The sequence below is a fragment of the Chrysemys picta genome, chromosome 5 (assembly GCF_011386835.1).
Source record: "Chrysemys picta bellii isolate R12L10 chromosome 5, ASM1138683v2, whole genome shotgun sequence".
NCBI classification, from domain to species: Eukaryota; Metazoa; Chordata; order Testudines; family Emydidae; genus Chrysemys; species Chrysemys picta.
Genome location: NC_088795.1, coordinates 41,242,285 through 41,530,642, shown reverse-complemented (window position 1 = coordinate 41,530,642; position 288,358 = coordinate 41,242,285). Strand labels below are relative to the sequence as shown.

At 39.9% G+C, this 288,358-nt stretch overlaps 2 protein-coding genes across 14 annotated transcripts; both read left to right on the top strand.

Moving 5' to 3' along the window:
* The first annotated feature begins 8,344 nt into the window (after window positions 1–8,344).
* Window positions 8,345–38,327, top strand: NDNF (neuron derived neurotrophic factor). 2 transcript variants are annotated; one of them, XM_005290284.5, is made up of 4 exons: window positions 8,345–8,894; window positions 33,105–33,293; window positions 34,625–34,749; window positions 36,274–38,327. In XM_005290284.5, the coding sequence occupies exons 2-4, from the start codon at window positions 33,106–33,108 to the stop codon at window positions 37,665–37,667; spliced, it is 1,707 nt and encodes a 568-aa protein (XP_005290341.2). In that variant the 5' UTR covers window positions 8,345–8,894; window position 33,105; the 3' UTR covers window positions 37,668–38,327. The 2 variants fall into 2 exon arrangements, with proteins under 2 accessions (XP_005290341.2, XP_005290342.2); XM_005290285.5 differs by lacking the exon at window positions 8,345–8,894 and adding an exon at window positions 8,928–9,383.
* A 34,032-nt stretch (window positions 38,328–72,359) lies between these two features.
* Window positions 72,360–210,681, top strand: PRDM5 (PR/SET domain 5). 12 transcript variants are annotated; one of them, XM_024106404.3, is made up of 18 exons: window positions 72,360–72,792; window positions 84,838–84,921; window positions 96,133–96,255; window positions 108,242–108,443; window positions 109,169–109,343; window positions 111,482–111,574; window positions 111,837–111,958; window positions 129,112–129,191; window positions 135,182–135,266; window positions 136,529–136,686; window positions 141,674–141,760; window positions 143,787–143,880; window positions 153,102–153,262; window positions 153,542–153,619; window positions 163,666–163,759; window positions 180,210–180,295; window positions 197,088–197,192; window positions 207,840–210,681. In XM_024106404.3, exons 1-18 carry the CDS (start codon window positions 72,700–72,702, stop codon window positions 208,002–208,004), a joined length of 2,085 nt encoding a protein of 694 aa, XP_023962172.1. In that variant the 5' UTR covers window positions 72,360–72,699; the 3' UTR covers window positions 208,005–210,681. The 12 variants fall into 12 exon arrangements, with proteins under 12 accessions (XP_023962172.1, XP_042698316.1, XP_023962174.1 ...); XM_042842381.2 differs by having other exon boundaries at window positions 72,365–72,792; window positions 108,242–108,434; XM_042842382.2 differs by lacking the exon at window positions 136,529–136,686 and having other exon boundaries at window positions 141,669–141,760.
* The last annotated feature ends 77,677 nt before the right edge of the window (window positions 210,682–288,358 follow it).

Sequence of the window (288,358 nt, the reverse complement as noted above, 5' to 3'; positions counted from 1 at the left end):
GAGTGTTTTATGGGAGAATTATTTGGTACCAATAAGTAGCTTCTGCCTCATTTGAAGCTACCTAGAATGAGTTTTCTAAAACTGAAAGCTGTTAGACACAAATTCCAAAGTTCAAAAGCATCTAAAGTATCTTTCTGTAGCCCAAACTTCCAGAAGAGGCTTTCCAGAATCCGGAAACATCCAGAGCAGGCTTTGCATGAATCACCCCAGGTTCTCTCTACAGTTCCATGACATCCATGACACTCTTATAACAGCAGCTCTCCTTCGTTTATAACATTTGTCTCCACTTATTTTTCCTTTTTAAAATGTTGGATGTCAGAAAAGAACTAATATGCAACGTTTCAAAAGGAAAAATAGTAAATCCCTGTTCTATAGGGAAAGTGTGATGCAAGCCAACACTTCAGAGAGAAATGAAAAGTTTCAACCATGTGGGGAACTCTGCACAAAGCACCATGGTTTCAAAGGCACTTAGGGCCAGATTTTTAAAAGTATTTAGGCACCTAGTGGGATTGTCAAAAGCACCTAGGCACTAAAACTCACTTATTTCAATGGGTGCTAGGCAACTAGATGCTTTTGAGAATAGGGTCTAAATATCTTTAAAAAACAGGCCCTTGCTGATTATCTAGTGTATTTGTGTGTAATGCTTTTAATTCTTATGTTTACTTCAGTTTGTTGAGATGTTAGTCAGATGCTGCTCATAACCACCAGACGTATGTTCATTTGGCTCTGTATTTGTACCTCTGAATTTAATCTTAAAGCAATAGCCTCTCTTCAACAATGCCTTTGCTGTAATTTGCTAACTGGTATGTTGTACCTTTCTGTCCTTTTTCTGCATAAATGAATGTCTAGCACACATGAAATGTTGTAATTAGTTGTTACACCCAGTGGGAGCGCTTGGGTGAGAGAAAAAAGAAGTAGGACATCTAAGTTAACATAGATGGATACACTCTTTAATCTAAGTGCTTTATAGCTGCTAGTTATTTTATAGAAGCCACATGCTCTATCATGCCTAATTTAGCTGTGTTTAGTTGCTAAAGTTAATAATGCAGAATTTGAATTAAAACAAATAAGGCTGAAGCCCAGGGGCCATTTTCTTTTATTTTCAGTCACTCGGATAATCCCTAGTCATGATATCAGCTTGTCGTCTTCTATTGCTCCATGTCAATAATTGGGGAGAATCAAATATGATTTGAACTCTTCCAGACAAAGACAATAACGTTACCGTATTTTCCAGGATCCGGCCAATAACCAACTATTTTCCTTTAGGTTCTTTTTTGGTGTTCCCCATAAAATAAGCTGTACCTTCCAGACTGCGTGTTCAGATTTTCTCAAACATAGTTGCTCATGAATTAAATAATCCTGTCATGTGAGCTTGATCAATGTATTTTCAGTGTTATCTTATACAGTGCTATATACATTTATGGTGATATTGTATACAAATAATCCTCCTAATAATTCTGAATGTAATTACCTATGGTCTAGGCACTAAATGATCTCTTGTGGATCCTGGTTTTTCTGGGGAAATTATGATAGAAAAAGGCCTTCAGTAGTTAATTCCAGAAACTTTTATGCAGTTCTGATGAGGTCAGTTTTCAAACTGTTTTCCCAATGTCACTGGAGTTACCAAATGGTCTTAAAATGACAGTTCAAGATGCCTAAGGACCGTATATTGCCTTGAGATCAATGGAAGTTCCATGCACAAACTGAAGGCAATATATAGCCTTTAATGCCATTAACAGGTACCAGATTAATATTCCTTGGCCTTGAGAGTGTCACAAATGCCTTTGCAGTGTCATAGATTCTATACAATAGCTATTCCTTCTGAGTCATAAAATAAAACCAAATCCCCAGTAGTTTAAAACTATTCTAATTTTATGTTTGTTTTTTACCTATACATGTTAAGTTAAAACCATATATGGAGAGGGAGGGAAATGTTGAAGGGGGCCTTAGGCTGGGCCTCAGAACTGTAGATGTCATTTTCACATTTAGGATTTTTCATATGCAAAAAGTCAAACTTGTGTGTGCAAGCTGCGTTTGCACGTGTCAAGGAACGAGTTTTGTGTACAAGTTCATAACTTGGGTTTTGGGTACACAAAAATTAGAAAAAACAATTTGGGATACAATTTTAAAAGCCACGTCTGAATATCTGGCCCTTAGTGTCAAGAAATCAATTTGTTGGCCACTGCAAGAATATGATACATAAACCGCTTTTGACAAAGGGCTTAAGAAAAAAATTAACGAAGGAGAAAGTACAATAGGAATCTTGGCCTGGAGTAACTCTATGGGGGAATCTATTTCCATCAAAATTAAAGAACAAGTGCTCAGGATCAAAGTGGCCTACACCTATTATTTAGTGCACTGAATTCTCACACCACCTCGCCTTTAACAAACTCACATGTTTTAACTAGAGCAATACACATTCTTACAACAAATTTTAATGGGGCCATCGTGTACTTGAAATAATTTAAATGATTCATAGACAATTTATTATCCAGAAAATCGTTTAATCTTTTTTAAATAGCTTGATATAATGCAGTTCTTTTTTTTCCCTTCCCCTCAGAGTGTAATTAAGATTGAGAAACAGTGCTTGGAACATGAGGGAGCCCTGTTTCTCATTACCTTGCACATGCAGATTTTGGATTTTACAGTGAAGCCACTCATCTTTGATCTGGTTTTATACTATTATTCAGATTTGGCAAGCTAAAACAAATACCCACACATTTTTTTTCACAATAGATGTTTTTCAGTTGAGATGTGACAGCCCTGTGTTAACTAGTCTGATTTAATAAACCATATTTTGGTGTTTATATTAATCAGTTCATAATACAGTAGGATTTTAGGGTGAATATACTGTAGATATAAAATTACCTGCATGAAGAGACTTTAAAAGGTGTCGCAAATAAATAGTGTGTGTGTATATATAATATATATATTGTCCACATTTTATTAAGATTGGATAATGAGTCCAAAACCAGCCCCAGATAAAGAATAAAAAACAGCCCTCATGTAAAGTGGTATAATTCCATTGATTTTAAATGTTAATATGACAGTTTAAACCACAGCTGGATTTGGCTTATTGGGTGTGTCTTAAATTTACATAAATCACTGTTCACTGCTGAGTCTTCTCATTTCATCCTGACCTTCACTCACACCAATGCATTTAAGTAATGCAGTATAAATATTCTGTTGAATCACAAGCTGTGCTCAAACTGCTGCATATGATTTTGATTTGTTTTCTTGCTCTTGTGAGAGAAAATAAAATCTCTCATTAAAATCTATAAGAAACCATAATTGAAATGACAGTAGATCCAAGACAACATGTACAGAATTATTATAGTACTGCCATTGATTGTAGTGGTTGCTGTGAAGTATTATGATCTGAGTGGAAGTGTTAGAGACACTGCTTTATGCTCTTTGAGGATTTGAATTGTCAAAGTGGCAGTGCAACTAATACAAAGATTGAAATAACTCAACAAATTTACCAATCTGATTAAAACTTATGCAGTGTATACAGAGGCCATCATTTCATCTATCTCTGAAATGCAACTACCTGTCAGGTGCGTGCAAGTCGTCATACTTCAAGCTGCACCCGCTTCAAGCCACACAACAGTTGAGAAAAGAAAGCTGATGTCTTTCTTATGCAATTGAAACTACAGGACAGCCTTAAGTAAGCCAATATAATTGCCAAAGTAGAATATATTTAGGACACTACCATTAACACTTCTATTCTAGTGAAAAGTGCCATCACAAGGTCTTTCAGCTTATGACTCATGTGAAAGACAACAATAGCCAGAAGGATGGTCCCACTAAGACATACCAGGGCACTAGTTCTCTGCTGAGTTAGAAAAGTGACAACTAGAGAATCTCAAACTCCACTTCCTAGATTCTATGGAGGCCTCCACTTGGACCTGCTTTACTTATGTGATGGGGTGATCACAGCCTGAGGTGGTATGGCAGCAAACCTTGATGGTCCATGAAGCATTCCCAAAGCACCTCATAATGGACTGACAGGTACAGTTAAAAATCCTCTAATTGCCCATTATGCTCAGAATTTGTTAGTCTGCCATCCCAATGGTTACTTGGGGAATCCTTAATTTGCTGAAAGTTGGCACACTAGACTGTAAGTGCTTCTGTTTTGTCAACATATATTTAGAAAATTTTAATCTATGGATAATTGACATAATAGACCTTCAGTAGCTACTTAACTTTCATGTAGACGCTAGACAACATATTTTGAAAAAAAATATTGTCACTGCAAGCATGGGTGTTAAATTTCTTTTGGAAAATGCCTTTAAGGTAAATTAGCACAGAGAAAACAATTTACAATGAATTATTTAATGGATGAATTCAGCCTCTTTTTCTGCTTAATGGAATTTTCAAATGCTGATTGACATTTTTTCAAAAGTATTTGTTCAATTTTATTCAATAGATGTATTTCTGAACTCTTACTCCCCTTTTTATAACAATAATTAATACATTTTTATGATGGCAGCATCTAAGAACTCTAGTCTAGTAAATAATAATAATAATAATAATAAAAAGTCAGTTCCTGTTTCAGAGAGCTTGCGGTCTACTCCATGGACTTATTGCAAATATTCAAGATTTGAGATGTTTATTTGCAGTTGGTCAGATAAGTCACATGGTATTTATTTTCTGTTCCCTGACTGAATGAATGCTCAACAGCTTCTAATGGCAGTAAATGTACATGTGAATGCATCATTTGATTTCCATTAATACTTGCATGTACAACTTTGATACTTTTACTGGCAAAAATACTCACAAAAACTTGATTGCTTTAAAGTTCATAGTGAACACAAACAGGGAAGAAGAAACGTGGCCAAAGTAAATTAATTTAAAAGTTCAAAAAATTTTCATAGAAAATGTTTTGTATTTTACTCAGCTCTACTGCACATACATAAATAACTGCCTTTCAAACCTGCACTGCATTGCATACCATTAGATGCCATACTCTGATTCCAATCCTGCAAAGACTATACCTGGTGAGTCTTTGCAAGGTCCAGGTGAATAACTCTCATGGTCACAGGTGCTTTAAAAGTCCCTAACATCAACAGATTTTAAAAAATCTTTGTCCAATAGAAATATTCCCTATTGTGGATTAACATCATTTAATTAAAAAAAAAAAATCAAAAGTGGGTATTCTTACTGGTAGGTATTGAAACCCAAAATGTCTTTAGACTACAATTCTATATTTCTGCTCTCTAAAAAAGGTTTATGCTTCCTAAATTTACAAAAGTATAATTATCAGAGGGGTAGCCGTGTTAGTCTGAATCTGTAAAAAGCAACAGAGGGTCCTGTGGCACCTTTGAGACTAACAGAAGTATTGGGAGCATAAGCTTTCGTTCTTTTGCCTGAGAAACTTCATGCCATCCTTTCCAACCCAGCAAATATTAATAGCATTGTACACATCTAAAACTTAGAAATCTTGTTCTTCCCAGCAAATCACATCCCTCGTGTGTTATCTTACTTCCACTGAAATCACAAATAGTCATACACTCCAAGAACAATAGCACTAAAAATTATCCTCAGGTTAAAAATAGTCTGCTTGTTTGTGTTATATGCACAATCTCATGAACTGTGTTTTTTTTGGTTTTTTTGTTTGTTTGTTTTTTCTCACCAGCAATATTTTACAATTGACCTCAGAGAGGCAAAATCAAAGCCAGCCTTAGTATTTTGGGCAGACTCTAAAAATATGTTGCTGCTATCTTCCCAAATGTAACTGCTGCCCCTACTCTGATCAGAGAGCACTCCAGTATGTTCAGGGCTGGCCTGACCGTTTAGGAGAGGGTTAGTGAGATCATTCTTTATACACACAAATGTAACTGACTCATTTTACATAAAAAGTGTGCATGCAGGCGTTCATAAGCGAGAGATCGTTAGGTCACCTGAATCCCTGAGGCAGAAGTGAAGTCTGTCTGACTTGATCTGAGATTCTGGCAGATATGCCATTATTTGAAAAGATTTCTTTTTCCAAGAGCAATTGTCAAAATAAGAGGAGGTCTTGGAGTCCCTGCAGGGCTGTGTATGAATTCTGGTGACTTTTAGCTTTTCTACAAACTGTCACAAATTAATTATGAATGCCTGTTGCCACCCCCCATGTGAATCAGATAAATATTATCCCAGTTTTTAAAATAGGGAAACTAAGGGAGAAAAGTTCAAAAATTCGACCAAGGCTCTCAGAGAGGCCTTTTTCTTAATCTCATGTTTTGTATTTTTCAGCTACCCCTTGCAAGAATTCTACCAGTATTAGAAGAATTAAGTTCCCTTCAGGTAGCCAGGTGCGAGGAAGTTTGCAGCAGTCCTAGTGTCATTAGCAACTATCTGGCAGAATTGGCCCCCAGAGCACTGAATTTTCTATTATAATATATTCTCAGGGAGGTGAGCTGGTGTAAATAATTTACATTCTGATGATCTTCCCCTAGATTTATATTCCAATCCTCCCCTACCATGGCTTGTGTACTCCAAAGGCCAAAATGTGGGAGGGCATAGGAAAGAGAATGAATAAACTGATCTTTAGGAAAAATCAGTAGCAGACTTTTATTACTAGTGATTAGTTTAAATATGTTTGCAACAGTTCATATTTTCAAGAATAGATTACCAAGAAAAACCAATACAGATTCTTTCACATTACTGCCCCCAATAAATAATAGTGAGCCATGTGCTTCCTTTCACAAATGCCAAAACTGTCTCTAGTTGTAACATCAATGTGATAAATTCCATTTATCATGCACTCTTGACTACCTCACCTGCTCTTTTCTAACTCATCCATCTCTTCTGGGATATTTCCTAACATTCCAACAACCCGAGCAGCTTCAAACCATCTCACTTTGTAAAAACACTAGAGCAATGTTTCCTCTTTTACCCCAATTTGCAATTTACTCCCCAAGCGACACTGGCCTGAGTTCCAGGATGAATAATAGTCCTTTTCCAGTCTGACATCTTGATATATAACAGGGATAGAAATGAGTTGTATATAAGGCCCTACTTAAATTGTGGGATGACTGTCAAAAAATTTTAGCTGAATTGTGGACAAGCCATGGAAAATTGCAGAAAAATAATTATGGACCTTATTGTTTGCAGTAATAAATTCCATTATTATTTTTCTGAGATTTTTTTGCTGTTGGCTGCCCGGGGCTGAAAGCAGGGGCTCCCACTGTCAAAATTGAGATGGAAGCCTAATACTGCAGAATCTGCAATATTGCAAGTTAAGTAGGGGCTTAGTGTTTATCATTGGAAAGTAGAGATTCATATTTCTAAAAGAGCTGTTGGATTTGTTTTTCCTCTGGCATATGCAGAACCCATGGCAGTGTGGTGGGGTATAATTATTTTTTTTTGGCACTCATTTGGGATAACTCATTGTTTTGCCACTCTTGAGTAATGTTGCCATCCCAAGCTTTCATATCAATCTAGATCAATACAGCTCTTCTAGAGATGGGCCTGAGCCAAACCTCCAGAACTGATCAACCCAGAATACGGGGAAGGGGTAAAAGAGCTCAGATCAGAACTGAGGTCAACTTCTAAACTTCACAGCTGGTCCCCATGTCTTTAGTAGACTGAAGTAAAAGCATGTCTCCAAACACCCACAAACTTTAATAGATTTGAATCCACTCATCTTTTTTACAAATGAGGGCCTCCTTTAATCATTATTTATACAGCTCTATAAATGAAACATGCCTCCCTCAGTGACTTACTGTGTGACCTTGGGCAAATCACTTAACCTCTCTGTGCCTCAGTTCCCTATCTGTACAATGGGGATCCTATTAATGACAATGCTAATCATAATCTTTTACCAACCTGGGAAAGGTGCAGCAAGGATACATTTAACTGTATATTAGTGAGATAGTGGGTTGCTCTATGGACACGGGTATGAATGGTGTTAGTTACCCTGGTCCTGCAAAGCTCTACTCCTAAGAGCAGGCCTGTTGAAGCCAGCAGAACTATTCTTACCCATAGGCATTGAACCTATGAGCAGTGGCCTGGAGGGTCAGTTCCTAGCTAACAGAGGTGCCCTGCCGAGCTCCTGTTCCGCATGCCAAGTGCCAGGCTCTAGCCCGAAAAGCACTCACTCCCCAGTGGTGGTGAGGCGGGCTATAGCCCCCTCTCTCGCCCTGCCCTGCCTAGGCTCTCCAGCGGGGGGAAGCCCTGGTGCTTCTCCTCCCTGGCAGAGCCCCCACCCTTGTTCTCCAGACGGGTGGGCTGCGTTCCCTGCGGGCCGGGGCGGTGATAGGCTTTGCCTAGCGCGGTGTCCCTGCGCTGTGTGTGTGGCAGCGAGGGGAGGAGGGAAGGGAGCGGGCTGGCTGGGGGAGCGGCTCTGCGCTGCACCAGTGACACTCGGTGCGAACACGCTCCTCACCCAGCAGCCGGGGCGCCGCGCAGCGCCGAGAGCGTCACCCAGCGCTTCGCGTGGCAGCCCCACGCCCAGAGCATCTGCCGGGCGGCGGCCGAAGGACCGTGCTTGCCCAGCCTCCGCTGCCTCTGCCCGCGCCGCAGCATCCTCAGCCCCGCACCGCCGGCCGGCCGGCGCTGCCCCTCTCCGCCTCCGGCTGATGCTGCTCCGGCCGGGGGCTCGCCAGGAGTTGCAAAGACCTGAAAACACCTTGTCGCCGTCTGGTGCGGTCCCGCCCGGGCCACTCGTGCACTTCTGGAAACTTTGTCCGCCCGCCTGCCCCCGCTGCTCTCTCCTGGGGGCTGAGCTTCCCTGTTCCCGGGTCGCTGAAAGGCAAAGCGGAGACTCGCCTTCTCTTGCGGCTAGGATCCTGGCTGTGCTTGGGGGGAGGGAGGCCAGAAAGCAGGAGGGACGTTCCCGTGTCCTGTAACCAGCACCTGCGAGCCCGGGGCGTTTACACATCTCCCCGGAAGGAGCAAGACTTTTAAAGGTAAGCAAAGCGGAGCGACGTGGAGTTTCTCTTGTGTGTGTCCCGGGGCGAGCTGAGTCCAGACCCGGGGAGAGGGGGCTCATCGGGGGAGTTAGAGAGGAGGGTCCCGCATAGATGTGGGGCGGGGGGAGTCATGCAGCGGGTGTCATGCATCGCAGGGCTATGAAGAGAGGGGGACCATGCATTGGGCGCCAGGAGCATTAGGAGAGATCCGATGTGTTTTAGGCGGTCGCACATCTCTTCCCAGCACTGCCTCCCAGTCTGTGCGCAGGGCTAAGGACTCTGGGGAGTGGGATGAACTCTTGGGCAGCAATGCAATGGGGAGTGGGAATCCCGGGGCTGAGCAGCAGCGGCCCGAAAGTTGTCTTGCCTGAGAATTACCAGAATTGGGGGGTAGGAAGACGGGGCGATTGAGTATCAGGAACGTTCCCGCTTCATCAGGCACCGGTGCTGCTTTACTCCAGATATGGAATGAGCTTTGGAAAGCAGGTTGGTGGATGGGGACTGGTTGGTTAACCTTGTGTGTATCCCCCCTACACACACACACACACACACACACACACACACACACACACACACACACACACACCCCTCTCTCTCTTCCAGCTGCGGGACGCTTCACATAACACACCAACCCAACCCACGGGGATCCAGTGGCAGGAAACGTTTGCTCTATGAATAGATTGAAGCAAAGCCCCCTTTAATGAACAAAACCTCGTGTCTGTCTGCCCTGATCCTGCGTCTGATATTTTGTGTCTTCACCCGCCGTGGCTTCTTCCCTGCAGGGGCGGAGGGGTGAGAATTAGCCCAGCCACAATTAAAACCCCTTTAACTATTCAGTGTGCCAGCTGCCATGCTGGAAACTCTTTGTAAGGTGCTGTTGTTTTATGGGTACTTCTTACTAAGGGAGAGCGATGATACGGGTGAGGAGATGCAGACAGCTCAGCTAAAGGGATCAACACAAGTTCAACCACTGGAGGCCTCTATATACCAGCTGCAGATACTTGTCTAAACGGGATGCCATCCGCTCCCCCACGGGATTGGATTCCCCCCTCTCACAATTCTCGATCCAATCCCGTCCTGTCCCTTCTCTTTCTTCCCATCCTATGCAGGGTCAAATCCCTGGAGCCTCAGGTGGGGTTGTGGACCAAGCGGTCACACAGCTTCGGTTGTGGGAGGCTGCCTCCTAAAGTCACCAGGAGCATGCGGCTCTGATCAGATTTCCTCTTTTCTGTGACGTTCGATGGTCTTGTTTTGTGTCTTTTTCTACTTTCTCTAAACTCCCAGTGGCTCTCCCTGCATTTCTCTGCCGCATCCCAATACATCCACTTGAGAGAAAACACTTTGGCTCCCTATATTCTCTTTCTCTCCCGCCACCGGGAGCAGTTGTTGGGGATTTGCTGGGGTTTCCTTTTTTTATTATGATTATTATCCCGAAGAATAGGATGGATGGAAAGGTGAGAAGGAAATAGGCAGGGATATAGGCCAGGGAAAGTCATGCTTTTTAATGTACTTTTATGCCCCCCCTTTTGTCAAGCTCTGATCAAACAGTGCTAAAAGTCCTCTGGGTATGACACTTTCCCACAGCTAATCGCATGCTGCTCAGAATAAATATCAGACAAAGTGCATTTTAACGCTGAAATTGGAGTGATTACTTGAAATGCTGGGCTAAGGTTTTCAGTGGGATCTAAATGTCCTTATTTTTCTCCTTCCTTTATTTTTTATTTTAACCCTAAAAGGGACAACTAAATTATTTACATTCCCATTTTCAATGTCAATGTGTTTTAGGGATTATTTTGAAATTCTTCCAATACATTTTTATTTTGAAAGGATGAGAGAAGATGGTTTAGATAAAGTTATATTCAATCCTTCTGGGAAACACTCCTATTCAAGAGAAAGAAAGCTGGCTGCTGACACCTTACTCCCCGCACCCTCGCCAACTCTAAACTATGAATCCTTACCAAACACACTAGAAACAAACATTGTTTTCAAACAGCCTATGTTGTTTTTATTTTTGTCTGCACTTTTTTAAATAGAGTGAACGGGTACATCAACTAAGCAAGCAATTCAGGCAATCACACCATTTGAATTAGTAACTATAATTTAAAAAGAAGGCTGTAGCAAGATGAAATTGCTACAAATCATGTGTAGTTTGGGTTACGCGTTTACTTCAAAAGAACAGAGACAAAGACTAAATAGTATCTTTTAATCACTTGCAGATACAGCTGTTATCCCTTTTAAAAAGTATTTAATTGAAGGGTGTCCCTAATCTAAAAAAGCCAGTTCCACAAGTTTATTTGTTCTGGACCTTTTTAACATTCAAGTGGTAAAGCATCGTGCTTTCCCCGAAAGCTGGTTCGCTTATTGTTATGGATAAATGTAATATCTTTGCCAGTGTCATAATGACAGAATGCTGCATTAGAAATAGCCACAGCGGGTCACTCTAGGGATAAGGTAGTTTCTTTAATTATTGGTTTCAGGAACCTGCTGGTGCAGTTTTCAGTGCCTTCTTCCCCAACCAAAGAGTGGGGAAGAGTGTCTTCTTCCCCAGACTCACAGAATTATATCATTATAATTGCTTTTTTTTATTGATGTCTATTAGTTTGCTGGACAAAAACTAGAAGACGACAGGGGCCCTAACAGTGAATATATTCTGTTTGTTTGTCAGTCGATAACAGACAAGGTTTTATGACTCAAATGTAGAATCCGTTCTCAATCCTGGGATCTATGCCAAGGCCCGTGTAAGGCAGTGGTTACTCCAGTTTTACACGAGTGTAATTCTGCTGATTTTTAAATCTGATGAAATTTAAATCAATAGTTATATCTGGGTAACACTGGTGTCCTGTCACAGTGAATCAGATACAAGATATCTAGTAGTAGGCTAATATTGAGCTATTATATCAGCCGCTGACAGGTAATGCTAATTTAGTCATACTCTACCTTGCATAAAATAGCACTTAGATCTGTGGTGATGAATGCTATCAGCATGTGGAATTAGAGATTTCCAGATCCACTTTAAGCCCCATGCTCCCATTCTATCCACTCCCAATTGCTGCACCTTACCTATTTTAAGAATGGCAAGTTTCAATTGATTCTTGTCAGGAATAACTTGTGCTCCCCATGCCTTTCTCATATTTACTCAGGAGATATGTACCTGCAGAAATAGATCTGCTGAGGTCAAGCTCACAGTACCACTGAAAAAGCCCTTTTTATGTATTTGGAACATTGTCAAGAATTTGTTAATATTTGAGGGTGGAGGGATTTTTGACTGATGTTGCCTCCTCTTTCTCCTACAGTTTTGACCTTGTCCTTAAACAGAACTTGACACTACAGAATATATGCACAATCTTGCTTCTACATTTTATGCTATTTAAAGGGGAACTGTAACAACGTTTCTTAGACCTACATTCTGATATGTCAAAAGATGACAAGTACGTCTCAACTTGAATAAACTCTAAAATGTGTCAGAAATGTGTTGGGTTTTGTTGTTGTTGTTTGGTTGGGGGGTTTTTAGTGTCATCTTTAGGCATGTCATATTTCCAAGATGAGAACTAAATGGTAGAGCTCACAGCAAAATAAAAATTGTTTCTCTAATTTTAGGGTGGGGAATTCAGCTCTTTGTCATATGTATGTAAATGAAGTGAAGATATGTCACACATCTGTGTATAGACTGCTACATGCTATCTAAACTGTATCAATCTTATACCAAATTAGCAGTGACATTTCATGGCATACGTGACATGTCAGAGCCAACAGCATGTGTATGACATGTTTTTCATTTCATGGAAATATACCTCATGCTACATAATGCTCCAACAAACTTTCTTTCTTTTGGAAGCTTAGCACAATGATAATAAGCACAATTTAATTGAGAACAGAAAAGTTACATGGTCCAGGGTTGAACAGCATCTATGTTGTGGAGCAGTTACTCATGCGAGTAGTTGCGTTGAAATTAGTAGGGCTGTTCACCAATATCAGGAAGAGTTCCATAGTTAGTCGTGTGTGACTATTTAGTTTTGGGTGACTGCTTTGGAAAACATTATCTGAATATGGAACAATATTTAGGTTTGCACAACATTTAGGTTGCAAAAAGTCAAGCAAGCTGTTTAAAATCATGTAGTGCCTGCGCCATGTCGCCAATTAAGTTTAGATGCATTATCCACCATGTATTCGATATTCGGCTGATAGTTTTATGCTGGGATCTTCAATTATGGGACTATCTGTCCTATTTTCAGTGTTTTACAAGATGCTTCTGATTCTCATATCAACTCCATTGGAGGTTCAGGATTAGACCGAGTCAGATCTCCCAGTATTAATTTACTAAAAGGTCTAATCCTGCAAGGTACTGAGTAGCAACTCCCATTTAGGGCAGTAGAAGTAGAGGATGCCTAAAGCTTTCAGGTTCAAGCTCCAAAATTGTAAAGTCAGAGTGGTGTGTTTAAGCTCAATCTGTCACCCACTATGTCCTTAGTCTTTTTTGTTTGTTTAATTTGAATTAAATTTATTACACTCAGAGCTATGCTTTTTCTTCTGTACTTTGTTTTGAAAGGACCTTAAAACAGTTTACTAAACGAAATCCCAGTTCATTTCTGCAAGTGGTTACACTTCAAGATGGCATCATACAGATCTGCAAGAGACCACCTTTTATGCCTCTCATGTCAGTTTAAAAGATTGCTAGAAAAACAATCCAAAAATCTGACCAGGTTTGGATAAAGGAGAGCCAGTAATGTGTTTCACTGTATGTGGTACTTTTATGCAATGAAGCAACAGATTTAACCACAGAACATCTGGGTATTGGCTTCTGTTACAGTAAAGATTTTTAGGGGAATAACAAGCCTTGTTTGACTTTGCATTCATTTTGAAGTCATTAAGCTTTACATTAATAATAAAAGCATAAAACCATTACATCACTATTTTCAAGGGGTAATGTCAGTCTTCCCTCAATATCTTACTTTTCAGAATCTGCATTTGTTTTGCTATGTGTGTATTTATCTTTTCACTCATTCTTCAAATTTCTTTTCAGGAGGTAGATTTTGTAATTTATGCCAGTGGATACAGTACAGATTTAGTGTTTCTACACATTTTTGCTAACTTGGGCACTTTTTCTCCATTGTAGGTCATCTAATGGAAACAGCACATTTAACATTGTTCAATACATAGAAAACTTAATTAATGTGGAACAGTATGTAGGTTCTTTGGACTGCCTTTTCAAACACTAATATTTAAAATAAAAGAAAGTATTTGGGTTGTTTTTAGCTTTCACTGCTTGATTAACAGACAGAGCAGAGTGGGATTGAAATAAAGGATAGAGGGTGTGCATTTTATGAACAAATATGCTTGTAAACAGCAGAAATGCCTAAGAATACTCTTGAGATGTATAGTTTTTATTTAATTACAAATAAGTAATATGCAGCTGGAATAAGGGGTGTATAATATAATGCATGCACTATACATATGATGTAATGCTTACAAACGTGGTGAAGCTGATAAGGTCAAAGTACATTTTAAATTGTACATTTCAATATCTTTTAGTGTGCCTTATTTTAAATGAAAATAGAAAATATTCTCCTTTCTCTTACATCAGTGCAAATCAGGAGTCACTCCATTCAAGTCCATAGAGTTACTTTATTTTTACATCTATGTAAGTAAGGCTAGAAGAGAATCAATTCCTGTGTATTTAATGTTTATAAATGTTATATTTTCCCAAATGCACTTTTCTTCATAACTGGAAATAAACTCACTGATAACAATGTTTAGCCCTTACAAAACAGAAATATCTTCTATATGCAGATGCTTTACAAGGTGAAATAAATGATAATTTCTTTCTGAGACAAGCATTAAAATAAACTAATGATGTTATAAAGAACTGTGAAGGCTGAGGAATGTTTTATTTTTGAAAACTTGAATGAGGGGGAAGTATTTGCCCCTTAATTTGGGGAATGAGTTAGAGAAATCAAAACTCCATAAGAACATTTTAAAAGATGAAAATAAATGAAGCTCTAGGAGGTATGCAGTTACTCTGAAATCTGTAAAGAACAAGAGTAAATTCAAAAATAATTTGGTTATTTTAGGATTAATTACTTAACCTTAGCTTTGTCAGTTCACCCACTGGACTGTAGAAGAATCAATGTTTTAGCACACTGTAGTGAAACGTAACCAAAATAAATTCATATGAGCGACATAGATGGCTTTGATTGTACTCTTGCGTGCAGGTCATGTGTGTGGTATGTCAAAAGCACAAAGTTTTTGCCAGGGACGACAACATGTTTTTTCAGAGTAACTTTCTGAGTTTCAAAATGCATGTTTAAGGAAACAGGTGTGAAATCTGATACTTCTTTTTTGAGAGAGAACAGAAGTGTTTTATGGGATGGATTCTCAGCGTGCATAAATCAGCATAGCTCTATTAAAGTCAATAGATATATACCAATTTACACTAGCTAAGAATCTGGACTTCTATTAAGTATTCTGATAAAACAAAAATGTATTTGTGTTAATATGTAATAGCTTGAAAACATCAAATTGTCTAACACTAAATGTTACTGTATACTTAACAGATACCCAGTATGACTTTCATTTTCTGCATTTCATGGGTACACTGAATAAATTCAGATAATTGAGATAATTTTCATTGTAATTAATAATCTATTGAAGGATACATGAGATTGTGATAACTGAGGTTCTGGTAATTATACCACCCTGTTTTTTGGATAATGGAATCCAGTAATTGAGGAGATGTTTGTCTGCATTATGACTGAGATCAGAAGCAGTGGTGCTAGCCCACAACACCTGGAAATCTGAAAAACAAAAGGCAATAATTTATTTCTTCCACTTCATTCCCCTCACCACTGGTCCCGGATATGAGTGCCCTTCTAAGTATGACCCTCAGACACTTACAATGTGACACACTAATGAAACTGACACTTCTACCATGAATCATTGTCTTCTTAATTAAGTATATTATTACTTCTTTCCAAAAAATAACTTTAAAGAATGTTATAATTTTATTAGGCTCAAAGTTCGATACTTTTAATCTCCTTCCATTTTAAACTCATCGCTGCCAAAAGAACAGTGTTAGAGAAAGTGTTTCCTTTCTTCTAAAAACTTTAATAGTTAAATGAGTCACACTTACTAATGGGGTGTAACAGATTCCCAGGTTCTTTGCACAGATCAACAAGAATGAAATAGTCTGCCTCATTTTCCAAAATTTCCATGATGGCGTGAGGTTGAGAGCACTTTGCTTTTTTGTTTAGATAGAGTATATTTACTACTAATTTGTTTATATTCAGCCATTCTAAATTTAATTTGCATCAGGTTTCTGGATTTCAAAATACTGAGATAAACTGTTTACAAATTGGGGTGATGATGATTGTTTAAGAAAGCCAAGTATCTTAGAACTGCCAGCTGGGGTTAGGATGCAAAGGGAAACAAAAGGAAACAGACATAAAGGTTCCTATTCTACACTAGTTCTGTTCCTCTAACAAAACATCGGGTTAAAGAAAATAATTATTCTTGAAATGGGGGATTGGCTACTAAAGCTAGGCTCAATTCTCTTGGGATTATGTTCCTGAGTAGAAATTGTGCCTATGAGTATAAATTGTAGGACTAACAGTGACTTGTATTTATTTAGGGAAGAACTCTCTCTCTGTCTGCTTTTTCACCAATGGCAAATAATGAATAAAAAATGTATAGTCATATGTGATATTGAACTTCTAATTTCATAAGAAAGATTTTATGTCAGTCAATTAAAACATTTATACTAAAGTTAAGGTGGATTTGTTAAGTTTTTAAAAATTACCGTATTAAAAATAAGTATAGTTAAAACCTTTTCACCTTGCAAGAATAAAGCAAACAGGATTTGGCACTATACTTCAGTGAGTTTGTTTGTTTGTTTTTTTACTTAATGTAACACATGGAATAATCAGGCATTTTAATCCAAAATATCACATGTTCCTTGAAAACATGGAATATTTGAGATGGAATGGCTGAGAGCAGACTCTGTAAAAGAAACATATCAGTTTAAGAAAAGGAAGCATTTTCAAACTCTCAGTCAAAAATAACAAAACAGTACAATAACGTCCAAAAAAAATTGGACAACTGGCTGTTTCGATAGAAAGCTCTCAAAGTTCATAACTCCCTGTATTAGAGCACATATGTTCAATGAGCAGTAAATTATGCTTTCATGTAAACTTATTCTCACTCAACGATTCAGAATTGTGTATGATATTGTTAAACCTCTAAGCGTATGTGTATGCTGCACACTGTGTCTGGGGCCTGTGAGACCTGGGCTTGTGAACTCGGTGTTTCCAGGCCCATGCTTGAGCATCCACACTGAATTGTAAACCTAAGTTTACAATTGCTGCATCTGGGTCCCATAGTCATGCTGATATGTCCATATGGCATAAGGCAGACCTTCTGAGTCAGGTCTGTAGCTTGAGCTGCATCCACACTGCAAAGTGACAGGGCTTGGACCCAAGTCATAGCAGGATCCAGGCTCTAACCTACCCCCTAAGAAAGTGCTAGGACCCAGGCCCGAGTGCTTGCCAACCTGAGTCAGAGTCATCTGTGTGTACATGGAAGGAGGAGCTTGGGCTCAAAATATACAACAGTCACGTCAGGAACAAAAATTGACTTGAAGTTCTTGGAGATATTTGGGGTCTGATTCTGACCTTATTATCATCAGTGTAAATTAACAGTAACCTACTGAAGTCCCATTATGCTAATACATTCATATGATAACTGAGACCAAAATCAGGTTCTTTTCTAGTTAAGTTTTTAGTCCTAAATTAAAAAATAACAGACCGTTTATTAAATCTTTCCCTATTTGGCAGGATGGACTTTAAATTCTGACAATTGTAACATTCTTTGACCCTGAAATCCCATCATCATCAGCCTACTCTTTTGCTAATAGTGAAAAAACATTTAGCCAGGTTTCTGAATCTTCATGTCTGGATACAATAACAGACAGCAGTAACTAGGTCCCCTCTTTAATTTTACAGTAGCAGCATTAACAATAAAACAATATTTTGTGTTGATTAGTAACTTTCATCCAAGGATCTCAAAGTGGTTCATAAACATTAGCTAAGTCTCATAACATCCTTCTAAAGCAGGCCTTTGGCCCTCATCAAAGCTCTCACCACATCTTCTGCTTCTGGAAAATGAAATTCCCTTGACACACATACCAATCATCTCTTAATCCGGAAATAATAATGCAAGACAAGAAAGAACTAAGGCAGATCTCCCACTGCCTAGTCTCTACATATGTCCTTGAAATCCCCTGTCTTTGCCAGAAGCATGAACATCCTGAACTTTGAACTAATTAAAGCCTTTCTTCCAGAAACTTTTCATTCTCTCTCTCTCTTTTTTTTTTAAGCGATGTTAAAGCTCACAGTTGAGGAGGTGGCATGGTGAACATATAGAAGGTCTGAAGGTTTCCAAATTGTTTCCATGGCCATTCACCCAGAACAGTCTGACCTATCTGCCTGTATGTGTTCCTTCTGGTTTTGTTCAGAGTAACTACATAAAGAACTAACCTTTCACCTGCAAGGCTGGACAAATAAACACTAGACCAGCAGCAGAGTGAAGCTGATATCTATCCCCTTGATAATCTGATTTTGAAACCCCATATCACATCTCTGTATTTGACCATGACAGTTTTGAATACCCCTTATCACTCATGTTTAGACCATAAGTCTTTTCAGTCTCAGCATAGTTTTTGTAGCTTTTGATCTCACAGTAAGTACATGACTAGAGCTGTTTAGAAAACAGACACCAATAAATCAAAAAGCATCACAGTGACTCAATGTACTCAAGCCTCAAATATGTTCCCATCCCATGTCACTCTTACATGGTTCCTGTCCCAAAATGACTCTGGAAGGAAAGTTACAGCATCTTGAAGTCAAACGAACTAATTGCCCCTACTTATACTTCTATCTAGGAAGGAGCACAGAGGAAAGGATGTTATTCCACCAAAACAGTGGCCTAGTCTACACTTACCGGCTGATCCGGAGGCACGCCATCGATGTTCTGGGATCGATTTATCGCGTCTGGTTAAGACGCGATAAATCGATCCCGGATCGATCCCGGAAGTGCTCACAATCGACGCCGGTACTCCAGCTCGCCGAGAGGAGTACGCGGCGTCGACGCGGGGAGACTTCCGGCCGCATCTGGACCGCGGTAAGTCCGGACTAAGGTACTTCGAATTCAGCTACGTTATTAACGTAGCTGAATTTGCGTACCTTAGTCCGAAGTCCGGACTAAGTGTAGACCAGCCCAGTGTGTGCAGCCAGTGAAATGGTCATGGGCAGGGTTGGGCTTGACATCGGTGGTTCAAGCTTCAGAAAGAGCCACAGCTGCTTACATAGGAGATTTCCCTCCAGGTGCCCACTATATCAAAATTGTGCTTACTGAAGGAGCCTCACAGGGAAAATAGGATAGGTTCAAAAAGATATAAAACTAAGCTAAGCAATCTAAGAAAGGAAAAGAGTGCAAGGGCATATGCAGGGTTAATGTGAATATCACACTGTTTGGTCTAGCACTGTCAGCTGTGTTCTTCCCCTCACACCCCACATGTACCACTTAAGGCTCACCCTCAAGTTAGAACTCTGAATGCAGACTGACTGTGTGGGAGGAGTTTCAGGGTCTGCTCTTTGGGCACAGTTTCACCATATGAAGGCTAGTACCTTCTCTGCTGCCTAGATTCTTGGTCCTGGAAGCATGGAGTAGCTTCTAGCTACTTAAGAGCACACTCCATTGCCAGACAGACTACCTCTGGGAGTGTGGTGTGCAAGTTATTGTCTTGTGGATCCTCCGGGAAATGAGCATGTCTGTTTTTTCTGATAACACACTGACTTTTTGGGCAGTAGCCATGTCTGGGGAGTAGCTATGGGAATAATATCAGTGCACTCTTTTGGGGGCTGAACTCCCCCTTTAGATGACCAAGAGGTGCATGTTGCTTGTTATTTTTCTCTCCCTTGTACAGAGTGACTAGGCAGCGAACACCAGTTCCATACATTTTAGGATTCACAACCTACACACAACATGGCCAAGATTTTGAATGTCTAATGTTTCAACCTTTCCCTACTGGGAAAACAAGAGAACCTCAGAAATATTAGAAGTTGAACATTCCGGAGATAGAGTATGGTGGTCAGTTCCCACAGCTAAAATGTTTTGTTTCTAGTATTATTTTTTAATGCTGCTGATACATCATTAATAGAATGATATAAAAATACTGTAGATGCAGATAATTTGTATTGACAAAGAGGATATTACTGTTCGTAGCTATTGCAAGCTCTTTTGTCCTGTAGCAAAGCAATTATAGCAGAAAACATGACAATTGGGTTCCTAGGTGTTCGGGTAATACAAATAATAATAATTGCCAGGGAAAACATATTGTCAGCACAACTGGGGGGGAAAAACAAAGAAAAACAAAACAATCATCCCCATCTAGACTAAATAGAGACAGTTATAGGAAAAAAGTCATCAGTGGTGAAACAGAAAGTAGGTCCAAACCTGCAAGTTTCTCGCATGTTACTAGCCCTATTGATGTCAGTGAGACTACCCATGTGAAGAGTCCTGTGTGAGTAATGCTGAAGTCGGTAAGCAAGGGCTATGAGCACAAGCCAAAGCTATGCAAGACTTTCTCTTTTTAGTCCAGATGGGAATGCATGTTTTGGTTTTGGGGTGGGGTTTTTTCCAGTTGTACATATCAATGAACAAAACACATAATGCAAAGAATCTCGCAGCGAAGCTATAGAGAATTTAATGTACAATAAACATTCAGGGAAGAAATTGGAGGGATAACAGTTTAATTTATATTATGGACATATCTGTAAGTTAAGGACCATGCTGTGCTCTTGTTCCATGTACACAACTCCCAATGACGTCAGCTGCAGCTGCACCTAAGGACCAAAAGCTGTATGGCCATGAGTATGACATTTTTCAGGAGTGATGGGAATCAATTTAGTGTTTATCGACCTTGACAGTGTCATGAAAAGTCTTTGTTTCTGTCACTGTGGATGATGTCTGAGTGTATAAAGAAGGGACCATCCCATCTCTTCAGTGCTGAAAGCATTGGTAGAGATATGTAAATAGTTGTTAATATTCTTAGCACTTACATAACACTTTCCCATTTCATAATGCTCTAATACATTCCTCCTAACAACACTCCATTTTATAGCTAGCGAAAATTAGGCACAGAGAATTTGTAACTAATAACAATAAGAAGCAAATAATTAAACCATCAGGCATAGTATTTGGTCCCATATTAGTTCAGTAAGGACTAGTAGGGGTACTCTCATGCCTGTGCAGTTGAAGGTATATAATGTTAGCGATGATCCAAAATTTGGCCCATAAATTCAAATTCAGATTAAATGTTGTAATTTTGGATTCTGGTAAATGGCTGAATTATAAAAACAAAACTTCTGTAATCCAGTTGTATAATTTATATTAATGTGCCCAGTAAAGAGACAGGTCCTGACTCTCAGCTAATGTAAATTGGCATAGCTGAGGATCTGGTCTATACAGTTCAGATATATCCAAAAATAAGACAGGTGAAATGCCAAAAACAGTAAAACAAGCAACATTACAAATTTAAATATTTTTTCCAAAATTAAATAGTCTCCTCTTGCTCACAACTACTAAATAAATTACTGAGCCTTCCAGAATTAATAAAAAGCCAGTAGCCCCAGTTTACAGATGTATTTGGAGTGGGTTGTCTGTTAAAGTTTTTGCATTGTGCTCCATGGCTAGTTCACTATTCCAAAGGACAAGGGTTCATGTGAGAGCCATAAACAAGCCACCCATACAGGACACTGCTTCACTTGCATTTCAGTCACTGGGTCAATTACCATGGAAGCAGGGAGTAGCCTACTGGATTCATGCAGTGTGGTATGGGCCATTACAAAGGCTACTGCCCTGGTGCTTTGCTCTTACAACTGAGAGATAGCCATTAAGAGAGCTGTTGTTGTTACCACCCTGGGTGTTCTGGATGTTTGCACTAGTAGTTGTTATCTCTTAGACAGGAACCACTTGTCAACCATTGAGAAACAATAACCACAAATGCAAGGTATTGTAAAATTACAAATGAGGAATTTGAGTAGCTATTCAAGGAAAACAATTAAGAAAGGAGGGAGAAATAGTCTTTGTGTGCTTTGCAGACTCTTCATAAAATAGTGGAACAACCTCTCCCTACCTCTAACCCACCAAAAAGTAATACAAAAATGTGAGGAGTTTCAGTGCACTCACAACCACTGTGCACAAGACAAGCACTCCTTTGTAGACACACATCTTTGTGGACTCAGCCCCTTTAGCAACAGGATGAGATGCAGAGGTAATTCATATCCAGATTGGCCCTGCCTTCCCCTGCCTTTGTGCCCTGCTCCTGCTTTGGGCCCTGTAAATCACAGAGTTAACCTGGAGTCACTCTCAGTGTTTCAGTGCTCGCTCTCTCATAACTCCCTGTGGTACTCAGTCCTTTTATTTTTTCCCTCTTCTATAAACAACCTCCTCAGCTGTTGGCATCTGCCAAGGCTCAGCAAACAAGTGCTCCAAGGCTACTAAAAATGGTTCAAGTAACTATAGCTGCTAGTTTATACAGGTTGTTGTTTATTTATGTGGCGAGCTTTCTGAAGATCCCCTCTTACCTCCAGGCACAAATCCCAGTAGACTGATAATGGCATACAACAAGAAGTGTAGGTCCTGTTATCTCCCCCAAATCTCTGTTTGGTTTTTCATGCTAACTTCAGACCATTCTAACCATAGTCACCATTGACAGTCCAGGGTTTCTGCAAAGGCATTTAGTCCCATCATCATTCAGAACTGCCCATATCTGTGCTTCTATAATAATAGTGACAAACTTGGTTTGATCCGAAGCCCATTTAAGTCAATGGAAAGACTCCCATTAACTTCAATGGGCTTTGGATCAGACCTCAATGAAGCATTCTGAGATCAGTATTTGACATGGAAGAGTAGACTTCTGTCAGGGGAGGTAATGAGCTTTGATTTTTTTTTAATTATTTTAAAAAGATGTTGAGGGCTTTTGTAAGGTTTTTGCAGGGTGAGTGAATATGATGGTAACAGTTGGACCAACTTTTATTCAGTCTGCAAAGTGAAACTCTAGGCTGCATTGGAGACTAGCAATGAGCAGGCGCTCATCATTATTACTACAGTATGTCTCTTGGCCCACGTCGCTTCCAGCAGCTCCCATTGGCCTGGAGCAGTGAACCGCGACCACTGGGAGCCGCGATCGGCCGAACCTGTGGACGTGGCAGGTACACAAACTGGCCGGCCCGCCAGGGGCTTTCCCTGCACAAGTGGCAGAACAAGTTTGGGAACCACTGCTCCAGGGAATTAGATTCTTGCCACAGAAAGATATACAAAAAAGCCAATTCATAATTGCAGTGCTGTGTGGGTTTGCAAAGAGATTATTGCCAAACAGGAGGCCAGATTCTCCTTTCATTTTCATCAGTGTAAACCAGAACTGAGTCACACCAGTGTAAATGAGAGGAGAATCAGGAACATCGTGTGTGTATGTGTGTGTATATGTAATATATCTATATCTATAATGTCTTTCCTCACTATTTACCTTCCTGGAGCTCTAGCCTTTTGCTTTTGATGGCAGTATGTATAGGCCGAAATGTGCTGGTTCACCTTTCTGTGTAGCATCAGACAAGCTGGACCAGTGGTCTGCTCCAAAATGGCAACTCCACAGTAGTCATAAGCTATTGTAATTACATGAAAAGTGGAAATATAAATCTTAGTTTAGAAAACAAAATACTCCTTATAACGTTTGATATTTTTGGTACTATATTTTCATGAGTATTTCTATTTTCCTTTTCACCATTCCAACACTGAGACATTTCCTGAATATTACTATCACAAAATCTCATCACTTTGCAAGTAACCTATCCTATTTGTTGCAATACAAGTCTCTCGTGGTGTTCAATCAATTGAAAATATAAACCTGACCTTTATTGTATTTTTTTTTCTACAGATTTTTCTTTTGTATGCTACTGTGATTCCCTTTGTTAAAACAACACTTACAGCAAAAAAAAAACAACAGGGTTTGAATTTGAAGTGCAAGAGAAGGTCTCTTAATCCACAGATGATTGACATGATGGACCCTAAAAGCTTCAAAGGGGCCATTATAGTCCATTTTGTCAGTCTGGATTTAGGGAGCTTTAATCCATGGATTATGGAAACAATTGCATAAGTGCTCTTTCCCCCACAGTTATAGTCTGCCACACCAATGAAAGATCGGATGTTAATCTGGACACTGTGCTGCACAAGCACACTCACTATGTGTATTAAAAATCTTCTGAGAAAAGTAAATACTGTGCATGCCCTTATAGCTGTTTTCCTTTGTTTGTCTTTCTAATCTATACTTCTGGACAAAGGGGCAGATTCTGAAAGGTGCCAAGCACTTTCTTCAATAGTCCATGTGAATTGAAGTGAATGGAGTGCGGGGGGGAGGAGGGAGAGGGAGTTTGCTGAGCACCTTTCACAAGACCCTGAGCACTAGCAGGATCAGACCTAAATATGCAAAGTTCAACTTTAAAAAAAAACAGATACTTGCTGGAGAAACAAGTAACCCTTCCTCAAGTAATTTGAAAATACAAACTGTCCATTTTTCTCCCTTATATACTAATAGCCAAATACATTTCAACCAAATTTGATAAATAATTTTTAAAAAATGCTCTTTAGCTGAGACTCTGTATTTTCTCTGAGAATTGTTTTTGCAGATGAGTTATAAAACCCTGAAAAATAGGCGTTTATAATGGAAAAGCTTGTAGATCCTTAACACTAGTGTTCCTATAGTAAGTCAGAGCCGACATAGCATGTCCTTTTATTTTCCAAGGCTATGTTCTCTTTACAGTTAAATCAGATTCTACAGATTTATTATCAGATGTGGCATGGTTAACACAAAGGAAAAATGAATGCCCTCAATTTTAAAAATAGGACGTAGATGAAAAAAAAGTTTACCATTCATACAATAAAAAGAAAAGAAACACAACACAGGAACCTCTGCGGCAGACTGTGCCTTGAAATTATCCTCACTAAATTACAATCATGCACTTTCCACTCCTTGTAATTAAACATTAGGTTTTATTTATTCCAGATGCATTTGCTTCAAGTAAACCCAGATCCTTTTTTGTTATTGTAAATCTTTTACAGGACTCTGTGACCTGCAGACAGTTGGGGAATAAAGGAAATATTTTCCATAGATAAGGCATTTGATGAATAATTTGTGTATTACAATTTATGATCAATGCAATTTGTTTGACAAATCTCTATTGGTCAATCTAAAATTCATGCTACCTTGTAAGAGAGTATTGTGTGCCTTGTAAGAGAATCACATGTATATATGCAGTAGATGTGCAAGGAAATCTTTTTAAAAGTATTTATTTTCATCTTTGCTCTGATCACAAACAGCAAAGCAAAATGGAATCACAAGCAAGCAAGTTTCATAAGAGACTTACAAAAACTCCAGAATGCTAAGGATAGTATAATTCATATCACTATCTCTTACCATCCTTGGTAGATTAGTGAGTTTTAATAATTTTTTTATTTATTCCACTCAGTGAATGATGTTTTATTTGCAAATAAACATGTAGTTTAGATCTGTCTGAAAATGTTTGAAACTCAAATTTTTTAGATGAAAAAAGGGACAATTTGTTCACAAATTACAGAACAAAATGTATTCCTTTTGTCAACCAGCTCTAATTTAAATCAGTATGTGTGTTGTTGAGAAAGACAATGTGATGCTATAACTAATTGAGGGATAACCCCTGGCTTTCACAGAAGCAATTCCATAGACCTGAAAGTTGGATGGGCCCAAGCTGGAAGCTAAAATATGAAACATGCACCCTAAATTTTGGGAGAGGTCTCCATATACTGGAAACTACTACCCCTAAGGTTTTGTTTCCAGGTTTGACCAAAACCAGGAGGAGTCTATTTTTGTATCTGGTTCAGATGCAGCCCAACATATAGAAATTTCTTACTACCTGCTTATCCTGCAAGAATACTACCATTTTGGCTCAATATTTTGTGAGAATATCTTGTATGGTTTTGTTGCTGTTGGACCTAAACTCTAATCTAGTTTGGCCCCCAACATAAATTCAAAACACAGGCTAAACCTAAATCTAATCCAGATCCAAATACAGACTGATTTCTCCCATCATTCTTCCTTTCCCGCTTTACTTTAAAAATACAAATTATCCAGATGTTTGTATTCACTTTCTGAGCCCTAAATATATAGGTAAACTGCAATTATATAAATGTTTTGAAGACCATCCAAAATGTTTATGTAATTGGAGTTTTGGATAAATGAGATTGTTTGCATATGAATTTTGCATTCAGGAGACAGACATGAATTATGGATAATCACAGCCTGGATGATCAGGTTTAACCTATATAATTTTCATGTGTGTGTTTTTGTTCATAATAATACACAATATGTCATACAATATTCATTTATTATGGTATTTTTGAAGGAACAGTATTCTATCTGTCTATCCATCAAAAGGTGCCTGTCATTGTGGCCTCTAAGCTGTTTTATTTGCTATTTTGAATTCACAAGTTAATAGTACTGTATGCATCCATTGATATATTTAGATAACTGTTCAGAAGCATATACTTTTAGCCCATTACACAGTGTAGCCAGATATTGTATTTCTATTAGAATGAGTGAATATTCAAACTGTTTTAAAAGCTGTTAATTTTTTCAGTGGCAATTTGTCTGGCTCTTTTTATTCTAGGTCTAGGGCGTGTGTGTGTGTGTTCTTTCTGTATATCTGTCTGTCTCTGTCATTCAAATAGTGACTTATTTTTCTTGTCCTTCAGTGAGCTACTTGTGCTTGCTTCGCAATATTTTTCTTTTTTGCTTTTAAATTAGGAAGATTGGAGTTATGGCGTTGTAAGAGTGACAAGTAGTCCCATTTCTTTTTGAAGTTAGTGGGAAAGGCCATGTCAGTATTTGCCCTTCTGAGGATCAGCAGCACAAGCCATGTCTCCTAATCTCCTGTCTTCCAGTTCTAAATATCCAGAATTTAGAGATCAGACTCACAGAGGCGACCAAGCATCACATTCACATCCAGATTCAGGCTCGCAGCTGGAGAGAGAGTTGGCGGGGGGGCGGGGAGGGAAGGGAATGGGGAGAGGTAAAGATGGGCCATTAGAGGGCACTTTTGCAATCCTAGAGAAGGAAAACTGTGTTTATTATTTCACTTAGGACTGTCTACTCTAGCTTTTGTTTAAAATCAGTGATAAACAGCAGGCAAATCCTTCCAGTCAGCAGGAATATATAAATAAAATATTGACTCTTGCTTTAAAAACCAACCAAACAAAAAAGTAACCAAGATAAACCTGCAGAAAAGGGAATAAAAGATATTTAGGAGGTGGCACAGCCAGGAGAACAAGAAGTCACACAACATATTTCAGATAGTTGTACAGTTTCAGAGTTGCAAAGTTTAGGCCTCTTCTTGTACATGTGTTCTAAAAATAAACCAGGCTCCGACCTGGTTACACAGAACAAATAAAAACATTCTTGGTTGAATGTTTCCAAGAAGCGGGGATGGGGAGGGGGTGAGGGGGTTTGGCAATAATTATGCACTCTGAAGCAGTAAATGAATTTTAAGAGAGATGTCATTGAAATCAATGGAGTTTCACCCACCTATGCCAGTGATGAATCTGCAGGGCCGGCTCCAGGCACCACCTTGGCAAGCAGGTGCTTGGGGCGGCCACTCTGGAGAGGGGCGGCAGGTCCAGCTATTCGGCGGCAATTCGGCAGACGGTCCCTCACTCCCGCTCGGAGCGAAGGACCTCCTGCCAAATTGCCACCGCAGATCGCAATTGCGGCTTTTGGGGGGGGGGGGGGGGGGGGAGGGCTGCTTGGGGCGGCCAAACCCCTGGAGCCGGCCCCGTGAATCTGACCCAAAATATATTTATAAGGAGATAAAACAAGAAGGATTTACTGCCAAAATGCATATGTTGTGTGAGTAATCTGTACAGGGTGTAACTCAGTCTATGCCAAAATGCAACTGCTCTGTTGTAGAAAATTATGTTTAGTATGAAAGGATTGTACAAAACTAGTGCCTTAAATTTTCAAAACCAAAGAGTGATTTTGGATGCCTCCGTTTTTCCGTGTCCAATTTCAGAAAGTGTTGTCCATGAAAATTAATCCCCTTTAAAGTACCTCAGGTTGGGTATTTGAAAATGAAGGCACCTCAAATCACTATTCACCTTTAAGTATCAAGGCGAGGGATTATAAACCATTCATTTTTCATTTACAATTTTAAAAAGTATGGAGTGGGCCAGGGCTGTCATCCTCACTCAGGTAAAATTCCCATGGACTTCATTGGGTGTCATGCCTGAATAAGCACTACAGAACTGAACCCAACATATCTCTAGTGTTGTTTTTAATCCAAGGAATACTTTGATAATTAGATACAGAAAATGAAGGTAAAACTGAATCTTTTCTACCTCTCCAGTTGTTAATGTTGACAACCTATCCACAAGGGTATTTAAAGTGGATTATCTGGTGAAATAATTTAAGAAGTCTCGCTAATCCTATAATCAAAAGTAGTTTATTTTAATAAAGGTTAAATTGCATTGGAGCTGACACTGAGAATATACAGTATTGGGATATCAGGGGGGTTAATTTAGAGGACGCTGTCTTCAGAAACTGTCAGTGTTTCGTACCTTACCATCATCTGCTGTAATTGTTTTGGTTAAGTCAGTATTCTTCTCCACATTGGTTGAGGATAATACCTGAAACATCAATAAACAAAGTGTTTCATTACACCCAAAACTCATTCGACATGGTATAAGGAAGGAGTTTTTTGCTGACTGTGGTGATTCGAGTCAGCAAATATTTTGATTTATGATCTTTGTTTCCAACTTGTCAAATGTCATTAGCTTTGCTGATAAGTATAAATGCTTCAATCTGAATTCAAGAAAATAGGAGCTTGTTAGGATGAAAGTTGACAAATTTTGGAGAGACTGAATCATGATTTGACTATAAAAAAGACTAAAATTTTGTCACAGAGGTCATGGAAGTCATGGAATTTGTGACTTCAGAGACCTCCATGACATTTTTGCTTCAGCCCCAGTGTCGTGGGGCTGGAGCTGTCAGCAGAGACCCCCAGCAACTCCCAGCTACTGTGGGGAGGTTGAGAGGGGGGCCTGCAGCCCCGAGCCGCTGCAGCTCCCAGCTGCCATGTGCGGCAGAGACTCCCGCAGCTCCAAGCCACTGCTGGCAGGGGGATTCCACAGCTCCCAGCCTGAACGGGTGGCAGGAGAAGGACCCTGCAGCTCCCAGCCACCATGGGCAGACCCCACAGCTCAAAGCTGCTGCCGGTGATGGGGGACCCCATGCTCTCAGCCACCATGCGTGGGAAACCCTGGAGCCCCAGCAGCAGTGGGTGCTGGACTCTCCTCCCTCCCTATTTTCTCATAGTTATTTTTAATAAAAGTCAGGGATAGGTCACAGACTTATGAAATTTTGGTTATTGCCCAGGACCAGTCCCTGACTTTTACTAAAAATAACTGTGACAAAAATCTTAGCCTTAACTGTAAACAGTAATACATTTTCTTAAATAAAGCACCCATGCCTTTTTCCTATCAAAGTGCTTAGCACACTGCAGCATAATAACAATATAATTAAAAATCAGTGAAGAAGAAGAATAAAACATGCATTTTAAAATACTGCAAGTGATACATATGCAGTATTGTAAGCTCTGCAAGGGAATTGTGATCACAGAGCCTCATAGTCATGAGGGCATGTTACTATTGTGAGGCTATCACAGAATAAATAAGGGGGCAACCTATTCAGATTGTGCAGCTGAAAAATAACCATGTCCAATACATTGATGACTTTCCATAGAAAGGGTGTAGATGAGAGTAATGTGTAGCTTTTTAAACTTACTTTGGTGGATTCCCCCCTGTTTCCTGGGTGCTCTAAAAGGGGCCTTGAGACCATAGCGAGGTGAACCATCCTTAAAAAGAAAGAAAGAAAGACGAATATGCAACTCTGTGAGGTGAACCTCGCTCCATTTTCTTTCCTTCAAGTCTCTTGCCCAGGGCCGGCTCTAGGCACCAGCAAAACAAGCTGGTGCTTGGGGCGGCACATTTCTAGGGGCGGCATTCTGGCGCCGGCCATGCCGCCCCTAAAAATGTGCCCCGCCGCCCTAGCTCACCTCCGCTGCTGCCGCTCGTGCGCCACGGCGCGCGAAACAGCTGATTCGCGCGCCGCTGCTCACCCTCCCTCCCAGGCTCTCAAACCTGGGAGGGAGGGGGGAGATCCCGAGCGGCCGCAGCGCGCGAAACACCTGATTGGTGTGCTGCTGCTCACCCTCCCTCCCAGGTTTGAGAGCCTGGGAGGGAGGGGGAGATCCTGAGTGGCCGCGGCGCGCGCGCTGCTTCTCCCCCTCCCTCCCTCCCTCTTAGGCTTGAGAGCCTGGGAGGAGGAGGCAGGGCTGGGGATTTGGGGAAGGGGCGGAGTTGAGGCAGGGTTGGGGGTGGGGTAAGAAAAAAACGGGGGGGGTGGGAGGGGGCGCGGCCAAAATTGTTTTTGCTTGGGGCGGCAAAAATCCTAGAGCCGGCCCTGCTCTTTCCTATGGATTTTCCCACGGGGTGTGGAGTGTTCTGGCCCTAACTTTAAGAAAAAAAAAACATGTAGAGGGAAAACAACACAATGAGAAGTAGAGGTCTTATTTGTAAGGGATGACAAGACTAAAATTAATCAGATGATGATGGGATTCGTTAGGTTTGCTATAGAGGCATCTGCATGTGTCTGATCTTTTTATAAATTTGGGTTTTGTTATATAATATTTTCTCCCTCCTCATTTCTTCTCTTCTATCCAGGCCTTCCACTTGTGGGGAAGTGCAGCAATAAGGGTAAGGAGTTGAACTGGAATGTAGGTGTGGGAGAGGATGGTAGGCAGGAGAGTTGGAGTGAAGTCCGGGGAAGGGAAGAGGAAAGGAAAATGCAAAGAACAGGAGGATACATGAAGGTAGAAAGTTTAAAAGGACAATGTGGATGGAAGGGGCAATTAAATGGCAATATTATAGGCAGATGTAGCAATTTAGTGGGAACAAGAATAGTATCAGATTCCATGAGAGTTGAAGCAATCTATAGTTCTTGCTGTGTATGAAAGGGGAGCTGACTGTATCCCAGAGAGATCTCTGAAGCTGTTCTTGGGGCAGAATTGGAGAAAGTGATGATGGAAAAGAGGAAGAGGCCTTGCTTGTGCTCCATGTGGCGGGAGTAGAGAGGAGAGAGCTGTTGGGGACCAATGTTGCTAAGCAAGTTCTACCAAAGGTCCGTGTGGAGGGAGGAGAGGGAGGCTGCCAGTCTCCTCCTCTGTTGATTGCCTGCTACCACTCTTCAGAGGGAAATGGAGCTTTGGTAGACTGGCCCCCAGAAGAGAAAAGACGGAGACCCTGCTGGGGCTCCATAATGTGGAAGGGAGTGAGGGGGAACCCTTGGGATCTTGTGTCTTTGGTAGTCGCTGCTGAGGGTCCAATGGAAGAGAACAGGGGATGGAGGATTAGCGAGAAGGGGGTACACCGGCTGGCGGTGACCTGCATTCAGCTCCTTGCTGGTTGCTGCTGTTCTTTGGGAGCTTGTAGTAGGCCATCCCCTGGAGTGGGAAGGAGGAGACCTCTGGTGCTCCCATTGGGGCTGGGTGTTTATATTTTCATAAAGAAGTTGAAGGGGAAGAGTAGGTTTATTATGACTGAAATTACACACGCTGCTTCTCAAGGAGCCATGAGTTTGATATTTCACATAAGCTGTCAGAGAATGGTCAAGCAGGGGTAAAAAACACTTTGTAAGATTTGATCTAAAGAAGAAAGTGTGTGTTATAAAGATATAATCAACCTACCCTGTAGAATAGAAGAATATTGTAAATACAAATACATAGCCCTAGTAATAGCAAGGAAAGTAAAATAAAAATGACAATACAAACTGGATCCCCAAACTCACTGAAATACACATGGTTTAGGCAGCTGCCTAGAAATCTCAACTAATGTAACTTTTATCAAAATATAATTTAAATTCCCTTTACTATTCTTATAATTGGGCTGTTCTTTTTTTATTTTTCTGTACCAAATCCATTGCATATTAGATCATGTACTGTACTGAATAGGGAATTTAATTCCATCCCACTGTATATGTAAGGATAGTCATTACTGTCCTAGTTGTAGACATAATAATGAAAGTCTGGTCTTATGAATTATTGTGCCTAATTTGTAAAGGATTCTTTGCCTTTGTGTTTTGGAATTCCCATCAGGCCCAAGGATTAAGCACTGCTGAATTGCATGCCAATATCAATGTGCTTTGAATGTATATGGGATAATATTTCATATTTTCCTAATTCACTATTTTTATAAAGGGTAATTTGATTGGAAATATTTACTTGTCAAAAAGATTGCTAGGAGTCCAACCAAAATCTAAGGAAAGTGAAGTCGACATAACCTCTGTCTGCCATGTGTTACTGCTCGCTCCCAGGTCCAACAAGTTATATTTCATTGTGGCAAAATGTCAAATTATAGATCTACAAAAATATGTGGAAGGCTTTGCTCACTGTTAATGAGTAGAAAGAAAGAGAAATACCAGACAATGGCTCATTTTGAAATCAGTGGGTGGGCTCAACTTCATAGAAGTTGGAGATGAAAAAAAATTCTATTTAGATACTTCAGTCAGTCCCTCTCGTAAGATTGTTCCTTACCATATATATTACTAATGCTTGTATAGTTATCCACATGAACTGAAGGCTTCCCTGAAATATAAAGCACATGTGTGTTCTACCAGTAGTGTTGTATGTGCATATCAGGAATATACTAGTCCCTTCAGTTTGTATCCTTGCTAAAAAAAATTTTTTTCCAGCTTTGGAAAGCATCTACATATTCTGGTACCATTTATTTTAAATATGACTTGCTTAAGAACACAGTAGGTATAAAGGGCCAGGTCCTCAGCTGGGGGTAAATTGGTGTAAGGTGCAACACCAGCTTACACTACCTAAGAATCTGACCCAAAGTCATGAGAAAAATATTGCTTTATCAAAATCTCATCTTTTCTGATTAGATATATATGCATAATAATAAAGACATACTATTAAAATGAAACAATAACACCGTGTATCAAAAAGTAGCAGTTACTAGTGAACTTTCCATTTAGAATTCATCAGACATGAATCCCTTTTGTTGCTGTAGGATGCTCTTGCTCCATTGGGTTGTGTTCTTGCTGCTGCTCCCGCTCAACTCCAGGACACAGAAGTTGCCTACCAGAGATGAGGAACTTTTTCAAATGCAGATCCGGGACAAAGCATTTTTCCATGATTCATCAGTAATCCCAGATGGAGCAGAAATTAGCAGCTTTCTCTTCAGAGATACACCTAAAAGGTACGTTGACTAGTATAATTTATAGGGTTGTACATGTAATTTAATATTTATATTTGTTTTGGATTTGTTAGAATCAATTTTTAGATCCAAATATGAAAAATACAAATATTATCTTCTTGCATCAAAAAATAACTGTGTTTCAGTCCCAGTAGGTCACATTGACCCAGGCTGAACCCCAACCCCATCCCCATTCGATTTATTTTCACTTTCTGTGTGAGTCCAGAGGCCGCACAAACCACAAACCAAGTCGGGGAGGCGGGGGGGGGGGGGGAAGAGGGAGGGAGGAAAGGAAACCAATTCTGTAGGGGGTCTTCCACCACCCCATTTTCATATACTTTTACTGAGACCCAAATACACACAAAACAAACCCCAATCACCCCACCAAAAATAAAACAAAAAATAACAAAGATCTTTAACAGAATTCTCTCTCTGGTATGTGGAAACCAGAGTATTAATTTTACTTTACAGTACTGAATGGATTAAACAGGCTATGTGATAAATTGAAGAGAACTAGTCATAGCCTACGGAAAAACAAAACAAAAACCAACCAAACAAAAAACCCCAAATAAGTCCAGGAATATACATAATATTTAACTAACCACAAATAAAGAGTTAAGAGAACACTTTTTGCTTTTCGATATTTTGACACCCCACTTTGAATTAAGTATGGAGAAGATAAATTTTCAGTTGGTCTGAAAGAACACTGAAGGAATACATCAAGTGTGAAATCAAATCTATAGGAGTTTTGCCAGTGACTTGAGTGAGGGCTGGATTTCACCTCCAAGTAAAAATTGTTGTAGTGTAAAACCATCAGAGTCTTGAGCTGATAATATACAAAACAGAAAACATTGCTTTTCAAGGATTTGTGTTTTCCAGTTTGCCTTTTCCCCCCATGTAATAATATCTATGTATAAAATAAAAGCAAAATTTGATTGTTCATTTGAAAGCACAAGTATTTTCACTCACTTTGGGGGTAAAGCAAGAACTGTTTACATGGACTTCATGGTACTTGGTATACCTCAAACAGTTAATAAAAGCACTTTAATATGCCAGAAAGGGAGAGGCAGTTGTGTGTGTGATTTTTATATATATATATGCATGCCTAGAGGGTCCCATTGTGCTAGACACTGTACAAGCACATGACAAAGAGATGGTCCCTGCCTCAAAGAGCTTTCATCTTAAGTGGTAGGTAACATCATATTTGTCCTCATTTACACCTTTCTTGATTTGTCTCAGTTACCCCATGAGCACCAGTCCAGAAAATTTAATGTCAACCGCTATTTCTTGTCATTATAGTTTATTAATGTTATACTTTTGTTAATCTTTCATAGGTATTTCTTTGTGGTTGAAGAAGACAACACTCCCTTAGCAGTTACTGTAACACCATGTGATGCTCCTTTGGAATGGAAGCTGAGCCTGCAGGAACTTCCAGAAGAGGCCAGTGGAGAAGGTTCAGGTAATAAACCAGTGAAAACTCTAATTCTGGGTCTTTATCGGTCAGAGAACTGATAATGGGAGACTTTCATCTCTACCTGATTCAAGTCTGCCCAAATCAGTAGTGATGTGATACACACAGTTTTGTGGTGTGTGTAACATTTAAGAGGATGTCTGAGTCCTTACTGTTTGAATATGAATCCCAACCTTGCATTAGTTTAGAAGGCAGGCAACAGTCAGTGACATGGAGAGTGAAAGAGAGGAATACACTCCCCTAGGGTTAAATAAAGGAAAAGGTGACTGTCAGTCCTCCAGGTGAGTTTGACACATTGGGATGCACTAGTCTCATCTAAAGGGAGCTTCAAGAGAAAGAACTAGGAGTAAACAGATCAGAAAGTATGTTATAAATCTAAGCAGAGCAATGACCAGGAAATGTAATGGAGAGCAGAGGGAGGGAGTATGCATATTTGAAAATAAAACATCTCATTTTATATGGAAATATGATAAAGTAAAACTTTGCTTATTGATTTCATTTGTTAACAAACCACATCATTCTGAACACTCAGCCTGACCTCCTGTGTAACACTGGCCATAAAAGTTCCCCAAAATTATTCCTAGAGCATTCCTTTTGGAAAATCATCCAATCTTCATTTAAAAATTGTTAGTGATCGAGAATCTACTGGAATCCTTGGTAAATTGTTCCAATGATTACTTATTCTCACTGTTAAAGATGATTTATTTCCAGTCTGAAATTGCCTAGCATCAACTTCCAGCCAGCCATTGGATTGTTTTACAATTTTATCTGCTAGACTGAAGAGCCCATTATTAAATATTTGTTCCCCATATAGGTACTTATAGACTGTCATCAAGTCACCCCTTAACTGTCTCTTTGTTAAGCTAACTAGATTGAGCTCCCTAAGTCTATTACTAGAAGCCACATTTTATAATACTTGTGGCTCTTCTCTGAACTCTCTCCAGTTTATCAATATCCTTCTTGAATTGTGGGCTTCAGAAATGGACCCAGTATTCCATCAGCTGTTTCACCAGTGCCAAATGGATTTGAGTTCTCTCACTTCCCTCTCACCCCTAGTGGTGTTCCTTTGAGAACATACCTGTTGTGGGGTAGTAATATGGGGAAGCCTGCAAATGGGGCTTCTCTCCAGGGGGTAGCTGTTCTATAGAGAAAGAATGTGATATTTGGTTTCCAGAACCTTTTGTAGAAGCATTAAAAACCAAATACCTGCCTTTAAATACAAAGTGAATCAGTCTTCAGAAATGATCACATACCGTACAATTTCTGTTGTACTTGTAAATAATAGGATCTCTAAATCAGTTTCATTGTCTATTTAGACTCAAGTACTACTTGCTCAAAAGTGGATTGATTTCACTAGTGCCTGATCATTATTTACGACTGGAGTATCCTATGCTCCAGAAACTGTTTCATCTGGCTCTGACATTTTACTTACAAGTAGCTATTAGAGTTTCATTTTCCTATATCATCATATATTGACACATTTTCTAACATTTTTCTATATTCATATTCTAGGTGAACCAGAACCACTTGAGCAGCAGAAACAACAGATTATTAATGAAGAAGGCACAGAGCTGTTCTCTTACAAAGGCAATGATGTTGAATATTTTGTCTCTCCTAGTTCCCCATCTGGTTTGTACCAATTAGAACTGCTGTCAACTGAGAAGGATACACATTTTAAAGTATATGCCACTACAACTCCAGAGTCAGACCAGCCTTATCCCGAATTACCTTATGATCCAAGAGTTGATGTCACCTCTCTTGGACGCACAACAGTCACATTGGCATGGAAACCAAGCCCTACAGCATCTTTACTGAAACAGCCAATTCAGTATTGCATAGTCATCAATAAAGAACACAACTTCAAAAGCCTCTGTGCTGTTGAAGCCAAGCTCAGTTCTGATGATGCCTTCATGATGGCTCCAAAACCAGGCCTGGATTTCAGCCTCTTTGACTTTGCCCATTTTGGCTTCCTTTCAGACAACAATTCTGGCAAAGAACGTAGCTTCTTAAAATCATCATCAAAGCTTAGTCGCCAAATGTCTTCGAAGCCAAGAGTTGACCTGCAGAAGATTTGCATTGGGAACAAGAACATTTTCACACTATCTGATCTAAAACCTGATACACAGTACTACTTTGACATGTTTGCAGTAAATGTTAACACAAATATGAGCACTGCCTATGTTGGCACCTTTGCCAGAACTAAAGAGGAAGCCAAACAGAAGACAGTTGAACTGAAAGATGGGAAAGTTACAGATGTGTTTGTCAAGAGAAAGGGGACCAAATTTCTACGGTTTGCTCCTGTTTCGTCACACCAAAAAGTCACCTTCTTTGTTCATTCGTGCCTGGATGCTGTTCAGATCCAAATTAGAAGAGATGGAAAACTTCTCTTGTCTCAAAACGTTGAGGAGGTCCGTCAGTTCCAACTTAGAGGAAAACCAAAAGCTAAATATCTAATTAGGCTGAAAGGAAGTAAGAAGGGTGCTTCCATGTTGAAGATCTTAGCTACTACAAGACCTAATAAGCAGTCATTTCCTTCTCTTCCTGAAGACACAAGAATCAAAGCCTTCGATAAACTTCGCACATGTTCTTCAGCCACAGTGGCCTGGCTAGGCACACAAGAAAGAAACAAATTTTGCATCTACAAAAAGGAAGTCGGTGACAATTATAGTGAAGAGCAAAAGAAAAGAGAACAGAACCAGTGCTTGGGTCCAGATACAAGGAAGAAATCAGAAAAAGTCCTCTGTAAATATTTTCATAGCCAGAATCTACAGAAAGCAGTTACCACAGAGACAATTAAAGGCCTGCAGCCTGGCAAGTCCTACCTGCTGGATGTTTATGTCATAGGGCATGGAGGACACTCAGTAAAATATCAGAGCAAACTGGTGAAAACAAGGAAGTTCTGTTAGTGACCTTGTGTATAGAAATATATGGAACTCCAGTCTGAACATTATTCTACTTTCAATAAAGAGATTGACTACTTTCACAGCTGAGAAGTTGTGACCTGTATTTGTACTGTGTAGAAAAATATCAACTTGTATATTTATGTTTACATAAGTAATTGTCTGGAGAGACTAAGCCTGGTGCTTTCTGATGGCATCTGGCAGTTGTATTATCATGTGTTCGGTGGTCCACGTTTGATGCTCAGTAGATGTCCAAGGTAGCAGGAAACCTTGAAGGAACTTCCATTCTTTTGCTTCCATATTGCATGAACTGCTTCTAAATTATTTTATTACTGAAAAGGCTGAGACAAGTCATTCAACTGCCTTGTTATTCACACACACAACACACACATACAAATACTTCTGCTTTACGTAGATGGTAGGATTTCTGTAAATTATTTTATAAAGTTTCATTTTAAATGTTTAAATATGATTGTAAACTATTAAAATCATGCCCTATTAAAATACAGATTTAAACTAAGTATTAACTGGGCTGCACATGAGTGTTTCATTGCTAATGTAAATTCTTATCTGGTTGATTTTAATGTTTAAATACTGTATGTATTTCATGTACAAAGTTGTCATACATTATATTCCTGTACATAAAATTAAAAATATTAGATTATATATTGCTTCTCTTCTCTTGTTATTCTAAGGAGGAACCTAGGCACCCTGATACATAAAAGTGTGACCATGAACTAAGAGATGGGGTAAAGCCGATTGCTGCAGAGGAGCACGTGGATCGGACAGAGATGGGTGAACTGGAGTGCCTCGTGTTAAAGGAGGCTATTGATATAATAGGCATCACAGAAACCTGGTGGAGTGAGGACAATCAATGGGACTGAATCATTCCGGGGTACAAAATACATCAGAAGGACAGAATAGGTCGTGCGCGGGGGGGGAGAAGTGGCACTATATTCTTTGCTTCAGTCTTCACGGCTGAGGATGTTAGGAAGGTTCCCAAACCTGAGCCTTCTGTTAGTCTTAAAGGTGCCACAGGACCCTCTGTTGCTTTTTACAAACCTGAGCCGTCCTTTATAGGTGACAAATCTGAGGAATTGTCACAGATTGAAGTGTCATTAGAGGAGGTTTTGGAATTAATTGTTAAACTTAACAGTAACAAGTCACCGGGACCAGATGGCATTCACCCAAGAGTTCTGAAAGAACTCAAATGTGAAGTTGCGGAACTATTAACTATGGTTTGTACCGTCCTTTAAATCAGCTTCTGTACCCAATTACTAGAAGATAACTAATGTAATGCCAATATTTAAAAAGGACTCTAGAGGTGATCCCAGCAATTACAGACCGGTAAGTCTAATGTCAGTACCGGGCAAATTAGTTGAAACAATAATAAAGAATAAAATTGTTGGGCAAAAGTCAACATGGTTTCTGTAAAGGGAAATCATGTCCTACTAATCTATTAGAGTTCTTCGAAGGGGTCAACAAACATGTGGACAAGGGGGATCAAGTGGACATAGTGTACTTAGATTTCCAGAAATCCTTTGACAAGGTCCCTCACCAAAGGCTCTTACGTAAATTAAGTTGTCATGGGATAAGAGGGAAGATCCTTTCATGGATTGAGAACTGGTTAAAAGACAGGGAACAAAGGGTAGGAATAAATGGTAAATTTTCAGAATTTTCAGGAGAGGGGTAACTAGTGATGTTCCCCAAGGGTCAGTCCTAGGACCAATCCTATTCAACTTATTCATAAATGATCTGGAGAAAGGGGTAAACAGTGAGGTGACAAAGTTTGCAGACAATACTAAACTGCTCAATATAGTTAAGACCAAAGCAGACTGTGAAGAACTTCAAAAAGATCTCACAAAACTAAGTGATTGGGCAACAGAATGGCAAATGAAATTTAATGTGGATAAATGTAAAGTAATGCACATTGGAAAAAATAACCCCAACTATACATATAATATGATGGGGGCTAATTTAGTTACAACTAATCAGGAAAGCGATCTTGAAGTCATTGTGGATAGTTCTCTAAAGACATCCACGCTGTGTGCAGCGGCAGTCAAAAAAGCAAACAGGATGTTAGGAATCATTAAAAAAAGGGATAGAGAATAAGACGGAGAATATCTTATTGCCCTTATATAAATCCATGGCATGCCCACATCTTGAATACTGCATAGAGATGTGGTCTCCTCAAAAAAGATATACTGGCATTAGAAAAGGTTCAGAGAAGGGCAACTAAAATTATTAAGGGTTTGGAACGGGTCCCATATGAGGAGAGATTAAAGTGACTAGGACTTTTCAGCTTGGAAAAGAGGAGACTTTGAGGGGGGGGCGGGGTAGAGAGATTAGCCGGGGCTCGTCTCTCTCCGGGGTGGCAGGGAACCACACCGCCTCACTAAATTGGGGAATAGGTCTTGCGGGGAATTAGTCCGGCTGCAGGAGTCGTCCTCTCGGCCTTTGTGAAGGTAGAAATAAACCCAGTAAGCCCAGGCCCTAGGTCAGGGTTGGGCACTGTTGAGTCAGGTGCTCAGGCCCTCAGTCAGGGGCTGAGCAGTAACAGTATTTAATAGCAATAGGCCCAGGCCCTAGGTCCCAAAGGGCCCGGGAGGGGGGATACTGCCACCCACGAGTTGGGTGGCAGGGGGAACGCAGGCCCTCCCACTCCACTGTGTCCCAGCCCGGGACCCTAGCAGTGGCAGAAGACCCGCTGCTGTGTCAGCGGGGATCCTGGCCGCAACACACTGACATGGGCTCTGGCAGTGCTGCAGCCAGACTAGGGTTGGCTGTCCCCGGGCTACTTCCAGACTCCCCCTTGTATGGTAACTGGGTCAGGGTAGCTGGCAATGGGTAGACTTGGCAACTCCTCTGAGTGGCTGCGTGGGGCAGGCTCGGCCACTCCTCTGGGTAGCTGGCATTGGGCAAGTCGGGCCAGTCCTCAGGGTTACTGCAGGCTGCTGGGGTTTCCCAATTGTGAGCAATGCTGGAGGCGTCTGGCCTCCCCGGTGGCTGCTCTCTCTGTGAGCCCTGAAGTCGGACCTTTTTACTTCTGGGACAATGCCTGATCCTCTGGGGGGGGGGGGGCAGGCTCAGAGCTCCCTGGCTCCGCCCACTCTGGTGTCCAGAGGGACTCGTCTCTCTCCGGGGTGGCAGGGAACCATACCGCCTCACTACAGGGGATATGATAGAGGTATATAAAATCATGAGTGGTGTGGAGAAAGTGAACAAGGAAAAGTTATTTACTTATTCCCATAATATAAGAACTAGGGGCCACCAAATGAAATTAATGGGCAGCAGGTTTAAAACAAATAAAAGGAAGTTCTTCACACAACGCAGTCAACCTGTGGAACTCCTTGCCTGAGGAGGTTGTGAAGGCTAGGACTATAACAGGCTTTAAAAGAGAACCAGATAAATTCAGTTAGGTTAAGTCAATTAATGGCTATTGGCCAGGATGGGTAAGGAATGGTGTCCCTAACCTCTGTTTGTCAGAGGGTGGTAATGGACGGCAGGAGAGAGATCGCATGATCATTACCTGTTAGGTTCACTCCCTCTGGGGCACCTGGCATTGGTCACTGTCGGTAGACCTAATACTGGACTGGATGGACCTTTGGTCTAAGCAAGTATGGCCATTCTTATGTTCAGTTAGGGCTTGTGTGGTGTTGAGTTTTTAATGTGTTTAGAAAAGGATGTCTGAAGAGCTCTAGAATTACTAATGCTACTGAGGAAGATTGTTAACATTTGTAATTGAATATAGGACACTGAAAAAAGGGCAGCTGTTGCAACATTGAGATTGCCATGATATAAATATTAAAAGAACAGGACAGCATAGAAAGTCTTTAAAATATACTTTGTGGTTGAAAATAGATTCCATTTTGTTGTGGGGTTTTGGTTTTTTTGACTACTGACAGTATGCTTGGCACTGTACATGGTCTCACAATCTAAACTGAACAGACAGTACAGTTCAAAGATATAACATGCCGGATGACCTAATGATATGAAAATGGTTGACGTATGTATTTTAAAAATATTTTTGACAGATTATCATTGAAAGCTTTTGTCTTTTGGACATATAACACCTTCTGTTATAAACTGCAGAAGTAAGAAACTCAGAGGATTTTTTTCCATTGATTCAATCGATGTTGCTAAAGTATTACATTCAAATTAAAATATTCTTCAGTTCATACCATGGTGAGCCATGGTTGCTAACAGGAGAGAATTATCTAAAACTTTCTATTACACATATTAAGCTCCTAGGTTTAACTTGTTTCCAATCTTTTTTATTCCTTTGGTTTTAAGGTTTCACTTGTTTAGACTCAAATCTTTAGGCTTGATATTAGGAAAATTTCTTAATAGTAATAAGAACTAATGGGTAGTGAAAAGCCACTCCTAAAAGAGGCAGATAACAGGGTGTCATTATAGGCGTCTAAGAGCAGGTTAGATACAGCATTGGTGGGAATACTACAATAAGATTCAGGGCATCAGAAAAAGCTGTCCCAAGTGGTCATTGTGTTATTTTCTGGCCCTATATTATGTATGGGTGCAAATTGTTAGGCCCAATACACGAGGCAGTGAATGCTAGGGCTCATGCAAGTAAGGTCCCTATCATCTCAAATGGTTCTCCACAAATTGTGTTCCCCATCTCAGTGCAAGGAATATGGACTCTACTGAACCTTTGAGGCTCTAATAATATATATGGGGCAACCATAGGAGGAAAGAGAGGACCAAAATCCATAGTTCCTCAGAAAATTAAAACAAACAAATATTAACTAGATGGTAGTAGCCATGGTGTGTCATCATTCCTCCCCTTTTATCACACAATAGAGAAGGAAGAGTCTTCACCAGCATGGGTTGCCAGCCTTTCCCTGGCTGATAACTTCACTTCAGAGCTGAAAATCATGTGTCTTTGGCTTTCCATTCTATTTCTTCCTGAGATTTCCCCAGCTGCAACCAGGCTCTGGGTCATGCATGTATTAGAGCAGGGGTAGGCAACCTATGGCACGAGTGCCGAAGGTGGCACGCGAGCTGATTTTCAATGGCACTCACACTGCTCGGGTCCTGGCCACCGGTCCGGGGAGGGCTTTGCATTTTATTTTAATTTTAAATGAAGCGTCTTAAACATTTAAAAAACCTTATTTACTTTACATACAACAATAGTTTAGTTATATATTATAAACTTATAGAAAGAGACGTTCTAAAAACGTTAAAATGTATTACTGGCACGCGGAACCTTAAATTAGAGTGAATAAATGAAGACTCGGCACACCACTACTGAAAGGTTGCCGACCCCTGTATTAGAGTCAGGATTTGATGCTATGATTCTTTGAATAATACACTGGACATTTCTTACAGAAAAACAAAAATGGCTGTAGTCTTTAATGTGATTATATAGCATCTATAGTTACTGAAGTTCTGAGGCCTATGTAGTATGAAATCTCAGTTATTAATTGCTTCACTAAAAATTTGGCTGCCAGTTCTCCATTAAAATATATAGTACTTGTAAGGAATAGTGTCTACAGACAGAAGTCCAAATGTGGGACTGGGATAACAGCGCTAGCAAATGCCAACTCAGTTGTTCCCAAGTAAAGCAGCATCTTTCCTACGTTCCACTGCCCAAAGAGTTTTGTGAGGGTTACACTTGCAGGGAGAAGTCAACTTTCTGCAGTTCATTAAACATTCCTTTTGATCTTATAGTGGCACTGCTATTAATAACAGAACACATAGCACTAACATAGTACAATGTATATTTGAAAAGGCATTTTCATGACCATTTTGGGTCATTTAGGTACACTTGAGCCTTCTTTCTCTATTTGGACTTGCAGCCAATTCACCTTACTCTTCCATGCTCCAAGCATTTCTTTAGCTGGTCAGAAAGTGGAAATTTTCACACACAAAAATGTGTCCCTCTTTTTTTACTGAAAAATTTCAAGACTGAATTTTTCATGAAAATGTTCACCAAAAAATTGTCCCTTTTTGTTGGAAGAAATTAGTGGGTTTTGTTTTGTTTTTTTTACTAGCTCTATTTATTTTTTCTACTGGGTGCAGCAGAGAGAATACTTACATTGTTAATAATCACTCTAGTATGGTCCGGCTGTAATGCAGTCAGGTAAAGTAGGCATGAAGGCACGTCGGTCTCACTTTGGAGGATGGATTAGAAGAAGAGTATGGATTTTTGTATGACAATATGTCCATAAACTGGAGGTGGAAACAGAGTGGAGAGCATTTTAATGTGAAGTAAGTGCTGATGGAAAGGTCCACTTTGGCAGTGCTGGAAAGCAAAGCCATCAGATGTACTGTAATGGGCAGCAGAAAAAACTTTCTTACCATTGGTACACCTCAACCTTGATCTGAACAGATCACTTCTGAACCACAGTTCAAGCTATGTATCTGTCCAGTCTTTGTTTTTTTGCTGATCTCTCTCCACTGAGAGCTAAAAGTGAACTTCTTAACTCATTTCACACAGTCCACAAAATAGTTGTTAGATGGCAGTACCTTTTAAACTACTGTCATTGATGGGATTTGATGCAGTCACCATTCTGGATCCTATTACTAATTCCCTGAAATCTCCAGTATCCCAATTTTTATATCAAAATCTGAATATGCATCACCTCAAAGGTATCACCGATGAGGATCTGTCACGGGAGAAGGACATTTTTTTTAAAAAATCTACATCCTTTAAATCATATGGTTCAAGAGGGGGTAAAAAAACAGGACTCTGAACCTGGAAACAAGAAGGTGCAAGGAAAATCAGCAATCTTACTAATAATGCATGCCTTGGAGGGGAACCAATATCACATGCTGGAATCTGCTGGTGGGGAAAGAGCCAGGCTATGGGAAAACAGCATATTTTAGTGAATGTGGGTGACAGACTCTCATTCAGAAATATGTAGGGCAGGAATGTGTAATAGAGAAGATATACTGTGCCTTTTTTTCATCTCAAGACCAGTGAGGAGTCACAGAGCCATTTCACACCACATCAAGATAATCTTTAACATCTTCATCAATCAAAGCCTATCTAATTTGACTGATTTACTTACTGACAGCAGCCATACATTTACAAGCTTCAAACAGCCTGCGGGACAAAATGGTTTATGAATTACAAAACTCAAACGAAGTTTTTGATGGTAGTAGCAGTGGGAGAATAAATCAATGAGATATAAACCGCTTTATAATTATACTTTAAGAACAGCAGCTATGAAAATTATCTCTTTGCCTCAAAGCAACAGTTGCTTGTGTAGTATTTTTATGAACTGAAGCATGCAAGGGAAAAATTCCCCCTTCAGAGCAACAAACAGTTCCCTACCATAACACCTGGCAGAAAGCATAATCTTTGTGGTTGACAACAGTTTGTTGACTATCTAGCACAAAGGCCTTTTTTTTCTCTTTCCACATTTCTAGTTATTCATTGATGTAGGTTGTGAGAGTGAGTATGTGCTTTTTGATTATGTAGTCCAATGCATAGGTAACTGTGTAGGGCGAACCACATGGAATCCTACATGGAATCCTAGTCCCCATTTATGGCACCAGAGAATGCAGATCATCCCAAGAGCCTTTTCGTGACTTTGCGTATCTTTGGTCCAATAAGCCTCATCTGTTTGCTTTTCCTTCCCATATCATTTAGTCAGTAACCTGCATGCAATACTGAGTCAAATTCAAATTACTATTACACTGAATGTGTACCACATTAGAACAAGGAAAAGCATTTAAACTTACTTTCACTGAATGGTGGGGTCCAGGTAGCATGCATATTTAGTACTGGCTGTAAGAACTGTTGCAAAGATTAAAGGTTAGTAGTCATAAGCTTTACTTACATATTAGTAGAGGTTTTGCTCTCTGAGGCACCCATAACCAAGTCCAACCTTCACCTACCCCCAATTCCATTGGGTGGTCAGCTAGAACTGGGTGAACAAGTTATTCTGCAAATCTCACAAAACTCATCATACCCATTATTTGATTAACAACTTTATCCGTTATTGAATTAGCTTATAGAGCTATGTGAATAATTTGTGAATATATTAATCAGACCAATGTTTTGAAAATAATAGAACAAAGTATTCAATTATTCATTTTATTACTGGCATAGCTCTAGGCATGGGCAAGCTGCATAAACAGTGTGCTCCCAAAGTCCAACATTTTTGTTTGGATCCATGGAGATCTTATGCAACAGGGCTCTCTTTGTTCTTGGGGAATTTTTCACTAGCATTTTGGGAAACAAATTCATCACCCTTCTGCTAGTTCATAAAATATCAATTTCTGTCTGCATATTTGAAAGGCCGTTCCGTCACTTCAGAAGGTACCACTGAAGCTGCATAAAGTGTAAGACTTATGACAGGATAGCTTTCTCTCCAGCTCCAGAAGATGTCTATACATCTTTGCTAAAACACATTTGTTTAGTATGCTAATTGCTGCTGCTCCCCAGAAATTCCTGACTGTATTCCCCGCCCCCCAAAATTACATTTTAACAGATTTCCTCATATTGATTAAAAAGTACAGAGGCAATGTAACTTATCAAACAGTGACAGTATGGTTATCTGTCACAACATAAGTTAGAACACAATGGATAATTGGGGAAATCCACTCTCCAATACATGGGCAGGATATGAGAAAGCTCCATGGTCCTTGCCCCTCCCACCATTCCAGAGCTTGTGTGTTCCACAAAATGTCATGATACATTGAGTGTTGTTTGCATCAGACATGTACAAATAATAATAATGATGAAGAAAAGAAAAGAAACAACACAACCAAACAATAACTTTGCACTTGGGATAGTAATTTTTGGCCTAAAATTTAAACTGCCAAACAATTATTATAATCTGGTAGGGAATAGCTTCTGGATTCTAAGTGCCACATTCAATGGAATCAGTAGCTTCTGGATTCTAAGTGCCACATTCAATGGAATCAGTGTTCAGTGGGCCATTGATTTAAATGGAGTTATATGAGGGAAAGCCCTCATTTTGTATCTTAAATAAATAACCAACCTCAAAAGCCACTTTTAAGGTAATGCTTACATATTGTGTCATCACACCCATGCAAGTCCAGTGACTTCATTAGTATGTCATAGATGTATAAAGTCAGAGTGTCTTTTGTCTGCTTCTGCCGAGCAAGCCCATTCACCAGAGGAGTCAAACACACCTCCTCAGAGCTGTGCTGGCATCATGGATGAATATAGCATGCAAACAAGACAATATGCAAGGAAGAGACATAATGCTAACAGCTCTGGAGATTGGTTTGTATCTAAACTGTTTTGTCTGTATATTTTAGACCTTACAATGGGATCCCCATACGTTGACTGGGGCTCCGCATAGGTGCAGGAGTCTGTCCAGACAGATCCAGTTACAGGATTTGGGTTTTAGATTGTAAACAGGAGAGGGACTCTGGTCCAGATCCTGAAGAGCTGGGCCTACCTCTTCTTCTATGGATTGTACAGGGCTATGCAAATTGAGAGCACTCAATAAATAATAAAAGGTGTGGGATAAATTATATGAAAATTATGTTGCATTTTCCAAGACTATATTTAACTGGGACTTTTTGCAGTAGTAAATTTTACTCTTCTTAACCCCAAAGTAATTGCTTTCTGTGAACTAAAATTGACCATTTAATTGTATTTTTCTATTCTATTTCCTTGCTCCAATTTTATAGTGCAAGCATTCCTTCAGGTCTAAGTTAAAATACACATTTAAATTCCTGGGCTATGCAAAGAAAATATTTGATAAAGTTTTGGGTGCCAAAGTATACAGGAGGGTCATGCACCATTCTGGAAAGTTAGAAAGGGAAGAAGCACCTCTGAGGCATTTTTTCTTTTATATACTATTCTGTTTCACAGTGTTAGCTATTACTTTAAAACTTTTCTGGCATTCAGTGATATTATAAAGGGGATGGGGAAGTGTGAACGTTCTTTCTTGCCTCTTGTGCAATTCTAGCCCTCTGATTTTAAGCCAAATACATCTACTTAAAAGTAGGAAGTAGCATTAGAAGGGGATATACCAATACACTAAACAAACTCAGAATCATTTCACCAGTGGCAAAGCAAACACCCAGCATCTTGGTGAAAGATGAGCGGCCATATAAAGGCTGTTGGTGGTGGCCTGTGAAGCCTGTTACTGTTCACAGAAAATTCAAAGACATATATGGCCTGATTCTCTATTATCCTGCAATTTGTATAGGTGTGTACAACAATGCAAGGTGAGGGCAAAATGGGTGTAAAATGCTACCAGATCAGAGTGGTGGTATTTCACTCCCACTTTACACTGGTGTAAATGACTATGCAAGGTGCAAGGCAATGGAGAATTAGGCCCCTCGGGCCAGATCCAAAAAAGGACTTAGGTGCCTAAAGCCCAGATTTAAGCACCTAAGTCTCACTTTTATGCAATCCACACAACCTCTGTTGGGCTGCAACCTAACTCTGTAGGCACCTAAACTCACTCAGTGCCTACTGTAAAAGTCCCCTAGCTGCCTAAGTTTCTGCCTCTGGTCACGTGCACCCAAGGAATATAGACATTTCTCTGCCAGTCTTGCCTGAGGGTTCCCCCCATCTCAGGCGAGTGGACTATAGAATATTGTGATCTGGGCCTCTCTCCGTTTCTCTTGTTGAGTCATACCATGTTAGTGAAATATTAAGTGGGCCAGAGAGAGAGTCTAGAGGCCAGCAGTTAGGGCATTCATTCACCTAAGAGGTGAGAAACCCCTGTTCAAATCCCTTTTCCTCATCAGGCAGAGGGGGAAATTGAACCAGGGTCTTTTACATCCTAGGTCAGTACCTACACCCATGGGGTGAAGGGATGCCTTCTCCCCTAGCCAGTTTGTGGCAAGTACCTAAGCCATTATCACAATAAACAGATCAGCCTAAGCCTAGCCTAACAGGAGCCTAAACTGCCTCCAGAAGAGGGGTTCCTAGTTTTGGATCACAAGCACAGTTAGGCACCTTCCTCCAGCCCAGACTTGGCACTGAACTCTGTAGGAGGGGCAGAGCTTAGGACACATCCTTTTCATCAGCCTCTCCCATTGGCTAGTTTAGGGAGCTCCCTGCCTAACATGCTGGCTTTTGTGGATCCCATTCTCAGCATCTATGTCTCCCCCTCTGTTCATTGTATAGAAGCCTTGGCACCTGTGATTTTCTAGGTGCCTAAGTCTCTTTGTGGAGCTTGGGCCCTAGTGATCAGGAGTCCACTGGAGTCTCATGGATCTCTGGTAGTGGAACTCTTGAAGATTAGCTGGGTTTGAGTTCCACCCTCTCCAGTTTGTCTAGGGCTAAGTGGAGGCAAGTGTGCCTCATTACTAACTCAAATAGTACGGTCAGGTGACCTTGTTTCCTCAAACAAGCCTTTTAAGATGAACTATAAAAGGTGCTTGTCCTGGTTTAGAAAGGTAGGGAGGCTGGAGAGTAGTGTTAGGTTTTATTCTGTAGGGAGTGCTGGACTACAGAAGTTGTGTTCTAGGTTTTGTTTGCTATTAGTTTTGTTGGGGGGGAGTATAGCCTAACAGTAATACTGTTATTTCAGCCAGGTGTTTACAAACACACTGTAAATATAACATTATTAGGGTTTTTTTTCTTTCACCTGAAAACCTGTATCTGTGTCACCTTGTCTTTTTATCCCTATCAGATCTCTCAAGCTAATCTGGGTCTCCACTTAACTGTTCCTAGGAGAGGACTCTTCAATGTGGCAAGTGCTGCAAAAAGTCTTTATTTCTGGATGTGATTCTCTTTCCTCTGAGTGAGTAGTGACTTAATGTCTGTGGTCTCCAAAACTATTGTAAACCTATTACAGAAAAGTAATTCCAACAATACACTACTCCCTAGCAGCAGGCTAGGATGCTGACTCAAAGGGTAGAATGTTACCTAATGCATATTACAATACTTCCTATAACATCTGAATCTATATATCTATCTAGGTTCTTATACTGTGCCCATATCTGAGTGCTGAATTCAGATGTCTCCCCACCATATACTGATTAGCAACCCAGATCCTTCTTAGTTGAGGGGATCACAGACCTAGGTAGCAGAGCTGCAGGTCAGGCATTGGTTTATTTCTGGCTACTAAATGTTTGCTTTCTTAACTGTAATTAAACAAAATAGAAAAGGCAAGTCAACTGTAAGTGCTGGATGTACTATTAGCTTTATATCTATTAATCTGTTTTATAAACCTTAAAATGCTTTCTCAGGAAGGTATATAATTCATCTTCGTTAGCAACAGGTATGCCAATATGTTCCTTGGTGTCATTATATCCTATAAATATCTGCAGGAAACAATTTCCTGTTTCATACAGCTGGGGTGAAATTTGGCCCCAGTGAAGTCAATAGATTTTATCTCTGTTCTTTACCAATCATGTATTTGTCCAATAATAAATCTTACCAGCATAGGCAATTCTGAAAGTAACCTCTTAGATTCAACACCAGACATTAACTTATTTTTTCCATTGTAAAGCAAATGGGATTTGGGAAGTATTAAGTAGTCTTAGTAATTAGAGGAGGGGTTTTCAAAGCAGTGAGCCCCTCATCCCATTATTTTCACTTGTGATAGAGTTTGGCAAATACTGAGATGTAGATCCGAAAAGGTATTGAGGCACCAACTTACACTGATGTCAATGGAAGTTGGGAACCTAAATGCCTTAGTGAATCTGGGCCTGAGCTCTTTTGAAAATCACACTTGCGGTGTCCAAGTCAAGAGTGGATAAGTATCTGGAGAGTACAGAGCTTGTACAGCGGTTTGGCCTGACTTGGTTATATTTATCCTGTTGCACCCATCTGAATCTCCTCTCAGATTTAAGCAAGGTATAGGAGGACATCCTTCCAACAGAAACAGATATGTGCAATTGGGTTAAATCTGTGTTCATTGACAACTGAGGTAAGTGAAAACTGCTTTTACGGTTTAGCTAAAATAAGTTTGCTGTAACATGATTATTAACTGTTAATTTTAATAAACTTGTTACATGTACTTTAAGTGTGCAAGAGTGTCTCTCTGACTCTAATGACGACTAAGACTCCTGTCCTGCAGTCCCCAAGAGTCTGGCCTCACAGACCCAACTGTAGGACAGGGCCCAAGATGACTCTCCTGCTGTAGAAGGAGGAGCACCTCTTTGTTAGGTGATTCAGGAAGCCTCTGTATACCATGTTATCTGTGAATTTAATTAACCTGCTTTGTTTCCTTACATGTGAGTGGGACTATAAACACAAGAGAAATAAGCTCTGTTTGTTTTAAAAACAAAATGTACTTTTCAGACAGCACAAGAGCTAGGAGGACCTGAATTAGAACATGCAATATGATTAAATATGATTCAACGCCTGTTACTCATTGGTCCCATGTAAGTCCTGAAGCTTATAACAGTTTTGATATCTGTGCTCTTGTAAAGCGTGGGATTGCTTTAAATGTAACTGAACTTCATGAATATAGAGTTAAAGCTAACTGAAGTACAAAGTATCATGGACAAAAGAACATCTATTATTTTGAGGTTATAATGCTTTGCTAAATGAAAGGTTTTCACATTTTCCAACAGCTTATTTTTCAGTTGCTCTGAATGTTTCCAGCATGCTTATTTCTATTTGTTTTGTTCACTCAAAGCTGCTGTTTTGCATATGTAGCCTTCTTCTGTTGAGCAGCAGCAGCCGTTGATGGCTATGTAATTTAAGTCCACATGTAGCATAGGCGGCTCAGTTTTCACATCATTTTCGTATTAATTTTTTTCCCAGTTGTTCCATATTTATGCCTGTCATTGGGGAAAGCTTTGATTAGATTCCTTTGGCTACAATATGGATTTACAATACATTTAATAGCTTTTGGAGTAAAGCAGATATATGCTACTATTAGCAATTGGTACAATAAAGAGAAGAGTTAGCCTACTAAACAAAATAGTGTTTAAAGTAATTTATAAACATACAGTATTAATTCAGCTGGTGATGATACAAATTCTTATTTGACTTCAATTATTAAACAGTTTCAGTGCAGGAGTTCCAGATTCAACTGTCCTGCATCATGGTTTTTCTCTTTTATCTGCCTTCCACCTAAATCGTTATGGCTATAAGCTGCCCTCAGCCTGCGCAAGCAACAACTTTTGTTGTCCATGTGAGTTGCGTGTATGGACTCTATTTCAGCATTTTTCCTTTAAGGCTAGCAAAAAATTAGTCATCTTTAAAGTTAAATGAACTAATAATGGTGATCACTTCCTAAATACAGATGGCTGTAACTCCAGTACGAATAACCTTTTAATAACAGGTTTCAGAGTAGCAGCCGTGTTAGTCTGTATCCGCAAAAAGAACAGGAGTACTTGTGGCACCTTAGAGACTAACAAATTTATTAGAGCATAAGCTTTCGTGGGCTACAGCCTACTTCTTCGGATGCATAGAATGGAACATATATTGAAGATATATATGTACACACATACATACAGAGAGCATGCGAAGAAGTGGGCTGTAGCCCACGAAAGCTTATGCGCTAATAAATTTGTTAGTCTCTAAGGTGCCACAAGTATTCCTGTTCTTTTAATAACAGATTTCCTATCTGTAAAATGGGGACAACACCACTTACCTCAGTCACAGGATTGTCATGATTGATTACAGTCCTAGATTTTAAGGGAACAAGGGACCACCAGATCATTCAGTCTGACCTCTTGTATATCACAGGCCACTAAGTGCCATCCCACACAAATCCCAACCAATGGAATTAGACCAAAATTTTACAGCCTCAGGAAACTATTGTGTGCCACAGACCGAGAACAGGCAGTGCACCAATGCTTACGTACTGCAATGGCAGGGAATTGATTAAGTGAGAGATCCAGATGATCCTAGCGAGTGTCCTGCACTCCCTGCTGCAGAAAAAATTAAAAACAAAAACCCAAGGTCCCTGCCAATCTCACCTGGGGAGAAATTCCTTCCTGACCCTGCATATGGCAATCAGTTAGACTTGGGCATATGAGCAAGACCCACCAGCATCTGAGAGAGATTTCTCAGTGCCACCTGAGAATTCATTTTGATGTGCCTGATCTTGCATTCCTTACACATCCAGCACTCCCACTGACTACAAATGGATTTCTGGGTGCTCAGAGAAATGCAGAATTGGGGTCCTTCTTTGTGAAGAGCTAAATAAATGCTCATGATTCATATCAATTCTCTCTCTCTCTCTGTGTGATTCCGTCAGTGATATTATCTGACATAAGAAATGTATGGAAAAGGGTGAAAATGTTCATACTTAAAATGCTCTGCTTATAATCATGCTTATTTTTGTTTATTAAACATCTCATTCACGGCGTGGATCCTGTGAACACTTATTACTGGGAGAAATGCTTACTACTTTTAATTACTGGTATTTAATTTTATTTATTTGTGAAAATTGCTCACAGGCCTGGGTAAAGGGCCATGTGGTGCCACGGTGCCCTGGGGGAGTTCTGACTAGGAGGTAGAATTTCTCTCCCAGTGTCTCTGCTGCTGCATCCCTTCAGATGGTGCAGCACGCTCTGTGGCTGCTGTTTGCCAGTGCAGTTGTGGCCTTTCTCATCCCCTTATGGGTGGATTGCATCACCTGGAGCATAGGGCTAGAACACTCCTTGGGCTTCCTCAAGAATAAGATCGGCGATAATGGCAGGCCCTTATGAAAGACCTAGATCCTTGTGCCTCTCCCCTTCCCCCACCCCCTCTTCCCATGCACTCGTTTGAGTGCCAGCCAGTCTGGTTCTTCTCTCCCCCCTCACCCTCCCCATCCTCCCACCATTACTGTGTTTAATTTTTGTTCAGCTTCCCAGATGCTCATGATGGGTAATTTAGGAAACAATAAAATAAACACAAATACCATCTGCTTCAAGATATCTCGTATAGCATTATAATTAGACGCAAAGAAGCCAGGACAACTCTCTCCCTGGATTGTTTGGTGAGATATTGTTTTCTCCTCTGTTCTTGCTCTCTCTGTTATGCTATATTTTTTTTTATGGTTTCAAGTAGTGAAAAGATCTTTAATGAACTATGCTAATGCATATATGTTACTTGCACCATAACTTTATTTTGCACTCTATATAAAACTATAATATAATCAGTTTTAGTACCGTTCACAATGAGATTTTTGTTGACTACCCTGCAGATGCTGACTGAGTGCTTCCATTACTGCTCCTCTGATTCCTTTTGGCTGGTACTGGGTAATTGCTTATCAGCCCTTGGGGTTTTCTGATGTCTGGTTCCACTGGCTTCCTTTCTGCTACCCCCTGCTGCTCAAAGTGCACAGGAGGTTTGCTGGGGAAGATGGTGAGAGAGCTTGTTGTAGGCTGCAATACCATTAGTATGTGGATGACACACAACTCTACTGTCCAGCTGCAATGGGAAAAAAAATATATAGTGTCTTTGCTTTCCAATAGCTGGTCCAATGGGGCGTTGGGTGAGAACAGCTGGCTAATGTACCATCCAGAAAATACATAGATGACTTTGGTACGCTGGGGAAATACAGTTGCTTGTCTCTGTGATGGAGGGGGTTTGTCGAACAGATTTGCAGCTTGTTGGTGATTTTGGATCCTAATTGCTTCTCAATTCCCAGCTGGTATTGGTGACTGAAGTCCCTTTTTTTCTACACAAGTCTTGTAGGTGTTTGTGACCACAGCTCTCTGATCTGAGCCTTGCCTAATTATATATGACTTTGCAATAGTTCAATCTAGTGGACACAATGCACTTTTCATGGACTTTCCTTGAAAAGTTTTGCTAACTGGAAGTTGAGAGCTATGAAATACATTTTTCTTGTTTCATCTGAGCCTGACAGCTGATTTTATACATCAATACAATGAAGGCAATAGAGTTACTGTGGATTTACAGCACTATAACTCAAATCAGAATTTGTCCCTGTGTCTTTTCATCTTCAAGCCATGACATGGCTTCTTTTTTCTCAGATATTTGTATGAATGAAGGTGGGTAAGAAGACTTGATGGAGCTGTTTTTAAAATCTTCTTGATAGTAGCCAGACACTTTGGGATAAATTGAAGACTAAAATGTGTATGCTAAAATACAAAACAAACAATAAACATAACTCTTAATGTATTTTCAATTTACCTGCAAATACAGTTAACATCTACATTGTGAATGAGATGTACCATATAAATGTTATACAGTTATGTAAATATAATGTTTATATAGAATACCTAGCTGTAACCTGTCATCACTCTTGCTGGTTATGTTTTAAAGATTGCTTGTGGATTTTTCCCCTGTGTGTGTGTGTGTATATATCTATATATTTTTATCACCCCTTCTCTTTGGATTTACATTTTTGAATGAGTAGATTTTTTAGAAAATCAAACAAGTTAGTCCTTTGCAAATGAACATACTTTCCATCTCATGCAACGATCACACTATACTCCACCTAAAGATAGATCTGTATTTTTATAGGAGCTTATGATCCTGGGGGTTGGGCACAGCATTCTAATTTGTATTGTGTCTTGTTCTAATTTGCCCATGTGAATTTAACTGATAACATGCCAGGAGGCCTTATAGAAGTGGTGAAGCTGGACTTAGTGATAAATGGTCACTTACACTAAAGATCATAATATTCAGGTTGCTTCCAGTCCCAAGAGACCAGTCACTTAACCTAAATCAGCTGCTACCCCAGGTCTGACACCAAAGACAATGCCTGTAGCCAATCCTGTAATAAACTATGTAAAGGTTTAACAACTCATTCCCCCCCCCCACCCTCCCGAGTTATTTACCAGGTTAAAGCAAGCAAACATATACACATAAATGAGGTTACCATCTATGGTTCCTAAAGGTCCCAGAGACTTAGTAATCTACACATTCAAAATGTCTTTCAGGGCAGACCCAAGTTGACCATGGGAATCTCTGCTTTCATTTAGTGTCTCTGGTCCTGTGGCCGCTCAAATAGCGAAGAGAACCATTTATTTTTGTGAGTATTTTTATGTCCTCCCAGAGTTCAAACCGATGAGAGGAGGGCTCCTGAATATACATTCTTCATGGGTGCATGGGGCAATCAGCAAAGCTTTTTGTCCTGTATGGCCCATTAAGTCTTGATAGCCCTTCTTGAGAGGGAGTGGGAGGTGGGAACCACTCTGTCCAAGTTTACAAGTTCAGAGCAGGCATATTTACAATTATAAAATAAACTTATATTTTATTTTGTAGCATGAAATACAGACATTACAAATGAGATTAATGCATGTAGCAACTTACAAGCATTTCACAGAATCTAAACACAAAATACATTCTTATACTACTAATACCTATTTTGAACAAAACTAACATATGGGTGAGCCGGTTTGATTTCCAGCCAGGAGTTTCAGTTCTTGGCTAATGCCTATGGCCTGAGCCAGAGCTGGTACTTGATTTACCAGTGTCAAATACATGTGTAAGTGAAATCCGTTTGTAAATAAACCACCACCATCATGAAAAAATTATACAACTATACAGCATCTACAACAGTTCCCACCATCAACAGAGAAATAACAAAATTGTTTTAAAATGTTATGGTAAAGATATTAAGGAGTTGAACATACATGAAAGGAATAACCAAAAACAACAATAAAAGTAGTAAAGAATCAGGCTCATTAAATGAAACAATCTTAAACAGTGACCTTTATGACAAACCACAAAAGTACCAAACATGCAGCCGTTAGTAAGGCTTTCCTTTTGGATTTTTGCACACCTACCCCCAGGAAGCTTAATTCAGTACAAATGTTTTTGCTGTTGCTGTGGTTGTGCATTTCCTCTTTGCCACATCTGTTCAGATGAACAAGGGGAGGTTTGCAGATGACCCAGACAGTACAAGACTATTGCCTGAAGCCCCCTTCCCACCACTCCCTTTTCCATTCAGACATGAATTTCTGTTGTTTTGTTGTTTTACAGCCCCAATATTCTCTGCCCTCAGAATTTTTGGTGAAACTGTCTGTAGATGACCTATCCTCAAAAGGTGAGTGTAGCTGTGACAAGATTATTTTACCCAGAATTTTGGGCCTACAGGCTGAAGCTGTTTTGTAGTGAGAGAGATGTTGTACTACATTTTAGTAGTATAGTACAGTGGAAATAGATCTCTTGATTTTATGATGACTAAAATTTTGTTACTTTTAACTTTGCATATATTTTCAAAATGTTTAGTGGTCAAAGTTAAAGGTGGGTGGGTGGTATAAATTAGATGGGTTGACAGTGAGTGATGGCCAGATCCCCATGGACTAGATGGCAATGAAGGGTTCACTCCCAGATTTTCTAATATTTTTTTTAAAGGGTGTAGAATTTTTGTGAAGAAAATAATTAAAGGGATGTTAATTGGACTCTGAAACACTTTTAGTCTGACTCTTCACTAGCAAAGGGGTGTTTGTTTTGTTAGAATGGTCTATCAGATCCAGTAACTGTTTGGTTCTTATGTCAGAAGGCTCTTGTGTGACTTTTACCTGTTAGAACAATGTGCATGTTAATAACACAAACTGTAAAATGGCAAAACCCAAACCTAGAACATTGTGAAGATTAATTGCATTCATCTAAGGATAGATTATTAAGGAGGAAAATGCCTCCAATATAAGATAAACATACCTCCACTATATCTGTTTAACACTGTCCCTCACTTCTATGATTTTTTTTTTAAATCTCTTACACGAATTATGCTGCTCCTGAGTGGTGTGTCGCTGTTAAACTTCAGCTATTAAAAATTCTATGGCCTTTAAACATTTTCATTAAAAATAATGCTTCTACCTAATGGCTGTGATATGATGGAACACATAGGTTTAGAGGACCAGGAATTATCACCACTCAAATTTAATGTCCTTATTTCAGAAAGGAAACTCCTTTCTTCCCCATCCACCTAGTACATTTGCTTACTACAGATGCAAAATAATCTTTTTTAAAGTACATTTTAAAAACAATTTTTTACGTATAGAGCAAAATCCAGTGATTCCAAATTCAGAGAAAGCAGCATGTTTCCACTATAGAGAATGATTTAAGCAACTGGAGACCCTATAGAAGTTCTTTGCTCTGTGCTGGTGGCTCTCCCTTTCGGAGGGAAGACTGTGTGTGTGTTGGGACTGTTGGAGGTATGACCAGTGGTTTCAGTAATTCTGGTCCAGAATCAGGTTGCAGATTTAGTAGCAGCTCTGTAGTGGTTGCTCTGTATTCTACATACTCTTCTCTTCCCCCACAGCTCAGTTAGGCTCTGTCTACCCTACAAGAATAACACAGTTGAGGCCAATCCATGTTAGTCATGTCATAGCCTTGGTAGCAACAGAAGTTATAAAGGTTTCCGTAATATATTGTTTTTCTTTCAAAGCACAAAAGAATAAACCACATTCATAATAGAATTTGGCCCCAACCATGTTTAGCCAAGGGTGTGTAACATGTTTAGTTCTGAAGTGTAGATAGCATTATTCAGGCTTTTTGTGGTAAGTTATTAAAGCTTAATAACAGTCACAGACTTTAATGTAAAACCACTTCAAAATAGGGGCACGTCTTCAATTCTTTGGAAGGCCCCCCTTTTAAATAAGATACAGATACGTTATATTTTCAATCCATTTTCCCCTCTTTCTTCTTTAAGCGAAGTGATGACTAATCCTTAGTTAAGGCAGTACCAAGTAGTAGTAATTTTTCAAATTTATGTGGAAACCCAGTGACTGAATGCCTCTGGGCGCTTGACAGACTAACTAAAAACATAACGTTAAAAAGCAATGTGACCTAACACACAACAGAGCTGATGGAGAAACAGAAACCTAATTGATAATAAATAAAACAGCATCTCACAAACAATATAATTTGCAGCCTGACCCAGAAGGGAATGTAGTTGTTCTCTGAGAAATGTTGCCAGAATATAATCTCCTTTTGTGTATGTTCTGTACACAGGTATTTAGTGTTCTGTGCAAGTTCTAGGCCATATGGCTTCATGTAGTATTAAATATGAAGACAACAGTGCCCACTATCAAATGCTAGATTCAAGCCATGTACCTGGATGTAGCATACACCCTTATAAGGTAAGTGAAATATTAATAACCATAGCAGACACTTTGTTGTTTGGCACAATAATTTTTACTCTTGCTAAAGAAAGCAATCCATGCCACAGACTATAAAAAATTTACACACAGTTCTACATCTGCAGTTTCAAAAGGTGGCTTGTGAGTCCGAGTGCCTCTAATTTGGAGCATACCTAGGCCACAGCCTTCAGAGCTCCTAAGCACCCATAGTTTGAACTGAAATAAATGGGAGCTGTAGCTGCTCAAGCAGTCACAAGTTGAAGTACCCAAAATTGGAAGCCATTTTTGAAATATTGGTCCTAAAAGCTTATTAAAGACCTAAAAATCATACCAAATACTGTTTTGTCGTGTATGTGAGATATATATATAATGTGTGTGTGTGTGCGCATGTATGTATGTATGTAAAATAGAATCTACGTGTCCGTGTATATATATCCTTCAGGTCCTTGAACTACACAGAGGAGTTTATACCTGCAGGTACCATACCCAGTAAATTCTACTAAGATACATTACTTAAATAGTTACAAAAGTCTTTATTTTTAATTGGGGTATACAGCACCGTGCAGCCTAATTTTCCCCTTTTGGAAACATATAGGTGCAGCTGGAATTGGGGTGGTCATAGAGTGTTATGTACATCTATTCTGTAACATTCCTTTAAACAGGCCTCAGAAGTCACCATTTAAGACTATGCCATTACAACATCAGCACTGTCAGAAACACAATCGGTATTTATTGAGAGTTATTAATTCTTTACCTATTGTCCTCCACTAAAAGCAGTATTGCTGTGAATTAAAAATTATCCGTACAGAAGCACCATAAGGGGGGTACTCCCAATTGGCAAAACAATTTCTGCCCATCCTTAAAACTGGTAGCTCTTTCTTGGGTAATCTAATTTAGAAATTAATAAAATGCTCCAGTAACATCCAGAGAGGGTACGTCTACACTGCGATAAAAGACACTGTGGCTGACTTGGGATAGCAGGGCGTGGGCTGCAGGGCTATAAAATTTCAGTGTATATGCTCAGGCTGGAACCTAGGCTCTGAGCCCCTCCCTCCTTGGGGAGGAGGGGTCTCAGAGTCCAGGCTCCACCCTGAGCCTGAATATCTATATTGCAATTTTTAGCCCTGTGAGCCCAAGTCAGCTGATCCAAACTCCTCCATCACCAGCCCAGTGGCTGAAGCCTGGAGCCCTGAGCCCCCCTCATTGGTCCCTGGAGTTTTTATAGAACGTTGGGGTTGGGGATTAGAGTAATAATCTGAGAATTTAAACCCTGCAATAATGAGAGATTTAGCAAATGAGAGATGCAGCTATAACTAAAATGTGAAAGCAAGTGATCTGAAAGCAGAAAACTAAATGTTCTTGGATTTCATGTGAGGTAGCAAATGATATTATAACACAAGTTTAATAAGCAGTCCACAATGATTTTTTTTTTTTAAAAAACACCCACATTGAATACTTTATTGATTGATTGGGAGGGATTTTGGGGGGTGATAATCTACATTGAAATGTTAATTAAAGCCAAAAGGCTTCGAAAGAAGCATTTTTTAAAAAATGCAACTCTTTTTAAACAAAAAACTTTAAAAGGCATTTGCTTCTAGCAAATCAAAGTATAGTAGAGAGAGAATAACATATGTTTTTCAAATCACCAAAAATGTAGACAAAGCAAACAACATTATAGATCTGAAAAAACGGAGACACTTCCCTCTAGGGCAGAAGGGGTTTGCTTGAATCCTGACAAAAGGCCTGTTTAATTGTTTAGGAAAGTAGATTACGTCTTTGATTTCTTGTACGGGATTTAGAGTTTAGAATCGGTAGTGTAACATGTGGTTTGTGTTGAGTCCATGTCAACACAATTTGTTCCAGTTCTCCTGTCTATAACTGTCCTGTTGCTATCAACACCAGACTAAGACAGAAAAAAGAAATCGAGGAGCTGAGACAAAATGGTGACTTAAAAGACATAGTGTTCAGCACAAAAAGTCCTTCATGTGACCCCTTTCTGGTTGTGCCCTGCAGTGATTCCACAGCTTTTAATCCTTTCCCCTCCTAATGCTGCAGGGGGAATCCCCCATCATGAATAATTAGTGAAAAGAGACAAATAAAAGTGTCACCAGTAATTACTGTAAAGTGGCAGTGTCACTTCAGCTGGGAACTGTGAGGACACTGACATAACTCTTACCCACTGATGCAATGTTCTCACCTCTTTTATTTTTAACCAAATGTTCTCTTTACTTAAGTGGATGTCTTAAATATGTCTGGCTCTAATTTTTTTCTTTTGAAAGTAGGCTTAAAATAATTGCTTATTTCATACTTACAACTTCTCTGATTTTTTTTTTTAATTTGTGTGATTTTGTTTTTACGTGGTCTGGATCACGACCCTACCGCTGAAGGGAATTATTTGAGTGTTAACAGAGAATATTATTTAAGCTGTTAAGAGCAGTCCAACATTTCATATAGTCATCAACCTTGGCTGTGAATGAAGTGACTACGTTACCTTGATTCCCATTGCCTCAGTTCTACTAATACAGTAGAACCTGAGTTATGAACACCTGGGACTGGAGGTTGTTCATCGTAACTCTGAACAAAATGTTATGGTTGTTCTTTCAAAAGTTTACAACTGAACATTGGCTTAATACAGTTTTGAAACTTTACTATGCAGAAGAAAAATGCTGCTTTTAACCATCTTAATTTAAATGAAACAAGCACAGAAACAGTTTCCTTCCTTTGTCAAATCTTTTTTTAAACTCGCCCTTTATTTCTTTAGTAGAAACACAGTACTCTATTGTATTTGCTGCTATTTGTTTTTGGTCTCTGATGCTGCCTGATTGCATACTTGTGGTTTCAAATGAGGTATGTGGTTGATCGGTCAGTTCATAACTCTGGTGTTCGTAACTCTGATGTTCTACTGTATATCTAATCTGTAGAGGATGTGTCTAGTTCTCTCTGCCAATGTGTGAGAAAGGAACATGAATGATGGGAGGAGCTCTTAAATAGGCTCTTGGGGCCTGATCCTTCACTGTTAAGTCAATAGGAGCTGGATCAGTCACACAGATACCCTCCCACCAACAACACAAGAAGAAGAACTCCACATGGACTCCTCCTGAGGGTCGAAATGACAGTCTGGACCTATACATAGAATGCTTCCGCCGACGTGCACAGGCAGAAATTGTGGAAAAACAACATCGCTTGCCTCATAACCTAAGTCGTGCAGAACGCAATGCCATCCACAGCCTCAGAAACCACCCTGACATTATCATCAAAGAGGCTGATAAAGGAGGTGCTGTTGTCATCATGAACAGGTCTGACTACCAGAAGGAGGCTGCCAGACAACTCTCCAATACCAAATTCTACAGGCCACTTTCCTCAGATCCCACTGAGGAATACACTAAGAAACTGCACCATCTACTCAGGACACTCCCTACACTAACACAGGAACAAATCAACATACCCTTAGAGCCCCGACCGGGGTTATTCTATCTACTACCTAAGATCCACAAACCTGAAAATCCTGGACTCCCCATCATCTCGGGAATTGGCACTCTCACTGAAGGACTGTCTGGATATGTGGATTCCCTACTCAGACCCTACGCCACCAGCACTCCCAGCTATCTCCGTGACACCACAGATTTCCTGAGAAAACTACAATGCATTGGTGACCTCCCAGAAAACACCATCCTAGCCACCATGGATGTAGAGGCTCTCTACACAAACATCCCACACACAGATGGAATACAAGCTGTCAGGAACAGTATCCCTGATGATGACACAGCACAACTTATTGCTGAGCTCTGTGACTTTATCCTCACGCACAATTATTTCAAATTTGGTGACAATATATACCTCCAGACCAGTGGCACCGCTATGGGCACCCGCATGGCCCCACAATATGCCAACATTTTTATGGCTGACCTGGAACAACGCTTCCTCAGCTCTCGTCCACTCATGCCCCTTCTCTAGCTACGCTATATTGATGACATCTTCATCATCTGGACCCATGGGAAGGAGACCCTGGAAGAATTCCACCATGATTTCAACAGCTTCCACCCCACCATCAACCTCAGCTTGGACCAATCTACACAGGAGGTCCACTTCCTAGACACCACCGTACAAATAAGCGATGGCCACATTAACACCACCCTATACCGAAAACCCACCGACCGCTACGCCTACCTTCATGCCTCCAGCTTCCACCCCGGTCACACCACACGATCCATCGTCTACAGCCAAGCACTGAGGTACAATCGCATCTGCTCCAACCCCTCAGACAGAGACCAACACCTACAAGATCTTCACCAAGCATTCTCAAAACTACGATACCCACACAAGGAAATAAAGAAACAAATCAACAGAGCCAGACGTGTACCCAGAAGCCTCCTGCTACAAGACAGGCCCAGAAGAGAAACCAACAGAACTCCACTGGCCATCACCTACAGTCCTCAGCTTAAACCTCTCCAACGCATCATCCAAGATCTACAAGCCATCCTGGACAATGATCCCTCACTTTCACAGACCTTGGGAGGCAGGCCAGTCCTCGCCCACAGACAACCTGCCAACCTTAAGCATATTCTCACCAGCAACCACGCACCGCACCATAACAACTCTAACTCAGGAGCCAACCCATGCAACAAACCTCGATGCCAACTCTGCCCACATATCTACACCAGCAACACCATCACAGGACCTAACCAGATCAGCTACAACATCACCGGCTCATTCACCTGCATGTCCACCAATGTTATATATGCCATCATATGCCAGCAATGCCCCTCTGCTATGTACATTGGCCAAACTGGACAGTCACTACGCAAGAGGATAAATGGACACAAGTCAGATATCAGGAATGGCAATATACAAAAACCTGTAGGAGAACACTTCAACCTCCCTGGCCACACAATAGCAGATGTAAAGGTAGCCATCTTACAGCAAAAAAACTTCAGGACCAGACTCCAAAGAGAAACTGCTGATCTCCAGTTCATTTGCAAATTTGACACCATCAGATCAGGATTAAACAAAGACTGTGAATGGCTATCCAACTACAGAAGCAGCTTCTCCTCCCTTGGTGTTCACACCTCAACTACTAGCAGAGCACCTCACCCTCCCTGATTGCACTAACCTCGTTATCTCCATAATGATTTATACCTGCCTCTGGAGATTTCCATTACTTGCATCTGAAGAAGTGAGGTTCTTACCCACAAAAGCTTATGCTCCCAATACTTCTGTTAGTCTCAAAGGTGCCACAGGACCCTCTGTTGCTTTTTGAAAAAAATTGGACTCTGTTTTAAACCACACTCTGCCTGGCTGAGCAGTGAACAAAGCACAGAGGGCATGTCTACACTGCAGTTGGGAGTGCACCTCCCAGTCTGGGTAGACAGACTTGCACTGGTGGGGCCCGAGCTAGTGTGCTAAAAATTGCAGTACAGTATGTTTGTTGTGGCTTGGGCTACAGCTCAGCCTCTCAAGCCTAGGGGGTCAGGTGCACTTGTCTGAGAGTTATGCTTACTCACTGGTTTTCAAGACCTTGATTAGGGCATGGATGCCACCCATTAGTTTAATTAAACAGACCACATAACAAGTTCTATTTTTATGCAAGGAAGTTCCCTCCTCTGTAATAAAGCACATGCACATATGCCTCTATACTCAATTGAACTTGTTGATCTAAGGGCCAAGAAAAGAATATGTGAAAAATGGAGGAAAGAAAGACATATGGCTGCCAAGATGAGTTGCTTAGCAGTAGATTCCTTGAAAAAATATGAAGACCACTAGCAATGGGGGAGGGTGAAGGCAATTACTGAATTCTACAGAACTGGTAAATCTTGCCAGCAGCAACTACATGTTTGAGTAGTCTCATTTGTGAGATGAAAACAACCAGGCAAAGTGACTCATAGCCTAGAAATACCAGTGGTCAGGAATAAACACAAACCGTGCTTTGTCTTTCCCTATTTTCACTCTGAGACTCTGCAAGTGAGCTAATATTGCTGTCCCTTCCTGATTCGCTTAGCAGAGTCAATACAGGGAAGTGGAGAGTGCTAATGAACTGTTCCATACTAGTTAGGAGGGGTGTGTGTGGGGGTTGTATTGTCTAAGTTCACAGGAACTTTTGATGCCCAAACCTGAGTTAGATTCATGGCAGTTGGACTGTAGAAGATGATTCAGGAGAATCTGTGGCTTACACTACAGATAAGACTTTTTGCCAAGCCATACCTCTATTCAGTCAGGGGTTTTCTGATCCCAACAACCGCTTTTTGGCTTCCTTGAGAGTTATCCATCAAATCTGGATGGATGCTCCTCAAACATCACTTTTCCCCCACTCCATAGAGAACTTAAAAAATAAATTCGGTGAATATGCTGTGGTTTTTACATAGATTCAAAAGGTCTGCAGTATATTGCTCTGAGCTGTAACGTTTCCAGATTTAACATGATGGAGGTGCCCTGGTAGTTAGGGTTGTGTTCTAAAATAGTCTTAAAATGGGGCATAAATCACTGTCTTTCCTCTTAAAGTAGGTGGCCTTAGCAGTTAGCATAGCAAACCACTACTCCCAATAGTGTAACAGTGTTAGGTGGTGGGGGGAGGGTAGATTGGTAAAGGTGTATATGGAGAAGGGAAGCTTGAGGGAGGCAGAGGTAAGGATGCAATGTCTGGCTGGTGGTGCATAGTAGTCAGGGGTTTGCCTGTGGGTAAAGGAAAAGAAGAAATGTACTGTTAGGTGGCTTAACTTTTCACGTCCTTGTATCTCTGGGTTTGTATCAGGTATGTTGTATGTAGGTAGTCGAGCAACCCTAATTACTTAACACTAATGGCAAGATGGGTAAGTATTTATTATTAGCCTATCAAAAAAGTTAGGAATAGAGAAAGTGAGATCAACGTTTTTAAACAGCAGTGACTAAAGGTAAACACTTTGGCCTCAATTCAAGAAAGTATCCCTACTTGAGAAGATCAATGCTGGATTGGATGTCAGGAGAGCAGGGTTCTATTCCCAGCTATGCCACTGACCGGTTGGGTGACCTTGGGCAAGTCGCTTCTCTTCTCTGTGGCTCAGTAGCTGCAGCTGTAGAATGGATATTGATAGTGACCTTCTTTTGTAAAGTGCTTTGAGATCTGATTATAGCTCTGTATAAGAGCTAAGTATTACTATTAAAATTAAGCATGTGCTTAAGTGCATTTCTGAATTGGGACCTTTGGGCCTGGTTCCAATAAAGGCAATAAGAATGTAGCCATTGCCTTCAGTGAGAGCAGGGCCAGCTATTTAATCCATGTTTAGGCAGTTAAAAAGGTGCCTTATTTTCAAAGGTGCTGAGAAGCCACAGCTTCCATTGACTTAAATTGATTTAGACACCCACATTTGAAGTTCTGGTTTCTATTGACAGCAAATGAGTGGCAATTCTAGAATTAGAACTTGGGTGTCCTCAAATACTGTTTCCAAATCCATTTCTCTAGACATGCTGCATACAACAGAAGCAGCCACCTCCCAAGCACACCCTTCGCCCCCTCCCCACCCCATGTCCAGATTTCCCTTTGCCACAGCCTCCCTCAGATCTCCCTCTTGAGGCATGCCTACACTGCAGTTAAACAGCCTTTTAGCCCAAGCCAGCTGGCACTGGCCAGGCTTGGGTATCTAATTGCAGTGTAGACATACCCTAAGGGTATATCTAGATTGCATACACACACACACACAAAAAGGCCAGGGCAGCAAGTATCATAGCCCAGGGTTAACTGACTCGGGCTCACACTATGGGACTGAAAATAGCAGTATAGATGCTCCTGTTCATGCTCTGAAACATAGAGAGATGGAGTGGGTGTCAGAGCCCAACCAGGAATGTCCACACTGCTGTTTTTAGCCCTGCACGGTGAGCCTGAGACTTTTGGGGAGGGGCAGTGTAGGCATACTCTTGAGAACACCACAGCCCACAGGTAATTCACACTATTCCCTCAATTGGTCCCATTTATTTAGTTTTCTGGGAACACACGGATCCTTCAGGCTCCAAAGTTAGTTCAGTCTCTCTCGATAATCCAAAACAACACAAAGTCTTTAAAAACAGAACACTAAGGGCATGTCTACACTTACCTCCGAAGCGATCCAGCGGGGGGGGGTCGATTTATCGCGTCTAGTAAAGATGCGATAAATCGACCCCTGAGCACTCCCCTGTCAACTCTGGTACTCCCCCGGAGCGAGAAGTGGAGGCGGAGTCAACGGGGGCGCGTCAGCAGTTGACTTACTGCAGTGAAGACACCATGGTAAGTAGATCTAAGTATGTCGACTTCAGCTACGTTATTCACATAGCTGAAGTTGCGTAACTTAGATCAATCCCCCCCAGTGTAGACCAGATCTGATTCTCACAATCTTCTTCCAGTTTCAATTGGGCACCTCCCCATCTCCCTGAAGGCCTGTCTGCATCCTTCCCACTACTTCTGCACTGTAGTTTTTCTTTTCCCATAGGCTTTCCCTAGCTATTACCTACCCTGCTGACTCAGGACCCTGCAGGAGACTCACTACTACTCACTACACTCTCTACAACCATAATTACAATTTCTTGTGCTTCTCCCTTCATTGTAAATTCCTGTTTCTTTTATACTGGAATCACCTACTGCCTCTCAGGTGGGGCTCATTGTGAATCAGGGTTGGCTTAGCCCTAGGTTCTCCAACCCATGGGGAAAGCCATGCTGTTACAATGCACAAGAGATTCTATATTTCTTTCAGTTTTTATTCTTTTTTGCTATCGGGTAAAAAGCATATCTAGTCAGGAGTCACAACTGACTTATTACAGCTGTTGTCCATGTATCAAAAGAGCTGTCACAGGTAATTTAAAGTATAAAGGCAAAACGGTTGTTTAAATGGCTGTAACAAACCATATGCAAACTATAGCATGGCTATTTTAAAGAAGTGATTAACTGCAATCTAAATGCCTGTCACTTTTGTAATATGTACTGTTTTGAGTATAGATTACTGTAGTGATTTGGAAGACTATGAAAGAATATCAGTGTACTGTACAATAAATAAAGGCACTCTGTGTATTGTAATGTTGCAGTTAAGCTTCAGAAGGCATCTTCATTCTAAGGGCTAAGTCCTGCTTCCATTGACATCAGTGGAAGTCTTTCCACAGACTTTAATGGGAGTTGGATGGAACTCTAATAATATAATATGGAGATATACCTATCTCCTAGAACTGGAAGGAGCCCAAGGGTCATTGAGTCCAGCCCCCTGCCTTCACTAGCAGGACCAAGTACTGATTTTGCCCCAGATGGCCCCCTCAAGGATTAAACTCACAACCCTGGGTTTAGTAAGCCAATGCTCAAACCACTGAGCTATCCCTCCCCTACTTTCAACTACTTGTAACTTTCTCCCATCTATAAATTAATTTGTGAAGTCTCTAAATACTACAAGGAAAATAAAGAAATTATACTCTGTAGAATACTTTGCAAGGGCTGCTGTGTTAGTGAGGCCCTTCACAAGACAGCATAATTCAAAAGAACAAGTGGCCTACTTATTAAAAGTATAAGATATGAACACAGAATTTTAAATATATAGTCTAAAATACCAAGTGTTTATCAATAACTTTTTTGATCTTTTCCCTTCTGCCTGCTTCAAATGCCTTTACACTTCCTTTTAACTTTCTAATCAGATTTAAACAAACCAACCTCTCTATTGGAAAAATAATTTTCTTTTTCCAGTTACAATCTTCACTACATTTGGTAAATTGTTTATATATTGAGGCAACTATATATGCATTCTGGATTGAATTCACAGCTAAATTTAATCTGTTTATTAATGAAAATTCACTGTCAGGTCCTGCTGTCCTTTATAATACTGCAGTCTTACAGTTTATTATATTATCAAACTGTTAAGGTGGTTAGTATTCAAACTACGTCTGTGTACAGTACTTTTCAAAATGTAATGTCACAGTTTGTGCTTTATTTTTAACTATATATTAATTTTACTGTATAGAAAAATATACAGATTGGCAGATGTTTTTGATTCTTTTTGCTCATGCTTTCTAAGTTTCTGAGATTTTATCTAAACTTCTTTGAACAGCAGTGCCCAAAATTGTAGCATTAACTGATGTCAAAAGTGAAGGTAATAGAATTTACCATTCATGCAGTGAGTTTAAAGCAAGGATGAATTTGGACTAATACATAGATTGGTAAATGGTGTCTAGGTGTCTCTCCTTAATTAAAAATGTTTAGGGACATGTCATGCTCATAAAAGGTCCTGGCTTGACAGACCATGTCAGGCAGCAGCCATACAAGTTAATATTGGCTCGGAGATGCTGCAAAAAATATCAGTACTTGTTTCAACTTTTATCTATACAAGAAGAAAAATATGTTTTTAAGTTGCTAACATGCAGATTCTGGCTTTCATTTTTATATGAAAATGTAAAAGCAAGGAAAAATAAACAGAGATTTTTTTTTTATGTATACATTATAGAGCTAAAAGCATTAGGGCTGGCTGAAAATTCCCCATCAGCTTTTTCCAACAGAAAACTGGGTTTTCAACTAAACAAAACTTTTGGTGGAAAGTGTTTGCTTTCTTTGAAAAAAAAATGATTTATTTTTTTCACCAGAAAACCATAAGCTCTGACAAGATTTTGGTTTGGAGGATTTTCTGTAAAAACTCAACATTTTCTGTGACTTTCCCCCTGCCCCCCTCAACCAACTCTATTTCCTTTAGTTAAGGTTGAAAACAGAATTATAATAGAAAGTGTTAAGAAATTGCCAAACTTTTAGCAGGTCAGGCTGAAAGCTTCCATGCTTGGTTTCTGCTTCAGACTGATTTTTTTTGTTTTTGTTTTTGAAAGATTCAACAAAAATAGTTTAGCTGTTTCTAAAAATGGGATAAGGGAAACAGGTAGTTTTGTCAGTGTTACTTGATAAGGAAAAGGCAGCATAACACATTAGGGAAAATTCCCTGGTTGGCAAGGCCAAAGACAATGAGAAGGAGTTTAGGTACATCAAGAACAAAATAAATCCTAACAAAGGCATAGGCCCATTACAGCAATTTTTTAATATGTCAAACGTACTGCTCTCTGGATGTGGGGAAATGATACAGATCTAGAGTTCTGGATGGGGGAAGTAATACAATGGCAGCAGCTGCCACCTTTACCCTTTTGGTCTATGGAAGGGGGAGTTTACCAGAGGCTATGGCCATGAGTTCTAGTCTCATCTCTTCCAATGACTGGGGTTAATAAATCTGTGAAGTACACAGAATTAAAATGGAGTAAGGCTCATAACCAATATTGCCAACCACAAGCATTAAAAATCATGAGTTAGGACCTCAAAAATCATGAGCTTGATGTAAAAATGGTGGGTTTTTTTTTATGGGATTTTTTAAATATATATATATATATAGGTTCTTTTTATTCACATTCTGGTTTCTAAGCCTTTAGGGTGACCTCAGCTAATGACTGAAGTTATTTTTTCTCTCTGCAACCACGAGGCCCAGAATTAACTTAATTTTTCTTTGCATGAAAATCTTAGTTTTCACGTTAAATCTTTTGACTCCAGCAGCTGGATTTTTAACAGAAAGATGAAATACTGTAAGATTTGTGATTAAAATGACAGGCACACTACATAGAGGTTACACCAGGTCACTTCTGGCTGGGCTAGGAATAGAACAAGGACCAGACTCTGGGCTGCATCTTTCAGGAAGTATAGCACAGAAGGTACTGACCTGGAAAGGGGGTGCAAAGGTGACTTAAAGCCCCCAGCATAACTTGGAGGAGCCCTGGGGTCTGCTCTAACTTACAGCAGACTGACTGTGGGCTTCTCTACAGTGCAGAATTACCAGACTCAGAGTGCTCTAGCCATTGCCCCTCTTCTCTTTCCGAATGACTGTACTGACTGCCACTTCTTGTCCCCAGCATAGCAGGCTGCGAGGGGAGAGCTGTATAATGCCACCTTAAATGGCCCTGGTGCTCGGGTTCTCCTTCCAGGGCTCCTCTGTCTCTCTATGTCCCTTGTATAGTATACGAGGAGCACAAAGACACTAAGCAGATCTCAGCCACTCGGCCAGCCTGCCTTTCAGAATGAAAATGCCAAATGTATATGTTTGACTATGTTGACTGTGACCATTAGACCGCTCTCTCTCTCTCACTCTCTTCCAAAGCCGGGACTAGCACTCAAGGCTTCTAGTTCCTAATACACAATTATTGGTTAGCTAATAGAGGAGTAAGTCAATGGCAAATGTCTTGCTTTCCTTCCAGTGGCTGAGCCACATAGCACCTACTACTGGTACCAGTAATATCTTTAGCTCAAGTTGTAGAAGTCTGTGCTGTGTACTTAAGGGTCCTGGATTCCAAATGTGCTGATGATCCATGCACAGGGGGTCACTATAGTTCCACATGATGTAATTTCTGATTTACAAAAAACAGAAACCTAAGATGATATATACAAACAACCCCCCCCAAGTTACAAATATTAAGGGTTTTAAAGCACTCAGAAGTAAGGAAATGCCAAAATTAAGGTTGTTTAATATGATCCCTTTGAGCATATGCATTATGATAGTCTTTAATTACATGATCACAAGTTATTTGTTCTGAGACCCCTGTGTCATTCAGTGCACAGGATGGAGGGTGAGTGAGGAAGAGGGGTGCTAGAAGAGTAAGGAAGTTCCTTTGTATTTAAGGCATTGGACTGGGGACCTAGGAGAAATAGAAGTGTAAGTGTTTTTTTACCCACAAAAGCTTATGCCCAAATAAATCTGTTAGTCTTTAAGGTGCTACCGGACTCCTTGTTGTTTTTGTGGATACAGACTAACACAGCTACCCCCTGATACTTTCTATTTCTGATTATGCAACATATTTGTCATGAATACAAGGGGGGCAAATTGTGGCTCCAATACTTCAAGAAGATCTGCTTGGATGGATTCTTGCACCTGTGCAGAGTCCCAGTGAAGTCAGGTGTCATTACTTGCACTGGGTCTTTTTGAGTCTGTCTCCACTGCAGCTGGGAAATGTGTGTGAGTATTATGCAACACAAATTAAAGATAAATAACATAGATTCAATAAAGAGGGAATAGAATCATAGAATATCAGGGTTGGAAGGGACCTCAGGAGGTCATCTAGTCCAACCCCCTGCTCAAAGCAGGGCCAATCCCCAGACAGATTTTTGCCCCAGTTCCCTAAATTGCAGCCTCAAGGATTGAACTCACAACCCTGGGTTTAGCAGGCCAATGCTCAAACCACTGAGCTATCTCCCCAAAGCTAGAGTTTAGCTTTGCCCTTGATAAAGAGCAGGATGCTTCCTTTGCAGGCAGAAGAGAGCAAACCTGTATGGAAATGAGACAGGGCATACAGAAGGTAGCAGGTAAAAGGTGTATTCACAATGTTCTCTGCCCTAAGAGACTAATTGTTGGTTAACATTCACTGGTGTTACAAAGGGAGAATCAAAGCCTGAAACTGGGGCCATTTTTTGTCCTGAGTGCTGGATTTTCCACCACATCCATATTTGAAATCGAAATGCCTTCTTAGGATAACAATTCATAACTTGCATAATCACAATGAAGTATAGTGGCAGTGTGTTCATTGTTGCAGCAGGGCTTCAGTCACATCCATGAATGACATTTGGCAAAGGACTGTCCAATACTATGCAGGATCTCAAAGTTATGGATCTTACTTCTTGAGCTAAACTGGGTCAGGAGCAGCCTAAGCTCCCTCTCCCGTTTCCCTGAAGACCGCCAAAGGATCGGGTCCAAACGTGTGGGCCTGTCTGCCTCTCTGTCTCTATCGGGCTGAAATAAGCGGCGCTGGATCAGAACATCACTGAACTTCCGGAAGATCCGGAGCCAGATCTCGTGTTTTCGGCCAGTCTGGGACTGAGCCCCGGAGTGTGCAATTTGGGGCGGCTGAAAAAATGCCCCCCCGGGCCCTGCAGCCCCCGCCCGCCGCGGTGCTACCCTAAGGAGCGGCCCGTTCTCTCTGCAGAGATCTCCCCCGACCAACTTTCAGCCAATTGGAGGCCAGGCTTTCCCATCCAGCTCCTGCAGCCGCCTCTGACTCCGCCCCTCTCCTCCGGGAGCCAGCCGGGGTAATCCTGCAACCGGCCTCTCTGTCCTTGCCCCCTCCCCCATCTCCTGCCCTTTGCAATGAAAGTCCCTGTTAACTCTTCTCCCCTTTAGCAAGCGGCCCGAGTCAGTGCAAAATGCTGGGCATGTACGTGCCGGACAGGTTTGCCCTGAAGTCGTCTAAAGTTCAGGACGGGATGGGGCTCTATACGGCCCGGAGAGTGAAAAAGGTGGGTGATTTCGCTGCTGCTCCTCGGCACCCATGGGGTCGGCATGACGGGGAGACCAGGGCGCATAGGGGGCTGTGCGCTGTCTGGTGGGTGTATTGAAGAAGCAGCTAGGGCAGTTGTGTAGCTTGCAAGCTACTCCGCCCCCCCTCGCTTAGTTTCCAAAATGCTGGGTTCTCCAGAGAAAGCCTGCCACGTAGTACCGGAGTTCACTGCAGCGCCTTCTCCTCGCTGCCTGCAGGGTTTTCGAGTTCAAACTTAATCCCAAACTCTCTCTTTGCCAGAGCTCTCTCCACCGTCTGCTTTGCAGCGGGCAGTGTCTTGCTGAAATGAAAAAACCTCAGTGTTAAACTGAAGCATGTTCTGGTGCATTTAACAGAATCTGTTGTTGGCACGCAAGGACTGAAACCGTGATCAGAAACAACAACAAAAAGGCACCGTCCCCTAGGGATCTTTGTTTCTTTGGGGAGTGGCATAAAGTGGTTAGCCCAGCTAGGCAAATCCCCGCCCCGTACATGCATAAGCAAAGAGTGGGTTAATCGTGTGCATAGGAAGGGGTTAGTAGGATGTTTTTATTTTGGTTTGGTGTTACATTTTTATTTGTGTTTTAAAACAGTTTTTAAAACCCAGGCAGTGCCCCTGTCCTGACCTATTTCTCCATTTCCATCTCATTTTCCATCTAAATATACCTCCCTCCCCACCAAACTCTTGCTGTTTTTTCACTTTTATCAGAATAAATGATTTAATTTGCTTTGCAGAATAATGAAACTGTGGTGGCTACAGCTGAAACCTCAATTAAGTGCAAATCCCTCTTATTCAAAACAGGTCACATCCCCTGACATCTGTTAATTAAATTGAGAATTCTCTTGATTATCCACAATCTCAGTTATCCAGAAATATTCGGTGTCCCCCATTATATTTAGATAATTGAAGTGGTACAGAACTAAAATGATCAGTCCCACATTAATTTAAGCTTCTACCTTTTGTTTTTCTTGGATTTTTGTGTGTGTCTGTCCCATTTTTGGATCTTATTGGTTTGAGAGAGGTGCTGTTTGGGCTTTCTTGTGGTGTGTGCAATTCATCTGACTCCATAGAATACAGTGAAATTCATCAAAATTATCTATTTCAATAGTCATTACAATTTTGGGCCTGATTTCCCTCTCTCTTAAGTATAAATTTCACTGCTGTGAAACTGGTGAAAAAGAAAAGTAGAACTTGCCTACACTAAGTGCCAGAATTCCTCCATATTGTTTAGGCAGATGTCACCAGGTGGTGCTTTTACACATAGCCTTCCAGGTACTTTTTCTTAGTTTGGCAGCAAATGTTCAATGTTAGGAAGGCATGCTAAATGTTGCTGTTAGTTTTGTTATGCAAGGCTCTGAGTAGAGGTATCTGTGTAAGCAGCAGATGTTGCTCTCTTCCTTGGTCAACCGAGACCAGTGTTACTTCCTGGTGTATGGCTGAGATTCCTGAAAGAAGGACTTGGCCTGCATGCTATTTGTGACCACCTCTGTTCCAGGACTGGTCTACGTGCATAAATAAAATAAATTGTTCATAGGATGTAACCAGACTCCATGTCACTGGGAAGCTTACCTCAGCAGAGGGGGAACAATACTAATTATACTATATAATAGCCATCTATTGTAATGGCCACCAAAGTCATTCCATGAACAATTTTTGGGAGGAGGTGCTGAATGTGAAATTAGACATATATTTGAGTAGCAAATTCTGTAGTGTACTCTGTGTTGTCTGACATCTTAACTGTATCTTTCTTTCCTGTGGTTAAAGTGCTCCTTTCAGATGTCCTTGTGTTATCATTAGTATTGCTAACCCCAGTTGCTCAAAAATAATGTCACACCCCTCAAAAATCGAGTGATTTTTAAAAAAAATATACCATATATACTAGTTCGTAAGCCGAATTTTTTTAGTAAAAAAGGGAAGCACCAGAGAAGGGGGTCGGCTTATGAACGGGTATAGAGAGGGAGAGGTGGGACACAACCCCTCCCCTCAACAGAGGGAGCAAGGAGAAGCAGCACAGCCAGCAGGGAAGATGTGGGTCCAGAGTCTCTGCACTTCTGGCCACGCTGCTCTCCCCCCAGCCTCCGAAGCAGCTGCAGCTCCGGAGCTGGCAGGCTGCAACCGTGCCGTTCGCCCCCCGCCCCCCAGAGCAGGCTGTGGCTGCACCGCCCGGGCGCTGGAGCATGCTGCGGTTGTGCCGCCCAGCCCACTGGAACGTGCTGTGGCCGCGCCGCCCGGTCTAGTCTGCTGGAGCAGGCTGCGGCCGCACTGCCCAGCCTGCCAGAGCAGCTCCAGCCAGGTCAGAGACATCCTCTCCAGATAAGGTGGGAAGGGATGGGATGGGGAGAGTGTGGGGGTTCTGGGCTAGGGGTGGGGTCATGTGGGGGGTGGTCACAGGGGTTACTCCCCTGACTCCCAGCTTCTCCCCCCCCGGCCCCCCAAATTTCCCCACCAGTTGCTATCCCAGCCCGTCAGGGTAAGCAGCTGGCACGCCGGGACACTTTGTTTACTTAGGTTTACCTCTGTGCCTGCGGACGCTCGAGGTAAACAAACCATCTCGGCCCACCAGCGGCTTATCCTGATGGCCCGGGAGTCAAAGTTTGCTGACCCCTGAATTATAGGGTCGGTTTATGAACAGATTATAAAAATTTTCCATTTTTACTTATCCATCTTGGGGGGTCGGCTTATAAATGAACCGGCTTATGATTGAGTATATACGGTAATTCATTTTGCATCCTTCTTAATTTGCCTTTGGGTGTGAGCCCTGAGGTTGCACTCAGGTCATGTTTTCAAGCTTTTCTCTGTTACTACAAGGGCTAGAAACTTCGTATTTTTTTTTTTTTAATGAAAGCTGAGATTCTCATGTAATCTCTTCTCTCTATCAGCTAGACTTTAACTCAAACACCCAATATCACAAAACTCTTGATACAGTCATAAGCATTGGCACTATTGGTTTCTCAGTGCTTTGCTGGAGATGGAACAAGATCAATTGTTGCTTCCTGACTTTCTTTAAAGTTGATCCCTACTGTGTTTTCTGCCATTTTAGTGATATGGCAGTTTGTCTCCTTTTAGTCACTGTTTCATTCATTATTTTTTATTGACTTGAGAGGAAATGAAGTGTAAGAATCTGGTATTAGTTAGTATATATTGGCATATAATAGAATATTTGTTTGCTAGAACTGGTAAATGTGTATATATCTGAAGAAAAAAAACTTGTAGTCATCAAAAAAGGCTGTTACTTGCCTCTGGGACCATTGTGTTGCAGGACATATTGGTTAGCTGCTTACAACTTCTGTTTCCTCTCCAAATCTGACAAGGTTATTTTTACATTTAAAAATGCCTGCAACTTTTAAAAAAATCACTTTAAGATTCAGGTCTTTGGGCAGGTCTTCACTTACAACGGTGCAGCTGCAGTGCTGTAGTGTTTCGATGAAGGCCTTGTCTACACTTCCACTTTACAGCGCTGCAACTTTCTTGCTCAGGGGTGTGAAAAAACATACCCCTGAGTGCTGCAAATTTAAGCCCTGTAAAGTGGCAGTGTAGACGTGCACCAGCGCTGGGAGCTACTCCCTTTGTGGAGGTGGGTTTTATATAGCCCTGGGAAAGCACCCAAGCAGTGGGGCATTGGCTTTCTTCCCTAGGCCAGAGCAAGTCTAGTGCTGGCCCTGTTTGACAGACCCCCTGAAACCTGCTCAGAGGATCCTCTCCATGGGCCCCGGATCCCTGGTTGAGAACCACTGGTCTAGGGTATGTCTACACTTGGAGCTAGGGGTGTGATTCCCAGTTCGCCTACCTACTCATGCTAGTTCTCATCGAGCTAGCATGCTAAAAATAGTGTAGCCGTGGTAGCGCAGGCAGCGAACAGCTGTGGCATGTGCTAGCCACCCTGAGAATGTACCCCGGGGGTAGCCTGTGCTGTGGCCACTGGCCACTGCCCTGCTACTGTGGCTACACTGCTGTTTTTAGTGTGCTAGCTTGATGAGAGCCAGCACGAGTGTGACATACCAGGGTACAATCCAGACCAATGAGAAGCTGTGTCACCCCTGCCCTCTAACCTGGGGTGCCCTTTACAATGCTTTGCTGCTGTATCCTCCAGCCTGGACTGCTCACAAACTGCCTCCAATGTGTAAGTCGCTCCCAGCTATGTCTGTGTGTGCTACAGCCAGCCAGCCAGCCACACCTTGGCTCTTACCAGCCTTAAATATTACCATCGGGTGACCCCAACACGCTCCCAGTCCTAGATTCCCCTGCAGAAATGTGTGTCCTGTACTGCCCAACCCTCTCCTGGACAGTGCAGATACACTGAGTCCGTTATTCCTTTAAGGGAATAATATGCACACAACTTGTTACCCAGACACTTGTCTAATCCAGTGTGTTCAAGCTGAAATAAATAGAACAAGTTCATTCACTACAAAGAGAGAGATTTTAAGTGAGTACAAGTAATTAGACAAAAAGTCAGAAGTAGTCACAAGAAAAATAAAGACAAAACACTTACTGGTGCTTAACTTTTGCTATGAATATAATGTAGTTTAAGTTTTCTCACCCCATGCTTTCAGCAATCTTACTGACCCAAATCTTTAGGTCAGGACCCCTTCCCCAGAGTCCAGTGGCTGCTTCCTTTGTCTCTTCAGGTACAGTGAATGCAATAGGCAGGGAGAGAGAGAGAAGGTGTCTTGGGGTTCTGCCCCTTCTTTTTTTAGTCCTGCCCCCCTTTGAGAAGCATTTCTTGCTGAGAGCAAGGCAACAGGCAGTCTGTGGAAGGAAACTCCATGCTATTTCTTTGCTAAAATGTATTTTTGCCCCCCACCATTTCCTGCCAAAGAATGGCCACTTATCAAGTAATGGTCCATCAGCCTTGTTTACATCTGGTTGAGGCATGAGCTTGCTCTTTGTCTCTGAGGAATTGGTTTAGCCACTCACCAGATTTATCTGGAAAACATACTTTTAGTCATGATCTCAGTTGGTTTATAAATTCACATATAACACTGCTATGTGCATTTTGCCATGATATTACTGATCAGCAAATTCCGTTTTTAAGTGATTCCTCATAAGACACGCCTTGTGCAAAAATATTACACTAGTGTGTAGGATGAGAACGCAGGGGCGTATTCTGTCACAATGAGTATGTATATTCAAGCAGGGAATCACACTCCCAGCTCCAAGCGTAAATGTAGCCTAAAGGTTGCAGTAGAAGTTTTGTGTGATTGGTGTATGAATCACATGTGGTATTCCTGACTTCTTGTCCTTCAACATTATGCAGTATGAAACTATTGCTGCGTTCCACCCCAGAGATGTCTGCGTTTTGATGGTTGGTGAAGTGATTCCTGTAGGTACTTTGTAAGGTGCCTGGGGATCCTTTGGGATGAAAGGATTTGTATAAATGTAAAATAGTGGAGCTAACTGACCCAGGGATAGATATAGTCAGTGTCCCATGGCAAGTCTGTACTACATTGGTACAGCTGCACTGCTGTAGCGTGTCTGGTGAAGACGTGCTATGCCAACGGGAAAGCGCTTTCCTGTTGGCATAATTACTCCACCTCGGCAAGAAGCGGAAGCTGTGTTGGCGGGAGAGTGTCTCCTGCCAACATAGTGCCTGTGGGGACAGCACGAAGCTTGCATCGCTTGGGAGGAGTGTGTGTGTGGGGTTCACATCCCTGAGCGACATAAGTTGTATTGATTTTAGGCTGTAGTGTGGACCTGTCCTTAGTCTGCACTACAAAGTTTTGTTTGCATATGTCAGCTAAGAGTGTAAAAAAAAAAAAATCATACCCCCTAGCGCTGGCACAGCTCTTCTCCCTTGCATTAATCCCATCAAATCTACGAGTCCTGCCCCCATCACTCCCCCCACTCCCTCCCCGCAAAAAGTGCTCTGTCCAGTGCCATATCCTCTCTCACACATCATCTTCCTTTATGACATCCTACTACTTCTTCTTGAGTTGGCCTTGGCTGGGTTTTTTTCCCTTCATTCTTGATCTGTTGGACTCTTACCACATAGTTGTCAGGACTGTGCTTAAAACGACCAACCCAACTGAGCCTGCATTCTCTCATTTTTGCATTTATTGGTATTAATTTGAGCATGTCTCTACATACACATTTCATCCATCTCAATATTTGCCTTTCTGTGGAACAGATCATTTGCTCATATTTCTTCTTTGTTGCTCAACACTCAGGGCCATACATTAAATGTGGACAGACCACTCTTTTGTAGATTTTGCCTTTTAGTGTTACTGGTATCTTCCTGTCACACACTACACCACTTAGCTCTCTCTATTTGGGCCACACATTTATTATCTTAGCTCTAATTTCATCTTCCATTTTCCTGGACTCTGAAACTCAGATACTTGAAGCTTTGCATTTTCAGAGTTGTCTGCCTGTCCAGTTTCAAGGATAATTCTTCAGTGTTCATATATTGAAATTACATGCCATATATTCTGTTTTTTCTCTGCTTATTTTGAGCCCATGTCTGTCCAACACATCTCTATTTTTCAAGAAGCTCTCTTTCTCCTCACTGCATAGAATATCATGTGCACCAAGGTGCCGCCTTCTGTATGTTTCTTGTGAGGGTGTCTAGAATGAGAACAAACACAAAAAGGGCTTAATGCTGACATAGCTGTGCTGCAAAATTCTCAGTGTATACAACACTGTGCCGACAGAGTGAGTTCTTCTGTCAGCTTAGTTAATGTCATTCAGGGGGGTGGTTTAGCCATGCCGGCGGAACTCCTTCTGTTGCTGGTATAGCTATGATGGCAAAACATTTGTAGCCTGGGAAACTGATGGTTTGTCTAATCTTCTTTCCCTCACACACCTATGAAGATAATTATATTAAAGATTGTGAGGTTATCAGATACTGTGATAATGGAGGCCATATAAGTACATGAGATAGGTACATTCAGCTTCTCATCCTCCCTTTGAAAGTTTGCAAGTAGATTGTTTTCTCACTGTCATCCTCACAAAACAAACCTGGTCATGACAGTCAAACTTTCTACATTGTTAATTGCCATCAATAATTAAGGTTCTGCAGATAAAATTATGTCCTCACCTTCAGCCATGCAGCTCCCTTGGGCTGGATTCTGTGTGCTGCTAAGGCTATCTTGTGCTATGTAAGTGGCTGGAAAAGGCCCAGTGGAGAATTCTCCTACAAAAGGGAACTTCACTGGCATAAAGTTGCCTAAAGTATCTTTACTGCCTTTTGTGCCAGCCACTCCCCATAAGAGGAAGGATGAGCTCTGTTACACTTGAGCCGCCAATGGCATACAGTCCTTGCACTGAAGCTAACTTGCTATGAGATTGGGTTGCCTTACATCAGGAAACCCCAACCAACTCCCAGGCCACCTCCTCCTGCTCTCAGATTATGCCCCGTGTAGAGTTATGTAGGTTTGCTAGGGTCTCATTGAGGGCATAATCTGAAAACAATAAGGTCTGCATGGGTGTAGCTGTGCGCCTAATTTGACATGCAGAACTTCCATTACTGGTGAAGTGCAAGAGGGAGAGAATCCAGTTACAGAGCCAAGGATAGCACGCTGAGGACATTTGTTATGGAGATAAGTGAGGCACGGGGAATATGGAGCCTCAGAAAGCCAGCATTTACACAGTCACTTTTAGGTCCTGCCTGTGTGTACATCTAATCTTCATCTCCATCATTCCCTTGGGCTCCAGTCTTCTTGTTTTGCTGCTCTGTCTCTTCCTGCTCTTGTTGTGCCTTCTTTTCACACAGCTGTCTGCAATGACCTCGTCCTCCCTGTGTACCAAGTGTCCTCACTCTCCTCTTTGAAATCTCTCTTCTGCACTCTATTTGCCTTGCTTTCCACTGCTGATTTCTCTTCCACTGCTGTCCATTCCTCTTGCAGCTTTTATTTTAAAATATAAGAATTTACATTGCCTGCTGTGTAATCTCTTTCCTTCTCCCATACTCTTAACCCTCATCTTTCCTTTCCCAGGACCCTTCCTTTGTCTATTATCTTAGTATTCTGTGTTTTGTCTCTTGCCCTGCATGGGCTACCCTTATTGCCAGTTACAGAGCTGGGGAGGCTGGGGCGGGGGGAAGTGATCAGGCACTGCAGGACTGCCCCTGCTGGTGGGTGGTGGATGGGGCCACGAGGGGTGCGGTGGGCGTGGGGAGGTAGGCAGAACCACGATTCTCCTTGCCCCACAATTCTCTGGCCAGAGGAACTAAGCCAACATAAAAGAAGTAATCTGCTGCTGGAGAAGGGCGATCACAGACTATTTTGCCTCTGGATCAAGAGAGAAACCAGGGAACTAATTGTGACAGTCACAGTCTACATGCTGGCCTGCTCCTGGGGCAGTGCAGCTATGCAATGTAAGAGCTAGGTAGTATTATTAAACACTTCCCTTTACTTGGGGGAAGATTGCAAAATTACAATCCTATCCTTATGTTATAAATTCTTTTGACTAGTGACCTTTTAAAGATCTCTGTTCAGAACCCTTCAAAATTATGGAGCTATGCAAAAGTTTATCAACAGTAACCAAAATGATCCATATGTCTACACCAAGGGAGGAAGTGTATTTTTAAAATGTGTTAGCAAACACATATTAACTAGGGTAAACAAAGCAGTTATAGTTTTAACATTTGGCTGGTAAAGTAACCCCTTACCTCATCCAAGAAACACACATTAAAGCTACAGCTGCCTTGTCTACACTAGAATTTTAACATGTTTGCTAGCACGTGTTTAAAAATACCGCACAATTTTTCCAAGTGATGACAAGGCCTAAGCGTATGTAATATTGTGCTTGCTGATATTAAGGTTTAACAGTGTTTTCTAGAACTCTAGTGCTATCTTGTGTGTAAAGGAGAATCTGGCATTATGTTCTTTTTGCTTACAGGAACTAAATTATAAAAGTTAACTTCTTAGCTGTTAAGGTTACCTTGACAGACAGGTCCTATTTAAAGTGCACTCATACCTAGAATACTTAGATATTTAATTGGATTGTGTTGATACGTTTTTATCTCTGATTAGATCTGTGCTTTATATTTCTACAGTTGTTTTGTTCAGTTCCAAGAATAAACATTGCATTAGGGACACAGTGATGGAGAGAAACAGTAAACAGAAATGGATTACAAATACTAGACTGACTGACTAATGGCCTCTAAGCATTGCTAACCTTACTGCTTTAGTATATGACTAATGTTAAAAGATGGTGGAATATTAAAACTCACATTTAGAAATTAAATGAAAAATGAGAATTAAATACTAAAAATAAAATATAGTTTTCAGTCAAACTTTTAGAGAAGGACAATACACAATATGGTATAAGTAGTTGTTAATTTGCTGGGGATTCAGTGCTGAGAAGTAAGGGATTGGATGATTCTGTTTGATTAAAAGCAGGAGCCCTTATTCATTGTCTTTATACTTAGGAGTATAAAGACAACTCATTTATTATAATATTGGTTTGGCTGAGCATTGCAACACAGAGCCTTTTTCATGCAATCAGCTGCAGCTATTGGAGTGCAGTAATCATCCCGTTTCTAGCTTCTGAGTCTCCTTCCTCTCTCATTTTTACTTATGTGCACCTAACTTAACCTCTAGACTTCAGCCTATGCTGCTGATTATGCTTCCCCAAAATTGCTGCCATAAATGCCCACTCTTCCCTCCTAGAGGTTTGATCCTTGACCGTTACTCTCCCTCTCCTAGCTCTGTGGGATGAAATAATGAAGAGCCCCATGGCATTATCTCTTGTGACTTGGTGGGAAGGAAGAATAGATATCCTTTCCAACTTGGGTGGCACCTGTCTATTGTCCCTTCTATGGCCTAGTGTAAAAGGGGACTGAAGATCTTGGTGTCAGGGAGGAGTATGTCCATCTTGCAGAAGAAGGATACAAGGGGAATGCTCTCTGTGTCCCTAGCAGGAGCTCTTGAATGCTGAATAGCATGCTGGTGTTGTCTCTTGGAAAGTTGGGGGAGAAGGAGCCACAAACAGCCATACCTTACACATTTGGGCCTTGATCTTGTGTAAAAAATCACACATACAAAAAAAACCAACATAGAAGTTGCACTGGTTTAACATCACACCTTTAGTTAAACCAGTGTAACTTTGTGTGTGGACTGTCTGTTTAAAATAGCTTATATCAATTTAGCTAGAACTACTTGAGTAAAGTTAAGCATCTGCGTAAAACATTGCAGGATTGGGGCCTTGATGCCTTCTCTTACAGCTGAACTTTTTGGTATGTGTCAATTCACATGTGTATCTTTTTACACTTAAACTGTTCTCAGTTTATAAATCCAGTCTTTGGACACTGCTAAGTCACAGTTAACTTGTATCACTTTATTATGCTTCAGCAGTGAATAGCCATTTCAGTTAGCCTGTACAAGAGTGGAATACTTAACTTCTAGTATGGGAATTTCATCCCACCAAAACTAGTCTGGAGAAGAGAAGACTGAGAGGGGACATAAGAGTTTTCAAGTACATAAAAGGTTGTTAACAAGGAGGAGGGAGAAAAATTGTTGTTCTTAACCTCTGAGGATAGGACAAGAAGCAATGGGCTTAAATTGCAGCAAGGGTGGTTTAGGTTGGACATTAGGAAAAACTTCCTAACTGTCAGAACGGTTAAGCACTGGGATAAATTGCCTAGGGAGGTTGTAGAATCTCCATCATTGGGGATTTTTAAGGGCAGGTTGGACAAACACCTGCCAGGAATGGTCTAGATAATACTTAGTGCTGCCTTGAGTGCGGGGGACTGGACTAGATGACCTCTCGAGGTCCCTTCCAGTTCTATGATTCTATGACTACCTGGAAGAATTTTGAGGGACTGGGTATTATGTAATGTGGAAATGTGACCTGTATCAGGTAAATTGAGGAGTTTCTACCATGAATTACAAATCTTAAGGACTTTTCATGATATCGTTTTAATCTCTCTCCTACCATTTTGTACAGTTGACCTTATATTGCCTGTATTTTTCTGCTGTTTCGAACAAACCTTATCTCTGAAATTTCCTTGTTTTTCCCCCAGTTGGCCTTCTGTGAGTTAGTCTGAGAAAGTTAAAGGATGGAAGCTGAAAAGCCACCTAATCTGATTGAGTGTAGGGTGGCAGGAAAGGGATATGGTAGACAAGAACATATATTTAAAAATGTGAACATATACTACATAAAAACACTTTTTTTTTATTGAACAAGAGAAAATTGTGCCTCAGAGCAAGGAACATAAAGCATTTCAGTTAGGATAATGCCTACAACAAAAAAGTATTCTGAAGCCCAACAATATACAAGATCTGTTGCTGCAAACTGAAGACAACACTATTATGGGAATAAAATCGTAGTTAAATGGTTGACCATGCTGCTAGTGTGATATGTTTGGGACAAAACTGTTGGGGGAACATATCAATTCATACGTTCATGGCTTGTATTGTGAACAACAGGTAATATTTTACAATTTTTATTTTGTTTACATAAGCTTGAATTAGTTTATAGACATGTACATGCTCAGTGCTACTTAAACAGATTTTCTGTATGTTCAAAAACCTCAATGTTAAGTATTTTGATTTGATACTTCAAAAAACAATGTTGAAATCATGCAAATCTAATGTAAACTCTCTAGCTGCCAAATACTTTACCCTTTATAAAGATGCCTGTTGCAAAATACTTTCTTATAACCTTATGCAGAGATAAAATTGGTGCTGACGTTTTGTAGTTCTTTATTAAACAAATGTCATGTGAATTTCAGCCTCTTTCAAAATACAGAAAAATATTATTTGCCAAATGGAGGATATATGTGGTAGGGGAAACTGTTGTAAAATAACAATGTCACAAAATATGAAAAGAAAAACCCCAAACACATTAGCTTATTGTATAATAATGTTTGTAGTTCTACATGATAGACACAGCCTTAAATTTGCAAAGTGGTGTATGAACTTTAAGTTTTAGCCATCCAGCTCTCCACTGCAACCCTGTTTAATGTGTGCTCCTTAGGAGAATGGGAGGCAGATAGAACAAAATTGTCTTTTTCTTCTGAAGCTAAAGTGATACAAAAGATTGTAGTTTGGTAACTCATGCATTCTTTGTGTAATCATTATTTAGGGTGAAAAATTTGGCCCGTTTGCAGGAGAGAAGCGAATGCCTCAAGAACTGGATGAAAACACAGACTGCAGACTGATGTGGGAGGTGAGATCTATGGGGCTGATTCTGCAAACGCTTACTATCACATGTAGTGCTTGCTACCATGAGTAATCCCAAAGTGGTATTACACCCAGTAGAAAGCATTTGCAGGATTAGGCTCTTAATTACTATATATTAAATAATTTTTTATTAACTTCGAGGGATTATTTTGACCCCAAGTAGGAGTTTTTACAAAGCCTAACATCAATATAAATGTTTCTTTGATTTTTTTTAAAATATATTTAAGGGAAATCATTTCCTTTTAAGGGAATAAGGAATAACACCTAAATCCTGCTAATTTATGAGACCCTAAGAATGAAACTAATTGCTATCCATGCTGAGGAATGTGAAAAAAAGTAAACAACAAGCAAGGAAAAGCTGATTATGAACACTGAAGCCTTTAAAAAAAAAAAAAAAAGTATGTTAGTGATGGTTAAGAGACTGTTTGTTATGATTATTATTGTTATTATTTTATTAAAATTTTAGCCTGACCATGCCCCTTTAAAAGTTGAACATATTGCAATGGAAGAGATTAAAAAATTACATTAGGGAGTCGCTTTGTGGCCTGATCATTGGGTTTGAGATACCTAGGATTAGGTCCTGTATTTGCTAGTGTTTGAAAACTTTTTCAAACACTGTTACAGTCTAACATGGCTGTAAGGCTTTTTTGGGCCCCAGCCTCATGCTGCTTTCGAACTGTTCCAGTTGTATTGTAGATCTGTGCTGTAGGTTGGCAGGTAATTGGCTCCTCTCCTCTCTCCATTCTGCAAGTGTAGAGGAGGATAAAGAAAGGAACTTGTAAAAGGGCCTAAAAATTGCAGAAGGGAAGGAGCAGTGGCGGCATGGCACAATCTCCTCAAGCTTTGGAGACGCATAGCTGGGTGGGTGGAGCTCTGTGGGACTGATAGTAAAGAAGAGCCATGGATCAGCTACTCTATGGCATGCTCCCCTCAAGATCCCACAGGTTGCTACAGAAAAACTGCATTACTTTTATATAGCACTTTCCACATTCAAGGTGTTTTAAGCAAGGATATTTGAAAGCAGTATTCAATAAATCTGGAAATGTTTCTAACTCTTCATTGATATGAATTGGGTGCTGTGTTATACAGGTGGCTACCGTTTTTTTTAATGACAATTGCAGTACAATATATAGCTGTGACGGGTTGGACTCCCCCCATCCGGGATGCGACCTGATGTACTGGGGTTTCACTGAGCCTCTCTTGCTCCACCAGCCTGGATTCCCGCTCCTTGTTTTAATGAATTAGGTTCTCCAGCCTCTTGCAGCACACACACACACACAGCTAGGGCCACACCTAGCTGCAGATGCAGACTGACGTCAGCTCTGCGAGAGAGGACTCACCCAGCACTCACGTGTACACTCCTTTTGGGAGATAAACCCAAAATAATACTGTCTTGCACTGTATAGAAAGATCTGCACAGCGCAAGCTCATAAAAATTTGCTCTCTCCCTCAATGTGGAGAGAGATGTGCACAGCTTCTTGTCCCTCCTCCTGAGGTTGGAGGCATAAAGGTTACTATAACTTGTTTATTGTGTGGCAGCAGATGAAATGTCCTGTTCCCACCATGTATTCAAAGAATTATCTATGCATTTACTAAAAGGGAAATGAGGCTTTTTAAAAAATAATAGTTTAGTGTTAACATAGACTACATACACAATATAACCTGGTCTCACCACAATCAAGTTATCTGTAAAAGCATGCTAGAAATCAGATTCTGCATAGCTAAACAACTTGTGAAAGAATGCTAAAAGACAGCCTCCTGATACCCCAAATCAGTATAAATCTAGTGATGTGGGAACAGCAAAAGGTTCACAATTGGATCAAGCCTGTGAAGGTCTTCACCACTGATTGGTTCTCATTTTGACTGGTTATGAGAGAATATATGCAGTGCAAACACTCCTATGTTCCTTCTTTGTATGAGTTGATTCTATATTCCAGGAGAGCAACTGATAGTTGTGGTGTCATGGCAACTGGCTTTATTTCATTGGCCTTCATCAATTTAAAAAAAGTATGAATTTGAGGTCAGTTGTGTACTGAATGTCCTACAATTTGGTATCGTAGAACTATCTCACTTTTTCACTACATTTCTACAGGTTACCTTCAATCAATAAGATATCCTACCTGGGGTAGACTTTAGAACACATTGGGTAGGTAAAGGCACCAAGATGAAGGCCTTCTAACTTAGGTTGCTCAGGGAATGCAATAATCTTTCAAATGCCTTGTTGCTGATGTTTATATTGAATGTATCCTTTCTTTGTAAGGCAAAAAATAAAAGCCAAACACATGTGTTTACTGACAACATTAACATGACCCCATTGATAGCAAACCAGAAAAAGGGTTTTTTTGTGAGTTGTTCTAAAACCATTGCATGACATCTTACTCCAACATAGTTTTGAGAGTCTTGAAAAGATTCCTGCATACCAAATTTTATGATTTCCTGGATGTTTGAACCCAGGCAGTTTGTATTTATTAGAGTTGATCTGAATACTAGTTCTATAATGTAATTTTAATCATGCTGAGTAGCCTGGAGTTGAAATTTGGGGCCAGGAATTTATAAAGTTAAAGGCAGCTGAACAGTCCAAATAGATGGTTATTCCAGAAACTCTGTAGGGCAGTTATAATAGCTTGCTAAGTTAGTAGCCATTTACTTGGACCAAGTGTAATATGAATACATATTTTAGTGACTATTAAGGCAAAATTACTTGAAAGTGTAAATCTGTAAAATCAAAATACTACATTTTTGGAGGCTAACAAGGAAAATGCTCTACTTTTTCAGAGATTGGATAAATATGGACAGTGACAGAACATGTTTTCTCACTGTGTCATACGTGATCTTAGCCTCCATTTAGTGAGACCATCTTCTAGAAAAGTCAGGGGAAATGTAGTCTTTCTGCTGGGCTCACCTGAAAAAATATTACCACCATACGTTTCTGGTTGTGCACAATATGTTGTGGTCTGATGTGGTCTGTGCTTGATCTGTGATGAGGAACAACATTCTGAATGAGCTTTTTTAAAAGGTCACACTGAAAGAGAACTGTACTTCCATGTTTTTCTTTGGTCTTTGTAAAACATAGTACTTAAAAGAATTATTGTGTTCCAGTGATCGGCAGTAATTTTGTTAAATAACGATCTGAGAATATCAATATTTGTGATTGTTATATATACAGAATGTCCTTATTCTGCTTGCAATTCCTATGCGACTTCTACTCTTTTGAAGAAGTCAAACATTTACACTTGCTCATTGAAGAGACTCTCTAAAGGATTGATACAAGAGCATCCTGGATTCAGCTGTCAAATTCAACTCCGTAAGAGCTGCAGCTTGCAATTTATTATTGAAGAGTTAAGGGGGTGAAAAAAATGAAGGGTAGATAACAAAGTAGTTGTATTTTTTTAAATGATTTCTAACTCAAACATTTTCTCTAAGTATCAGAGGGGTAGCTGTGTTAGTCTAGATCTGTCAAAAGCGATAAAGAGTCCTTTGGCACCTTACACGTCTGACGAAGTGGGTATGCACCCACGAAAGCTTATGCTCCAATATGTCTGTTAGTCTATAAGGTGCTACAGGACTCTTTATCGCATTTTTGTCTAAGGTCATCAGTCTCTTGGACTAACTGCATGTCATACTGTTTAGATGCAACTAATTTTTGATGATCTGTGAAAGAGAGCTTTGGCCTCATAATTTTTAGGGCAACCCAAATGCCCTGATGGCATTTATATATTCATATGCTGAAGTCCATCTATTTTATTTAGAATATAATCCAAAGCATGGCAGTTTTAAACTTTGCTTTATTTGTCCAAAGGGAAAATAAAGGCAGAACAGAATACTCTTTGGGCATCGTATTATTTTACATAACTTTTTATCTCGGGAGGCTACTTTAATGTTACCCCCAGTATTTGTTTTCTGCAGGCTATGTGGGAGGGGGGAAGGTGTTGTCTTGCATACTTTTTCTCATTTTCCCAAAACCAAGCAAGTGGCTTTTCATTTTGAGTAATGTTGGAATATGGCAAACATTGTTTTAGCATTGATTTTTGGCAAACATTAATGCAGAGAGGACTGGAAGGACTTAGTCCTTTCCAAATTTCCTAACAAACTATGAAGAAATGTTGGTCAGGATAAGCTGCCACATAATACACTTATAGCAATGAACATTATATATTTTAGGCTTGGCTTCTGTCTATCTGCCAAGATAATGCTGTAAATTAAATATGAGAGGAGCAGACACATGCTAGAAATCAGTCTTTTTATGGGAGCTACTGCTTATGTTTATTTATATTAGAGAATGAAATGAGCTTTTGTTTCTGCTACTTACTCTCAACACTGTTGCAGTGACAAATTGGTTACAGTAATAAGACCTGACTTTCATTGACTTCAGTGGGCTTTGGATCAGACCCCTAATGTTTCTGTTCAAGGTATGAAAAGTTGAAAGTTTTTAATTTAATTTTTGGTAGAATTATATCATCTTTCCTGCTAATCAGAAATGTGAGCTAGAATGGGAGAAGTGCCTTTTATACACAATGTAACAGCTCACAATATTTCTGAGATTTCACAGAAGAAAAAAATCTTGAACTGAAGCTTGTTATATTTTCTTGCTCAGAAGATTAATGCTTGCAATGTCAGTGAAATGGGATTCAGCAATGTAGTGTGCAGTTCTTCTATGACATGATGGAATGTTCTTCTGATGCTTTTTTTCTTTAGAGAATTTTTACATTTTTAAGGCATCTTCTAAAATGGTTTGCTTCAATGACTCTGTAGGCAGCTTTGTTTTCTCCTCTTTCCAGAAATATTCTTTGTCTAACTATTTCCCCTGCCATTCTCACAATCATGCACATAAATGTATGTGCCTGTATTTAAAATTACCACCACATCCAAGCTCAAACATTGGAAATAGGGTTTCCAGTTGTTTTTCCCCTACTCTGATTTTAATTTTAATTTTCAAATTTTGGCATAAATTTTGACTCTTCTAGAAATGCTTTTGGTGGGGTTTTATGGCCATCCTAATTTGACCAGTAATAATTTTTCTTATCACAATTTTTCATCAGTTATTTAGTATAGATTCATGTATTTTATTAAGTGCTTGGTTTAAGCTTGATTTTTATCACCCTTACTCACTTTAGCCCTAATCAAAGATATTTACTTCAGTGGTCTTTGGAACAGGCCCATTGAGTAGCACCTTGCTGCACATTTAGTCTAGTGATTCCTGCGGGACTACTCTCGGAGGTGGTGTGGCTTGTGGTGAGTGAAGAATCAAGCCCTTAATTATTAAACTTCTTTAAAATATTAAATGTTTTTGAAATGGCTTTAAGAATCCGGAGTTGATTGAATTAAGTGTTAGTACTCCAATTTAAACTTTGTTAAAAAAATGCGTCACAGACTGTGACATCTGGTCTTTTCTGTGCTTTTACCCTGTACTACACAGATTTCACAGGGGAGACCAGTGTTTCTCAAACTGGGGCTCCTGACTCAAAAACGGGCTGTGTGTGGGGGGGGGGGGAGAGGGGGGTTGCAAGGTTATTTTAGGGGCGTCACGATATTGCCACCCTTACGTCTGGGCAGCCAGAGGGTGGTGGCTGTTGGCCGGGCACTCAGCTCTGAAGGCAGCATCCCGCCAGCACCATCACAAAAGTAAAGGTGGCAATACCATACTATGCCACCCTTACTTCTGCACTGCGGCCTTCAGAGCTGGGTGGCCGGAGAGTGGCAGCTGCTGACTGAGGGCCCAGCTCTGAAGGCAGCAGCGCAGGAGTAAGGGTGGCAATACCGTGCTATGCCCTCCTTATTTCTGTGCCGCTGCTGGCAGTGGCTCTGCTTTGAGAGCTGGGCTTACGGCCACCAGCAGCCGCTCTCTGGCCACCCAGCTCTGAAGGCAGAGCCGCTGCCAGCAGCAGCCCAGAAGTAAGGGTAGCAGTACTGCAATCCTCCAGCCCTTTACAATAACCTTGCAACCCCCCACAACTCCTTTTTGGGTCAGGACCCCTACAATTACAACACCATGAAATTTTAGACTTAAATATCAGAAATCATGAAATTTGCGATTTAAAAAAAAAAATCCTATGACCATGAAATTGACCAAAATGGACTGTGAATTTGGTAGGGCCCTACTTATACATCCTTACCTTTCTCTGGAGAAAGATCAGCAAGATATTAATAGAAATCTGAGAATTTTCTTTTAGAGACATTAAATTGATCACATAAGTCTCAGTTATTTCATTTATTGTAAAAGAAATTTGACTAAATTAACTCAGTAATGTATTTGACACCACTGTGTTCAAGCTCAGGTAGATATTTTCCAGACATTAATATGAAAAGTGTGCTATCATCCACTGCACACTATAGATATCTTCATGCATTTTAGATATCTAATTATTTATAATGCTCTACTAGGATATTACCTTACTGCCGCTGATGCTAGAACATCAGGCTCCACCTGTCTGCAGATTTGCCCTTCTGTTTAGAGGGCTGTGGGCAGGGAGGATGGGGATCACATCCTCTCTCTCAGTTAAATTAAATCCATTCTACTCATTCATGGAAAAACTTTTCAATCAGAGGAATGATTTTACAAAATTAACTTGATTGCAGTGTAATGGTGAAAGGACGTGTTTTTTGGCCCAAATATTGAGTTCCATTTCCAGCTCTGACACTGACGTTTAGTGTAACCTCAGGCACATCATTTAACTTTTCAGGGCTTCATTTTATCCCTGGGTAATATTGTAGATGCCTGAATACTTATTTACCTCACAGGAGTCTTGTGAGGTTTAAAAACATTTCAAATTTGACCTTGTTAGGAAACCATTTTAAAAACCATTTCATCTGAAATAATTGCCAGCTCTGTGTTTGGGGTATAATGTTGTTTGAATGGTTTTTAAAATCCTTTCTTGGACTATGAGGCCAAACATCACTTGCTGATTTTCAGGAATTGTACTTAAAACTGGGCATATCATTTTACCGGACACAGACTAGACCCATTATTACCAAGCTGGAAAATATAATTTCAAATATATGTAATTATTCCTGCAGTCAGGTGTCAGTACCCTGTTTACTGGCAGGGTAGGGAACATGAACATATTGCCGCTAGCAATATAAACTTTGTCTTCTTTTAAATAGGTTTTCTACAGTCTCTTATGAATGGCCACTATTCAGATATATATTTGGGGGTGTGGAGAATAGGCAATGCTGTGCTGTTACTCTTTGCAAAAGGCTCCCTCAAATACATCCAGCCTGAGTCTGTGATACATGTGAGTTTCCCTGATTAAATATTCTTTCCTTCCATCGATTCCATACAATTCCCTGTTGACAATAGTAGTAGCAGGCAGATTCTTCTGCGGCCTCTAGTTGTGGGGTGGTTGGACATATAGGGAGCACATCACTTCTGGTCATAGATTCCAATGCCAGAAGGGACCATTGTGATCATCTAGTCTGATCTCTTGTATAACACAGGCCATAGAACTTCTCCAAAATAATTCTTAGAGACGATCTTTTAGAAAAACTTCCAATCCATGACCCTTGGTAAATTGTTCCAATGGTTAATTATCCTCGCTATTAAAAAAAAAAAATTATGCCTTATTTCCAGTCTGAATTTGTCTAGCTTCAATTTCCAGCCATTGGATCATGTTGTACCTTTCTCTGATAGATTGAAGAGCCCTCTATTAAATATTTGTTCCCCATGTAGATACTTATAGACTGTAATCAAGCCATCCCTTGATCCTTAAAGTCTTGTCTGGGAGTGTGTCACAGTTGGTGGGTGGATGGGGATAGGGGCCTTTGGAGCCAGGAAACTCTAGTTTATGTAGAAAGGGGTTGGGGTAGGGTAGTGAGTAGCTGGGGGGGATTATAAGTGGAAGCCATTTTCCCCAGGGTGGTGGTGGGGAGAGGGCAAGTGTAGGCCTCATGTTCCATTCCAGTATTGGCTCCTGAGGCTCTAGTGCCTGCCTGCCAAGCCTCAGTCTGATGAGGAGAGAGGCAAGCTGCTGTGTCTTCAGGACTGTTGCCCAACTGCTGCTTGGCATCTTCTCTTGTCTTCCTTTCTCACTAGCACAGCTGGAGCAGCTGCTGTGGTGTGGGTGAGCTACTGAAATTGCATAGTACATTTCTTATGCTTTCCTAATGGCACTGATGGGGTATGAAGGAGGGGAAACCCCTTTGCTACAATGGCTGCGGCTATGGCAATTATGAGCACACCTGCAAATCTGTCTGAGTGGCAGCCATCTTAGTTCTATCCCCTTGGATGGCTGAACAGTTTTACCAGCACATCTGAACATAGGATTTTAGCACACATCTGTGAAACATGTTTTTGAATGTCTCCTGCTTCCCCAAACATAACTTATTCCTGTGCTTCATGATCACACCACTAGGCATGGGGGCTAGCTGAAGGATTTTAGGGAAATGATTCTTTGAGGTATACCCCAAACTTAATTACTGATGTTTACAGTGTCTGCATTTAGGTTCCCCATGCCTCAAACTGTAGAACTGGAGTCCAGCTGTTTGTTCCTTGTGATTGATTTGCATTAGTTTACAGTTTTAGAGCTGTCTTTGTAAGGATAAGAGCTGGAGGCATTCTTTTATAAATAAAAGTTGTTTTCTTTCATGGGGCTCGGAGGCTAGCTCTGTTAAGAAAGGGCTCATATGAGCCCCCGCTGGCTCATCAGTGAGAACAGGGCATCCGTAAATGTCACTAATCCAGTCCAGTGTAACATACAATGTTTTGAATATATTTTTCTTGACTTTTTTTCCTCTGTTTCACATCTGTATATTTAATGCAACATTATGTCTTTATGAGGTGAAAAAAGCAATAGAAAATCAAACACATGTCTTCAAGGGTTTTATGGGATTATTTTGGTCAATAGTTTCCTTATGTGTTAAATCCTTGATGCACATTCGACATCTCTTCATGCGTTGGCAGGCACTGAGAGCGCCCAACTGAGATGACTGTAAAACTGAGATGAATATAAATTCTTCCAATATAATTTGAGGATTAAGCAAATGAAAAAATAGTTTAAAAGGAAGGTAGAAGAACATATGGCTTTTATAGTATGAACTTGATTGTTTCTCTTTTGCAACCTAAGTCAAGATCTGATGAAAACCTTTCTAGGACCAGCTTGGTGGGCCTCCCTCACTCCCACTCTTGGTAGTTATTGCCAAGTCCCAAAGCCATTAGCTTGTCTTTAATTGCTCAAAGATGTAAATCTGTGCTGTTAAACATTTTCATACAGAGATTGTGTTCTGCAGCTTACATATTTAGAACAGTGTGGGCATAGCAACGTAACTATCGTGATGCTCAGTTATGGTTTTCAGGTCTTTTTAGGCTGTGAGTACAACATAAACTTGTGCTACTGTGGAAATACAGAGTTTACCTGTAAAGTGTGATTATGTGAATTCCATCTATATTCTTAATCCAAGCAGACGTATTTTGTCACCAACCCCCAGATGTGTTTTTAGAAGGGGGAGTGAAGAATAGTTTAGCCAGTTGAAACTACAGGTGGAAACATAAGTATTTGCATTCTGCCAATCTGAGTTGGAATGTGGACAAAACACCAGGAATGCTTATGGAAAAAAAATGCTATGAAATCTTTAGTGATCTCTAGCAGTACGTGGCACTGTAGAACAAGAACATTTCATGCACTATACCTTCTGTGTGGTTCTCCCATCTATATACTGACCAGGCCTGACCTGAGAAAATCAGACAAGATGGCCTGGTTCTAGATCAATAAACTTGGTAGAGAGGTTGATTTTTTTCCCCATCACTGGCATTTCAAGGTGGAATGAGTGTGATGATCACTCATTCATGAGTTGCACTTGTGCAGGTAAAATGTACCTTTCATGATACAGTGCAGTCTTTTGAAGTAGCCCCTTCACTTAATGAGACTAATTTCCTTCGCATTCTAATTAAATAACTTACAGCCTTTCCCCTGCATATTACATTAATTTGATTTTTATCATATCCTCCACTGCTCAGGTGAAAGTTCAGCCAGGTATAATTTAAGATTGAATGGTGACCATTGGGGCCACATGTTTATACTTTGTGTCAAGATTAGTATAGAAAACAAAGCTTAAGGAAGTGAAGGGACTAAGAGGAGATGCACAGTATGTTTGTACATGGGCCTAGACTGAGGAAAAGGCCTGGAAATGATAGAAGACAAAAATATAATTGGAGGATTTAATGAGGGATGTGTTACAAGAAGAATATGATTTTATGAAAGGTATTTGAATAAGTTGGTGAGAGAGATGAGATTCAGGGGGACAGAAGGCTGTAGCTCAAAGGTAGGAAGTATTTGGAGATGCAAAACTGTGGGATAGGTGCCTCTACCCCCGGCCTTGGCAGGTCTGGGGCTTGTGGGGAGAGGTGCCTCTCCCCGCTGTGGCAGGTCCAGGGCTGGGGGAGATGTATCTCTCCCCGCTGCAGCCCTGAACGGCTGCGCAGCACTTAATAGGCTGCTTTGCAGCTACGCAACTTAGAGGGAATGTAGGTGAGGAAGGTTTCAGAGTAGCAGTCGTGTTAGTCTGTATCCTCAAAAAGAACAGGAGTACTTGTGGCACCTTAGAGACTAACAAATTTATGCATCCGAAGAAGTGGGTTGTAGCCCACGAAAGCTTATGCTCTAATAAATTTGTTAGTCTCTAAGGTGCCACAAGTACTCCTGTTCTTTTCTAGGTGAGGAAGGTGAATGAAGGTGGAGTGGGAGAGGAGGAGGATGTAGTAGCAAGGGAGGAAGAGGAAAGTGCCCTCTTGATTGTATTAGTTTTTGTTTTTTTGAAATATTTGGCAAAGAAGAAATAGAAGGAAGTATGTTTGTGGAGAGTCAGAGAGGAGGCAGATTGGCGTCGGTTAGGAAAGAGAGAGGTAGAGTTCAGTAAGGAAGAGATTGAGAAAAGAGAGAGTAAACATAGTGGAAGAAGCTGACACAGTTGCTGGAGTTCTGAGTAGTATATCCACTGTGAGATATCATAAGCAGATAATGCATCATGTGCTTGATGGCAAAAATAAAATGTTTGCCAATATCTGAGCATATGTGCTGAAAGCAGGATTCACCTGCCAAACACCAGGTGGACTGGACACTTTCAATGTCTTTGTGCTTGTGTCTAAAACATACAATAAAAATTAATCTAGCACTTTTTTTTCTTTACATATAAGATTTAATCTTTCCCTTTTCTCCGAGATACTGTTTCTGGTGTTCATTTTGTTAAATGGTTTTTAATATTTCAGGTTCGAGGGAGTAAAGGCGAGGTCCTTTATGTTCTGGATGCTAGCAATCCACGATATTCTAACTGGCTGCGTTTTGTCCATGAGGCACCATCGCAGGAACAAAAGAACCTGGCTGCCATCCAGGTAAATTTGTTGAATTCTTACCATTCACTTCATGTTATTAATCTGCTTAAGGTTTGTTTGTCTCTTGTTTAGTCTTTATCTCTTGCAGTAAAATTGCAGATTATAAGAAACAAAGCAACTTCAATACTTTTCTTTCCCTGTCCCCCCTTTTGGGAGGTGAGTGTTTGTCCTCAAAGATGTACGATAAATAAACATCTCATCATTAACAAGCCCAAGGACTGAGGGCATTTTAAAGCATCTAGTGTAGTCTTTGAAAGGTTTTAATTAAAATCACTGATTGAAGTTTGCTGTACAGAATTTGTAACCATCTAAAATCCATTTCTCTTTCCATTTCTAACACTGTTTATATTAAAAAATAGTTTGAATTCATGTTTCCAGAATAGTTCACGCAATAATGCTTCTGTTAGATTTTTCTCTTTACAGCCCTGTTTGAGCTAGGTAGCTAAGCTTCTGTCTAACTTCAGTGGTACTACTCCTATGCTTGAAGATAAGCATGTGATTATATATCTAGCTGAATCAGAGCTAATTATTTAGGGGTTTATCCTGTATTCCTCGCACCAAACTCCCACTAAAATCTTTAGGAGTGCTCAGAGAAATCAGAATTTAAAAATAATTTTCAAGCAAATAGTCAAAGATATAAAAACAAACAAAAGATATTTTAAATATTCCAGTTGAAGCTTTAAGAGATTTAATGGGTTTGCAGGATTACCGGAAGGTAGTAATTGATTAGTCATTGCAGAAGAGCTAAATGATTTTTTTTTAATCACTCTTCATCACAGATGTTCGCTATATCCCTACTCTTTTCAGGTAATAAAGATGAGGCATTGCCAAAAATGTAGGGGTCAAATGAGGGAGGTGCAACTTAAATATATTGTGTAGCGCAGCGTTTCTCAAACTGGGTCTGTGGACCCCTGGGGGTCCACGAGGATATTCCAGGGGTCTACAAGCCCTGCTAATCAACTCCTTTCCTCCCTCCCTTCTTCCCCCTCCCTCCCAGCACCTCCTGCATGCCGGGGAACAGTTCCCCGGCGTGCAGGAGGTGCTAGGAGTGACGGGGAGGAGCGGGGATGCGGCACGCTTGGGGGAAGGGGCAGAATCATGTCCGGGGCTGCTGGCCCCACTGATCAACTCCTCCCATCCCTCCCAGTGCCTCCAGTGGGAACCAGCGGCATGCAGGAGGCGTGGGAGGGAGGTGGAGGAGCCCTCGGGGGTGGGGGCAGAAAGAGGCGGAGAAGAGGAGGGGCAAGGGTGGAGCTGGGTGGGAAGAGGTGGGGTGGGGGCAGGGCCTTGGGGGAAGGGGTGGAGTGGAGGTGGGTCTGGGACTGAGTGGGGGACTTGGAGGTCCATGAAACAATTTAAAATCAAAATGGGGGTCCTTAGGTTGCTAAAGTTTGAGAACCACTGGCATAGCGTGCAAGTTGTGTACTGTGCCCACATGGATTCAATTGGCTAGAGTGGGGCTCTGTATGGGCCTAGCAGTCTACCTGAATGCTGTATGTTGCAGAACTGAATAAAAAGTCACAAGGTATAACTGGTTTAATACAAGAGTTCTGAAATAATTTAGGAATAAAGTGCCTGAGGTGCGTACGAAACTATGTAATCTCATTAAAATTAGCTACTGTTATTAAAATCAGGTAGGTGAATGGGCAACATAATGGGAACGGAGAGTCGGAGTAGATGGCTCACTCCTGGGGTATCAGCAGGACCCAGCTGGATCCATCCCCAGAGGAGCCCAGGGCAGTGCGGCACGGAGTGGACTGTGGATCTTGCCCTCCCTCCCCATTGCCCAGCGACTCTTGGTGCCGCAAGCTCCAGAGGATTTAAAATATATGGGGCTGCAACCAGCTGAGTGTCCAGGCCAGGGCTGGACAGCAGTGGGGTCAGAATGCTGGGAATCCCCAGTGATCAGGGAAGGAAGGAGGGGGAGAGCAGCAGATTGCTACTGGGATAAGGCAAGGCTGGGTGGGGGAGGGTGGGGCTGCTTGTCCCTGCCCTCCCCCGAATTATTGAGACTGCCTGCCCACTCTCCACCTGTTGCCTGCCCCGACTCAGATACCTAGCCAGCCCCGTGCCCCTCCTTGCGCCCCCTTGATAACCTTGTTGTGCTCCCCTAGGGGGGACGTTCCGCAGTTTGAAAACAAATGTGGCCTTTGCTGGATTCTAAATTAACTCGAGCCACTCAGGAGAAAAAGAGGGGCATCCCTGAGCAGAGATTTTAGTTGAGCTGGCTGCAATATGCAACAATGTTTAAACCAACTGCACAAACAAAACACCCTAAGAAAGTGTTGGGTTGTATAAATAACTAAATAGAAAATAATACTGAAAATATTATACAGTTTGCAAACTGTATAGCCTCGCCTTGAATATTGGGTTTCGTTTTGGTCTCTCTGTGCCAAAACCAGGGAGAAATAGAAGGAGCTGAAAGATGGGTGCAAGAATGGTTAGAGGCATGGAAAGACTCCCATATTAGGAGATATTGTAAAGATTGGGAGTGTTTAAGTTAGTGAGGAGACAGAGTGGACATGATAGAGGTATAGGAAATAATGAAAGGTAAATTGGGTGCTCCTATTTCCAAGTTGTGTTATAAGTCTTTGGGCATCATCTGTAATGGTATACTAAAATTTCCAGATGTTTTACTGATTTGTTGTACCCTAAGGCCCCAGTACTGCACTTCATATATGTGCTTAACTTTACACAGTGTGAGTAGTCGGAGAGACTACTCTCAGTGCATAAAGTTCAATGCATACGTCTTTGCAGCTTTGGAGCCTTCTTTAATATATAGGATGCCAAAGCTCTGACATTTGGTGTAATTCACGAAAACCAACCCATACTCCTTTTAATATGGAAATGTTTTGGTAGTCTGATGTTTTTACTGTTATGCAAATTTTGGGCCAATTTCTGTAGTTACTCCAGGCACCGGATCAATGGGAGTTCTGTTTGTGGAATGGCTCTAGTAATGGAACCCTTATTTATTATTAAAGCTAAATACAATATCTCCCTGTATAGCCTTTGTGACAGACTGACAATTTCCTGCAATATCCTGAATGGACTTTATTGAATTAAGTTAAACCTTATTGAATTAGTCTTTGGAGTTCATTGTACTAAAAATGTAATTATGTATTTTATTGTACAATTGTATGTATTTCCATGGTGAGGGTAAATAGGAAAACAGCAGGGGGTCATTAGGCAAATTCACTCATGTTGTTACATCTCCATAGAAGCCACCCTGGGGAAAGGTATACATCTACTTGTTCAAACTGGATTCTCCAGGGACCCACTGACAAAGAAGGTTTTTGGTTGAGTAGCCAGGTTTTTAAACTGGCTAAGGGCTTTCTTCCTGATGCAGTAAATGGACAGGGCCCCAGTCCACAGAGGCCCTGATCTTAGGGTACAGTTGGACTGAGCCTGCCAGAATTCATATTAGGGTTAAGGTTAATTCTGGTAAGCTTGTTAGTATGTGTGGAAGTTTGTTTGTTTTTTAATGTTTTTTCTGTAATGCTTTTAAGCTTAAGAATAAAGTAGGCTTGCATAGGAAGTCTGTGTGGTACTTGTAGCAACTATAATTGTTATCCATCTCTAAAGAGAAAGCAAGCAGGTGTCTGGGGCAATCTATTTGTGCTGGGAAATACACAGTGAGGGCAGGGAACTGTGCAGCCTGGAAGCACCCCTGTCAGAAGAGGGGGAGATGTGGGTCTCCAGTCAGAAAGGCAATGGTCAGGGAATTGGAAACCTGAGAGTGGGTGCCCTTGCTGAACCACTCAGGGGAAATACAGGTGTGGTTGCCATGAACTGTGGCAGCCTTCATAAAGATACTGCAATGATACTCTGTTAGACCATGTTTTGCAATCATTGCAAATAGGACATTTCTTAATTTATATCAGCAAAATGAATTCAACTTTGATATCATTAACTCCAGTTACTTAGCTGCTGCTGCTCCTATTACTGAAACTTATTACTGAAGTTACATTGCTGAAAAAGCAGTAAAACAATTAAAACATTAAAATCATTGATAATACAGATTATCTATATCAAACACAAGAGAATCCTAATCGTAATAGTTTAATTGAATAACGTGGAATATGTCATCATAATTACATAGAGTACAGGGCTAATTTTCTAATTAACAAGAGAAAATGGAATATTTAAATTCAGATGGGGTTCCAGACCTCTTGTTCTAACTGGCACATTGTAATTACCCTCATGAAACGTAGAAATTCTTATAACGTTAACCTCTCAAGACATTTTTATTGTATGAAAAGGAGGCGTTCTTATGGAGTTTGTTGGGATTATAAAGCTACTACTGGATTTTAATTTTGTCTTTCTAACCCATTGTTCAGTTTTCAGATTGTGCTGTGGGTAAATGCTCTAATGATTTTCATCACTTCAAACCATATAGTTAGGAATAAATATTTGTTGCTGGTACTTACGATGAGCTATAAAATATAAGAATACTGGTAATTAGAGAACAAAGATGTCTTAGGACAGAATGCTCTCTTGGTATCATGACTGCTATAAGCTTATCCTAACAGTGATTGCAAAGGGTACTTTACAGTAGCTTTTTTTGAAGTCCATTACAAATTTCCCACATGAATTACCAGAAACCCAAACAGATGCTAAATTGCAGCTCCCTTCACTGGCAAAGCTTGTCTTTTCAATTTTTATAGAATATAAGTGGAACTTCTTGATTAGACTGTGGAAAAACCACAGAACCAGATTCTGTCACCATAATTATTGCAGAGTAGTATCATATAAGGCCTTACTCAACATAAGTGTGACAGAATGAGCCTGATAGTCAATTCAGTGTTTGTAGAGCAGGTCATGGTCTTGGATTTAAAAGGGGATGAAGTGTGTATATGTGCCACACACACAAATAAGATGAACCACATCGCTGAGTAGACTGGAATACGTACAGAAGAACAACTCACCCTGAGATGATTCTGTTGAAGGATCACGCTTAAGAGCACTGATATCTAGGTTTTAAGATTTGAACAACGTGCTTCCTTTTGTGCATATAAAGGGAATTTACCGTCCTGAAGATGCATTTTTTGAAGTAAGCTGGTTGTGCTATGTACCTGATTTGATAGCTCAGGTAAAAGCTGTTTCTGGTATTGCTGGAGTTTAGGATTCTGTAATAAAATAGGATGCTTAGATACTCCTTTGAGTCCAACAACCAGAAAATATTTCTAAATAGTTGTTTAATAACTAATACTGGCATGTGAGCACAAGGAACAGACTAAAAGGTTGGGGTGTACTTCTGGATATACCAATTTTAATTTCTGTGTACTCTACAAATCTGAATTGAATTTTCTCACTTATTCCATTAAAGGAGCTTGTGATAGAGGAAGTGTGGTCTGCTCCATTACCCTGAACCCAAAGAGGAAAAATTCAACACAGAAAAATCTCAATTGACAATTGAGTTACAACTTTTATCCTCTGATAGTATACATCTATAGCAGGGGTAGGCAACCTATGGCACGCATGCCGAAGGTGGCACGCAAGCTGATTTTCAGTGGCACTCTCACTGCCCGGGTCCTGGCCACCGGTCCGGGGGGCTCTGCATTTTAATTTAATTTTAAATGAAGCGTCTTAAACATTTTAAAAACCTTATTTACTTTACATACAACAGTAGTTTAGTTATATATTATAGACTTATAGAAAGAGACCTTCTAAAAACGTTAACATGTATTACTGGCACGTGAAACCTTAAATTAGAATAAATGAAGACTCGGCAGACCACTTCTGAAAGGTTGCCGACCCCTGATCTATAGAGTCATTACTCATGGATTGCATTGATCTGGGCATCTTCATCAGTGTCATCAACAGTGACACCTGATGGTGTGAACTGGAATCTAGGCCATGCATTGCAACAGAGACACACATGTGACCTGTGAAATCCAAACAGTCCATTGTATTTGTCATGATCAAAAGCAAAGGGCTGCTATTAAATATCTTATAGGAGCTCTTTAAAAACAAATTGGTCTGGCAGAGTATTGTATTTTCAATATTCTTAATGCTGTGCACATACATTTATCGGTTAGCCAATTGTCATTTTGTGAAATGATCTCTGCTGTAGACTACTGTGCAGCAAAAGCCACTTGGTTGTTAATGTCAAAACTATTTTATAAATAGAATCATAGCCAACCAGAGCTTTAAATTCAGATGCTTTGTTCATTAACAACCAGACATTGTGGTGGTCTGGACTAACTCAGCAAACTATGAGTTAGAATAATGAAATGGCAAAGGTTAATGTGAAAGGAGGTATTTACTGTGAAGCAGTAGAGTGGTTTAAAGTCATACTTAACAAATGTAATACTGGAAGATTAGTATTTGAGAATCAGTCAACACTGTAATAAATATAGTGTGACTGGACTATCTCAGCCTAACAGGCGAGAGTGAAGCCGGGGGGGGGGGGGGGGAGGTGTGGGGGGGGGAAGAATGCAAGGAAAGCAAGGACAAACTGATAAGCTGCTTAATAAATTTACATATTACAGGACAGTTTTGTGAAAGTCTGAAATCTACTAGTGTCTTAATAACTACAAAGGCAAGATTAACTTGTTATGCAATGTAAGTAGTAAAATGAACACAGTGTTAACACCCTGGATGCTCAGAGGACAGAATTAAAATGGCTGCTTGATGCTTTCTTTATTATTATTATTATTTTTTTAGGAAAAAGACTGAATTATTTAATTCCAAGGTCATACACATTTATCAAGTTGTTGAGTACACAGCATGTTTAGTGCTTTTTCAGATATTTTTACTTACAAAAACGAGCAAACAAAATGGGCAGCTTTGGAAGAGTGAAGTAGCTATTTTTCTCTGACAGGCTTTTCAAACGATAGCTGCATTATCAATGTAGTTTGATATCAATAGGAGTTTGGGTTAAACTTGATGAGTATGAGTCTGAGAAACAGTAAAGCCGCTTAGCAGCACTGTGGCTATTAGAGAAGTCTTAAGGTGAGTGTCAATTTAATTTATGTCGACTTTAAGACCTCTTTTTACTGACAGTGTGATGCAAAGGGGGCTTTGGTATAAATGAGAATCAGGCCCCAAATTTTTATTACTCTATGGCCTTCAAAAGCCTGTAGGTGGTTATTTGTCGGTCAGTCTAGCTGCTGTTAATAGTTTTGTTTGCTGATGTACAGTGTTATAAGATAGAAATTAAAAAATAACTTTTTGCAATCAATACTACAGTTACCACAGTAATTTCCTCTCAACTCTTTGGAAAAACTGTTGCCATCTGGGTGGTACTTTATGATAAATGCTGACTTTTTAATGGTGACACTCTTGGTCAGTTATAGGAGTAATTTTGAAATGGGAGTGGGGGTGGGGGGAGAAGGTAATATTTACCCTTTGGTATTAAAGCCCTGTTGCACAAGAACGCTTAAGCATATGTGTAACTAAAAACATGAGCAATCTCAATGAAGTAAATGGGACTTCTCTTGTGCTTAAGATAGGCATATGTAGAAGTTCTTTGCTAGATTAGAGACCAAGTGTCTTGTGTATTGTCTTTGCTTCTCCGGAGCCAAGTCCTTCATAGACTGTAACACATTTTGTCAGCCAAAGAATCAAGGTGACCTGATCTTCCCTTCTGTAGCTTCAAATGTGGTTCCTGTTCATATAAGGCTTTATATAACTGCCTCTGATGTCGGTGGGAGTCTTTGCATTGATTTTAGTAGGGACTGGATCCAACCTAAAAGGCTCAATCCTGCAAGATCCTAGGTATCTCCTGGAGGTGCCAGTCCCCATTGTGCTGAGCTCCTGTAATGTCCATTGACTTGAATGGGAACTGGGGCACTCAGCACTTCCAGGAGATGCTCGGCATCTTGCAGGATTGAGCTCGTGAAGATCTTTAAGGCTTGTTAAATTGTTGATTTTGATGGTTTCCTGTGGCAGTGAATGTTTTAGGTTTGAACTCCGTATATGTGTTGCACTTTTTATGTCTTAGTAAGTCAGCCTTTCTTAAATTAAATAAAATAATCTTTTAATCAGAGATGAATCCAAACTGGAACAGCAAATCCAAACATCCCTGAACTTTGAGGGGAGTTTGGATTTAGACCCAAAGTCAGAGCTAATCTTCTTGACTTTGGCTCATCTGTGGCTTTTTTTTTTTTTTTGGTTTGTTTTTGTTTTTGTTTTAAAAAAAGAACATTACATGCTTTCTTCTTTCAAGGACGAAAAAGTAGATCAGATCACCCCTGGCAAATCCTGGAAATAGAGACTGGCATGAACATTAATATTTGCTTTATTATTGGAATGTTGGTCAACATACTTTGAAATATATGACTGCAAAAAGCAGCATAATCTCACCAAATCCATGTTAGGAATTCCTGGTATACCTGATGTGAACATGGATATGACTTTAAAGAGTGGATGCAATTATAAGAGAGGGATTCCAAAGCTAGGTAGAGAAGAGGGACTTCAAACCAGCCATCCAGAAATCTACAGGCAAATATTGTATCTGAGAAGATGAAGCATGGCACTTTGCATGGTCATCAGGTGTGTAGATGGAGCCTGGGACTTCTGGGTCTTAAAGCATGAACCTCTGCTGCCTGAGTAAAAGACCTTAATTAGCCAAGGCTCTAGCAAGTTCATCAACCTCTACAGGTGTCCTAGCTATCACTAGAGGTGGACAGAGTTCCACATGGAGTGGGTGTAGGTTAGCCAGCCTGTTAGAATGCTATGGGAGAGAATCTACCTGAGAGAGAAGAGGGTGATGTATAGAGCAAGTTGGAAAATGGGTTTTAATTTCCACAGAAAATTTAGAGTAAAAAATGAAAACCCAAAATATTTGGACCAAAAACTGAATTAGTTTGGTTCAGAAATGCCATTGTGGTGCGTGCTGGGAGTTGGGGTTCCTTGTGCTTACAATCTTATCTATGGGCCAGGCTTCCTGGTTGGACCACACTTCCCAGATGTACCATGGCTCCCCTCTTGGGTAGAGGAGGCCATGCGTCATGACAGTCACATAGCAATGTCTTAAACTATGTGTTAGCTCCAAAAGTGCTGTCCATTTTTAAAGTGTACAGAGGACAGCTCGCTTACTTACCAGATCAACAATCGTGGGTCACCGGTGTCCTTAGATGTTGATAGATGTTTGGCTGTGTGTGTGTATGTTTCCCCTGTGTGCTGCCCCAGCCCTTCACAGAGAGCTGGCATGGCAGACCTTGAGCGAACCACCCGATGACCACAAGATTCGTTAAAGGACGAAGGCACCCAGCCATGTTTATTGTTGATGAAGCATGGTACTAGTATCCCGCAGACTTTACCAGACCACTAATACATGTATGCCCATAACAATGGACCAGCTTAGTCCATGGCGGGAATTTTTTTTTTTTTTTCTAGGCCAGACAAAGATACTTTTTTTGAGATATATTTTTATACCCCAATACAAACAAATTATTACTGCCCCTCTGATATAGTTACTGCCTCCTTACGTGGCTAATTATTACTCATTATCTTGTTGTACATGTTGGTTTGTTTAAAACATTTTTATTACATATTGTCATCCTGACCTTATCTGTTAGGAGGGGTCAGTGTGTTCCTGTTATCCTTGGGGAATGTGTTTGTACCATCCTTGGTATCCGGATGTTCTGGTTCCACTTGATATTGGGATGTGTTTGCGTGAGTACTTTGTGACTTGCACTTTTTAGGAATGTGTATTTCTGCAATATCAGCCCTGTTCTTGCCAGATTCTCTGAGCAGGTCCTGCCTCATACCAGGGCAGCCCTTTGCTACAACGACTTGTTTCAGGCTCTCTTCCTACTATACCCTTGACTTCCTTGGAAATTCTGTATGTGGAGCAGTTGCAGAATAAGTCCCCATAATATGTATTGTTACTTGTACTAATTATTATTTGTCTAGCACATAGAGTGCTAGTTGTTGTAGAGATCGATAAGAAGACAAAAGGCCAAAATTTCAAAGGTATTTAGGAGACTAAAGATGCAGATGTCTAGTAGGATTTTCAAAACCACCTAGCTGCCTAATGGTTGATTTCAATGGGAGTTAGGCATCTGGGTGCTTTTGAGTTTCCCATTTGCCACCTATTTGCATCACTAGATGCTTAAAATCTTAAAAAATCTGCTCCAGAGCCCCTGCCCTGAAGAATTTTAATCTAAACAGTCAACAGGCAAAGGATGGAGGAAGTTACTGCAATTGAGTGGTGAAGTTTAAAATATGTCTTGTAGTCCACGGTATTTGTATGTTTAGTACAACTTCATTGGGAATACAATCTTTAAAGGCATAATACCAGATCCTCATATGAGTGTATTAAATGCTTGTGTGTGAGCAAATCGTATATTTTACTTTGTGGGTGTTTCTTTGTTTTGTTTTGTTTTTTGTTTTCCAGTGGTATACTTTCCCCTATAAGAAACAGCAGGTACATTTCACCTACATGTATAACATTGCCTTTCTTTTAGAATGAGTTGGGCTGTGCTGGACAATGATATAAAGATAGCACCTGCCAGTGTTTGCATCCTGTCTTTGCTGACAATGAGTGGAGAGAGCCCTTTTTACATTACTTCAAATCAAAGTTACAGAAGATAATTTTTTTTAACTTACATTGTAGTAAATTAAAGTTCTCTGAAGCACATGACAGTGTTATATAAAAACCAGTACCGCTTAGATGTAGGCAAGAGTTAGGATGGTAAATGGATAGCTATCTAGATTGCACTTTGAAATACAGATCTTGAAAACAAAATGTGTAATTAGATTTCTTTTCAAATGCCCTCACTGATACAAAAAATGGTCCTTGAAGACTGCTGCTTCCATCTAGTTTATTGAATTAAATAGTTTTCACTGTTGTATGAAAATTACTTTTTTAATATATTACAGACCTTCTGAAGTATTAGAAATACTATATTCCTGTTGACAGTTTAAATTAAAAATCATTATCTTGTGCTTGTGTTATGAAGCTTGCTACAATCTAGATATACTGTAAAGAAGGTTCTATTAACTTTACTGGATGTTAATCAGATAAGAATTAAGATTTATGACAGCACTTGGAAGTCTTCATTAGGTAAACATGATTCTCCTTTAGTTGCCTTGGGTAGCACCCAAAGCACTTGGCTTATGTACAGCAGAAAAGGCAGCCTAGTAGATCAGCTTATGAGGAGACAGCTGCTTTTGTTAAATGGCTTTATATATATATATATATATATATATATATATATATATATATATATATAAAAGCTTTGGTTAAGTAAACATTGTGAGACACAGAGTAGTTAGCTCATGTATCTATTTGGCAGCTTACTGTTCATTCCAGATGCTTCTGGAGATGATTTTGGGGCATTTTTTTTTTTTTAAACCAGGTACAGTATTTGGCCTAGAACTTCAGTTAGTATGAATCAGCATAGCAACAATAATTTACACCAGCTGAGGATTTGACTTTAAGATTAGTGTGTGAAAGGGTGTATTATGAGTGTGTCTGTTGTAATTCTATAATTTAAGCTTATGATCAGAGTAGAAAGCCTATTCAATAAGAAGGCTGGGGTCCTGTGGAAAAAAGTGCTATGTAACCATGTAAGTGAAGGCTATATTATAATGCATATAGACACACACAAGGGGCATAGCTTGGGTTGCACAGGCTATTTTCCTTCTAGCACTTCCTAATTTTTGAGTGCTTCACTTTCCAGCCCTAAAGTTCTTGGTGTGCTGAGAATGATGGTAGAGGAGGGCAGAGGTACATCACCTTTACACACCCTTATCTTAAACCTATCCCTTAGCAGAGGTTATAGATCATTCTCCGAGGATATTCCAGCATCCAAGCCTCACCCAAGTGATAGGACCCTCTATCCACACACCCTACACCAGGAGAGAAAGCTGAGAAGGGCTTTGCCAACTGGTGCCACTTGGAGAATTGACTCTGTCACCTGAATCCTTCAGTAGCTATTTAATCTGGCTTTGTGCCAGTAGGATCCAGGACCTGACTCTAGAGTTTTATTTTCTGTCATGGTGATTCCTTGCTTGTATTTATTCTTTGCAATAGGAAGGTGAAAACATTTTCTATCTCGCTGTTGAAGATATTGAAACAGATACAGAGCTGCTGATTGGCTACCTTGATAGTGATATGGAAGAAGCAGAGGAGGAGGAGGAGGAAGTGATCCTTAACCAAGAAGATGAAGACAATAATAATAACAATAATAATAGTAACAACAGCAATAAAGAACTACAACAAGCTGGTGAGAAAGGTACAGATGAGACATGCGTGAGAACTAAAGTAGCTTTTGTGTGTTAAAAACTATATCAAAACAAGAAAACAAAAACTTCTGACGGGTGAGAAACTGAAGATCTCTATACGCATATTTTACTCATTTGTGTGGCAAAACTGAGGGCCCTGTCCTCTGCTCCCTTGCGCCTGTGGAGTCATTTACCTCCATTGAAAGAGAGTGCGAAATGGTTGTAAAGTTACTAGAGCAGAATGATACGTTGCTGCAAATGCCAAAAGTGTGTAGAGCATTGATGAATTGGTGCTCGACCTTTATATTACTTTTTACTCCTGTTAGTAAAGGCAACACAGCAGAGGGACAGTGTGCTGGTTTCTGTTCTTTATTGTGGAGCATCAGCAAATTTCAGTAATCTGCACAGCCACACTGAAGGGAATGAGGTTGCCTAGGCGTAATTGAAGGCCGAACTTGGCCTGCAGACCACTGATTGATATGATGCACCAAAAGGAAGGAATCCAGTTTGTTTGCAGTGTTGGCATTTAGCAAAATTTACCCTACTTGTCCTGGGATTTGGTATGGATAATCCTTTGAGAAACAATGGACCCACTGAGCTTGATGAATCCCATGAGGCCATTTTACATAGTCCCTTTTCAGAGTAGGACCTCACTTTTAAAGTAATCAGAAATATAATTGCCTAGAAACTGTACCTCTACTAATGTATTTTTTTTGCTCCCCCCCAAACTCTGTAGATTCTCTCAGCTGCAAAGAGGACCACACATGTCCAAATTGTGAATCCAGTTTTGCCAGCCAGGAGATCCTAGCTGAACACCTTCAGACGCTGCACCAAAAACCTAGTGAGGAAAAGGAATTTAAGTGCAGGAACTGTGGAAAGAAATTCCCAGTTAAACAAGCCTTACAAAGACAGTGCGTACACACAAGAGTGCTTTCTATAAATAACCCTTTAAACCAATCAGTAAGCTTAGTCACATAATTAACTACAGTTTCTGTTGCCTGCAGCTTTCATGCCTCTTTTCCAATGGTGTTGTGATTTAAGAGGCTAGGGCTGCATTAAATTTCATTGCCTTTAGTAATTTAATTAGCCTTTCATACTTTGCCCAGTACATTAATTTTTGAATATGTTGACTTGCTGTACTTCGTACAGACCTTTAGTTTGAATCACTAGTGCCATTAATGTTTAAATAATTGGTGTCTTTAGGAAGGCTGGTCTGTGGGGAAAAGGCTGTGTAATTCATGTATTGTATTGCATAGCAGAGCTGTTGTGCAATGCTGGAACTTTGGTCTACATCAGTGGACTATTTTACCAAGGAGCCTCATGGAAACAGATGGCATCTCAGCTATCTCCAACGGGTGCCATTGTGGAATTAGAATAAAACTTTGAAGTAGGGAGATGAAGATGTAAAAGGACAAAGAAAGAGGAATAAAAACCACTTCATGTTGATTTAATTGAACCTTTGTGGGCAGAACAAAATATAAATTGAAACATGAAAAAGAGGCAAGATTTAAAAGCAAATCACTTTCAGTTCTGTCCATTATTGTGTATATTTAGCCTTTAAAGTCATGTACAACATACTTTACATGAAAACTTTCCTAATCTAATTGATTATTATCCTGTGTTTTTCTTCTAATACACAATGCATGTAAGTAAATCAAATTGTGGATTAAATGGATGCACCTTTTTTTTTACTGTAGATTTAGTTAGAGGGTACCCCATTTAATCTAACTGTTTCATATTGGAAAAAGAGTAAAATAATATTACATAGCCGCATTAAACAGTTTCTTTAATGAAGCAATCTGTTGTTTTCATGTAGATAACATCATATTAATCTCTTAAATGATTATCTCTTACTTATAAGCAAATGCTCTGTGTGCTTTTCTGAATAATGTGATTTTTCTGGAGTAGTATTTTGTAGAGGGAACAAAATGTTTTCAAGCAAAAATAAACTTTCGTCCTTCTAATCTATAATTTGGCATTTGATTTGTGCTAGGTGACTAGTTAAATTTATTAAAAACTAGGTGAAAGCCTTTGCTGTCGTCTTGGTGTAATTTGCAAAGGGTAAAAAAAGCCGAAAATGGCTGAGAACTTAAAAATGGGTTGGTAACAGACTGTGAATCCCAGTGATGATTGAACCTGATTGAACATTTTTTCTGTATGAAACAAGCTCTCAACCATACTTCTAGCTCTTCCCATTTCTTCCCATTGATTCAGCTGACAATTGTGGAATCAGATTTTTATTTATTTATTTATATATCTACATAAACAGCACTTGGGGAGAAAAAGACAAGTGCATTGGTAATTGAGAATAGCTTTCCATTTTATACCATGGCCCCAAACTTTAGCCATGTCAGTCCCAGGATATTAGAGAGGCAAGATGGATGGGTAATATCTTTTATTGGACCAACTTCTGTTGATGAGAAAGACAAGCTTTCAAGTTTACACAGAACTCTTCTTAAGGTCTGGGAAAGGTAATCAGAATGTCATAGCTAAATATGAAGTAGAACCTCCAAAGATTAGCCTCAAAACTTAAATTCATAACTTCGCTAATCACTAAAAGTAATGGACTGAATAGAGGCACTAGATTTATGGCTCATTACAACAGTCTACAACAGTTAACGTAATAACAGCCCCTATACTCTCACACTCCCAAGCTGCTTTCACAACACCTTTCTTTCCCTCCTTTGATTGGAGGGGTGAAAATGGGCCACTTCACCTTGAACGGTCCCTTGAAATATGAATTAACTACTTATGCTAAACAATCTGCTCACCTTGTATTTAGCTGTGACACTGAGTATGTTTCTCAGATCTGAGTAAGAGCTCCATGTAAGCTTGAAAGCTTGTGTCTCTCACTAACAGAGGTTGGTGCAGTAAAAGATATTACCTCATCCACCTTGTCTCTCATATTTATGCATGTGAGAAGTCCCACTGAACTCAAAGTTTGTAAAGTTACTCGTGTGTAAGATTGGGCCTATCTTCTCTAACTGTTACAGTCAAAACGTTGTTTAGAGAATATTTGCCTTATATTTTGTTTTATCTTTTCCCCTAGCGTCCTTCAGTGCACAGAGAATGTCAATCCAGGAGACGCTTGGAGAAGTTTTCAGTGTTCTGTTTGCAATACGTCCTTCAGCTCAGAGTCGAGGTTTTGTGTCTGAGTTACTGGACTGCTGTCATATCATTGCTGGCCTCCCTTTGCATGTTTGCTTTCAAGCTTATTAGTTTATGTGAATCCTAACAGTGAAAGAAGTGAAATACTTTCATTCCTACCAGCTGTAAGTAATGCATGAGGTGGCCTTGGAACTCTGCTGTGTGGCATGTGTTAAGCTCAGAGTGCTTGCTGTGAGTCTGTGTTCTCTAGCTATGTCTTCATGTATTATTTTTCCTTTGCTGGTTATCCAATATAGTTATGAGCAGCACAAAGAGGCATGCAGAGGGGATGCTAGATTCATATGCAAGGCTGATAGCTGCGGGAAGAGGTTCAAGAGTAAGGATGCTCTGAAAAAGCACAAGGAAAATGTTCACACTGGTAAGAAATGATTGAATATAACATTATTAACAGGATTGCTGATCTGTTGCCTAACAGACAACTTTTTATTCACAAACCAAAGCAAGAACCATCTTTCATTCCGCTTCAAATGGTATTCTTGATACATTTTCATTTAGTTGCAGGTCCTATTTCTGTAATGTTTTGATTTGAGTAAAATTAATGTAACCTTCCCACTTCTTCCAAAGGCTGTGGATATAACTAAGTATATCAGGAATAAAAGAAATCCTAACAATGGTAAATGGCCATTACTAGAAGGAGATGGCAAAATTGTTAAAAATGATGGACAAAAGGCAGAATTGTTCAATAATATGTCAGTTCTGTATTTGGAAAGAAGGAAGATGATGTACTCCTCTCTCATGTGGATGATGAACTACTCTTGTATCCATTAGTAACTCAGGGTATGTCTACACTACGAGAGTATTTCGATTGTACTTAAATCGAATATGTGGAATCGATATTACAAAGTCGAACGTGTGCATCCACACTAAGGACAGTAATTCGACTTTGTGAGTCCACACTAACGGGGCAAGTGTCGACATTGGAAGCGGTGCACTGTGGGTAGCTATCCCGCAGTCCCCGCTGCCCATTGGAATTCTGGGTCGAGCCCCCAGTGCCTGCTGGGGAAAAAAATGTGTCGAGGGTGGTTTTGGGTAACTGTCGTCATCCAACCGTCACTCCCTCCCTCCCTCCCTGAAAGCGCCGGCGGGCAATCAGTTCACACACTTTTCTGGTGAGTGACAGTGCGGACACCACAACACTGCGAGCATGGAGCCTGCTGCGACCATCGCTGCAGTTATGGCTGTTGTCAACACCTCGCAGCTTATCATCCACCTTTTCCAGAGGCAGATACTGAGAAATCGGGAGAGGAGGCTACGGCAGCGCGGTGAGGACATGAAGTCTGAGAGTGGCACAGATCTCTCGCAAAGCACGGGACCCCGCGCAGTGAACATCATGGTCACAATGGGTCCTGTTGATGCTGTGGAATGGCGATTCTGGGCCCGGGAAACAAGCACGGACTGGTGGGACCGCATAGTGCTGCAGGTCTGGGATGAATCACAGTTGCTGCGAAACTTTCATATGCGGAAGGGAACTTTCCTGGAACTTTGTGAGTTGCTGTCCCCTGCCCTGAAGCGCAAGGACACCTGGATGCGAGCAGCCCTGACTGTCCAGAAGCGAGTGGCCAGAGCCCTCTGGAAGCTTGCAACGCCAGACAGCTACCGGTCAGTCGCGAATCATTTTGGCGTCGGGAAATCTACTGTGGGGGTTGCTGTGATGCAAGTAGCCAACGCAATCATTGAGCTACTGCTGTCAAAGGTAGTGACCCTTGGAAACATCCAGGTCATCATAGATGGCTTCGCTGCGATGGGATTCCCAAACTGCGGTGGGGCTATAGATGGAACTCACATCCCTATCCTGGGAGCGGACCACCAGGCCAGCCAGTACATTAACCGAAAGGGCTACTTTTCAATGGTGCTGCAAGCACTGGTGGACCATAGGGGACGTTTTACCAACATCAACGTAGGATGGCCGGGCAAGGTTCATGACGCTCGTGTTTTCAGGAACTCTGGTCTGTTTAGATGGCTGCAGGAAGGTATTTACTTCCCGGACCACAAAATAACTGTTGGGGATCTGGAGATGCCTATAGTGATCCTTGGGGACCCAGCCTACCCGCTAATGCCCTGGCTCATGAAGCCTTATACAGGCACCCTGGATAGTGCAAAAGAACTCTTCAACTACCGGCTGAGCAAGTGCAGAATGGTGGTGGAGTGTGCTTTTGGACGTCTCAAGGGGAGATGGAGAAGCTTACTGAATCGCTCTGATCTCAGCGAAACCAATATCCCCATTGGTATTGCAGCTTGCTGTGTGCTCCACAATCTGAGTGAGAGCAAGGGGGAGACCTTTATGGCAGGGTGGGAGGTTGAGGCGAATAGCCTGGCTGCTGATTACGCCCAGCCAGCCAGCCGTGCGATTAGAAGAGCCCAGCGGGGCGCGTTGTGCATCCGGGAGGCTTTGAAAGCTAGGTTCCTCAGTGAGCAGGGTAACCTGTGACTATTAAGTTTGTTTAAAGAGAAGCTGAACCTGCCCCCGTTTCTTTACCCACTTACTGTTGACTATCCTCTCCAGCTACATACTCCATTCACCCCGTCCCCCCCTTCCAACACACGTTTAAAAATAAAAGACATGGAATTTTGTTAATGAACACCGTTTTCTTTATTACGCATTTCGTAGTAAAGTGTTGAAAGTGGGACGCAGACTGTGGTGGGTAGCGGGCGTACTGATGGAAAGAACGCTTCTAAACTCGAGGAATGACAGGCTTCTGCTAATAGAGTGGTCCGCAGTGGTGGACTGGTTGTTTCAACGGAGCCTGTCACCCCTCCTTTTCGGGGCTATGTGACTTTGTGGCGGGGGAGGACGGTTACAGATCCCCTGCTGCGTGGCTCTGTGATCCAGGACAAGGACCGCTGCATAAGATCTCTATCCGCCCTCCCCCGCCACAAAGTCACATGCACCCCCACACAGAACATGAAAAACACCTCCCAGACTGACCAGGGTGCCTAGTGACTGCAATGTGTGTGTGTGACCTTCTGCTGAACCTGTCCCCGTGTCTGTATCCTGGTAAAGGTGACTGTCCTCTCCAATTACCAACCCCCTTCTCCCCCTTCAAACACAGTCTCCCCTAAAAGAACATGATGGATACAGTAATTAACATAAATGTATCTTTTATTAACAACTACACAGTTAGGTGATGAAACTGGGATGGGGGCTTGGGTGAAGCGGGAAGGAAAGGTCTTGTCAAATTTTTGGGAATGAGAGCCTTCTGGTACTTGAGCAGTCTGCAGGGGTGGAGTGACAGTTTTCACGGCCCCTGCCGCCCCTCCTTCTTGGAACTTTGGGTGAGGGGGGTATGGGACTTTGTGGCGGGGGATGGCAGTTAGAGAGACACTGCAGCGGGGCTTTGTCCTCCTGCCTCCGGTCCTGCAGAACATCCACAAGGCGCCGGAGCGTGTCCGTTTGCTCCCTCATTAGTCCAAGCAGCGTTTGAGTCACCTGCTGGTCTTCCTGCCACCACCTCTCCTCCCGTTCGCTGTGTGCTCGCTGGTATTGAGACATGTTCTCCCTCCACTGGGTCTGCTGTGCCGACTCGGCTCGGGAGCAGCCCATAAGTTCTGAGAACATGTCGTCCCGTGTCCTTTTCTTTCTCTGCCTAATCTGCGCCAGCCTCTGCGAGGGGGATGGCATGGTAGGTCGGGAGACATTCGCAGCTGTGGGATGGGAAAAAGGGAGTGAATTCCTCACAAAGATAACTTTTTGTGAACAATTAACATAGTCTTTCTCTGTGAACAAGACCATGCACAGCACCTATCACATGCGCACTCAGGACAAGGTCGAATTTTCGGCCTTCGCATTCAGTGCCTGGGGTCTTGCAGTAGAGATCAGACAACCGGGGCAGGACAGCGGAATTCGGGTAGCATGCTGACATGGTAAGCCATAGACTTTTGGCTGCTTAAAACTTAAATTATAGCTCTGCCCTCCTTTCACGTTCAAAGCAATGCTCCTATCATTGGACAGTTCCTGCTGCCGGCAATCCGGCAAGCATGAACTCTGCCCCTTTCCCACCCCCTCGCGGCTGTCCCCGGGAAAGATCCCTGTATGCTGCCCCTCTCCCGCCTCCACTGTGTGGCTGTAAACCGCCGGTGAGAGTTCTGTAAAGGAACAGGCAAGCAGTCCCAATAGTAACATTCCCCTAATTCTAAGCAGGTCACCATGAGCGACATCACTCTGCTGAGAATTTCGGAGACCGAGAAAGAACGCATGCTGCGTGAAAGCCAGCAAAAACCAGGGCCGTATGCCTCCATGCTCTGCAAGGCAATGATCCCAGAGTACTTGATGATAACCTGGCGAGGAAAAGTTTCCTCTATGGAGGACACAATAAGGCCGCTCTCCCCAGGAACCTCATGCAAAGGCTTTCCAATTATCTCCAGGAGAGCTTCGTGGAGATGTCCCATGAGGATTTCTGCTCTATCCCCGGACATATAGACCTTCTTTTCCAGTAGCTGCACTGGCAAGGACTAAAAAGTAGAGCGCCTAGGGCAAAATAATCATGATAAACTGGACATTGCTAGATTCTTTTGCAGTAGTTGCACTGCCAAGGACTAAAACGATAAGAGCCTAGGGCAAACAAATCATGAAAAACCCATTGATAATATTCCTGTTCTGTTTAAAATAAACGTTTACATGTTTAAAACACTTATCGACTGATCCTTCCCCTGGTTCAGGGTCAGGGTTAACGCCTGGGGACGATTGGTAGGGGATCTCTATGAGGGTGATGAAGAGATTCTGGCTGTCTGGGAAATCAGCGTTGTAAGCACTGTCGACTGCCTCGTCCTCCTCCTCACCTTCCTCATCTTCCCCATCCGCTAACATCTCCGAGGAAGCGGCTGTCGACAATATCCCATCCTCAGAGTCCACGGTCAGTGGTGGGGTAGTGGTGGCAGCTGCACCTCGAATGGAATGCAGTGCCTCGTAGAAATGGCTTGTCTGGGGCTGGGATCCGGAGCGTCCGTTTGACTCTTTGGTCTTCTGGTACGCTTGTCTCAGCTCCTTGATTTTCACACGGCACTGAATTGCATCCCGGCTGTATCCTCTCTCTGTCATGGCTTTTGAGATCTTCTTGTAGATTTTTGCATTCCGTCTTTTCGATCGCAGCTCTGAAAGCACGGTCTCATCGCCCACACAGTGATCAGATCCAAGACTTCCCGATCGGTCCATGCTGGGGCCCTCTTTCTATTCTGAGATTGCATGGTCACCTCTGCTGGAGAACTCTGCATCGTTGCCAGTGCTGCTGAGCTCGCCACGATGTCCAAACAGGAAATGAGATTCAAACTGCCCAGACAGGAAAAGGAATTCAAATTTTCCCGGGGCTTTTCCTGTGTGGCTGGTCAAAGCATCCGAGCTCGGACTGCTGTCCAGAGCGTCAACAGAGTGGTGCACTGTGGGATAGCTCCTGGAGCTATTAGCGTCGATTTCCATCCACACCTACCCTAATTCGACATGGCCATGTCGAATTTAGCGCTACTCCCCTCGTTGGGGAGGAGTACAGAAATCGAATTTAAGAGACCTCTATGTCGAACTAAATAGGTTCGTTGTGTGGACGGGTGCAGGGTTAATTCGATTTAACGCTGCTAAATTCGACATAACCTCCTAGTGTAGACCAGGCCTCAGGAATATGTTAGCATTTACTAGGCTAGACATTTTAAAATTAGGAGGCCCATATGACTTGTACCCAAGAGTCCTAAAAGAGGTGGCTGAGATGTCTGGCTTCCTGATGTTAATTTTTAATCAATCTGGGTATACCCGGGAAATTCCAGAAGATTGGAAGAGTGCTAATGTATGCTAATATTCAGAAAAGCCAGGCAAGGTGACCTGGGTAATTTAAGTATGAATTAGTTAGCCCAGCATTAATCCTGAGCAAAATAATGGAAAACTGATACAAGATTCAATTAATAAAGAGCTAAAGAATGAGACTATAATTAACAACAGTCAATATGTTTATATGGAAAATGGGACTTATCAAACAAACCTCATTTCATTTTTTGATATTTCAGATTTGGTTGATAAAGTTAACTGCATAGATGTAATATACTGTATTTTCTGGCGTATAAGACTACCTTGTAACCCAGGAAAATCTTCTCAAAAGTCGGGGGTCGTCTTATACGCCGGGTGTCGTCTTATAGGGCGGGTGCTGAAACTTCCAAGCCGGACTGGAGAATCTGCGGTCACCGCATACGGTGGGGGGAGCTCAAAAACGGCCGCGGCCGCATCCCCGCCGTATGCGGCGACCGTATGAAAGCAGCAAGGGCGGAGCAAGCTGCAGGCGTCCGGGACGCCCGGGGTATGGAAAAAAGAGAGAGAGCGGCGCTGTGCCCAGAAAAACACGCGGTAGCACAAACACGCCTCTTTCACCCGTCTGGCCCGCCCTTGTATCCTATTACCTCCTTCTCTGCCTCTCAGATCTCGCTCCTGAGGACTGCAGTGAAGCGGCACAGGCACGCATGTGCGAGATCTGAGAGGCAGAGAAGGAGGTAATAGGATACAAGGGCGGGCCAGACGGGTGAAAGAGGCGTGTTTGCGCTACCGCTCTGATAGTCTTGGAGACAGGGAGGGCTGGGCAGGCAGGGAGAGCTGACCAATCCAAGCAGGCTTTGTATACAACAACCAGCCAATCGCCGGTAAGGTACATCGCTGTTGTATACTGGGTACCACATACAGTACAGCACCAGTATCTGTACCTGTTCATACAGTATAGCACCAGTACATACAGTACAGTATACAAATTTCCAACAGTCAAAACCCCATCATGGCTCCACCAGCAAGAAGAAAGAAATATGAAGCCAGTTTCAAACTTAAAGTTGTAAACTTTGCCATGGAACATAATAACTGCGCTGCTGCAAGACAATATGGAGTAACAGAAAAGATGGTTCGGGACTGGAAAGCAAATGAAAAAGCATTAAAGAGTATGCCAAGGGGTAAGTGTGCATTAAGAAGAGGCACCCCACATTGACCAGAACTCGAAAAACATGTAGCAGACATGGTGAATGAGCATCGCCAAAACGGTTATGTAGTGACACGAAATAAAATACGTTTGTTTGCACTTCAGTGGGCCAAATCTAACCCAGATCACAGCAACAGATTTAAGGCCACTGTATCCCTGGTGTACTAGATTCATGGGAAGGCATAATATGGTACTGAGGCAAAAGACGAAAATTGCCCAAAAATTACCTGCAGATCTTGATAGCAAAGTAAATAGTTTCCATCGATACGTAATACAACAGCGCACTAAACATGGCTATGCGTTAAGTAGTATTGGAAATATGGATGAAACTCCAATTAATTTTGATATGGTTGGAAATAAAACTGTCCATCAAAAAGGTGAAAAAACAATTTTAATTAAAACAACAGGACATGAGAAGTCCAGTTTTACAGTGGTACTAGGATGCACAGCTGATGGCGCCAAACTGAGACCAATGATTATTTTTAAAAGAAAAACAATGCCGAAACTCAAGTTCCCTGTTGGTTGTTTTGTACATGTGAATGAAAAAGGCTGGATGGATGAAGAAGGGGTAAAGCTATGGCTTGATAATGTATGGAGCAGGCGACCAGGTGGACTTACTCAAAAATGTAGTCTACTGGTGTGGGATATGTTCAGGGCTCATTTAACTCCCAGCACCAAGCAAAGGCTTGCAAGACTAAACACAGATGTGGCAGTTATTCCTGCAGGATTGACATCGTTGGTACAGCCACTGGATGTGTGCCTAAACAAGCCATTTAAAGATCGCATTCGAGAACAGTGGAATGAATGGATGGTTAGCGGCGAAAAGTCATTCACAAAAGGAGGAAACATGCGTGCTCCACAGTTGGATGTTTTGTGCAAGTTTGTCATAAAAGCCTGGAATGATATTGATGCAGAAACAGTAATCAAGTCTTTCAAGAAGTGTGGCATATCAAATTCATTAGATGGTATGGAGGACGACTACTTGTGGCAAGATGAAGAGGAAGCTGAAGCTGAGACCACACCATCTGATACGGAATTCGATCCATACGATGACTGCCTTACAAATGTATCACAAGATGTCATTGATGTACTTATGATATCAGATGACGAACAGGAGGATTTTGAAGGCTTTTAAAGGGAAACTGTCATGCCAGCAAAACCTGTAAAAATACCATAGCTTGCAGTTATGATGGGCGTTGCTAACTCGCCAGGGACTTGCCCGGCACTTGCTCTCTCTGTATTGTTTGTTATCTTCCTCCTGTCATCATCAGTTCCAGTTTGGTTGACAGCTTAGAAAACAAACAGCATGGCAGCTCCCATGGGTTTATTGTCTTATCCTTCCTTTCAGCTTTAGAGTGAATTAGGAAAAGTTTAATCCACTTGCACTGTTTTATGTTTACATGTTTGATGACAAACAGCCTTATGTTTATAAGTGACAGTTTTCCTGCTAAGTACCTGCATGTCATAAGCATTTGAATTAAAATTACCATATTGAAATCAAATCTGATGTTTTTTTAATTTTTATTTGGTGTGCATTGGAAGAGGGGTAGTCTTATACGGCGAGTATATCCCAAACTCTATATTTTAACTGGAAAAGTTGGGGGTCGTCTTATACGCCCAGTCGTCTTATACGCCGGAAAATACGGTACTTAGATTTTTGTAAGGCATTTGACTTAATACCTTATGGCATTTTAATTTCAAAAATAGCACTATACAATATCAGTAAAGCACATCTTAAATGGATCAAAAACTGCCTGACAGATCTAAAAAAGTAGTTGTCAATGAAGAATCATCTTTGAATGGGATTGTTTTTTTCTGGGGTTCTCCAGGGATTAGTAGTAGGTCCAACACTATTGAATATGTTCATCAATGATCCGGAAGTACATAGAAATCATTGATGATATATCTTGCAGATGACCTAAAGATTGGCAGAGTGGTAAATAATGATGGGAATAGAGCAGTCACTCAGAGCAATCTGGCTCACTTGGTAAGCTGGGCCCATTCAAACAAAATTTGTTTTAATAGAGCAAAATGTAGAACCAAAGGAACAAAGCATTTATGCCATGCCTATAGAATGTGGGACTATATCCTGGAAAGCAGAGACTCTCAAAAAGATAAGGGGTCATAATGGACAAGCACTTAACGTGACCTCCCAGTGTGATGCTGTAGCAAAGAGGACTAATGCGATCCTTGGATGTTGGAGAACCAGGGAGATAGCTGTATTATTTTGTATGCATTTTATATGTACTCAGTTTACCTGCTTGATATTATTCTGGCTGACTGCAGGGAGTTAAATCAAAAGAGGCTGTTAGAGAGGAGCAAATAGGAAATGAAACAATGACAGATATGTACAGGGAGAATATGCAGGGTCCTTAAGAGAAACAATCGGTGAGTTAGCCTACTTGCTTGTTGCCAGAAGGGCCAGAGATTGAGATCAAAAGAACACTAAGCAGTTAAAATTATCTGCATAAAGGAAAAAGGAAGTAGGCTGGCAGCAGCCACTCAGGGAGAGCAGAACCTTCCATTTTCTATTGGCAGTGCATAATTAGGGCCAGCCTTATGTAGTCATGCAGGGGTATCAGACTTCGCCAAACTTTCCTGTGGCCTCTGTGCATTACCACTTCAAGCATGGTGGGGAGCAGTCAGCATGGGGCTGCTACTTTTCTGCCTGCTTAGGTGGGTGGGGAGTGGGCAGAGCCTCGATTCTGCCCCTCCACCATACTGGAAAACACAAGTGATAAAAATGCCTGAGGGAAAGTAATCTACTGGGGAGGAGCAGTAGCAGATTACTGTCCCACACCTCTCAAGGAGGAAGGTAAGAGCTGGAAAGGAGTTCCTTGGGCTTCTCCTTCTCCATGCACAATGAGCTCTGTGTACGTGTGCCCCCTATACGTGGATACATGTGCCCCCTATACAGGACTGTGCTTAGGCACAGTATAGCTCTCAGAGAGAAGTTTGTAACTCTCACTCTCCACTTATTCCCCAAAATCTCACTAGAGCTCTGATATAAGGAACTAGGTATATTTCTTAATAATGGTTACATGAAAATGTCTTGAAGGAGTCATTCCTAGGAGCTCCCAAAGAGTGAAGTAAAGCAATTCCCTATCGGTTACAAATTCAAAATAAGGACTGATGACTGACTATATTGCAGTAAGGTATCGACAGTGTGTAATACAATTGCAATCTGCTCTATGTACATGGACAACATTTCTAAAGATGATTTCACTTTCATTTTCACTAGCCATTGTGGCAGAGCCCCAGATCTTCAGAGGTATTTAGGTGTCGGTCTACCTTTTGATGATCTAGGCTAAAATGACTTCTTTAAAATAATTGAGTAAACTGAGTATTCAAGGCTCTTGAAATCTTATGCGTTAATATTTACAGCATGCTATTAACTTCGTTCATTCCTGCATATAGTGAGTGCATTGTGCAAAATGTTTGCTAACTATATTAGTGTTAACTTTGAAATAAAACTGTGGAGTAAGAAAGATGATCTGGAAAGTGATAGAACACTATAGACTTCCCTTCTTAACTACGGGTTTTTGGTACATGGCTGTGATATATGCAGACTTTATTTTCTAGCTTAATGTCTTTTTAGTTTTATCCTAATCAATCTTCTGCAGACTGAAACACCGAGGATTAAGACATGTTTTGTTAAATGTAGTCCCCACAGGCTATGGAATGTTCCAGTTTCTAGCTACCTGCGGCAGTGGCTCATTTGAGATTAGAAGTCTTTTCAGCATTTTTAAGAGAATATAATTGTATACTTTCATACAGTGCTTAAACAATATCTATATTGTAGTAAGATAAATAATGTATTTAAATTATATTTCAATGTTCATGTTTGAGTAAATAGTCTTTTTTTCCTATTTATCAATCAGTATTTTATATTATCAGTTGAAGTTGAAATTCCGTATGGATGGTGTTTGATTGAAAGTAGACCAAGTGCACTTCTGCCTTTTTTCCATCAAAAAGCCAAGGGGGTAGAAGAATAGATTATGATTTAGCAATCATCTTGGAATAAGGTGCCTTGGGATACTAGATACTCATGTTGGTGGGGATTATTGTGGAGGGACAGTCTGGGTGTCCAGGATGATACTCTTTTGTCCCATTTTTCCTGTGGTGTTTGGTCATCCCAGAAGCCACCCACCTTCCTTCTCATTAACTTTACTGTGTGTGTCTCAAACAGCAACATCTCCAGCAGCCAGCTGTCAACTGTTTGACTTACCAGTCACTTCAACTGATTACCAGGGAAATTAGGTGTTCTAGTTGTGGACCAGGACACATTGTACTAGTTGCTGTTCAAATACAGAACAATCTCCCTAAGCAACTTGAAATACAAGTATAAGACAAGAAACAACAGATGGATACAGAAACAACGAGACAATATTGATCATCATGATAGGCTGCTGGTGTGCGGAGACCAGAGCCTAACTGTTGTCAAGTGTTTTGTCATCGTCTGCGATCCCTCGTCAAAGATGATCTCTTCCACAAGTTTTATTTTTATGGGTCCTTTGGTCATTAAGGAGTCCAATCACTGAGCCACAAACTCATTGGCAGAAGTTTCAGGTTATGTTGGAAGGCAGAGATGGGCCAAGATTGTTATAGCAATCATCTGTCCTTTCTTTTCTGGCATTTTTCTGCGACCACGGCAAGGAGATTTTCCTCAAAAGTGATTGTTCCTTCTCTGACAAGTGTTCGCCAGAGAGCCTGTCCTAGGCTACTGTCTCCCAGTGCGTGGTATTGATGCCACCTCTCTTGATGTTTATTTGAGGATGTCTTTGAAGCATTTCGTTTGGCCTCCCAGTTTCCTTTCTCCTTGGTGAGTTGGGCGTACAGCAGTTGCTTTGGTAGGCATGCATCAGGCATGCGCACACACAGTGTCCACTCCACCTCACTGGTGCTGCATAATCAAGGCCTCAATACTGAAGGTGTTGGCCTCTGTAAGGACACTGATGTTAGTGAGGTCGCTCTCCCACTTTATGTTGAAGATTTTTTCCGGAGAAAGTGCTTGTGTTCCAGGTTTTTCAGGTGTTTTCTGTAAGTCACCCAAGTCTTTCACCCATAGGGTTGAGATTACTACTGGTTTATAAACTGAAACCAGTTGGAGAACACTTCAATCTCCCTGGCCACTCGATTACAGACCTAAAAGTCACAATATTACAACAAAAAAACTTCAAAAACAGACTCCAATGAGAGACTGCTGAATTGGAATTAATTTGCATATTGGACACCATTAAATTAGGCTTGAATAAAGACTGGGAGTGAATGGGCCCCTATATAGGGCGCCATGGAGGCGCCACGGCCGACCCTACGGACACTGCTAGGGGAAAGTCTTCCGGCTGGCGTGCACGTGACATGCACAAACCTGCTTGGAATGGACATGAACAATCACTCGAAGAAGAAGAAATATTACCTCCATGCTTATTCCCTCCTCCCCCGCTATAGTTCCTCACATCTCCTTGTCAATTGCTGGAAATGGGCCATTTTCATTACCACTACAAACAGTTCTTTTTCTCTCCTGCTGATAATAGTTCACCTTAACTGATCACTCTCCTTATAGTGTGTATGGTAAACCCATTGTTTCATGTTCTGTGTGTATCTGTGTATGTGTGTGTGTCTCTGTATATATATCTTCCTACTGTATTTTCCACTACATGCATCCGATGAAGTGGGCTGTAGCCCACGAAAGCTTATGCTCAAATGAATTCGTTAGTCTCTAAGGTGCCACAAGTACTCCTGTTCTTTTTGCGGATACAGACTAACACAGCTGCTACTCTAAAAGTCTAGTGTGTGTTCTAATGTCATGGTTGTCGAACACAACAGTCGAGACAGTCTGCCAAAGGCAAGGCTGGCAAAGCGGATTCTGTGCTGAATCTCAATGTCTATGTATGCCCTCTCTGAGAGGTGGTTGCCGAGACAGGCAAAATGTTCTACATTTTCCAGTTCTTCTCTATCAATGTAGAACTTCCCTGCTAGGTCTGATGATTGACTGGGAGCTGGCTGGTGGAGAGCTCTTGTTTTGACAATGTTTACTGTTAGCCCTAGTCTTTAGTAAGCTTCAGAGAACAGTTATGGGCTGTTTGTAGATCCTCCTTTGAGTGTGCAACTACAGCACAATCATCAGCTACTGGAGTTCAGTTATTGTTTCTGATGTTACTTTAGTTCTGGCACAGAGGCGAGAGTGGTTAAAAAGGTTGCCATCAGTCCAATATTGGATGCCAGTGCCCTGTAGTGGACTGTCTTGGATTAGCGTTTTCATAGCTGCTAGGATAATGGAGAAGAGGATGGGTGCCAGTACACAATCTTGTTTTACACCAGTTCAGATGCAAAGAGCTCAGCGGTAGAGCCACTTCACAGGATGGAGGCAGTCATCTGGTCATGGATGAGTCTTACAATGGTGCTAAATTTGCTTGGGAAGCCAAACTTTGACATGATTTTCCACAGAGCCTCACACAGAATTGAAGGCTTTGGTCAGATCGATAAAGGCCATATACAATTCCTGGTGATGTTCTTGATGTCTTTCCTGGATCTGCCTGGCTGCGAAAATCATGTCAGTGGTGCCTCGTGATGGTCTGAAGCCGCACTGGGACTCTGGAAGTACTTGCTCTGCAAGAGGGAGCAGGCGAATCAGTAAGATTCTATTAAGAATCTTCCCAGTGATGGAGAGAGAGGCAATGCCTCGATAGTTGCCACAGTCGGCCTTGTCTCCCTTTTTGAAAATGATGACGATGTTAGCATTACGTAAGTTGGCAGGGATTTCTTCGGTGCGCCAGATTTTGAGGATCAGCAAATGAAGTACTTTCAGTACTTCAGCTGGTATGCCATCAGGACCTGGAGCTTTGTTCTTCATTTGCTTAACTGCTTTGCAGACCTCCTCAGGTGTTGGTGGTTTGGCAAGAGCTTCCCAATTTGGGTATGGAGAGATGGAGTCAATGGTGTTATCAGTCACAGTTGAATCTTGATTTGGAAGCTTTTGGAAATATTCCTTCCAGTGCTCTTTGATGCATTCGTTGCCTTTAAGAAGCATGCTAGCCTCTTCAGATCTCAGCAGTGTGAGGCCACATGCGCTTCATCCGTACAAGGTCTTTGTCTCAGAAAAAAATCTGCATATCATATCTGTCAGTAAATGCTTGGATTTATTTTGCTTTGTCCTCCCACCATTTGTTTTTGATTTCTCAGATCCTCTTTTGAACCTCCGCTTTAAGCTGATGGAAAGAGCTCTGCTTCTGACTGGATAATGGATGGTTCTGCCAGTCGCATAAAGCTTTCCTGTTCTGGTCCAGGAGGGCTGTAATCTCAGTGTTCTTGTCATCTAACCAGTCCTGATGGCAGCGGATAGCAAGGCTGATGGATTCCTCATAGATGGTCTATTTTAGGACTTCCCAGTCTTCTTTGACGCTTGTGTTATCATTTCCAGGTATGCGTGTGGTCAGTTTTTCACTAAGGTGTGCTTTGAAGTTCTCTTGGTGACTTGAGGATTGAAGTTTTTGAATGTTGTATTGCTGTCTGTGTGATTTGAATTGCTTTCTGTGTTCTGGTGCTATCCTGATGGACATGACTGACCTCACCACACAGTGGTCAGTCCAGCAATGGTCTGCTCCTGGGTAATTTGGATGTCTTTTAGATCCTGCATTCTTAAACTAAGTAATTGTAGGAGGTGCCACTGTTTTGAGCGGGGGTGTTGCCAAGATGTTTTTTACTTGTTGCTTTGTCTGGAGATTGTGTTTGTGAGCTCAAGTCCATGCTCTGTGCATTTGCTGAGTAGAAGGATGCCATTGGAATTGGTCTTACCCACTCCTTCTTTCCCATTGGTGCTGTTCCATACCTTAGAGTCTCGGCCCACTCTTGTGTTAAAAGTCCCCTAAGGAGATTATCTTGTCTGTTTTTGGAATGGACGACAGACTTTTGTCAAGGTCAAGGGTTTTATAGGCCTCATAAGAAAGAAGAATTTTAAAGATGGAAGTCTTCTCTGTTCCTGATTGGAGCTTAGAAGCTAGCAGACTGCAGCAGGAGTGAAAGCAGTTCCTGTCAGGAAAAAGATCTTAACTTTTGTCCAGGCAGGGGTGGAGAAGAGAGGGACAAGAGGCTTGTGCGAAGAGGAAGAGCATGAGAAGATATTGGAGATGGGAAAAGGCATAAGACAGACCTAGAAATGAGGTAAGAAGAGAGAAAATGAAAGAACAGAAGGATGACAAACACACAAATCACTAGAAGAATAAGAAATAAGGGAGGACTTAGAGCCAGGAGAAGTGGGAAGAAAAGTAGTAAAATATACAAAAAGAGCAAGGCAACAAGGGAAACAGAGTAAAGATATACACAAAGGATGGAGCATGGGAGGAAACTATATACAATAGAGGTGGGAGAGACAAGGATGGGACAAAATGGCAATAAGGAAAAATGGTTTGTAAACATGTATGCTCTACAAATGGCATTGTTCCCTGCAGCCCTGGCAGGCACTGAGAAAAAGGCTTGTTCTGTTACTAAGGTGTCATACCTCAGAATCCCTATTTCTTTTCAGCAGCAGCCTGCTGGCCTTCACCAAGTATACAGACTCAAGGAATTTGACTCCACTTGGCTATAATCTAAACATATTAGTGCACCAGCATTTTGACAGAGGCTTCCGTCTATAGTCTTGCTGCATATGCAATGGAAGTCACTAAAAAGTTCATCATGCTAACTTACCAAGAGACCATGGCACAGTTCTTAGAAGAGAATAGTCTGCCCCAAGGTCCAATGATAAATTGATGGTTGGATATTTAGCTTTTAGTGCCCTCCTCTGTAAGTGAGAATTTGGCTCACAGAATGCCATTTGTCTCTGAAATCCGTGTCAGTGAAACAAGCCCTTTTTATTTCATCCACCAATTCCTCGTGTTCAATGACTGATAAAGACCTGAATGCAGTAGAGGTTAGATGCCATCCCTAAGCATTGACAAGGCAAGAGTGAGATTTTGACACAATTATCCGGGCCTTTGTTGCCTCAAGATTAGGTTGACTCAGACCAGTGCTCATGATCTATGCTAGCTTCAAGTAAGATTGTTGGAGGAATTCAAGATGTCGATTTTAACTTATAAAGGCCTAAATGGTGTGACACCTGGTTTCCTGAGAGACTGGCCCTCCCTGTGATATACTGCCACAGTAGAGAACAGCAGTGGTGCTGAAACTGGAGGTCACTCAGTAGAGGGAGCAGCAGGCAGAGCATTCTCTCAGAGGCATCCTCTGGTTTTTTGGATAAGAGTCCAGATTTGTTAACCTTCTGAGCACACTGTAAAGCCCATCTTTGTTCCCTCATTGTTAAGGCTGCTGTGGATTGAGGTGGGTTATATTTATGGGCAGTCCTTTGTCTGTGCTTATGTTGTAATTTTTAATTCATGGGCTAGGTGCCCACACCACTCATGTATTTTAAATATTTGAATGAATAAGCAGATGGGGGAGGGGTGTCTTTATTATTCTTGTTAAACTGATTTGTTTAACAATTTTCAGGGAGGATAAAGATCAGATCCAATTCAAAAGCTGATTTAATTATTTGTAAAATATTCTGAAGAAAGAAATTGGAAAAGCAAATAATCAAAAGAAATGTACAGTCTTCAGGAGGACAAGTGCGGAGAAGATCAGACACTTGAAGAAGATCAGACACTGGAAAAATCTTGAGCTGGAAACCTTCTGATGTGTTAATTTCTGATCTATGCTTCATTGCTCTTCCAAGAAACACCATTTTGCCTCCTGTTTAACATTGTGCCCTTTCTTTTTAGTGTAATGTAGTGTAATTCTTGGAGATATGTCAGGAGACATTTCACGTGGAACTTTGATTATAAACAAAGAACTAAGTTTGTAGTAATTGTGCCCTGTATTAAAACAGCTTTGTGTGGTACTAACATGAACTTGAAATCACAGTAATTAATAGACAAACCTAATTAAATGCTCTGTCACTTTTTAAACAAACTGTGAAAAAGGAAGGGAAATACATCTGGTAGCTGACCTTTAACTGGGTTTATAGTTTTGCATGATAGATTAGATTTGTATTCATGATGCAGTTCTATTACAAATGCCCTAAGTTAAGAAAATGTTAATAGAATTCTGTTTCTTAATGCACACCTAGCAGGGTAGAATACTTACAACTTTTAGGCCAGGCTGTCATTATAGAAAATGGAAGCTTTGGTGTCGACTTCAGTATGGATCTTATTTCTCGTTGTTTCACTGTTTCCAAACATTCATTCGTTAACTTGTAACATGAAGTTTTTGTGGATAATTGTTTTGGCTTCTGAATAACAATGTTTTTTAGTTGTGACATGAAGATTGGTATTAGATGATACTTCAATTTTATTGCATTCTTTTCTTTAAAAAAAAAAAAAAAAAAAGAAACCTTTCTTGATTTACATTCTATTGAAAAAATAGCTTATAGGACACCTACAGAGAACTCTTGTAACCCAATACCATGAAGATGGGTTACAAATGTAAAATTTTCTGTCAGTCAAATGACTTGTGAAAAATCACACACCCAGTGGAAACATTTGGTTTCTTTCTTTGCACTTCCTTTTTAAGATGTTTCTTGTTAAGATGTATTTTGTTTCTGTTCTAGGAAATTCTAGGAAGAAGTTGATGTGCTCTGTGTGCAATAAGAAGTGTTCCTCGGCTACAAATCTTCAAGAGCATCGAAAGGTCAGTAAGATGAAAGCTGACCCGCAGCAGTCTTTGACTTCACCAAGATGTAAGGCCAGGGAGCATGAGTCACTTGAGAGCTGCTGTAATACAAACTATTGGGTAGTCTTTTTCTTGGTTACAAAAGCAGTGCCTTTTCTTTGATTATGAGTATTTATTTTTGTATCTACAGTAGATGAAACCAAAACTCCTGGTTTCATTCTAATGTATCTTTTTTACCAAGTATAAAATTTCATGTGTGTCATGTTCACATTACCAAGCTCAAACAAAATTGTCTGCCTTCCCCCCCCCCCTTTTTTTTGTCTGCAGTTCACAAGGAGGGAAGTGAATCCAAGTGTATTTTAGCCATTAAAGTAAATCTGTGAATCTCTCTTCCTATGCATAAAATGCAAACCAGTTTTGTCTTACTACCCTTTGTGAAAATAACATCACAGTCCTAAGGGTGTTGTATGCAATCTTTTTGAGTTATTTGGTTAGTATAAAAAGTGCCACTTCTCCCCCCTCCCCCCCAAAATGTTTGTGCATAAATTGAAATAGTGTAATCTTTAATAACCTGCACAGAAGGAGTTAATTTCCTGAAAATAATGGAGTTAGTATAGAAATACAGGGTTATGAATATGAGATTCGGAATCCATTCTGTGCAAAGGAAGACCCTGCAAGATTAATTTGATAAATCACCAAAACCCTACATTTTAATGTTTCTACAAAAACCTACTTTTTAATGTTGATCAGATTAACTGTAAGTCTTTAATAATGTCCTGGTTATAATCTAAATCCAGTGAGGAAGTAGATGGTATCAATTAAAATAAGATGTTGCAAGGGGAGTGGTAATCCCTTGTACTAGCTTTTTGTGATTTGCTTGCTAGCATTAATGTTCTCCTGTACTTTTTCTTGAAAAAGCCTTACAAATTCTACCATGCCCCTTCTCAAACCTAATCGAAATGCATCCTATTTTGTTTTAGCATGGTACCCACAAACCATTGCACACTAAGGTATCCATATGACCCTGCAAACCAGGAATGTCCCACTTTTGTAGGCATGTCATTGTTAGGCTAGTAGATAAGATCATTACTTTGTTCAAGTTGTTATAAATCCCTGCAGATCCTGCCAGCCAAAGGATCCATTGACAAGCTTTGCCTGTGACACTAATGGCAGATTGACTGAATGCCTATTCAGCCCTAGATCAAGCTTGTCACACATGGAAAATTACAATAGGTTAATAGGAGCAATAAGATGGAAAACAGTAGGGGAATTTGCCCAACATCTTAGATGTATGTGCACAAATGCAAGGAGTATAGGGAAGGAAGAGGAGGAACTGGCAGTATTAGTCCATAAAATAAATTATGACTTAATTGCATCACTAAGGCCTGGTCTACACTAACCCCCCAATTCGAACTAAGGTACGCAAGTTCAGCTGCGTGAATAACGTAGTTGAAGTCGACGTACCTTAGTTCGAACTTACCACGGTCCAGACGCGGCAGGCAGGCTCCCCCGTCGACTCCGCATACTCCTCGCGCCGAGCAGGATTACCGGAGTCGACGGGGAGCACTTCTGGGTTTGATTTATCGCGTCCAGACAAGACGCGATAAATCGAACTCAGAAGTTCGATTGCCTGCCGCCGAACCAGCGCGTAAGTATAGACATTGAAAGTCTGTGGGTGAGGGTGAAAAGGGGAAAAAGCAGGGCCATGTCATGGCAGGGGTCCCCTATAGACTATCAAATCAGCAGGAGGAGGTAGATGATGAATTATTTCTAGAACAAATAACAGAAATATCCAAAATGCAAGACTGGTAGTTATGGGAGACTTTTCCAATAGACGTCTGGGTAGTTAAATTAATACTCCAAAACACCAAATATCTAATAAGTTCTTGGACTGTATTGGGGACAATTTCTTGTTTCAGAAGGTGGAGGAGGTAATCAGGAAGGCAGCCATTTTAGACTTGATTCTGAATAAGAGGGCGGAATTGGTTGTGAGTGTAGAAGGCAATTTAGATGAAAGTGATCATGACATGATAGATTTCATGACTTGAAGTAAAGGAAGGAATGAGAGCAGCAGAATAAGCACAATAGACTTAAAAAAACAGAGTTTAACAAACTCAGAGAATTGCCAGAGAAGGTCCTATGGGAAGAAAATCTAAGGAAAAAAGGAGTTCAGGAGAGCTGGCAGTTTCTCAAAGGGACAATATTAAAGACACAACAGCGAACTATCCCAATGCGAAGGAATAGCGCAAATATGTAGGGATAAAATGAGAGGCTAAAGTACAAGGGAACTCACAAGGGACACAAAAGACAATAAGATGAGGTTGTATAATTACATTAGGAACAAGAGAAAGATGAAAGAAAGTATAGGTTCATTAGTTAGTGGGGAAGGAGAGTTAATAACAGATGACATCACGAAGACTAAGATGTTTAATGCCTATTTTGCTTCAGTCTTCTCTTAAAAAAATTAATGGTGATCAAATACTGAACACAATTAATATTAATAGCAAGGGGGAAGGAACTCAAGTCAGAATAAGGAAATAACAGGTTAAAGAATATTTAAATAAGTTAGCTGTATACAGGTTGGCAAGGCCTGATGAAATTCATCCGAGGGTACTTAAGGAACTAGCCGAAACTATCTCAGAACCATTAGCCATTATCCTGAAGAACTCATGGAGGATGGGTGAGGTCCCAGAAGACTGGAGACACGCAAATGCAATACTTGTCTTGAAAAAGGAAAATCCATGTTGGCTATATACCCCCTAACTCACAGTGAGTAATACCCTTCCTCCACATGTGGTCTCACTGGCCCCAGTGGCACTGGAGTGAGGTAGCTCAATATGAGTAAGTTTAACAGAAGCTAGCCTTTTTTAAACTATACTCTGCAAAGTTAATCCACCTCAGGTTCACCTCTGCAAAGTTATTCAAAGGACTTTTGTCCTTTTTAATAGGCCAAATGAAGATTTCTGAGAGTGTCACTTTTTTAAATGAGGAAATATGATTTGTTGAGGGTACATAGACCTTGATCAGATAATCACAATTCTAAAAATGTCTGACTTTTTAATCCCTCTTGATCTACCCTTGTAGGGGTGTGTGTGCAACCAAATATTAAATGAAACTGGTTCTGTGTGAAGTCATTCTTGATATAGGGAGAGGCAAAAAAGGCTTTTTTTTCTTTTTCTATGTATAGAAATATTTCCCCCTGTTTAATTACCTACTAAGACCGCCACTTTCTTTTTAGGAGAAAAGCAAATTGTGTATAACAGAAGTTCATAAATTGAAATCAGACAGTCACATGGAATTAGAGAGCAATCTAGACTCTGATGCATTAATAGTAGTCTACTCTAAAGAAAAACAAACACTCGTCTCCTGAAATAAGGTGTCTTAAATATTCGGGGAGGAATTGCTATATTGTGAGGAGGCAGGTCTGTGGAATTATACAAATCTGAACTTCAACCGCAGAAGAAGAAAAACCAATGAAGCTGAAACAGAATATAGTAAAACCACATGAATCAATAGGGAGCAGGGACTACGGAATTTATCTGGATAAACAAGAAATTTTTCAGTACAAATGATATCCACTGAGGGGCATAACCTAATTTTGGATAAGAGTTTTTTGGATAAATAAGACTTTTTTGTCCTGTTTACATTGAATAACATGTAAATGGAAGGGCTTGGAAGCCTTGTGGAGTATTATAACTGGGTTTTAGACAATTAAAATATTTAATTTGCTTCAAAATACAGTCATTAGTGCAGCATCAGGTCCAGTCCAGGCCTTAGATGATTGCTTGGACAGATCCATCCTGTTGCGTGCACATACACCTAGTGGACTCCAATAGCATTTCATATTTATTACGCTTTTTGAAAATGATTGCATGTGTGTTCTTTTGTTAGAGAGACATGGTGGATGAGGTAATATTTCTTCTTCTTCGAGTGATTGTTCATGTCCATTCCAAGCAGGTGTGTGCATGTCACGTGCACGCCAGCCGGAAGACTTTCCCCTAGCAGTGTCCGTAGGGTCGGCCGTGGCGCCTCCATGGCACCCTATATAGGGGCCTGCCGACCCTCCACCCCCTCAGTTCCTTCTTACCGCCGGTGACGGCTAGCTGGAACTTTGCTTGCTCTTGCAGCAAGCATAGCAGTGTCCCAGTCTCGGGCCCATCCAGGGTGGCCCTACCATTGATCAAAACGATAGCTGATACGTCCCGCACTTTGTGGCAGACACCAGCTTTGTTGGCCCCTACGGCCAAAAAGACAGAGGCTGGTCATGGATGCGGCCACCCAAAGGGAGCGTCAAAGGTACCAGGGATCTACACCGAAGAACAGGGAGGTCAAAAAGTTGGACCTGTGTGGCAGAAAGGTGTACTCAACAGGGGGACTACAATTACGTATAGCCACATCTCAGCGTTCCACCCAGGAGTGGAAGGTGGTTCAGTTTTCGCAAATCCATTGGTTGGTCGCTTCTTCAAGGGCCTGGACAGACTGTTCCCGCATACTCAACAACCAGCACCGGCTTGGGTCCTCAATTTGGTCCTTTCTGCCCTCACAGGGCCTCCCTTAGAGCCCCTGGCTACGTGCTCTCTGTTATCTCTCTCATATAAGGTCGCATTCCTAGTGGCTATCACCTCGGCCAGGAGGGTGTCGGAACTCAGAGCACTGACGTCCGAGCCTCCATACACTGCCTTCCACAAAGACAAAGTCCAACTAAGGCACACCTGGCGTTCCTTCCAAAGGTGGTCTCCCAATTCCACATGGGTCAAGACATTTTTCTCCATGTGTTCCACCCTAAGCCGCACTCCTCCGGCATGGAGCACAGGCTGCATTCCCTAGACGTTTGCAGGGCCCTGGCATTCTATATTGAAAGAACCAAACCGTTCAGGAAATCAACGCAACTCTTTGTTGCCATGGCCAACAGGATGAAGGGACTCCCTGTCTCATCACAGCGGATCTCCTCATGGATCACAGCCTGCATCCGAGAATGCTACGGTTGGGCTAAGGTGCCCCCGCCCTGCCGATCACGGCCCACTCCACAAGGGCATAGGCCTCCTCCGCGGCATTCCTGGCTCAGATCCCGACACAGGAAATATGCAGAGCTGCCATGTGGTCCTCAATCCACACATTTACATCGCACTATGCCATCACGCACCAGGCCAGAGACGATGCAGCCTTCGGCCGCACAGTGCTCCAATCCGCAGTGAACTCCAACCCCACCGCCTAAGATCAGGCTTGTGAGTCACCTGCTTGGAATGGACATGAACAATCACTCGAAGAAGAAAAAACTGTTACCTACCTTTTTGTAACTGTTGTTCTTCGAGATGTGTTGTTCATGTCCATTCCAATACCCACCCTCCTTCCCTTCTGTCGGAGTGCCGGCAAGAAGGAACTGAGGGGGTGGAGGGTTGGCGGGCCCCTATGTAGGGCGCCATGGAGGTGCCACTCCAGGGGGCGCCAGGCTGACCCAACGGATGCTGCAAGGGGAAAATCTTCTGGCTGGCGTGCACCCACCGCGCACACACCTGCTTGGAATGGACATGAACAACACATCTCGAAGAACAACAGTTACAAAAAGGTAACCATTTTTTACTGGATCAACTTCTGTTGGTGAGAGAGACAAACTTTCAAGCTCTTTTTGTTATTTATAAGCCCATGCTTACTGGAAATAAATGAACTGAAAATATTTTTGCAAGGTTTTCAACATTTATTTATTTTTTTGCTTCGTTTCCATATTGATGAGATTTAAAATGAATGTGATATTACATATTTACATAATCTTCATTCCTGTGTGTTGTCTTAGTGATAAATGTTGGTTCAGAGGTATGAAGATTTGATTTTTGAGACACACTGTTGTTCAGCATGGGATAATTAAGAAAGAAATCACAATATCTCCATGAGTATTAACATAGCTACTAGCTAAGAAATAATTACAGTCTGTTAGAGATGTTCTGTATATCTAAGATGTGTGATCTTGTTTGAGACACATATTTAATTATCATTAAACACTCATTTTGCAGGTTCATGAGATCTTTGAGTGTCAGGAATGTGACAAGAAATTTATTTCAGCTAACCAGCTAAAACGCCATATGATAACTCACTCAGGTAAAAAAAAACAAAAAAAAACTGTTTTTTCATGTATAGTGGAATTGGTCCTTGAGGTATATTGCCTTATGTTATTTTTTTATAGACGTTTTGATGGATTCTGCAGTGTCTGGGGCTGGTGCAAGTAAATCTGGTGCCAGCTAACTCTCTTTGCACCAGTGAAAGGTCCAAATTTAATGGTGCAACCTCCTGTTCCTGGCAACTTCTTCAAGCTTCTCCTTCAGGCTAGCTGGGATGGGAGAGTGCAATGCTATGGGGTTTGGAGAAGAAATAACATTGCTGCTTGTTTTGTGTAGGGGTTTAGGTGTCTAAATGGTTGAATGGAAGGGGTGCAGAATTGGGATACGACCCAGGCAGGACTGTGATAAAAGGAGAGACATTCAGATTTTCTAATGGACTCACATTATGAGCACAGAGCTCCTAGTCAGAATAAAGCAGTTTATACTCCACACCATGCAGTAGACCACACATTAACATATCAGCCTGCCTGATGTTTGGTTGAGCAGGTCACTGTGACTGGCAGCACCCTCTGTCTGCAGGTCTGGCAGTATTATATGAATTGGCACTGCCAGCATTTTTGATCTTTGGAACCTGGCGTTTCTTAGTCTTTCATCCAGTAATTAGAAACATCAACAAACACAATGGAGGCACAAACTTGGTTCTGTCAAATACATTAAAGTTTAAACATGCAGGATTTTGTAACAGCGGAGCCTTTTAATATATCTGCTTTCTTGGTTGCAACATACTGCAATCACATTTATTTTCAAATAAGCTTTATCCAGAGGCTTTTAGCTTATTGATGCTTTTGGGTGAGACTACAGGGCTTGGGTTTGAGTCACCAGTTCAAGCAGAAAGGCTTTTGCATAGCAACTTTTGGTTTTTGAAACTAATATGATATGTATATTGTTAATTAACTTTTAAAACATTTAAACTGTCATGTCCTCTTTCACATTTGTAATCTGGAAGCAAGCTTTTCCTCTTTGAAGTCATTTTCTTTTGATTTAAGCTAATTAATCAGAATTTAGTGTTAGCAATGATTATTGCAAAGAATGTGCCAATTTCTTGAGATACACCATAGCTCATCTTTTATGAAGTGACTTAACTGTCTAACATAAAGGGCATTAGATGTCTTTCTAATTGGTTTAATCTTAATTGGGTTGACTTAATTGCAAAAATCTCTCTGAGGAGATGACTGTCTCTGCCTTTCATCTTCTCCCCCTGTATAAACAGGAGATTAAATGTCCCCCACTCATTTTCTGCAGAAAAACGCCCCTACACCTGCGAGGTTTGCAATAAGTCCTTCAAACGACTTGATCAAGTGACTGCACACAAAATAATACACAGTGAAGATAAACCTTATAAATGCAAGCTTTGTGGAAAGGGATTTGCCCACAGAAATGTTTACAAGAATCACAAGAAGGTAAAGCACTCTGCTGTTGTTGTTTACAGGTCTGCCAGCCTCAGATATGCAGCTATTTTTCTTTTAAATGGTTGATCATTAAGCTCTGGCATGCTTATAAACATGAGATTAAAGTATTAGAAAAATGTATTTTCTAGTGTTCTTTGTTATAACCAAGATCTCAAGATAATAAATGAATTCCAGTAAGATACAAACAAACACACACAAATGATTCTTCTGCTAAATGCACTGAATAAATCCCTATTTTGATTTTTCTGGTTTGTTTTTATATGTTATCAAGTCAAATATTTATCTAATCTAAAAGGTCTTCAGTTTTTGGCTTAAAAAAGAATGATCATATTTGAACAAAATGAGCAATAATGCTGCTGCAGTCATTCCTAATCGTACTTATCAGGAGATACTTTCAAACAACAAATTATTTGCATTTGGTAGTGTTAAATAATACATTTCTGAAACAGCAGAAGAAACACTACCTTGAGAATGTACACATGAAGGGAAGCTCTACTTCGGTTAATTTAAACTCAAATCTGCCTGTCCTAATTTCTGTAATGCCTGTCATTACTTTTAACCCTACGTTACATGTTCAATGGCAAGGCTACCCATGACTGCTGCTTCAGGATTACAAGACTGTAAAAAAAATTATTTGGCTGATTTCCTGCCCAGTCTTTGGAACCCCTTGCTTTCCCCCCTCCACTTTGATGAAACTGATATACCCATACTTATAAAGTTTTCACAGTGTGGCTCATGTTATATGCCATCTGGGAATTTGGCACAGGATCTTTGCACCATCTCTTGTACTTTCAGACATAAATCATATGAAAGTAATAATAATGTCTCTTACAGGATGAAACAGGGATGACTTTTTCCCCCTTAAAACAGAACGCATGCACAAGCATGCTGAAAGACAAGGCTAACTGCCATATATATTATGATCATAACTTGTGTGTAACTTCATTTAAAAAAAAACAGCAACCAAAAAACAAGACCTTACCAAGTGGATAAAGTTTTATGAAAATTCCTGAAATACATAATCTGGGCAGCCACTTCTGTATCTAAAAACTAAGAAAATCTACAGATTTTGTTATGATAACCTTCATCTGATGTCCAATAGAGAGTCTTGCCTGAACTAAGAACTTCAGGATCAAGCAAGAATAATGAATGAACTGCCTTATCATTTTGGCCCCATAATGCAACCCTTACTTAAGTCAGTGGCTTTGCTCATATATCTAAAGATTCTATGAGTAAACCTTGCAGGATCGGATCATATATTTGCTGAAGATTACCGATTCTGCTAACCGAGAGAAATATGCAAACTTTATAGTTGATTATCTGGTAAATATCTTGTTTAGTTTTTGTCATAATTATTCTCACACTTTGCAATAATACTTATTTCTTGAGTCTGTGTGCTAGTAATGCAGAGAGTATCTTAGTCCCATTAGATAAAGACAATGCACAGAGAAACAAAAGAATATAAGATCTGTACATTTAATGACACAACAGCAACAAGTCCTGTCAACCCCTTCAAGTCCAAGCAACTTACCTTCTTTAAAACACAGTAAAACCCTGTGTACATTGAACAAACAGTGTGGCACAAACTATATGATAGACGGGGTACTAGTCTATTTGTATGGCCATGATTTTGAGAGGACTGCACTATGCACAAGAGGCAGAGGGCTCAGTGACTTGTTGACAATGTAGTTATCCCAATAAGATGGAAATTTAAAACGTCATATCATCCCACTCCATCATATTTCATTTATGCTTTTTTATCATATTTGTGGTTTTGTTTGTTTAAATCTACATCCTCCTGATGGATGGATGTGTGTGTGTGTGTGTGTGTGTGTGTATGTATATAATCCTATGGGAATACTGTATCTGTTTTATTTTCTTTGGGTGAAAGTAAATGTTTGCACCCAAATCGGCCGACAGCGCTTTTTCAGTTTCAGAATACTTTTACTATACTGAAGCAGCTTGGTTATAAATGTGCAGTAGGAATAATGTGTGCCATGGTTAAAAAACAGATAAATAAACAGTATGTAATGGAAAACATATTTTCAGTTTTGAAAAACCTTTTTGGCTTTTACATTGCATCTAGCATTATACAACAGACTTTCATTTATAATAAGAAACAGGATGGAAGTGTTTTGCCCTCTTTGAATTTTATATGTATTATTTGGATGAAGGTTTGAGTCTTTTTGTTGTTGTTGTTTGTTTGATTAATGTATAGAGGATACCTAAGCTGGTGTTGTGTGGAAGTGTCAAAATAAAGTAGTACTTTCAAACATGGCTCAGGTTTTGGGGAGTGCTGCCCACTGTGCAGTTTAAGACTGGGCTTTTCAAAGAAGCTGAAGAGAATTAGGTGCCCAACTTTCATGGAACTTCAGTGAGAGGTGGGAGTTAACTCACTTGGGATAAGTCTACACAGCAAAAAAACCCACCACACGGTAATGAATCTCAGAGCCTGGTCAACTGCCTCGGGCTTGTCTATGGGGCTAAAAATAGCGGTGTTGACATGCGGGCTTGGGCTGGATCCCGGACTCTGAAACCCAACGAAGGGGGAGGGTTTTGGAGTCCGGACTCCATTCTGAGCTCAAATGTCTACACTGCTGTTTTTAGCTCTGTGGTTCGAGCCCTGTGAGTCTGAGTCAGTTGACCCAGGTATGAGACCTGCTGCCATGTTGTTTCTTTTTTGGGTGGGGGTTATTGTTTTTTGCAGTGTGGATGTACTCTTAGGCTCCTCTGAAAAGCCCAGTCTACAGAATTAAATAGGCATTTCTGTGGAAGAGGAGACCAGTAGTATTTAGGGGAGGTGAACAGTGTTGGAATTGTGCAGAAGAGAAACCTTGTTACCTTTCATGATGGAAGGTCAGACCTGACGAAGGTGGGCATACAAATTATTTTTGTACCCAGAAGTGTCTGGCTTTGTTTCCCCCACCCCTTCATTGCTTGTTCGCTACATGTCGCTAACGTTGTCAGGGAAGAGAATGTGAAGATACATGACCAGTAAACAGTAGTAACTCAGTAGACACAAGATGCAGAAGAGCCTAGAGCTAATCAAGGGATATTCACTCAAGAAAAGACAGAGAATCGCACTGATGGCACTACGATGGGGGTTCTACTAGAATAAGCAGCTGTATGCTGGGGTTGAGAATAGAATTCCACAAGACCCGTGCTAGCGAAAGCTTCCTAGGGAAAGTTCCACAGCAACCCTTTCCCCAGCTGCCTTGGTCTCATCACCCTCCAGAATAGAAGCCAAGCCCTTTTAGAATTCCAGTGGCTAGCTGCAACCCCCCTGGCAGAATAAGAGTTGTAGGTGTCTTGGGTGCCACATCCTCCCTCTGCAGACTTTCGAACACGAGGTGCCCTGTGCCGGCCCAGATTCTGAATGAATCAAGTCTATAGTATATGCATTTCTATGCCATGCAAAACACTGGAATGTTTAAGCAATGGTTTCCTAATAAGGACAAAATTCAAATGAGGGAAATTTATTTTCAAGCATCTCTGCCTGTGTTGCACTTTCCTCTATTTACATTGCTGCGTGAGCTGCACTAATGCAGTAAAATGCTTACAAATATTCCCAGTGTGGATAGACCTTTTCTGTGCTGATACGCTTTCAAAAAACCTGGGTTCAGTCCTGTATCCAAATTTTCAACATACCTCAAGGCTCAGTTTGCCACTGACGTGTAGAAAAGAGCTTTGGATAACAATTGAGTGGATCAGATACTTTTCCAAGGCCCTGATTCAGCAGTGTACTCAAGCCTGTGGATAGGGCGCTAGCCTAGGACTTTCAAGACCCATGCTCAGTGTTGTGCTTTGCCACCAACCTTTTGTGCAAGTCACTCAGTCCGAATGTGCCTCAGTTATCCATCTTCAAAAATGAGGATGATAATACTTTCCTGCCTCACAAGGGTATTGTGAGCATAAATACGTTAACAATTGTGAAGCACTGTGAGGTCTCTGGATGAAAACTGCTATATATTTAGCTTTATTTAAACATGTGAATAGTCCTACTGAAATCAATGAGACTACTCACATTGTTAGTATTAGGCAGTTGCTTAAGTACCTTGCTGAATCAGAGCCTAAACCAGTAAATGCAGCCCAAGGAGTACTGTAAGGATAATGGGCACCGTCCTTTTGACTGCAGAAACTACAGGTCTTGGTGCTTGCTGCTTCAGCTTGCTCCCAGTGAAGGTCAGCTGCATATGAAAGCAGCTGCAATCTGTTACATTCAAATTAGGGGCAGCTCCCCATGTGGCCATCACCTGGTGTGTGTGTTTGGGGGGTGGGGGAGGGAAGGGAAATTGGATATATGATAGTCTACACTTGTATGATTATCTCCTGCTCAGTGTATTTGCTACTGCATGTATATTAATTGTATCTTTTCAAATACAAAAGTTGAAGTATTGTATACAATATACTGTGTGTGTGTGTGTGTGTGTGTGTGTGTGTACTATTATACAGTATTTTGTGTATTTATTATATACAGTTAGAAGTAATTTTGTAACAGCAACTAAAGCCTTATTAGTTGAACCTTCAAATTTCATGTGAGCACAACAAAAATACTAGGCCAGTTTTCCAATTTGGAGTCTCTTACTATAGAACCCATGTGCATTTCTAGCAAACCCAAGGAACTCCTAGTGTGTGCAAGTGAGCATGTGATTGTGAGAAGTGTTTGATGATGACAATGATGCATTCATCTCAAGGTGCACTTTCGCATCTATTACACATTTAGGTATTAGTCTCAATTACGAGGCTTAGAAATACAGTTGGGCTCCTATACTGTAGCTAAAAGGCCATATATGAGAGAAGCTATGAAGGGCTTTTAAGTGACAATGGAAGGGTCCTGCAACCATAGAACTAACAAAACAAAAAAGCATTCTAGAGTAGGGTGTTTTGGAAAAGAAAAAAAAAAGTGGCTTTTGCGCTCGTGAAAAGTGCCAGATTGACAGCCCTGGAGACTGAACCCTTCTATTTATCCACAGAACAGGTACAGCACAGACAGCAGCACTGCAAGCTTCCCCACAGTGTCTCATCAATGTGTCTCAACCCTGTTCTGGAGGAACCACCTATTGAGGTGAGAAGGTAGTTCAGTCTCTTCACGCCCAGTCAATCCTTGGCCTCTCTGCTGAGACTGCCAATAAGGATATCAACTAATGCTAATTATGATGTGAACCACTAGGAACCAAACTGAAATGATCAATTTATTTTATGTAGCCATTTGATGGTCATTCAGTGGCCTTTCTACTATATGTGATTTAGGCTGAATTTGAGCTACAGACTGAGGTTGAAAGCCTCTGTATCCCATTTTCAGTCATTGCACTGTCTGAGCCATCCAGTCTCAAGGCACCTTCTTAAAGGTACCCCCTCTCTCTTGTGGACATACACCAAGAAATAGGTGTATAGTAGCAAGGCTTTGTTCTTTAATAACAAACAAAGGAATGTTTGAAATAATAAGTATCTAGAATGAAATCATCCTGTGCTGTTTTATTTATCTAATCAGTTCTGGCTGTGGTTTTTGTAATCCACTACAGATGGTTATTAGTATACTGTAACACAGGGATTGGCAACCTTTGGCATGCGGCCCACCAGGGTAAGCCCCCCTGATGGGCCAGGCTGGTTTGTTTGCCTGCTGCGTCTGCAGGTTCGGCACTCCAGGCTGAGGGATGTGCTGGCCACTGCTTCCCGGAGCCCCCATTGGCCTGGAGTGGCGAATCACGGCCAGTGGGAGCTGGGATCAGTCAAACCTGCGGAGGTGGCAGGTAAACAAACCATCCCCTCCCGTCAGGGGGCTTACCCTGACGGGCCATGTGCCAAAGGTTGCCAATCCCTGATGTAACATCTTGGTATTGCTAGTCATAAGAAAGGACATTTGCGTTAAAAATGAATGTGAGTATGTGATCCAAAAGGGCTAAAGGCTGCATGTAAATAATTTTACCGCCCCTTTTTCCTACACCACCTCCTGTTTCTGGTGTAGCTATGAAAGTCTTATGATGTTAGGGATTTCCCTGCTATGAGGAGAAAATAGATTGTGCATTTATGTACTATATTCATGTTTACCCTCAGGCTATGAGATTCACTGTTTAATATACATAATTTTATTAACCATAATCCCTGTGTGTGATAAAACACTTCCAGTCACTCCCCTTTCCCTTGGGGCACAATAGCTTTCAATTAAGGTCCTTGTGCGCTAAATGCAGTATTTAGAGACTGATTCTTTAAAACTTCCCTTTATCAGAAAATTATAGGCAATTTGGTTAGATAACATATTGTACAGCTTCATTTACTGGCTATAGTGGGATAGTACTTCATTGCAATAAAAAAAACAGAGGCAGTGATTTGAAATTTACAGAAGTAGGATAAAAGCTGATTCTTTCACAAGCTCCAGAGGTCAGCATCAGCAGCTATGAAGTTTGTTTACAAGATTCAGCCAAGCTTCGCTTTCCGTCTTGTTTATGACTTTGATGTGACTATTTCAGCTATGATGAATTTTTACTGGGGTAAGCAAAGCTCTCAATACAAATACTTCTGTCTTCTGTTTCTAATTAGCAAATGAAGCTGAGACAAGAGGATGGGGATAGGTTCTAGATTTGAGAGATTTTATTTTGCTAAATTTTAAATTGGTGTCTTGAGAATAGGCAGATCAGCAGTGGGCTAAGAGTGGACTGTAATTAACAGAGAAAATGTGCTTTTGAGGGTGCACTTAATTTTGATGACGTTATGTATTATTTGGTGAAACAGCAAATTCTAGCTTGTAGCTTTCCTTCAAAATATAGGTATTCTCTTTGTATGTGTACACACAGGCAGACACAGATGAGTGCGCGCACACACACACACACACACACACACACACACACACACACCTTTTACATAACAGAATTCCAAGGATTTGTGGTGTACAGCTATTTAATAGCTGCCAAGTTGTCTTGCAAAGTTCCACTTAAATGAAGCATGATGGTTATTTGAATCCTTTGTCACCTAGTATGTGGAACTGCCATGATGTCTTCTCTGAACGCAGCCTGCCAGGTTAGCTACAATTATTGTAATAACGCCTAATTGATTTCCCTGATCCTTCCCCCTGACTCATTCTCTTTCATCTGCAGACCCACTCTGAAGAGAGACCATTCCAGTGTGAGGAATGCAAGGCTTTGTTTCGCACCCCATTCTCTCTGCAGAGACACCTACTAATACATAACAGTAAGTGCTAATTCAGAGAGGCAATGGGCTTCATCAGTTCACATCACTGACTTGTGGGAGGAAATGCACTGTTACACAATACAAAATTAAAGTACATTCTCGTTCTGTCTTGCTCCCGAATACACTAAATTATGTTCAGTTATTATAAAGGTTCATCCCACAAGAGCCAGGAAATTCAGTAAAGTCTGAAAGTTTACCCTTGACGATTCCTGCTGCACAACATGGAGGCTACAGATAATCCAGTGTTGTTTCGAAGTCCTTTGGCAAAGGACTTCTGCATCTTCCAGACTAAGTTGTAATATTACACTCATTTATAGATGGGGAACTGAAATCCCGAGAACTGAATGACTTGTTCAAGGTCACATATGAAGTCTGTGTCAGAATTGGGAACTCATGCTATAGCTTTTAAGTCCCAGTCCAGGCCCTTAGCCACAAACCAAGTCTTTCTGTCAGCAGCATAAATGCTAGCAGACTAGACAAGTTCCTATGTCCCCTTTAGCCTACAAACTATGGCCTCTTGGACCTGTATCTAGTCTTCTCAATCACTGTTAAGAGACTTTGCCTTGCTTTGAGGTTTTGGGGCAAAGGTGCCCTCTTTACCTCTTCAGCAGAAGACAGGATTTAGTCACTTGTGAGAGTCTTAATTTCTTTTATATTTTGTTAAATGTGTTAATTAAAAAATAGCTTTATAAAAGTGTATGGACATTTCTCATTATTTTACTACTAAGTGAATATGCATTAAAGAAATTTTTGGAACAATGTTTTTTTAAGGCTTTCAAAGCTGCTCTGATCTATTGTTTCAGTGAGTATTTAAGTTTGTAGAATCTTGTTCTCCTGATACCCAGAATGCTAAAAATCTTTATTCAATGTATATATACTCCACTGCATAGAACCCCCTTTTTAAAACACTAATTTAGGGACTGATCTAAAGCCCATTGAAATAATTGTTTTCCATTGACTTCAATGGGCTTTGTCTCCCCTCCCCTCCAAAATATCCAAAAATAGTAATGCACATTGAGCTCTTGTGAATCTCCACTTAAAATATATCTTTTGGTTTTTCACATTCCCGGAGCTCAAAAATATTCAAAAATTCTTTTTGGTTTGTGCTTTAAACATCTTTGGGGGGGGGGGGGGAGGGGAGGGAAAGGATAAAGCACACTTTTATCCCAAGTTTATTAAAATAAATGTTCTGGCTCCTGGCATCAGTACCAACACAACTTTATCTATTTATTTATCTGTCTATATATATATATAAAGCAAACTTAGCAAAGTGAAAGTCATCACTATCATGTACTGAGTCAGAAATAGTTTAAATACAAGATAGTGGCTAAAACAAGGGTCCCTGCTGTTTTAAGAGCAGAGCTTGTATTCCAGATAAAGAACATGAAAACTCCACCCCTTCTGACCTCATCCTGATATTCACTATGGCTATGGCCATGATTATGAGCCTGTCATTTATTTAATAACTCAAAAATAACTGAGAATCATAGGCATTGTCATATTAGAGCAGACCAGTGGTCCCTCTTCCAGCACTGAACTATATGTGCTGCTTCCGAGGAAAGAGCAAAACCAAACCAAAAAAAATCCACCTAATGTTACAGTTTTACAATGCTGTGTCATCGGGAAGGAATTGTGTGGTAAACTTCTTCCCCACTGAGCAGTAAATTCAGGAAAGCCTGGAAAACTCAGAATTAAAGCATAACCTCCATCATAAATTCCATCTAAAATCAGTATGCAAATTGTACACAGTGTTGTTACTTTAAAAGTGGGGTATTCTGCAGGCAATGGTATCTAGCATACTTAAACTTTTAAAAAATAATGTTAAATTAGAACAAAAATAAATATATTTAATAAAAGAATGCCTAGAAGTGCGGTTCCACTCTGAAAAGTGGATCTATGAAAAATGGTGGTATGGGGTTTGATTTTATATATAATTTATTTATTTATATTTTTTTATCTTTCAAGATTCCAGATCAAATGTGTTTAGTTTAGACTTCCCGCTGTCCCCAACTGCCAGCTCTGCAAATTCAATCTGGGATCTAAAAGTAAATACGAGTTCATCCCTATTCTTGCATATCACTGCAAGATTACTAGGTCCTGCATGCTAAATTATCAGGGTGCATTTGATTTAAATCATGATTTAAATCACTAGTCAGACTCAATTTAATCATGGATTTCTACATAAAAATGTCAGCCAGGTCAACATGAGAAACATAAAATATTGGCTTCTGCGGCTAACTCAGTCGTCTTCACCTTCATTTTCCGGTTTGTTCATAATCTGGAAAAGAAAAACAAGCTTTCCTGCTTTTTCAGGTCCCAAACAATTTCTCAGTTTGGACTGAATAAGTCCAAAGGAAGAAAATATTCTTTTACACTGGCAGAAGAAGCTACTGCTGTTAAAAGTGAGATCATCACTTTAACAGTCTCTGTATCCAAGTGCTTAAGTGACTTCCACCAGTTCACTAGTGTGACTTTCTTTAAAACATCATCAGCAAACATATATTTCTTGAATGGTTCACCCTTATCTCTGAAATTTATTATAGTTGGCATTATGGAGGGATGATTGCTGGATATCCATGTCATAGCCAACTCCTCTTCTTCAGCAGTTAAGGTTTGACCTTGTTACCGAGTATTGAGAATATTTGCGAGAAAAAGAGCTGGAGAACGTGCTTGTCCCATTTGTTTTTTTTAATGCTTGTAATTTAACTCTGTCACTGCATATTTCTCTTTTTAAGATCTCACTCAGTTCCAAATTCAACAGCATCAGCAATAAAACAGCTATTTCCCTGCATTTTGTTCAAGGCTATAGAAATAGGCTTCAGGATACTCAGCATGTGTTCAACATTTCTCTTAAGCCCAATGTTGAGAACTTTGGCAGTGACAGTGCCATCTATTTTTTTTCATGATTTTGTTCACAAAAGATTTTGTTCACAAACAATTTTTTTCACGATTTTGTTCATCAGATTAGGCCAGTTCTTGATATAGTGCTCAAAACAGTCTACTACTGAGTTCCATCACACGTCTTGTGGGAGAGTTAGCTTGGTTCCTCCTACTTTTTTCAGAGCAGCTGCTGCAAAGTGGTTATTACGGAAGTATTTTGCAATTTCAACAACATTAGCCTTTATTTCTGACACTCTGAAGCCTTTCGCTAGGAGATGAATCAAATGAGCACTGCAACCGTATTTTATTAGCTTGGGACTCTTCTAACTAATTTTTTCTCATCTTAGATATATTTGCAGCATTGTTTGTGACCAAGCTGCGTACGAGACATTTGAATTTTTTTTCACAGTTTGTTATAGCTTTTACTGCTACTTCTTGTAAGTATTCTGCTGTGTGTGCATTTCCTGATGTATCAATTGTTTCTGTAAGGAAGACATTTCCTTCTTCTGTTGTCACACACACACATACAACAGGATCATTGTGGACATTGCTCTACCCATCAAGATTCAGGTTAACAATTTTACCCTGTAGACCTTTTGCACACTGCTCAATTTATCTTTCATACACTTTATCCAGCACTTTATCTGTTGGGTGGACTTAATGATCCTGGTCTTAATGATTAAACCATGTTAATGAAGTGTGGGTTCTCAATCATACGGAAAGGAGAGTTTGCATAAACAAACTGGGTAATTTTTTCATCAATTACCTCTTTTTGTAATCTGCTGGTTCTTATCACAAACTTATCTATGGCTGTTTCTGAATGATGGAGATTTTTTTTTTTTTGGCTACAGGTGATATACTGTGGCTATGTGATGTACATAATGTGACTGAAACACTATCATTGGCAGATAACTCTGAAACTATAGAAATTGATGGTGATCTTGAAGGTGGATAGTCTTCAGAATCCTGTATGTTGAGGATGGATTCTCCTAAACAAAATATGTCAATGCAGTATTATTACCATACTGCTCATTTAGTATTACTCATTGCATTCACTGACACTCAGTACTGCTTTAAAAGTGAAATTGTAAAAGGAAGATCTGCCTATTTCAGTTATTTATTTTTTATCACAACTGCATCTCAAATGATAGTACCATAGAGTAACAACTATATTTTTTACTCAAACATGAGAATTCAAGAATAATCCAGAAGGAAGACAGGCAGTCCTTAAGAAAGAAGTATGAAATAAAAAAGTTTACCAACCTGACGATCGTGCATGTTCAGACATGTTCCTTTCATCATCTTCAACTCAGCTTCCTCCTGAGAAGGAACACTTCTCATGATGAAAGAACAGGAGTATTTGTGGCACCTTAGAGACTAACAAATTTATTTGAGCATAAAGAAGTGGGCTGTAGCCCATGAAAGCTTATGCTCAAATAAATTTGTTAGTCTCCAAGGTGCCACTAGTACTCCTGTTCTTTTTGCGAATACAGACTAACACGGCTGCTACTCTGAAACTTCTCATGATGTTGTTTCATTTGAGTAACCAGGCCTTGCATTTCTTTGTTGCACTGTTTGCATTTTGCACACATGCCTGTCTTATCCACAGGTAGAGGAACTTCATTAAAATAATGGGGGGAGGGATATCTCAGTGGTTTGAGCATTGGCCTGCTAAACCCAGGGTTGTGAGTTCAATCGTTGAGGGGGCCATTTAGGGATCTGGGGCAAAAATCTGTCTGGGGATTAGTCCTGCTTTGAGCAGGGGGATGGACTAGATGACCTCCTGAGGTCCCTTCCAACCATGATATTCTATGATTCCCAAACTGGGTCTCTTTTACAGCCTGCTGCCATTATAGGTTTTCCCTTCTAGTGAGAGAGTGGTATGGTAGATCTCAAATCAATGAGGCTATTCTCAGAAAGACCTCAAGACTTCTGGAATATGCTGCTCAAACAGTTTCACTTTTGTTTCTACTGCCTGTCCCTCCCTTCTCACATTTATCTCCAGACTTCTTTTCCTTGTCCAGATCTATTCCGCTCTCCCTCTTCCCCCCCCATCTTCTATTTGTTGAACTTTTTGAAACTTTTTGCACTTTTAGAGAGAGGTAAGGGATTGACTCTGTGTACACAAATTTGCAGAGGGACAATAAGGTTGATGTCTGTTATTTCTCACCTCTATATATTATTTATTTAAAAACATTTTTGCTGTTAACAAGCATGTTATCTCTGGAGACACAAATCCACAGTTTGAGAACTGCAAAACTAAGCATCTCTGATGGTATCTTCTAGATTTAGCACTGAGTCCCATTGGGTAGATAGAAAGATTAACCTAAATAATTTATACAGAAGCCCCTGGGACCCTATAAGATTGGGTCCCTAATCCATGAACCATTGGAACTCATTTACAAAACTTTTCTTAAACATTAAATGAATATATTGTCTCCATACTACGGAATTAGAATTTATAATCCCTATTCCATGATGAGACATTATAGCTCAAAGATGTATCTTAATTAAAAAATATCTTTAGATAGGCTTTTTCCTCTTTCCTTTTTCAAAAAAATCCAATTTAAATAAAAAAAATCAGATTTTTTTTAAAAATCATTGATTTTTATCCACTCTGTATATTATGCTCTCACTAACACTTGTGCAACCCTTCTGACTTCAACAGATTTACACCAATGTAATTTATAGATTTTTAGTAACAATTCTGTTGATAATACATGAGAAGGAACATAATCCGTGTTACGCACCTCCGAGCCAACGAGAATTAAAGGGAGTGAACACTTACTTTGCTTACTAAAGCAAGCAGGTAGGACTCTAAATATGTACATATGTACGAAGATCCACTGAGCAAGAAGACCCAATTTTTACATACTCACTTTCCAGAGTACAAAACTACACTTGTAAAAACCTAATAATAATAAAAAAATTAAAAAGCTCTTGCTACTGTGTCCAGCAGCAGAATTTGTAGGAGTAAAAGTTGGGGAAAGTTTCTCTCCAAAAAACACAATGAGGCCTATGCTCCTTATAATCTGTACCAGAAGGAGAGCACAGAAATGGGCATAGCAAAGCCCATGAGGCGTGATTCCCATGTAAGCCATTCAACACGATCAGTACATCTGGGGGAAAGACATTTTTGGATCTATTATACCAGTGCTCTATTGGGTCCCTGTTTTGTTTTTGGATGCAATTATAGGTACAGATTTTGCATGGTAAAGCTCTATGCAGTTTGGGTTCTAGCTGTGTGAGAAACACTCCCCTCCCTGTGCACTGTCACAAGAAAGTAAGATGCATTTTCACTTTTATTCTCTAGCTTTGACTGCCTGGGCTAAAGGCAGAAAATTTTGATTAGTATGTTTTTAATTTTAAAATTGACTTCCTCTCAATCTAACAGAGCCAAAGTCTGTTGACTTGGAAATAGAGAATGGAAATACTTTCTCCATTTTGTATGTATGAAGTGACTTTTTTTCCCCCCAATAGCTCTAGAGCATAAGTAGTAGGTGGAAGAAATTTGGTGGAGAGAGAGTCCATAGCCTGCAGACATGCTTTACAGTAGTGAAAATAGATTGTGATTTATCAAAGTAATGAGGTGTTGTAAAATATACTTTGTGTACTGTAAAAAAAAATACTATGCACAGTGGATTTTTATAATGCCATCTTTTCAAATGTATCTAAGGGATTTAGGTGCATAAGTCCAATTTGAAAATCAGTTATACTAGTGTTCATAAGTCCTGTAGGGGCTTTTGAAAATCTCCTCCATAACTGTCTACCAATGTTCTATTGCTTTGGCGCAGGAGTATGTTGGTTAGGAAAGTTTTCCTGTGTCTTTTCTGTGATTAATGAAGGTGTGTTGTGAGGCTAAATATGATTAATAAAGTAGAGAAAAGTCTCTAAAGAAAGGAGAAATTCCCTATTCAGTACAGTGTTTGGATGGCATGCAGTTAATGAGGTATGGGGCCACACACTGAATAATTAGGCTTAGAAAAAATTATTGAATAGTTTCTTTGTTCACTGAGTGCTATCCATCTTGTACGTTCTGGCTCTTACTCTGCGTAACACTTAAAAATACTCACCCACGAAAGCTTATGCTCCAATACTTTTGTTAGTCTATAAGGTGCCACAGGACTCTTTGTCGCTTTTTACTTAAAAATATGTGCTTAACTTTAAGCTTGTTAGTAGACCCATTGACTTCTGTGTGCTTAAGTGCTTTACTAGATTGAGGTGAGTACATAGCACCTAACAGTATCCATTAAGGTCTTTTGGGGAAAAAAATAGTACATAGTCTATGCAATTAAAGACTGACTGTATCATAAAGTGTGCACACAAAGGGACAGAGTTAAGGTTCTGTTTGCAGCCTCAGTTTTGGCATTTCTAACTTTTGGGTGCTTCACTTTAGAACTTTAAAAGAACATTAATACTTTTTTAAAATGGAATTTGTCATAGAATTGTTATATCATTGTGGAAATACAGAACTGAAGCTGACTGGAGTGATTACATTTAAAAGTGTTTTCAGTATTTTTTCTTTACTGAAGCAGTAAGAGCTTGCAGATTACTTTCATCAGAATAACAACGAGGAGTCAGGTGGCACCTTAAAGACTGAGAGATTTATTTGGGTTTTCGTTACCCATGAAAGCTTATGCCCAAATAAATCTGTCAGTCTTTAAGGTACCACCAGACTCCTTGTTGTTTTTCTGGATACAGACTAACACGGCTACCCCTCTCATATTTAATCAGAATGTTAATTGACTTCACTTCCACTTAACACAGGGAGATGTTACTAAAGGAAAGGGATTCCAAAAGAGACATCAGCCATGAGTTTTAAAGGTTGAGAATGAAGAATTTCATTAAATATTTTGGTGCAGTTTTGATGTAAAATCTTGTCTCCAGTTACTTCAGATGATGGTGCTTTTGCTCCCAACTGCAAATCAAATACATTTTTTAACGATTGATGTTACTGGGAAGCGAAACTGAGGCTGAAGGATGATGCCTAAGTGTACTTGCTGAACCATTAAAAAAAGTTCTAATCTTTATTGGCTCTATGGGTTGGATAATGCTGCTTACCAGAAGATAATAGGTACAAGATCTATTTCCATGACCAGTAGAGTCTGTTTTGAGCGAGGACTGTTGCTAATGGAAAAATGAAATGTTTCATTTATAATAGTTGTGTCTTTAAATAGTAATGTCAGTGGAGAGGTGGATTAATTTGGTGTCATCAAAGTAAAGTTATGCAATAAGGAAATGAGTATATCAGCACCATTGGCATGTACTATCAGATTGGTCTTTACCCAAAGACCATTGAAGCAAACGGGAGTCTTTCCATTCATTGGCCTTTGGACTTAGCCCAGAATGCACAAGGAAAATGGAATCCAGTGGAACTGAGATGGCTGTATTGTCTATTAAGTGGTATTGAGAAAGTATCCTTGCTAGGGTTCAGGAGCCTGCAGATCAAAAAACTGAATTGGGAAGTGGAAGGTCCAGGGGATAATGACTTCCTTGGACTTTTTCACTTTGATTGCTCTTTGTTTTTTATTCAAGTGCATGGAAGTTACTTCAGGACAGATGCACCTTGAATTCCTGTTTTTTACCAAGATTTTGTGGGCATATAGCTATTTTAAATATGAAGGGTTTCTGAATGAATTTCATTTTACAGATCAATACATAGTTATATACTTAGCAGGAATCTGAAATTCACTTCTATATTTAAGGTAATAAGAACAGTAAGATTTTGTAACTGTTTACCTCCAGTTTCACCTTCTTGGATTTTCTTATCAAAAATTTTGTGTAGATTTTCATAATATGATACTTCCTCTCCTTTATTTTATTTTCTTTGATGACAATTAAAATATCATCACTGGCATCTGAGTTAGCATTCACAGAAATGAATGAGGCAGTTCTAATCTTAATCTCAAAGCTATTGTTAAGGATTCTTTGCAAACTCAAGCAGGCATCTCTGCATCAGTTATATACACTTATCGTTTTCAAATTTTTCTTTGCAACCATAATAGCTAGAGACGGTGTTGGGCGTGCTGCTTTTCAGATTAGATATAAACCCAAAGGTCCTGACCACTTGTGGTCATTCAAAATCATTCACTTTCGGCAAGGGTAGAGAGGTTAATCCCAACTTCCTGGCTAAATTATTTGGGTGATTACATTCTGCTTTCTTAAATTGAAATTTATATTGGATATGGTGTTCTTTCACTTCTTGTTCCAGGGACATGTCAGTTCAACTTTCTCTACGTGGCAGATTTATACACCGTGTTCCCTTTCTCAAGGGATTAGAGAGTTAACATGATTCCTGACATTAGTTGGTGTGTTTACACCTTGCATTTCTATTTTTTAAGGTGAGAGGACCTTCAAGTGTGATCACTGTGATGCTACCTTCAAAAGGAAGGACACGTTAAATGTTCACATCCAAGTTGTGCATGATGGACATAAGAAATATAAATGTGATCTGTGTGACAAAGCCTTTGTTACACCTTCAGTGCTTAAGAGTCATAAAAAAGTGAGTATAATCAACTCCCCTGCATTTTCATTCATTTCCTTGTTTGTTTACCCTCAAGACTGTGTCTAAACATAATATCCCTCAATGTTCCTGTACGGTGTTTTTTTTCAGTAAAAAGTTATCCGTTATTGTTAACAAGAACAAACATTATGTATTGAAATTAGCAAACTGGGGTTGCTGGTGGCATCCAGAGTTTAAAAGGTTCATAGGTAAGAGTCCTTTCTAAACACTCCAGCATTGGGTGTGTAGCAGAGGTGACTTGTTGCACTGCTCTTACAGCACTCCTATCTACCAGTCCATAGAGCGGCATTGGTGTCAGCTATAGAAGAGGCCACTTGCTCACCTTCCTGGCCAGAGGTAAGGTGTCAGCTTAAGTAGTTGTTAATAGGAGTGAATGTGGAGAAAGTAACTGAACAAAATGACCAGCCACAATAAATTATCTCCAGTGCTGCCACCAAATGTAGAATGAGAGAATCTGCTAAAAAACATTGTGTATGTATGCTTAACTTTACAGTTTGAATTGGCGTGCGTGTGTGTGTGTGTGTGTGTGTGTGTGTGTGTGTGTGTGTGTAAAACAGAAACCCTTATAACTTTTTTTATAGATTAATAGCAAAACCAAGTGTAATTGTGGTATTTATGTACAGCAATTTAAGCGGGAGACTATACGAAGCACTGATTCTTTACATTATCATTAGGTTCCTACCAAATTCACAGTCCATTGTGGTCAATTTCATGGTTATAGGCTTTTTAAAATATTAAATTTCATGATTTCAGCTATTTAAATCTGAAATTTCACGGTATTGTAATTGTAGGGGTCCCAACCCAAAAAGAAGTTGGGGGGTGGGGGATGGTGTCACAAGGTTATTGTAGGGGGAGGTTGCGGTACTACTACCCTTTCTTCTGCGCTGCAGCTGGCGGTGGCACTGCCTTCAGAGCTGGGCAGCTGGAGAGCAGCTGGCTGGGAGCCCAGGTCTGAAGGCAGAGCTGCCGCCAGTAGCAGCCAGAAGGATGGCATGGTATGGTATTGCCACCCTTACTTCTGCGCTGCTGCGTGCAGTGCTGGGCTCTCATTCAGTAGCCGCCGCTCTCTGGCTGCCCAGCACTGAAGGCAGCGCAGAAGTAAGGGTGGCAATTCCACGACCCCCCTAAAATAACCTTGTGACCCCCCCTGCAACTCCCTTTTGGGTCAGGACCCCCAATTTGAGAAACTTTGGTCTCCCCCCGTGAAATCTGTATAGTATAGGGTAAAAGCACACAAAAGACCAGATTTCATGGGGGGGAGACCAGATTTCACGGTCCATGACGTGTTTCATGGCTATGAGTTTGGTACGGCCCTAATTATCATGCAAGTGAGTTTAGCATTGAGAATGCTTATACAAACTAACTACAAAAGGGAATTTAAAGTTTGTTGCCATTCTGTCCTTATGTTGTCTTATGTCAGTGCTTGTGTGTGTGTGTTAGCACACACCTTTCAGCCCACCGCATAGCCTGGGCTTGATCTCAGACCTCTGAATTCTTGAACATAGTGGACTGTTTCATCATCTTAGCTTTGTATGGCACCAAGCACACAGTCACAGATTACAAATAGTAATGGGGCCAGTTAAAGATAGAATGGATTTCTTTGGTTGTTTTTTTTAGTTTTTTGTTTGGTTTTTTTACAGTTTTAACCTTTACTTAAATATATTTCAGTGCATTGATGATCTGTTTTTTAATTTACTGGTATCTGTTTTGAAGTCACAGTTATCTCATTTACTCACATTTAAATACATATTGTATTACCATTTAATATGTATATTAAAATATTTAATATTTATATTACAATAATGCATAGATGAGAAAATAGTATTTTTTAATATTAACCTTTGATGGACATAGTAGCAAAATCACTGGAACCTTTCCTACGATATAGCTTCCACCATTGCTACTACCAATGAAGAATTACGGTTATGAAATTGGCTTGTTAACACAAAGCTAGAGAGCATTACTGAAAGAAAGCTGCAATAGAAAAACACATCTATAAGAAGGGACACTTGTGAAAACTGGTAGATGATGGGTGTCTTATGTTTAAGCTTTTCAACAAAGCTGGGGATGGGGAGTTTGGAGAATTCTTGTTCCTTTTCCACATTTAATCTTTTAGTTCTTCCTCTTGTTTCTGGTTCCTTTTTCTTTCTGCTCCATTTCTCCCTCTTTTTGGGATATGCAAAGGACTAGAGCATGGGCAGTTGGCCTAATGGTCACAGCTGGGCTGGTGTCCCCAAGTCAAGGATGGCCATGAAGTGTAGTCAGCAAGCAGGGATCAGAGTAATTGCTAGAGGCAGGATTGATAAGTGAGAGTCAGGGTTAGGGTCAGGCTGGGTCAGAGACTGGAGATCAGCAAGCAAGGTGAGATCTGAAGTCACAGCAGGCCAGAAGTCTGTGCGGCTGTCTGGGCAATTTTCTGGGAAACCGCCAGGATTAAATAGTGGGCATGGGCCAATCAGAAGGCCACAGGATGCTATCACTAGAGCTCCTTTAGCGACACTATCGCCCAGTCTCCACAGTACACCTCGGACATGGCTCTCTATGGCATCCTGCTGGCAATGTGGGAATGTCAGCTGTCCCAGGCTCTGCAAACCTGGGTTCTAGTTCCATGGATTCTCACAGGATGTGACTCTTTAGGATGTGCCTATCAAACATTAAATACTGTGGCCAGCCCTGCCCCCTCAAGAAAATGGATGCTAGATTTTTGTGAAAAAACATTAACAAATTTCACCCAGTGCTTATTAGTATAGTATGAGTATGTGGGGATTTTTTTATGCTTTTGTGTTGATGCTGGTTTATAGTAATTTGGTTATGATTAGTAAATGAAGCTCATTTGCTGAAAGCTTCACTTCTAATTTACTGTATTAGAGCAGATTAAAATAGTAGAATAAGATATTAATTCTTTGGAACAACGATGATCTGCTCTTCCTCCGACAAAGATCATCATGCTCATCAAATGGCTACTTAATTAGATTTTTGTTTGAAACTGCATTACTTTGAGATACCACAACAAAATGGATTGCTTTCAATATCTCAGATTGATTTTTAATTAGTAATGATATGTTGAGTAAACAAAGTACATTAAAATTGTGGTCTCCTCATCAAGAAAACCAAGTTTGTTTTACAATCTATATATTTATTTTTAACCACAATAATACAGAGTGTAAAATCTAAAAATAATCTAAGTATTTTTTTCCATTTTTTCTTTGTTTTAATGAATGAGACAGAAAATGTGTGGAAAAAGAATTTGTGACCTCTCTCATCTACTACGTATCATCAGGGTTGTGTGTGATTTTTTTTTTTTTTTTTTTTTTTTTGAGAGTACAGGAAAAATTTATTTTTAAAATAAGATTGTCATGGAATGCTACAAAAATAGCAGAATCCACCTATAAAAAGATGGGCCTAAGAGGGATAGGGATAGTTTATGCTGCCACTGTCCAATCCTTTATGCATGTAGCTGTTCAGCAGACTGGAAACCCTGATCCCTTTATAGGCACTGTTCAATTGCGTAGAGAGTTTGAGGGTAGATCAAAGTTGAGCTACTTTATTCTCTTTAATATATGCTATTATGTCTAAATGTATAGAAATAATTTCTAAAAGGAAGATTATAAACAATAAATATTTAATACTTAACTTTATTATTAAATTAATAGGATTTAAATACATTAATATACTTTATACTATATAATATTTATGTAAACAAACTTAATGTAAGGAACAAATAGAAGGGTCTTTAAAAAAACACTTCTGGGGACACTGTTTACCTAAAACACAGTGAGCATATGTTTATAGCTGTAGTTATGAAAATGCGAACTTGCCCTTAACACTGTCAAAACATGACGGAGGAAATAAGTCATTCCTATTAGTTATACACATTGCTAGAAGTTTTGTGGGATAACCTGACCAATCCATTTCTTCCCTTAATCAGTCCTTGCGTCTAGTATTATGCTTTGAAAGAATGTTACTCCTTGATATGCTCAGTAGGACTGATGAACGATGGAACTCTAGACCCTCTTCCAGGGGACTTCTGAGTTTCAGGTTCTCAAAAAAACAATGTCACCACATCCTTTTTTGAGCTGCAGGGAAATACAGTATCTCAATTGCCTTCTTTTCAACTGGTTTCTTCCTGTCTGTTACCTAAGGAGAACCTCAGACTTGCAATTCTGTCTTGGCAAAACAATGTCATCATTCAGAATGTTCTTTAATTTGTTGGTGTTATCCCCTTCACAAAGCGTTATGCCAGCTCTTTTTCTTTAATTTTGTACATATGCAGTACTTGCTAGAGCGAGGCACATTGTAAGCATTTGTTCATGTACACCTTCCTTGTCACACTGTGCACTTCTGTATATGGCCTACGACATCTCTGCTTTCCAGTTGTAAGCAGTTTTCAGATGAAGATGGACATCCTGCAAACTATGGAATGGTTTTGTTTTGTGTAACTAATTCCCTTTTGAAGACTAGAAAAAGCTGCCAAACTCCTTTTCACCCATGACTGGTCTCAGACACGGTTTGAACACAGGAGTCCAAAGGTGAATAGCTAGTGTAGAAATACATTGTGCTCCTTAGCTTTTCCTTTCTTATGTAACTGTTTACAAATGATCAGTCATTTCTTTATTAAGGGCCCCATGCAGGAAGGTGCTGAACCACTTAACTCCCACTGGAATGAGTAGGAGACACGGCCACTTAACAAATCTCAGGATCATGGCCTATAAAAGATGCCTTTGTGACTGTTTTTTGAAGCTTTTGGTTTATTTTCTATTAATTTTTCTATTAAAAGATTAATTTTAATTTCAAATGCATCTCTTCAACACTGATCTGAAGTCCTTTATTAAGTCTTTTTACAGGCAAATCTCCTATTCAAGTTCATAGGAGCTTTGCATGTGTAAGACCTGAGAAGTGACTTCAGAATCAGACCCTACTGTATGGTATGTATTTTTCTGTTTTAAGTTTTATACCTTCATTTTAAAATAGCTGAGATGGCAAGTAGTATAGAATTCTGATCCGCACACTAATATGGTTTGTGGAAAAAATGGAAAATGTTAAGGATGTAAATATAGCATACAAAATATCTTGTATACTTACAGATAATGGCATCTGTTTCTTTTAATTCCTTTAAACTGAATTTCTGAAGCTACAAAAACATTTCAGAGATGTGCTAATGATGACAGAATTTAATTAGTCTTAATTCTTATATTTTCAAAGTTTGAATGAAATGGTAATATTTGCTCCTTCTTTGATGAATATGAATCTATGCTGTTATATTTGTGCATTTAGATTTGAATACGTATAATTTATATAAGAACTCTGATACTAACTATACAGTGATCAATGTCATAGAGATATTTATATGTTGCACATACACACACTTTTATATATTTGTGTGTGCATAAATATATATATGCACGCAGAGACATAATTATATATGAGTCAACATTTTAAAAAATGGCTTCTAATTTTGTGGGCACAATCATATGTCCCTCCTCAAAAGATACAATTTGTGGTTGCAAAACGCAGTTGCTTTGTGTGCAAATCTGAGAGATATCTGTCCAGCTTGTGCTCATGCAGATGTTGGAAGTAATTGTGTCTTTTATGGGTGCAGTTAACGGTAATGAAAACTGTTGGTACAAATTTACAACATTGATGTCTGATGAAAGATATTTCTCATAATTTGCATGTAACATTTGTTTTAAAAGCACATTAAATCATTTATTTGAGAAATATAAATACTATTGTCAAACCGAGGTCATTGGATGATGATTTTTGTGTGTGTGTGCAACGTTGGTCTAATTATGCAGGGGAAAATCCTGAAGGGTCTACCAAGTGATAGCCAGTAAAAACACCATATGAGATTTTGAGAGGTTACATAATAATTAGACATGGACTAAGCCCTTTGTCTAAAAGTGCCTTCCCACAGCCCCTTGAACTTGGAGGCAATTCAGATCTCAATCTAGATCTAAACTTAAGCCCATCTCTAATAATAACTTTGTAACTGTTACCTGGTGAATAAAGTCCTTGTGACAGCTGAACATCACTCTACAATGTAGCCAGGACCTTAAGGCCCAATATCCCCAAAGAGAACCGTTGTCCTAACTATAAATCCCGCCCCCCATCCAAACTAGTCCTTTACCTTCTGAAGAACTTGGTTGATATGAAAAAGTGTCTGTCTTATTGTTATCACTAAGTATTCTGTGCATTGTAAAATAGAAAATTGTGTAAGAGTCAAACATCCAAATTCTAAAGTTTTTACTTATTCTTCACATCAGCAAATATTCCTTTGAACTCAATGGAGTTTTGCTGCAGTAAGGACTGAGTGAGAACTTCAGGGCATGTGACCCATAATTTTAACAGTTTTTATTGTTAAGATAATTTTAAAAACATACTCTAATTTTAACCCCAGATGACACTAAGAAGTTAGATCTAAGAAGCCAAGTTAGTCCCAATGAAGGGGCTTTATTCTTTGTTCTTTATTTTTCTTTTCATCCACGTGTATTAGTCACACAAACTTGAATGGAGAATTGATCCATAGTATATCTAAGATTCAGATTGCAGGGTTTTTTTTTTTTAATGCTTTCCTATTAATTTTCTCTTTTCCTTGTTGAGAGATCCTTCTAAGGATGAATCATAAGATCTGAGGAGCATAAATATCAAATTGAGTTACTGACAGGTTCTGTGTAAATAAATACCAGACTTTAAACTTATTCCTAAAAATATTTTTTTTAATTAAAAACTAGATAACTAGTTTTTATTTTAAAAAACGAGAAGTACCTGTCCTTTATCCCGTTGGTCCCTTTGGTTCATTCTCTATTGTAACCACTACCATTTTGTGCTGCTATTACAAATAAGACTGGCCATTTATTTGAGCAACCAAGAACTCCTGAGGAAGTTATGTATTGCTTCAGGGAATCCTGTGATTTTTGGTTCTTTGGACTGAATTAGTAGTTGTCTATCTGGAATCCCCCAATGTTGCCATAAAAGATATATAAAACTTCTAAACAATCTTATCCTAATCAAGATGGATTTAACATTCATATCCCTGGCATCATGGAGTGAAAAGTGCGTGCATGTTGGATTTTGAAACTGTATCCCATTTACTTTAACTTCAACTACAGTATAATGCATACCATGTGAGTTAAGGTATTTACTGAAGAATAAAGAATATATAACTTTATAATGCTGAGGATTTTTCAATCAAAATGAGCATTAATTTCCTGACCTGTGAAGAATTAAATGCAAAGTTTTAAAAACTGAATTTGTCAGTGGGATGAACAGTTTAGTAATCTTACCTCTGCTATCCCATTTGAAATAAAGTCAGTAATCCTAAATGAAGAATGTTAATGTTTTCAAACAACTCCCCATAGACGGGTAGACACCATCCTGTGTGTATACAATTCAGTAGACAGATAAATCTTTATTCAGAAAAGAAGGCTAGAGGTAGCCCTGAGATGGCTAGTGTTCAGGTTATTTGTGAGGTAACATGGTGATGCTCACTTTGTAACTGCTAGATGGAATCCCTTTTAATTCCAACAAAACATATGTTCAAATGGTTCAGCCCTTTCATTGTGGGAAGAGAATCAGTTTGAGCTTATTGAATGTTTTCTGCTTTTTTCAAAATTAATATTTTGATATTACCTTTTATTTTTGTATTGAAAACATTTTTGTCTAGATATTCCTGATATTATGAGTAGTAAATACACAGTTTAGACACAAGTACAGTCAAATAACTTCAAATGACTAATTGTTACCGTCACTAATTGGTAAAGTAAAAAATTAAATAAGGGCCAGATTTTGACATCCTTACTGTCTTTGAGTAGTACCTTCCGTCATGAGTAGTCACATTAAGTAAATGTGCTTACGTGTGGAATAAGTTGCTGTAAATCAATCTGTGCTGTTAGTTTCAGCAACATAGAATGTTTAGAACCAAACGGGAGAGCATCTTTTCCAGGTTACTTTGAGCTATACTGTTAGACCCCAGTTAAGGAAAACATCCATATTAACATTAAGCACATACTTAAGCACATGCTTAAAATGCTTTCCTGAATTGGGGCCTCAGAGCAATATGTGAAAATCTGCAAGAATCCAGGCCCACAGCTTTCACTGCAAAGTAGTCCTTCTGTTACCTTTATGCTCAGGATGGTAGTTTTGTTCCTTCAGAATAGTGTGCAATATACCAATATGACATTCTAGTCATAAAAGGACCAATTATACAAAGGTAGTGAACATGACCTCTAAAATTCTGAATGATCTTAGTTCCCATTGAAGTCAGTGAAAGTTACAAATGCTCAGCATATCACTCAAGATTGGTTTTTATAGTTGATAGGTAAAGGTATTGGCCAGTAAGTACAGTCTTAACTTTTTTGATTCTACTGTGTTTCTATGCTGATGCATTTGATAAGATGAGCTATGTCAACATTAAATATCTCACTAAGGCTTTTAATAAGTAAAGTAAACATGGAAATTGAATTTTTAATCGTTTTAGGAATAAAATTATGGGGTGGGGCAAAGAGACCTCGAGAAAGTCATGTGTTCTGTCTGTGTATGACTGATAGTGAAGTTTATAACCTTAATTAGATTATCAGTCACATTAAATTTAAGAAAACAAGTTAGTGTTTTCATGGTAAAACGTATCTGATAATAAAATACAGAAAAGCTGAAGTTAAAGAAATTTGCTGCTCTTTCAGATAATGATGAAAGCAGTTTTCCCAGGAGAGGAGTGTGCTCTTCTATTATCCACAGGGAATTTACTATACGTGTGTACACACCTGCACATATCCTTTTGACTTTACCATAACTAATATTTTTCTTATTTATACAATAAAAATATTAACTCTTATCTCGGTAAACCTGGCATATAACTGTTAGGAGTAGGAAGCACAGTCTGAAAATATAACTGCATACAAAAATAACTCCAAATAACTATAATTTATTGTCTACAGTATTGTCTAAACATGGCAATCTGTATTTTTCAGATCTGATTTCTTAATTTATGTATGTCACTCAAGTAAATTTAGGTGACGTACATAAATGATAGAGCTGATCTTTTTACACAAAATGTATACCAAATTAAGGGATTTTTCTTGCTGTTTTTAAGCCAGCTGATAGTGGTCCAAATAATTTTGAGTATTCAAAATGTAGACTACAATTTTTGTATGGAAAGTGTTTTGAACAAAAAATAGCTAACTATGGTCTAACCTCAAAAGATGCTAAGTATCCAACAGTCTGGGTGGTTATCTCAACTTTTTAGGGTTCCTGAACATCTCGCAAGAAAGTCTGATTTTTATAAGATCTCCAGCATTGCGTCATTTGGTTCAAACCGGAAATACCACAAGAACACAGTCTTTCACATCATAGTTTGTCTTGAAAATGGAGATACATATGAAAATAATTGTATAGAATTTGAAATTGTGCCCACAGATGTTCATAATTGGTTTATAGCAATTCTTGCCTTGCAACAGACTTTTTCTCTTTCAAAGCTGCCAGTTAACACAAGCGTACCCTGAAATATACACTTGAGTAGATTCCTTATCAAAGTACAATATGCACAAAAATATTTTACAGAAATTTCTATAAATGGATGAATCTAATATTTATCATGCATTAAATATAGAGGGTCCAGTCTTGCAACCCATATGTACTGAAGTGAATTAGAGTTTTGTATGTTGAAGGACTGTCCATGTTAGTTGAGTTATATTTAAACTCTACTCAAATTATGTTACAATTAGATCTCATTATTATAAGCCAGGTAGAAACAGAAGTTGTGGAGAGAGTTCTCCCACCCTTTCTCCAAATGAAATTTCATAACACCAATTCCAGTTCTTTTTCCTAGAGAAAAAATTATCTGTAGGACAAATCAAACTCTATTCTAGTTTGTAATAAAATAGGACTAGACAAAAACACAAACTTTTAAGCAGTGGGTTCATTTTATTGAGGTTAGTGATGCCTTGAAGAAATCAATTCACGGTTTCCTGTTTTGTACTGTTAATAGTATTTGGCATTGAAAATACCCTTCCCCCCCAATTGGGTATTTGCAAAAGCACATAAAGATTAATCAAACATTTATAAACCAAACTATTTAAGGAATTATAAACTCAGTGAAACTGTAGTTTGTAAAATAAACCCTGTTTATCAAATCTATCAATAATGAGATTAATTTAGAAACTTTAGCTATTTTGTGGACTAAAAGGACATCCATGATTAATTCTTTAGAATCTCTGCCTGATGGTGTGGAAGGAAATATAAGCTTGGAAGAAAAGAAATACAATAGAGAAAAAACAAAAGAAAAATGGTCAATGTCAAGTATATTGACTCTTCTATGGATCCTAGTTCTTTAAAGCTATGCAAAATCTTCTTTTCTTAACTTTTTTTTCTCTTTCCTTCCCATCCAGACACACACAGGGGAAAAGGAGAAAATTTGCCCATATTGTGGACAGAAGTTTGCAAGCAACGGAACATTAAGAGTTCATATTCGGAGTCATACAGGTACAGTAGCTTATGTGATAAAGAAAATTTAGACATATAACTATATTACAAAAATATTTATTGCAATCTAAGTACCATTTTACACACAGGCTGACTTAATACAGCATTTTGAGATTCTTAGTGCTCTTTTGCCTGATTAACTTGAAGATCTACAGCTACCATACTTCAAACATAACAATTACAAAAATCCCATTAGACTTTCTGATTACCCATCTGTTTGTCCATGAAAGAACTTTTCTTACTAATCGGCCTGCTGCTCTGGCCTGATTAATTTAGAGCCAAATCCTGCTACCCTTGTTTGTGTAGTTCCACATGACTTGAGTGGAGCTATGACAGTTTGCACCAGTTGAGGATCTGTCCCAGTGACTTGAATGGAACAACTCCCATAAGTAAGGCAAGCAGGATATGTCCCTTAGTGTTTTGAGACATCACCATAGTTCCCACAGTAAAGAATATCGGGCTATCAAATATGGGATTTGATGCATCACTGATTGACTAAAAATTGATTACATATAAATTAGATGGTCAATTTTGTTATTTTCACCTTTGGAAGCAAAAATTGATTCTATAAATATATCACCATGTTAGTGATTTCTGGTTCTTGTGGGCAGTACAAGATGAGGTGAAGTTAGAGAGATGCTTCACACCTGCCAGAATATTAGCGTAAGAGACAAGTTTGGTGAGGGAATATATTTTATTGGATCAGCTTCTGTGGGTGGAAGGGACAAGGTGGCAGGAGACTGGCTCATAGGCAGTCTAATGGTTGGAGCAGGAATCAGGTCTAGGGCTCAGAGTCCGAATGTCTGAGCACAAAGCCAAAATAGAGTCAGAGATGGTGACTGGAGCCAAAGGTCAAAACTGAGTCAAAATCCAAATGCCAGCGCCAATGGTTGAGACAGAGTCAGAACCAGGGCCAAGGGTCAGAACCAGATTACCTCATGTTAAGGGAGGCAGGAGCAAGGCTGGGACAAGAGTAGGTGCATGACAGGGTCTAGGCTGGAGCAGTGTAGGAGTAAGCAGGAGCAGAGCTTGGAGTAAGGTGAGCACAGGGAGGCAGACAATCTGCGGGTGTGTGCATTATGCAGCCGCTGATCCTCGCAGCTGCTGGGCTTAAGAGCAAGCCACCTGACTGCCATAACCAATCGGGTGATTCTGCTGTGGGCTAGCTGCGATTGTTGGCTGCCTGACAACTGGGCAAGTGCAGCTGCAGGTCCTCATTCCTGAGAGAGTCTTTCAAGCTTACACAGAGCTCTTCTTCAGGTCTGGGGACGGTAACCAGAGTGTCTGAGCTAAATACAAGGTAAGACAGAGTGCTGAGCATAAAGGGTTTATACATGCTATAGGAGACCACTTAAAATGAAGTGGACAGTTAAGGGTTAGCAGGCAGTAGGATGTGTTACAAATTGTCATGAGCCATAAAACCAGTGATGCTGTTCAGTCCGTGGTTTTTAGGGTCTAGCAGCATTCTGCATTTAAGTTCCCCAGCTTGTCTTTTGAGGTGTTGTGCATTGAGGGGCACGTGTTGCGCGTTGAGGGGCACGTGTTGCAGACAAATTCTAGAATCTACTAAGATTGTTTTTTAGGGACAAGTGGAAGGATCCTTTTGGGGTCTGTCTTGCTGCATTAGGAGAGTGTGGGGGTCACTCTTGCCCTGTTAAGACTCTTTGGCCTGAATTTACAAAAGGAGCTAGGCACCTAAGTCTCTGTTTTGGGACTGCTGCAATGCACAAAACTCCCACTGAACCCTGTAGGTGCCTAAACTCACTTGATGCCTAAGTTTTCAAAATTCCCTAGTGGTCTATGTTTCTGCCTCCCTGTAGGCACCTGGGTACCTATCTGCTGCCTATGCCTAGAGTAATTTACAAACCAGGGGAAGATAGGCATTCCTCCGCCTAAGTCGTGTGCAGGGCTCAATCCAGTAAGCATACTCAGAGAGCACCTACTGGATCCAGGCCCCTTGGGTGAGTTCACACAAAGCAGCTGGTGTGGGGCAGGTCCCAGTGGGTAGGGTACTCAGCTGGGATATAGAGGACTACTAGCTGAAGTCCCCTTTCCACCTGAGGAGGAAAAGGGATTTGAACTGGAATCTGTTCAGGTGAGTGCTGTAATCATTGGACTGTGGGATATTCTGGTATGCAGCTCCCTCAAGCTCTCCTGGTGAAGCTGTTGGATTCTGAATAAATAGTAATTGAAGCAGAGGGACTGGATCCTCGGTCTCCCACCTCCCAGATGAATGCTCTAATCATCAGGCTATAGAGTGATTCTAAAGCTTGTACTTCCTCTCGGGCCCAAATGACTCTGGGAGAAAATGGAAACATACCAATCTTCTTGTGACCATTATTAAATCTTCATAAATGAAGAGGGTGCCAACAGCAGGATCTCTCGAATCTGAACCCTTTCAAATTTCAGATAAAGCAGTATGGGTTTGAATCCCTAGATCTGAACTTCACCCCTATCTTTTGGTTTCTGGGTTGAATCCGGAATGGGGCCTGTTTCCTAGTTCGTTTTGATATGGCTGAAATCTCCCAAGAAACTTGCAAAATTGCAACAGTATAAAATCCAAATTCAGACCCAAGTCTTGATCCAGCCTCAGAGTCTAACGATATCCTATATCTAATCCAAATCCAAACACTTCATTCCTAAACCCAACTCTACTCAAAGTTGTTTTTGTCACAAAGTCTCTTTCATTATAACGTCCTGATACCCATTTGTGTGTGTGCCACATAATCTTATATACATAATTATAAGCCATATTATTATTTTCAGTGTACACAAGATTTATACAAACATGCTGAAAAACAAATCAGTCATACTGGAGGATTTCAGTTACCAAACACTACAGATTCAATTCAAGGAATTGGCATGTAGCTGAAAGTTTTAGTGATATTTTGCTTCCAGCATGAAAGGATGTAGGTTTGAGTTTGACATGCAAAGCTGCTGTTAACAAATAGGCTTCCTGTGACAGTCTGTTCACTTCTGCATAAACAAATTTGGGTAGTAGGAAGATGACAGCATGTGTATGTTTAATCACTTGGCTTTCTACTATGTTTGGTAAAAGTCTTAATCACTTCCCAATATCATGGCTATCGGTTAAGATAAAAGCTGTTTGTTTGTTTGTTTTTGTGATACAGTTCACAGTTCTAAATGCATCCAGTGCAGGATATTGGTAATTTCAATGGTCCCATATCTGATCATGTAGCCAGACAAAAATCTTTTATGGAATGGCTAAAAGGATGAAATTAATTTATATTTTTAGCTCTTATTCTCTAATGAATGTGAAAGTTATCCCTCATAGCAGGTGTAAAAAAAGAGAGTTCTGCTGAAATAGTTGTATATAGTTTAGCTAAAGAAAATAAAAGACAAACTAGAAACACAAAAGGAAATTAAGGCCAGGGCAGGCATAATAAATAATTGCAGTGCAACCTCTCCTTTCCTCCTTCTCTTTCTGCATGTTCTGTCTCTGACAACCCAACTTCTCAAACTCTTTGCAAGACTTTCATCCACAAGCTTAACCCCATATCTCTTCCTCCTTCTATCCCTAATTTATCTGTATTTCTTCTTCTGTCCTCCATATCTGTTTCTTCCACAACATTACAAGCAATGGGAGCTTCAGGTGCTCTCTGAAGTGTGAAGGGCAGCAACCCCCTTTCCCTGCCCCCTCCCCTCCTCTTCTCCTCCCCCCCCCCCAAAGTAGAGAAAATGGCCTGTGGGTGGAAGAAGCTCTGCCCTCTCCAGGAAGCACTAAACACCTCACCCTTGAGGGGAACATGTGAAAGAATTTGGGGGCGGGATTGTGTGTTACTGTACAGCCTCTAGCAAAATGGAATCCCAGCCTAACTGGGGTCTTTGGGTGCTTTCACAATACAGATAATTAAATATAACTCTAGTAAGGAAATGAGCATGATCTAATATATGTTGGCTTTATACTTTATTTCTGTTTCATAATAGCATTATAAAGCACTGTAGGTCTCACATATAGTTCATAGCAGAACCACCCTCCCTTATAAAACATTCTGTACATTCTGTACAGACCTGTTCTGTCTTCTGAAGAAGTGGTTTTTTACCCACCAAAGCTTATGCCCAAATAAATCTGTTAGTCTTTAAGGTGCCACCGGACTCCTTGCTGTTTTTATGGATACAGACTAACATGGCTACCCCCTGATACTAGACCACGTGTGCCACCAAGATGAATTATTGAAGTTGTCAAAAAGGGGAGATTGTCCACAATGAACAGCAATCTGTACTTCTCCAGTTAATTGAAAGGGTCAAAGTAGTGCTTCACCTTCTGAGGGGCTACATCACTGCAAAGGGAAATATGAGTTGCCAGTGAAGGGAATCCCTGTCATCAGAAAGCAATGCAAAAAGTCAAGAAGTCTTTTGATGGCCTTTAATAAAGTTCATTACTTTGAACTGCTCTGGGAAAGACCTGACACAGGTTTTTAGGAGATTTTTCTGAGCAGTAAGAGAGCTTGGCTGCATATTAAACATGAAGCCATGGTTTCTAAACGTTGCAATAATTTTGAAGACTTCATGCTGTTGGCATCCACTAAACACTGTGTTTTTGAATTAAATCAATGCAAAATTATACCCTCCTATGTTTGTCATCACATTTCTGCATATCTCATTTCGTTCTGAGCTCTGAATGAAACAATCCATCTTTCTGGGTCACACACACACACACACCCCAGCCAGGGCTGAGTTTTGACCAAGACTGAATATCACAGTTATGAATGTCTCAGAAATGCCCCCAGGCCTTAGTGATTACAGCTGACATGGCTGGTGTCCCAGTTCAGTGACGTGGGTTGTCATGTTCTCTCAGCATGAGTACTGGTGATTCATGTTGTATATAACTATGTTCAGCGGGGCTTGTCCTGTTTTGAATGAGATAAATCCAGGCACACACGGGCTCAGATTAATTTTCTTTTATTAGTTGGGGCTCTAGCATCCTGCACTAATCCACACTGAACTCCTACATGGGATGCTCATGTTACAACACTACGTTGGCCTGAAAGAGACCTACCATTACAAGTCTTATGTTATGGATCCAGTATTATCATATGATATATTGTATTTATTTTATATGACCTATTGTGACCCCCCTTGACCCCATTTACAATCTCACCATGAGCCACAGTTTGAAAGACCCTTATTTACAAAGTATCTTTCACAAGCACTGTAACCCATCTCTAAAATTTTAAAGCAAACGTTTTCACTGTTGTTTAATACATGGCACATGTTCTCAAATGGTGTTACTCACAGATGTGTGCACGCTCCCTCAATAAGCAATTTTCTGTTCTCTTTTATCTTAGAATAGGACTCTGTAAATGAGGCCTAACAGTACTTGCCCTTTCAGCTGTAACTGCCAGTTTGGGGTGAGTGAAGCCGTCTGTGTATGCATGTGTATAAGAAGGTGGATGTTTGGGTCTGAGCCTGGCATATTGCTCTGTAATTCATCATCTGGGTTTCCAGCCCTGGAATGACAGAGACAGCACTCTGTAGGTCAGCTGAAACACTATAGCACATTCTCTCCCTGCTATATCCTGTTGGTTTATGGCTTCTCAGGGTCAGAGGGAGCTGAGGTTAATTCAGCAAAAGAATCCTCTGACTGTGACATAAATTCCATTGATTGTTCATAAATTGTGAAAGAAATTCTATGAACTGCTTTTTGGGGTTTTAAAGCTATGGGCCAGGAGGTTAATTATTTGCCTAAAGTTCCAACTTTCAGTGCTAACAGATACCGGCTGTTGTTTGTGCTTTCTTGGGTCTACCTTTACACACAGTTATTTAAATGTGATAATAAATCACTGTCTCATATTTAAAAAAAATAGTTGTGTGGCTGGTCTCCTAATTGATTGTCATTTAAATAAAGAATAGAAACGCTTAGGATACTGTATTTGAAGTTGTTGTGCATTACAGTTTGGTGTGTGATGAGTTTATTTTTACAGCTACTTTTTTTTCAATACATAGTAGCAAGGATGTGCTGAGTGTCAAATCATTCCATTCTTTACCAATTCCAATAAACAGGACTTGGGGGCTGGTGATGGACGATCGATGATCTTGCACATCAGATTTTTGAAGATATTCATGCATCTGATGATGAGTTAAGCATAGAGGGATAGACTTGATTCTTTCTCTGTCCTCCCCCTTCCCCCCCACAATTTTAGCCAAGGAGCCTAATCCAAAAGCTCAATTAAGTCAATAGAAGGACTCCCAAAGAACTTACTTTGGATAAGCCCCTAAATGTTGTCCCAACATATTTATTTCTTTAATGTTATATCTTTTAAAATTAATCCATAGCATAGAGTATAGCTTTCCTATATATTGTCACACTCTCTGTACAATCAGCTAGCTTTTAATTCTTGAAATAATGTTGAGAGAATTCCTTTTAGCTCTAATTCAGAGTAGATAAATTACAGGTAATACTAAAGTTGCATTAAAGTGACAAAATCAACTAGAACCTTGATTCTACATCTTAATTGTCAAAATATAAAGGTTTTTCTTCCCATTGTTTTCTTTTCCATATTTAATACATTTTTGGCAGTGTTTTGAAGCTCTTTTCATACTTTTAGAAAATCATATTTGAAGATATTTCCCCCTTCATGTGGACTCAACTGTGTTTAAAAATTGAGGGCCAAATTCTGCTCTGTTATATTATGCAACTTGTTAATATGAATTGCACAGATATAATTAAGACCAGAATTGGCTCTGCATATCAGTATCTTTATGCATCAGTATCTCATCCATGAACAGCTTCCAAATGTCTTTAAATAGGTTGTCTCTGTTCAATAACCTGTAGATACGCTTTTTTTTTAAACCAATAGATGAAAAAAAGAGATCAAGACCCAAAGCTAAGGACTCTGCATTCCTAAACCTTTCAGCTTATACATCATTATTCTATTTATCTCCATGCAAGAGTTATATCTTCAAAAATACCTGTAAAGTCTCATGAAGCTGTCTGCTTCTTGTTGTCTACTACTAGTGGATGAGAAAGATATATTCTTAGAAAGAATAGTTTTCTTGAATGCAAGAAACTTCTTTAGATCAAATGAGTTACACACCTAATAGTTTGATTAATGTGTATAGTTTAAAAGAATACCAGCACTGGGTTCACTGAGGTCATAGGTTTTAATGCTCCTTTCTTGGGGAAGCAAAATCATTCCATTCCACTGATAGGTGCAAAGAATCAAACTTGAGCTGTTCTCATTCTTTTAAGTAATGTTTGGTAGAGTTATGGCTAAAATTATTAATTTGATTATAAAACTAGTAATGTTCTCTGTCTGATTAATAATTTGCTTCTTCCTTTATTGCAACAATTCAAATAACTTATTGACTTTTGCAGAATTGTAATTTCTGATTGGCCTTTGACTTTTAAAACAAACAAACAAAACTCCTACCATATGATAAAGCTTTTGATGGTCCATCCTGGTTGGATGCTTATCTGAAACTAATCTAGACTCTTCAAACCTCTTCACTCTGTAAAATTAAACTAGAAATCTCCAAGAACAGACTTTCTCTATTGTCGCTCTAATGCCCAAGAATAAGGGATGGCTGAGCACATAAAAAGGAAAAAAATACTAAAAGGTCCGGTTAAAACAACCTGAAAAACTGTTCTTTCCAAAAAAGAAAAGAAATCAGGATTTCCCTTTTGGTGGCTCTAATTTTACTTGAGAGTAGGAAACACATATGGTTGAGTCACAGAAAAGCAGTTATGGTTCTCCCTTGTAGCTGAGGATATACACGTGTTGCCTCTTGGCTAGGGAACATCCACAACAAAAAGGTTCTGTTTTTATAATCAGGGGAGCAAAAACAAAATACAGAAATACTTGGCCACTTGTGTTCAGATCATGTCCAGTTAGAATCCTGATTAGAATGTAGGAAGTATAGGTCCTTTCAACAAGAAACCTCCAGCCCAAGAAACACCTCTTAATGAACCACAGCTGAAGACCTTTTCTCCATTTTTGGCAGGTAATGGAATCATTATGTCCCAATGCAAGATCTCTTCTCTCACCCCAATGAAGGAATATAACCCCACCCCTCATATCCAGCTAAGTTCAGGGTATATAATTGCACGAGAATTTTGAATTTTCTGGTTCTGGTCCCAATTGGAAACCAGAAATATTTGAAAACCTGTATTGTATCTTTCAAACCATTATAAAATAGCTTGGCTTTTGACATGAGAGAAATTTTTAAGCTATTACTAAATGGTTTTGTTTATCCCTTCTGAAGCCCTGAACATCCAATGGTACATTTAAATGATTGATGTTAAACCAAATGAGCAAAATATTTGGGAAGGGAAAAAGGGTAAAAATACCCCTCTTATTTATTGTCTGCTCTATCCTTTGAGCCTAATTGTCTAGTTTGTAAATAGAACAGTTAGGTACAGTGGTTGGCCAAGCTCACTGCTTGAATACTGACCCATTTGGTATTACCCAGTTTGGCCTTGCTAGTATCCAGTAGTAACAATTTCAAAAGTGCCTTATTTACATAAGCCATACAGGCACATTTGAAAATTTGACCCCATAACTGTAAAATTGGGGAAATGGAAATTGCACCTTATTTGCAATGAGATTTTTATCTCCTCTGAGTCCATATATCATTTTACACTTCATTTAGACATAAATACTTAACTGAGTATTATCTTAAAGTATTTGGAAGTTGAAAAAGTGCTAGAGAAACCAATATTAAGTATTTAATCTTCACAAGATAATCCACCTGTGTGGTGATTTTTGTTCCCACTATTCCTTGTTAAAGTCAATGGGAGCTGTGCCGTTGATTTCAGTAGACAGTGAATCATTTCTTAGTGACTGTTGTGGTTTGTTTTTTCCTCTCTTTCTCTCTCCCTCTGTAGGTACGTATATAAAATAATAATCAAATTAATGCTCTATATTCTTATGAACACAAAACTCCTATTTACTTTAGTGGGGGTTCAAGGTGTGGAACTGTAGCAGTATAAAGTGTATGTGTAAAGAGTGAGGCATTCCAGAACAGATAAAATTCTAAGCATATGCCACAGATTATAATTTTGTTCTATCTTTTAACCTTTTGCCCATCTCAACTTGCTATTGAATGCTGTCATCACCCCACATTATCTCTGACTAAAAGGGGCTCTTGCAACTCCCTTTCTGGACTGCCCTATTGATCACCTGGTAGGGGGTGTTGCATATGTGATCCAGATGTCCCTGTTGCATAACCACTTCTCCCCAGGAGAATTGTCTCCATTCCACCAGAATTGTGTGGTGATGGATTTTTTTTTTTTTTAAACTCTAATCAACTTTAGGCTGCTCTCAAATCAGGTATTTAAACCCAGGGAATTTCAGAGCTGCAGTTCAACAAAGTCCCTTTGAAAATCACCTTTTAAAAATAATACACTTAAAATGCCCCTTCTATAGAGCCTCTAGTAATCTTTATAAAACAAGTTCATTGCATGTATATGAGTTGATCCTACAAGATGCTAAGTGCCTTATGGAAGGTTCTGAGCGTCCTCAACACTCGGCAGGATTGGCTCCTTAAAAATAATTTTCTGTAAGATCATTTAAAAAAATACATTTTATTTTAAATTAAGCACATTGGGCCTGATCCAGTGCTCACTGGAATCAGTGGAAAGGCTGCCTCTGGCTTCAGTTGACCCACTGTGCAAAATCTTCAACTGAACCAGCATTCAGGGCTCATATACTTTTAAACATACTATCTGATACATTGGTGCTCTAACTCTGTCAAATTCTAAATTAACTAATATAAAGAAACTCCAGTAAATCAGACAGGATGATACAAGGCTAGATGAACCACATATAACACTAATAATTGTAACAAGAAATCACCTATCAGTGAGAGAACAAGCTACACATTAACCATTAGAGGTATCTCATGGATGGATATTAATTTTTTTAAGTGAAATTAAACAAAATGAATGCCAGTGCAATGTAATTAGGCTTGGAAGTATTTGTTTTTTATTGGTAAATGTCAGTAACTATTGATTTCACTGTGTGTACACATGTACACACACACAAAATATTTTCATTGATCATGATTGAAATTTACAGATAGGCAAAGTAAGAACAATGCTGCTTGAGAACTAGAGTTTGATTTTTAAGGATATTTACATTTGACCTGTAATGTGGACAAATTGTGCTTTAACAGGTATAAACTTTAGCTTTTTGAATCTCAATGTCTGCTGACATTAAATTGTTGTCTGATCCCCCACCCCTAGTTTCCCACAACTGAAAATTTAAATAGATAAAAATAAAAAGCTTACAACCCAAAATTTTGAACGACTGTGAACATTTTTAAAAAATGAAATAAACATTGAAAAATGCTTAAAAATAAATATTGATATTATCCATTGAAATTATTTAAAATATATTTTGCCAAACCTAAGTGAATGAAGATCCTCCTAAGACTGCTTAATCATAGATACAGTAGTTCTTCAAATAGATGCTACATGTGTGGCTCTTGTCTCTATGCCTGTTTCCCTTTCCATTTTTTGTAAGCTCTTCAGGGTGGGACTCTCTCCTATTATGTGTTTGTAAACTGTCCTGATCTCAATAGAGACCTTTAGACCAGTGGTCCCCAAACTTTTTACCTTGTGTCTCCTCCTTACCCCTGTCCGCACCTCCCCTCCCAGGCCGCGGCTCCAGGAGTGGGTGTGTGGACGGGGTAAGGAGGCTGGGGCCACAGCTGGGAGTGGAAGCAGCTGAGGCTGGCAGCCAGGGCCCCCGGGCGCGGGGCCGGTGGCCGAGAGCGGGGCTCCCAGGCGTGGGGCCAGCGGCTGGGGCCAGGAGCAGAGCTGAGTGGCACTCCCACCCTACCCCCCGGTGGGGGCTGGCCCAGGCAGCACCTGTGAGTCCCCCCCCGAACGTTCCTCCTTGCCCCCTTAAGGCGGGTGAGTCCCACAGATTGGAGACCTCTGCACTAGACATTACTGTAATATATTTTTTTCAGAAATTGCTCATTTGTTTAGTCTTACACAAGTGGTTGTTTAATAATTAGTAACTTTTAACAAAATATTATTCTAATGGTTTTTATATCCAGTTTTTCCCTAGATTTTTGAAAGTGAGAGTCAATTTTGGGAACTCTGGTTTATTACAGTGTCGGCAAAAGAAGTTGGGAGGTATCACTCCTGTGTCACCAGGCTCAAGACATTTGACCATAGCTGCTGAACTCATTGATAGGAAAATAACATTTTTATAGTTCCAGAAGATATGAGAAGTTGGGGCCAGATTCTGATACCCAACTCACGTTGTAGTTCCTTACTCCACAAGTGGTCTGATTAAATCAGAGGAACTGTTCATAGGGTAAGGTTCTACAAGATGTGGCGGAATCTAAAAATTTGTATGTATTCAAAGACCTAGCCAATTCAATTTGAGATCATTCACAATATGTTCCGGACACTAATACAGCTTAAAAACTAAATTTATTTAAAGTAATACATGGAAATTTAATAATGACATCTTACTTTTCATAAAACTGCCATATGGTTTTCTATCGTGTAGTAGTTTTGTTTGATTCCATATTAGGATTACATTTATTTTTATTAAATTGAGTTATTTTTTATTTAAATAAAAACTCGAAATAGTATGTCTAGACCTGGGGTCGGCAACCTTTGGCACGTGGCCCATCAGGATAATCCACTGGCGGGTTGCGAGACATTTTGTTTACGTTGACCCTCCTCAGGCATGGGCCCCCTGCAGCTCCCAGTGGCCGCGGCTGCCGCTTCCCACAGCTCCCATTGGCTGGCAACAGCAAGCCACAGGCACTGGGAGCTGTGGCGGGCCGTGCCTGCAGATGGTCAATGTAAACAAAATGTCTCGTGGTGCCAGCGGATTACCCTGTTGGGCCGTGTGCTGAAGGTTGCCAACCCCTAGTCTAGACTTTGAATTAATTCCAAATCCTAGTGTGGCTTGTCTGAGGCATCTGATGGTTTTGTCAGAGAAAATTAAGTAATTTGTTGAACAATTTGACTTTGAACAATGGAGATGTGACAGTCAGTGAAATGTAACTACAAGGATAGCTGCAGCATTTACTATGTTTATGTCACTCAAGTTTGTTGTGCTCTTCTTAGTCAGACAGCTGCTATTTTTTTATTTAGTTGATTATTATGGGTGTCAGATATCATTTGCATTTATAAAATTATTTTGGGTATGTTGTCTGAGGATGTTAGCAAATGTAGTATGGTCAGATACAGAAATTATGTCTGGTGAACATTGAATGTAGGAAACCTCCAGCAATATTCAGACTGGGGTATACAGATCAGATTGGCTCACATGGGGCTTACTAGCAGGGCCGCAGCTGTCAGCGTAAAAAAAATCAGACCAGCTTTTATGAAGATTATAGGCATAAGGGTGTTGAAAATTTTTTTGTTTATTAAAAATTGGCCTTTGTCATAGATGTTTTTCAAATTACATGTATCCAAAATATTTTATTAGATCAACATTAGGGGATGGGAAGGATTTTTGCCAACATCTCATCCTTCTGTGTTACACATAAAATAATTAAATTAAGATCTTTCATTTTTAAAGAGAGATCAATATTTTAAAACATTTTAATTTGTTGTTTATTTTAAAGAACAATGATGCTACCATAGACAAGACCACAAATTGGTCCATCTCCAACATTCTGACCCTAAAAAAAGTTTTATTTTTTTACCGCCTATCTCAAAACTTAGAGTAGAATGGTTAATGTTGATGCTAACATCCTTTAGTCTAAAGATTCTACTCAGGAGATTTTTCTGTGTGGTGAGATGACTTGCATATTTACACAGTATCTCACTACCAGTCTTATTAGTGGTATATCTAAAAAAGAAACTGAGTGTGCTGTACAAAAACCATGGTACATTATTAATCTTTATTTGTTTTTAAGGTTGGTAACTTTTTTTTTTTTGGTAGGGAGAGGAGAAAAGAGGTGGATATGCAAGATCTGGGAAAACATGAGTTGCTGAAGATTTTCATTTCTTAACATTATTCATCTTATTTTTAATCTCTTCCACAAACACAACAGATCGATTCCCTTCCTGATCACAGAAGGTTTACACCTGTAAATCCCCAAGTATTTATTGTGGCTGACTTGATCTGAAGCTAGGATTGGACTTCCAATGTTTACATTTGACTTTTGCTGGTTTTTGGTTGATCACAGACAAATCCCAAAGCATAGATGGATAATGTCACCTCCCCAGCAGCATTCATTATATAGCACTTGCTCCGCCTGTTTTAATGTCTAATACTTCTTAACCTTCTTAGAGTGAGAGAACCTCTCATTCAAGACTTAAGATATATTCCAGTATGAAATACACCCTCGGGCAAAAGCTTAACAGGAAAACACAGAAGAAATATATAGTTTTTATTATTTTTGAATATGCTTTGGAACAAAGGTGTTTTTCTTCTTTTAGGACAACTTGAAATTTAGCCAGTAGGGCCAAAAATGGGCTTTATTGTGCAATCTGCACACACATTAGAAAGCACCTGTTCACTCAGTCTCATTAAGGAATCCACTATTGGGATTTATTTTGTGAGCAGGTGATCACTGATATAAATAAAGGTAGCACAATCTAATCCAAAGTGACGAAGGGAATTTTTGGCCAGGTATACGGAGGATTGAAGATTGCATACATCCCAACTCTTGAAATCCAAAGCAGGTTTCATTTATTCAAGTGGGGGGGGTGGGGAGGAGGAAGCACGTAATAATTTAAAAAGCTGACATAATACGTTTTCATTCCCCACACACACATACATACGTACATACATATATACACACACACACACACATTTCTAAGTCAGTTACAAAGAGGTTAGGATTTTGGGGTTGTACTAAAGGTTCTGTAATTGCAGGTTCAAATTTGGCTTGAATAGGACCTATCATTGATCCTGCAGAACCCTAGGGATATATGTGGGAGAGGGATACTTGTACATAAACTGGGTAACTACATGCTTACAGTTTAGTCATGCAGCCAGTTTGCCTGCCTAAAAGGGCCAATTGCTCACATAAGAACAAATAAACATAGGTGTGTTCATATTTTGGGCACATATATGAAATGTTTTAGAAAATTTCACTGGTAAAGAAATAACAAAAATAAGAATAAGCATAAAATGATTTAGGATCTTATGAAAGATGTTTTATCAATTATCACTGATGCTATAGTTATGGTTGAGAAGTCACTTGTATAATTCAGTAAAATATGAGGCCATAATGACTTGTCACCCCATCAACCCACAGTATCCATGTCTGTTGAATGGTAAAAAGTAGATAGGAATTCTGAGCTGCATACCAGAGAGTTGTAAGGTACAAATTTACATTATGTGATGGCTGATCATAGGCAGGCTTTATCAGGTACAACATGTTGATATAAAGTCACAGTGTTGCCCTCTACTGGCAACCACTGAAAGCTGTTAAACATCTATTCATCAAGAACCATAAACAACACAATAAATTTGTGAAGAACAGTATTAATAAATTTCAGACCAGCTCTAAGCTATCCCTGTAAGCAAAAGTCTTCCTCTGTATGAAGAATGGGGGGTAGCACTTAGCTGTCAGCACTCATCTGCTTACAGACCTCTGCAGACTTTACCTTCAAAATACAAAAGCTTTAAAACATAAAAATGTCAGCTGGATTAATTAAATGTTTGAGCACCAGCAGCTCCTACAGAGTTCGAAGGCTCATGGCATAAATTAGGGACATCAGGGGTCATGAGAGATAGTGTCATGTTTCAAACAGATGTGAAACTTCTAATTCAGAACACACAGAAGCCTTGTTAAAAAATACTTTGCCAAGTCCATACATTTGTACTTAATAAGATACGGCAGGGTGGAGGTAAGGGGAGCGTTTGCATTTCACAAGTACGCCATTGCCTTATTTCTGTTGTTTTTTCATTTAGGTGGGATCTTGCCCCACAGGCATTAAAGAACGGGCCAGCCTATTAAAGGCCAAGTTGTACAACCCTTACTCGAGAGTTGGCCTCACTCAAATGAATTCAGTCAATGGCTCCAAGAAGGCTATACATGCAGCAGTGAAACCCAGTGGGTCAGCTGTAATGTAACCAAAGTGTGTCACTTTAAAAAACTATTTCTCTAGGCTGGCTCCAATGCACACTTTCGCAATTCCTCAACTTTTTGTTCATATGGAACAAAACATCCAACATCTTTCTGTCAAGCACTCAAGGACGAGCACCTCAAACAGTGAAATAAAGACCTGAAAGGGAGCGGTGGAGGTCTGCTTTGCTGCAAGTCAGAATGAATGTCCCCATAGTCAGCTGTACCTTTCCTTCACTCGCTCTGTGGCCTTGGGCAAATCAGTGCAACTTGTCCTGAGTTTTCCTATCTTTAAAATGGAGATAATCTTACTTACTTACCTTACAGGGTTGATGTGAAGATCAGTTAATGTTTATATAGTGCTTGGAACCTGTCAAAGTTCTGCATGCATGCAAAGACTTTTTTTATGAACAACTGAGTTTTCCTAGATTGGCTGAAAGGGGTTTGTTGTATCTGCACATAAAGGTGTGTTCTTCAGGCAGCAATGTGATTAGCCAGAACAGATTCCATTTAGTTGGAAAATTAGTTAGCGTAGATTAGCTTGTTGAAAAATATGTTTGGTGATGGAAGCAATCTGATTTTGTTGATAAACCTTTTGTGTGCAATTAGCCTAGATGCTGGAGTCTTATTCCAGGATATTGCCTAAAATATTCAAAACGAAAAATTTACATAAGAAATTGTAAAATTTATCATTAGTTTAAATTATGGAATAGCTACAGAAAACCTCTACTGAGTGGATCTGAATGGTCCAGCCTCTGAGTTACATAGTATAAATTCAGAGTGACTTCACTGAAGTCAGCAGAAACTATCCTGATTTACATCAATTTCAGTGTCCAATCCCTGTGAGGTACAGCAGGTTTCTTGTGAGGTGCTGAGTGCTCTCTACTCCCACTGGGGTCATCGGGCACCTCACGGAAGCTGCTGAGCCTCCCATAGGGCAGATCTTGTTGCCCTTCTTTTTGTTAAATGCAACAAATGAACAGAAGTGGGTTTTGTAATTAAATTGGCTTGTGACACTCAAATGGCTCTAATGATGAATAGATGTGAAGTGAGGGAAATGTACTGTACTTTGAGAACAGTTAATGACTAACCTTGTACTAGCCACAATAGAATTCATCCTAGCATAGTTGTCACCAGGACTGCAGCTTTTTTTTTTTTTAAAATCCCTCTCTGCATGTATTCATATTTCATGACAAAATCAAGCAGCTGAAAGTGATACTTTGATCCAGCCTTACATGTTGTCCAAACAGATCTTTTGTTCTTTATATGTAGTTTCCCTAATGCTCAGATCTTTCTCTCTGTTTGAACTGAACATGAACACTAGAACAGAAAAATGTTTGACACAACCATGCTGTGCTGCTTTGATGTACTGAGGCAATGCTTTCTTTCCTCTGTCTGCATTTGTTGACTCTGATGCTTATCTTATTTTCAGGTGAGCGCCCTTACCAGTGTCCTTACTGTGACAAGGCTTTCAGCAAGAATGATGGACTAAAGATGCACATTCGCACCCATACAAGGGTAAGCATGGCCCACTTGCTTTAATTGTTACTTAAGAACCATGATTGTCCATGGACAATGCAGGGAAATAAATTATTGCTGTTTGTATAAAGGGGGGATGTTTCAAAGATATTATTTGTGCTTCAAAACAGAGGAAAAGGGCATAAAAATTAATAATCTTAGAATTCTATTTCTGATTCCTACATTGATCTGCGTGTGACCTTGGACAAGCTGGTTTATTTTTTTGTGCTTCATTTTTCCACATATAAAAAGGAGTAATTATTACTATCTTCCTAACAGAGTTGTCTTGGAACTTGTTCAGTGTTTAAAATCAATTAATAGGTTAGTGTCTCTATAAAAACATCAAAAAGAAGAACAGGAGGACTTGTGGCACCTTAGAGACTAACAAATTTATTAGAGCATAAGCCACAAGTCCTCCTGTTCTTCTTTTTGCGGATACAGACTAACACGGCTGCTACTCTGAAACTATAAAAACATCATTATTATTAAGAGAGAGAGTTAAATGCCCAACCTTTTTGTATTTCTCTCACCTCCAAATCTAGTCTCTGGCAAACTCTGTCTGTCTTAATAACAATAATAGCATGTGCAGCGCTTTTACCCTATTAATTGATTATAAATATCAATTAAGTCTTAAAACAACCTTGTGAAGAAGGTAGAAATAATATCTGTAATGCAGGCTGGAGATGTCTCTGAAGATTATTCTCTGAACTTAGGATCACAGATATCCCCGGAGTCATCTGTTCTGGTTTAAAAGGCTCGTCATGTATATCTATTTACTGAAGACAACCCTTGCCCCCACTTTGTCCCCCTTGTGCGTGTCTAGCAAAAGGGATGGCTTTAAACAGGCAGCTGTGAATTCTGCTTGCATATGAGAATCCCAAGTGATATAAAGTCATCATAACCAGCTTTATGCTATTTACTTCTGGTCTCCCCTACCCCCTTGTAGAAACCATGCTGGGGACAGATTCTAGGCTGGGTGTGCATTTAACACCCTTTGTGGAATAGAAAAGTATTGTAAATTTCACTTTGTGTAGATAGATCTTGATCACCTGCATAATGCAGACAATGAAGTGCTCACAGATGCATATTATTTTTGCAGTCTGAGGAAATTAGTCATTTCAAAGAAGTAAGAAGTTTTTATTTGCCAGAACTGGAATACTTTCAGAATTGCTCTTCTGAGAAGTGTAATTCACTGGGATTTTCCTTCTGTTATTTATGCATTTAGGTATCCATAATAACTCACCTCTGTAAGGAATTTTTATATATATACACATATTGTCTTCTCAGTCTGGCAGCTTGATAGAGCCTTTTACGTAATATGTTGCTTACATGTATTCCCATATGTCTTTCCACATTGCCACTGTTGTATGTAAGCAAAACACCTTTAAAATTTGCCAGCTGGCTTTAAAAGACATGTAAAATATGGGACTGAATGAAAGATGGACTAAGGACTTACGTGAATATGAGGTAGGAGGAAAAAGGAAATGATTCAAGCTCTGCTTCTGCATGACAGAACAGCTCAACTAGACATGCTAACTATTCAGTCTGCAGCAACAAGGAGACATTGGTAATTGGATTTTACTGAGTGGAAATTTGTTTTCTATAAACGTTGTGTATTGCTAAAGAACATGATAAAGTTCTTCTTCAAGTGATGGTCTCTACGTGTATTCTGTTTGAGGTGTGCATGAGCCTGAGATCAGAAGATTTTTTGCTAGCATTAACTGGAATTTTTCAACATACGTGGTCCCTATCTATATTCCACTACCCACCCTCCTTTGTCTCTGCTGTGGAGTCTTATCCTGGCTATTCATGCTAGAAAGGTAAATGGAGAGGTAGTCAGTCCACATTGCCATTTATACCCTCTGGAGGAGGCGAAGGGCACAGGTGCAGACCAACAGACACCGCTAGCAAAAATCTTCTTGTCTCAGGCGCATGGTTTGCATGCTCACCTGGAGTGGAATACAACTAGAGACCCCACATCTCAAAGAACTCCATTTATTGGACAGGTAAGTAACCTTTCTACTTGATGTTAAAAATGACTCAAACAGAATTTATTATTGTAATAATACAAATATTTAATCAAAATAGCCTCAGTTCAGAAACCAAGAAAACAGCATTTCTTCAGCAAATTCAGCTCATGCCATATGTAGTATGATGATTTCAATACATCTGAGATGTCATGACTGCCCAATAGGAGGCTGGAATGTCCTATTTCTCCTCTTTTTTTGACAAGCAAATGAGTGGAAATCCTTGCAGCCGTGTTGTGGGCAGACACAGAATTCTCTTTGAATTCCTGGTTTTAGTGCTGTCAGGTTGTTTATATACCACTTAACCCATAGTTCTGAAGTTTAAAAGTCAAGTTTGTTTATATATGAGTGACATTTTATATAAGCTCACACCAGAGTAGGGATCTTTCATTTCAAAATAGTGGGGCTCAGTACTGGCCTGTTTTGAGTAAACAAGCTTATCGCTATAATTAAGTTGCTTTCATGCTCCCCTCGCCTTCACACCCCAACTCCATATTTGCATCAGGATAGCAGAAAACTTAATTTCTATGAAGGTGTCATTGTTTGAAAGGTAACTAATAGTGTAAAATAAAATACTATCGATTTTCAGACCAGAAGGAATCATTATAATCATCTAGTCTGACAGAAAACAAGTCATAAAATTTCACCCAGTAATTCCTGCATTGAGCCCATAACTTCTGGTTGAGCTAGCGCATATATTTTAGAAAGACATTCAGTCTTCATTTAATGACTTCAAGACTTCATGTGATGGAGAATCCATCAGTGGTTGTTCCAATAGTTAATTATCTTTGCACATATTTAAATACGCAACTTAACCACTTAAATTAGCTTAATTCAGATAACACATTGGAAACTGTGATTTTTCTTAATGAAAGTACACCTCTACCCCAATATAACGCTGTCCTCGGGAGCCAAAAAATCTTACCACGTTATAGGTGAAACCGCATTATATCGAACTTGCTTTGATCCGCCAGTGCACGCAACCCCGTCTTCCACACACACACCCCCGAGTGCTGCTTTGCCGCGTTATATCCGAATTCGTGTTCTATCAGGGCGTGTTATATCGGGGTAGAGGTGTACCTTCCATCCTGAGTGCTTCTGACAATTCTAGAGAAATTTTGATCATTCAGTATTCCCTCCGCCGTCAAACCACTTCTGCATCCCTGAGGTTACACGCTGCAAACCCCAGTTTGATCAGTAAATAGCTAGTGGATTTGATCCAAAGCTCACTGAAGTCAAAACTTGATTAGACCCTATGTGTGCACAGATGCAGGTTGAGGGTTTGGGTTTCCTGAAAAACTGAGCAATCTTCAGTCTCACACGAAATAAAACCCCAAAAGTATTTGACATTTTGACTGATTTCTGCTTAGCTATGATTATCTTTATCCTTTAATGATATCCTTTCAGACTTTAAGTAAAAGCACATTTAAGAGTTTAAATAAAAGTATAAGATACATTAATTTTCCTTTGTTTCTAGGAAACTGAAAAATAAAAAGACAAGATCGTGAACAATTACTCTTTCAAAAGCAATTTATAGCTCTTAAGGAAAAGCAGAAAAAATGTACATTCTCTTAATTTATATAAATGGGCAAAAAATCAAAGTTTACATTTGCATTTCCAGTAATTCTTAAATATTTTAATAAAAATAGAATAAATAAACCAGTAAACATTCTTAAGTGGCAACATTTCTTGGAGTTAAAATTAAATTAAATTAAAAATTAAATTAATGGAGATATCCCATCTCCTAGAACTGGAAGGGACCTTGAAAGGGACCCTAATGGTAGCAGGTGTTGGCAGCCAACCTTTCACTGCCAGAGTTGCTACATTTCCCTGGGCCACTTCCCCACAGCTCTCCTGCTTCTCCCTTCTTCACCCTTACCTTAGGGCTCCCTTATCAATAACTTGAGGGTGTCTTCATTAACCAGTCCTTCAGCCGCACTTCCTCTCCCCTGCCTGACTGGAGTGAGCTCTTTTTATAGTATCAGCAGGGCCTTAATTAGAGTCAGGTGGTCACATTAGCTTAATGGCTTCACCTGACTCTTTGCAGGTTAATTGGAGTCAGATGTTCTCATTAGCCTGGAGCAGCCCCTGCTGTGGTCAGTCAGGGAACAGAAAACTGTTAATCCAGTGGCCAGTATATCTGCCTTCTGCTATTCTGCTGTACCCAACTGGCCTGGGTCTATCACACTAAGCACAGAAGTGTGGAATTAAAAAAAATAATCATTTAGCACTGTTATTCAGAAGCCTTATACATGGTTCTAATGAAAACAATGCCACGGTGTTTTGCCCAAACCTTTAAAATGGAAAACTGTAAAGTCTACTAAATGCAATAACAAGTCATGCACTTCACCAGTGGGACTAGGTGGCAAATCATCCACAGAACAAGAAAGGTTGCAGGAAAAATCATTGCAGAATTTGATTTAGACCTGGCAGCTGCTAAATAGTGCACACTGTGGGTGGCCCTAGGTGTCAGTTCTAATGCTGGAGTAAACAGGAAGGGAAAGACAGAAGAACAGTCAAAACTTCCTCCAACAATGAAAAGAGGAGAAAATACCAGCAAACTTGACATTAAAATTTTATGTAAGTGTGGATTTGTTTGAATAAAAGCTACTATATTTTTTTAAAGGAAAAATAGAAGCACCCAAGGAATTGTGAAAGGAGAATGCATAGAAGTTCTTGATGTAGTGAGCTTACAAATCATATTCTCTTTGAGGAGATATCATGTTCTACCTACCTACCCAGTGAAGTAGGTTTGGGGTCTGTTCCAAAATAATGTACAGTATATACCATGATGCTACTTGCTGCAGGGCCCAAAGCTTAATTGTTGAGAAGAAATAGCTTACTGCATTTTACTCAAATACATTTTTGAATATTATTAAATGTAACCATATATGTGTACTCCAAAGCCATCGTTGTGTTGAATCAGCATTTTCATTTCTTTTTAAAACACTCTTATTATATTAAGTTCCAGATTGTACATGGCAATAATGGAAAACAGAAAGAAGAGAAGGGCACTTCCAAATGCTGTTTCATCACTTGTATTAAATATTATATATATATTTGCCCTTAGAAAACATAACAAGACATATTACTTTTGCCGTTCGTTTTAAATCTAATTACTAGTGGTTTGAATACTGCTGACTATAATGTTAAGAATACAGAGAGAAATTACAGTATAATGTGTGTTATGTTTCAGTCTGTTACTTCCCTAGGTTCCTGAAGTTAGGCATCTAAATCAATGTTGAGGCACACTAAACAAGTGGCTTGGTTTTCAGGGTTCTCCCATTGAATGAATGCAAGAACAGGTGCAAGCACCTCTGCAAATCAAGCCAGTTATTTAGGTGCCTAACTTTATTTACCGAAATTTGACATTTTTGGCCAGTCTAATTATTAGACAATGACCAGGCAGGGGACTGCTGATGCAGAAGTTTGCTAATGAGGCTAACTAGTTTTTCACATTTAGGCCACCACATTTGATACTGCCTTTGGTAGCTTTAGCTTAGAGGCTAAGACCGCGGGCTTGTTTGCAGAAAGTGAGAGAGAGAGAGAGAGAGAGAGAGAGAGAGAGAGAGTGTGTGTGTGTGTGTGTGAGAGAGAGAGAGAGAGAGAGTCAGACAGAACACTCACACTCTCTCTCTCTAACATTTAATTCATTTGGAGTTTTATTACTGACTTCAGTGCAAACAGGCTCAAGCCATGAATGAGCATAGAGGCCAAGTAAGCTCCCCGCTGAGGAATTCCCTCCAAATCAGAGTTGCATTTTATTGGCAGGACAATGTGGGAAGGTCTATCTCCAGTCTCACATTTCGCAGAGAACTCAGGGTGATTCACTTGGCCTGCCAGATGTTTCTTCCTTATCTGTCAGGCAAGGCTGTGCGGGTTCTCACAGACAATATGGCCTCAGTGTTCTATATCAATAAACAAGGGTTAGCTTGCTCCTCGGCTCTGTGTCAGGAGGTGCTACAGGTGTGGGAATTCTAGTCCAACATGCATTTCGTCTCAAGGTATCACACCTTTTGGGGACTGGAATACACCGGCGGATCACCTCAGCAGGTCCTTTTTCTCTCGCCATGTGTGGTCCCTCCACCTGGAAGCAATCAGCGACAGCTTCCAGAGGTGGGGGGACTCCCCAATTGGACCTGTTCGCCATGAGGCATAACAGGAATGGCCTTTCTCCCTCCTGCTCCTCACTACAATTCATCTTAGACTATCTACTCCACCTAACGCATCAAGACCTATCTACTCCACCTAAAGCATCTTTTGTCGATTAAAGGCCACTTCTGCCTTCCATCCTTCAGTGCATAGATCAGTTTTCTCCCATGAGATGGCGATCAGGTTCCTGAAAGGATTGGAGAGGGTCTACCTGCAAGTTTGCTACCCGGTCCCTCACTGGGACTTGAACCTGGTGCTGACGAGACTCACTGGTCTGTCCTTTGAGGTGCTGGCTTCCTGTTCTCTGCTGCTTCTCTTGTGGAAAGTCTCCTTTCTGGTGGCGATCACTTTGACCAGAAGGGTCTCAGAGATTAGGGTATTGCCATCAGAACCTCCTTTTACAATGTTCTACAAGGACTATATACTGCTGTGCCCCCACCCAGCTTTCTTATCAAAGGTGGGGTCACGGTTCCACACTAATCAGAACATCTTTCTACTTGTCTTCTTTCCGAAGCCTCATAAGACCCGACAAGCACTGGCTGCATACCTTGGATGTTAGGCGGGTCCTGGCCTTCTACTTCGAAAGAACTAAATCTTTTCACAAGTCGACACAGCTCTTTATAGCGGTAGCAGATGGAATGAAAGGTCTCCCGGTCTCATCCCAGAGAATCTTGTCTTGGATAACCACCTACATCAGGTTCTGCTCCAAGCAGGTGAAGGTGCCACCCCGACGATCATGAACGCCCATTCCATGAGGGCGTAGGCTTAATCAGTGGCTTTCCTCATGCAGGTTCCAATCCAGGACATTTGCAGAACTGCTACTTGGACTTTGATTCATACCTTCTTCTCCCACTATGCCATTACACAGCAGGCTCGGGACGACGCCAGCTTCGTGTTGCAGACTGCATGTCTGTGAACTCTGAGTCCACCTTCGGGGATACTGCTTGGGAGTCACCTAGCATGGAGTCAACATAAGCAAGCACTTGAAGAAGAAGAAGAAGAAAAAATGACTATCTGCTTTTTGTAACTGTTCTTCAAGATGTCTTGCTCATGCCCTGCACTCCTAACCCTCTGTTGGAGTTGCCAGCAAGAAGGAACTGAGAGGGTGGAGGGCTGTCAGTGCCCCTTTATACTGGTGCATAAATGCAGGGCTCCAGGGAATGCTAGGACCGGCCCTACAGATACCACTAAGAGAAAAATCTCCACTAGCCATGTGCATGAGTGCGCACACACCTAGCTTGGAATGGTCATGAGCAACACGTCTAAAAGAACAACAGTTACGAAAGGTAGGTAACTGTTTTTTCTGTTTATAGTTTCCCATTGGTGAGACATGAGTGAGTTCCCAAACATCTGTCCTCTTGAAGATGATGCTTTTGCAAGTACTGTGGTTGCTGTATGTGAAATCTCTTTGTTTGCATACAGGAGATAGAAGGTATGAATCCCACAGGGCCTACATTTTCACACCCTTTAGTTTCTACAGTTGCCTGATGACTTCTTTTCCAAATAGAGGGAAAATATATTTTGAAGTAGGTGTTGCTCTTCTTTTAAGGATAGATCAACATCTGTTCACATTTTGTCATGATTGTTTAAATAAAGCCTCATTTCACTGAATCCCAGGGACAGAAATTATTTCAGGTTATATAGAACTTCTTTGCAGTGGATTGCCATAAACAGGCAGAGATACACCTCTACCCCGATATAACGCTGTCCTCGGGAGCCAAAAAATCTTATCATGTTATAGGTGAAACCGCGTTATATCGAACTTGCTTTGATCCGCTGGAGTGTGCAGCCCCGCCCCCCGGAGCACTGCTTTACCGCATTATATCCGAGTTCGTGTTATATCGGGTCGCGTTATATTGGGGTAGAGATGTACTGTGAAATACAAGAAGTGAATGTGATAATAAAACCAAGCTATAGTATATACTAAAGCTGGTCAGGATTTTTTTTTTTTTTTTCGAGTGAGAAAAATTTCAATATATTTTTTTTTTTTTCATTTTTATCAAATGTTCTTTGAAAATGTTCAGGTTTTTGTTTAAAACTGAAAATTTTCCATTTAACAAGTATTCGATGGAATATGGCTTTTATAGCAAAACAGACATTTACATAAAACATATCAGTTTTTATTCAATTTTTTTTGGTCACAATTGAAAACCAATCAGCTTTATTACATACACAATACAGTATAAGTAAACTGAAAGATAGATTTCTCCTGCTAAATTTTGACAGCAGCAGATACGGTTATTAATTTAATAGTAGAAAACATGCTATTCATAATCTAATGTTCTCTTGTCTGTGAATCTTACAATAATTTAAATCACAAAACCTTAATATTTCTGTCTGGCCAGTCCAAGCGTTAGGAATTCCTATCAGTGTTTGATCTAAGTGCCTATTTCCTGAATAAACATTACACTGACAATTGTATACTGTTGGGCACTTTAAATAGACCTCTGTCTGTGAAGGAGACACTTGCTCTGATTTCTAAGCAATCTCCAATGGTTGAAAAGACATTTTATTAGTTCTTTCAGATTTTTCATGTTAGTACAAAACTTGACCTCATTAACTCGTACCATCTGTGATCTAGGTGACTTATCTTCTCTTCTCAACAGGGGATGTTATGCTGGTGGAGGGGACCTAACAAAATATTGCCAATGTTTTTGAGACATTAATCAATTTAATGCCTTCTGTAAGACTGAAATTTAACTGTATAAAAATCAGCTAGATAAGCGGCCCTTGTTGCAGCAGACATGATTCTGCCTTTACCCCTCTCTCCCTCAAATCCTTCATTAAGAGGAGAGTCGGTCCTTAAAAAAAATAGACAAATACATTCTGTGTTACCATTTGATTGGTAGTAAAATTATCTTTAGCCCTTTTTTTACTTGTTTAAAACAAAAACCAAAAAAACACCCTGCCACTGGAATCCACAGAGGCTCAAAGGTCTGTTACCACAGCTGCTAAACTAATAGGTTTTCTTGTAAAGAACTGCCCAATAGCCATGCTGCTCTGCATCATCTGGTAATGTCTACAGGGGGTTTCTAGACCAAGCAGAGGGGTTCTCAGAACTCTGTAAGATTGTCATTGCTTATTCATTCGTTGTCTGCTTAACTGTGAAGTAGTTTGCTGTTAGCTGTTTTATTATGAAGATTACACATTATTAAGTACATCTTTGAATACAGATAATATCTAATGCAGACAGCTCAGGCTGTATTACCAACCAGGGAAAAGAAAATGCCTTCGTTTAATAATAAAACATTTACAAAAAATCAGAACATGCTATTTAAAAGCTGCTCTATCACAAAATAGATTTTTTTTAAAAAATATAGTCACTTTCATAAAGTCCAGGCTCATAGTTTTTTCTCTAAATGTGTTTCTTCCATTGTGAGTGAATATGCGTTTTTGCAAAAACACAACTGTACACCACATTTGCACAGGACTTTAGAGATGATTGAGGCTCAGGCTTACACCACCCACATATCATCAAACTACTACAACCCATACTTGATCGGGACCACACTTTGAAGAAAAAAAAAATCCCTGAACCCCCTCTTCTGGCCTTCAAATAACCCCCCAGTCTCTCCAAGCTCATAATCAGAAGCAAGCTCCCACAGTCCAGGACACACCAACTCAAAATGGAACCAGACCCTGCCAGAACAACAGATGTAAACCCGGCAGACATATCTTCACTGCTACAATGATCAACATCCCCCACAAAACACCTTTCAAGATCCATGGATCCTACAACATGTGGTGTACCTCATCACAACATGTGGTATACTTCCATCTGGAGCACTAAATGCCCCAATAGCAAGTAGGTGGATGAAACCAGCCAAACACTATGCTCTCAAATGAACTTACCCAGGAAAATGATAAGACAAAAACACCATGTCACATGTGGGTGAACACTTTTCATAAAGCAATCACTCATCTGACCTAGCAGTCCTCAAAGAAACAACACTTTCAAAAGAGAAGCGTGGGAGCTTAAATTCATAACTCTGGTAGACACTAAAAACCATGTCCTGAATGGATTTATGACTTATTACACCGATCCCCTTCGCCAGTGCTCAGGAAGAAGCCTAAGAAGCGGGACCTAGCACCAAGCAAGACAGACCAAGGGGTATTGGGTAAAGGACCCTGTTTGGGCGGCCCGCCCACACCAGAGCTGCAAGGTGGCACATCCCCGAGGGGACCTCCTACCCCCCCTAAGGGATGCACCACCAACTCCGGGAAGCAGTAGGGGATCCAGACTGATGGCGGAGTCAATGCCTTCCCGGTTCCCAAGGAGCAAAGGACTCTACCACTGCAGCCAGCACTGCATGCTGTGATGGACCCGGCAAAGGCTCCCTATAAGGGCAAGTCAGCGGTGAAAGCCTCCCAGAAGGCGAGTGAACGCCGCCGGTCTACGGAGCTGAGGCAGAGCCATTTATCGCCGTGTCCCCGGTCTCCGCATCAGCCCAGGTCACCAGTTCACCGCCACAGATCGCCAGCAACGTGCTCCCGGTCTTCACCCTCATGCTGGGCCTCACCCAGAGGGAATCGTCGGTCACTGTGTAGTTGGCACTGGTCATCTTCGCGCCGACCGTCTCCACACCAATGATCACTGTCACCTAGATGCTCCCCAACACGGTGCTGCTCCCCCTACTCCTGGCACTGGTCTGACTATTTGAGGCACAGGTCACCCATGGCAACGGTTAGCCGCCAGACTTGGGCATCAACGGCCCCGCCCTGGTCACTGGAGGAGGGTTCCTTCGACACGGAAGGGAGTTCAGCCCTCTCTGAGACCGCACCGTCGCAACTGGGCTCCTGAGGTTGCATCAACCTCGGCGGTGCTGGTTATGCGAATGCCTGTCTCACCAATCGTCAGTCACCACGTCAGGCTCCAAACGGCACTGATGGCACTGGGCTCGGTGCACAAAGCGTTAGCTGATGCTGAGGTGGAGGGACAGGTGCCCACCCTGAGGCCCCCTTCCCCTGCGGGGGATGATGCCCCAGGCCCTCTCCCAGTGGTTCAGTCCTCGTCTCCAGACGAGGCTGTGTCGGGGCCTTCCCGTGCTAGCCCACCAGATGACTTTAAGGAACACCAAGCCCTGCTCCAAAGGGTGGCCACTAACTTAGGCCTAGAGGCAGAAGAGATGGCGGAGCAATCGGACACTTTGTTCAATGTGCTCTCCATATCCACCCCTGCATGTGTCGCATTTCTGGTGCACGAAGGGGTCCTAAAGATTGTCAAAGCCCTCCGGCAAACCCTGTCCTCAATCCCACCCACTTCCAAGAGGGCTGATAAAATATATTTCGTCCCCCCCAGGGGTTTCAAATACTTATACACTGACCCATCCCCCGGGGTCATTGGTTGTGTCGGTGGTCAATGAGAAGGACAAGCAAGGGCATTCTAGTTCCATCCCCAAAAATTAGGAGGCCAAGAGACCAGACCTTTTCGTGAGGAAAATTTATTCCATGTCCAGTCTCCAGTTCTGAGTCGCGAACCACCAGGCTCTTTTGTGGCGATATAATTTTAACCTGTAGGACTCCCTCCGTAAGTTTAAGGACTTCATGCCCCTGCAGGTGGCCCAAGGGTTTGGACCCCTGTTGATGAGGGTACCGTAGCGGCTTTGTACTTGCTCCACATGGCCTGGGATGTCGCCAGTGTGGTTGGCTTGGCTGTGGTCATGAGGCGCAGTGCTTGGCTTCAGATCACAGGCCTATCCCAGGAGATGCAGTCCTCAATACAAGATCTCCCGTTCAACGGAGTTGAGCCGTTTGCAGAACAAATGGACACAAGGCTGCATGGTCTGAAGGACACTCGGGCTACCCTCCATTCCCTAGGGTTAAATACGCATCAGTCAGCAAGGAAACAATTCCGGCTGCCCCCACCACCAAGACCATGGCAGCCTTGGCAGGGATTTACAAGGAGAAGGGACACCAGTTTTAGTCGCCGCTGCCCTTCCTCCTCCCATTCACCTGTGCAGCCTGGCCCAGTGAAACACCACGGGGGCCAGAAGAGGGCATTTTGAGGGCACACTCTAGAGCGCTGTGCCAGTCAACTCCCTGGATCCGCCCCATCTTTTCCTGAAGGGTCTCCAAGATTAGGGCACTTACCGTGTCCACCCAGAGAATCTCATCTTGGATCACCGTCTGCATCCATTTTTGCTATAATCAGGCGAAGGTATCTCCACCAACGATTGTAACTGCCTGCTCAACTAAAACACAAGCCTTATTGGCAGCCTTCCTGGCCCATGTCCCAGTTCTGGATATCTGCAGGGCAGCCACCTGGTTGTCCATTCATACGTTCACATCTCACTATGTGCTTACCCAGTAAGCCCGAGACGATGCTGGCTTCAGTAGAGCAGTATTACAAGCCGCACATCTGTGAACTCAGAGCCCACCTCCAGGGATAATATTTGTGAGACAGCCAGAATGGAATTGACATCAGCAAGCACTCAAAAAAGAAAAAATGGATAGCTATCCTTCATAACTGTTTGTACTTCGACATGTGTTGCTCATGTCCATTCCATTACCCGCCTTCCTGTCCCTCTGTCGGAGTTGCCGGCAAGAAGGAACTGAGAGGGCCATAGGGTCAGTGGCACCTGATATACCAATGCATGAGCCAAGGGGGCGCCATGGCTGACCCTACGGATACTGCTAAGGCAAGAGTCTCCGACAACTGTGCACGTGGGCGTGCGCACACCTAGAATGGAATGGACATGAGCAACACATCTCGAAGAACAACAGTTACGAAAGGTAGGTAACCGTTTTCTCCTTTGCAGAGAAATTAAAGGCTACAATTCTATCCTGATTTACACATGCAACCCCACTGATGTCACTATAAAAGGGGTATATGTGGAAGATAGGGAACTGAGTGGAGAGAGAAGTACAGGGGCTTGTGTAAAGCAGGAGTAAGTCTCCTAAAGTCAGTGGATTTATACTGATTTAAAACTGATCTAACTAAGTAAGAAGATTAGAATTGTGATATCTCTAGTATGTTTCCCGTACTACATATGTGAATTACATATATGCATAAAAGAGTGCAAGGTGGCTCCTCTGCAGTCAGCCAGGTCTTCTCAAGGGGTAATATGAATAAGAGCCTAAGTAAATTAATATAATAGAAAAAGAGTAAACAGAAAGCTCCTTATGGCTGTGGGTTCATCCCATTGCTATGTCCCCTGGGTGTGGAGCCCTAATTTCTTAGAGAAGTTCTTGCCCTTTTCTCCCCCAAACAGCCCAGCCACTCCTATCACCCTTGAGCACTTGTAAAATGGGCAGGAGAAGCTGTGATGGCATCAACACTCCACTGACTGGGAACTAGGTAGGTTTCCTGCATGGACAGAGAGGCAACAAGTAAAGCAGGTAGAATTTACACTAAGGAATCAGTGATTGCCATGGAGTATTTATAGGCCACACAGCTGTATAGACTATTTATTGTGTTTTATTTTGAGTTTTCTATGGAAGAATTCATTTTCAGAGAGTTTACAGAAAATGTGGTTTCCATTAACCACAATGCAAAACCAATTAAGGGCGTGTTATGGAAACCTGCTTTTCATATGGTTTATCCATAAGCTTCCCCCAAAATTACAGGACCTAGTCTGTGAAGTCTCTACTCAGTCCGGCAAAATTCCCATTGACGTAAGAGCTTCAGGACTGGACACACTTTAAAAAAAAAAAAAGTTCATTGTTTGTGAGGAAATGGGTATGTTTTCTTGTATGTTGAAAAATCATGCAAGCCACAAAAGTGATTTTAAAAAGCCACAAACCATATAAACTATGTGTGAAAGCAGTATCCTGCACAGCGCACGTATCCGTCAGAATCTAGTCACTGGTTGCACAGACTGAGCTACTAACCGGATTTGTGCTGTATACCACATTGTGATTTGTTTTCTCTCTCAATAAATGTGCATTGAATATTAAAATCCTGGAGAAATATTTCTCAGTTAGTGTAAAACTTGTTACATGCTTGAAGTTTAGCATGTGCTCTGGTTCTTTGCTGGTTGGAGCCAGACTGCTCAGCACCTGGCAGGAATACACTATACAAATAAGCCATCTATTCCCTGCATACTAGAGGTAGGGATTCAACAGCTGGAGGGGCTTCAGTACCCCTGTGACTCCATCACCTAAGCTGGGAGGATTAATTCTTCCCCTCACTTCCCTGGGTCTGAGTGTATCTCCCAAAATGAACTAATGCTGTATGATTTGTTAAACCAAACTCTACAACACTTTCTCCTCCTTAGCTGTCAGTAACAGGAATTACATTCTCCACGCTGGAAAATATTTGGACAGAAACATTATCTAAATCTCTCTGAACTGCACAGGCACTTCTATTACTTATAGCATTAGTAGTTTCACACTCCCTCTGGGCACACATACAGACTGCTAAGCAGGCTGATTTATTCTCCTGGACCCCATTTACTTTTTAAATAGTTGTACTTAGTTTTAAAATTCAGTGTAAGTTCCTAAATAAATGCCATGTGCTATATAAATATACATTTATCTCAGTGTACTTATGTGAGGGAAGATGTCTATTTAGGTCTGTGTATTGATGTGAGGGAAGATGTCTATTTAGGTCTGTGTATTGTTTTGGTTTTTTGGCGGGGAGAACAGATGTGTTTGTTTGTGCACGCATGCGCAAAGACCGTAAGCTCCAGAGACGCTGCAAGACTGCATGATAAAGGATTGAGAAAATGTGGGGAATTTGCCATTTTATTTCAGGAAAAAATGTGTCCATTGGATATATTTTGATGATCTCTATTTTTTAATTAATTACCAACACTACACTCTGGTTTTTTTGGAGTTGTTTCTAAAAAGAGGCAAAGATTCATTACATAGTTTTCAAATTGTCACTGAATTCTTGTTGTTCTTCCAAAACAATGCATTTTAACCACAGATGATTCTCAGGGGACAAAGAAAACATTGCAGAACAGGCTTATGTCAGAACTACTCTACCTTCTCTCACTAGGCTATTTAAACGTTTAAAGTGACAGGTCTTTAACATGTTTCTTCAATGCTCTTTAAGGACAAATTCCGTGCTTGATGTTGTGGGCCAGCACAAAACCCTCCATATCTCTTTTAACCTTAAACAGCAGCTGCACAGAGGGACGGTAGGCAGAGCAGTCACCCTGGATGCTTGTGTAACAACCATGTTGTAATGAGATCTCTTGATTCTGTTACAGATGTAGTGTAGATGGGTCATTGTAACATAGCTGTTTAAGTACAAACAAAAGATAAACCAAGAGTCACATAAAATACTTTGGTAACTTTCCAAAAATGACTCACTTAAACCAAATAGGGTGAAATCTTACTCCTACAGAACTCAATAGCAAAACTCCCATTGATTTCAATGGGACCAAAATGTCACCCCCAATCTCTTAATATAGAAGGCCTGATTCTCTACTCCATTACAATAGTTTTCTGCCACTGATTTCTGTGGAACAGTACAACTGGAGTAACAGCGCGATGAATGAGGCCTAGAAAGTGTCCCCAGTCAAACTTTGAGTTTGTCAGAGACTGAACACTTGAGTAGTGTTTAAGTGACTTTCCCTACTCCTTAAATGCCACTCTGCATATCGCACAACTTCAGCTATGAAGTCACAACAATGACTTCGTATTACTGGGTTACATAGAATTTGTATTCACTTCCCACTTACTGATGTTTTATCATTTACTTACTTTATTGTTGTTTTAATTCAGAAAACAAAATCTGATAGTTTTGTTTTCTCAAATAATCCACAAATTTTGAAATTGAAACAATATGAAATGTTGGGCCCAACAAAAACCTCACATGAAAGTGAATGACTAGCAGTAATTTGACTTTGAAAGGCCCTTTGTGTATTTAAAGCATTAAAAATGACCATTGACTGTAAGTGCAGCGCCATTTTTATTCATTCAGTCACTTATTTTTTCTATTATGCCTTTGGATTACTGTTAATGAAGAATGATTTATGTCTTCCCATATAAGGTCTTCGATTAAGTTAAGTTTGGGAAGGTTGTAAAGGGCTTTGAAGAAGAAAATCACTATGTAAGCAGTTCTTGATATGTTCTTTAAATGATTTATTCCAATTAGATTATTGCATCTGTTACAAATAATCGTGGGCTAAAGTAGCCACTAACCAATAGTTCCAGTGAAAATACAGATGAGTTGGTGATTCTGTATTTCATTGGGAGATCTTGTGATGAATAAGTGATTAGCCTTCTGTCACCAACTTTTTAAGAGGTGTATTTTGTTTTGTTTTTCACTGTCTACTCCCCAGAAAAATGTGGATGGAAATCCTGAGAGTCTAATAGATAACTCACTTGTCTTTATGCTTTAACCTTTCATAGAGGGGAAAGGAAAGTACATTGGGATTTTGTTTTTGTACCTTTCACATTATGAAAAACAGACCCCCAAAACTGCTGTGTTTGAAAGACTAAAACAGATAATTAATTCATAATGGGTGTTGAAGTGGAAACTGTCAGGCCACAGCTTTCCCAGCTTTCACTTAATCATTTGAAACTCATTTTCTGTTGTTTTCACTGACTGCAATCCCTTAGAGAGAATATAAAACTTGCACCATCCAGCATGGAATTCCACTCACTTAATGCCTTGTGCTCTGTGTAAACTCACTTTCACTCACTGTTGTCATTGCATACAGGAAAAGCCATACCAGTGCTCTGAGTGCAACAAGGCTTTCAGTCAGAAGCGAGGCCTGGATGAGCACATGAGGACCCATACTGGAGAGAAACCGTTCCAGTGTGATGTGAGTTGAGCTTTCCCTTTTTCTTCTTGAATTCAACCCAGGAGTCAGACTTTATTTTCCATAAGAGTATTCGCCTATATGTATTTTCACTTTACAGTTACGTGCAACAGCATAAACTTACACTGTTTTATGGTCTTTGATTGCTTAACTAATGAGCTCATTGAAGTAATGAGCTGTAGCCTCTTGTGTTTCCAAGAGCATCACTGCACACATTTTTTATGGCTTATATCCCTAAAGAGTTGTTTGCACCATTCTTAATGTAATTTGGATGTTGTGCAGTGCAAATTCATTACCATTTGAGGCATACCTTTTGTTCATTTATAAGACCTTGACAAGTTAATAGCTGGAGATTAGCCTGGATGGGAATATCATTTACTATATGACAGTAGAATCTGAATGTCTGTAATATATATTTTCCATATAATGGTTGTAATGTTGCTGAATAACAAGTGCAAATTCAGAATTTCCAGTTTCTGCTAATCAAAATCTGAATTGAAACTGTTAGTACTTTGGCACATGGTCACCTTGTTAAATGATCTCTAAAAGTTGTGCGTCTTGGGTAATGGCTGGAATGCAGTTATATATTTTTATAATATATCGCTAGCATGCGCTTTGCGATCTGTAACGTCCCATCTCATAAATGGTGTAGAGACCCTGTGCATGGAGTTTGCCGATGAGAGTGCTGTATCACTCAACTTTTGAAAATTGATAGTCATCTAAATGGTTGGAATATCCTTTGGAAGGGTTTTAGGCAGAAGTACTAAATGCCAGAATAAAATTTGTTACTCAGTGGTTCTAAAAAAGAACACAACATTGTTTCTGTGTTTTTTATCCTTTTATGAATAGTTCACAAACAGACCATGACTTTTACAAATTTATTCCTTATTCTAAAGTGCTCAGCAAATAGTTTGTGAACAGGTTTCAGACAACTCAGAACTAGATATGTGAGCTGTGTGATAGCTCACCTAAGAGCTTCTCTACATGGTGTGTTAGTCCACACCCGAGGAGTGTAAATTCTAGTGAGCACTAGAGTGTTGTGTGCTAACTGGCCTGTGTGGAGCCTACTGGTGTGCACTCAAAGTTCTCTAGCGCATGTTAACATAGTCCCGTTTCAAACACTACTACCGTAATGCATGCTAGGGAACTTTGAGTGCACACCTGCACAGTCCACATGGGCCAGTTAGTGCGCGACATGCTAGTGCAGACTAGAATTTACACCCTTCTGGAGTGGACTAAAGCACTGTGTCGACAAGCCCTCAGTTACAAGGCTCTGTTTGCTGATGAGACTGATCTGACCTTTACAAAGTACTTCTGATTTCCTTTCATCTGTAAATAAATACACTTTGTTTCTTGATTTAAAAGGATTTCCACTACCATGCCTGAAATAGACTTTCCATAAACTTGGGCACTGATGGGTGCTTGGGACAGAGCCTCGCTCTCTGGCTGACAGCTCCAAAATAGATGAGTTAGGCCCCATCAAGCTGAAGATCCCCTTCATGCCCCAAACAGTGAGTGAGTTGGAGAAAGGGAAGAAGCCCTCCAACAGTATCAATAAGTGTTTGAGGGCTTCACCAGATCTGGCTAGCAGTCAGGAACAGGAGAACTCCCAACTCCTGATCCCATTTTTCAGTAGTGGTCAGGGTAGGGGAGCACCCCACCAATGAGCACAGGGCTTTAAATAAAAGTTGTGCTGTGGGTGTTGGGAGTTTCTCACCCTAAACTCCTTGACTGGGCAATGCATATGGGTTATTTCAGGGTTAAAGTAAGGATAACTCCTATGGGATTGTACAGACCCAATGTGGAGAGAGGATTTCTGGTACCCAGAAATAAGGAGCTCATTTACATGAACTTTAACCCATAGCCACTCCTCAGCTCCCTGATGTGACGATTTCCTCCATTTGTAGCCCTGATTTGCTCAGGTCTTCCCCTTTGTATGTGCTGGCCCAGTGCAGAGTCAGCATGTGGGACTTGCTGGGGTTTGTGTGCTCAGAAGACTGTGTATTTTGGTCTGGATGAGACTGTTATTCTGTAAGCCAAAATCCTTATAGAATTGTGGAAAATTATAAGAGCCATGATGTTCACTAACCAATTTGAAACCATAGTATGATATTATTAAATATACAGAAACAGAAGTGAGTCCAGCAAGTGAAAGATCAATTGTTTTCCAAATGACCCCATTAGAATCAATCCCAGTTTCATGTTGAGTGCAAAAATGTTTTCTGGGACACCACAATTTGCATTAACGGCAACATCTCAAATAGTGCACGCATCTACAGATATTTAATCCCTCTTACTGGCTCAGACAATATTCTGTTGGAGCAATCCTACTCCAGTTTATATAGGATTTCCTTAATTTAGAGTCATTGTCCATGCTTTCTACAGCTTTCAGATTGCTGTACTTCCTTGCAATTTTTTCAGCCAACTTGCAGTGTCTGTGTAATTTTCCTATAGTGGCTGAGGCTAATGTCATCATCCATAATTATATGCTTGGCCTGCACACACCTTTAAAAATATCTATTTGCGGAACCTTTTTGGAGTATTACGTACCTATGTGTTGGTAGAAGCAAAATGGAAAAATTCAGTCATGCTCCAGCAGCCCCCTATATTTGCCTGATTAGTCAGAGGGAATAGTGTCTTCTCTAGCTTTAAAAAAAAAAAAAAAAAAGTAAACTAAAACATAATCCATTCAAAACAGGCTTACTCTAAAGGGTTTGTTTTTTTTTGTTTTGTTTTTTGGGGGTACTCATCCATCTCCTTTCTTTTCCCATAAGATTTTTTCACTCTGTATTCTAAAAAATAAATTACTGCCCCATCTACCCAAATTACTCTCATTGACGTTCTCTTATCAGCTCCACACTGCTAGTGGATGCTACGTTTCCTTAGGTGGTATTACCCACACAGAAGCTTCCACGTTATAGTGGTTCAGCCATTACTCAGTTACGTATCGTTATCTACCACCGAGTGCAGAATTAGAGTGGATAGAGAGTTTTCCTTCCAATTGGAGTCCCAGCTGAAGATGTTACGAACCTAGAAACCAAACACTAGCATGGGTTAATGTAGTGCAGTGTCTTGTCTCACATGCGGTCTAGTACCAGAGTCATTAAAGGAAGGTGTAAAAATTCCAAAAATGGATAATCTGCCCATAGAAGTTTCTTCTTGACTCCCATCAGTTACGAGTTGGCTTATGCACTGAAGCATGCAGATTTATATTATTTGTGATTTTTTTTAGTCCTATCTAAGGTAATAGTAGATATTCTCATTAGCTGGTAAAAAAAAAATTCCTACGAAGCTCTTGACCTCAAAGACATCTTGAGTCAATGAGTTCCACAGGTTAATTATGCATTTTGTTTTTTTTAAATCCTTTGATCAGTTTTAAATGTCTTGCCATTCACTTTAATTAATGTCCCCTTGTCATCCTTTTGTTATAGGAAAGGGTTAATAGGAGTGCATTATTTTACTCTATATCATTCATTATTTATATACATCTATCATGTCCCCTTTTATTCTTTATCTGTGAGCTAAATGGTCTCATTTTTTTCAGTCTGTCCTCATGAAGACTCTCCATGTCACTAATCATACTTCCTGCTATTCTCTGGACTCCTATTTTTGATATATGTTTTAGAGGCAGTAAAGCATCCAGGAGAGAGTAACAAATGCTCATTGAGTCCTTTTTTTCACTGTGATTTCATGTATGCAGGGATAAGGATTGAGATGTCGTATAGGGCCAGTTCTGGCAAATTCTTACTTAGGAGGGTAGTCCAATAGAGCTATAATAGTTGCAGTGATCAGGCCGGTAAAGAATCCTTTTAAGGTACGACAAATTTAGTTTCTTTCAGTGACCGTTCTATTTACCAATTCAAGCGTATATGTGATCATACTGAGAGAAAAAAAAAAGTCTTGTAATGAATCACTGATTTTTCTTACCTGGTATCAAGAGCAGTCATAAGGACTATTCAGTGCCTTTTAAATAACCCCTTTATTCTAGGTGTCAAGCTTTGCCATTGTTAATACTAACGACTTTAGCATTTAGCACCAGGAAATGCCTCTAGTGCCAAAGGGTTAAACAAGATCAGATTTCATCTGTTGAAGTAAAGCTTTTTTATTGGCCTCATGAAAAGGCTTCACTTGCCCCTAACAGAAATAATTGATGCACCTTTACCTTTGAAAATGCTCCTTGGGTGTAAATATTCTTTGCCTTCTGGAACCAGAAATAAAAACAGCAGCTTCTCTTTTTTTTTTTTTTTTCCTCTCTAGGAGCAAATGTGATGGATGTTATGGTATTGGGCTTTAGTGAGTCAAAGTAATCCATGCACTACTTTTGATTAGTATATTATATTTATTTTGAAATCTGCTTAGTTTTTCATCAAAAATATTGTCAAGGTTTTTGTTTTAATTACTTCACCTTCATAAGGGTAACGGTTCAAAGTTGAATCCTGCACAGATCTCAGTAATATTAGTGGAAATCAGCTTCCCACATACGACAGTGAAAATCTTAGCATATCATCTACAAAAAAAAGTGCACTAAACTGGAATTGAGATTGTTTTAAATGCTATCTGTCCTCTGAAAATATGCATGTTTTTATCAAAAAGACAAATGAACCATAGTTGCTGTTATAAGCAACAGATGCTTCTCTAGGAGCAAAAAGGGCATGCATTGCCTATCCTGGTTTATTTCCGGTATGGTACAATCTCTTCACACTGTTCTTTCAGTTGACCCTAAACATACCTTTGTGTGTTGGCTATCACCATCTTCCACACTAAAACCGTTGATCATTGTAATGAGATTCAATGTTCAAGTGAGCATATAGTAGGACTTTGTAAATCAATAAAATGTAACAGGTTAATTACAAAATTGAGATGAAAAGCAAACACTTTAAAACAATTTTACAGTTACATAGAAAGCATCACAAGAAGGATCATATATTCAAGTAATGATTGTTATACTGTCTGGTCTCTGTTCCTTTCCAAAAAGAAGATAATTAGAACGGTTTAAGGGCTTGAACCAAAGCCTGTAACGTGTAATGCTAGACCCCGTCGTATGGCCACTGAAAATGAAATAATGTGTCCTTAATATAACCTTAATAAGCTTTTTAATGTAAAAATATAGAGGAATTATTCTGGAGTTCTAGGCCTTGATTCAGCATTACATGGGAGGAAGTATTGCCTAGTGGAAAGAGCAGTGGTCTGGGACTCTGGAGACATGGATTCAATTCCTAGCTCTGCTACTGCACGCTGAATGATCTTGCCCCTCTATGGTAATATAAATGGCTGCCCTTTGTAAAGCACTGTGAGATCTACTGATGAAAAGAGCTAGGAGTTATTACTTAAGCATGTGCTTGTGTGCTTTGCTGGATTAGGCAATTAAATTGTCAGCTTTATCAGCCTTGTTCAGAAACCTTTTCCTTCAGCATTCCATGGTGTTTTTCTACTCCAGAACTGCTTTTCAACCGGTCAGAAAGCTCTGTTGTCATAATGTGATTTTTACAATATGTAAACATAGTAATAATCAGGAAATGATGCATTTCATTTTAGGTGAATTACATTTGCAGTTTAAAGCAATATTTCTGACTGGCTAATCTTATTCTTAACACTGCTACATTTTGTGGCCTCATTCTAAGGTTTAATCTTGGTAATGCACTTTTTTATTTTTGCATGGAATTTTGCGATATTGCCATTATTGAATATAAAGAGGAATTAACATTGGATAACCTGTGTCTGTAAGCAGTTTATCCTTCTCTTATGGCAGACAATCTGCCATTGTTAAGCTGTCATCGTTGTACAATGGGGATTCATTAGAAATTACTTACTCAAAGGTGAACTTGACATACTGCATTTATTCATGGAGGAGGTATTCATATTGGTTATTGTACAGTATATAGGTTTTGTGTGCATACAAATATATGTATGTAATATCTGTGTGAGCATATACAATGTCGGTTTCATGGCTGTCATGATTATTACAAAAATAGCCATTACATTTGACATTTTTGGATTTGTGTATATGCATGTGTTTGAGCGGAACATGATGGTCACAGCTGGACAAACTTTACTCAAGCCTTAAGAGCTACAAGGTTACTTCCTGGGTTGTATGGGAGTGTAGGAGAGAGCAAGAGATCAGCAAAAGCCACTGCACCAACATAAGACCAGAGCAATGGCCTCTATAAGTAACTTTTATTTTCAGAGGGTCATACGGTTCTCCTGTTGCCTGGGGTAAAAGGATAATTGCTTGATCACCACATTTGCTATTCAAAGGTCAGCATTGTGACGTCATCTCATCTATTTAACACTGCTCCATTGCAACAGCATATTTACTGTTCTTGTTGTTTGGAAAAAATAAGTTATTTTGCATACAAAATATTGCCTTTGACTATTGCCCTTTTCTCTATGACCAGCCTATGACTTTTCCTTAATTGGCATAAAACAATTACATTCCAGGTCAGAATAACCTATTTATGTAAACCTATTGAACTGGTTTTATTGAGTTAGAAGGGAGCCGCACCATTTGAAATGCAGCACCAGCACTAGTTAGCACAACTACAGCTTTAAAACTCCACCTTTCTTGATAGTGAATTCCACTGCTACTACCAAGGTCCGATACTTATAAGACACTCCTTTCCTGCAGGAAAGGTGGATGTTGTGATCCCAGGACTGCAGCTGTTATTACAAGAGTGCAACAAGTTTCACTCTTCAGTCACCCCAAGGACATGCTTAAAAAAAAAAAAAAAAAAAGTTACCGCCTAAGAAGTCCATACACAAATACCAATGTACCAAGATGAAAGTCAGTATGTGAAAATATACCTGCAATCTTTCAAAACAACTATTAAGCTATCCTACATACAGAAGAATTAATTTCTGAAAATAGATTTGCAAAATCGATACCCCTTAAAATGGTGTTGACAGAACTTAACAGTTCAGCTTGGATACAAACTGGTGGCATAAACCTTAGCACGGTGGAACCCCCTTTTTCCCCCTTCCCCCCGGGCTCATCATCATCATCATCATCACTCCCATAACGACATTGGTCATTGGGGCACCATCATTGATGAGTAATCAACCAATTGTCTCCACCCCATGACTGTGTGTTAGTGCTTGAGTCTCCGCAAAGTCCATTCCTGTCCACTCTTTTATGTTTTCAATCCATCTCTTCTTCTGTCTACCTCTTCTTCTCTTCCCCTGTACTGTCCCTTGGAGGATGATCTTGGATAGGCCAGATGATCTTGTTACATGGCCATACCATTTCAGCTTGTGCTTCTTCGTGGTCGTCAGGAGGTCTTCATATGACCCAGCGCATTGGGTGATGATATTGTGGACCTCTTCATTAGTGATGTGATGGGAGATGCCCAGGATTTTATGGAAGAATCTCATCTCTACTACCTGTATTTTCCGTTCAAATTCTGCCATAAGGGTCCGTGTCTCGCACGCATACAGAAAAATGGAGATGACCAATGTGTGCAGCAGTTGGTTTGGATTCCAGGGAAATGTTCTTATTCCTCCAGATTGGCTTTAGCTTTGTCACGGCTGCTGCTGTTTGCGCAGTTCTTGCCTGAATTTCTGCCTTGGATCCTTGATCAGTGATGATTGCCCCCAAATACTTGAACTGTTTCACTGTCTCCAGCTCTTGTCCACTGATAGTGATATGTGAGCTGATGGCATCACGTTTGTCATCAGCTTGGTTTTCTCTGCACTGATTTCCATGCCATATTTTGCAGAGGTTTCATCCAATTGTTTCACAAGGTTGGCAAGGTCATCTTCACTGCCTTCCAGGCCATCAATGACATCAGAGAACTGAAGATTTTAGATTGTTCGCCCTCCCCCCCCAATGGGGACTGTGCATATGTGATCTTCTTGGGCATCAGTTATTATGCAACCACCAGACAAATGGAGATCCTAGTGTCTTAGACAGCCCAGATTCAACAGAGGAGGATGACTTTCCAGTACTACATGAAGAAGTGGAGACAGCTATTAAATCACTCAAGAATGGAAAGGCTACAGGTATTGACAACATCCCAGCCAAACTGATGACATTTCGGAGGAGAAATAGTAATAGATGTACTCAGGAAGGTCTGCAATAAGATCTGGCAGACCAGTGACTGGTCCTCTACGTGGACACAGTCACTAATCATCATTCTGCCAAAGAAAGGCAACCTGCAATTGTATCAAAATTACTAGACCATAAGCTTAATTAGCCATCCCAGCAAAGTGACGTTGAAAGGCATATTGAACAGATTAAAGCCACAAGTGGAAAATATCATAGTTGAAGAACAGGCTGGCTTTCGTGCTGGAAGAAGTACCACAGAACAGATTTTCAACCTTTGTGTTCTATGTGAGAAGTACTTACAACACTAGCAGGACATCTACCATGTCTTTGTTGACTTCAAGAAGGCGTTTGACAGAGTATGGCACGAAGCTCTCTGGGCAACCATGAAGAAATACAATGTTGGTCGTCAACTTATTCTTACCATTAAACAACTGTATGCCAAGGCCAGCAGTGTAGTTCTCTTCAATGGCACAATAGGAGAGTGATTTCACACCACTGTTTGAGTCCAGCAAAGCTGCCTTCTTTCGCCCACACTGTTCAACATCTACTTGAAGCGCATAACGACTGATGCCCTGATGTTCTCCCCCCCCCCACCCTCCCAGGTTACTACAATACAAATAATAATATTGGGAGCTTACTGTAAGACCTTGTCTGTCTGAGACATTTTTGTACCATGGCATAGCAAGTGTGCTCATGTACTCTAGGCCACCATTATTCTGAGATCAAGGCCTGGATTATCTCTATATGTATTTCAGCAAAATGTTTTTGCAACAACTTTTTATGAAACTAAAATAAAAACTTACCATGTCTCTGTTTCTCTGCTTTGTATTAATTCATTCCTTTTCTCCTCTGTCTGACATTATTTCCTCAGTCTTTGTCTATTTTATTGCCAGTTAACTTTCCTTTTCTCTATTTCCATTCTTTAAATAGCTACTACCATTCCCTTTGTTCTTTCACTCCCCCTATTTCTATTTTCCTCCTTTCACTTCATCCTTATGTAAAAGTCCTCTGAAGTTTAATAAGTATAGATATGATTCTATAGATATTACTCTTAAAACTATACAATAGAGAGTTTATTATTCCTATTATAATTTTTTAATATTTCTATGATAATCATGCCCAAATGCATCAATAAGGTCCAGACCCCAGTGTGTATGTTTTAACTGAGTGTCCCTTTAACAGAAATATACAAGAAGCTTTATGTTGGTGGCCACCTTCATTTCGTTCAGCATGTTACTTTTCCTCTTCACCAATATAAGCATAGCATTGTGATTCTACTCCATGTCCATGCACACGAAGTTATTTCATGGAGGAGAACAATCATCTTCTGACAGACATTCACAGTAGTAGCACAAAGAATACAGAAATTGCTGACAAAACAATGTTCTTTTGTTTCAGGTTTTCCAACAGTGAAAGTCCTTCTTTAAAGTACATACATAGCACTTGAAAGTTCAGTGCCCTACGTCTACCTTGCCTCTTGATATGCCTACAGTAATTCTAATTTCGTTCCAAAGTGCTATGAAAAGCATTTAATCAATCATTATAGTTTAATTCTGGGCAAGCAAACACAGTCAGGGCATGCAGTGAGGTTTTTTTTTCCTCGTTTTCTGGCTATGGGAAAGATCCTGTAACTTACTTTTAGGAGTATTTTTTTCTTGACTAGTTGCAGTGACATTAATGCACTTGTATACTACTACTACTCAATATAAGACAGGGTTACAGAATCAGAACTTAAGTTAAGGGAACATTGAATGAGCAATAAGGTACTTAGTGGATTATTCCCTACTGGTATATTTTTAGGTTCAAATCCAGCTCCCAGTGCCCAACCCAAATATCTGGGCAGGAAGATTGGCGGATATAGGGGGAGGCGGGAAGGAGAAATCCTCTGCACTTCTTCCAAACCATGAAATGGGTGTAGAGCCACTCTGTAGAAGCTGTGCAGGGTTGAGGGGAAGAAATGGAAATAGTACCATGTGACTGATATGACCAATCATGACTAACAACACAGTTCTTATTTCAAATGACAAGTGAATACTTTGCATGAGCTCTACAAAGAGTTTAACATTCATTGAGTGAAGGCAAATAAATAATTCGGAAGAAATTGCAATCTGACAGTCAGTGTGCAGAAAAGCTAAATTTGTCAACTAACATTTTGTTCAGTTATTAGATTGGGCTTGTTCTATGAATTCACAATATGCAAGACATATATATTTAGGGCCTAATTTTCCAAATATGTACATGTGGGCACTTCACCCAACATGAGCAGTCCTGTCAGCTTCAATGCAATTCTTTTGCAGAACTAGGAAGTCATTGACTTCAGTACAAGTATGCATATGAACAAGTTCCTCAATGCTTCCAGAAGTGTGGTTTAAAAAAAAAAAAAATTGCCCATCTTGCCAACTGTTAACCTAAGAAGGCAAAGATACAAGAAACAGAGCAATATAACTTAAAGGGAGTTAGTCTTCCAAAGTCTTAGCTCATGTTCTCAGTTTTGCAAATACATAATGCTAGAAGTTCATGTATCATTGCATTGATTTAAAATAAGTAAAATGTTTTACACACGTTCAGGTTTTTTGAATATTTTTTTTGTCATGTTTTCCCTGCTTTAGGTTTGTGATTTATCCTTCAGCCTGAAGAAAATGTTGATCCGACACAAGCTGACTCACAATCCCAATCGTCCAATGGCTGAATGCCAGCTTTGCCACAAGAAGTTTACAAGAAACGACTACCTCAAAGTGCACATGGAAAATGTCCACGGAGAAACTGACAGCTAACCATGGCTTATGCAAGAAGAGTGTGTCTAGTGTTCAAGAGTGTTCTATTTGTACCTGTACAAACTCCAGACTTCTCACCTGATGACTGAGCAGAGTCAGGAAAAATAACTGTAATATGTCCACAATCTTTTTTCCATTTGGCTTTGTGTTTGTTACTAGAGTTTTTTTTTAATCAAGTAAAACACAATTTGAAGATAAAAGAACTTTTCTTTCTCTTATAATCTACACAGTTTTATTTGCAGCCTTGGTACCTTAGATGTTGGTGGTGTTATCCTGAAATTTTGGACATAGATCAGTGTATCTGAAGCTTCTGGAGCACAGTAAATGCAGTTGGATAAATTCACTTTCATCCTCATTGACCAGTGATCCAAACAAATTTTATTCCAATATTAACACCGCACTTTATTAGAACATAGTTTCTTCACACTTTTAGTGCCTTTAATTATTGATAAAATGGACTAACTTTGTGGCATCTCAAGGTCAATTTAATGTATGGTACAGAAACTGCAGGAGTCTGCACTCTCAAACACTTTAACATAATCAGCAAGAAAGACATAATTTCTTCTAGTTGCCATTGTGTGAGACAAGCCAAGAGCAAAAGCTGTGAACAATTTAGGTTTTAAAACCATATTAATGCCCACAGTTGTAACTGGCAGGGCCAGGAGGGAAAAAAACATGGCTTCTGCAAATACAATTGTCTGGTTAAGGCAAAAAATGTGTATTCAATTTGCTGGGGAAAATGCTGTTCCCTGAGGTTTTATCCTGTGGAAATCAGCTGCCCTGATTATCCCACTTAAATGGCTTTGGTTTTCATAAAACTGTTAATGAGCACCAGGAAAAAAATATTGTGTACAACTGTGTAACAGTCAAATTCTCCCAGATGTTAGATTAAGACTTGTATTCCACAGTTCTTAAAAAGAATTCTCATATGCTATCCATGTATGCTACTGTATAACAAAGAGCTCGTTTTTACCTAATGAGACCGTGAAAAGCGTAACTCTAGCAGTAGATTGCATTTGAGGTTCTATACAATTCCTCAGTAGTCTTCACAGTTAAACATTAGGGCTCTGCTTCTGTGCTCACGTTCATTTTAGTTTATGTGGACCAATATTGTTAGGAATAATTTGTAACTATACATCTTGTTCCTGCTAGAAGCTTATCTCAGTTGCTGATGGGAAATGTTGTAAACTTCCCCCTGGACTGCAACAGTGACCAGACAGACACTGGATGGATGAGCAAGAGGAAATAGAAGGTGAAATCCTGGCCCCACTGAAGTCAATGGTAAAACTCAATTTGACTTCACTGGGGACAGAATTTCAACCACTGTTTCCATTCTGGAAGGAAATGAGGGGGCCAGAAGCATCATCTTTTCTTTCCCTATTAATGGTTTTACATGTATTTTGGATCCAATCCACTGGATAGCCTACAGTCAATTACACATTTTCTCTTCAGTTTTGAGAATTATCAGTAACATTATTAATTTTCAAAAATGTGAACAGAACACCTCATGGGTTCCTGTTGAAACTAAAAAGAAAGTATATCACTAATAAGTGTGTTCTGAGGAAAGGACTATTTCGGGGGGTTGCCCACATTTCCATAGTGTTCACCATATTTTACTACAAGACTATTTTTTTGGACCACTTCCTTTCCCATTAAAGTTGTATAATACTGTGGGGCAACTGTGGCAATTGTTTACAAGGTGTCATTTTATAAGAAAGACTTTTAATGTACTTACTGTCTTTTAATGCAATTAACTAGGTGGAAGCATCATCATTTTAGGCCAGACCAATGACCTTTTGTTTAGGTACCATGTGACCAGCCAGGTCACAAGGGACCCTCTGCTCTATCTGGATGACACTAAAGTCTATCATCCAAAAACTTGCTTATAAAACTAGAATAGACACAGTAATAAGCCAACGGATATGATGCTACACATATAAGATGTAATTATAATGTATGGGCCACTCTGTTACGCTAATGTAAATCCAGTGTAGCACCATTGAATTAATCAGATTTGACAGTAAATTGAGGAGAATTTATCACATGCATATGTTGTCATTTTATATTTGATACATTATAACCTATGATATTTAATTTTAATTAAAATAGAACGTATTTTCCTATATTTTATAACAGTTTGTCTCAATGTCATATTTTAGGCACAAAGTATGTTTCATTTTATAATTCATTATTCAACAATGGTTAGTTCATTTTATTGCATTCAGTTCGATTTTTGAAATACATATTGAATCTTATTTTATTGAGTAGGACATCTGTAAATTTGGGAAGAGGAGAATAATTGGGAATGTTTTGTTAGTTTGGAATCTCAACTACCTTTGTGAAACTTCTAAATGTAGATTTCTTTATACATAGTTTGGTTTCTGAGAATCTTATGAAACTCTGAAGACTTACCAGTTTTGTCTGCTTTAATTATATATATATTACAGGTGTATCAAATACTGCAAAAGACTAAGTTGAATTTATGTTTACTCCTCTTTTGTGAAAGTTCTCGTGAAGAAGTTTACTGGCAAGGATATTTGCAGAAACAGATTATTTTAAATTAACTTGCTGCTGTTATTAGTAAGAGAAACCTGATACCAAGAGTTACATTCAGCCAATAAGTGAACAGAAACATAACGTGTGTTGTTGACAAAAATAAAACGAAAAAAAATATTAATTTGGGATTTTTTTTCTTTCTCCTCCCCACTCGCTTTCTCCTCCTCTTTTGTTTTCAGACTTTTTAGTGACAGAATATGAAGAGGGAGGAAACAAACCTGAAAAAATATATTTTTTTAAATTGATTTTTTTTATTTAATTTTCATTTGAAAATGTGTTCCTTTTCAAAACCCTATGGAACACTTTTTTCAATTTAGTAATCATTTCTACCAATTTTTTTCTAAAACAATTTGGTGAACAATTTTGAATAATAGTGATTTTTCTCAAATGTGATTATCTGCATGAATATGAAAAATCATTAATTTTTATTAATTTTATTTAGTGTCAAAGCACTACTGAATAAATTGCAGCAAAAGTTCAATTATACTTGTTTATACTGTAACTGATAGTTGCAGCTGTGTATTTGACAAGCTCTCTCATTAGCAGGGATGGTCATGGTCAATATTTGGAGGCGAGACCTCCAGGGAAAACAAGCAGGAGCTGCAGGAAGTTGTGCTGAAGTTTCAGCAGACTATAAGCTATCTCAGAGCTGAATCTTGTACTGATGCCCATCTGGAACTTCAGGAGTTTAAGTATATTAAGAACAAAAAGAATCCTAGCAATGGTATTGGTCCTAGGATGACCAGACAGCAAATGTGAAAAATCGGGATGGGGTGGGGAGTATATATAAGAAAAAGACCCAAAAATCAGGACTGACCCTATAAAATCAGGACATCTGGTCACCCTAATTGGTCCATTACTAGATGAAAAGGGAAGATTATCAATAATAAAGGAGAAATATACAATAAATATTTCTGTTCTGTGTTTGGGGAAAAAACAGATGATATCATCATCATATGATATAGCTAACACTCTTTCAATTCCAAATTATCATCATCCTGAGGTACAACAGCAACTATTAAAGTTAGACATTTTTAAATCAGCAGGTGTGGCTAATATGCATCCAAGAGTTTTCAAAGAACTTGACTTTCAAAAAGTCTTAGAACACTGGGGAAGTTCCAGAAGAAGAAAGCCCATGTTGTGCCAATATTTAAAAAGAGTAAATGCAGTGACTCAGATTATTTTAGGCCTGTCAGTTTGACATCAATCCCAGCCAAATTAATGGAGTAGTTAATATGGGGACTTGATTAATCAAGAATTAAAGGAGGGTAACATAATTAATGCCAGTCCATATGGGTTTATGGAAAATAGATTCTGTCAAATTAAGCTGTTACTTTTTTTTATGAGATTAGAAGGTTGGTTGATAAAAGTAATAGTTTTGATGTAACAGACTTCTCTAAGGCATTTGACTTGGTACTACACAATAATTTGATTAAACAAACTAAAGTGACACAAAGTTAACCTGACACACATTAAATGGATTAAAAACTGTCTGATAGGTCTCAAAATGTATTTGTAAGTGGGTTCTAAAGGAATTATTTTGGGGAAGTTCTGTGGCCTGTGTTATAAAGGAGGCCAGATTAGATGATCTCAAGGGTGTCTTCTGGCCTTCGAGTCTATGAATCTACTCCTGGGCAAAAATGTTTGCAGAGCAGGCCCTGAGTCAGTACAGAACCAATGCCTGTCTTTAAAGCTGCAGGTAATTCTATTATAAGAGCTGCTGAGATCTGTCCAAGGGATACATCTCTTGGTAGAACACTGGTTTGGGAGGTAATGTGACCAATATTACAGTATTCACAATACTGAACTGTATACTGAGTTTATATCAAGGATGCAGCACAATTATAAACCCTGTTTCCAGTTGGCCATAACTTTTTTTAAATAATTGTTCTTTCAGAATAAAAAAAAAAATTTCCATTGATTTCCTGATACCAAATATGATTTTTTTTTTAAGCTAAAGAAAATTCCCTTCAACCAATTTTGCGTAATGGGAGAATGAAATATGCCATTTTATATCTCCCCTCCCCCTCTCCCCCCCCCCCCCCGGTTACCACCTGCCATGCGTGCGCACACTTTTGGGGGGGGGGGGGCGGTTTGGATAGTCCAATGTAGGAAAACAAAAATATTAATTTGTTGACATGATTCATGTCTCTTGGGTCAGAGATAGCCAACTCTTCCAAAACAAAACATCAGTGACAGGAGACAATCATATGTAAAGGGAAAAAAATTAGATATTTAATATATGGAGATATACCTCTCTCAGAGAACTGGAAGGGACCCTGAAAGGTTATTGAGTTCAGCCCCCTTCCTTCACTAGCAGGTCCAAGTACTGATTTTTGACCCTGATCCCTATGTGGCCCCCTCAAGGATTGAGCTCATAACCCTGGGTTTAAGCAGGCCAATGCTCAAACCACTGAGCTATCCCTCCCCTCCCCTCCCCTCAATCTACAATGATTCCTGTACTGTGTAACTTTCTTCATATCTTAGCCTTCTATTTTTTCTCTTTGTTCTCCACTGCAAAGTCCATCCCAATGTAAACTGATGAACTCTTGCTAAGAAACCCATCTTGCAGAAAACTCTTCTATATGGCACACTTGGAGAAGCTTATCTTTTTTCCCAAACAATTTTCTACACCATATATTCTGTAGTTTACAGTCCACTTAACGGGGAAGATTCTGAAAAACAGTCAGGAGAATGAATACCTCATTGTGAGGAGGATTTCTTCAAAGTAGCACACTATTTCTCGACAAATACAGCGTTCCTATGCCTGAATCTAAAATACTCTGCCACCACCACATTTCACATGACTACATGGCTTAGCAATGACTATATAGTCCAGCACGCTGGACTGGCTCGTGACAGAATAATGTTTGTGAGCAAGAGCGAACCACCAGCTACCAGTGTAATGTTGCAATAAAGTAAGTCCATATTTATAAAGTCTTTTAAACTAGAACTCCCAGGTCTGGCTATCAATACAACTGACAGCTGAAGGTCCATTTAGGAATGATATCTCAATGTAGACTAGGCACAATAGAACATTGAATCTCAAGTTACAGAAGCCAGAGCTTGTAAAACAATATTTGAACCCACACTGGATTACTGAACTTCAGCAATGAAGGGCTAAAACCTGCCCTCTGACTGTGTGCAAACACAATAGCTGTCTTTGTATAAGATGCCATGATGCATGCCATGTAGCAGAGATCAGCAATAAATGGTGAACTTTTCCTTTTTTAATACAGCACATTAACATAAGAAACAAATATAAATCCTTGGATACAAGTTCCTTTTACTCTTTTGTCTTCTCAGAGAAGAACCTTTTGCCTTTTCAGTTGATCAGAATGTTTCTCCTTGTTTAGGATAACTTTCATTACTTTTTAGGATGTTTTTAAAAATAAAGCTTGAGACACCTATTCCAATGCTCAAACCATAATACTGATAACGAAAGATTAATGTAACATTTCTTTCAGGCCTGAAGCTAATTTACATAATCATAAATTATGGCATCAATTCTGCAAATTGTACATGCTTAATTTTATGTACTGTGAATAGTCCTAGTAAATTAAGTTAAGCAGAATAGTGGCCGACATTCATACAAACAAAAAATTAAGGTTGCAATTTTAAAACATGAGTCAGAATATTATGTTCTAAGAGTAATATAATGAATTCTCTCATCTAGGACATGTATTTTCCATATTAAATTATTACTATATATCCAAATATATGTATATAGTATAGTGTGTTCATATGAGTTTACGTACCCTACTCTTTTCCTTCCTTGTGTGTAGAAATTCATGATATAAATTAAACTCATTTAATGCATTTAAAACTTATTCTTTACAGAATAATACTTTGCTTGTGCATATTAATGTTAGTATTTTATACTCATGACAGCTTTGGAGCATTTACCTCTTTGGAAGGATTAGGATAAGGGAGAGGTGAGTTCACAGCTTTGCTGTTGCTAATGTTAGATGGAATGTATTTTTGCAGAAAAAAATGTTAATTTTATGCCACCTGTTGAAAGGCTGTAATTTTTGGCTTCTGGTGCCCGGAGCATAACATTCACACGAGCCTGGTGCTGTCCTACATTAAGAGCAGTGCAGTCACACAGCTCCGAAGGTTTCAGAGTGGTAGCCGTGTTCGTCTGTATCAGCAAAAAGAAATGGGAGTACTTGTATAAATTTGTTAGTCTCTAAGGTGCCACAAGTACTCCTTGTTCTTTTTACAGCTCCAAAGGAAATTCCAGGAAACACTGCCTCTCTAAGGCTAGGTCTACATTACCCGCCTGAATCGGCGGGTAGAAATCAACCTCTCGGGGATCAATTTATCGCGTCCCGTCGGGACGCGACAATCGATCCCCGAATCGACACTCTTACTCCACCAGCGGAGGTGGGAGTAAGCGCCGTCGACAGGAAGCCGCAGAGGTCGATTTTGCCGCCGTCCTCATAGCGGGGTAAGTCGGCTGCGATACGTCGAATTCAGCTACACTATTCACGTAGCTGAATTTGCGTATCTTAAATCGACTCCCCCCTGTAGTGTAGATGTAGCCTTAGAGACAGAGTGCCTCTCAGACCTTCCCAAAGCACATGGGGATTACAGCATGCACAATCCCTTTGGCTGGCCACCTCTGATAGATGGAGATGGGTGGGGGAGGGGTGCACCATTAAGGATGAAAAAGACTGTAAGTTGTTGTGGGCCAGATGGAGGCTTCAGAGCAACCCAGCACTGCCTTTTTGGCCAATAGTAGTTCAGAATTTGACTAAGACACTGTAGCCAATTATACTTATCAAGCCAATTTTTGAATTGACTCAATCCCTTATGAATTTTTGCAGAAAAAGGTAGGATTTAGTACCACAATATCAAAAATATTAACAGGTGAATTGACCCTAGATTTTGAGGTGCCCCATGTGAAGTAACATGCCACATCCAGCTTTCCCTACCTCCTCAATACCCCCTCCCAAAAAACCCCTCCCCATCTGCCTTCTCCCTAACCTTTTTGACCCACAGATATTTCTGAGACTCTTCAGCATCTAGTGCCCCATACAATGGAATAGTTGTTTGAGCACAAGAAAAAGTTTCTAAAGACAGGGCCCAGGTGGATAATTCAACTTCTCCTTTGGTCTAATAGGGCCAGAGTCAGATAGGGCCACAAACAAAGAATCAGATGCACATGGGATTGCACAGATCACATAAGCCATAAGGCTGTTACTGATCAATAGTCCCTCTTGAATTAAAAGCATACCAATTCAAATTTTAACTAGTGAATACTGTTCTTAATTTCACCTAATAGTTCAAGTAGATATTTTCCTAGCATTGTTATTAGTGTATTTGTAAATATATATTTTTAAAGCTGTATTATTTCCCAATCAGGTCTTTATTATTTTTGTAAGCTGGGACTGAAATTTGCTGATCTTTTAATACCACATAATTAAGGAACAAAATGGATATACTGCTTCACAGCAAGAAACGTGGTGCATAAAGCATTCACTGACACTGTCACTTTCACTCTGTTCTATTTGTTCTGCTCAAGTGACATTTATATTTCAGGCTACTAAGTCACTGCTTAACCTTAGCTATGTCTCCAGTTACCCTAGAAGTGAGATCAGAGGCCTTGTGAGACATGCACTCTGTCATCACCCTCCAATGAGGAAAGAAACCAGGAGGAAACAACAACCCAGAATGGCACAGATAGAGAGACCAGATGCTCGGTTTCTGACTGAGGTAGGAGGAAAAGCATTTCTGGACCTCCTTTACTCTATGTGGTATAAGGTTAGCTACCCCACAATGATACAGACAGCAAGGTGGGGGAATAAAAGCAAACAAACCCTATGTAATTTTTAGCTTTTTTTTTTTTTTTTTTTTTTTGGTCTGGTGGTGGAAGCAAATGTTTTGTTTCTTTTTTAGATGCTCATTTTTTAAAAAAAGTGGTTTTCCAGAGAGTGGTACAAAATGCTTTATGACTGACAAACCTTGATCTGAACTAACTGCCAGAGAGAGTGCAGCAGGGGGTTTATGGATATGAAGCAATCCAATAAAAGGGATTTTTTTAAGTTGAAATCTTCAGCACATTTCCTGAGAGTCTGGCTCTTTTGATTATTCTAAAGAGGCTGCACAGTGATCAATGGCAACCAAAGGAATCAACTAAGTTTTGAAAAGATTCTAATTGCTGGAGGTTTAAGTGTCTCATAGTAAGCTGAATAGGATGTCATGAAAGCAATGTGACTTGGTACAGTACAACAAATGCTCTGTACAGACCAGTTGAAACTGCATCATCCAAGGAAACTATCTATGGGCCTATGATTCTTCTCCCACCGCCCTCCCCCCCCACCACACACACACACACACACACACACACACACACACACACACACACACACACACACACACACACACACACACACACTTTCTCTCTCATGCACACACACCCTTACAATAGAAACAAAAAACTCTGCCCAGGCCATTTCTGAAGGAGAAATGTCTCACTGGAGTTAATGGCCCAGAGTTATGCCTCAAGCCATCCACTCCTTCCAATAGGTTGTTAATCTTCAGGAAAATACCCCAAGCTTAGTCATTATTGTTTAATTGAAATGAGAAGTAAGAGATAGAAGAATTGTCATCTAGGTTTCTGAAAAAAATGTTAAATCCAGGCTCTAATCCTGCAAGCATTCAGAGGAACAGTATTCAGAAAAAGAGCATTGTCATTGCAGTAATTTATTAAGCGAGACACCTTTTTCTGACCAGGTGTAAACCCCAATTAAGCAAAAGCATGCATTTAAGTCTATTCATGGAAGAAAAGCAGAAAGTTAAGTGTTTTGCTGAACAGGGATGCACAGTTGAATTGGGGCTGGGAGGAGGTGGGGCGTGTCTACACTACAGATGCTACTGTGGCATTGTTATACACTGTAAATTTAGGCCAGGCCTTAAATCTGATCTCTCACCAGAGTAAATTGGAAGTGATACCCTTTAAGTCAACAGAGTCACACCAATATAAGAAAAAGGACTTTTACTCTATCAGTATGACTTCTGCACAGCTAAAATATTATAACTGCCAAAGGAGAATCAAGATAATTGCATTTAAAAAAACAAAACCCACAAAAACATTGTAAAATAGTAATCAAGCAAAACTGAGGTTCTGAGCATGGACTCTTGTATAAGGCATTTGACTGAGGGCTTGGCTACACTCGAAACTCCAAAGTGCTGCCGCAGCAGCGCTTTGAAGTGCGAGTGTGGTCGCGGCGCCAGCGCTGGGAGAGAGCTCTTCCAGCACGGCAGGTACTCCACCTCCCGGAGGGAATTAGCTTACAGCGCTGGGAGTGCGGCTCCCAGCGCTGGGGCACTGTTTACACTGGCGCTTTACAGCACTGTAACTTGCTGCGCTCGGGGGGTGGGGGGTTCACACCCCTGAGCGAGAAAGTTGCAGCGCTGTAAAGCGCCAGTGTAGCCAAGGCCTGAGAGTCAGGAGTCCTGGATTCTATTCCTGGCTCTGCCAGTGACCTGTGTGTGACCCTGGGCAAGTCACTTCACTTTTGTGTTCCTCTTTCTCACTCTTCGTCTTCTCTATTTAGACTGCAAGCTCTTCAGGACTGGGACCTTTTCACTATCTGTTTATACAGTGCCTAGCACATTGGTGCCCTGATCTTGGTTGGTGTTTCCAGGTGTAACTAATACAAATAATTGTTAATAATAATAATAGGAGCATTTCCTCAAAATTACTAACTTGAGGGAGGGACTTGATTGTTGAAAATGCAGTTGAGGGTTATTCATCTAAATTGGCCACTAATCCCCAGGAAATGCCCTTTATTGGGGTTGTTGCTGTTGTTCACTGGAAAGGAAAATAACTGTTATATATGTACTTTTATTTAATAGATTATGCAGTTTCTGTTGGCTTAGTATTAATACTCCATAAATGCTACCAAAAAAAGTCAAAAAGAGTTTGTCTTTGTTCTCATTAAACATACTTTCTCTGAAAAATATGATTTAATTCATAAATGTTTTGTTGCATTGTCCTCAGAATGTAAGTTCTTTGGAGCAGGGACCATATCTTGTTATGTTCCTGCACTATTCTCAGCACAAAGGGGCCCCAGGAACTACTATACTATAAATAATAACAATATTCCTCTCTTTTGATATGTTGAATAGTGGAGGAAGCGCCCATACAGTTTGCCAAACAATGTTTTATTGGAGGGAGTTTGTTTTAATTTGTGTTCCTCATCAAACAGGGCATTTAACAAGAAGGGGACCATTAATAAAAAGGGGTCTTATTATTCTTTTATGAAGGCAAAGACTATAAGCCCTTAAATCCACAAACTCATTTCCAGTTTAACAGCTGTTTAAACAAAACTGGGAGGAAGTACTACAACAGGTACTGCTTCTGCTGCTGGATTATAGGCCTTCACTGGTGTTTTGTCAAGGTTAACCCTTTGGTGTCCACTGTTATCACTTCTATTCTATTAGTGTCATGTCTTCACTTTTTAACATATTCTTTAACATACTATACCTGCCAGATTAAGAGTCTGTCGTGTATCAGCTTGCAAGTCAATGGAATCCCAAATTCTTTCACCACTTTCTTTCACAAGTCTTTCACTTTACTAAGATCTTCTTAGTAGATCTTCCAGGCTTGAAAGTCCATTTATCTTTACCTAATATGACATGTACAGGGCAAGAGCTAACTTTTCAAGCCGGTCATTTATACTGTTATAAAACATGGAAATTTCTTTGTCAGCATCTGAGAGTGACATGTTCATTTTCAGAGCAGACAGACTGAATGCTCAACCAATAGAGACTAGATGTTATTAGAAACTACTTCATAAGAGGAAAAGAATAAATAGGTTGGAATTAAATGTGAGTTTGCAGATGCCCTGATACTGAAGGAGAAGAGTTTTGCAGTTATAGATAACTCTGTGTTTTTTGTATCCCCTAACCTAGAGTTAAGTTGTAAATATCATAGGATAATAGAATCTGAGATTGGAAATATCTATCTGATTATTGAGCCCAAATCCCAGCAAGCGCATGATGGAGGTGGTATTAAAAATTAAACTTTTGCTATACTTGACCTTACCCAACGGACTAGCAAATAATTTTCTGTGAAAGATACACCAATCCTACTGTAACAATCAACTAAACTGTTAGGTGAACTGTAACATTCTCAGGTACAATGAGTCACATATGTAATGTTACTGCTGCATGATAGCATCTAGAACTATGAATGAAATACTAATTTCAACAAAACCAAATAACTGATATTTTCCCTGAAAGAAATCCTACAATCTGCCTTGAGTAAGGGGAAGTGTGTAGTTGCAGTCTGTCCTGGAGCAGAGCAGGGATGAAATTTGTCACTCTTTGACTCAGAGTCCAATTTGCTCCTGCTCTCTCTCCTCTTGTTCCAGGCAGGAAGTAAACTACACAAGCCCTCTTCCTGGCGTAGCTTACTTCCCCATCTGTACTGGCCAGCACATGGAGCGGAGGGACAGCTCAAAGCATCTGTCCACTCCTCACCCACTTGCGTGGACTGGGGAGTCAGGGCTTGGCAACAGCTGCTTTCTCCCCCTGCACTGCTCCTTGTAATATGGGTAGCACTCATAGCAAAGTAAAAGGGCCTCCTTAAACTGCATGTAGCCAGGTTGATTGCTTACAAAGATAATTATCTAAGAAGGAGAGAATATCTACCTCCCCAGTCCTAAATAAATTACTGGCCTTTAAAATTTAGGATTTGCCTGTGATTTCTCCTCTTGGTAAAACACTTAGCTTAATATAGCATTTCTCGTGTTCAAACATTTGCTAATCCAAATTAAAATGCAGTAACAAACATAAATGCAGCTAGTAAGAAAACAGCTGATAAAGATGACCGGTTTGCCATTGGAAGGCAGAATTTTCCCATGTTCTTTAGCCATTAAGGGCCAGATTGTGAACTCCTTATTTCTTTTGGCAAGCTCCTACTGAAGTCATTGAGTCTATGCTCATGAGTCAGTATTTACTATAATAAAGGCTCTACAATCCACCCTAAGAAGGAAAGATCTACTAGAGAATTGAAAATGAACTTTTCCTAATAGACTGAATTTCATAGTTCCTGCTCATCTCTTTTGTGAGCATAAAAGTCCAAGGCCAGCATTAAATTTTGTTCCTAATTACAAGTTTCTTCTAGTTGATTCTGCAGTTTCCTAAATTAGAGTCCCAGCTGGGTCTGGTCAGGATATGGGCTACAGTCATATCCACAAGGATGTGGTTCATCTAGCCAGGGTTCATCTCTCCATCAATGGAGGATAAATATTTTGATGTTTTGCTTCAAAAGATCTCTTCAGAGAGATAAAAACAACCTTTACAGGCATTTACTCCAAAGGAATTTAGAGCCCATAGTTAGTGTGCTCCAAACGGCTGTGGCGTTAGCCTTTTTCTAAAAGCAGATCCTTGCTAGATAAAGCAGCTGGTTTAACTGTTCTTTCTCCACCCAGTATCCCTCATGACATGACTTTGAGAAAAGCCAGACAAAAAGAACAAAAAAAAAAAAAGTACATTTTCTGAAATCCAAATAAAATGGTTCACAGATGAGTCCTTGGGTCTTTATTGTATTTCAGACTTGTAATAGGTAAATCCACAGCTGTTCTAGATTTTGGCAGTTTGTTTGTAGACATACTGAGCGCATAGCCTGAGAATCACAAAAATAATTCTCATCTCATACTGGTTTAACTCCACTGACCTCAAAAAAATAGAAATGTTTAATATGTTCACAGAGAGAGAAAGAGAGAGATACACACACACACACAGAGTAGCAAAGAGCTTTTCTCAAATTCAGAATTATTTAAAAGTTGAGTGTTAAACAAAATTAAATCTGCCTATATCCTTTTGGAAGATGGAAACCCTGCCTACACGAGAGGCTGTTTTTTTTTTTATCTGATTGTCATTTTATATTTGTTTTAGTCAAGTGGGGCACAACTGACTAAAGTTAGAAGGGCCCTTTCCAATTAAGATGCACTGAATAACCTGTAGGGAGAGAAACCACAGCTCCAATTGTGTGGGATTGATGGAGTTGAACATCTAGTGTATGAGTAAAATTTTCATAGTACTAAAGTCTATTTGCAAAAGTGAACTTAGGCATTCAAGGCCAGATTTTGGAATTTGCAGCCCTAGCGGGCTTTGTGCCACCCATGCTCCCTACAGAGTGCACGAGGCTCGTTAAAGGATTTTCAGAAGCCAGCCAGGTTTCTCATGCTCATTCATTTCCCCCTGTCCCTTGCAGGTACTGTGCTATTCTCCCCCACCGCCAATTGTGGCCTGCATTTGACAGATATCAGGTCTTAGGTGTACTCACAGCATACCTAGACCTAGAGGATGGGCCCTGCTGGAGAGAAAGGTGTTCCCAGCCTAGGGAGCCTCCAGGGCTTCGGCTTCAGCTAGGGCTTCTGCTAGCAGCTTCTGAGCTGTGGGGGGTGGCAACAGGTCACACACTGCTTTTGTAAATACTGACCAGCAAAAAAGTAGGTGTCTCAGAGACTTGGGAACCTAGGAGAGGATAGTGGCATCTGAGCTGTGGCTTTGAAAATGTCAGTGGCAACTATCTGGTGGACTTAGGCACACATCTGCCCATTTAGGGACTGAGCACCTTTAAAAATTTGGCCCCTAATTCCCATTGAAATCAATAGGATTTACTGCCAGATTTTAAAGGTATTTAGTCACCTAAGGATTGGTCCTTAGTAGGATTTTTCAAAAAGCACTCAAGCACCAAAGTCTCCTAAGTGCCTGAGTCACTTGAAAATGAGACCTAGGTCTCACAATGCCTAGCCCAGCAATGATTCAATGTGGTTAACAATCTAAGTGTTAAGTACTTCTGAAAATTTTACCCAGTCTATTTAAATCCTATCAGAAAACAGTGTAGGATACCCCATAGGAGGAACAAACTTTAAAGTTCCAGCTTTGAACTGAAGAAGCTGTTCTACAAACTGATTGGATCATTCCCAAGAAGAAATCAAGAGGATGACCACACTTCTGTACATTTTTAAAGTTACATCTAGGGCTGGTAGTTAATAGTGACTTTGCAGTTGAAATCAATGCACAAATGGGAGACTAAAATTGGGGTCATTGCCTGTGGAATTGGAGGAGATCAGCAACAGAGATTTCAGAACAAATGAAAAACTGGGACTACATTTGGAAATGGACTTCATATTTTCAACACCTGGCAAGTTTGTGAATTCAAGCAAACACAATAGCAACAAGTTTTCCACAGTACATGGTCAGTTCTGCTTTAAATAATGTCAAATCATTAAGTACATAGAGCACATGCTGTAATGCTCTTTACCTTTTTCCCCCTGGTATATTTTGTCTATTCCACATGCACCCGTTTATCTGTGTTTCTGCCCTCTTGTGGATTTGAAATGTAATAAATACAGTAGATTTATATTTATTGGATTTAAGTATCTGTAAGCATTTTATGGCTGTCTAATTTTCATTATCTAGAGAAAAGAAAATGAAATTAGTGTGTGCTGTGGCTCTACTAGATTTATTTATCAAAAAAAACCTTGAGAGTAAACAATATTTTAAAGACACAGATTAGTAAAAATTTACATAATTCATCAGAAACTTCAAATGTGGTCTTCATTTCTGATCCTGCCTATTCTCACGCAGTTACTCCTCCAATTTTGACTGCTTCAGGAAGCCAGAAGTAAAAACAAGGATGAGATGTATGAAATATCACGTACTTATTCTGAGGCTCATAAAGCCCTGGGAAACTTTTCTAAGGTCACTAAGAGATCAGAGCCTTTCACAACCCTCGCATATAATATATAATCTGTATCTTGAAGATTGCTGCATGTACAGAAGAAGAAAGCTTCAAAGCTGGATAGCAAGAGATTAGTCCCTGTACTAGTAAGAGCCAAGAGGATCAGGTCTATGTCAAGCCACAAGGTGGAATTCTGAAAATGATGCCAGAAAATCTGAAACCCAGGCTTGAATATTAAAAACAATATCAGTACAATGTGTTGCTGTTCTGAGTCATCCAAAATATCTTGGCCATGTTTATTTTATTTCTCTGCATGTTAAACATACAGATAGTCCCATAACTTTGCACAGCATTACACAACTTTAAAAAAGCCATGGTCCCTGCCCCACAGCATTCACAGTCAAAGGTCCAGACCCATCAAGAAGAATCACAGGGGTGGACCCCTGAGCATCGACAGTGCCCCCATTGACTTCAATGGAGCTCTGCATGGCTGCAGTTGTCCACACATGTGGTTTGGTTCCCCTGTCAAGATCAGGACCTAAATTAGACAAATATAAAACATGAAGGTACGAGATAATGGAAGGGAATAAGGGAAAGAGGAGTGAGGCGTAAAACAAACAAATCTTATATATTATGATGCTTTTAAACAGAGATTAAGGTCGGGCAAGAGGGGAGGAGTGGAAGTCAGCAATAGAAAGCTAGGGGATATTGTTTATATTTTTCTCTGTACCTAGTGTTTATTATTCACAATCCCACACTGTCCAAGGTGCTGACGACACCTTTTGAGATATATAATATCAACATTATATAGACCGTGTCCTGATTCCTGGAGCAGAGACAGACAGCAGTCTTCCAAAGGGCCTAGTAAACTCTTGTTATAAATCCTTACTAACAGATGGTTTTGATGTACTCGCTGGTATTTTAGATTATGATTGTGGTTAAGCATTTAAATCCCATTGATGTTCAATAGGACTTAAGCACTTAAGTCAACTAGGCTTTTTTTTTTAATTGCTTTTTGAATGCACTAACACATGAAGAACAACTGTCCAATGGCCGTTTCTCTGTTTTAGAACAAGTCTGAGTTTACATGGACAGTGAGTACAATTCCTATAGCTTTTTTTAAAGAACTAAATATATGAAAGTTCAATGTTAGATTATTAACTTCAATGGCTGTATTCTCCTTTTGTTTACACCAGTGTAAATCAAAACTAATGCCAAAGAGCTAGTGATCCACTGTTTTAAAACAGCCACACGTTAATGCATAATGAAGTCTTCAAAATATGTTACCTCACTAAATTAAAAAAAATAAGTCCTTCGGAATCTCCTACATGCTAATCCCATTGCTTTCAATGTTGTTTATTTTCATTCCTATTTATACAAGGTGCACGTTGAAAAACGTTATGTATACTTAGGGTGCACAGAAGCTTAGTTTCATTAGTATTCCACCTACTGAGAGGTGCAGATGTCCTAGAAACTCTTCTCTCTGCCCCATCCCGCTCTTGTCAACATTCAGCAAGGTCTTATTTATCAAGTTTCTGACAAACTGCTACAGTCTGACATTAGGATCAAAACTGGTGATTGTTCACTGTCTTTAAGCTCCATTTATTGTCAGTAATGGTTGTTTAGGCTCATTTGGGTCTATAAATAAAAATCTTAAGAGCTGCTGTGCAGATGTTATTGTTTCCCTTTTTTATGGATCTCCAGATACCCAAAGCTGTCCATTGGCCATGATGTACCAAGCTGCTATCCCAGGCTTGTTTTTGGTAATAAAATCAATTCATAAACCATAGTTCTGCTTCTGTTCCAACTTTAATTATTTTTGGGGGGTAAGGCTTGAAATATCACTTCATTAATATATATTTTATTAAATGATGGCTAGATTCTACTCCATGCTTCAGTAACTTTTGCTTTAGTATGTTATTCAAGATATTGGGGATAAATTCTTAACAGATGAAGCTATAACTAACCGTAACACAGCTTATTAGAATATGTAATATTAATGCAATGCACATCATATGCCAGTTTAATACTTGAATGTCAGGTTAGTATGAAGTAAACTGTAAACTTCCATATTATTTATCAGTTACACTAGTCAAGTCTTCATAAATGGAACCATGCCAGTTCTCAAAACAGCACCTGCCTTATAAGTGGAGAGCACAGTTGTTTGTAGTTAGCTGACTGACAAATGATAAAGCCAGAAGGTTTGGCAGCAGAATCAGAGACTTCAGACTGTAATTAGTTTTTATGTACTCAATGTGTTTTTACTAAATTTTCTAATTTTAATAACACGAGGCTGGGTGGCCTCAAGGAACAAACTGGGAGCCTTGTTTTAATTGAGTTCTAATCTAAGCTCTGCCACTGATGTACTGAGTGGCCTTGGGCAAATCACTTAATTTCTGCCTCACTTTTCTCGCTTGCTCTAGGGTCAACAGCAGACACTCAGAAATTATGAGACTAACAAAACAAAAGAGCTTAAAATAATAAACATTGGTTTCTTTGTATTTGCCCTCTGGGCAATAAGCCTTTAGGCTTTGCGTTTTTGATCTTTTCTCACCAAATGTGAGGGATAGAAATTGACTTTAAAAAAAAAATGGAGAGTCTCACATAATTACATGGGGCTTTAAGCGTGAGACTTGACTATAAAGGCTAAGTATTATGCTGATTTCTGATTACAATGGTTATCACTATATCACCTCATAGTAGAATATCGTAGATCATACTGTTATGCTGCTTTCGAAACATGGCCCCACTGTTGGTGAGATTATTATTCCGTTCTCTGTGTAAACAGGTGTGTTCTCACTAATGCACCAGTTGAAGAAAGGACTGAAGAATGTGCTTAAGTTCCATTGAAGTCAGTAAAAACAACGAGGCATACTTGTGGAATCTTATAGACTAACAAATTTAAGTCAATGTGACTTAAGTACAAGTTGGCTGTTAAACATGTACATGAGTGCTGTCCTGAACTGGAACCTTAGGATTAGATTCTGACCTGCTTATTAATGCTGCATAGTGACTTATGCTGCAAGTAGCCTCTTTGTAAAGTGCTACACAGTGTGAATTGGGGTTTTAAAATCCATCCCGCAGTACTGTCGTACTGACTGGAAAAGCCTCTTCTTCTGTAATCATAACATTTCTCCTTTAAGTGAAGAAAGATAGCTCCTAATCCACCAACCTCCCACTGCAGCTCATCTTGCAGGTCCAATAAATCATTCTTTCAGCCACCTCTCTTTACATCTTTATTTTCACCACATTTAGGTACTCTGTGGGGTTTTGCATTGTTCTAGCCTGGGCTCATTGTGAGACATTAATATAGCTGTGACAAGGTATATGAAGTGGAACATTTTGGTCTATAGCACCAATGAAAACAGATGGGAAAGCAGAGCCACGTGTGACGTAAGACATGAAGAAATGTGGATCTTTCCAATTAATCACAGGATGCTGCTGACAAATAAGTGACAGTAATTGATGCAGACCTTTGAGAAGCAATCTGTAACTACTGCACTCTGGGAAATCTTTCTTTCGTTTGCTGCATTAATGTCAAATAACAGCCTTGTTTAATTGCTGCCCAACACTGCTTTATGAGATAACAGTGTCACTGACAAGCCCTGCACTAAGTTTGTCATCACTGATAAAATTGCAGATGACACAAAAAATGGTGGAGTGGTAAATAATGAAGAGGACAGGTCACCAATTCAGAGCTCTCTAGCTGGCTTGATAAACCAGGCAAAAGCAAACACTATACATTTTAATATGGATAAGCGTAAAGGTATAGCTCTGGGAACAAAGAATGTAGGCTGTTCTTACAGGCCCTACATACTCTATTCTGGGAAGGAGTGACTCTGAGAAAGATTTGGGGGTCATGGTGGATAATCAGCTGAACATGAGCTACCAGTATGACACTGTGGCCAAAAGAGCAAATGTGAGCCTCAGATGAATTAACACGGCAATCTCGAGCAGAAGTAGACCACTGCTAGAGTACAATTCTGGTGCCCAAAAGCCAAAAGAGATGTTGATAAATTGGAAGAGGTTAGGAGAGGAGCTACTAGAATGATTAAAGGATTAGAAAACATGCCTTAGCTTGATAGATTCAAGGAGCTCAGTCTATTTAGCTTAAAGGTTAACAAAGAGAAAGTTAAGGAGTGATTTGATTACAGTCTGTAGGTACCTATGTGGGGAACACATTTAATATAGCTGAGAAGAGTATAACATGATCCAATGACTGGAAGTTGAACCTAGACAAATTCAGACTGGAAATAAGGTGTACATTTTTAACAGTGAGATTACTTAACCATTGGAACAATTTTTCAAGAGTTGTGGTGGATTCTCCATCACTGACTATTTTAAAATCAATATTGAATGTTTTACTAAAAGATATGCTCAAGGTATTATCTTGGGAAATTCTATGGTCTGTGTTATACAGGAGGTCAGACTAGATGATAACAATGGTTCCTTCTAGCCAGATTAAGGTACAAGATAACCAAGCTACATCTTAGTGCCTCACAATATGCGGGGCCTCTAAAAAAGAAAAAACTGACTATTTCAAATTTTATCAAAATCATTTGATAAATAAAGGAGATATAGGAAAATGAAGGTTCTCTCTAAATGCAGACATTTTCAATAAAATATGACAAAAATAAACACATCTGGCTACACAAATATCCTTACCCTTCACTAATTATTCGTTATTGCCTGGCAGGAGGTCAGGGGTGAGGGGGAAAAATGATAATTGCTCTTGTAAAATTAGTATTTCTACGAGTAAGTCTGCTATCAGTCTCCTAAGGCAGCATATTGTTGGCCAGCTGCTACTGGTAAAATTCTGACCATGTCATCATAACTTCTTTAAATAAATAAATAAATAAATAAATAATCTCATTGCTGATAAAATGGGGAAAAATATGAGGTCAGAGATGGCAGTGTCGTGAAGCAATCCTGCCAAGATCATACTCCTGTGTTACTGTGTTCTTTCTTCTTTTGAGCTGTACATACATACAATTGTGTATTTTAGTGCATGCCGCTTTCTGCTTCATGCACTATCCATGCTTCACATGATTGTAGGTGATCATCTTATGGACTTAAGGAGAATAAATTTATGTTGGCTTCCCTCCGTCAGTTTCGGGAACCTTCACAGTAAATATCAGAGAGTGCTGACAAAAGGATAAATAGAGGGTTTTGAGAGAAGTGAAGGAAGATATACATATATATCAAAATATTCTGAGTACTTGGTGAGCAAATTATTTCAAACTATGTGCATATATGATTCATAGGCTATTAAAGCCTATAATATTAATTATATTTGCTTGAATATAGGCTAGTTTTTCTCACTTTCTCAATGCCTCTCTAGAAATTACCAGTCTTTTTTCTGGTAAATTCTCTTTCTTTTTCGCGCATGTAGCTTGTTGTCACTCTGTGTGTCCGAGGTGTTTACTCAAGATTAATTAGTGGTCCTCGGGGAGACAGAGGATAGAGAAACAAACGCAAAGAGAGATGTCTGCCTCAAAAAAAGACTGGGATTTTCTGCTTGGCAGGTTTGGTGCACGGACGATAATATTTTATTATAGTAGTGTGCTATGTAAAAATTCTTATATAGACTTATAAATCACATATATGCATAATACATTGTATTTTTATAGTAATGGGCAAAAGAAATATCCCCAAAATTATTGTTTCATAGCAAAAATTAAATTGGAATAAACATTTGTAAATATATTTTATATATAGGCTGGATAAACTTTGTATTTCCCTAACAAAATTAATCAAAATTTTTCTATTTATTCATATAAAAAGGATAATTTTCCTTATTCATGGTGTAAAAAAATTATATACCCTCTGTTGTTTTCCTGTGAGAACATAGGGCTTGTCTTCACTATGGAGGTAAGTTGACCTAAGTTACGCTACTCTGGCTACATGAATAATGTAGCTGGAGTCGATATAGCTTAGGTTGACTTACTCAGGTGTCTTCACTGCGCGTGTCGACAGAAGACAGGAAACCAGCCCATAGACAAAATAGCACTCAGGCCTGGTCTACACTAAGGGGGTAAGTTGACCTAAGTTACGCAACTCCAGCTACGTAACTAATGTAGCTGGAGTCAACGTAGCTTAGGTCGACTTAATGCAGTGTCTACACCATGCTGGGTTGATGGGGGACACTCTCCTGTCAACTTATCTTACACTTTTCATTCCAGAGTACCAGAGTTGTGGGGAGAGTGATCTGCGGTCGATTTAGCAGGTCTTCGCTAGACCCACTAAAATCGACCCCCGGTGCATCAATTGCCACAGCGACGATTCCCGGTAAATTTAGACATGCCCTAACTTTCACAGAAATATCCTGGTAAAATAACACAGGTTTTGAGCATATATATATATATTAATAAAAATATTATATGTTGTATAGATATATAAATTAAAATTTTTACTGGTTTCAATAAAAACTTTGTTACTAATTTTACTACCAGTATTAGGTAATTCAGCATAACCTTCTATAAAAAGAAAACAAATCAATTTACAGTATTAGAAAAATACAACTCGCATACAATTTTCTGATGGTTTGCTTATTACCTAGGTGTAATTCATATCAATAAAACTAACAGTTGACCTTTAAGTTTGTGGTTTATCTGCATCCTATATCTTCTATTGCTTCTTGTATCCTCTATTGCCATCTAATAGCGTATTCAGAAAGGAATTCCGCAGTTTAGATGCCCCAACAGAGAAGAAAAATTTCTTGAAAACTCTTCTAGTAAATTGTATTTTTCTTGTATTTTTTTAATTTTATATATTGTATTGTTTACTTCTACTTTACTTACATATGCAATTAGTTCAAAGAATGTGTCTAAAATTTATTTCTGTCATTGTGAAGATTATTATTCAATTTTTATAACTTCACCTTTGTATATATGCAAATATAAATCTTTCGTGTTTATATATTGAGTGTCCTTTCTGTGAAAACAATAAATGCATTTTTTTATGGTATGGGGCCTCTTACACTTGACATAGTTTAAGGTCTCAGAATGTCATAATCTGGCCCTGTGTCTAGCCTTAGAATCTATGAAGAGTTAACAGTATTGATCTGGCTAATTTCTGTGTGTTTTCTAGTCCCACAAGCTAGTGAAATTCCAGCCTCAATGTCTGACCACTTTAGAGCGGGACATAGCACATCCTATACACATACAGGTCAGCAACTATTTGCTGTGAATACTCTAGAATCCTTTAGGACTGATTAACAAATAAGTCTTGAACAGGTGACTTATGTCATCTTATGTTTGCCATTTAGGTGGTGGAGTTAAGGTTTTCAGGATGCTAGCAGATTCCAGTGATGCAATTTCTTCCCTAGCCAGGAACTTGTCTATGCATCACTTATATATATATATATTAAAAACCATAGTCTGCTGCCCAAATATAATTTATTGTTTATCCACAATGCTAGAAAGTGAGTTTTCTGCTGCCTGGCAAGGAGGAGAATCGGTGACTCAGACTCAGGCATAAGATATGAAGGGTGTTTCCACGTAGTGAAGAGCCACTAAATTCCCTCTCCAGTAGGCAGCGGCAGTTCCCATCACTCTGCAGGAAGTTTCCTTCCAGGAGTCACTGGGGATACAACAATGGACTTCATTATTACTGGAGGCCGGCCAGAGTATTTCACTACAGTGCAATAATATTATTACAGTAAAAGAGCTGCTGAATGAGGCCTCCTGTGACCATAACAGTTGCAGCCATAACCACTCCGTTCCCTATCCATGATTTAGATCTGAGGCCATCTTGCTTGTGATTATCAAGCATAGAAAACTAATGAACAATAACCTTTTCCTTAGCTTCCTATTTGCTTTCTTAGCCTCTTCCGGCTGCAGCAAACAGGTGTGCACAGCTGCAAGAGAGGGAAGAGCAAAGCAAACATGGGAGGCTGGAAAAAGCAGTGAGGAAAAAGTGTGAATAAAAAGAATCATAGAATATCAGGGTTGGAAGGGACCTCTAGTCCAACCCCCTGCTCAAAGCAGGACCAATTCCCAACTAAATCATCCCAGCCAGGGCTTTGTGAAGCCGGGCCTTAAAAACCTCCAAGGAAGGAGACTCCACCACCTCCCTAGGTAACGCATTCCAGTGCTTCACCACCCTCCTAGTGAAATAGTGTTTCCTAATATCCAATCTGGACCTCCCCCACTGCAACTTGAGACCATTGCTCCTTGTTCTGTCATCTGCCACCACTGAGAACAGCCGAGCTCCATCCTCTTTGGAACCCCCCTTCAGGTAGTTGAAGGCTGCTATCAAATCCCCCTCCCCCCATTCTTCTCTTCTGGAGACTAAACAATCCCAGTTCCCTCAGCCTCTTCTCATAAGTCATGTGCTCCAGCCCCCTAATCATTTTTGTTGTCCTCCGCTGGACTCTTTCCAATTTTTCCACATCCTTCTTGTAGTGTGGGGCCCAAAACTGGACACAGTACTCCAGATGAGGCCTCACCAATGTCAAATAAAGGGGAACGATCATGTTCCTCGATCTGCTGGCAATGCCCCTACTTATACAGCCCAAAATGCCGTTAGCCTTCTTGGCAACAAGAGCACACTGTTGACTCATATCCAGCTTCTCGTCCACTGTGACCCCTAGGTCCTTTTTTGCAGAACTGCTACCTAGCCATTCGGTCCCTAGTCTGTAGCAGTGCATGGGAGTCTTCCGTCCTAAGTGCAGGTCTCTGCACTTGTCCTTGTTGAACCTCATCAGGTTTTTTTGGCCCAATCCTCTAATTTGTCTAGGTCCCGCTGTATCCGATCCCTACCCTCTAGTGTATCTACCACGCCTCCTAGTTTAGTGTCATCTGCAAACTTGCTGAGAGTGCAGTCCACACCATCCTCCAGATCATTAATAAAGATATTAAACAAAACCGGCCCCAGGACCGACCCTTGGGGCACTCCGCTTGAAACTGGCTGCCAACACTGAAACATACACTTTGAGTCCTACGGGTGGTTGCTCTGGTTATTCTGTCATATAGAAGTGCAACTAACGTGGCATGTGAAGTTAGTGGGACAAAGTAATTGATGTATACACAATTACAGTCAGAAGAAAACATTTAACATGCAATAGGGTAGCGTGCATAGTCATATCTGGCACTCAAACAGCTCTTTTCCTCAGAGAATCTCCAAGCGCTTCACAAAGGAACATATCATTACTCCCATCTTACAGAGGGGGGAAATTGAGGTACAGGGTGACTAGTGACCTGGTATTTAGACATACTTAGCACTCACATCCCCCACTGATTGGAATAGGACCTGTGGGTGCTCAGGACCTCTATGAATTGCAATTATAATTGACCTGCCCATGCCGTGAGTCAATGGCAGAGCTGCGAATAGAACCAAGGGGCTAATGCTCCATTGCCCTGCACCAAATAAGAAAGGTAGCATTTAGTCCCCATTTTGAACAGGTGTAAATGGCTACAAGTAAATAAAGTTGAGGAAGAATAGCATCAGTACTATGACCTTGTAATAATAACCCTGCCCCTTTTGATTCCACACTCAACCCATCAGCTAATATAACTGCAGATGCACATTGGCAGAATGACATCTCCTCTTTCTACGAGTGAAATCACTCTGACCATCTACAGTTGTTATTTCACTACTATATATCAACAATGCAAAGATTACCTACCACAGCTTGCCATCCACCAGAGAGACTGTAAATACTAGTTAGGTGTGCTAATGGGGCAGTGGTTGTGGGGAGGGAGAGAAGCAGTATCTGCTTCACAGTTCCTATGGGTTTAGTTTCCTTCTTTTTTCTTTTCGGTACATCCTGCTAGGATTAAGTACAGCATCAAGGCTGTTATGTTATGCATGCAGGGGTTACCTCGGTAAATGATTCCAAAAACCTAGGTTTAGGACAGCAGGGCCCCTGCAAAGCAAGATGTATGGGGCCTCAGGCAGATTTCCATAACTCACCTAACACGACTGGAGGAAGCAGGGACTTTGCAGCTGGGCAGATCAAGGACAGTGGCCTTTAAGGCACGAGAGGAAAAGCAAGCAGCTGGGAAATGAGGATCAGGGAACTTGTCATTACAGATGAGTCAGAAGTGTTTCATAAGTGAAATGGGGGAGCAGGGAGGGCTTTGGATATTGCAAGAGTGCTGGCCCAGCACAGTTCCTCTTTCAAGGTTTCTCCCCAGTTGTTGTCTGTGTTCACACACACACACACACACACACACACACACACACACACTTCACTGCACAAGCTCTCTACTGTGCTTAAAATAAAACAACATCCCCAATAGAACTTCTCCCTCTCCCCATGTCCCTTCTTTGCCTTTTCCGTCCATGTTGTTGCTGTTGTAAAATTCAGATCTCACCCCTTTGTTCCCTGGCTCCCATGTTTAGATCTTCCTCCAAGAACTCTGGAAAGATGCACTCATCTGTTTTCTTTCAAAGTACAAGAACAAAAGCACAAAATGAACCCTGCCTTCCTGCTGATTTCCCAACTTGAACCAATATGTTTCACAGTGTTTATGGAAGTTTTTCTCCTGAGACACCTGCTAGAGCTCTTACTGTTGTGATCAAGTATTGCTGCTGATTCCTGGGATAAGATCTGACCTAAGAAACTGTTACAGACACTGGAAGAAGCAAGCATGTTTTTTCACCTTATGGACTGTCAAGGCTGATGCCCCACTCTGGCACTTTAAGTACAGAAGGTGGGAGCCCACAAGGATTCTAACAATTAATAAAGAGCAACAGAGGGTCCTGTGGCACCTTTAAGACTAATAGAAGTATTGGGAGCATAAGCTTTCGTGGGTAAGAACCTCACTTCTTCAGATGCAAGTGAGGTTCTTACCCACGAAAGCTTATGCTCCCAATACTTCTGTTAGCCTTAAAGGTGCCACAGGACCCTCTGTTGCTCTTTACAGATTCAGACTAACACGGCTACCCCTCTGATACTTAACAATTAATACTGGCCACTCCAGGCTTGTATTAAACTCCCAAGGTTACAGCTTGTCTCTGACCTTGGATGGGTAGATACTGCCACCACCCAAGTGCAAAAACCCCCTTGAGAACCCAGAAAGGCGCACTTGGGAATTCTTTCCTGTGGGATACCCTCAAGCCCTTTCGCCCCCTCATCCTCTCGGGAAGAGCTGAAAAAGAAAAACAAAGAAAATCAGCCGTTGCCACCAGCTAATTAAACAACATGTTCCCCAATTTGTTAGGACACAAAAATCCAATCTTGTTCTTAAAAAAGGTAAATTTTATTAAAACAAAAAGAAAGAAAATACATCTGGAAACTCAGGCTACTGCTCGATTTAAAAAGAGCAACTACAAGGATTAAGCATCAAGAATAGTTCTTGAGGTCCATCTTAAAGGTTACAAGCAAAACAAAAACATCTGGGGTTAGCACAGAGTCCTCACGCCATAAAGAAATAAAAAAGAGATAAACCTAATTTCGTCTTCCTAGACATTCCCTGATCTACTTACATATCTGGGGTTTCAAATGAGTAGTTTCTAGGTATGATCTGATGATTTTTCATACCTGGCCCAAAGCTTTTTACAGCACTTCTGCTCTGTTCCCTCTCTCCGGAGAACAACAGACAGACAGACAGACAAAGGGGAAGTTTTTTCCCCAATTTTAAAAAGTTCTAGCCTTCCCATTGGCTCTTTTGGTCAGGTGCCCACTCCCTTCCTTTTACCTATGTATCACAGGGAGACTTTTTAACCCTTTACAGGTAAAGAAAGTAGAGAACAACTACTAAGAGGGATTTTATAGCTAACTAGCTGGCTGGGTGTCCATAAAAGGAAGCTACTCCCTTACACTTTCATTTATCACATGGACAAAAAAAGTAACACTTCACACATGAGTCTGTTTCACTATCATTAAGTAGGGTTTGAATTGTCAGAAAAGTGGCATTTCCCAATGGCTTTGATGGGCCACTTTTCAAAGTCTTGTTAGTTATGTCATAAAAGTAGTAGATTAAATTGCTGATTAAATACTTGTTATATGATGGATGTGATTAACTATTTAACTAACCTGCAAGTACTATCAATCAGATTTTTGAAACCACGTTTTTTATAACATTCTCAAAATTGCATAAATATATGCCGTGAGCAGCCTCATCAGATTCATTAGTTCATTCCAATACAGTGCGCGGTACATTAACTGACATCTTCAATCCATTCAAGAACGCATCCCAATTCAAGAAAGCACTTAAACATGTGCTAAGTCAATGGGACTTAAGCACATGCTTAAGTAAGTGCTTGGTTGAATTGGGGCCTCTGAGGGTTTGGCCGGAAGCCTCCTGGAATTGGGCTCGATCTCCTGGAAGCCAATCTGGGAGATTTTAGGCTGCTAAAAGTGCAGTGGCACAGCAGGGCTAAAGCAGGCTCCCTACATGCCCTGTCTTGGCGCCACTCCTGGAAGCAGCAACATGTCCGTCAGCAGCTCCTACGAGGAGGCACGGCCGGGGGGGGGTCTCTGTACCTTACCCCCCCGCCCCAAGCGCTGACTCCACAGCTCCCATTGGCTGGGAATGGGGAACCGTGGCCAATGGAAGCTGCAAGGGCGGTGCTTGCAGGCAGGGGCAGCGCGCAGAGCCGCCTGACCACCCATGAGCCTAGGAGCCACTGCCAGACGTGCCACCACTTCTGGGAGTCACCCGAGGTAAGCAACAACCATCTGGGAACCTGCACCCTGAACCCCCTCCCACACCCCAACCCTAACCCTGAGCCCCCTCCCGCACCCAAATGCTGAACACCCTGCCACACCCCAACCCCTTGCCCCAGACCTGAGCCCCTCCCAAACCCGGAGCCCCCTCCTACACCCCAACCCCTTGCCCCAGGCTCAGCCCAAAGCCCCCCCCACACTCCAAACCCCTTGGCCCCAACTCCCCATCTCAGAGCTTGTACCCCCAACCCTCTGCCCCAGCCCCGTGAAAGTGAGCGGGGGTGAGGGAGAGCGAGCGATGGAGAGAGGGGGGCTGGAGTGACCAGGGGACAGGGCCTCAGAGAGCGGGCAGGGCAGGGGTGTGGCCTTGAGGAAGTGAGGGGGGGGGCAGGAGTGTTTGGGTTTGTGCGATTAGACCGTTGGCAACCCTAGCCTACACTTCAATAAAACACCTGCTGCTGCTCTGTGTCAGCTGACTCAGGCTTGCAGGGCTCAGGTTGCGGGGCTGTAAAATTACTCTGGGTCCCTGTGAGGGGCCCAGGCTCCAGCCCAGGCCTGAACATCTACACTACAATTTTATAGCCCCACGGCCCAAGCCCCAAGAGCACAAGTTAGCTCACATGGGCCAGCCGCAGCTGTTTTATCACAATGTAGACATACCCTCAGAATACAGCAACTCATTTTTAATTAGTGTATCTGTGTGGGAGTGTATGACAACAATGGTCTGTGCTAGCTGCCTGCTGGTCTCTGGTGGAGGATAAGGTGTTGGTTTTGATTAATAAAGCCCTCAGTGGTCTGTGACTTGGCTTTTTGACAGGCCTCCGTGCCATATTATCACATTTGAGATCAGAAGAGGCACTTATGCTTGACCCTCTTTCCTCATATTATAAAAGAGAAGGGGCAATGGGATAAAGCATTTGCTTTGGGGTTCAATTACCTTGTTGGTGTGAAATAGATCTGAGGCATGCTGGAAAAATGATCAATTTGAAAGGGCTTCCGGGGATAGCTGAGGGAAAAAGGTTTTGGGTGGAGTGTAATAGCATATATTTTGCCTCTACTTGCCGGCTGCTATGCTTTTCTTATTGTATTTTATGGCTGGACAATATTTCTACGGATTGCAAGTTTAATTTTTGTCAGTGTGCTTAGAGCTCATGCATTGGTATTAAAAAGGAGATAGAGGGTAATATTTTTTAAATGAAGTGATTTAGAGCCTAAGTCCCATTTCCAAAAGATTTTCTAAATGTTATGAGACCTAGGCTCCTAAGTCAGTTAAGTGCTTTTGAAAAATTTTAATTAACTTTAGCAGCCTCCTCAAATTTGTGATATCAATGGGAAAGGGACTAACTGGAGTGTATATTGAAAAAAATAGTTAATGATTTTATGAAAAATATTTACAAAGCTGTCAAAAACCCCATATTCACTTATTGCGGATATTTTGTTAGGAAATAACTGTGGTAAATCTGAAGCATGTCATCTGTTGGCAAATGTAACCTTTTTAATGATATCCATGGGGGTGGGGAGTTATCTTCTTCATTGTTCTGTAATATTATTTATTTAAGATCCAATTCAGAATGGTGTTCACAGGTTATATAAATTATTAGCCATTTCTCTAACCGATTCATGAATCAGGTACATGTATGAATTCATAAATCTAAAAAGAGATTGCTGTTTTATGAATCTGATGATAATTCATGATTCTGATAAAAAGCTATGATTTTTCTTAGTGACTTAGGAGCCCAAGCCCATTAACTTTCAATAGGACTTAGGAACATAAGTAATTTAGTTGCTGTTGAAAAGTTTCCCCTATTGTGTATACTGTATAGTATTCATTCCAGATTATTGATAGTTGTATTATGGTAATGTACTAGGCCCCAGCCAAGAGCGGGACCCCATTGTGCTAGTCACTGTTCACACACATAGTAAGATACCATCCCTGCCCCAGAGAGCTTACAATCTAAATTGATCAAACTGACAAAGGAAGTATTATCATCTCCATTTTACAGCTGAAGAATTGAGGCACAGAGAGATTAAATGACTGGGCCAAGATCTCACAGGAAGTTTGAGACAGAGCTAGGAATTGAACCCACACCTCCTGAGTGCAAGTCAAGTGCCTTAACTTCAAGGCCAACCTCCCTCACTTGAAGAGAATTATAACTATTTGAAAAATCGATAGCGGTTTGGCAGTTGCTGTTTCATTTTTATATTGTGTAACTCACTTATCAGGCCAAATTCTGTCCTAATTTATACATGGGTATCTAAGTTTCTCCCTTTCCTGAATGGCTTTTTAAACTAGTTTTTTTTTTTAAACATCACTAGACCCCCCTGCCAAATAGTCTGCACATGCACATGGTTTGAGTGCACTTACTGCCAAGGAGCATGACATTCTCTGTGATGCTGGGCCATCAAAAAAGCATGAAGTGAAGTTTGGATGCGACAGTAACTCAGCCAGTGTTTACGCAAAAGAAACAGTGATCTTCTTGTTATGGAGATCATTAATGAAACATCAGCACTGATCTGCAAATGCTATCATGTTGTGATCCAGCTGAAAAAGCAGCTTTGTGTAATATGAGTATGTTGAGTAACTTACGAGCTGGGAAAAAAAAGTTTGAATTTTCAAGGACTATTTATTTTTTAACTCAAGCTGAATGAATAATCCAAAATGAATAATGTATTTTCTTAATTTAGCCTATTTTTCTGCTCAAAGTATATCTGTCTGGGGACCCTCACATGTATTTGTAATTCAAATTTACTTAACAAATATCTTTTTAAAATCTTTTATTATATCATGAATCTCAAATATTTGAAACCCAAGCTGCATGTCTTACTTCTGATTGGTCAGAAAAGTTACATGGAATAACTTCCATTGCTTGATTGGATGAGGTACAAAAAACACTTCCAGAGTAAATATATGTGCCTGAGTGTCAAAATTTGGTTTGCTTACATGGTGCAACTTTGAAATTTGCTTATCATTAACTCTTTCAATGGATTAAAAAGCATTCATTCAAATGTTTGTAATACGCAAACACGTGGTTGAATGAATTCATTAAAACATTCTTATAATTTACATTATATGTTTGTCCCACTGTAATTGAACATTTTCGATGCAAATACATATACAATAAAACCAGTTTTCCTCAACCTTATTCCCAGCTTCTTCATTCTGTAGTTGTATTTCATTACAGAAAAAAAAATCTGTTGCCAAACACAACATCAGGGGAGGGCAGAGATACATTTATAGTGAAACCAAACAACCTTTCAATCCTCTTCTTACAATGCTCGCCATTTCCAAAAGTGCTAAATATCTACCAGCTCTCCGTGAAGTAAATATCAGTCAAGAAGCCTGGTTTTACACACTCAAGTTTGAATATTTTTGTCAATGGCTTTAAAAATCCTCCTCTGATGTTTTCCAAAGCTCTCAGTAAAAAGACTTCTTTGGGATGAAATATGGCATGTGAAATTTCATCTAATTACTGAGTCTCTTTTGGGGGGCATTGAATTGGGGAAAGAAGGATGAAAATCTGATTCAAAGTTCAGCCTAGCTTCAACTTTAACTATGGAGTGGCCAACGCTGTTCAATAGTATTACTATTAATAAAGAATACACTTCTGATATGGAAAAAGTTTTCAGGCCAGATCCTCAGATGTAAGTTGACATATATGCATTGAGTTCAATGGACTTACGTTGATTCACATCGGCTGAGGACCTGGCTTTGTGACCCCACTAATGAGAATATAGGACAATTTTTGTCAACAAGGAGAGATTGCTCAGCCATAATAAAGGGTATGTAACCTATGAAACAGGAATCAGTAGCCAGCACAAATTTCATCTTAATATTTATAATAGTAATAGTGATCTGAGTAACACCTCCATGAAATGCTGCATGTCACTGAAGACATTACAGTATTCAAAAAATATGGGTCCCTGTCTGCAGCCAAGAATCCATTTGTTCTAATTCAAGCTATGACACTGTATTCCTGTGAGACCTTTGTCAAGGTACCAAACTTCTTGGCCTCAATTTCCCCATGTGTAAAATGGTGATGAACTCTGAAATAAAATGGAAACTATTGTGTTTGAAACTGCCAAAGTGCACATTCTAAAAAGTCAGACCACACAATGGTTAACTGAGAAGGAGGCTGAGCAGGTGGAAAAATGACACAGAGTGAAAGAGAATGGCTTGGAGATGGAGGAACATAGGAGCGAATATAAAGAACTAACAGACAGATTCAAAGGCAGATTAGAAAAGACAACAGCAAATATATAAGGGCAAAATGTATGGACTTCAGAATAAAGAAGGTAATAATACAACAGGTGTGTTCACAGTGGTCAGATTTCTTACCACAAAGGTTTTCCCTGTGATCAAACATAATAAAAGATCATGACAGCAGAGTACTCACGGAGGATGATATTAAACGCAGGTGGGGAGATTATGCTGCCACTCTGTATGAATCACCAGATCCACTCATAATACAGGGTGACAGAGAAGGGAGTACAGAGCTGGAGCCATCAATCCTGAGAGGGAAAGTGGTATGTGCTATTATGAAAATGAAGTGTGGGAAAACAGCAGGGGTAGATAACAGGCCTACAAAATTGTTAAAAGCAATTTGCGAATGCGGTGCTGATCTTATATGGAAAATTTGTAATGAAGTAAGCATGCCGAGAAATTGGCTGCAGAACTGGAGAAAGGGAATTTTTCTGCCCTTACTGAAGGAGGGAGACATAACAGTGTAGTAACGATCATACAATCTCCCTGATATTGCACATGAGTAAAGTTCCATTCTATATAATCCAGGATTGCATGAAATGAAGGACAGAAGCTGAACTACCACCACCACAACCTTGTTTCAGAGTGGGACAAGACACACATGACCAAACTATGAATATCCATCACATCATTGAAAAAAGCAAAGAGTACTTTTACCCATTGATCATGTGCTTCATTGACTACTCAAAAGTGTTTGACACCCTCGGAGGATACTGGCAGACATGGGGATTCCAAAGCATCTCATTGAACTCATTGCATGTCTCTTCCTCCACCAACATATCACTATGGGAACAGCTGTAGGTGACAGTAAGTGGTTTTTGACTGGACAGGATGCGAGACAAGGCTGTATTTTGTCCCCAACCCTTTTTAACATATGACCTTTATTATGAGACAAGCCTTGGAAGGTTTTGACAAACTGGAGGGAGCTGGGATTTCCATTGACGGACTCCTCTTAACCAACTTCAGATACGCTGAGAACACAATGCTCCTTACTACAACTACTGAGGCAATGCAGCAAATGTTGGGAGTCCATAAAAACAATTAGTGAGGAATATGGACTATTCCTGAATGTGACAAAAACAAAATGTATATACACTGACATGAATAACAAAAACAGGATGTAAGCAGACATCACAATTAATGGACAAGCTGTAAATGCAGTAGTAATTTTATTATTTGGGACTATATATATATTTCCAACCAAGAAGGGTGTTCCAAAGAAATCGGAAGATGACTAGCGATGACTCACTCAGCTAAGGCCTCCCTTAAGAAAATGTGGGAAAATGGTGACATTTCAAAATGTACAAAAGCCCAATTTAGTGAATGGTGAAAAGCCTAATCTATAGCATAGTGATTTTTGGATATGTATCCTGGGAAGCTGATGCTGCTGACAAGAAGAAAATTGAAGCTTTTGAAAGGTGATGCTGACAAAGACACTTGCATATCTACTGGATGCGGGGGAATAGGCAAATGCCTACATTAGAAATACTATTGGAGAGAAGCAGACAGATGTCAGAACTCAACAGATACTTATTTGTACTCATGTACATGACACAGAGAAATAACCTTAAGAAGGAATGGTGGAGGGTCATTTTAGTAGTGGATGATGAGTAAGGAGATAGATGAATGGTGTGTGGCAGATCACTGGAAAGTCAGCTGCTGAGTGCTCAAAGTTAGCAATGGATTATAATGGTTTCCAAAAATTCTACTCTGATGTCGCCAATATTCAGATATAAATAATGGATTTTCTTATTTTAAATTGGTGATAACAATCCTCGCCTACCTACCAAGAATGTTGGAAGATACATTACTAACATTTGTGCAACAATATGAAAAAGAAATTTACTATGTAAAAGATAAGCACTTTACAGACTTTACTGGCACTTTAAAGAGGATATAAGAAAAGGTTCTTAAAAGCTGTAGGTATAGGAAAGACAGGAACTTGGATTTTTAACTTTAAAAATCCAACTTTTTGTGTTATGTTTAGTTATCACATTTTAAAATGTTTTTCTCCAAATCTGGCAGTTATCCAGGATATGTTTTATTGGCTCTAAGGATGAATTAATTATAGATGGTACAGACTTTGTTTTATGACTCTTTCCAATAAATGTTAGCATGCTAAAGCTGAAGCTCTTTATAGTTTCAAAGCTGGACAGAAATGCCAGACACACTTTCATTACAACTTTTTAACTTCTGTTTTGTTACTGTTGCAGTTGATATTTATTTTACAAGCTTCAGCTGCAGTACAAGTCAGAGTACATATGGGTGGAAAGGGCTCTTGTCTGGTGCAATCAACAGTCACTGGGTATGAGAGATGCTCATAGATAGGAAGAAGTATGTGCAGTTGGATCTGAATCTACCAGATGTCTCCAGCCATCAGATGTGGCCCTTCCCATCATCAGTCATATGTGTGAGTGATTAAAAAACATTTTACAATGGATATAATTATCCTCTGATGTACAGAAGAATTAATGTTTCTAGCTCACATTATCTGTGCTCACATTGATGGTATAAACTAAACAGTATTAAGTATTGTGGTTTATCTGATCAATAGAACTCCCTCTTTCCCTGACCACAGATGCAGCAGTGGTTTCTTAGTTGAGTGAAGAGACCATATAATTTATGGTTGCCTGGGGATTATTTTATGGAGTAGTATCTAACTTTTAAAATTTATCTTTGTTTTTGCAATTATTATTTTTCATTTTAATTTCCCCATATGGAAAAATATGGTTTTGATATATGTTATTGCACATATATTTAAAATGTGACCATATGCACACTACATTTCAAATACTGCAATACTGGCCGTTTTGCAGACTGGTTTAGATTTATGCACTGACAATATATTCTATAGTCTTATACTATTTGACATTTGGCTAATTTTTGTGTTTTAATGTCTATGTCTATGTAATGAATGTTATCAAACAAAGACTAGATGGAAAATAGTTTTTCATTAAAGAACTGATGTTTTAGAGAAACCATACTATTTAAAACGCAATTTCAGTGCAACACTAAACTGTGTATTTTCGGATTTCTTCTTTTTCTTATTTTATTATCTGTATTGCAGTAGCACCTAGAGGCCCCTGCTCTGTGCAAATATATAATGGGAAGATGGTCCTTGCCTCAAAGGATTTACAGTCTAAATAAAAGAAAAACAAGAGGTATTATTATTGGTATAATAGTGGTAACAATCATTATTGGTATTGATTTGAGGAGAGAGATGAATATTAATAGCACAAGCTACTACCATTGCGACACTGGTAGGCATCTTCTGGGAGTTTATTCCTCACTTGAAGTCAAAATCCCATCTCTGTGACACCAACAGCCATTTCCATAGCACGTAACTGTGATGTCACAAATAGAGGATTCCATAACCTCAGGTGAGGAATAGGCAGCAGGAGCAAATGATCTAAACAATAAAATAATCTTTCCTTTAGATGACATAAACAGAAATGGCTCTAACTAGAATATTTTTCAAAGTTTTCCAAGAGATGTCAATGGATTTTTTAAAACGTTCAATTTTTTCCACTCTTTTCATACCTATTTCCTGATATGATGTCGCCACCTATGTTTTGTAGCAAGATATTATAGAACAATGCCATGTATTAGGGGGTTCACTCCTACTTTCACTGTCTGAAGTCAATTTGCATAGAAGAAAGACAGAAGCAAGATTTGGCTAATGATGAGCAAATATGTAAGTAGTATTGTTTTACAAAGGGTGAACAATGTGTTAGATATGACAGTAATCTCGGAGTCTCAGTCTGGTTCCTGCACAGGTTCTGGAGCAGCCCAGCTATACACTGTCCCTTACTTAAGCTAGATTGTAAGGTTACAAATCAGCCATAAATAAATGTGTGTGAGATAATCCTATTAAGACAAAAATGGAGTGGAAGATGAAAGCCTTAAAGGAATAAACAAGAATGTAGGCCAGTCTCTGACACCCATGAATACAAAGAACATTTGACATCTAAAAAGTCAGTGGAAGCAGCATCTGACACACAAATTGTAAAAACTTTGGTCCTGATTCTATGAAATGTTGAGTAGATCTGTCTCGGGGTTCACTCACCACTAGTGATACCGCCCGCTGGCTGTCCTGGGAATTAGCTCTGCATGGTGTTGCACTCCCTGTCCCAGGGTGTCTTGCCCCATACTGTCTCGCCCTGCGGCCCCTCTCACTCCAGAGACTACAGTCTCCTCTTCATGATTTGGCCCTCCTGCCATGTCACTAAGGTCCTCCCCTTCCAGGAAGTTTAAAGCCCTTCCAGACCCACTATATGGCTGGCATCTCAAATGCCGTTGCTACTTCCCAGCAGCTGATAGGGAAACCTAACCAGCCCAGGGACCCTATAACAAGCAGGCAAGGTCTCTGTACCATCTGACCCCTTGCTTAAAACGCGGGGGGGGGGGGGGGGGGGGAGGAGAATCTCCTCTTTAGGAAAAAGGCCATTTTTCTATGAAAATGTTGAGTATCTCCTGAGGGGCCATGAGCGCCCTCAATTTACAGCAAGTTCACTGGCAGTACTCTGGAAGCAGAGACAATCTAGAAGTACTGGTAATTTCCTGTAACTACTTTACTCTGTGATCTATCAGACTGAGGCAATGGTAATTGAAGCAGAAGTAGCTTAGCCACTGGAAATGAATAAGACAATCAGGGTGAATGTATTTGGGCAAAGTATAAGAATCTGATCAAAGTACTTTGTATTATCAGATGTAATTCCCTATTGTAATAGAAGGTTGCATGCTGGTACACATGTTTTTAAACAGGTAGCAAGCCCATTACCATTTTTTTAACAGAAGAACTAACTTCTGTTCAGCAGACCATCCTTTAGTAGAAGAAAGTTCAAAGAAATGCAAAGCAAATGTCACTAATCCTATTGAACTTCTGAATTCGTGCTGCAAGTTCATGGGGTCACTTGTAAAAGTGATGTAATATGCAGAAAACCTCTAAGCACAGCACATATGCTATGTGTAAAGCAAGCCGCAAAGTTAACTGGAGCACAGTGGCTGAAACATGTACTCTTTATCCACATCAAAGGACTGGACAGAAGGCGTTTGAGATAAGGACCTAGAATTGGTAATGATCTCTATTTCCTGACCTCAGTGACATGTATAACACTTGTATAGGAACAATAATAAAAACAGTATGAACTTTTTTGGTTAAAATTGGTACTGATTTGAGGAGAGAAATAATATTAATAGCACAAGCTCCAATCATTGTGATGCTGGTAGGCCAGATGCAAGCTCTTGCCCAGGCTGCAGGTGTTAGCTAAGCACTTACTGTGATGGGCTGGATCACAGAAACCTCCTTTGGGACTGTCACCTGATGTGCTGAGACTACCTCTGAGCCCATTTTCCCTGGCAACTTGGGACTCAGTGCCCTGCCTGGTTTGAGCCAGACATGCTTGCCTGCTACAAACACAGACCCAGGTCTGAACAACATCCCCCAAAAGCTGCATGCTTAACTGAAAACAGCTTAAGAAGTGCTCCTGTCTCCAACACTCAAATGCCCAGCTCCCAATGGGGTCCAAACCCCAAATATATCCTTTTTATCCTGTATAAAGCTTATACAGGATAAACTCATAAATTGTTCGCCCTCTATAACCCTGATAGAGAGATATGCACAGCTGTTCCCCGCAGCCCCCAGGTATTAATACATACTCTGTGTTAATTAATAAATAAAAAGTGATTTTATTAAATACAAAAGTAGGATTTAAGTGGTTCCAAGTAATAACAGACAGAACAAAGTGAATTACCAAGCAAAATAAAATAAAACACGCAAGTCTAAGCCTAATACAATAAGAAAGTGATTACAGATGAAATCTCACCCTCAGAGATGTTCCAGTAAGTTTCTTTTACAGACTAGCCTCCTTCTAGTCTGGGTCCAGCAATCACTCACACCCCTGTGGTTACTGTCCTTTGTTCCAGTTTCTTTCAGATATCCTTTGGGGGTGGAGAGACTATCTCTTGAGCCTGCTGAGGACAAAATGGAGGGGTCTCACAGGACTTTATATAGACTTTCTCTTGTGGGTGGAGACTCCTTCCTCTCTCCTATGCAGAATCCAGATGCAAGATGGAGTTTTGGAGTCACATGGGCAAGTCACATGTCTATGCATGACTCAGTTCCTTACAAGCCAGGCCACATTCCCAGGAAAGCTCAGATGTGGATTGGCATCTCAGAGTTCATTGTTAGCTTAAGTATTTCTTGATTGGGCACTTACTGAGAATACTTTTATCTCAGGAAGCTGACCAACTGCTTCAGTGAGATTACAAATACGTTGCCAATATTCATAATTTTGAATACAAAAATGATACATGCATACAAATAGGATGAATCTATCTAGTAGATCATAACCTTTGCAGAGATATGTTACATGGCATATCTAGATAAAACACATTCCAGTTATGTTATATTTACACTCATAACCATATTTCTATAAAGAATTATGGGGTGCAACGTCACACTTACATAGCTGGAGAACAGAGCGGGGTCACCTGTATGCGAGTTTTGCTCAGAATAGATATTAAGTACATGAGTAATTTCACTCAGATGAGACTAAGTATTTGCAAGATTGGGCTCTGACTCACCACTACTCAAGAGCCTTTATTCCTGGTTTCCCTTTCAGATCATTAGCTTGTTCCTCCAATATTATTTCAATCACCAAGGGCTTTTTCATTGCTCTTAAGCCAAGCAAATGATATAAAAGAATGCCATGAAAATTACCAAACTGAAAATATTATCAAGATTCCTCCCCCTTTATCTTTCCCTTTAAGTTTGTATGCAGCTTCTCCCAGGATAGGGATAAATGCTTTTTAAAAAGAAAATTATTAGGAAAACAATGCAGCAATCTGAGCAGCTCTTCAAAACGGTACCAGTGTTCTTGGACAATGGAGAAAAAGCATTAGTCTTATATGGATGAAGAAGCCATTGTAATCTCCCAGGGATCTGTGACTCAGACTTTAAGGCCAGAAGGGACCATCATGATCACCAAGTCTGACCTCCTGCACATTGCCGGCCACAGAACTTTATCACTCCTGAAATAGATCCATAAGCTCTGGCTGAGTTACTGAAGTCCTCAAATCATGATTTAAAGACTTCCCGGTAGAAGAATTCACCACTTACACTAGTTTAAACCAGCATGTGACCCGTGCCCCATGCTGCAGAGGAAGGCAAGACACCTCCAGAGTCTCTGCCAATCAGACGAGGGGGGAGAGGAGGGAATTCCTTCCCAACCCAAAATATGGCAGTCAGTTGGACCCTGAGTGTTTCAGCAAGACACCAGGAAAGAATTCTCTGCAGTAACTCAGAGGTCTCCCCAAGTAGTGTCTCATCACTGGCCATTGCGGATATTTGCTACTAGCAGTCACAGATTGGCTAAATGCCATTGTAAGCAGTCTCATACATCCCCTCCATAAATTTATCAAGCTTAGTCTTGAAGCCAATTAGGTTTTTTGCCCCCACTGCTACCCTTGGAAAGCTTTTCCAGAACTTCACTCCTAGAATGGTTAAAAACGTTCATCTAATTTCAAGCCTAAGCTTGTTGATGGCCAGTTTATATCCATTTGTTCTTGTGTCCACATTGGCGCTTAATTTAAATAACTCCTCTCCCTCCCTGTATTTATAAAGAGCAATCATATCTCCCCTCAGCCTTTGGTTGGTTAGACTAAACAAGCCAAGCTCTGAGTCTCCTCTCAGAAGGTAAGTTTTCCATTACTCTGATCATCCTAATAGCCCCTCTCTGCACCTGTTCCAGTTTGAATTCATCTTTCTTAAACATGGAAGACCAGAATTACACACAGTATTCCAGATCAGGTCTCACGAGTGACTTGTATAATGGTACTAATACTTCCCCTTCTCTACTGGAAATACCTCGCCTGATGCATCCTAGGATCACATTAGCCTTTCTCACACCCACATCACATTGGCAGCTCATAGTCATACTGTGATCAACCAATACACCCAAACCTTTATCCTCCTCTGTCACTTCCAACTGATAAATCCCCATCTTATAGCAAGTGAAAATGATGGGAAATTCCTTGAGAACATCCTTTTAACTTTGATAAAACAAAACTCTTCTTTCATTTTATTTTTTGATTTCTTCTGTAGTGAATGCAAAAGCTACTGGCTAGCAACCATTGAAAATTGAGTTGAACTTTTTGGCACCAGAAGATCGCTGACAAGCTATCTGATGTGATGTGACTCAGTGGATTAATGCATCCAATGGCATGTAAAGGGCTTAAAGATAGCTAAAGAGCCAACTAAATGACATATTAAGGGCACCTAGTAGAAGGATTAGTGTAGTGTATTACTTTCAGACACTATATCTCTGCTTGCACTCCAGAGTAAAGAAACATATTGGAATGCAATGCCAAAAAAGTGTACAATCAGGGGGAAAATGGCTATAAAGACATATAAATAATAGCCTATTTTATGGGAATGGGGCCTTGGTTACCTGCTCCCAGCAACCAAAATCTTTTCTTTCCCTGCACTGTCTGCTAAAAGCGTGGATAAAGAATCTTTGACACATTTTCGTACAGTTCTAGCAAGCAGGAACCCATTGTATGCTAACTAGCACAGTTGACAACTATATGTTATGTGCTTAGCACATTTCCTATTGAACACTCCTGGTGAAACCATGGGGTCCTCAAGTGGTACTCAGTATCTTAAAGAACTGGGCTCATAATTAGGACTATGGTAGATAGAATTGGAAAAAGCCCCTTTGTGGTAGATAAATCCATCCCCTTGCATGGGAAAGATTAATTCATTCTCTATCAATGGATTATATGATACTGCACGTAAGGTTAGTCAACCCTTTGGTTGACCTGTCAAATATATACAGTACATTGAGGACCTGATTCCCTGACTCTTATATAGTCATACACACTAGTGCAAAGTGAGTGTAATCCCCTGCCAACTCAGAGCAGTAATGTTTGACACCAGCCTCTGTACTCATTTACAGCTATGCAAAATGGGATGGCAACAGTGAATTGAGACTGAAATATTCCCCCGTTTTAAACATCCATCATCTAAACCCGCCAGATTTAGGAACTTATGCTATACCCATGGTTGTTTACAATTTGAATCTTCTCAAACAGGAGCAGCAATATAATCAAGATCCTTTATAGTGAAAAGAAACTTAAAGCTTGATTTGTTTTGATGCTCATGTTCATGCTGATCTCTCAGAACCTAGCTCTGAGCAAAGAATATGTTGCAGGAAATAGGCCTGTAACCTCAAGGCAAAAAAGGTAATCCTCCATCCTGAAGGATGAACAAAAATAAATTCCATTTGGATACTGCTGTCATATTCTTTTACCAGGGGCTGAAAAAGCACAGAAACTCTTCAATAGATAGCTTGCACGCAGTCACACCTATGGTTTAGGGTATCAGAGCTTTTCACCTAACTACTGACACTAAATATATCCAGTGCTCGGGAAACATAGTAGAGTAAACTGTTAAAGAGTCAACAAGGGTAAAATGAAAGGGAAGCTACATGAATTGACGTAAAATGATGTCTGCCACTGGAACCTCCATGCAGAGCACACGGTATTCCTCCTCTAATCAGAAGCAGACTTCCCCTTCCAGCTGAGCCACATACTCTGTTTATTCACTTTTTAGCAGCATGGATCCTTCAGTGAAAACTTCATTTCCCATAATATCTTCAGGGAAATCCACAAGGCTGGTAACAGATTATCACCACCTGGAGGGATAGCTCAGTGTTACCACTGTGTAACAGTTGATTCTGCCCCTCTTTGCTAGGTGAAATAGTCTAGCTGTGTTAATTGCAGTGATAACAAACCAGGTGCTCAGTGGATGGCCACAGAACTGCAGGGGCAACTTCACAGACATGGGCTTTCCTGTCCAGTCTTCAAAGCCCATATTCTACAAATTCAATACAGCACCAGATATCCCTGAATCCAGACACCAGCCTGATGTACATCACCTTCCTCCACCTGATTCTCTCTCCATCCCATGTCTTCTTTTCCCCATGTCTTTTCTCACCTCAGGGCTCTCCTCACAATCTCTCTTCCTCCCCTGTATTGCTCTCACACAGCTTCCCTCCTTTCTGTCACCGGCTCAAATCATTCTCTATCCACCATCAAAAAAATCCACTTCCTAAATTTAAACAACTGGAAAGCGTGTGCATGTACAGCAAGAGATGTACATGATATACTGAAGTAACGGCCTAATATAGTTGGTAGAAAATTTTCTGTTTAAAATCTTTTGACGGCAAGTTGGGTTTTTGATGAACCTTTTTTTGTATAAAATGTTTGCTGAATTTTTTTATTTTCAGTGTTTTGATGGAAACTCAAAAGTGTTTCATAATAAGAACCATTTTTCAACCAGGTCTATTGACTAACCTCATATTTGTAACCCGGGAGGAATTTTCACCCCCACTAATTGAGTCATGTCTTATAACTAAATTTTAAACAGTTTGGACTAATAACTGTGTCTTTCTTATTTGTGCAGCACACTTTTCACAGCTCAAAAACTGTTCATTGATTACCATCAGAACTTAAAATTGATACAGTTCTGGAGGATGAACAACAATAAAATTTCTTTTTTTCCTCAGTGACTTTGTAGTGAATGTAGAAAGAGGTAAGGAGGAATTCAAAAGATTTAAAAAACACAGAATTATTTCAGACAAATTAAATAATAATACAAATAAAATTTTGGACATGTTGCTATAATAACAAGTTCTTTTGGCCTCTTCATTTATTTTCTGAATTGCTCATGTTTATGGATTCCAAAGAAAACCTACATCTGTTTAGAAATCTAGGCACCAATCCTACGGATCTCTATGTAAGAGCAGAGATCTGCTTGTGCAGCATTCATTGCTGGATCAGGGTATTATTTGAAAAAAAAATGTAGATGCCAGATTGATTATATGTTTCTGATATTTCTTCATGTGGTTATGGTGGCCTGTGGTTCTTTCCCCTTGTTTAGGATGGGATTTTCAAAAGGGCTCAGTGTTGGCCTAACTCTGCTCTCACAGAAGCAACTAATAAAATTCCCTTGACTTAATGGGAATTGTTTTATAGACAGCAGATACAATATGAGACAGCTAAATTTTCTATATAAATGTATCCTGCCAAATTTTGTAGAGAAGACAATTTATGCAGTAATTCTTCCGTGACAGGAGTAGTTATCAGCCAGTCCAGATCATATGTTTATTTAAGAGGTTCTGTAGTTGAGTGTAGAATGTTTGTTACATAAATAGTTGAAATCTACTCTCTGGTTTATTGCTGATCAGTAGATGTTCATCTTTTCTATACTCTACTTTTATATCCTATTATTAGATTGTCTCCCCTCCCACCTCAATTTCAAGTGTTGGTTTATTCCACAGTAGAGTTTTAAAAGAATAATATATGTATGAATTAGATATTGATTTAGAATATACCAGTGTAAGCTTTTACCTTTTATTAACTAGAGTGGGTAAAGTATATAAAATTATGTAGTGATCTGAATTTTTATTTTATATTTGCCCACAAATATATGCTCTGTAATCATCTTGTATTACTGAAAACCATTTCACTAAATGAAGGAAGAAAAATAGTAAATAGTAAGGGCCAGAATATAATTTCCTTAGTCATGCTGATGGATATGAACAGTCCCATTCCATGGGGTAGCACTCTGGTCCCAAATGTACAGTCCACATCTGAGATTATTAAAATTTTGTCTGAAATTCATACCTGTTATCACAGATAAAATGAATGATACTTTTGGAAAGGTTTTGACAGGTTCTTCCTAGGGATATGCGCCTCAAAACATTTATAAAACGGTAGTCTACAAAATAAAGGAGTCATTGCCACTTTTTTCTTTTGAAATATATATTATGTTGAAAATTCAAATTCTGTAAGTACTTTGCTTACATACCATAAATGGAAAGTGTTGCTGATGTACACCTAAGGATTGTTAAAATCCCGCAAACTAGATTTTCCACTTCTCGGCTCCTTAGAGCTAAGATCAAAGTGTAGTGTCTAGATTTTCCATTGTTATTCATGTTTCCTGTAATTTTCTGAATTTGGTGGTTGGTTCTAGTAGATGTAGGGTTAATTCTAGTCATTTTGATTGCTCAAAGAGAATTGCTTAAATACATGTTAAGTATATAATAGTGCTGTATCTGCAACACCAAAGCCTAATATGTGTATACTGTAAATAGACACGGTGACTAAGGAAATATTGAAAAGGAGGGGAAATAGTGAACATCCTTATCTTGCACAGTTTTAGCTCAAAGGGATAGGATATGTAACCAGTTGTTACATAAATGTATGCTATACAATACAATCTCTCAATCATTTTTTTTATATTAGGCCCAAACCCAAATTTCTTGATTATAGTTAGAAGTTACTGTATGGCCATTCAACTCTATCACATGCCTTTCTGGCAGCCTATGATACAGCAATGGCACAGTGTTTTGATTATTAGGTTTCAAGCATTAACTGTATTATTCCTTGAGCTAAGTCAGCTCCTAACCTTCCATTTATAAAACCCCACTCAACCTTCCCGTATAATTGTGAAAATATGGCTGTTTAGTCCGGCAGCCAAGATTTGTTGCTAACCTTTTCCAATTTACATTTAGGAAAGCAATTGGCTGGAAACCTCTGCGTTGGTTTCCTGTTTTATCCTATTCTGGGATTAGTGTAATCAGAGCTGTTTTCATATCCTCTGGGATAGTGCCAATGTTGAAGAAGTCCATCTACATTTGTACAACAGTTATGTGTTATTTAAAGGTTTTACAGATATTGCACAAAACTATCTAGCCCTGGTCAGTGATAGTAGTAGGGGTTTTTATTTATTTATTTATTTTTAAATTGTAGCCTACATTTCTTATTTATGCTGACTATATGGACTTCACATTCAATTGTTTTCATTCAGATGATAGAGTTTTGAAAGCAGCACCTCTATCTATCTTTCATAGATATTCATCTAAAAGTCAGTTCAACAAAGAGTGATAAAAAAATAAAAAATCTAATAGTATTACTTATAGCAACAGATTTATTAATACAAATATAAGAAAGGGAAGGGTTTTCCTTTCCTTTGTGCTGATCCTATAAAAGTTCTGATAAAAAAAAAGAAATTATAATTTTGAAGAAAAACAATATCATCAAATTTCAATTTTTTTTTACCAGAACTATCCCGTAATGTGTCAGTATCTAGTAAGAAGGTGATCAGGCAACCCACCAAGTTGCCAAACCTGGAACAGTGAAGTAGGGAGAATTGCTTCTCAGTTATGAAAAGCCAGACAGTTGAAACTCTGAACACCAGTGATATTGGCATATATAAGCTAGACAGTGGGAGATGATGAGAAGATTGTGTCCAACCTCTCAGAGAATTGTGCTCTCACAGAGTTGTGCTACACCCCTCTCAGAGAATTAAACACTTAAGTCCAAGCTGCAGGGAGGCACTTAACTCTACTTGTAATCCAAAGCTAAGAACCCCACTCCAAGAGTCAGATGTCTTGAGAACCTAGGCCATTTATTGAGAGAAAGAGGTAGGTGCCTGTTAACTCCACACAAAATAGCCAGGAGTGGACGGACGACATGGAGGCCTCCCTTACAATTTATAGGCCAGTGGTTAGGTACTCACCCAGGTTGTAGGAGCCCTTGGTTCACCTCCCCCCACCTGCCTGCTAGGATGGTAACAGTGATTGTGAAATATTAAGGAAAGTTAGAGAAGCTACAAAGTCAGAAAACATAATAACTGACCATTTCATTGATCCTCATATCGAATTAGGATATGAGGATCAATCAATGAGGTAAATGTCACCTCAGGTCATATGCAAAGATAAAAATTTTGGACACCATAAACGACTGCTCTTTGAGCAGCTAGTCCTAGAACCCACAAGAGGAAAATGCAATTCTTGAGTTAGTCCTAAGTGGAGCACGGAATCTGGTCCAACAGGTAACTATAGCTGAACCACTCAGTAATAGTGACCATAATGCAAATAAATTTAGCATCCAGGGGGTGGGGAAACAAAAAACCCAATACAGTAATGTTTAACTTGAAAAAGGGGAACTATACAAGAATGAGCACACTAGTTAGACAGAAATTAAGAGGAGCAGTCACAAGGGTAAAATGCCTGTATGCAGTAGGAAGACTACTTAAAAAAACATAAAAGAGGCTCAGACTAAATGTATACTCCAAATCATAATAAAAAAAGACAGTAGGACCACCAAAAGAATGCCACCATTGCTAAACAGCAGAAAAATGGAGGCCATTAGAGGCAAAAGGACATCCTTTAAAATTTGGAAGTCAAATCCTAATGAAGAAAATCCGAAGGAGCACAAACTCTGGCAAGTAAAATGTAAAAATATAATAAGGTAGACCAAGAAAGAATTTGAAGAGCAACTTGCTAAAGATGCAAACACTGACTAAAAATATTTTTAAATACATCAGAAGCAGGAAGCTTGCCCAACAGGCAATGTGGCTACTAGACAACAAAGGTGTTAAAAGGAGCACTCAAGAAAGACAAGAGCATTGCAAAGAAGCTAACGAATTATTTACATTGGTCTTCACTGCAGAGGATGTTGGGGAGATACACACATCAGAGCTATTCTTTTTGGGTGACAGATCTGAATCAAATCAAATTGATCAAATTCAATCAAATTGATAAATTAAATGGTAAATTCAATCAAATTGATCAATTAAAGGGTAATAAATCAGCAGGACCAGATAGTATTCACCCAAGAGTTCTGAACAAACTCAAATATGAAACTACTAAGTGTGGTATGTAAACTATCACTGAAATCAGCCTATGTACCAAATGACTGGAAGGTAGCTAATGTAACACCAATTTTTTAAAAGGGGTCCAGAGAAGGTCATGGCAATTACCAGCCAGTGATCCTAACTTCAGTAACAGGCAAATTAGTAGAAACTATAGGGAAGAACAGAATTATCAGACACACAAACAAACATGATTTGTTGGGGAAAAGTCAAGTCAACTTTTGCAAAGAGAAGTCATGCGTCACCAATTAGAATTATTTGAGGGAGTCAACAAAGCACATGGAGATAAGGGTGATCTAATCAATATAGTGTACTTGGATTTTCAGGAAGCCTTTGACAAGATACCTCACCAAAGGTGCTTAAGGAAACTAAGTAGTCATGGGATATTAGGGAAGATCTTTTATGGCATTGGCCACTGTCAGAAGACAGGATACTGGGCTAGATGGACCTTTGGTCTGACCCAATATGGCCATTCTTATGTACATGGAGAGAGGTGAACAGTGGGGTCACCCAAGGATATGTAGTATGATCTGTGCTGTTCTACATATTCATTAATGATCTGGAAAAGGGAGTGAAGTGGCAAAATTTTCAGATGATACAAAATGACTCAAGATAGTCTGCTTTGGATTTAACTGAGAGGAGTAAATGGGCTCTCACAAAACTGTGTGAGAAGGCAACAAAATGGCATATGAAATTCAAAGTAATGCACATTGGAAAAAATAATCCCAACTATACATGTACAAGGATAGGTCCTAAATTAGGTGTTACCAACCATTAAAGATCTTGGAGTCACTGTGGCTCGTTCTCTGAAAACTTTTGTTCAATGCACAGTAGTAGTCAAAAAGGCAAACATATGTTAGGAACTATTAGAAACAGGATAGAAAATGTGACAGAAAATATCATAATGCCACTATATAAATCCATACTGCATCCATAACTAGAATATGAAGTCCAGTTCTGGTCACCTCATCTCAAAACTGACATAGTGGAACTGGAAAAGGTTTAGAGAAGGGCTACAAAGATGATCAAGGAAATGAAATGGCTTCCATACAAGAAGAAATTAAAAAGATTGGGGTTGTTCAACATGGATAAGAGATAACAAAGGAGGGATATGATAGATGACTATAAAATCTTGAATGGTCTGGAAAAACTGAATAGAGAAGTGTTATACTTTCACACAATACAAAAGCTTGGGTCACCCAGCGGCTGCTGGTTTAATACAATCAGGCACATGGTTTAATACAAACAAGTACTTTTTTCACATAACGTGGAACTCTTTGGCATGGAATGTTGTGATGGCCAAAAGTAAAACTGGGTAAGTTCATGGCAGATAGGTCCATCGGTATTTATTTGTCAAGATGGTCAGGGATGCAACCCCATGCTCGGGGCAACCCTAAATCTGACTGCCAGGAGTGGAAAATGGGTGGATCACTGCCATTTTCTGTACTCTCCTCCTGAAGATGTTTCCAACAGTGGCCTGTACCAGGATATCAAGCAAGATGGACCATGGCCTGACCCAGTACGATAGATCTTACGTTCTTAAAGCAATTTGAATTGTGTGTTTTTCATAAGCATTCCCAGATGAGCTCTGTGTATATGTGGGAATACACTCTGCAGAATGTATTTGTAGAGGGACTCTGACTGGGCACACTCACCCGCACTGGATGGGGAAGGGTTAACCCTACATTGTGGTCTGAGGAAACCACACCCCCTTCACTCTATTGGGTATGTTCCAGCTGCACTGGTATAAAAGGGAGCAGCTCAGCTCAGTTGGGGCTGATAGCCAGGGAGAAAGGATGTACTCTGCTGGCTCTAGCCAAGGCTTGGCTGAAGCCTGAGACTGTGGGGGCCAGAGAGGCCATAACACAAGCAGATGCCAAGATACCTATGGAGACTTTGCTGTATCTGGAGTCGCTGGGGACAGCACAGACCGGAGAATCTGGAGGTAACAGAGATGCCCAGACTGCGACAGTGGAAACTATGGTAGGAAGCAGCCCAGAGGACTTTGATAGGGGCCTTGTTAGGGAGCTAGAATTCTGAGTGAATGTGTTTGGATTGGAATCATCCCCCTCCTCTCCCCTGACTCAGTGTCACATGCCCCTGCCACCACCAGTGGGGCCACCAACCCCTTTCCTGTGTGTGGCAGTCCCCATCCTGATTGATGCTGGCTGCTAGGCCTTACTGCCCTGCTGACAAAGGTGAATTTAATGATTGTGACTGTCAGGCCATATGACCTTGCTAAGGAGGCAAATCTATGGACTCTGGTTGCTAGGCTTTACTGCCCTGTCTCCCTGGGGTTTATTTACCAAATGTAGCAGCTAGGCCTTACTGCCCTACTAAGAGGGATGAACCTATTGACTCCGGCCATTGGGCTGCACTGCCCAGCTATTAGGGATGAGTACATTGACTTTTGCCATAAGGCCTCATTCGCCTGTTAAGAAGGCGAGTATATTGACTCTGGTTTAGGAGGCTGTGTGGGGTGCACTCACCCCACACTGGATGGGGTTCCCCCCAATCCTGCCACATGAGCATGTACCAACTTGCAGCCATAAAGAGCATCGTAGTGGTTTGAAAGTGTCTACCATAGGCACTTATACTGAGTGTTTTGAATATACTTGAAGGAGAACTGTATTATATATTATATAATTGTTTTTCTATGTCACATGTCTGGACCACTAACCTATGCCTCAAAATGAAATGCTCAAGGAAATATCCACAATGGGTAAGGTAGGAAACCTGGAGTGACTGTGCACAAGGAAATAATATGCATCACCAAGTCTCAAGCCACATGCCAAGATTTCTGTACCAGGATTGATCTATTTTGCTTCAGAAGCCAAATCTTACATGTGTAGAGCTGGGAAGCATATACAAAGGGCTTACAGAACACCGCATCAAAGGAAAAGCCTGATGTTGGCTCTACAAGCTTCCTCGAGGGGGATTTTACAGCATCTATAGTGTCTTATCTCAGTACACACATCAAAATGCTAAAGATACCCATGTTTATTTTGAGAAAAATGGCTACGACAGCAAGATTATTTATTGATTTATAAGCCACTAGAAAAAGTTATTTCACCGTTGTAGTCATCATTTGTAATGACTGGTTACATTGTCCAACCAACTTTTGGAGTTTTCTTATACAAGGAACTTTTCACAGAAATTTATTTATTTAAGTTCTCTAAATTTATAGAGGCTCAAGTTGTATTTAGCATGCATCCAGATTCATACTGAAAATGAGGGCAGGACACATTTAGATCAAAACTGACTGTAAGCTGCTGAGCTCACAACAGGGAATTGGATTTAAATGGTTTAAATACTTCAGATTCCTATAAGATCCTCTTTCCATAACAATTTCCTAGCAAAAGAACATCATCCCCGTTGCACTACTGAGACAAATTGACGCTTCCCCCTCCTTGAGAACATCCACATCTCTTTAGCCAGACTAAGAGAGAAAAGTATAACTAACCCAAAAATTAAATGGGGGTGGGGGGAAGGAAGGAGGGTGAAGTAAAACAGAACAAGATTAGCTCTGAGTAAAAAAGTGATCAAGAAACTTACATCCATAGTAACCTTATAATTTATGGAGACAAATTATAAAGGGTTTTCTAAAGTAGTGACCAATTTCACCCATCCATAAATATTTGCATGTGTACACATGAGATTTGCACATGAAAAATTGAGGCATAAAGTTGGAGGCATCTTTGAAAATGTGGTATGTAATATCTATTTAAAAAAAAAAACTTTTAATACAATAGAACCCTGCACAGATACAAAATTTGTATCCATATCCGATCCTCAAACATGGTCCGTGGATGTCTCCAGGCTCTGACAATGGGCAGAAGACAAATGGGAAGTAGGATGAATCTCTTTACTTCTGATCAGAAAATAATTCACAAGCATGTTTTTTCTGCTTCAGACTAAGTATTTTTTGTTCTTGCCTTCTACTTTTTACAGAAGCAAAAGGCAACATTTACAGGTGGTAAACTCATTTCACCATGAAAAAGTGGGGTCTCTTGTGCTCTGCATTCACCTCTTTCCTTCCAATGAATCCTGGGACCATTCTCAGATGTTATCAAGGGTTAGCCTGGTGGCCTATGCCTGCCCTCCTATTTTTTTTACTCTGAAGGTCAAATGGCCTCCTCCTGGGTCTTTGGTTTTGAGGGTGGGGAGGGAGATTGTTGCAAATTTGCAGCTGTGCAAATATCCTCTGCTCACATGTGCATAACCTTTCAAACAATGCACCCAGGCTAAGTCTGAGTAGATTCAAAATGCACTGCAAATATTTTACACTGCTCCAAAGGCAATGGCCAGCATGGTCAAGTGCCTGACATTTCTCTGACTGGGAAGCAGCAGGTCACTGATCAGGTTGTCCGATCACAATATATAGCCCAATTCTCAAGTCTGGAAAATCAAATCAGGAAACCAATCTTGCACTTCACCCCTATCCACCTGTTATGTTTTTCTATATACAAAGAGCTACCATATACTTTCAGCCTGAATGACTTTATTTAGGGAAAACAACAAAATAAGAAACAAAATCACACCAGTTGCATAGCTACATACATTACAGTAAAGAAACCTGATTGCACGTCCTAGTGTTGGGGCAAGGTCCAATGGCAGTAGCCAACTGTGACCCATTCTGGAAAAGTAATAGAAAAATCACAGATTCTGTGACTTCTGCAGCTTTACCTGCACCTTATTCATTGTTTCTGTAACATGTATGTTTCTTGAGGACCTGTGAAATTTAGGGAAAATTATCTTCACTGTATTAGGTTGTTTTTATTTATTTTATTTTTAGAAATAAGTGACCTTGTTCTGCCCAATCAAGAACTATCACCTGAATCTGAAATACAGTTTTCAAAGGGTTTGGGAAAAAAATACTGATTCTCTCCCCCCCACACCCCTCCTTTTCCCTCCTCATTATTTTTCCTTTTCATTTTTCTCTGCACTTTGTAGTTCTGGTCAGGACAGGAAGCTAATGTATCTGGCGAAAACCTGCTCTTACAAGGTATCCAGCCCAATTTTGTAGAACTAAGATTTTCAGATAAACATCCAAACTTATTATCTGATATAACCTGAACCTTTTTACATCCACCTATTTATAATCCTTGAAAAATTATCCTTGGATTTGTCAGGTGTCCTCAGCTTGAGAGACAAACAAGTGGAGAGGGCCATAAAAAGCCCCATTGCCATGTCTGTATCCCATTGATGTGCAAAAAGTAGTAAAGAGTCCCATCCTGGGTCCCAGTTGCCTTTTCTATTCTTTGTCAGATTAATTTGTAAAATGAGAAGTCTTCAAATTTATGTTAATGACGACTCTTTACAAGATCATTCAACCCCCAGGGTAAGACTCATTTTCCCTATAACAAAGGACAAGATATTGGATTATACTATATTCCCTGCCATACATTTATTATTTCCTTTAAAACCAGCAATTTAGAGGGCAATACCATAGTATTCATTCAAAAGCCTTTAAAACTGAAACATTTCCCAAAGGCAGAAAATTAAGTTTCTTGCCTGAGAGCTATTGTGAGATAAAAATCTGCTTTTGTTTCCTGCTTCTTTATAAGTCCTGTCTGATGCAAAAATGCCACTTACACTTCTGAAAAGTGATCTTAGTCTCCTAAGAGAACCAAAAGTGCCAATTCTTGAGCCACTGAAAATTATTTCTTGAAATTGGTTATGGTATTTTAGAGTTTTAGTTGGATAAAAATGCCAAAATGTGTGCAAAATCTCATGACTTTCTAAGTGGTATAACCTTATGATAATACAACCCTATCTCCATTGTCTGATATCAGTTCTACATGTGTCTTGTCATGCCTTAGATCGTGTAGCCTATAAAACTAACCTGTGTGTGTATAATCTTGTAGTTTATTATTTGATGTATTAAGCTTATAGATTTATATTAAAGTAACATTGGCTGTAATGCAAGAGACCTACAGGCCATATCCTGTATGTTAAGCTATGGCAAAGTTAGCATATCTATATTAAGACCTTTTACTCAGAAAGCAAAGATGACCTATAGCTTGTTACCTAAATAGATGAGTACCCATGTCTATGACCTTTTATCTAAACCAATGGAAAATGGCATAGGGAGTTTTTTCCCCACAGACTTAACAAGTACATCACAAGAGACTGATGTGCATACATACCTGTCATCAATACGCACATACATACTAGCCTATGGGGTAAGTGTACCCTAACATTTCTGTGGGTGAGGAATGAAATTTGGGCATAAGAGGAAGGAGGTCCGGCATTTGCCCTATAAAAGAGGTAACCCACCTCAATAGAGTCTCTCCATTTTCTCTGTTCTTACTTTATCTCCATCTCTCACTATCTCCATCCTCACTTTACTCTATTCTCATTTACTTCCTCCATTCTATCTATTTACAATGACTGCTACTATTCGTAGGCTATACTTGTTGTTCTTAAACTTTAAGTTTCAAGGGAACTAGGCTAAGGTTGGCTTCCCTAAGTTTTATTCTTAGTTTGTTTATTAGGTTTTGACTTAAGTTTAAGTTAGTCAGGTAAACCCTACTCAGCTTTGATAGCTCTTTGCATTTTCTAAGCACTGCATTCCTCACTCAAGAACTGAGAAACCTGAACTGCAAGGCTGGTCCTGTGTATCTTACCACCAGGTTATCAAGGAAGGGTGTGAGTATGTTAACCAAAGCTTTGTTGCATGTAATACTATATTATCATATGTATCTTTTGAATAGCAGTAATGCAATGGTAACTTTGTAACTCTGGGTATTTTACCATATACTTATGATTAATAAGTCTTTAAGTGTGAGTTTCCTGTCATACCCCCGAGGGTCCTTTATAAATTCTGTAAAGCCTGATTCAGGACAAGAACTTTTATCTTCTGATCAAACAGATTGGCGAGCCTAAACCCATACTAATTAATAATACTAATAATAATTAAAATTAAATTAAATAAATAATTTGGATAATATGGGAATTTAATATCAGTACACCCTAAATCAGGCTACAATCACTGGTTCTCAACCAGGGGTCTGGGGCCCCCTGGGGGACCATGAGCAGGTTTCAGGGGGACTGCCAAGCAGGGCCAGCATTAGACTCTCTGGGGCCCAGAGTAGAATGTTGAAGCCCAGAGCCCTGCTACCCAAGGCTGAAGCTTAAGCTTGAGCACATTGGGGGGGGGGTCTGTGGCATGGGGCCCCCAGCAATTGCCCTGCTTGCTACCCCAATGCTGGTCCTGGCTTTTATATGCAGAAAAACAGTTGTTGTGGCACAGGTGGGACCTCGGAAAGAAAAAGGTTGAGAACCCCAACCTTAGATGGCTCTCTCTGGCCAGACTTTTTGGAGTAAGAGCCATATCTTTTATATCCAAATCACCATCACACTGGTACCACTGTATAAATAATCATAGTAAATGGAAAAACCATAAAATGCTTGATTTGATTTAAATGTTAATTTGTTTCTCTTTTTTGTTAATTTATTTGAAATTCTGAGGCCTGAATTTTTAATTGGACTTCGGTTGTATTTTATAGGTGCCAATCTACAAACCACTTGGGCCAGGAATGAAAGAGGAGCTCAGTAACTCATCCAACTGAAACTGCAGGTGGAATTTTACATAGGCAAATGTAACTGCCTATGTTGGAATTTCACCAAGAAAAGAGTAAGTTGTTAATCCTCTTCTTGCAAGAAATATGATGGAATCTTTAAAGATAAAAGTGGCCTCTGTTAATATCCCATCTGAAAGGATTTTGATCAAAGGAATAAAATAATACTTGGTACTAAACTCTGTCCATGTCAAAGATGTGAGGGTATCACTTGCATGTTGAGATTCTACCTATTGGATGTTCACATGATTGTTTCAGTGTGTGAGACAAATATTCTAATGAGCATGTTTACCTTCCACCCAGGTATGTTAAACAGCAGAAACTGGGATGCAAAACAAGATCACAGAAGTGTCAGAATGGCTTCAATTTCTGACTCTGGTGCAGATTTATACAAAAAGTGTGAAGGAGCCTTTCCTATGCTAAGGATTTTTTAAAAATATTATTTTGGGTGATTTTATAAAGTAGATAGTCATGAAAGATTAACAGAAGACTTCAGTGGAGGCCCATGCAAAGTGAAAAAGACACTGTCTATATTGGTTATACTGCCGGAATCTGATAACTCTTCTGTTCTCTGCATAGATTCAAATTTATGAACTAGCTCAAAGAAACATCTTCAATCTAAAAATGATTGATATGATCTTCAAAATGATAGTCCTGCAATCATATTATTTAGTGATACATAGTCATATGTTTCCTTTGAATTGATTCCTAAGGTTAGGAAAAGTATTTAGTGTAGGGGTTAGGTAAAACCCCAGGAAATTCAGTTTCTAGATTTTTATCTGCTAAACTGGAATCATCTCCTTTTCCAAAGACCTGATACATGCTCTTCATCACATCTAACCTTGCTCTGATATTGCACAATGCCTCAGCACAATTCAATGATCTACTGAATATCATGATTCTGCCACGTGGAAAACAGTAAAAAGCATGTGGTATCAATTAGACCTCACTATTTCCCTGAGAATTCAAACACCTCTTGCTCTATTTTATTTTTTTGGTGTGTGTACGTACACACACACCTGCTTATAAAGTTTGGATTTACATTAACCAGAAACAGTTGCTGTAAATAATTTCTATTCAAACTGAAAAGGAATATATCCTCTGCATTTGATGGACTTTATAGGTACTAAGTACTTCATGCTCAGAGGGAACATGAAAACAATACTGGCAAGCAGACTATAGAATTATTTTACTTAACCTCACATTTATCATAACAGTGAGGAGACATTTGGAAAACTAAGCCTATTGTTTGTTCTTATTTTTATACACCGTTAGTGTGCATAGTGATTTACAGACTTGAATGAAGACAAGAGCCTGAGGAATTTACAGTCTAAATTAGATAGCATAATAGACAATAGGAGGGGAAAGGAGACCTACAGGACAATGAGACTTGCATTGTCATTAACAGACAGAGTAAGGGATGGATTAGATCTGGCCCTTGCTCTGGTGGGGCACAGAGAAAGGAATACGGAGTCTCTCTCCCCTGTTCAATGGTCAGACACAAATGCAGACCCTTGAGAGCACCATCCGAAGGGATAGTACTGGGTGAGCACATTTCCTGTATTCTCTGGAAACCTTTTCTGAATCTACTTTTTCAGGTGTGTGGAATGCCTTTAAATGTAGTACAGGGCCTCTAAGACACAAGTTGGCCCTAAGCACCCAATTCAGCAAGATACTTCTGTTTAACTCTAAGCAGGTGCTTAAATACCACTGAAGTTAAGGTTTATCTTCTTGCAAATAGCAATTGAGGTGATTAACCTCAATAACATTGAAAATAACCAGTCCAGATTAGTGAGCCACTGCATAGCTTTGGAAGTGGCTTGGTGTAAGCCTGTGATGCTGCTAACACAAATTGACATGGACCCTAGTTTTGCTACTGTTGTCCACACTCACATTCACTCTTCATCCGGAGATGGCAGCATCTGCCATGTGATGTTCTGAAATGGTTCAATGAGGACTATTGTTTCCAAGGTAGGTTAAAGCCTGGCAGTTCTTTTGTAGGGTTGGCAATGAGGTATGTTTGGAACATTAGCATTATCCCAGAATTCTTTCTAGTGTTTCTCAGGATTGAATGAGAATGCCTTGGAATGTCTATGCAGCACTTTGAAGCAAGCATCCCAGCCCCAGACTCAGACTAGTGGGGCTCAAGCAAGTGCTCCTATCTATACAGTTATTTTTAGTGCTTTGAAGTTGAGACTCAGTCTGGAGCTTAGGCTCAGAAACCCCCTCCTCTTCCCCCTTTCCCCCCAGCCCTCTGAACCTAAGCTGCAACTTGAAATCACTGTCCATACAACTATATTTAGAGCACTTGTGCAAGCCCCAATAGCCTGAGTCAATCTGGGCTGGGAAGTTCACTCCAAAAGCATTTAAGAGCTTTAACCTGATCCTAAAAAGGCTTGAGATTTCAGATGCATCTTCAGAAGGTTCTGGAAGACTTCATGAATTGGTGAGTTCAATTGGCAGTTGTTCAATTGTACTCATGAGCTGTGTGTCTCTGTCTCTCTCTGGATTTGGGTGGGGGGTATATTTTCTAGAGAGGATAAGCACTCAACAAGTCTTGATTTTAATATTCCAAATTCTAATTCTTATCATGGCATTGAGCTGAACATCCAGAGATTTGGCATTGGAGCTGCCTGCCCAGACTGGGGCACAATATTCAGCAATCCACTGTACCAGTGCTAGAGTTGCTGTTTGAAGTGCATGCACTTCAGTACCCCTTGTTGTGCCCACAAGTTTTTGGACAAGGCTAGTCTTTGCTTTTGCCTTTTCTCATGTCTTTTTCAGATGAACTTTAAGAGTCAGGCTTCTGTTCCAGGTTACACCCAAGTACTTTGGATAGTGCTCATTGCAGACAAGTGGACTTTAGAAGTGGTTCCTTAGTAACTCTGTCGTTAGGTGAATGGCTGTTAGCAAGGTCTTGAAGCTTTACCCTAATGTTTCCCAGTAATCAAAGTATTCCACCGTTATATTAAGATTGGAGGAAAGGGAGTCACTGATAGTTGTGAGAGCTTTGCCTTGTGCCACAAGAGCAAGGTTGTCAGCAAAAATTAATTTACTTGAAATTGTCAGGTACATCATTTATCTAGATGTTTAATAGTGGAAGAACCAGCACGGATCCTTGAGGTAGACTGTTATTGTGGGTACATGCATTAAAAGGATGCACTTATCTACAGTTGCTCAACATTGTGGAGCTGCATAGTGCTACAGCTTTGATCACCCTTTGTGCCCTGAGCAATAGCCCCTATCGCCATACTGTGGTGTAAGCTGCAGACGTTCCTGTCAATGCCGTTCCAGCTTTTCAATTCCTCCAGAAGACAGCCTGCATGTGACTGGTAATGAGAACCCAGCCACAGCATCTTCATCTCAGTTTGAAACCAACCTGTTCTTTTGGCAGGATGTCTCAAAGATAGGGGATAGGTGGGCCAGTAAGACACTCCTCTTTCAAGTTGTGAAGAGGAGTGATACTGGGCGATAGCTGGTGGCATCATCTGGTGATTTCCCATATTTGAGGAGGGCAATAACTTTTTGGTTGAGATCCTTAAGGGAGTTAAGGAGATCAGTTTTCACTAGAGACAAGCCTGAGCAGCATGGCTTGGATATGGATCTACATTTTTGCAAGTTTCAGGGCTGTACATACCAAGAGTTCCCATTCTCCCACTGAGTATCTTGTATTGAAGACCATGTCAGAGCAGAGAGGATTTAAAACAATATAGTTACTTAGGAGAGACTCTAGAGGTGGCACTGAAACAGTCTTTTCTGCCAGAATTAAAACAGATTTATACTACAATGCCTCTGCTTTAACTCTTAGTGCTGGTCTCTATTACACGTTAATAAAATTTGAAAAAAGCTTTTTATAGTTTCTCTTCCTAAGAAGTATAAATCACAAGAGTAGGAATAGCCGGCTGTAATCAGTTTCAGCTAAAAACTGAAATGAAAGGGAGCACTTTACTGTCCTGTATAAAATAAACTTATACCAAGGACATTTCATTATTTTTACTAGTAAAGCAAAAAAAGAAATAAAAACCACAAACTAAAGCATGTCAACTTTCAGAATTTTAGGTAACAAACTAAATCTATTCTTATTCACATTACTCACATGTGTAAGTGTTGTATGCCACAAGGATTGCAGAATCAGACTCCAAGAGTATGTCTATACTTACCGCCGGGTCCGGCGGTAAACAATTGATCTTCTGGGATCAATTTATCGTGTCTTGTCTAGACATGATAGATCAATCCTGGATCGATCCCAGAAGTGCTCGCTGTCGACGCCAGTACTCCTGCTCCGTGAGAGGAGTACGCGGAGTCTACGGGGGGAGCCTGCCTGCCGCATGTGGACCCGCAGTAAGTTCGAACTAAGATACTTCGACTTCAGCTATGTTATTCATGTAGCTGAAGTTGCGTATCTTAGTTCAAAGTGGGGGGTTAGTGTGGACCAGCCCCAAGAGACTGAATAAATTCCAAAGAAATTATTTATGGGGTTTATTGGACAATACATGCTATTGTCTGCTCTCATTTACACAAGTGTAAACCTGGAACAGCACCAGAGAAACAGAGTTTAGCTCTCCATCTTGGTGTAAGTCTCACCACATGTGTTAACAGAGTGGATGAAGAGACCACTGCAAGGTAAAATGCCATATACGTTGAAAGATAAAATTAAAAAGGAATCTTCTTCCCTCAAACAAAATACCAGGGAACATGCCACCTTATGAAACTTCTTTATTTGGATCAAATCCATAATGCCTGCTGATTTTTACATTTACCTACATCTAGGTCATGATTCAGTTAAACACTTAAAAGACATGCTTAGCTTCAGTGCATAAATGCCATTTAAGTCACTGCAAGGGACAACAAATCCATTCAGACTTCATTGGGACTTGTTTAAAGTACTTGTATGGCTCCAGGACAGCCAACATGGCCCTGTTGCAGTGAAACTTATTCTGATGAACTTAGGTCAACGGGAAATGTACGTATCCAGATCTCAGGATAGAATTTGGCTTCTGGTAAGTCAATCTATCATTATATTGGACAATGACTTGGTAGCATAAGTTATTTTAAACAGACTAGTTTAAGACCAGCCCTTTCTGTCTTTTCTGCCCTTTAATTAAAAAGGCAGATTAAATTGGCAAATGACACATTTTGGAAGAAAATGTGAGTCATTTAAAGGAATGTATATTTTTATATTCTGCTGTTCACTATTTTGTATTAATGGAAAAAGTAAGCTTTCCTTAAGGACAAGGATACAATCTGTAGAAAAAATGTATCCTTTTTTCTAGATAAACTTTGGCTGCTTTCAACTTAGACTGTAAGCTCTGTCAGTCTGTCTTTTCATTCTGTGTTTGTACAGCACCTACCACAATGGTGAGCTGGTCTATGGCTAGGGCTCCTATGCATATGATAATACAAATAATAAAACCAAGGGCAATATTTTAATTTCCTTTTCTTTTTCTCAAACAGACACAAATTGGAAGAAAGACTATATCCTTTCATATAGTAATTTCATCATGGCAAACAGGCATTCACTTTAAGAGAATCTATTAGGTCTTCTCCATTTTCTTTAGCAATCTCTGGTCCTGAGTCTCATCTCACTAACTAATGACTAGTTTATATCAAGATTTAGATCACCACTTCATCATTTGGGTCTCTCTCTCTCTCAGAAATGGATCTTAACTGGAATATTTTCTAAAGACTTTGAATTTTGAGGTAGTTACTACTCAAACTGCACAGTTCAGGCCCATTTCTGTTTCCTTAATTAGGATGAGCTAATTAAGCAGATTATAATCAGAATTGTCAACTTCTGTAAAATTATCGGTTTGACATTAGGTGATATCTGATGCTGCTATTTTGTTAGCTCCTATTTTGCTCTAAATTATTTTTATTAATCCATATTTCATATACCTTTCACATTGTCCCTTTAATATTACTTAATTAAAACAAAAATAAAACTTTAAACCAGGTAATGGTGGATTTGACATATTGCCCTTAATCCTCAGCCTAAAGTAAGTGGAAATCTACCCTAAAGGAGCAGTTGAGGGTTGCCCCGTCACAACTACTGTCTGCAGCAATGTAACTTAGAACAGCCTTGCAGCTGTGCTAAATTATGCTGTGGGCTTTCTGGGACTTGCCTAACCCAAAAATCAAGGGAGGAGAGTGGTGGCTACAATCCAGTTTCCACTTTTCTCCCCTCTGGTGTGCTGAATGCAAACTCAACATATCAACTGGGCATTGAACCTATTGTATGCAAGAGCATTTTTGTTTTCTTTATTTAAAACACTGTTTATGGATAACTAAGTGTACAGGCTCTGACCTAGTATAAGGGAGCTTCTCTTTTGCCTTTAATAGAACAATAACTCTAGAATTCACGGTTCCAGTCCCTGGAGTAATTATCTCTGTACAAAAATATGATAATTAGTGTGTGCCATCATTGTGATTGAAGCCTCAGTGTTTCTACCACAGGGCAACCATGATAATAAATATCCTTACAATGTGCTAAACACAAGCACACAGGTTCTGAGAAGACTACCAATTAATATTTTAACCATGCTCATCAATAGCTCTTGCTATGGTTCCATTGTCTTTCATTCCCATCATAAATGTTCCACTACCAGCACATTTTTTGCACCAGGGACTGGACAGTACTACATGTCCTTCATGTTGTGTGATCCTGTGCATAAAATAGTTTTCCATGTAGTCCTGTATTGGGTGGGTATGGGCTCGGGGTGGGGGGGGGGGGGGGGCTTGGTTTGTTTTTTGTTAAGATAAAGTCTGTTCTAGAGGTATGGATATTTGTAGGGAAACCATAAGAAGAGGGCACATAATTAACTAAAAAAACTTTAAATGACTTTAGAAGGTTACAAAGTTGCACAACAAACTCTACATGAGACTCTTGCTACACAGTGACTATCTATTGCACAATAAGAATAGCATTATATTGGAAGAACAGGTATGATTTGTTCTACTACTAGAAAGGAAGTTTGCTTCCATAATTTTGCAATATGAATAATCTGCCACCCTCCAGGTTTCTCCTTAAGCTTCGATTAAAATGTTATAGTATTTAGTTAAAGAGCAATTGACTTTTAATAGAATTATAAGTAAGAAAGCCATAAGAATGTCAGCACTGAATGATCTAACACCGCATCACTGGAGAGATACTGGAAGGCTTTTCCACTATAAGAATGATACTCGCAGCAAAGAAACGCCCCTTTAGCCATAGAATACCAACCAACCCCACCTGCCAAAAAGGTTACCCCAAAAATGTAAATTAATAAACATGTAAACAAATCAAGACCAAAACCCTCCTCATCAAGCAGTGTTTTTTAGCTCAACAAGGGAGACCCTAGTGAACTTCATGAAGTCTCTCTCAGGACTTTCATATAAAATCAACAGTGAAGATGTCTTGATACTTTGGTAATGGCTACCAGTATAAAATTGAAAGTAGGAATATAGGTAAGTGAGAACAGAGGAATTTCACAAAACTAGTGCATTCAAAGATCCTAAGAATGAATTCACTAACTCGGTGCATATGCGGATAATTTTACAACATACAGTTCATTTTCTAAAGCCAAAATCTGTAGCTGACAGATAGTGATTATAAAAAGAAATCTAAGACTTTTAAACTCTTGGGTAGGATAATCTAATTATAGTTACACAAGAGAGAATAAATGTCAATTTGGCAAGTACATTTTCTTACACGCCTCTCTAAATGAAGAAGACATTAGCAAATTTCTCTTTCATATGTTGTGATACTGTCAAGTCTTAAAAGATTATTTTATGGTTCTCCAATGAAGTGGTTTTCTATTCACTCAAGCTGAGCAGAATTCTATTGTTGTTGTTGTTTATAACTATGTACTATTTACCTTAAGCTTTTTTCTCAATTATTTTTCAGAGAAGAGGATCTGTATCAACAGAACTAGATCCTCTGACATACATTCCAAATCTATTTAGTCTTATTTTAACCCAAACACATATATAAAACCTTTCACTGGAGTAAGTTACTGTATGTACATATGATGTGTTTATTCAGTGGTTATAACAAATTTCCCCCTTTTGTGGGTGTAACTATGAGCTTATCTCTCACACCAGATGTGGGTAATCCACTGGGAAAGGAAAAAAAATTAAATTAAGTGGTATCTAAAAGTAGCATTTTTATGATCCCATACTATATAAATATAGTTCTCCATTGCTTCTTGGGGGCTTTTTTCTTAACCTCAACATTTTACCTCACATTTATGTTCTCAAAAGAGAATACCACCACTGAGCTATGCCAGAAAGAGAAAAAAAAAACAGCAGGGATTTGAGCATTGAAAGGTACTTCAGTCAGGCTCATCAATGACCATTGTGTGTGTCTGTGTGCGCGCGCATATTTTTTATATATATCATTCATGCAGAACCCTCTTGAAATTAAGATTTATGAAAGACTTGGGACTTTGAGACTCTTGCTCCCAAATTAGAACAGATTAATTAAAAAAAAACACATCTCTTTGCAGCTAGCTAGGCCTTGTTGAGATTCCAGACCTGTATGTATTTATTTGCAAAATGTTGAGAGGCTGTATCATTCAAAACTTTCAATGTTGCCAAGACAAACCTCATCCTTCTTTCCAAGCCTGTGTATACTGTCTCTCTCAGAACAACACTGGAGAAAGGAGAAACTGCAGTTTAGACAGGGAGATGAGCTAGATCAGAGAAAGCTAATCACCAGTAAAATTAGATTTTTGTCACTGAGTCATACCACCACCACCAGACAGGCACAATAGTGAGGTGTCCATTATGGTCTGGACCCAATATGCACCTGCTGCACCAAACTCTGGGTTTATGACTAACAGATTTAGTGGCAATAAGTGAATACTAATATGCTTCATGATTCTTTTATGCACAAGTTTCCACAAGTTTTTGTTGCCAGGTTGGATGCTCTTTTTCCTCTAAGACCAAGTTTCTCCTATCTGATTCAGATGGTGGTTACACTGATCTCCCTTTGACACTGAGGGGAGCACACTATGTTCACATGGAGTACTATTGTGTGAACTGTGGTATAAATGGGATATATGTGCATGTGGCAGGAGAGCAGAATACCTAAGGTGCTTGAATCTGAAATTGAATGAAGAGCAAAATACTGTGCAGATATGAGAGGATAGGTCTGTATTATACAGCTTCCATCAGGGAAAGGAAAATGTTTCAAGTCAGGTGTGGGTGTGTGGGATAGGTGTTTGTCAGTGTTGTGTGTACATGCACATGTGGGATGGCAGAGAAGGAAAAAATATAGCTAATCATAGTTCAATATAAATGAGTGTTGGTTGTATTTCTTTTTCTTATGAGCTCAACTAGTATGTTTAGTTGGACAGTGTGAAGTAAAAGCTGTTTCCAGAACAGATGAGTCTTATGTTATAGTGTTGCAAATATTGGAAATGTATGGCTAACTCTCAAATGGTGTAAACTGGCACATTCCCATTTAACCAGGTGAATAGTAAATGTCCAGACAGTTTTTTTTTTTCCAAGACACTTTTTAAAATAACAGATACAGATGAAAGTAAATTAAACTGATGCAATATAGCCTAGTGGATAAAGCACTGAACTGAGATTCAGAAGACCTGGGTTGTATTCCCAGCTCTCCCACTGACTTGCTGGGTGATCTTGGGCAAGTTACTTCACTTCTGTGCCTCAGTTTCCCCACTTTAAAAAGTGGGTAAGTGATACTGACCACCTTTGTAAAAGTACTTTGAGATCTAAGGATGAAAATCATGATATAAGAGTTAGGTATTATTATTACATTAGAGGACAATTACTTTAATCAAAATTTAATGTAGCTCTCCAGATGTTTCTGATGCAGTTCTATATTGTGCTACATTAACTCAGATTAGTGCGTACTTTAGTATATGTGCTTAGATATTATAATATACCAGTACTCCAATTTATCTCATGACTTTGGAGAAAATCCAACCTACGCCCAAACCTCTGAAGTGCATAAAAGATAATTGGGAAGCAACAACATATGGAAGTTGACAATTCAGACAGGATCCAATTACGGCACTGAAATATAGCAGAAAATACACACTGATACAATTTTAGGAAATGCACCCTGACCACAGTTTCTGGGGTGTACTCAAAAAGAATATCCCTACAAATTAGCTAATGCACATGCTGCTGTCAACAAACACAGCCATCTTCTGCAGTACAAAGACCTTCACTCCAGAAGGCAGTAGCGGTAAGTAGCATCCTTCAGTCACATTGAAATGGCTCCACATCCTGCCCTCTGAGGGCAGGATGTCTCTTGTGCCAGATATGTCTTACTGTGTGTCTGACTACTTGCAGCTGCACTGCTTTGGGCTGTAATGCCAGAATTTGGCACTTAATTTTGGCTGATACATTTTGCTTCCAGTTACAATCTCTGATGTTCCTGCTTGAAGGCACAAAAAACACTGGGCCTGATTCTCCAGTGCCTTGTAGTTTGTGCAGCCAGATATTCTACAAAAATTGCCTCAGAAGAAGTAATTGAGGTGCTCAGCACCACATAGTATCAAAACCTTGTTGTTGAAGCTGACCTGATAAAATCAGTTTGATTAAAGGAAATGAGAGTGGGTCTTTTAAAGGAAGGGGTGGTACTATGCAGGGTCTAGCCTCAAATTCTTGACAAGATCTTCTTTTCTAATCCACCAGATCTTTTCTCTGCCTTTGGATATTCAGGTAACTTTAGCTCACTAGCAAGTTCCCAAGAATAGCTGGGGGATGACATGCTGGGGGATGACAAGTTCCAGTAAACAGCAGATGACAGAAAAGTGTTAAAAGAATATTTCATTTCAACAGTTTATTCCTGGAGGAGTGAAAATAAGACAGTTCTAAGCTGAAGTCTATAAGCTTTTTCTGTTCAAGCTGAAACTTTAAACAAGCTTCTGTATTTATGAGCAGGTATCAGTCTTCCAATGCTGGGACTACCTGAGGACTGGTTCACCACCTCCCAGATCAGTTAAATTTGTGCGGAGATGCTGTTGTCTCCACAAGTAGACAGGCTGTTCATAGTGTGGAAACTACTACTCATTTGTGCATGTGACCACATCAGTCATTGATTAAAAACCAGTGATAGAATCACAAGTGATGGTGAATTCAGACAGACTGCAAAGGAGACTTAAAAGATTTGTTTTGTGCATCTTAAAAATGACTGCTAACCCCAATTTGTCCACTATATGCTTCTTAAAAACTGTTGTTTAACCAGAATTCTCTCATCTGACAATGGAAGTGGTAAGAGAGGACAGCCCAGAGACTAGAGAGGTTGGTGAAGGAGACCACTATAGGAACCTTTCACACACAAGAGTCTTTTACAAGGCAGCTTGGAAAATGGCTTGTAATTCACATGAATAAACTTGGGGTTTGGGTTTTAAGTTAACTAAACTTTCCAAACCAGAGAAGGTTTGGGCTAAGTTCTGAGCAAGGATTCAGGTTGCTTCTTATTTTATCTTGTCTGGGTCACTGCTCCCTATTTAATTTGGCATGCTTTGATTTAGTAATAGGATTCCTTAAAATCAATGTTTACATAAAGGATCCTGCATTCCTGAGCACACAACTCTCATTGGCTTTAATGGAGGTTCGCATTGTACAAGCAATGTGGGTTTGGGCCCAAAGTCAGATGTCTATATTTAGCTCCTCTAAGATGATGTTGAGGTAAATCATGTTATTCCAAAGAATACATATTCAGAGAACTCTGAAGCCAAACGCTGTATTTACTGAATAACTTAGCACAGTGGCAGAGAAAATGAATGCTGGGTACAAAATATATTGTTCTGTAAAATATATGCTACACTTAGCACTAATATAATACCTTGTAACTGAAAGCTACCTTTATCATTTAAGCTGTAGAATATATGTTAGCTATTGCATCTATTCAATGAAAAAAAGCATACTTGATGTAACACTAGGTATCATGTTCATTCAAAGCTAGCAGCATAAATCAGCTGTATTTAGAAATTAAAAAACAGGCATGAAATATCTCAAGCCCACAGTCTGATGACCTCTTAAACTGCAAAATGTGTCAACAGCAATAAATTCCACTTCCTAGGTTCAAAGTGCACCTCATTGTATTCAACAATGACATGGTCACCCATGCTCGATACTCATCATCAAATGATGAACAACACAGACATGAACTTCTGAAATGTACACCATAGTGTGACAAGATGCACCTGTCACCACTGTTTGTGAGAAAATGGATAAGCCTCCTGCCAGCTGGATGTGAACGTCCCATTCTCAGTGGATCAACAAGACAAAGAGTAAAAACACTACTAAAATTGAATCAAACCAGGATGTTACCATATCTTTAATCTCAGTTTTTCAGCGCTTAGCTTTATGAAATAATTTAGGACTGACAAATTGTGGCTGAAGTTCTGTATTGGTTACACAGATGATAAATCTGATAGATTCCATAAAATGTTCTATATATTTGAATCTTCTCTTTATAGGGGACACCTTACTATTTCTACAAGTAACTCAACTGAAGAATACATTTGTGGGCACAAGTGACTTCTATCAAAAAATTACTTCCACAAATGTGAACTGTATGATTTACACCTACAATGAACTGAATGTGTAGACTGGCCTATGGATGTCCAAATATTTGATTTGTTCCCATGAATAAGTAGTAAAATGTGCAACTCTTCAGACTTATGCCCACAATTTAATTGCAGATTCAAAAATGCAGGAGCAAATTGTGTAGATGTAAATTGCTCCTGCTAAAGCGAGACCACCTTTTTTTTTTTTAAAGTACTTCTAAATGAAAAATAAAATTATACAAAACCATGAATTCTGGTTTCCAAGGTGATTTTACAATAATAGACACTAAGCCAGAGTCCCTAATCTGCTAAGCCGACTGAGTGCCATGTAAGTGCCAGGGGAGTTCTCCCCGGGCTCTCTCTTGTCATTTTAAGGTCACAAATTGATTTGTTTTGTTTCTTTCTCGGTAATGCTTCTAAAATCTGACTCTTTTTTTCCCCTCCCTTAACCAAAAAGCCAGCATTCTTCTTGTTCAGACCCTTACCACCTCCCATCTTGATTCCTGATACTTACCATTCTCTGGCCATCTCAGCATTCATCTTCCTCACCCTCATCCATTCAAAATGTATCTGCTAAGATCATCTTGCCTGTCAGTCTTTCTGACTACATGAATTCCCCCCTCCACCATCAATAACTCCATTGGCTCTCTTTTTACTGGTATGAGCAGTCTCACTGAAGATCTACATCCAGGTTCAACACCTGAAAGTAAGTCAAAATGAACCATTTAAAAATGTTTAGAATTGACATTTCATTTAAAAAGTATCAACTTGAAATGAAATATTGAAACACGCCATTTGGATGTTTTTGAAATTTTTTTTTTTTTTTAAAAGCAAAAACCATTTGCCAAACTTGACCCAAATTTGTGACTAGCATCAGTGCTCCAAACTGTTTTTTCATATGCCTGGTCTACAATATTTCTACATACAAGATTTTATATGTGTTTCATATCTCATATCAGTTAAGTCAAACTAGTCTGGAAACTACCTCTAGTTCTCAGTCTCCTTTAGTCTTTTTTCATTAGTCTCAAAGAATCAAACAGGACTGCATTTTTTTCTACTTGTATTGTCCTAAGCTGAACCTTCAAAGTCAACAATGTGACTGCAAAAATCTTCCAGTATTCTTAAACACATAAAAGTTATATATGCTGTCCTTGTAAACAACTCTCATTTCACTAAGATACAAAATTACTATGTCAGCCCTTATATCCTGGCAAAATCCAGATTTAAACAGCTGGTCTCCAGAATTTCATTTGGGTCAGTTTACATGACTCTTCAAACCAGTTGTTTTATAATTCTTGGACTACCCCCTTCTATTGCCCTCTGGCTTGATCCCGCAAACACTCCGGTGTTGTGTTTGGCCATAGGGGCTTCAGTGGAACTGCTCATATGAGTAAAGTTGTGTAAGTGTACACAGGATCAAGCCCAACTATTAATAATCAAGCTCTGAGGAAATGATCCTGCGTCCATTGAAGTGAATGACAAAGCTCCCACTGGTTTCAAACAGGTGCAGGATGAAGCTTTAAGGCCAGACTATCTTGTCATAAAATAACTTATTAGACCTACCAGCACTCCAAAAGGCTACTAGCCATTCACAGCAAACAGAAACTAGGCCTGACAAAGTACAGCACTGAATGAAGGGAGAGCGAGCTGGATGTCTTGTCTAGCACCAATATCATATTTCATTCTACCATTGCCACCATCTTCTGATCATTTCTCAAAAGAGATATTTTGCTCCTTTTATTTTGAGGTATGAAACAAAAAGATTTACAAAGCTTGGGCTATCTTTTTAATGAATAATAGTGTTTTGCATCCATGTAGCACCTTTCATCTGAGAAACTCAAAGCATTTTATTAGCTTTAAACATTAATGTTTCTGAATATGTATTTTATGTGTCATTATCTCGTTGTTAGGGTTCGTGTGTTTAACATACTCATCCTCCTGATTTGCATGAGTGATATAATTTCATTTAATTGGTGGACTTCAGAGTAGGAATGATCATCATCAACTAGAATAATTAACTGTGCCAACTTGAGTTAATTAAGATGAAGTCTGTCAAACTAATGTAAAAAATAATCAGTAGCTAAAAACTAACAGATAAAAGCAAGGTTTTTGCTTATTGGCTTTGTTTTGGTCAGAGCAGCTAGTGTTGTTTTTTTGAGGACTATCAAATATTATGAACTTTCATTAAAACATCTGATATCATCTAGCTCTTTTGAGATTTTAAATTTCTCATCTATTACGTCATATGGAATTCTTCTGTTTTCACATTTGTATATTCAAACATCTTATAAATCTTCATTTCAGTTAGGAAAATTGTGTGTGTGTGGGGGGGGGGGGTTGGGTGTGTGTGTGTGTGTGTGAGTTGGGGGGGGGGGACTGGTTCTACTGTTTAAATATAACATAAATAGGTATCCAGACAATGTAATGGGCAGAATCGGTGAAATGCAATCCTGTGCAGAGGGCCAGCTAAAGGTCTAGGAACCAATTAAGTCCCACTCAGGTCCTCAAAATAGGGAGTGAGATTCTGTGCTGCACCTCTAAGAGATGGGGAGGGAGCCTATGATGGCTTTAAACCATCTTTGTTCCCTTCCTATCCTGGGTTGCTCTTGGTACTGAACTGGCTCCCCAGGTACCTTTATACAGCCCAGGGAGACTTAGTAAGTTATGGCAGCCTCCACAGGTCTATGGGTCTCAGCACTGCTTGGCATCTCCACAGAACTGTGTGTTTGGACACTGCTCCTCCCCCTCTAACCCCCAGGAGTGACTCCCTATGCTAGACTTGTAAGGCAGTCCTCAGAAGGCAGCATTACAGCTGCCTATGCTGGAGGAATCCTTCCTTGACCAGAACCAGGACTTTTAGGGACCCTTTATGCCATTCTTTCCCTTTTACTGGGCATGAAGGGGCCAGTGAGAGTGAGCATCTTACACGGGTTATAGTAGGATTTAGACTGCGTTGGCCACTGTGAATATAATATGGTGAGACAACAAATTATATGAAAATATAAAAGGACAGATTTTACTGGTGAGGGAAAAAAGCTTACAATTATTGCTAGTTAAATTGTCTCATTTTGCTGTGTCACTTGAATGAAATGTCAATTTTGTGTTGGAGCAAAGAGGAGTGGGGGCTGAAGTTGCCTACCCAGGGCTACTCATAATGGCAGATTAATACATTATTTTCCTTCATGACGTTTCTCCATTGAATTATGAGCAGCCCAGCCAACCATCCCTTATTTTCTTAAGTGTACTATACTACCCCTTATCATGCACAGCAGTCTGTGTAGTTACTTACTCACACACACACACACACACACAAATGCAACACATTAGTTCATGGTTAAGTGATCCTCTTTTTTTCATTTCAGTAAAAGTTTATTTTTTTAGGACGTCTGCCTTTCTTTGCTTCATACTCACATTCCAGTAATCAACCCCCCCCAACCCCATGCACCACACTACTGAAAGCAGTGCAATGTTTGCTATTCAGCTGTGGCTTACATATGAATTTCTCATCATGTTATAAAAGGTGTAAAAAAAGCTCATTTGGGGGAAATTTGTCATCAAAGAATGTGCAAATAGGTACCATTAATAAAAGAGAGTGAGACCCTTACCACGTGTTATGCTGGCTAGTGACTTATATGAACCCTCTATAAATGCAACATGAGTCTATCCAGATATAGAACATTGGGGGCAATAAGACTGTAGCTATCAATTATTTAAAGAAAGCCTGTCTGGAGATAGTCATGCCAAGCACCTGAATCCACTTTAATAGTGGAAGTGGACACATATGCTTGGGGAGTTCAGACCCTTTATGAGTAACATTCACTTATGATATACTAACAGAGACCCAACATTAGGGAAGATTTTAGCAAGTATGTGGTATTTGGGAGTGCATAGTTTAAACTTCCCTTTTTAGTGTGGTCGTGTTGTAGCTGTTATTATTTAGTAACGGTCAATCTGTATTCCAGTCTGTTGTTGCAGACATGAAGAGTTAGGACTGTCAAGTGATCTGGCATAAATGAATGTTTCCATACACCAGCTATTTGCCTGAGTAGTAGTTAGATAAAAGGAGCTAATGAAAATTAAATGAATAATGCTACATTCTGAAGGAGTACTCCTGATTGGCTAGAAACTTTTCATCACCATTTCTTGGATTCATTCCCAGGAAAATCTGTTGTGTCATGCCGTTCTTTATCCTTTATACATAAATGAATACAAAAATAGAACCTGTCAAACTTTGAAGAATTGTCTACAAAGTCAGTAGTAGTTTGGTGCTACCTAATTTTCAAATGAAAAAATTTAGTATTTTAGAAGAGAGTGTGCCTAATGCTATACAATTTGTTTTCAGTATAACGAGAGCTCCATTTTTATTTACCATGAACAGTAATAGAATATCTATAATTTAGGGGATACACCCTTCTATTTCATACATATTAGTTTTCATTCCAAAATACAACTTGTAGGGGTCCCTGATTTTTTTTATTTCATTCATATATATATATATATATATATATATATATATGAATGAAATAAAAACTGTAGTTTGAAATAGTGATGGTTAAATATAGTAAAAATGTTTTGAAATCAATTTGCACTTCCCTGTTTTGAAAAGAGCTAAATCCTGTAAGGTTTCTGTTTCGTGGAGGTATTAGGTAAGGTTAGCCGAGAGAATGGAGTCTGACTGAGGTCTTATCTACACTATGGGGGTAAGTCTACCTAAGTTATACAATTCTAGCTACTTGAATAATGTTGCTGGAGTCGACATGGCTTAGGTCAACTTACCTTACACTTCTCCTTTCGGTGGAGTACAGGAGTTGATGGGAGAGCGATCTGCAGGCAATTTAGGGGGTCTTCACTGAATCAATTGCCGCAGCATTGATCCCCAGTAAGTGTAGACATGCCCTGACCGTTGTCTCTCTCAGCCTCTGAAACCCATTTAGAATCTAGCATGTGGATGAGTAACAGGACAGACAGTACCATGTGAACATGGACATGAAAGTATAACAAAACAACCTTAGAGTTGATGAAAGTGAAGATATGTGGTAAATGTACACAGCCTTTTCTTCTAGACAATTGTGATATGTTTCTTCATTTCATACAGCAACATGGTAGAAACCACCTCTGCATTTACAACAGACAGCAGCATTATGAATGGCACATTCCTTTAACTGGGCTGTGAGTATAAACTGAGGATCTATATCCTTAAGATATTTGTTTTCTCCTGGAACCACTTCAGTACTCAATGGTTATTAAGGGACACGTTCTCTGTTCTGTAGCTAGGAGATACTAAATCAGCTAAGCTCTCTGTACAGTAAGAGGTTCTGCCCAATCTGATTCAAGAAACATGTTGTGTCTTGGGTAATGGAGAGGGGGCAGGTCTGTGAAAACAGTTGCTACATTAAAATCTTTTTGCCTCTCTTTAGGAGCTGACAAGCTGTTGCAGCCTGAGTGTCTTCAGGCTGAATAATCTGGCAAGAAAAGAATAGTGTTCTTCAGGCCTCTGTATGAGCCTAATGGGTAGCGTAACATGCTGTATAGCCTGAAGTCAAAACAAAACCCATTAAAAAATTAACTCAGCTAAATCTTCATACACTAAGAACTAGATACATAATCAATGGAAAATTTCTTCACTGGGCATGCTGAAAATTCTATTTTGTGGATTTAAACTTGAGCAACAAGGATGACATGTAACGCCAAAAAGCTTGTGTTCCTTGAACAGTTAATTATGGTTCTCTCATTTATCACAATCTTAGAAATGTAACATGATGGAAACAAACATTTGCACCATGAAAAACTGCACACTGAAACGCTGTAAGAATTTCCCTGATTTGAAACATTTCCATAGCTTTACATTAGCTGAATTCTTTTTCCAGACCTCAATGTGTTCAAGAAGTCTGTGCTAGTTGAACATACACAAATGTTTTAACTTATGTTTCCAACCATTTTGAATGTTACTTCTCTTATGTTAGATCAATTAGAATTTCTTAAAATTCGTTAGAATACACTGACACAAACAACCTAGTATTCTAAATCACCTTCTAAAATTGTACCTGAAAGTTCAGTATTGTCCAAAAGCAAGTTTGGAACACACACCCCCACGCACCCACCCACGCCTTGACTTGTGTGCTCTATTGTCAACCCTTTTATATAAATGCAGATTTTGTGCATGTAACAATTGTATATGCAAAACATTGTAATGGCTACGCTGAAGCCAGCTGAAGATTAGACCCTGAGAATTGCTATGTTATATATTGAATAATGGCTTTTTAAATTACCTCTTGTAGTTTCATGACTGTGTGTTATATTAATTTATACTTGCCTATTCTTTGAAATGTAAACTGTTCCTTCACTTGCAATAGAGTTACTCTTCAGATTCAAGATTACTGCTACAATGAATACTATGTAACATCTTTCAGTCTGACCAGCAGCAGTGGAACTACAGCAATCTTTTATGCAACACAAAAACTACTCCTGTACAATCCAGGGACCTCTAGAGATATCCCTTATTTACCTTGAACAGTTCACTGGTTATTCATTGATATTTACAATTTTCAAAGTACTTTACAGCTTCCCAACTGTAGCTCTGCTAAAATGAGATGGAATTTTGAGGGAAGCAACCAAAGTGATTTATGAAGAAAAATTAAATTGTATTGCCTAAGCAATAGGATAGGATTACAGTCTACAAGTCTTTGAAGGGTATGAACAATTTCTGGGAAATGGGTCTGGTATTCCTTCAACTTGAAGAAAAGCTAGTTCCATTAGTGTCAGTTGATGTATACATCATCTCTCTTCCATATGGAGCGAGCCCTCACAAAAATTCATGATGGGTTCCACTGCCTTTCTCCCCCCTCCCCCTGAATTAAGACACACATGGTCCCTCCATGTGCTTTGGACTACTGAATATTTCAGCAAACATTTTGTGCTTGAAAACTAATGGCCTGCTGTTCAAAGGTGCTGAACACCTGCATCTTCCATTGAGAGGGAGGGATAGCTAAGTGGTTTGAGCACTGGCCTGCTAAACCCAGGGTTGTGAGTTGAATCCTTGAGAGGGCACCACCTAGGGATCTGGGGCAAAAATCAGTACTTGGAACTGCTAGTGAAGGCAGGGGGCTGGACTCAATGACCTTTCAAGGTTCCTTCCAGGTCTAGGAGATAGGATATCTCCATTAATTTATTTCAGTAACCCATGTTATCCATCTAGCCCAGCTCCCTTGTTGGATGTCCTTTCAATAACTGTGGCTAGCAATTGATGCTTCATAGAAAGGAATCCTGTCTCTTTACCCTTCATACTTTTAGTCAGTTATGCAATACTCTCCACAAGGACTAAATTATTATTTGACAACCCCAACCCCCCTCCCACCCCCCCTCACCCCCCATTGCAAGGTTGCATTGACTCTGACAATTTGGACCCAAATTCTTTAAAATGGTCCCTGAATTTTGCAGAATTCTTGTGTGGCAGCCTAGAAGATCTGTAACAACTTCATTTAAATAAAAAATAAATCAAGGTTTTTCATAAGTTAAATGTGAAAGTGAATAATACATACAATACAGTAGAATTCTGTTCATATATGGCATTCATCACAATTAGCATCTTAGTGTTATTTATTTTGAGGATACTCTATTCTACAATCTCCACATTGTCAATGTATATCAGGGATAGGGGGACAGTGTTGATTATTTCACTGCTCAAAGCCCAATGTTGATGCAGGCATTGCCAATGTGAGGTTTAATGAGTTAAACAAGGACGCTGAATAGGCAAATTAACACTTAGAGTTATTGTTGGAGGCTGTTTGCAGACACAGGATATTAAAAACTCCATTGATTCACATTTTCAAGGTTTTTGTTTAAAAAAAAACCAACCAACCAAACACTGGTCTGCAGTGCTCATGGTAGTTAAATGAAAGCTTGGATTCTGGAGCATAATTTTGCAGCAAAAGGAAGATTCTGCAGCCAGGATCAGAGAATACATGGTGTCCAAGCCTTATACCCTGAAGTGAGCAGTCTGATTATCCTATCATTAGCTTAGTTTGCTTAGTTACTCTCCGATTAGTGGTAATAAAAATCATGAGGACCTTTTAAAAATCCAGTTTAATTTGTTTCAATTATTTCCAGTACCAGTGAATTCCGTTCAGTAGATTAACTGTTTCAGTCAAGCCACTGGCACTGTCAGCAGCATAAAATTTGGCTTTGGAGGAAAAGAACATACAGCACCTAGTTAACTGAACACTGCTGAGCACGAGCAATGGAAGAATAAGAGAGTAAACTGTAAACAGATGTGTGTTTACTCTTGATTAGAAGTGGCATGCGTTTTCTGCACCATAGAAAGTGCTACAGAGATTATCCATATTTAATAAATATAAGACTGTAAATGAATTGAAATATCTAGACTGCTAAGCATCAAGCAAGCAGATTATTTATGCTTATTCTGGAGCCTCCTCTTTGTCTTGTGCATCTGTGTGGTGCCCATATAGAATCAGAATTTTTGCACAGTATTTTGTGTGTGGAAAACCTGCAGAATTTACTTCGTTTTGGTGCTTATGAACATACCACCTCTTCCCTAAAAGAGGTGTAGCATTTAATTGAATTAGATCAAATGGATAGTAATTGTACAGAAATTCTGGTCCCATATTAGGTGGATGACCATTAGTATGACAGAAATCTATTAAAAGGTCTCAGATACCCTGGTTTCTTCCTTTTAAGTGTATACTATTGTCCCCAAGCAACATGATAAGGTCTGAAGCTTAAAACATCTGTGTCAGATATCAGCTCTCCAGTCTGGGGAATTCAGTAGAGCAGGCTAGATTTTAGTTCATGTGCTCCATTTGCTATTCCAGTTTATGTTGTGTGTATTTTAACAAAAGGACTACATACTGCCTCTAGAATTTAAATTGCCTAAAGCTCTCTATTGTGCCATCATAAAAACACTTGTAGATCTCAGCTCATTTGGCATGTATACATTCACCATTTTTATATACAGAGGGATGTGGTGTACTTGCAAAACCCATAAGAAAAATGAAAAGAGCAATTTTTAAAAAGGCAATATTTTAGTTGGGCCCAAATCTGAAATCCTTATTTTGGCCTTGATCCTCCGAACACTTCCATATATAGGTAGCTTTGCACACATGATTAATTCTACTGAACTAAACAGGGCTACCCATGAGTAAATGTTTGCTGGATCATTATTATTTCTTAGTGTCCATGATACATTTGGCATTTTCCGGACATTCAGAAATTGCTCACAATTGAGTTGCTCACAAAGGACAGAAAGAGAAGCAGACAGATAGATTAGTGGTAGGGGAACGACAATAAGCAATTTATGCATCCGTCAACTTGATTAATTGCAAGCAGCACAGCAGAAGCAGGTCTTTAAAAGGGACTTAAGTGTGGATAGAGCAAAGGCCTTGCATATTAGCTCCATGCATAAGAGGCCAGGTAGGAGAAAGCAAAGGGATGAGTAGTAGAATTTGACAAATAGGGGGACAAAAAGGATGGAGGCACCAATGGAATGGACAGGGGGCAATGTGAAGTTTGACAAGGGAGTACAAATAGGGAGGAGGAGATTATGTCAAGCTTTGAAGATGGTGACATGAGGCTTAAATGATAAAACGAGCAGCCAGTGAAGGCATTCGAAGTGGGAAGTGACATGATCAAATTGACAGGCAAGGAAAAGGTCTTGAGTAGTTGTATGGATTAAAGGCAGTGGGAGGAACGTATGTGTGTGGGTGGGTGGAAGGTCAGGGAGAAGGATGCTGTAATAGTCAAGGTGTGATATAATGAGAACTTGAACAAAAGCTGTATCTGCGGTGATAGGAAGAAAAAGGACAGCTCTCAGAGGTGGCGAGAAAGAAGCATTGGCAGCATCAGGACCTTTGCCCATCTGCAAAGAAAAAGCTCTGCTAATGGATCCACAGAAATCCCCAGCAGGATCGGAGCAGGGAGAGGGAAATGAAGTGATGCACAAACAAGTGCTGAAAAAAAAATCCTATAATAAATCCAACCCAAAACATTTTAAATTAAGAAATCATTGGAGAAGTACAGTATGGATTTGCCAGGAGGAGGATACTGTATCAAATCTGTATCTCAGAACATCTGGGAGAAATAAAACTGGTTAGATGGAGGGCCTTTGACATCTATTCCCACCTCTAATCAGAAATATTTTATAATCCTAATTCCCTAATGGAATTTGGGACAAAAACATTGTAACCGCTCTCACAGAATCACAGTGGAATAATATTTGTTTGCTTTAAGCATTCTACAGCTGATCTAATATTACAGCTAATTCATCAAAAATTAATCTTGGGACTCTCTCAAAAATGGCTGATGCTGTTGCTAGAAAAACTAACAAATACTAAGGTGTCCTACTGAAGATGAAAGTGTTACCACATGAGATTTGGGAATGATAGAAATAAAATCAATAGTTCGTAGCAGGATATTAGCAGCAGAATCTATGGGGTCCTAAATGTCACCTCTTGAGGTGATCCTGGTTTATTCCTGCTATGCAATTTTTCACTTCCATCAGTTTAGACTGAAAATAAATAAAATGTTCACCAGTGTTAAGTAAATGTCATTAACACTGACATAACTGAACAACTACAGTTTTTACTACTAGGAATTTTTTTTTTTAAAGATAGTGAAATACATGTGTTTGTGTGTGTGCGCGTGCATGTATTTGTTTGGAAGTCATCTTGTACTAAAGATTCAGTCCCTTCAGTGAAGTTGTAAAGATTACCATTTCTCCCTTTGCCATTAATGATCAAAACAAGGTGGCTCACTGAACAAGGAATTTCACCACATTCAGCAAGAAGTGCCTGGTCTAAAGTCCAGTGAAGTCAGTGAGAATCTTACCATTGACTTCAACAGGCACTGGATCAGGCTTAAATATGTGGATCTTAAGTAGCAGCCGATGAAGAGGAGAGTCCGATAAAGAACAACAAATCTACGTCAACAAGTATCAGGAACTTTTGTACTTACAGACAACTTTGGCGTTGTAGTTTAATAGTACTCAATACTTCAAAATATGTTACTTTTCTTATAAGAGAAAAATTTAAGGAGAATTTTGAGAAAGAGGGTTTGGCACCATAAGTGTACCGAGCAGAGTATATTAGTTGTAATTTGTTCCTTTTCCAATATTGTAAATTGGCAGATCCTTGAAATCACAATAAATGACCTTCCCCTACCACCACTAATTCCAGCCACAACTGCTTAAGCTGTTATTTATTTTCGACACAGGAGTTCTCCCAATGCCTCTGTTGCTGAATAAAGTACGATATTTAGTATTTCTTCAGCCATCATAAAACTAAAAATATATATATATATATAAAAGTTTAGGCTAGACATCAGGAAATTTCTTAGTGGAGCCATTGGCACCTGGAAAAACCATAAAGGTAACTGATCAAGGCCATCTCTTTAGAGGTATTCTAGAGTTGGTTAGAAGCAATCCTCGTAGGAATTATATGAGTAAGCCTGCAAAATGCAAGTGTGGAAACAGGATAATAAAAGTGTTATTTTCTGGTCAGGTCTCTATCTACTGATGATAGATAGATAGATAAAAATGCCTATGCAGTGGAGAGCATTGAAGGGGGTTCAGTGTTTGCAAAATCATGGTAAGAACATTTAGAATATTGAAGCTATCATTTCAATATTGGGGATTTTATTTGAAACAAAGGCAGAACATTTGTCACAATAGCATCATATTTAGTACCAAAAATGCATGGAAGTTTTTAATCTGAAACTCTTGAGTATTTGGGTCATGGTATTGTGTCCAGAAGAGGAGTGCAGGAACTGAAATACTCTTATATAAGCTTCACTGTGAATACACTGAGCTAATTCATTTCTAGAGGTTCCAGAACACTTGTATCCAAAGTGGCCCTTACTACATACACTGTTCAATAGCCAGCCAGCAATTCCAGCACTGTAATATGAAACCTAGAAGTGAAGGCTTCTTTAGGTCAGAATGAGGTGGTTTATGTATGAGACCTTTATACACTAAAAAGTGCACTGAGGGCTTCTGTACACTTTTGCAGTTTACATTACTGGTTCTTTCCCTTTCTGGCCTGTGTTGTCAGGCACAGCTTGCAAGATATAATTTAGGACTGACTTCAGACTTCCAGGGGGTTAGCACAAAAAGCTATTCTAATAGCTAATCTATGGATTGGTTGGAAATTTTGTGTTCACAAAGAGCTGAATGTTCATGGCTGTGTCTGCCATCTTCCTAATTAAAAGAATGGTGAGGTGGCCTTCATTCATGGGGAGTGTTGCCTAGAGGTCAGGCTTAGGCCCTTCATCCTGCACAAGGGGGATTTGGTAGGGTAGCCCAGGCACTCCCACTCCCCTTGGCTTTGGCACAGGGTCCTGTGAGAGCTATCAAAGGTCTGACAGCCTGGGACGGTGTAAGGATGCCCTCCTTGGGCCACTTCCGAACACCCTACCATTGCCATCTGTGGCAAGGAGATGTGCAGGGCATCTGCTCACCACTTGGCACCTCCTTGTGGCCATGTGTGGCATGGTAGGTACCTCGCTCTCGGGGCAGCTGCTGCCTCCTTCTATGGCTTGGCCCTTTGCCAGATCAGTTCTAAGTCAGACACCTGCTGGGGTAGTGCATAAATGAAATGAGAGAAATTAACACAAACAAACTGAGCTAATATGGGGGGAGGGGTGTGTGCGCGTGGAGAGGAGGGATGTCTCCCTCCCAGAGGGAATCTGAAGCAGATCCTTCCTTCCCTCAGGTAGGGACCTCTGAGAAATTGTAGGGAGAGATCCTGCCTTCCCTCAGCTCTTTTCTCAAGAGTTGTGAGTTGCAGGTCTGCTCTCTTCCCTGGCCTGTCCACAAATGAGCTGCTCTGCCTCCTTTTAACTCCTCCAGTCTGTGCATCTCTTGCAGATGTGGTAGGGCAGGGCTGGCTGAGCTCAGAGCAGCTCCTTAACCCCTTGTTGCCCAGCATGGGGTTTGTATACCCCATCACAAATGGTTAAAGAATATGTTCACTTATTCTTTTACAGGAAAAACATATTGTGGCAGTAAGATGACAAAGAATACATATTTATTGACTTTGTTTAACCTTTGGGTCATGAGCACTTATGTTTCTAGAGGAGCACTTTGGAAAAAATACAGAGCAATTTGCTATATATTAAAAAATTGGAACTTTTTTCTTAACTACATTTTAATTCTTTGTGTTTTAGAGAAAAAAGCTATCTGGCCATTACAAATGTCATCAACTTTTGTCTAACAGTTACTCAGGACTGTATCCTACTCAAAATTGCATAGAATGGTTTGAATTATCAATAAGTAATGTGAGATTTGGTCATTAGGATCTAGCATATGGGAGGAAAAAAATCTTGCCACCTGCTGTCGCTTTAAAAACTCCATTTTAAAAGTTTAATTTTCTC

What these genes read in the sequence shown, in the direction of transcription:
- PRDM5 (XM_024106404.3), top strand. Translation starts at nt 72,700, where the DNA reads ATGCTGGGCATGTACGTGCCGGACAGGTTTGCCCTGAAGTCGTCTAAA. An exon ending in TGGAGGAACCACCTATTGAG is followed by an intron (nt 141,761 to 143,786) that starts GTGAGAAGGTAG and finishes TTTCATCTGCAG; the next exon opens with ACCCACTCTGAAGAGAGACC. An exon ending in ACATTCGCACCCATACAAGG is followed by an intron (nt 180,296 to 197,087) that starts GTAAGCATGGCC and finishes CATTGCATACAG; the next exon opens with GAAAAGCCATACCAGTGCTC.
- NDNF (XM_005290284.5), top strand. Translation starts at nt 33,106, where the DNA reads ATGCTCTTGCTCCATTGGGTTGTGTTCTTGCTGCTGCTCCCGCTCAAC. An exon ending in TTCAGAGATACACCTAAAAG is followed by an intron (nt 33,294 to 34,624) that starts GTACGTTGACTA and finishes AATCTTTCATAG; the next exon opens with GTATTTCTTTGTGGTTGAAG. An exon ending in GGCCAGTGGAGAAGGTTCAG is followed by an intron (nt 34,750 to 36,273) that starts GTAATAAACCAG and finishes TTCATATTCTAG; the next exon opens with GTGAACCAGAACCACTTGAG.